This window comes from Eleutherodactylus coqui, chromosome 3, assembly GCF_035609145.1.
Source record: "Eleutherodactylus coqui strain aEleCoq1 chromosome 3, aEleCoq1.hap1, whole genome shotgun sequence".
NCBI classification, from domain to species: Eukaryota; Metazoa; Chordata; class Amphibia; order Anura; family Eleutherodactylidae; genus Eleutherodactylus; species Eleutherodactylus coqui.
The window spans coordinates 205,010,940-205,296,268 of NC_089839.1; the positions used below are offsets into that span (position 1 = coordinate 205,010,940).

Genomic DNA, 285,329 nt, shown 5'->3' on the forward strand with positions numbered 1-285,329 from the left:
GCTGGTGACGTTGCAGAATACATGGTGCAGTGCACAAGTGCAAATAGGCTTTCTGCTGCCACCTGCAGGTGTCTCCTGAGAGCTGCAGCTCAATGCAGCCCAAGTCCCCGTTGCTCTAGCAATGCAGCTTCTTCCTCTGTGCAGAGTCTGTGTCGACCGGTTGCATTTATCCTGTGTACAGGACGTCACAGGCTGCCACAGCCAATCACAGACCGCAGTATTCATTATAAATTGGCGCAGATCTGCAGCAGTGGATGAAGGTTACTTCAGCCCTTCCAACCTGACCTCATAAAAACATCAGAGCATACAGACACCAAATATGAAGTCAGAGCCACATAACAGCATTCAGTCTTTAGCCCAGTATACAATCCCTTCACCGCTCCGGACCACCAGGGATGCTCCCATTAAATCCCTTCACTGCTATGGACAACCAGGAATGCTATCATAAAGCCCCTTTACTGCCCTAGACAATTAGGGATGTTATCCTTAACATCTTCGCTGCCCTAGACCACCAGAGATCTCACCATTAGCCCTTCACTGCCCTAAACCACCAGAGATCTCACCCTTAGCCCTTCACTGCCCTAGACTACCTGGGATTTCACCATTGACTTCTTCACTACAATAAACTACCAGACTGTCATCATTAATGTTTTTGCTGCCCTAGACCAGGGGTCCCCAACTCCAGTCCTCAGGGACCACCAACAGGTCATGTTTTCAGGATATCCTATGGTAAGAACAGCTGTAGCAATGTCTGAGGCACCGACAATAATTGCATCACCTGTGCAATACTGAGGAAATCCTGAAAACATGACCTGTTGGCGGTCCCTGAGGACTGGAGTTGGGGGAACACTGCCCTAGACCACCAGAGATGTCACTATTTACTTTTTTACTGACCTAGACATTCGGTATGCCTCCGTGAACTGCTTTCCTGCCCTAGACTAGCAAGGATGTCACCATTATCGCTTCACTGTGTTAGACTACCAGGGATGTCACCATTAACCCATTCACTGCCCTAGACCATCAGGGATGTTATTCTTAACTCCCTCATTGCCCTAAACTACAAAGGATGTCACGATTAACTCCTTCACTGCCATATATTCTCAGGGATGTAACCATTAACTTTTTCGCTGCCTTAGGGCACCAGGGATGCTATTAACTCTTTCATTGCCCTAGATCACTAGGGATGTCACCATTAAAGGGGTATTCCAGGACTTTATTTTTTTTTTCTATTGATAAAAAAAAAGATAAAAGTACCAGAATACCCCTTTAACTCCTTCACTGTCCCAGACCACTAGAGATATTAACATTAACTACATCACTGCCTTAGATCACTTGGAGAAAACTAGATAAAATCAGCTGCTTCATCCAGGGCATATTTATGGCGTTGGCAGGAGGTAGTGCCCGCCCAGTACAGCTAACAACCCGCAGCAACTGAAAATTGGATAGAAATGGTGTCTCTGCATCCGTAACGACCCAAACTGTAAGATCAGCAGTCATGTATTCTGCATGGTGAACGCCGTAAAACTAAAAAACAATGTCAGGATGGCCGTTATTTCTTTAGCTGCTTTGAAACGAGAAAGAGTAAAAAGTGATAAAAAGTCGCGTGTACCCAAACCAGTACGAATAAAAGCTACAGCTCACCCCGCAAAAAAAAGCCTCATACGGGCTGGCGATGGAAAATCAAAAAGTATGGGGGTCAGAAGATGGCGACAAGAAGCTGATTTACATTTTTAGCAGTTTAATCACTATCATCAGCATCTGTGTGAGTCTATCTGCCTCCAGCTGCTCCCTCCTCCTCCCCATACTTTTATGAGTATTACGGCAGCTTGGGACCTTCCATGATTGTCTTCCATTAAGGATGTGCTGTGGCGGGTCTTTAAGAGGAAGCCTGTTAAAATACACTACAATGAAATACCATAGTATTGCATTATAAGTGATCAAAGTTCAAGTCCTATAGGCCTAGGGAGACTAAGGGCTCTTACCCACTGGTGATGCGTTTTCACTGTCGCATCGCTAGAAAACCTACGATTATGAAACCAATGCTTTTCAATAGTTTAATTCTCATCTGCGATTTGTTCACCCAACCCTTGCTACGATCCAAAAATGCTTTGATATCGTCCATTGTTTTCAATGGGGCCAGAGCCCTATTGAAATTAATGGGAGAAGATCACGCACCAGCCTTGGAATCCCCCATAGCGAGGAGAGAGGGGGGATCTCTGACATATTTCCCCATATTTGGAGAGATAGGGGGTGTGGCTAAAGGGCTTTCCCAAGGTTTCCCTGAGGGGGCGGGGCTAGAGGGATTCTCGTAGTGATTCAATCTCTGGCCAAGAGCGATGCGGGGCTAGCGGGATACACCCAGTAGCCCCACAACCTCTCTTTGCTAGAGAAGAATCACTCTGCTGAATGCCTATCAAGCCATGCCTATGTCCAATATTTACATAAAAGCAATGCATTATTTACCCCGCACGGTCAACAGTCAGAATAAAAAAAATAAAAGAATGCCAGAATTGCGCTTTTTTGGTCACCATGTCTCTAAGAAAAAAATGTAATAAAAAGTGATCAGTCGTATGTATTAAAATTGTTCCCTCTGGGGACTAAAAGTTTAAAAAAAAATTAAGTTTAAAAAAGTTTTACTAATTAAATAAAAAAAAGGCTTTAAAAGTATTTTTTAAAAACTCCCTTTTGCCATATTTATAATAAAGGAATCTAAATAATAAAACAAAAATACATATTTGGTATCGCTGCGTCCATAAAAGTCTGATCTATCAAAGTAACACATTATTTACCCTGCGTAGTGAACGTCGTCAGCAAAAAAATAAAGAGTGCCAGAACTGCGCTTTTTGGTCACCCTGTCTCTGAGAAAAAAAATGTAATAAAAAGCGATCAAAAAGTCATACGTACTCCTGAATGGTACCAACAGAAACCACAGGACGTACCGCACAAAATGAGCCCTCGCACAACTATGTCGACGGAAAAATAAAAATGTTATTGCGGTCAGAAGATGGAAGCAGAAAATAATTTAAAAAATTAAATTTCATTAAAACAAATAAAAATACAAACTAGTATAGCAAACAAGCAAAACAAAACTACATCATAATAATAATCTTTATTTGTATAGCGCCAACATATTCCGCAGCGCTTACATAGGCGGGGGGGAATACAGAAAGACAAAAGTACAAACATTACAGAACCACGGTTATATAGTAATCAGTTGATGGAAACAATAGGGGTGAGGGTCCTGCTCCAACGAGCTTACATACTACAAGTAATGGGGTGATACAGAAGGTAAAGGGCTGGAGATATGCATGGTGTGGCGAGGTGGAGAGTGAGGGATGCTATACACACAGACAATGGTCAGACATTTAGCCGTGTGACGGCAGAAACAGTATGACTGCAGGAGCGGTTTATGACAGCTAGCAGGGATTGCAGTCAGTAGGTCAGGGAGCATGTTATCAGGCAGAGTACAGAGGGTTTGTTTAGGGAATTCGGTATGCCTCCCTGAAGAGGTGCGTTTTTAGAGCACGCCTGAAGTTCTGCGAGTCCTGGATTGCCCGGGTATCCTTTGGTAGTGCGTTCCAGAGGACCGGTGCTGCTCTGGAGAAGTCTTGGAGGCGGGAGTGAGAAGTTCGAATTAAGGGGGCGCTCAGTCTGGTTTCGTTAGCAGAGCGGAGAGCCCTGGCTGGTTGATGGATTGAGAGGTGGGAGGCAAAATAGGGGGGCGCTGCACTGTGGAGGGCTTTGTGGAGGGCTATATTTTTGGTATCGTATGAATCGTACTGACCCATAGAAGAAAGTTATATGTCATTTTTGTTGCAGTTTGTATGCCAAAGAAACAATCCTAATAGAAACTTTCCACTCAAAGATGGCGGAATTTAGGTGTTTTTTTTTTCATTTCTCGACACTTAGAATTTAAAACGTTTCAGTACGTTATATGGCACATTAAAGGGGTTGTCCCGCGCCGAAACGGGTTTTTTTTTTTTTTTTTTTTAACCCCCCCCCCCCCCCGTTCGGCGCGAGACAACCCCGATGCAGGGGTTAAAAAAACAACCCGCACAGCGCTTACCTGAATCCCGGCGGTCCGGCGTCTTCATACTTACCTGCTGAAGATGGCCGCCGGGATCCTCTGTCTCCGTGGACCGCAGGGCTTCTATGCGGTCCATTGCCGATTCCAGCCTCCTGATTGGCTGGAATCGGCACGTGACGGGGCGGAGCTACACGGAGCCGGCATTCTACACGAGCGGCCCCATAGAAGACTGCAGAAGACCCGGACTGCGCAAGCGCGGCTAATTTGGCCATCGGAGGGCGAAAATGAGTCGGCTCCATGGGAACGAGGACGCTAGCAACGGAGCAGGTAAGTATAAAACTTTTTATAACTTCTGTATGGCTCATAATTAATGCACAATGTACATTACAAAGTGCATTATTATGGCCATACAGAAGTGTATAGACCCACTTGCTGCCGCGGGACAACCCCTTTAAATAGTACCATTAAAAATACAACTTGTCCTGCAAGAAACAAGCCCTCAGACAGCGTCGGCAATAGATGAATAAAGAGGGGAGGAAAAAAAGAAAAGGCCGTGGCCTTAGGCTGCCTGCAGACGAGCGGGTCGGATCCGGCGGCGAGAATTCTCGCCGCGGGACCCGACCCGAGCGCCTGCAGAGACGAGCGCGTACTCACCCGCGCCCGGCGGCCCCAGCTCTTTCATGTGCCGGCTGCCCGGCAGTCGGCGCATGCGCAGACCGGAGCTGGCGGCCGAGTGAGTGACGTATCTGTGCGAGGCTCTGCGAGCCCCGCACAAAAAATAGGACATGCCGCGGTTTGTTTGCCACGCGACATTTCGCGCGGCCAAACCGCAACCGTCTGCATAGGAGTGCGTATTGTAATGCACTCCTATGCAGGCTTTGAGCGGCGGAAATCCCGCGGGAAATACCGCCGCGGGATTTCCGCCCGTGTGCAGGCGGCCTTAAGGGGTTAACACAACTGATCCATGCTTCTATTTCCTGTTCTCTGAGAAGGTTGGAAAACTCTTGTTACTTAATAACTTTCTTGATTTCAGGTCCAACAAAAACGCTGACTTTGCCTTTTGCTTCCCAAAGCTTCGGGAAAAGATCTTGTAAACGAATGCCGCAGATTCCTTGTCCAAAGCCGTGACAAGTTGATTCATGAGGTTTAGTTTGATGTGCAAAGGTGGCATTAGTACCTTTTGAGGGTCCACAAGTGGCTCCCATTTAATCCCTTAATGACGCGGCTCCCTTTTTTTCCCCCCCATTTTCGTTTTTTCCTCCCCCCTTTAAAAAAATCGTAACTCCTTTATGTATCCATCGACGTCGCTGTATGAGGGCTTGTTTTTTGCGGGACGAGTTGTAGTTTTCAATGGTGCTACTTAATGTACCATATAATGTACTGAAAAACTTTTTAAAAATTCTAATTGGAGTAAAATAAAAAAAGACATTCTGCCATCTTTCAGTGAGTTTTGTTTCTACGGCGCACAAACTGCAACAAAAACGACCTGATAACTGTATTCTGTGGGTCGGTACGATTGCTACGATACCAAACTTGAGTACTTATTTTTTTTCAAAGACATTTATTTTCTGCCGCCATCTTCTGCGCGCAATAACTTTTTAATTTTTCCGTCGACGCAGTTGAGCGAGGGCTTATTTTTTGCAGAAGGTCCTGTAGTTTCCGTTAGTACCAATTGGCAATACATACAACTTTGTGATCTTTGATCGCTTTTTATTGCGTTTTTTCTGTGAGACAGGGTGACTGAAAAAGTGCATTTCTGGCGTTCATTTTTTTCTTTTTCGGACGCCGTTCACTGTGCGGGGTTAATAATGTGCTACTTTAAAAGATCGGACTTTTATGGACACAGCGATACCAGATATGTATTTTTATTTTATGATTTAGTTCCAAGGCAAAAAAATCTTTCCGCGCTGCTGTCGAGTTTCTCTTACGAGAAAAAAATGAATATAAACTGTCGTAGCAGACAGTAATTGAACATATAATTCACTGGTTTTAATTCCAAAGAATAAAAATACAAAGCATGCTGCAGGGAATAGCTCTGCAGCAAAGGTCTTTACAACGCGTTTCAGCGTTCTATAAAACGCCTTTATCAAGTATAAATAACATACAAACAATCCCACATTATATAGCAAGTCTTACCTCTCCGGAGGTGGGAGTTCCCAGTAGTTCGCGCTCGCCTCCATGCCGTGTCGCTATGGCGCGGCATCAAAGCGTCATGAATGAATGACGGAGAGGGTGTTCCGGCGTAAATGTACGCTAATAATGAACGTAAACTCCGTAGATGTGGAGAAGGAGATACGTAAAATACGTAACTCTCGATCTCCTGGAATGGAACAAGGGTAACTCCAACCTCTAGAGGGAAGAGTGTATCATAACCATTTACAATTATCTCAATCCATTACAAATGAGAGTACGATAAAATACAGTTATATGAAAACTTATGTGCATTGATCTCTGAAAAAAATATATATATATATTTTACACACTTAGGGTAATGTTAAAATTCCATTCCAGGAGATCGAGAGTTACGTATTTTACGTATCTCCTTCTCCACATCTACGGAGTTTACGTTCATTATTAGCGTACATTTACGCCGGAACACCCTCTCCGTCATTCATTCATGACGCTTTGATGCCGCGCCATAGCGACACGGCATGGAGGCGAGCGCGAACTACTGGGAACTCCCACCTCCGGAGAGGTAAGACTTGCTATATAATGTGGGATTGTTTGTATGTTATTTATACTTGATAAAGGCGTTTTATAGAACGCTGAAACGCGTTGTAAAGACCTTTGCTGCAGAGCTATTCCCTGCAGCATGCTTTGTATTTTTATTCTTTGGAATTAAAACCAGTGAATTATATGTTCAATTACTGTCTGCTACGACAGTTTATATTCATTTTTTTCTCGTAAGAGAAACTCGACAGCAGCGCGGAAAGATTTTTTTGCCTTGGAACTTTATCTTTTAACCCATTGAGGGGATTTTCTCCCTTTGGGGTTTTGTTTCTTTCCTGGCGACTCTCCTTCCTCATCGAAGGATATTGGGATTCTCTTCATTTACTACGGGTCTACCTGGACTACAGGTGCCAGCGGGCAGCTCCCGTATGATCGTCTGGTCTATGGGAACCCCGCTGGGCACCAGGTGAGTCCTTTTCACTATTTATTTCCTGGTGGCGCGGATCATTATTTTGTATTTTATGATTTAGATTTTTTAATTATAGATATGGCAAAAGGGGGTGATTTAAACTTTATTGATCTTTTTTTTTTAACTTTTTCTTAAGTCCCCCTGGAGGACTACAACATGCGATGCTTTGATCGCTCCTGCAGTATGACGTAATGCTACAGCATTACGTCATACTGCAATTTGATAGGCAGCCTATCAAGCCACCCCACGGGGATGGCTTGCTAGGCAGTCTCCGAAGTCAGCCCTGGGGCAAGGCCCCCAGCTGCTATGACACCTGCACGGCTCCCCCCATCTCACCGCGGGGCATTTAAAGGGTCAATAGCCGCAATCGGCCGCACCACCGATCGCGGCTATTGCCTGCGCTGTATAAAGACAGATCGCCCCATGCTGTATGAAGACAGATCGTCTCCACACAGAACCACCAAGTTTCCTTGAATCTTCTATTTGTGAATCTTCCCGTTGACAAGGAGTACATTCTACCTTCCTGTGGAGGTTTTTGTGGCGACACAAGTATTCAATAGCTGATAACTCATCCTTACAAACCCCATTCATTTCAAATACATTCATTTTTGCTTCTGCACACATTTTTCTGTCACTATGGTACGTAGGTTCCCATCCAAGTGATTGCCTCATCCAAGCCCCACCTACCAATCGTATCATAGAAAACCCCACCCCCAAAGCTCCTAACCCAACCCAATTCCCAGCTTCAGTAGAGCCAGCCCCGCCCCTCGCAGGTGCTTCAACCACGGTCCCCTATACTGCAAGTATGCCACATTTCTGTATCCAAAAAACAGTCAAAGTACATACCATTGGTGCGGATTTTGATTGGAAATCAGCCGCGTATCCGCAGCGCTCCCCCTCATCTCTTCTGAAGACTTCCTGTTGTCGGCACTCCCTGGATTCAAATTCCCAGGGGCCTCACCTGTCCAGCCGCAGCTGACCAGCCCGCTGGCAACCAGAAGCCAGGGAGCACCGACAGCAGAAAGCCTCCGGAGGAGGGTTACTGTTGTATCTTGTCTACACCGGAAGTAGGGGTGTAGACATGGGTTGGCCGGGGACAGCAGTAGGGAAGGGCCAGGCCGACAGCTGTACACACCCCTCTGGCATGTACGCTTCCTAGCGGCTGTTTCTCTGTGACTCTTTCCCTGCCGGCGGTCTCAGACTTTTACAGCTGCTGGCTCCTGCGACCCGGTTAGTGTCCTGCCGCCGCCGGGGTGGCATCTCCACTCACCACCTCCCTGTCACATGCAGAGATCTCCCATAGCATCCTCCATCCACGCTGAAGCCAGGCCCGCCTCTGACCCCCCGGCAGCCCCCCCACCATCTCACATGGCCTCTTGCCGTCCGCGCGGAGCTGCCTCCAAACGGCGCTGTTCAGAGCTCTGCTGCCTCATCGGCGCTGTCGCTCTACCCGTTCTCCCTGCGGGCACTGCAGAGGGGGGCCGCTGTCACTGTGTCAGTGTGCATCCAGCCACAGCAGCAGGGAGTGATTACCAGCGGTAATCAGTTTAATGGTGACCAACATCCTGAAAACAGGACAAATGGCTGCCCTGCTTGGGACCCTGGGGAAAGCAGCACACAGGGTCCCAAAGCAGCACTGTCCCGCCTAAATCGGGGCGTGTGGTCACCTTAGTAAGCTCATTGGCCTGAGAAGACACCCGACCACTGCGATCTGTTCAATCAGCTGATAGGTGGGGATCTAATCTGAAGTCCTGGAGAATCCCTTAACTAGACTTGGAAATATAATGTGCCGCCCTACAGGAGGCCCCGGCCTATGGACGCCAGGTTACCATGGAAATCCGCTCTCCAGTTTCTCACACAGCCCGGAAGTTATACTGCTCTCATCGCAAGTCTCACAGCAGGCGCCATCATGTCGTAGCCCTAGCAGCGCATGCGCAGTAAGGCTCTCTCGCCTTTAGTCATGTGGTCGCCGCCCTTGGCCTTGTACGTCTCCGTGACGCGCACGTTACGCTGTGACGTCAGGAAACAGTGAAGGACGTGCGCGCCCCCGCAGTGTTCGCGCAACTATGGCGGAGGGGGGAGGCGGAGGAGAACCGGGCCCGGCACAGCCTCACCGTGCAGCCCGCACCCCGTCACCGGCACCCGACACTGAGAACCGCCCGGATACCGAGACCCAGAAGAACGAACTGGGGGAACTGCTGAAGGCACCGCTGAAGAAGGGGGACGAATGGTGAGAGGGCAGCGACGGGGAGTAGGCCCGGCCACCGGCGCTCAGTGCTTGTGACTACCGGTAGAGTTACACGGCTGCACGAAGGCCGGGGCCGCGGGGGAATAGTGCTGTGTCATGGGCCTAGGCCTCAGCCGGACGTGCGAGCCGCATGTTTTCCTGCTCTGGGGGGAGGAGGAGACCACTGGAGGACTGAGGGGGGGAGGAGGAGACCACTGGAAGACCAAAGAGGGGGCCGCTGGAGTACCAGAGGAGAAAAAGGAAGGACTACCTTAGGACTGCGGGGGAGGAGACCACTGGAGGAACATAGGGGTGAGGAAGAGACTGCTGGAGGACGGAGGGAGAAGATTACTGGAGGACCAAAGAGAAGGCTGTGCTGGACTGTAAGGGGGAGGAGGAAGAAGACACTACTGAAGGAAGCAGACCACTTGGGAACAGAGGAGTGAAGAAGAGACTGCTGGAGGAGCAAAGAGAGGCCACTGGAGGACCAGAGTGGAAATTGGAAGAATTGAGGGGGGAGGAGGAGACTGCTGGAGGACCGGAGTGGGAGAGAGGAAGAAACTACTGAAGGACTGAGGGAGGGAAAGAGACCACTGGAGGACTGGATGAAGAGACCGCTGGAGGAGGAAGAGACTACTGAGGGGAGGTCATCACTAGAGTGGATGTGGAGGAGGCCATTACTGGAGGACCAGGGGATGAGGAGGCCACCACCACTGGAGTTCTTACTCTTGGGCTTCGTAGGCTTTTACTTTCGGGGTGTCCACATGTGGAGATGCCGATGACTACCACCCTAGACCCAGCGCTCCAGAGAGATCCTGGGCAGGGGACACCAGCACTTCCTCCAATGTGAACACATCCTGTTGCATTCTGCTGACTGTCTCCCTTGTAGGACATCTGCTGTACTGGTTGATACATCTCCTCTGCAGGCGCTCTGTAATGTTGGCGTTGTAGTGCAGAGGGGGAGGTGGGGAGACTCGCAAGCTCCTGCGTAGAAACCTTCAAAGGGTTACCAGACTGTCTCTTCTGCACTCGTAGACTGTGATGTCTACTGTAAACCCTTGCAGAGTTCCTTCACCGCACACCAGGTGCGTCCAACATGTACTATAGCAGGGCACATCCCAGAATCCAGTGGGGAGGGAGCCGGGGATGACATGTAGGGAGTCCTCTGGAGCTCCACCCCTTCTGCATGACAAGCAGCTGAGGTAGAAACTCCGTGTAGACCAGGCTTCATTAGTGGTGACATCACTGAATATGGGTGGGGCTTGTCAGTTGTCTTGATGGGTCCTATATTTTCCGGTCACGTGATGTTAGATGCTGCCCTTCTTTACATGTGTAACACTCTATGGTTTTCGGTGTCTTGCAGGTATCTGGTGGACAGCCGCTGGTACAAGCAGTGGAAGAAATATGTTGGATTCGACTCGTGGGATGTGTACAATGTGGGAGAAAGCAACCTCTTCCCTGGACCGGTGGACAATTCTGGATTGTTTGCAGGTACAGTAACGGTGGGAGGAGCGACCAGAACGCAGGGTGGCCATGCTGCTGGACAGCTCACCCCTTCTGTGTCCTTCCAGATCCCGATACTCAGGTTTTGAAAGAGCATCTGATTGATGAGCTGGACTATGTGCTGGTGCCGACTGAAGCATGGGGCAAGCTGATGAGCTGGTACGGCAGCGTCCAAGGCCAGAAGCCCATAGTCAGGAAGGTAGGTACCCCCAAGCTCTGTGGCTCCAGTGTGGTATGTGGATGGCTCTGAACCCCCTGTTCTGCTGCAGGTAGTGGAGCACGGCATGTTTGTAAAGCATTGTAAGGTGGAGGTATACCTCATCGAGCTGAAACTCTGCGAGAACAGCGACCTGGACAACATAGTGACACGGCACTTTAGCAAAGCGGATACTATAGGTAAGAGTCCCTGGCCTCACCTGTCGAAAGTCAGGGTCCACCATTCTCGGATTACAGTGGAGTCCCCTGGCCTCAACCCTTTTCGACTGTGATTAGTGACACCCCCCCTCTGATCAGTGATTTGCGGGGTTTCCCTGCCACACCCCCTCCGATCTGTGATTTGCGGGATTCCCCTGCCTCACCCCCTCCGATCAGTGATTTGTGACACCCCGGGCCTTACCCCCTCCCGTCTGTGATTGCAGAGTCCATAGAGAAGGAGATGCGGAACCTCTTTAATATCCCTGGGAATAAGGAGACGCGGCTTTGGAATAAATACATGACAAACACCTTTGAGCAGCTCACCAAGCCCGACAACACGGTGCAGGATGCCGGACTCTACCAGGGGCAGGTAATGCTCGCTGCAGCTCCGGCCCCGGAGGTCCGTCCTCTGATAATACAGTCATTGTTTCTCCACAGGTTTTGGTTATAGAACAGAAAAACGCGGATGGTACGTGGCCTCGGCAGCCGCAGACAAAGTGAGTGGGAGCAGTGAATGGCGGTGCCCTCCGTACGTGATCTGCTCGCTGGCTTTTCTCATCTTTCTTTCCTTTTCCCAGGTCCAGTACTGCGACAAGTAGAAGCTACACTTCCTCCGGAAAATCCTCATCCAGCACGTACTCCTCATCACCATCCTCCTCCTCATCGTCATCTTCTACTGTTACCAATGGGGACAGTGGGGGCACCTATGGACTGAGCAGCTCCAGCCTGGGCAAAGGGTGAGTCCACGGCCGGGATGGGGAAGGCTCTCAATATATATTTGGACCAGTTTCCCTTCATGTGCCACTCCTGGGCAGAACATAACACACACTGCATCTGAGAGTTTATACTCTGTGGGTTCCCTACAGTCTCTGTGCTGAATGCTGAAGTATAAAAATGCGGAGCAGTGATCTCTGGGGGGCGCCAATCATCCTGGTCATGAATTCTTGCTCCAGGTCACCGGTGTACTAATGACTGTCTACCAGTCACTGGTGAAGTACCCCATGGGCTCAACAGATTTTTATGAGGCACACCGAAAAGCTAATCAGCTTATTTGAGAGACATTGCCCCAGTGTACCCCAGGAGCTCAGCCACTTATATGTGAGATGTCTTATCTCCCCCACCCCCAGTGTGCTCAGCAGCTTGCATATTTGTGTGATGTCTTCTCAGGTGTACGCATAAGGTTCTGCAGCTTATATGTAAGAGGTCCTTCTTGCTATACCCCAGGTACCCCTGCAGATCTTCCAGGCCGCCTTATTGTTGCATTGGTCTAACTTTGCTTTTCTCTAGGGGATACGGGTCGTCTTACAACTCGTACAGTTACAGGGATCCTTCCAGTAAGCCCGGACTCTGCGGCCTCAGCAATCTCGGGAACACGTGCTTCATGAACTCTGCACTGCAGGTATGCTACAGATCATCCTGCTCAGCTTGAGGACAGAGAGGCACACGGAATTTCCATCCAATTACATTAGCAATGACCTGAATGGGTCTATAAGATGCTGAGTTATATATATTCTACAGAACAGGCACTCCTCATGTTTGTACAGCGGCTCCGTCTTCATATAATACCAGACATCCTAGAAATAGTGTTGCTTCTCCATGGGGGGGGGGGCGGGGGGCTGCAATCAGATGACAACCTCATATATGGGGACCTAAGCAGCTCTTAATGTAGTTCAACCAGGCCAACATGCTCTGTCATGCCAGGTGTATTACAGAGGAACGTGGTCTTTGGCCTTCATACTAGGACTGTGGGTGTCTTTTTTTCCTCTTGCTGCGGGTTGGCTGTTTAGCTTGGATGCAAGTTGGTTTCTTTTTGTGTTCCAGTGCTTGAGTAACACACCACCGTTAACCGAGTACTTCCTTACTGATGACTATAAAGATGAAATAAACAGGGACAATCCACTAGGGATGAAGGGAGAGATTGCCACCGCCTACGCAGAGCTCATTCGCCAGATCTGGTCTGGGGAGCATTCCTACACAGCTCCACGCATGTTCAAGGTAAGGTAACCCAAAGCAGACAGTAAAGAGTGTATCATACTGAGACTTAGTTTGTAAGGCGCTAATCATTGTCTCTATGAGACTGTATTCTACACACAATGATTCCATCATTAGTGCAGTCACTGTGTAAACACAAGATGTTACATTTTGTATTGTACTCCAGAGCTGCAAATGCTATATTTATGGGGAAATTGCTCTGTACATACATTATATAATGCTTCAGAGCTGCACTCATTATTCTGCTGGTGGAGTAAGTCACTGTCTGAATTTCATTCTCGGTTAGACACAGGTTGGCCGCTTTGCTCCGCAGTTCTCGGGGTACCAGCAGCAGGACTCGCAGGAGCTCTTGGCGTTTCTGCTGGATGGTCTGCATGAGGATCTCAACAGAGTCAAGAAGAAGCCGTATCTGGAGCTCAAAGACGCTAATGGGCGTCCAGACTCGGTATGTAAGGAGTGGGGAGGGGGTGAGTGACCTATGATTGGGGGCTGACATTGTGAGTTTTGGGTCGCATACTCTTCTCACTCTTCACTTCCTGCAGGTGGTGGCGACAGAGGCGTGGGACAATCACCTGCGGAGGAATAACTCCATCATTGTAGACATTTTTCATGGTCTCTTCAAGTCGACGCTCGTGTGTCCCGAGTGCTCCAAAGTGTCAGTCACCTTTGACCCATTTTGTTATCTCACCCTTCCCCTCCCTATGAAGAAGGACCGCACCATGGAAGTGTTCCTGGTGCGCACAGACCCACAGTGCAAGCCCACCCAGGTGAGTTCACTTGTGTGGTGGACACGACATACCACTTGTAACATCTGATCTTTACACCGGCTTTCAATTCTTGCGCAGTATCGACTGATTGTGCCTAAAATGGGGACAGTCTCTGACCTGTGTTCAGCGCTCTCAAAGCTGTCCGGAGTGCCTGCTGAAAATGTAAGTTTTGCTCCTCTGATCTGACAGCCTCTCCCTGGACCGCCGCAGTGCCATCACCACACATCCTTTATTTCTGCAGATGGTCGTGACTGATGTGTACAATCATCGGTTTCACAAGATCTTCCAGACAGATGAAATGCTCAATCACATCATGGAGCGTGATGATCTCTTCGTGTAATGTCTACCTTCATATATAATAACCATTGGGGTGCTGTAGCTATGGGGTCTGATCATTTTGCTGTAGACTTCCATCCATACCGTGTGGTTTTATTAGAACCTGGAGGAGGGGAGTCGCCCCAAATGATAATTCTAGTGATGGATGGGGGTAGTATTTTGTGCCCTCTCGTGTCTCATCTTTGTGTGCCCCCTTCTCCCTTTTCTGGTGTCTCATAGTTCCTCTTCCCCTTTATGTGTCTTATTCTCCCCTCTTTGTGTTTGCTGCAGGTACGAGGTGAAGTCTCCGCGGGGCACAGATTCAGAGTGGCTCACACTGCCCATCTGCTTCCGGGAAAGACGCTTCCGGCAGAGCAGCGCAGCGGGCACCATCCTGTTTGGACAGCCGCTCCTGATCTCAGTGCCCAGGCAGAAACTGACAGCGGACATGCTGTATAATGTCATCCTGGAGAGAATACAGTAAGTGACTCAGTGAAGCCTCAGGAGACTGGTAGAGAAGTGATGTTCTGTGGAGTTCGCTTCCTCACATATTATCTTCATTGCAGGCGTTATATAAGAACTCCGTTACCAGAGGAGTATTCCTGCCTGTCCAGTGAAACTGCAGCCTGCAACGGCTCAAACGGGATCTATGACGGTAAATCTCCCTGGTTGCAGTCATTGCTTGTTCATCCTGCACAGCGCCACCTGCACAGCTCAGCTTATTACCTGTTCTATGTTTTTAAGATGAGGAAATGGATCATCAGGAAGAGAATGAAGAGCGGGACGAGTCCCCCGAGGAGTCAAACGGCCAGTCGGATGATAGTGTGGACGAGAATTCAGAAGGTTGTAGTCCTTGCAATAAAATGCCAAAGAAAGCCCAGGACTTCCGTAAAAGGCTCTTCTGCTTCAGCTTGGTGAACTCCTACGCCACGTCTGACGTGGGCAGCATGCCTGCTGAGGGCTCCTTCCTGAAACTCACTTGTGAGTATGTTCATGGTGGTCCCTATATGCCCAAGTGCTATGTAGATGAATGCAGTCTGTTACTCCCTGCCCCTGAGATCTGCAGACCTCTATAGTGCTGCCTGTCGGTAGTCACTGCTCTGTGTTCACTGCAGTTGTCTGATCTTTCAGCGTATTCCACTGTGGCTATTGACTGGGACACGGAGGCTAAGAAGTTGTATTACGATGATCAGGAGGCAGAGGTGAGGAGAATGCTTCGCATGTTGTGGATTGCAGTCATTGCCCCTCTTGTTGAGTTCTTGACCTCTGTGACATCTTGTTTTTTTTCACAGGCCTTCGATAAACACGAGTCAATGATGCAGCTGCAGAAGAAGAAAATGACAGTAGCGCTTAGAGACTGCATCCAGCTCTTCACCAAGACGGAAGTGCTTGGAGAACATGACCCCTGGTGAGCCTCTCTCCTGTACCACTGCCAGTTTTTTACGGGGTTGGGCCGTCTTGCTGTCTGCCTCACATCTTTCTTTATTCCAGGTATTGCCCAAACTGCCGGAAGCATCAGAGGGCCACCAAAAAGTTTGACCTCTGGTCCTTGCCAAAAATCCTTGTAGTGCATTTAAAGCGATTCTCGTATAACCGCTATTGGAGGGATAAACTAGATGCGGTGGTGGAGTTCCCCATTAGGTAAGGAGGAGATTGCCACATGGTGTATAACAATCGGCGCAAGTATCCCTTGCACAAGTATTGTAGTGTCCCCCGACGCCATGTTCTGAATACACCTATTATGCTTCCGCCTGGTGTAGTGTCCTGAACCCACAGCGCCGCCTTTTCTCTCTTATAGGTGGCTGTAGTCTAGGCTGGTGCTTTTTTTTACAGGCACAGAGTATATGATTTAAAAAGCAGATAAATCCCGTGTGGGGCCACATGGTGCACAATAGCTGACTCAGAACCCCATTGTAGTCATGGGCTCAGCACAACTCCATGTGCGCCTTCTGGGTAAGTCATTCTGTCATTAACCCCTTCCCACTATAGAGCGTACATTTACGTCCTGCGGGGTTGGGATATGTATGAAGGGAGATCATGGGGCGACCTCCCTTCACACAGTGCGGGCGCCGGCTGTTTATTACAGCCTGCAGCAGCTCCACTCAGCCGTGCCCTGTGGGAACTAAAAAAAAAAATACAAATGACGACAAAGTTTTATTAATTGAAAAAAAAGTAATAAAGTTAAAAAAAACAAACACCCTTTTGCCATATTTACAATAAAAGAATCTAAACTATAAAACAAAAATACATATTTGGTATCGCTGTGTCCGTGAAAGTCCAATCTATCAAAGTAATGCATTATTTACCCCGCACAATTAATGTCTGAAAAAAAATGTTAAAAAATAACGCCAGAAATGCACTTTTTTGGGGGGGTCACTTTGCCTCCAAAAAAAAATGCAATAAAGAGATCAAAAACTCGTCTATATTCCAAAATGGTACCAGGACATCCCGCAAAAAATGAGCCCTCACAACTATGACGACTGAAAAATAAAAGTTATTGCGTGCAGAAGATGGCGGCAGAAAATAACTAAAAAATAAATAAATGTCTTTTAAAAAAAAATAAAAGTAGTACAGCAAAAAAAAACAACTACGTTTAGTATCGTAGTAATCGTACTGACCCATAGAATAAGGTATGTCATTTGTGTCGCAGTTTGTGCGCTGTAGAAACAAGACACTGAAAAATGGCAGAAGTTTTTCCTTTCTTTTTACTCCACTTAGAATTTTGTTAGTTTTTCAGTACCTTATATGCTGCCATTAAAAAATACAACTCGTTCTGCAAAAACCAAGCCCTCATACAGCAACGTCAATGGATAAATATAGGAGTTACGATTTTTTTTAAGAGGGGAGGAAAAAACGAAAGGTGGGGTGTAAAGGGCCGTGTCATTAAGGGGTTAATGTCCCTGTTCCTTAAAGGGGTTGTCTCGCGAAAGCAAGTGGGGTTAAGCAGTTCTGTATGGCCATATTAATGCACTTTGTAATATACATCGTGCATTAAATATGAGCCATACAGAAGTTATTCACTTACCTTCCCTGCGCTGGCGTCCCCGTCTCCATGGCTCCGTCTAACTTCAGCGTCTAATCGCCCGATTAGACGCGCTTGCGCAGAAGGGTCTTCTGCCTTCGGGTTTGTTCGGTAGCAGCGGCGTTCTGGCTCTGCCCCCTTCTATGCATCATCGCGTAGCTCCGCCCCGTCACGTGTGCCGATTCCAGCCAATCAGGAGGCTGGAATCGGCACATGTGACGGGGCGGAGCTACGCGATGACGCATAGAAGGGGCGGAGCCAGAACGCTGCTGCTGCCGAACAGACCCGAAGGCAGAAGACCCTTCTGCGCAAGCGCGTCTAATCGGGCGATTAGACGCTGAAGTTAGATGGAGACGGGGACGCCAGCGCAGGGAAGGTAAGTGAATAACTTCTGTATGGCTCATATTTAATGCACAATGTATATTACAAAGTGCATTAATATGGCCATACAGAAGTGCTGAACCCCACTTGCTTTCGCGAGACAACCCCTTTAACAATTTGACTCTTGTATTTCAGAAACCTTAACATGTCGGAGTTTGTCTGTGACCCGACAGCTGGACCCTATGTGTACGACCTTGTTGCTGTTTCTAATCACTATGGAGGCATGGGAGGCGGCCACTGTAAGTTTTTGGGGCACGTTGTTCAGTCACTTACACATAGAGGGTGCTGTCAGGTTAGTACAGCTGTCAGCACTTCTTCTTGGTGTCCTGATGGCTGTTTGTTCTGTTTCCACAGATACAGCGTACGCTAAGAATCAGGAGACGCAGCAGTGGTATTATTTTGATGACAGCAGTGTTTCTCCGGCTTCTGAAGATCAGATTGTGGTACGTCTCATGTGACCCTTAACCTCCCAACAGTCTGTGTTCTGTCTGTTTGCTTTGACGTTATGGTGGCCTTCATGTTGCTGGCCTTATGTAAATTAGGTTGATTTATCGCATAATGAAGTCTGTTGCTTCCTAATAGATTTGTGTTCCTTAAGGCCCATTTAGACAACAATTGTTGTGTCCTTTACAGCACAAGATGATTGCTCAAACGCTGAGCGATCACCTCGCGCTCCGAGCGGGTGATGCAGAAGACAAGCGAGGCCGTTTCTCTTCTGCATCCAGCTGTTCCCCCGCTTGAAGCGCCCGGCTGTTGTGCAGCTGAGCGCTCCGAGCAAGGTATGGAGAACCGAGCTGGACCGCTCTGTTCTTCATACCCTGCCTGTCTTCAGGGAGCAGGGATATAGCTGAAACAATAGTATCAGCTGTATCCCGCTGTGAATCCCTGATGAGGCTGCTCGTTCTTTCAGCATGCTGAAAGACAACAATGAGCGACGGCTTAACAAAAACTGCACAATGTCGGTGCAGTTAGATACAATGATTATCGCTCAAAAGATGGCTTGTGAGCGAATTTTGAGCGATAATCGTTGTCTAAATGGGCCTTGACCCCTTTCAGGATCTCTGCTTGCTGACATTCTTATTTATAGGCAAAGACCGAAAACCTATTCTGACCTAGTCCTCTTCACACAGCAGTGACATCCATCCTGTGATTGATTCTGTAGTGATGAACCACATTAAAGAGTAGCTGCACTTTCAACATAAAGACATGATGAATACTTTTGACAGTGGGGGCCCTGCTGATACCCCCGCTGATCACTAGAACAAGGGTGCTGTAGCGCTGTTCCTCCTTTGCTGCAGCTGACGACTGCCCTCATAGAGATCTTCACAAAGCGCTATACACTTCTATGCGATTACATTCAGCTGCCGGAAGATGACAGCAGCAAATACAGCCGAGGGGGTACAGCGCTTGGTTGAGCGCTGCAGCCCCCTCGTTCTAGCAATCAGTGGGTGTCTCGGCAGTGGAATTTGCACTGATCAATACTTGTCAGAGATCTCTGACATGTCATAAGCTAGTTGAAAGTGCAGGTACTCATAAAGACCGAATGTTGCGCTCACATGGTCCCTAAAACATTGGTGATGGTAATGCAGAGTCTGGAGGAGAGATGGGTGTGTATAGCAATTCATAGCACCCAGGACTAGGGCAAGATGGGTTTTTAGCTTCTGGGAGCCAACAAGAATCTTCCAATTCACGGACAGAAAGCAGACATTTTAACAATGGTAAAGAATTGAATTATAAAGGGGCTGATTTATGAGACTGGCTAAAAGAAAACCCCCTTAGAACAACCGATCCTGGCGCAGCCTTCGTTTTACCGGAGCACTATAAGGAATGAGCGCTGTGGTTGGTTTTCATCAGTTGCGGCTTACTAGAAGGTTGTAGAACTTTGCATTCCGCAGCATTTGGCTCTGACCCTATAACCGTGGACATTGCTTTGTACTGATGTCTTTTCTCTGTCCTTGTAGACAAAAGCGGCTTATGTACTGTTCTATCAGAGACAAGATGGCGGCAGCTATAAAGCCTCCTCCCCAGCTGCTTCTCTTGGCTCCCCCCCTACTGAGGATGACCTCGGCGAACAGGACAGACAGCAAGATTTGGACTGTATGGACACCAACTGATGATCCTGCCCCACACGACCCTGATAAGAGGGGAGACTCTGCACCCAGATGTACATACCGTCATCCGCAGCAAGAACCCAGGAGATGATGGGAGCGTCGCCTTCCTCCATCTTGTCAGTGTTCACCTTCCTTCTACCTGGTCTGCTGCTGCAGGATGACGAATTTATTCACTCTGCGGCTTTGAAGATGATTTTTTTTCCTCTGTGTTTGATCTGGACAGACAAGCGGAGCACCAGCATTATAAGTCTATTTTTAATATTAAGATGGCGATCTCCTGCTGCTGCCGCGGGTGTTGTGTGACGCCACGACCTTTTGATTAGCTTCTCCTGGAGCGGGTATATCGGGTGGGGTGTATTTATTGCTCTGTATTTTATGGGGACAGTTTCCAATCATGTAAAGCATCGCACAATGTATAAAGCTGAGGACGAGGATCGCCTCATGTTCTGCCCTGTATGACCACCACTGATCATCTGCAGGGGGCGCCGCTGAGCTATGCAGATGAATGTTATTGAAGACTGTGTGGGCGCTAAGGGCTTAATTAAATGTCATAATGAAAGCAGACATGTTCCGTCATTTTCAGCTGGATGCGCTTGCCCGAAATACGCAGCTGCAGTTTTTGCTTGCAAACTTAGTAGAATCGCCCTTTTCCTCCTCTTGCTTCCTGGATGTTGCTGTTTGGATACATGCAGCCGCAACATTCTGCTATCTTACACGTTATTACATGAAAGTTGTTGAGGCATGAGCCGTGTGCCATACCCTCTGCCCTTATTTATTTTTTTTTATTTTCCTTAGGCTGCATTCACACGGACGTATATCGGCTCGGTTTTCACGTCGAGCCGATATACGTCGTCCTCATCTGCGCGGGGGGGGGGGGGGTTGGGGAATGGAAGAGCCAGGAGCAGGAACTGACTGAGCTCCTGCCCCCTCTCTGCCTCCTCTCTGCCCCCCTGCACTATTTGCAATGGGGAGAGGCGGAACGGGGGTGGGGCTAATTCTCGAAACTTGACCCAGCTCCGCCTCCTTTCATTGCAAATAGTGCAGAGGGGCGGAGGCAGAGGGGGCAGGAGCTCAGTTCCTGCTCTTGGCTCTTCCATTTCCCCCCCTTCCCCCGCAGATGAGGACGACCTATATCGGCTTGGCGTGAAAACCGAGCCGATATACGTTCGTGGGAATGCAGCCTTATTTGGGGGAAATTGCCATTGATGCAGTTTAAGCCTCCTGTAGCCAGTAAGCAGTAATTAAAGAGCTGTTCCCTCTAAACAGGACGGAAATCTTGCAGAATGTCGGCAGCAGGACCGCACAGAAATTCTGGGAGATTTCCGCAGCAGAAAAGTTGCTTCAAAACCTGTGCGGGTTTTGAAGCAGCTTTTCAGCCTGTATCCCGCTGCAGAAATCTCTCCGCATAGAAGTGAGTCTGTAGAGGTAACTGCGCCAAAATTGACATGTCACGGATTTGATTAGCACGCTGCATATCTGTTTCCACACAGTGTGTGTTTTTTTGTTTGGTTTTTTTTTGCAAATCTCATCCACTTTGCTGCTTAGTCTCAAGTTTAAAAATGCATGTGGAATTTTCGTGTGGAAAGTATACGGCAATTCCGCCCTGTCTGAACCCAGCCCTAAGGTGGGCAAAACGGAACCACATCAGATAGTAACATACAGCGCTTCAGTAATTGGCTAGAAAGCAGCTATAACTTTCACTGTGCTGGAACTGGATCCTGCTGTCTGCATCCTTGGTGGTCTAGGACAGTGAAAGGGTTGTCCATGTATGCATGATGGTTTTTGGCAGTGCTAGCGTTTTGGTGATCAAGGGCAGTAAAAGTGTTAAAGTAAATATTCCTGGTGGTCTAGACTTTGAAAGGTTTTAGTGTCATTCATGAAGTAAGGGTCCAGGGTGGTCTAGAGCTATAAGGGAGTTTATATAAGAATCCCAGGTGGTCTAGGGAAGTGAAGAGGTTAATTTCAGTATAGTTTGTGGTCTAGAGTAGTCAGTGGTGTTAATTCCAATGTATCCCTGGTGATCTATGGCAGTAATGGGGTTAATATCAGGAGTGTTGATGATTTTCTGTGAAAGGGTTACTACTATCCCTGGTGAAGGGTTAATGTAAGGATCCTTTTGTGGTCTTGGGAACTGAAGAGATTAATGTCAGGACTAGAGATGAGCGAACGTACTCGTTTCGAGTACTTACGCACCCGAGTACCGCCACTTTCGAGTACTTCAGTACTCGGGTGAAAAGATTCGGGGGGTGCCGGGGGGCGGGGAGAGGCGTGGCGGTGCGGGGGGTAGCAGCGGGGAACAGGGGGGAGCCCTCTCTCCCCCCCCACTCCCCACTGCTACCCCCCGTGCCGCCACGGCGCCCCCCGAATTTTTTCACCCGAGTACGGAAGTACTCGGAAATCGCGGTATTCGGGCAAAAAAGGGGCGTGGCCGAGCACGTTCGCTCATCTCTAGTCAGGACACTTGGATCACTGGGGGGAGATTTATGTCCGTATACCTGGTGGTCTACAGCAGTGAGGAGGTTCATTCTAGTATGCAAAGTGGAGGGCAGTGATAGGGTTAATGTAAGAGGGCTTTTCTGTGCAAGGGTTATTACTATCTCTGGCTGAGGTCTGTAAGCGGTTAATGCTGTATATATCTTGGATTTGGTGTTATCCTGGCATAGACCTGCTATAACGGTACATCCCTATGATGGGGCAGCACGGTTCAGGAGTGCTCTGCCCAATTGGAAAGAGGGGAGCAGACCTCGCCTGAGCTTGGGATAGCTTCTGGACCTGACAGATTTGTGGGGTTGCGGAGTTGCTACTTGAACCCCACAATGTACACATGCCTTATTAGGGGTGGGGAGGGTTGTCACAACATCCTGTCTACTGTGAATTGAGGGTGTTGCTTCCGGACTGATAAGTTTGATCTGTTGCTGAAGCCAATGTGTGGTTCTGCCCAAGATGCCCTGTGGGTTCTTGTAAGGAGGAAGCAGGTGTCGGGGACATGGCGGAACAGGGCGTCACCTCACTCTCCTGCTTTCTCCCTTACTAGTCACAAGTGTTGCAATTGAGGAAGTGGTCATGATCACTGAGCAAAGCCACTACAGAGATTTGAGTCATGGCGAAGACCGCAGCAGAGCAGAAAACCTCCAGCTAGGGAGAAGCTAGAAGTCCCAGCATGCTTATTGTAACACCAGCTCGCTGCTCATCATCCGCACTGTGGTGGGGGTCCTGGGGCCTGCATGTAGTGGCGGTGCTGACTCCTGGATGGTAACGGCCCCTGATCCTCTTCTCTGAAGTGATATTGGGGCTCCTAAGTGAGGCTTGTGTTTTACCACTTGTAGCAGATAGTCTGGTTCAGTGTGAGGACAGTTGTGGGGTGGAGGGGTACCCCATCTCATAACAAAAAGTCATGGGCATTACACCACTTATGTTTTAGACACTTTTTATTTATTTATTTTTATCCCTGCTGTTTCTACAATGTGGTAAGATTTGGGCCCAATATATATCACATCAGCTAAGCCAAATACAGTAGGTGGTATAAAGTTAGAGAAATGTTTAAAGTCGCTGCAATAAAACTGCTGTATCTTTAGCCGGCCATGTCTACGTCAAATGCCCAGATATGGGACAGGATTGGTTGATTAGTGCAACACGTTGAGGCCTTCTCACCAATTTCGACCATGTCTGCTTTCAGAGACCGACCTAAATGACTGCAGGAGCGCGGACGTTGCCGCTAAGGTCGTTGGCGCTCGTGCAGTGCCTTTTAGACAGGCAGAGATCACCTGGAAACGAACAGCATCTGATGGGCCACATTGACTCGTGGAATCTGGATGGCTTCTGTCCTGCGCGCTGGCATCTTCAAAATAACGTGGCGTAATTTTCTTCTGGCATTCTGCTGCTTAGACCACCTTCGTACACAACGTACTTGCCACAGGCGCTCTGCAGCGCAAAACGTGCAGCAAATCTGCACATAGCTGCAGAGGATTGTCAAGGGTTTTCTTGTGGCTCTGCTGTGACTTATAACTTTTGTATTTAAAGGGCTGAAAGCCTCAGCAGCAGTGCCACATAAATGGGCAAGGAATCCACAGCTGATTTACTGCTGACATTTTCTGTTCCATGTGAAGGACAGTTTTGAACATCTTATGGTTTGTATTGTAAAAACTGCAGAAAGTTACAGCCAGGGGCAGGGGACTTCAAAAATCTCCTTCATATGGGGCGGAAAACAAATCTGCAGCATGTTTAGGGTTAAATCCCGCAGCAGATCCACAATTAAAAAGGTGGCCAAATTGGCACTTTTTAGGTGTGGATTTGCTGTGTAAAGCCCACACTGACTGCACCGTGTGTGAAGGTGACCTTCGTCTGGCTTCACATGGACAATTGCGTACGCCTGAGCACAACATCTTTGTGCTATGAACAAAGGGGTATTTTTGCGCACGTACGTGCATACCTTACTGTACTTTTTCTGCCTACAGGGCACAAAGACTCAGCTATTGAATTAGCTAATACGGCTAATGCGTTGTAGATGTGTTCTTTTTCCAGTGGGCATAGTGGTTCACGCATCTCCTTGTACATTTGCTCACCCCCAATTGAGTCCGACGAGGAAAAGATGCAGAAAGATAAAACATGCTCTATTTTTATTTTTTTTTATTTTTTTTGTGCACCGAAATACGAGTGCGGAGTACGCACATGTGAGCAAACCCTTTGAAATCAACGAGTTCTACTATTCACTGCGTATTAAGCGCACGAATACCTGTGCAGCTGGCAAAATCCGTTGTGGAAATTGTGCCCCGTTTCTGGCCTAAGGGGAGGTACGTCCGGATCAGTAAATCTAAGCGTCCGGTAACCTTGTGCGCAGGGGTTTCTGTATTACGGCGCACACGTGCTGCGACCCTTTCGACACTGGACACAGTGAGCTGAAAGATAAACGCAAGCATCCCAGCTGGTCGTCATCAACAGCATTGCGTCTGCATGAATGGCGTTGGCGTCCTTCATGTGATGATATGGACAGTCTATGATATGGCAGAGTTATCTCTATACATACCTCAGTGGCACGCCACTGTCCTTCATTTGCGGTGGTTGTCACTGTTGCCATAGATACAGATGCTCACTGGAATGTTCCAACGTTGACAGTGGGGATTGCCTTGACTCCTGTCCTGCCGTGTCATGGCTACCGGCTTTAAATAACGTAAGAGTCTGATTGATTGCGACTATTCAGCATCTGCTGTTACATAATGGGATGTGTGATCATGTCCGCTGTTGTCCCACGGTCACCCGACACTAAATACCCGGCCCGTAACGTTGGGTGATAACCCCAGTGGGAGCTGTGGTGGCAGCCATACTGGTTCTCGCCTAATAGTCGGGGATTTCTCTGTCTGCTGTGTTTCATGTTGTAGGGACCATGTGTGAGAAGCTGCTGCAGTGCCGGAGTAAACTGGCCGCTGCTATCCAGAAGGCTCTAGAGGGGCCCCTGGCGCTCCCACACATGCTGCTACAGGGCCCAGAGAGTGCGTACGACAGCCCAATTCCCACCAACTGCAGCCTTCCAGAAAAACTCCATGATGGTGACTGCCAAAAAACATTTTACAGTGGAAGAGATGTCATGCCCCTCCCTAAATCTGCAACGGAGAACTTACTGAGGTACAAGTCAGCAAATTGTGGTCATGTGATTACCATGATGTTAACATGGCCACTCCGATGTGCGAGACCATGACTTTAAGGGCATTTATGCCACAAGGTCACTACTAGAGATGAGCGAACCTGCTCGGCCACGCCCCTTTTTCGCCCGAGTACCGCGATGTTCGAGTACTTCCGTACTCAGGCGAAAAGATTTCGGGGGGCGCCGTGGGGGGTTGGAGTGGGGAGGGAGAGAGAGAGGGCTCCCCCCTGTTCCCCACTGCTAGCCCCCGCCTCCCGGCGCCCCCTGAATCTTTTCACCCGAGTACTGAAGTACTCGAAAATCGCGGTGCTCGATCGAGTAATTACTCGAAACGAGTAGGTTCGCTCATCTCTAGTCACTACCAATGCACATTGGCATATCATATACATATGATGTATACTCCAGTCACCTCCAGAGCTGCACTCACTATTCTGTTAATAGACAGTGGATATAAAAAGTCTACACTCCCCTGCTTAAATGCCAGGTTTTTGTCATCCTAAAAAATCCTACAACGATGAATTATTTCAGATTTATTTCCAGCTTCAATGTGACCCGTTATCTGTATAATTCCACTGAAAATCTGGCATATATTAGGGTGGAAAAAAAAACCTACAATGTGGTTGCATAAATATTCGCACCCTAAAACTAATACTTTATTGATGTAACCTGTGACTTGATGACAGCATTCAGTCTTTTGGGGTAGGGGTCTATTGGCATGGTTCACCTTGACTTGGCTATCTTCAACGACTCTTCCTTGCAAAAGCGCTCAAAATCTGTCAGATTGAGGGCATCTCCTGGGCAGTGCCCTCTGCAGGTCAACCCACAGATCTTCAGTGGGATTCAGGTCTGAGCTCTAACTGGGCCTTCCCAACACTTTGATCTTCTGGTGGAGCCATTCTTTGGTTGATTTGGAGGTCTGCTTTCAGTCGTTGTGCTGAAAGGTGAAATTCCTCTTCATCTTTTTAGCAGAGCCCTGAAGGTTTTGTGCCATAATGACTGATATTTGGAACTGTCCATAATTCCTTCCACCTTAACTAAAGCCCCAGTTCCAGCAGCAGATAAAACAGCCCCACACATAATGCTGCCCCCACCGTCTTCACTGCGGTCTGGTGGTCTTCTGGTGATGCACAGTGTTGGTTTTATGATAAACGTACCTTTTGGAATTATGGCCAACAAGTTCCCCCTCGGTCTTCTCAGATATAACACGATCTCCCACTCACTTCCGGCCGACTGGATGGAGGTTGTAGCAGAACATGGCCGGGCTTAGATATTTATATTTGTTAGAAAAGTCGTCCGTCTTGCCCCCCTCCCCCACAGCCCAGACATATGAAGAATATGGGAGATGGTTGTCACATGAACTATACAACCAGTGCTTGCCAGAAACTCCTGCAGCTCCTTTAATATTGCTGTCGGTCTCTTAGCAGCCTCCTGGGACAATTTTCTTCTGGGTTTTTCAGCCATTTTTGAGGGACGTCCAGTTCTTGGTAATGTCACTGTTGTACCAAATGTAATCCCCTTCTTGCTGACTGTCTTCACTGTGCTCCATGGTATATGTAATGCCTTGGAGATGTTTTGGTCCCTTCTACTGGCTGATACCTTCCAACAATCGGATCCCTGTGATGTTCTGTAAGCCTTTTACCGACCAACTAAGAATATGTCTGGAAAATCCTCCTAGAAGAGCTGAACTTTATATGGGGAAAATCAGAATCGCTGTAAATAATAGCAGCGGAGTGCTGACTACTATTTATCAAGGGTTTAAATGTGACTGGCTGATTCTGAACGCAACTACCTCCCCAAATATAGGAGAATGTTCACACTTATGCAACCACATTTTTTTAGTTTGGTTATTTTTATTTTTTCTCCAGCTCTCATTACTCACCTCACCCCAATCTGCAACCTGTCACTAACCTCTGGCATCGTCCCCTCATTTAAGCACTCCATCATATCCCCGCTGCTTAAAAAAAAAAAAAAAAAAAAAAATCCTTGACCCGACCGATGCTGCCAACTACCGACCCGTCTCAAACCTCCCCTTCATCTCCAAAATACGAGAATGCCCGGTCTACTCCCGCCTCACTCATCGACCCCCCCCCCCCCCCCCCAGTCTGGTTTCCACGCTCTTCACTCAACCAAAACCGCCCTCACAAAAGTATCAAACGACTTAATGATGGCAACGTCGAGCGGTGACTACTCCCTACTAATCCTCCTTGATCTCTCTACTCCATTTGACACTGTTGACCATGACCTCCTCTTTGCCATGCTCCGCTCTATTGGCCTAAAGGATACTGCTCTCTCCTGGTTCTCCTCCTACCTCTCTGACCGCTCTTTCAGCATCTCCTCTCTGCTTTCCCTTGCTGTTGGGGTCCCCCAAGGATCGGTCCTTGGCCCCCTTCTCTTCTCTCTCTATACAGCCCCAATTGGACAAACCATCCTCAAATTCGGCCTCCAATACCATCTCTACGCTGATATCCAACTATAAACGTCTTCCCATGAGATCTCTGAAGCATTCCTCCAAAATATCACCGACTGTCTGTCCGCTGTCTCTAACACCATGTCCTCCCCTTTTCTCAAACTTAACCTCTCTAAAACCGACTTTCTCGTCTTTCCATCTTCCAACCGACCTCCCCTCAAACATCTCCATATCAGTATCTGGCACCATCATAACCCCCAGACAGCATGCCCGCTGCCTTGGGGGGTCACACTGGACTCTGACCTCTCCTTTACCCCCACATCCAATCTCTGGCCCAAACATGCCACCTGCACCCCAGAAATATTGATAAAATACGGCGGTTCCTAACTATAGACACTCGTTGTTGCCCTCATCCCACTCCCGACTTGACTACTGCAACTCGCTATTCATCAGCCTTCCCGGCACCAGACTCGCTCCACTCCAATCCATACTAAACGGGGCAGCTAAGCTCCTTTTTCTATCCAGCCGTTACTCAGATGCCTCTGCACTATGCCAGTTTCAGGGAGGCATACTAAATCTCCTGACCCAGTCCCTCTACCCCTGCACCTCCTTACTGCCCTCACCCTGTTTGCTTACTAATAACTGATTTCCACATGTAATTCTTGTATTGCCTGTGTTCCCCATGCCTCATCCCCCCTTGTACCTCCTGTATCCCCCCCCCCACCGCGTTTGTTTCAAACTGATTGTATATCACATGTATGAAAGTGATGCGGAATAATTTGGCGCTATACAAGTAAAGATTATTATTTTCCATCTTAAAAGATATCACTTTGTCTTCCAATGGGATTGTACAGATAACGGGTCATATTGAAGGGGGAAATAAATCTGAAACTATTCATTTTGTCGGATTTCTTAACCTGACAAATACCATTTTAACGGGTGTGTAGGCTTTTTAAATCCACTGTATATGCTCCTGTCACCTCCAGAGCTGCAGTCATAGTTCTACTGTTGCATTTCTGTTATTTGTCAAAGTATATCTCGCACAATAATCTCTCTAGTAATTCCGTACGTACCCCATGGATCTGTAGACCGCATGGCGCTCATCGTTCTGACTCTTTCTGCTGTGATATTTGCCCTCACTCAGAGAGAAGCTGCAGCTACATCCCCCTCCTCTCCCTCTTTTATTTCTTGCTTTAGGGCTTGTTCACACCCGTGTATGTATTTCTGCCACGCAAATATACCGCACATTGCGCGTGTATTTGTGTGCACAAAGAATATACATAAAATCAATTTGATTCGGTGCATATACAGCTTTTCTGCGTATATCATGTGCATTTACACACGCCCATTGATTTCACTATGCTTGCGCAGGGTGTAAACGTGCAACAAGATGGGTCATGCCGTGCATTTTCCCCAACCAATCGCACATCTTGTGAAAAAAATATGCATATGTGAACAAACCCATTGAGATCAATGGCTTCTATTCACTGCGTATTACGCACATAATACGATGTTGTGAATGAGCCCTTAAGCTTCGGCATCAGCTGCAGGCCGTGTAGTCGCTATCTATCACTTTCCGTCACGGTGACATCTCCTACCTCTTGCTTCCATACAGTGGGGCACTTCATCCTCTCCGAGCTCGGAGCCCCTCGGCCATCACTCAGGACCTGCTGGATATTATCGGTGAGCACCAACGGTGACCCAAGTGACCACGGGCCGTAGCAACATTAGAGCCACTCATGAGATCTCAACCAGAATGGTCAGCCAAGTTAAATCCGCGCTTTGGAATAAGCTGGCGCTATACAAATAAAGATTTATTATTATTTATCAGCCCCTTCAGGCTGGGGAGAGGCTGACTGTAGCAGAGGGGAATGCAATACAAGACAGCCCTGGAGAGGTTAGAAATAGAACCAGTATGAGACCCTCTCATAAGCCAGTCGTCCCCCCTCCGGCTGGCATTGCCTTGGGATTGTGAGTGTTCAGCCCCTTGCTTACTACCTCTCCATGAATCCGCCCAAGTGATATTCATAACCAGCCCCTGCGCCCCCACTGCTCTTCACACCCTTGAAGGGGGGTGGATAAGTTTATAGGGAGCGTCTTGGTACTATACTAATCCGCCATTGTCTTGTGATCCCTGGAGGGGTTTTTAACAGTCAATGTTTAACCCATTTGTTTTTCGTTTACAACATTTAGAGAGCACCAGCGTTCCCGTAATGGCGGAAATCTCACAAAACTTGGATTGGAACATCGAGATCAGCTGGGACTCAATATTTAGTCTAGAGACCCTGAACCTGACAGCAGATGAAACACCATCAGCAGAGGGCAGCACTGAGCCAGTACTGGGTGACATCACCCAATCCAATGGCATCAGGGAGGCAGTGCCAAGTGACATCACTCAGCTAAATGACAGCACTGAGCAGACACAATACACTCAGCCAGATGGCATCACCGATCAAACACCAGACATCATTCAGGCAGCACTAAGTGATGATCAGATGATTGAACTCGTTCTGGATCTGGAGGATGAATACGGTTTCTTGCTAGGAGACAAGAACCAGTGACTTGGGGCGCAAATCACACGCATGTATTATGGCTGTGCATTGTGTGTATTTTTCCATGCATGTTATTCACTGCAGATTTTATGCACCCATAGGCTATAATGGTGCATATTACACACCAAAATAGGATATGCTGCATGTTTTACTCATATGGGTGATAAACGCAGGTCTGCATGACCCAATGTAAATCAATGGGCCTTCAGCACTACAGATGTAAGAAAATACATACATTAATATACAGCCAAGACACGCTCGTGTGAGCGAGCCCCTACTTTCTTCACCCGGACAGGACCAGGATTATTGACCTCCTCCGTTACTTCATCAGTTATGTTCAGTTAAATGTTTTCTACCTCCATAAAATGAACTTACAGCCCCCACCCCCCCATTCACGGGGTGGGGGTGGGGACCCTCATCATGCCACCATAGGGAGGCCCATCATCCCAGCTGTATGTCTCTTCTAGTCCTCACCCTTCCAGCCACCGGCATATCAGGCCCGGGCTCAAGCATAAAGGTCCCTTGACATGGAGTGACTGTCAGGCACATTAGGGCCCAACAGCCATCCTAGTGACGATCACTCCCGGACTTTACACAAAAGCAACAGTCGTTCTGTGAATGGAAGTGGAGCACGCCAGAGATGGCTGCTGGTCACCCACCTCCGCTCACAGTAGACAGGCAGTCGCTTGAAGATTGAGCAACTGCTGCTTACATGGGCCAAAAGTTTTTAGGTGACCTAAAAAAAAAAAACAACCGACCCCAACAAATGTGTAATTTGTCGCTCAGTGCCCTGGCAGTGTGTATACAGGGCAACCATTGCCCAAGCTTCCCGGTGATAAATCGCCCCATTAAACTTTAAGAAGAGATCAGGGGTGTCGCCGATCAGCCTGGGTGACTGCTAAAACTGCAGCTAGAGGCTTTAGGGTCGCACAACGGGGAAGTGCTGCAGATTCTCTACAGCGGAAAAGCCACAATAAAACCGAAGATTTTACACTTTTAATTGAAGTGACATCTGGTGCAGGTCTTCTGCTGGGGAAAATCCACAACATTTTCGCTACATGTGACCGCATGCTCGGGGTTACGGGACAGCCGTCGCAGTGTGACATTCAGTGAATGGAGGCAATCTCTTCCAGCAACGATCTGCATTTACTGTAAACAGGCAGTCGTTCAGAGACAAACCACCACCTGCTGACAGAGAGCAAGAAGTCGCTGACTAGTTGCTTTGTTAGACTAATGAGCGATTTCTCACTTCGCCCCGTTGGGTCCCTTGATCGCTGTCCCGTGTAGAGCCACCCTTACACAGCGCAGGTGTCCCTTCTGCACGTCCTCGTGTGACTCAGCAGAGGATGGAAAGGAGTATGGCCATGGGTGGCGGCCAGGGACATCGGTGGCAAGTGTGCGCAGTCACCATGAGAGGACTACAGGAAGACAAACAATCCCAGTGAGTCACAGGAAACTCCAGAATATAATCTAAACACATGGGAATTTAACCACTTCCTCCCCAGAGCCATCACCCAGGATAGACCGTCCCTGCATGGCACCAGGCAGGAGGTGATAGGGGTGCAGACGCCCCAGCTGAACACATTTTTTTGCATGTAGTGGAAGTGCTTAGAGCGGTCATACAAGGAGCGACGCTTCTCCCAAGATTCACCAATCACGCAGAAGGAGTTTAGAGTTCTTTATTAAGTCACCATTTCCCACCTACAACTTCCGCCATTATCTGCCCCCCCACACAGACTGCGTCCGAGTCCATCAGCTCCAACTCCGTACAGATTTGAAGAAGCAGCGTCATACGCGACGGTCCGGTGGCGTCAGCAGCAACGACTGAAGAGTCAGGGATCGGCGCCGGACATCACCAGGACAAGATGGTTCACTTACATCTCATCATCCAGGCGAGCGTCCTTCAGCAACTTCTCAATGTCATCTCGGATCTTGACGGTCTCGAAGCATCGGCTGAATCTCTTGTACGGGACGCCGTCAGGTCCGATCAGGAATTTCTCGAAGTTCCAGGAGATGTCACTTCTGCGCAGCGGGGACCAGATGATGAACTTGGGGTTGTCCATAAGGGCCACGGAGTCATCACTAGGGAACGGCAGCTGTGCCTTCAGGAAGGTGAAGAGGGGGAGCTCCTTCTCACCATTCACGTCGCACTTCTCAAACAGGGGGAAGATCGGCTCAAAACCGCCACCTGGACGCACGTACCGCAGCGAGTTCAGGATCTCCTGGTTACTGGTGTTCTCCTGCGGGGGCAGAGGAGGAACAGGACAACTTACATACAGAACACATCAGAAAGCCCCTTCCTGACCCCGTCACCCCTGCCCTCTACATGCCCCTATAATCCCCTGTACCACGTGCAGCAGCGCTCTCACCTGGTGTCCGAACTGATTGCAGGGGAAGCCCAGGACCTGCAGACCCCGGGCGCCGAACTCCGTCTGCAGCCCGTTCATCTGCGTGTAGTCCCGGACGGTCGTCCCTCAGAGAGACGCTACATTCTCGATAAGCAGCACTTGCCCCCGGTACCGGGCCAGGGACACGAGCTCGCCGGACAAAAGCCGCACTGAGCACTCATACACCGTGCGAAGAGACATGGCGGGATGTGAGAAGACGCGTGACAGCCGCCACCTATATAGCGGGGACAGGCGGACACACCCAGCTATGAATGACCGGCCAACCACAGCAGAATTCTCTGTCATGGGGAGGTAACAAAAACTTCCTCCAACCAATCACACAGCTTAGAGAGCTATTCAACCTTGGTGGGGGAGGAGTCAGAGACGTCCAGAGCAGGCCGGCCGCTAAATCACTAGCGGCGCTGGAAGAAGTAACCTCATAGAGAGGGCGGGGCCACCGTACGGAGAGGAACAGAGGGGCCACAGTGGGACAGAAGGGCCACACCACGAGCGGGCAGATCAACAGTGGGCGTGACAGCCTATATGCATGCCCGACTACCGCAGGTCAGTGCTGCACAGTGAGAGCTTTGGATGCTTCTTTCCAAGGAGCTCTGCTTGCAGTCAGGGAATGGAAACACTACAGCGATAGGCTGAAATCCCTTCCTAACCTAGTCCTGCTCACACAGCTGTGGGTTTGTTGCAATGTTTCAGCCTATATAAGAAATGTTTACATCAGTGCTGTATATTGCCACCTGTCTACAGTACGCAGCACCCGCTGAGGCTGCCCTGACGGACGGCGCCTGGTCAGGTACACGACAGCCTGACGCTCCTTGAACTGGGTAATCAGGGGTTAATTCCCTGTTTCCACTGAAGTGGATGAGAAGTCCTTCTCTGGAAGTTACTAGGAGGAGGGGCGGGTCCTTAAGGGGACTGAAAGGAGGAAATAAAGTCTTAGACCGGCTTCACACGGCAATACGCAGAGAATAGGACGCATTGATTTCAGTCGGTTTGTTCCCATTTCCGTATTTTGTGCAAAAAAAAAAAATTCAGCACGCTCTATTTTACTGCATATTTGCCACCAAAGTGATTTGCCGCGATTCTCCACAGTAAGCCTATTTGTCAGGCTCACCGCAGAGAACTGTCACTTCTCTCCCCTGCTCCCCGATGGCGGAATATCGCTAGTGATATTCCGCCTGGCCCGTGGGCAGGGGCCCTAAGACTAATTAGCTATTTCTGTTGGTGCGTCTTTGTTGGCCGCGCACAAATGAACATGCCTTGGGGGCACACAGAGTGCAGTAAAATACGCCGACGTGCGCAAATAAGAATTGTTCATTCTGCAAAAACACTACGCCCATGTGAAGGGGGCCCGGAGAGCGATATTTGTACTCGTGGTCCAAGATGAAAAATATAATGTCGCGCATCAGGAGTGATTGTACAAGACAAGCAGATTCTAGGTGAAGGCTTCCGCGCTGCGGCATTGCACACGGCGTTTGTTCTCTTCGTTCGCGCTTTTTCATCTTCTAGGAGCCATTACTCTCTTATTTGCGGTGCGGCGTGTTATTTTTCTGGGACGTGCTGCTGTTTTTGTTGTTGTTAGCCGTTTAGTCGTTCGCGACCCTAAAGGCGAGCTCCCTCCATGTTTTTCGGTTTTGCACGGTTTCTTTCAGTTGTGTGATATCCATGCCAGTATCCACTCTGACAGTATCCACTCTGACAGTATCGGCCATCGTGTTCTTTGGCGGTCCAGTCTTCTTTTGCCGCTGATCTGTCCAAGCATTATAGATTTTTCTAGCGTCTCTGCTCGCATTACATGGCCAAAATATGTGAGTCTGAGTCCGGCCATCCCGCGAGAGTGATGCAAGGGTTCCCATTGAAGGTAATGGGAAACATTTGCTGATTCTCCAGTTCGGCTGAAAGCCGCACCAGAGGATCGCTACTATAACCCAAAAGGGATGGAAGGCATTTTTAATAAAAAGCGTCTCACATCGGCAGGTAAATCACATGTTGATGAGCGTGATATCGGGCCAGGTTACATGTCCGGATATCGCGCTCACCTGTGTGTAGGAAGCCTAAACCAGAGTTCTAGTCTTAAAAAGTAATAGTATTTTGGGTAAAGTCCTATTGTGCAAAAATGGGTGACTTCTAGGCCGCTTTTTGCTACTCTCAACTTTTCTTTGTAAGAGGGCGATGCCACATAACCCAACAAATGTACTATATTAGCACGTATTTAGTATTTTAGTGCACTTTTCTGCTCGCAGGGCATGTTCCTTTGCCTGCGAGACATAAAGATGCACCGATTTAAATGGCCAATCCATCGAATGAGTTCCAGCGGAATTCCACAGTGTAACGCGCATCTCCTGCTCCGGCACCGGTGGATCTCCTTCTTTACGCACAGGGCCATATTTTCAGGGTGTGTGCGATGCATGTAGTTCATGATAGCACACGGCCCGTTAATGGCTGCACACATAAACAATTCTTCACACGGAGCTGCAGTCCATGTGAAAAAGTTGTTGCATGTCCTGCTCTTGTTGCGTTTCCATGCAATGTGCGGTCCTGTGCGTGTTGCAATTGAGTTTCTAAGCTGCCACCCGCATGTGGCCGTGTCCCTTTGGCCTTACTCCTGGGGACTCTCTGCAGGCAATGGTGGGGCCCAGCGCTGGATCATCTTTTGTTGCCCTCTCTGGAGGTTTCCCTACTCGGGCACCGCTAGGACAATGAAGTGTGAGCTGACCTCTGCAGTTTTCTTTCCTATTGTTCCTATAATGTAATCATCTCTTCATGTACTGACTTCACACAGTAGTCCAGCTGAACAAGCAGAGCTGTAGTCTAAAGCATGGGGGAGGAACAGATTAGTCCAAGCCTATGATGAGACAGGAGGTATATATCAAAAAGATAATGCAGTTGAGCTGGAGTTGCTGATCAGAGTGGTGTCATAAGCAGAGGGAGGCCTCCATAGGGTAGAAGAGTGATTGGCGCCAGCCGTCCCCGGCAGAGAAGACCTAACATAGTAACATAGTATGTAAGGCCGAATGAAGACAATGTCCATCTAGTCCAGCCTGTCTATCCTACTGTGTTGATCCAGAGGAAGGCAAAAAAAACCAGGGCCAGAAGGCAATTAGCCCTTTTGGGGGTAAAATTCCTTCCCGACTCCCTAATGGCAACCAGACTGTTCCCTGGATCAACCCTAATAGTTCCTACCTGCCTGTATACCCGGATTAACAAATAATCTTAGATTTATATCCTGTAATATCCTTCCTCTCCAGAAAGACATCAAGTCCCCTTTTAAACTCCTCTATGGATTTTGCCATCACCACTTCCTCCGGTAGAGAGTTCCACAGTCTAACTGCTCTTACAGTAAAGAATCCCCTTCTATGTTGGTGATGAAACCTACTTTCCTCTAATCGTAGCGGATGCCCTCTTGTTACCGTTGCTGTCCTTGGTATAAACAGATCCTGGGAGAGATCCTTGTATTGTCCCCTCATGTATTTATACATGGTTATTTGGTCGCCTCTTAACCTTCTTTTTTCTAGAGTAAATAGTCCCAATTTGGATAGCCTCTCTGGGTATTCCAGTCCCGTCATTCCATGTATTAGTTTAGTCGCTCTTCTTTGAACCCCCTCAAGCACTGTGACATCTTTCCTGAGCACCGGTGTCCAGAATTGTACGCAGTATTCCATGTGAGGCCTGACAAGTGCCTTATATAATGGAAGGATAATGTTCTCATCCTTCGCCCCTATACCTCTTTTAATGCACCCCAAGACTTTATTTGCCTTTGCAGCAGCTGACTGGCATTGGTTACTCCAGTTTAGTCTATTATCCACTAGTACCCCCAGATCCTTTTCCATATCACTTTTCCCTAGTGGTACCCCATTAAGAGAATATTTGTGACATCCGTTCCTCCTGCCCATGTGCATAACCTTACATTTATTAACATTGAACTTCATTTGCCATTTTACTGCCCAAGCCCCCAGTTTATCTAGGTCCGTTTGTAGCCGCACATTGTCCTCCGTTGTATTAATTATATTGTATAATTTTGTGTCATCTGCAAATATTGATATTTTGCTGTGCAGCCCCTCTATCAGGTCATTGATAAATATATTGAACAGAATGGGGCCCAATACTGAACCTTGTGGCACCCCGCTAGCGACTGTGGTCCAATCAGAGTATGAGCCATTTATTACCACCCTCTGCTTTCTATCATTGAGCCAATTTTTTACCCACTTACACATGTTTTCACCCAATCCAAGCTGTCTCATTTTGTATATTAGCCTATTATGTGGCACGGTGTCAAAGGCTTTAGAGAAGTCCAGATATACAAGATCAATAGATTCTCCCTGGTCCAGCTTAGAGCTTACTTCATCGTAGAAACTGATCAGATTTGTCTGACATGAGCGACCCTTCATGAATCCATGCTGGTGAGGAGTTATTCCATTAATCTCCTTGAGGTACTCATCGATGGCGTCTCTCAGAATCCCCTCGAAAATTTTTCCCGTTACTGAAGTGAGACTTACTGGCCTGTAGTTACCAGGCTCACTTTTGCTCCCTTTTTTGTAAATTGGAACCACATTGGCAATGCGCCAGTCCAATGGTACTACTCCGGTCTTAATAGTGTCTAGAAATATTAGGTATAGCGGCCTAGCTATCTCGTCACTTAGTTCCTTTAGTATCCTTGGGTGTAATCCATCTGGGCCCGGCGATTTATCAATTTTAGTTTTCTTTAGACGCTTCCGCACCTCCTCCTGCGTTAGGTATGAGATATTTTGTGAGGGGTTCGTTTTATTCCCCTGCATCTCGTGTGGCATTTCCTTTTCTTTGGTGAATACACTTGAGAAGAAACTGTTTAGTAGATTTGCTTTCCCTTCGTCATCATCAATGATTTCTCCTGCATTGTTTTTTAAAGGGCCAGCGCTCTCCCTGCAAATCCTTTTGCTGTTAATGTAGTTGAAAAATAGCTTCGGGTTGTTTCTGCTCTCTTTTGCGATCCGTCTTTCCGCTTCCTCTTTGGCAGTTTTAATCGTATCTTTGCATATTTTGTTTTTTGTCCCTGTACGATTTTAGCGCTTCTTCGCTGCCTTGTTGCTTTAGTAGTTTGAACGCTTTCTTCTTTTCGTTTCTTGCTCCTCTTACTGTCTTGTCGAGCCACATTGGTTTCCTTTTAGCTGAGTTTCTTTTATTTTTAAAGGGAATGAACTGCTCACATGAGGCGATTAGGATCCTTTTGAACTTTTCCCATTTTTCCTCCGTACTGATATTTTTGAGGATGTTGTCCCATTTAATGTTACCTATAGTAGTTCTAAGCTCATCAAATTTTGCTTTACTAAAGTTTAGTTTCTTTGTCACTCCCTGATAAGGCTTCCTATTGATTGACAGCTGGAAGTTGATTATATTGTGGTCACTGTTCCCCAAGTGCCCCTCAACCTGCACCCCCTTTATACGTTCCGGTTTGTTGGTTAGTACTAGGTCCAGAGTGGCCCTCCCTCTTGTTGGTTCCTGCTCCAGTTGGTTCAGGTAATTGTCTTTAATTACTCTCAAGAACTTATCTCCCCTGTGAGATTTGCAGGTTTCGTTCTCCCATGTTATATCTGGGTAATTAAAGTCCCCCATGATAATTACTTCGTTTCGCTTTGACACCTCTTCTATCTGCCTTAGTAGTAAGTTTTCAGTTTCTGCTGTTGCTTTTGGTGGTCGATAGAAGACGCCTATCAGGATTTTGTTATTTTTTCCTCCCTGTATTTCTACCCACAGAGATTCCACCTGTTCGTCTCCTACCCCTATATCCTCCCGTAGCCTCGGCTTCAAGTTCGATTTGACGTACAGACATACCCCTCCCCCTTTCTGATTCCTTCGGTCTCTTCTGAAGAGATTGTACCCCTGCAAATTCACCGCCCAATCGCACTTATCATCAAGCCATGTTTCCGTAATTCCGACTATATCATAGTTTTCATCAGTCATTCTCGCTTCAAGCTCACCCACTTTACCGATCAGACTTCGTGCATTCGTGGTCATACAATTTATATCATTTTTTTTGTTTTTTAAATTTGTTTTGTTGCTATTCGTACTTATGGCTGATCTATCAGTTCTAACTGTACTAACCCCACCCCCTGCTCGACCCCCATTCTCTTTGCTTGGACCCGGATCGCTAGTTACACTGGCTACCCCACTATTTCTCATTTTACCCTCCCCCCCAGTCCCATGTATCCCAGAAGTCGGGAGCAGAACGCAGGAGAAGGAGCTACAACATGCACATTTTATAAAAACAGTGTACACATAGCAGAAAAATAGGAATAAGGGCCCTTTTACACGGAACGATTCTAATCACGGAATCTGAACGATAATCGTGTAAATGCCTGCATGGTTTTAACGAGGAATAATATATTCCTCTCCCCCTCCCCCTCGCTCTCTCCTGCTGACTGCCGCTACTCACCGCTCCCCCGCGCCGGCACCCGAACCTTTCGTCTCGAGCGGGCAGGTACTCGCTAAAGGCAATGCTCGCTTGAGCAATTGCCTTTAGCAAGTATACTCGCTTATCTCTAATCGTTACGTGTAAATGGGTCATTAGGTCGTCACAGCGATAATCTATCCTGTTCTTTGACACAGGAACAATCATCACTAGTAAATGAAGGTGGAGGGGCCGGGGATCGTTCCAGCATGCCTCCATTCACAGTAAACAGGCAGTTGTTCATAAGTGATCAACTGCCTGTTTACACGGGCAGATCCCTCGTTCAGTTTTATGTATGCACAAACTGAAAGGTGAATGAGAAGCGAACAAATTCTCGTTCGTCATTCAGTCGGGGCATTGAGCGATAATCTGTCAGATTCTCACTGGATGCTGGTATCTGAACGATTTATCAGCCCGTGTAAAAGGGTCTCTTACTGGTAATCTGGAATCCAAGATTGCTCTATACCAGCACCTACTGACCCTCCTAGGCACAGGAAGCAGAGAAGCAATTAACCAAACCGTCTTCCTCATTCATCTCCCTAACAAAAGCCTTGGAAGCCTTTTAACCAATAAGGTTTCCCAAGAACTGAACTAGAAGATTATCACCTTCTCTTGTAGAACATCTACCCTGTTTCCCTGAAAATAAGACATAGCATGATTTTTCAGAATTTTTGAGGATGCAAAATGATTTTTCAGGCTTTTTGAGGATGCTTGAAATATAAGCCCTACTCCAAAATTAAGCCCTGCTAACAGTTAATTTAAAAAGTCAATTTAAATAGTGTCCAGGCAGCTATATATGTAAAAAAGTTAAACCTTTTTGAACAAAAATTAATATAAGACACGGTCTTATTTTCGGGGAAACACGGTAGCTTCTGTATGCTTCAGAACTATCCTCCAGACATCTAGGAGGTGAAAGACGTTTTTTCGTTTTTGGGATCGTGGCAGAATGATGGTATAAAGATACTCGTGGGAGTCTGATATCACTAGAAAGAAAATTTGGGCTAATTTAAAAATAATTCTGTCATTTAGGAATTGGGGGAATTAACAGAAAGAGCCTGAAGTTCACCTGCCCAACACAGTGCAGGGAGAGGCAACAGAAATACTACTTTCTAAGTAAGAAATCTAAAAGTAACTCACCTTTTCCCCCAGGATTTGAGTTTAAGATAATTTATAATATGCACCATCAGACAATTTAGCTTAGTTTTTTAACCCCTTAATGACGCGGCCTATTTTAGCTCTTAACCCTTTCCAATCCACTGTCTGACTTCTTCCTACATTCTGATTGAAGCTCATACAGCTGCAATGTCAGAAGACATCCGACAGGTTATTCTTACCATCTATTGCCAGCCACTCTGCTGTCGGAGCCTCTCTGGCGCACACACACCGGCTTTAGCCAGCAGATGGCACCATTGTATAACAGCAAAAAGAGAAAGCCTTTTAGGAACCCCTGAATCCAAAATTGTATTGGAAAGGGTTGAAGGGGTTTTTCGGTCAAAAATACTATTGATGACCTATCATCCAGATAGGTCATCAATAGTTGATCAGACGGGGTCCGCTGCTTGGGACCCTGACCGATCAGCTGTGCAAGCGCAAGCTGTCCGCGCCGCAGTACAAGTGAAATTAAAGGGGTTGTCCCGCGCCGAAACGGGTTTTTTTTTTATTCAATAGGCCCCCCGTTCGGCGCGAGACAAACCCAATGCATGTGTTAAAAAAAAAAACGTTTAGTACTTACCCGAATCCCCGCGCTGCGGCGACTTCTTCCTTACCTTAGTAAGATGGCCGCCGGGATCTTCACCCACGATGCACCGCGGGTCTTCTCCCATGGTGCACCGTGGGCTCTGTGCGGTCCATTGCCGATTCCAGCCTCCTGATTGGCTGGAATCGGCACACGTGACGGGGCGGAGCTACGAGGACCAGTTCTCCAGCACGAGCGGCCCCATTCACCAGGGAGAAGACCGGACTGCGCAAGCGCGTCTAATCGGGCGATTAGACACTGAAATTAGACGGCACCATGGAGACGAGGACGCTAGCAACGGAACAGGTAAGGGAATAACTTCTGTATGGCTCATAATTAATGCACGATGTATATTACAAAGTGCATTAATATGGCCATACAGAAGTGTATGACCCCACTTGCTTTCGCGGGACAACCCCTTTAATGAAAGCCGATCCTGCAGTTACAAGCACTGGCCACTACATAGGAGGTCGGCGCTGGGGCTTCCGCTCTGACCTTTATGTATTTGAAGTGTAAGTCTCCGTGCCAACCTTCCATGTAGTGGCGGGCGCTTGTAACTGTAGGCAGGCTCTCATTGATTTCAATGAGAGCCATGCCTGTAGCTACAAGCGCCTGCCACTACATGGGAGGTCAGTGTGGAGGCTTCTGCTCCGACCTCTGTTACTCTGTGCTGACAGCTTGCACTCGCACATCTGATTGGTCGGGGTCCCGAGCGCCAGACCCCAGCCGATCAACTATTGATGAACTATCCTGATGATAGGTCATCAATAGTATTTTTGACCGGAAAACCCCTTAAAGTACATGATGACTTTTCTTTGGTGGAGAAGAGGGGGTTCATCTCAACTTTTCAAAAGCCAGAACTTTTTTATTTTTTTCTGTTGACATGACTGTATGAAGGCTTGTTTTTTGTGTGGCAAGTTGTAGTTTTTACTGGTACCATTTTTTGGGTACATATATTGTATTGTAAAACTTTTAATTCTTTTTGTAGAGCAGGGAGAAAAAATCACCTAAATTCTGTCATTTTCTGGGGGGGTTTTGCTACAGAGTTAATCATGCAGCATAAATGACAATTTTTTTTCTGCAGCTCGGTACTGTAACGCCAATCTCCAGAATTATATAATATAAATATATATACATGTATATATATATTTTTTTTAAAGATTTTTTCCACGATAAAAATAGGGGCTTTTCACAGCTTTTCAAAAGATTGTTTTTACAGTAGTTGGGGTACATATGGCTTCTTTGATCACTTTTATTGCTTTATTTTTAGAAAAAGAAATGTACATAAAAAGCATTTTGGCTCCGTCCGGGATAAAAAGTGTGTTCAATTTATTCAATGGTTTGTTATGGATGCAACGATACAAAACATGGGTTTTTTAATTTAATTTTTTTAAAAACAAAATGGAAAGTGTGCAAAAGCTTCTTTTTTTTTCTTTTTACATTTTATTATGACCCTTCATCAGAGTCGATAGAAGAACCCGAAAGCTTGCTGTAACATCATGTGTTTTTGTTAGCCATTAAAAGCTATCCTATCTACAAGATTACTTGGTTTCTCTTGCTGGGAACAATCACACTTTGCTCTACTGGCTAACAACGTACCAACCCTTTTTTTCATATAGGGAATTTGAACCTGCAATGCTGTGACTTGACTGATAATACTTTCCATACTGCAATGCATTATCGTTATTCATAGCGATGACAGTTCATGGCAGAACCAGACACCACTGTCTGGTGTCCAGTTGTCATGACAACCCATTAGCCCTCCTGGATTACATGGCAGAGGGTCTGTGATGTTACAGATCAAATGCTCCCTCTCTGTGAGCACTTTACATGGCACAATCAACATTTATCGCAGCACGTAAGAGGTTAACACCGAGGATCGGTGTTCTCACTGATCCCCACTGTTGCAGCAGGAGGCTTGCCATAGGATGTACAATTATTTCTTAAGATAGGCAGGGGTTAAAAACATCTTCCATTAAACTTTCTTCAGCACAGCATTTGACAGCTACTGCAGATGAAGCAATGACCACAGAGTAGGGATGTGCAGCTGTTATCTATGTCTTATCAGCTAGTTCACACTCCTGTGACAGACTGCTGGCAGAATCTCCCTCTGGAGTGTAATAAGCAGATAAAAGGCTCCTCAGTATACAGATAACAGCGCTCCTGCCCTACTTATGGCCCTTTTACAGTCACTGCTAAGTTTGTTAGCGCTTAAAAGTGTTTAGACAGACAGACTTTGCCGCTGGATCGCTGGGTTTTCGCTCAGCACTTCACCTTCTATGTGATGCGCTGAGCGGGGAGCGTTTACACGGAATGATGGTGATGGTTTTTATGCTGACTGAAAGTCACCAATAACGACTTGCAAATGAGTATTTTTTTTCATTTACACTGCACGATTATCGTTCAAACTCGTTCATTTTGAGCGATAATCTTTACGTGTAAATGGGCCACTGCGCATGGCCACTCACTGCTTTACATGCAGCAGATGTTAAATGCTGTGGTGAGGAAAGTTACGAGCAGTTTTATGTTCAAAAGGATTTTATTGAACTTTCATAAGTCAGTTTCTTTCAACGTGAAAATTGAACATTAACTACTGAACAGATGGTAAATACAGAGACATTGTTCACAGACGTATTGGCATTGCTGGATTTGATGTCTTCTTCTGTCCTTTCTTTTGCTTGTAACTAAAAATAATAAACAGTTCAACATTTCCTATGTCTCGCTCAATGATTGTCAGGTTGTGCTGCTGGACTCTGTGTTGTATTTCAGGGATCCAGGAGTAGGGGTTAAGATCCAGCTAGGGGTTAATTGCGCTGGCTGGGTGTGGTTGCTCTGGTCAGCCAATTCCCTGGGTTTGGGGGTAGATATATACCCCAGCCCCTCTGCTGTATTTCCTCAGTCTTGCCTGCCTGTGTTTGTGTCATGTCAACTTGCTGGGTGTTTTGTGTCCTGTGCTGCTGGATTTTGTGTCTTGCTAGAGTTGGGACCGCAAGACACGAGGAGCCTTGATCGCGGCCTTGTGGCTTAAGTTCATTAGCCAATGCACAAACAAATCCCTCGTTTTTAAATTCAGCTTTACTATCTGCTTTAGTGTGCGAGGTTGAGTGGTAAGTGTGTTTATCATCTGTCAGTTACCAGTTTGTGCATTTGGTTTGTCTGTACTTGCCCTGGTTCCGTGTAGCACCTCTTCTGGGAGAGCCAGGGCCGAGGTTCCAATGCGGGGCCGCCTTTATTGAGGCGACCACTCCACTTGTAGGTAGGGCATAGTCATCTTCCCTTCAGCACAGGGTCAGTTTCCCTATCTTGGGTCCCCATCCAGGTTTTGGGTCACGTTCATGTGGGCCCGGTGCTTAGTTGCCCACACGAACGTAACAGATTCTTTCCCTAGTGGGTCCTCCTGGTCATATGGCCATAGGAGTCTCAAGAGAAGGTCCATTAAGCGCCACTCCCTTCTTTCTTGTCCCATTTGTAAAATTTAGAAATGAAAACCAAAGAAAGTGAGAAAGGAGAGAGCACAAAGAGGGGCAGTTCGAGGGGTTAGGGCAAGGAAGGTGGCCTGGGTCCAAAGACCAAAATCAATCATAGGATTTCTCCAAATTTCTATATTCAATCACCTAGGGTCTCTCATGGTATTGCTCCACTCCTCAGCCAAGACACAAGGGGAGATTCTCAGAACTCTATCCAGACGGCCCAAGTGGAGTAGAATTTTGAGCATTATGCTTCCATGTCATTATGTCTAAGCTCCTCCGTATATATCAAGGCATCCATGGCCTCCAGCCCCACTACTCTCGGGATTGCAACACTCTGTCTCCAATACCTAGAGATAATCTGTCACACAGCCATAATAAAGTGCCTGAACAGACGCTTTTTGAGCTGAGAAATTGGACCCGGAAATGGTGGAATAGATGAAAGCGTCAACTCTGGCATGAACTGAAGAGAGGAAGCACAAATGGTTCAGTATACTTGGGAAACATCTTGTGACAAGAGGGGAATGAGGGGGCAGTCCCACCATATATGCAGCATGGAGCCCCTGTCCACCATACACCTTCAGCACTGATCAGAAACTGAGGGCTATATTTTATGTAATTCGATCGGGGTTCTGTACCACTGAGAAATTATTTTAAAATTTGAGCTCCTGTAGTCTTAGTGATATACTCATTTTGTGTGACAGGGCATAAGACTTAGACCAGAGCTCTCCGGGAACAAGTTTCCCCATGGCCAACTCCAATCTCCCAGTCCAGCTGGGTTTGGGGTTCCTCATCCGCTCCTCCCGCAGAAGTGTGAACACCAGAGATATCATATGCATAGGCGAATTCTTTGCCATACATAATCGTTCGAATGACGTGAGGTTTACTATTAGGTCAGCTTAGAAGCAGTTTTGAAAGAAACTAAGCAAAATTGTCTAATTATACATATTATAAATTATTTTAAAATCCTATGTAAAATTCAAATACTGGGATCTTGCTTTTATAATGTGCTTAAGGCACCTGTGGTTGGCTAAATCTTACTCAAAGAAGGAACCTCAAACACATATCTGTACTCTGAGTATTAAGTTTAACGCTTTTTCAATCCAATTTTGGATTCAGGGTTTCCTAGGGGACTTTCACTTTCTGACAATTATACAATGGCGCCATCTGCTGGCTAGAGCCAGTACTGCAGTATGTGACATGCCAGAGAGGCCCCCAACAACAGAGCGGCCAGTAATACACAGTAAGAATACCCTGCCGGATGTCTCCCGACATCAGAGCTGTACAGGCTTCAATCAGAATGTTGGAAGATGTCAGACAGTGGATTGGAGAGGGGTTACATCAAATGTGCTCATTATCCGCCAATCTATAGGATTGGGGATATCTTGCTGATGGGTGAGGGTCTGCTGAGACTCCTGCTGTTCTCCAGAACTAGACTCCTGTGTCCTGCTCTACTGATTACTGCAGTGGTCGCTTCTCCCTCCGCAGTGATGTCAGCATGAAGGAAGCACTGATCAAGCATGTACAGCCAGCGCTTCATTCATTTCAATTGGGCTTAAGAAAATGAGTGGGTGCTGCTCAGGTATCTCCACAGCCCCATTGAAAGTGAATGGAGCACTTGTGCAAGCAGTGCTCGGCTCAGTCTCCTCCTCACTGCAGAGGATTCAGTATCCCCAAAGTGAGAGGAACATGAGACCCTCGATCTTGAGATAGGGGATAACTTGCAATCTTGGTACTTTTTCCCCCTGCAGGAGAGGATATTGAATGGAGCAGTGGTCACACCTATGCGGTGCTTCTCCATAAATATTTAATAGGACTTCCGTAGATAGCCAAGTACAAGTGCTTGGCGATTTCCGGGAGCTCCATTGAAATGGAACAGCAGCTGTTCATGCTTGGCACCACTGCATTCAGTCTTGACATCACTAGGGGTGGGTGCAGAGAGCCTGCAGTAACAGAAGAGGGGAGAACATGGAAACCCTGATCTTGGGATCAGTGGGGGGGTTTCAGTAGTGAGACCTCCACCAATAACTTTTTTGTCACCTATGCTATGAAAAGGTGATATGTTTTCTGCTGCAACCTCTTTAACATGACCTCTTCAGGATCCAGGTAGCTAAATTACATTTTTGGAAGTGCAGATGTAGAATTGGACCTTGGTGAATGAGTTCTCTGTGGTTCATAAGTCCCCAAGGATCCGCCAGAGCCATACTGGAGAGTAGAGCGAACCAATTCTTTTTTGGCATACTCAAAGTTAGTTTTGTATTTTCTTGGCCAAGCTTCTGAAGGGCTTTGGGAATTAGGAAAACCAGAGGAAAGGCGTAGGCCAGATGAAACTGCCAAGTCTGCATAAGAGCGTCTATCCCAAGGGGACGGGCTATGGGATTTAAGGAAAAAAAAGTCCTTTTTGTAGTCACGAAATTTCTATTCACATCTTATGTTGTGTTGTGAAACCTGATCGTCTGCAGACCAATTCTACTGGATCCTGTAGGTTCCTGCTTAGAAAATCTACCTCTGCCTTTTCCATTCCCTTCAAGGCAGGTGTCTGTCGAGGACAGAATAGAAGTCTCTCACCAAGCACAAGTTTCTGAGCCTAGATTTTGGTGATTTGTACCCCCTTGGTGATGAAAAAAGCTGCTGCCGTTAACTAACTTTCACATGGCAGGTGTTCTGCTTCCATGAGAGACAACTTTACCACTTTCAATTCTTTGAAAGTTGAGGAAACTTTTTTTTTCTTGAGCAAGTACCTTACAGAGCCAAGTGAAGGACCCAACTCCCCACTGCTGGCTGTGGTCATTAACCCCAATCAGTAGTTGAACCCAAGGGACTTGTTTTTTTTTTACCTTTCATCAGGTTGGGGATTTTAGTTACATCTAGAGAAATAGCCATTTTCTGTCTGGATTTAGTGATTTTTTTTTTGTCCCATACTGCAAGGATGGATTTTGATTTTTGTAGTGGTTTTGACATGCTTGGCTCCAAGACGCTGCAGGAATGCAAGATGGCTTCTCTTATGGAGCAAGATGTTTTCATTTGAAAGACTGATATGTTTTGCACGATGGAACGTTGTCCAGTGGAAGCAGAGATATCTGATGTATTGAATCTAGACAAATGCTTAAGGCCGGATTCACTCCAGCGTATTAACACACGCAATACACAGAAAATAGAACCCATTGCTTTCAATGTGCTTGCTCACATGCGTCTGCATTTCAGTCGGCTCCCACTTTTGTGATGTCATTACTTTTATTTTGCCATTATTAAAAAAAAAAAAAAAATGGCACCTCTACCGGCCTTCGGGTATGCCCACCTGACGGTTTTATATTTGCCCTTACCTTGATTTTGGAATTTTTCCCATTTCCTTCCTAATGATTTTTATTTTGGGTAAAGCTTTCTTTTAATCTGCAGCTTTCTCCAACATCTTATCCAAAGCCAGGCCAAACACATTTCTCGTCGAAGGGGTTGAAGCACAGTTTTCACTTGGAATTTGTGTCTGCTGGCTTCCCACTACAAGGCCCATCTTGCTGTATTAGACAAGGCCAACGGTCTAGCTGTAGCAGAAGCATCAGCAATAAATCTGGTCACTTTTTAGACACAGAGGATAAGATTTGGGCTCTGGGGATACAACCTTTTATATGGTTCTTGAGTTGAGAAACCCAAACGTACATGGACCAGGCCAAGTATGTTGTGGCCAGGTTCATTTACAGCGAGGCCGTATTCCCGCAGCCGGTATGCCCACAGGAGTTTCATCCGTGTCCAAGCCAGACGGAACTCGCATAGAAAAAAGAACCCAGTCATTCGAATGGGTTCTTTCACAAGTAATTTTGCACCTGGATCTTTGGTTGAAGGTAGAACAATTGCTGCACGTCTTATTTCCAGGCGAGTCTTGCATGAGACTAGGACTTGGCATGTGCAGTGTCCTGCACTGTGACTATGCGACTTGCTCCTGGCGGTGTAAATATGGCCTAAGGCTCATCGCTAGTGAATGCAGGCGCAGCCCTCCTCCATTCACAGTAAGCAGGCAACCGTTCATAAGTGATGTGTCTCAAAGGGGCGGATACATAGTTCAGTTTCATGCATGCAGAAACTGAACGACCAACACAATGCAAAGGAATTTGCATTTGTTGTTCAGGGGGGGGGGGGGCCTGCATTTACACGGAGCGATAATTGTTCAGCTTCCCGCTGGCTGCAAGAATCAGAACGCTTTATCAGCCTGTGTACAAGGCAGATGTTGCTTCCTGTGTTTTCCGAAGATTCTCAGCCTTCCTTTCCATTGGATCTCACAATGGATTAGAATCCTAAAATGGTAATGCAGTTTTCTTGGCTTCTTTTGCCACTTAAACATCTATCATGGGAACGTGATCCCAAGACTTCATCTGTCTCACTAAACAAAAACCTATTTCTGTCCCTCTAGGCATAAGAAGGCACTTTTCTGTCGCTTTCTATTTGCTAGATATTAATTTTATTATTGTGTACTGGAAACACTCTGCCTTTTTGCTCCAAAATCTGCACACAGTAGTTTCCCCTTCTAAGTCCACATCTTGAAAAGCAGCAGCACTGGAGCATTCTTCAGGATCTAAAAAAATCAAAAAGTCTCTTAAAGTTTGCACTTTTTTTTTTGCTGAAGGTAACAAACCAGAGGGGGAGCCCAAGTGGGCAAGGACACCTGTATTTTCTGTCCCTCGATGCATCTTTCATATGGGACGATTGCTCCTCTGTCAGTACATTGGACGTAGATGCTGAACAGAGGGGTTTCTTTTATACAGTACGTTAGGCAGGTTTATCCAACAAATAGCCTAAATAAAAAATAAGTTCTGTTTATCCAGTTTTGGTTTCGCTGCAGGCTCCTTATTGCTAGAAAGAGGGGCCACAGCTTATAACTGGACAATCAAAACATCCCTCCCCCCACAGTAGTTTTACTTACTGGACCAGGATTATGTGCGCAATCTCAGAGTGCCCAGCAGATGGACCCTCCACTGTAATGAGCTCAACCGAGAAGACAAGCAAATGGGCAGCTTTCTCTTATAACAGATGATCCAAGTTTGGCACTGAACGTTTTTACGCCATTTCTGCTGCCCTCCCCCATTTTCCAATTCCTGAGGGATTTATACACAAAACACACGTCTTCACTGCTGGTCACGTGGTCCGTAGCACCAGGAAGTCCAGGGAACCGAGGCCTTGCAGTCCGCCCAACCTCTTCATACACTAAAGAGCACAGAAGACAGACCCCGTCCCTTCTACCCACAGCAGACCCCAAGCAACCTCAAGGTGAAGCTGGAGACAAAACTCGCCGTCCCAAGCGGTCTTGACAAGGTACACTTAGTGGGATCCTGGCGTCAGCTCCAACTCTCCCTCCCTGCACTAGCAGAACCACTTGTCCCCAACTAGGAAGACACTGGGGGGTGCGTAGGATGAACACAGAAAATAATTTTAGATTATATTTATTATCTTACACATCATCCCCACGTTCCTTTTTACAACACAATCAAGTTACCACATTGCATTTCAATCTGCTCCATCATTGTGAGCGCCGGAGCTGCCAGTGTCCCGCAGCTCCTGGGGGTGATGGCGTCTCCTCTACGCTGGAGTGAGATTGTCGCATTGGTTCATTACAGGCCATGCAGTCAGGCTCCAATCATGGCAGATATCCATATAACCTGTAATGTAATGAGCGCTGCACCATAGATGTCATCACCTGCTATGTCCCTTCCATCAGGAGGAGGCATGTACGCTGCACACTATTTTGTGCCAGAGAGAGAACAGGACAACACGCTCCCTCCCCACAGACTGTACATGGCTGGCAGCTATGGTGGACACTAATCTTTAGATCTTTATAACAGAGCAGTGTGCCCGGGCCCTACGAACATCGCTGCCACCTCCTGCAGTGTTGACAGATGTCATCCTCACAACTGATTCTTTAGTTCTTTGTTTTATTGTGATCTTCTCACCGGAGTGGAGATAATCCAGTCATACAGGACATAAGCACTGCAGGTGAGGCAATTACTCCCATCGTGTGCTGATAGAGGGCTCACAACACTGATCTCCTCTCACCAACTGCGGGTGGCACCACCGTGTAATGGCCCATTTACACAACGATTATCGCTCAAATTTGAACGAATTTTGAGTGACAGTGTAAATGCAAAAAAAAAAAAAAAAACTAATAAAAATGCTGCCTTTGCATTTGCAGTTAAAGATCTATCCCTGCTTCTCGTTCCGTGTAAACACCCCCTATAGAAGGTAAAGCGCTCAGTGAGAAGCCAGCGATGTCTTTGTGTAAACGTTCTGCACGAGTGCGGACAACCTTAGCGGTGACGTCAGCACTCGTGAAGTCGTTTCAACAACTGTGAGCCGGTGTAAAAGGGCCATAATTAACCAACTGGTCGTCCATAGTGGCTCTGCAGGCCTAGATCCTCTGTTCCTGATAGACAAGGCAATAAAGCTTCAGATTCCGTAAACACAGCTCACCACTCCCACTGGATCCCTGCCCTCGATGCTCACCATGGTGCCCTCTTTCAGGCAAGTTCCATATAACAAATGGTTACAAGACAGGTACAGAAAATGATTTTATTTACCAATGCCACATAAAAAATGATAACCGACAAGACGACGAGCCTCGCTAATTAACCCCCTCAATGCCGGGGTACTCCTTTATTGCAGGTAAACCACACAGTACTCGATTTATATCCAACTGCTGCATTAAGCAGCTATGCAAAAGGTAACGCAACTTCTGTAGTGCTACACCGCCCATCAGCATGAGCGCCTGTGGAGGGTGCAGTAAGCGAAGGACATAATGCAGCAGTGCTGCTCCAGGGGTGGGCGTTCTGATAATGGGCAAGGGGGTTGAGGCCCCGGGCACACGGCACCCTCGTGACATGGAATGTAGGTGTTAGTCTGCTGCTAACAGTGACATTACATAGAATAGATTTATATATAAAGAGAAACGTGGACTTTAAATACTGCGAGACGACTTCTTATAAAATCTCATTACAGAAGAAATGGAAAAAGACAGAGGCCGGAAGAACACTCTAGAGATTAAGAAACATCACTTCAGGGGTCCTGCGACAGAGGCCGGGCGCTGGCATCCTGTCTCACAGGGGGAGGGGTTGTGTGTTGTGCGGGATCTGTTAGATCAGAAGGCACGTAGTTTTCTTTTTGCCACGTCTGGCTTGCAGGGCAGCTCGTGTGGCCAGCTCAAACACTTCCCTGACGCCATCCTTGGTCTTTGCGGAACACTCCATGTAGCCATAGGCGGAGATCCGGTTGGCCATATCACGTCCTTCTTCAGGTTTGACAGGCTCCTAAGATAATGAAAAGGAGAATCAGAAGAGCTCATAAGATGTGAAGCAGCAAACAAGCGACCCCTTTTAAGCAGATGTTTCTAGGAGCAGTCATCCACAGTGACCAATCAGGGCGATTTCATTCTCCCACAGACTTCTCAAAAAAAAAACCCCAACAAAACGTATTGGTCCCTGTAGAGGACTCCGCCAGTAAAAAGACAATCGGGGGAGCCTCTTCTGTCTGAATATAGAGGGGGTGCGCTCCGACACAAGTGTTCAGTGTTCTAGTGGTAAAGACTGGCCCAGCCTCACACGGCGACCCATACAACATTCCAAACTGGAACTCAGGAGACTAAAGATATATTGCTGCGTTCCGAGGAACGCATTGCCCATTGTTTTCAATGGGACAGTAAAACACATTGCGCTACAAGGTTTCCCATTGTTTTCACAGACTGAAATCCTTTATTAGACTAAAACTTAAAGGGGTTGTCTCGAGGAAGCAGTGAAATTTTTTTTTTGCCCAGTCCCCCTTATTAAGCATACATTACTAAGCACCCGTGTAAATGACTTTTCTAGCCGGTTTCTACTTACAGTTCCAGCGTTTCAGCAACTTATAAAAAGTTTCTCAAAGATGGCCACCGGCTCTTTTCCCGTCGCTTGCTGTAGCCCGACGTGCGCGCTCCCGAGACGCTACCAGCTGTGTCTCCCTGACAACCAGACGCCCCGCAGCCGCCGACTGGACCCACCGCGGCCGCCAACCACGGCACACGCTCTTGGGCCACAGTCACCCACCGCCAGGCAGCAGGTAACCGACGCTAGGCCCCGGCTCCCCCGCGCTAGGCCCCTGACAACAGACGAAGGCCCCGGCGGCAGGCCCCCCAGCGCAATCATCACCCTCGACCCCCCCACTTACATGGGCGGCTTCACGGCAGGGCTGGGCTTCTCTGCTGGGCTTCTCGGGTGGGCTGCTCAAGTTTCTGCACCATTCTCTAACAGAGGATGGTAGCAGAATGGCCGCTCCAGCGCGCTCCCGAGAAGTTACAGCTCGTCTGCGCATGTGCAGAAGAGCTGTAGCGGCGAGCACGCTGAGGCGGCGAATGCTCAGAGCAGAAGAACGGACTGCACAAGCGCGTCTAAAAAAGCAAGAAGCCAGCGAAATTAAACGGATCCATGGCGACGGGGACGCTAGCAACAGAGCAGGTAAGTGAATAACTTCTGTATGGCTCATATTTAATGCACGATGTATATTACAAAGTGCATTAATATGGCCATACAGAAGTATATAACCCCACTTGCTGCCGCGGGACAACCCCTTTAACCTTTAATAAAGTTGAAATAAAATTCAGATAATCTTTACTAAAAACAAGGGCCTCATAAAGAGGATGTATAGGGATAGAAAGATTTCTTTCCAGATGGTTCTTTTTGTTTTGTTGCACCTTAGTCGTTTGAGACAAGAAATACATCTCTTGAGCTCAAATGCTCTCTAATAGAACCTGAAGTGTTCTGTAATATTAGTGAACCTGGGCAAGAAGTATATATTTCTAATCATTGTTTGTATCATACTCCTTGGATCCTCGGTATGAGTATGCAGCATTGTTTTTCTCTCTCTCTACCTGATAAAACCAGTAGAGAATACGTAATTCGGTCTTCTGGGCAATTGGGCCAAGCAGTCCGACTAAGGTGCAACAAAACAAAAAGAACCATCTGGAAAGAAATCTTTCTATCCCTATACATCCTCTTTATGAGGCCCTTGTTTTTAGTAAAGATTATCTGAATTTTATTTAAACTTTATTAAAGGTTAAGTTTTAGTCTAATAAAGGATTTCAGTCTGTGAAAATATCGAATCGTCCTACTGATTCCCCTGCAGCGGTGATTTCAAGGTTTCCCATTGAAATCAATGCGAAACACTTTCCGATCCTCCAACGCAGCTGCAAGCCACGGTGGAGGGTTGCAATTTTACTGAAGTGATGGGAGTCGTTTTTGACAGGAAACCACCTCGCATCCCTGTTAAAACGCACGAGTTACTTGGCCCAATATCACGCTTGCCCGTGTGTAGGTAGCCCAAGTCAACAGATTTTATCTTATTACAGCAACAGGAGAAGTCCTTCATACGCCTCAGAAGATAGGATTCCTCATCTCCTTGCTCCTCACCTGCTTCATCTTCGTCAGCTCTCGGCGGGTGTGTTCGTCATTGCGCAGGTCCTTCTTGTTTCCCACCAAGATGATGGGCACGTTGGGGCAGAAGTGTTTTACTTCAGGAGTCCATTTCTCAGGGATATTTTCTACAAACACAAACATTACAATGAAAAAAGATGGGAAATACAGCGAACATACAAGCGTGACGGTGTGGACGGTGAAGTTACAGCGACAGCTGCTATAGATCATATGAAGTGTATCGCCACAGGGCTTACGCATCCATCCATCTGCACACAGCACACTCACATTTTCTTCTACACTGTCTTTTGCACCATCCGTTTCACATGCAGGTTTTCAAAGTGTGTCCCGGCCTGACCGCGGGTCTCTGGCCCAAACTTGAGAGCATCAAATGCTTCCAGTTCCCGGCGACACGGTCAGGCTGGAACAAACTTTTGAAATCCATGTGTGAAATGGATGGTGCAAAGAGTGTGGTTAGCACCTTAGGCTGTATTCCCACGGCGGTGTCAACATTGCACAGGTGCTTGTCAAACATTCATGAACCACATACATTGCATGGGCTATCAGTGGGGGGGAGGGGGGGAGAAACACGAGAAAAAGACATACAGCAATTTTTTTTTTATGCCCGGGCTGCTCTGTGAATTCGCTGTTAGGCCATTATGAGGCTTTGCGATGTCCGTGGAATACACAGTCAGCACACGCCCCGAAGATACAGCTTTGTGAATAGGAACTTAGGTTATGTAGCTTTCAATGCTCAAACATCAGCACTGATCGTAATAGTCCCCTGGATACATATGTGGCCTCCACAGGACCGATACAATATCCACATCAGGAAATACTGCGGTTATTTGTCCCCGGTTCATGAGCTATTACTGCTCAGTTCTATAGAATCGTTCAGTGCGGAAGGGGCAGCGGAGCTCCGGTCACTGCGTGGGGTGGAATCGATGTGACAGGAGTCCCAACCTATTGACATCAGCACTGGATAAACGCTGCAGCTCATGCACCAAGAAGACCTGGCAACATGATGATACAGGGGTCCCAACCACAATAACTAGGCACAGCACCTGACTTGTGTGCAAAAGTTACTATTTAATGTATTGCTACGGAAGAGGCTGCTCACAGGTCTCTCTCAGCACTGTGTACTCCACTGACACTTACCTAAACTATCTGGGCTATCGATGGAGAAGCACATTAATATAACGTCTGTGTCTGGATAGGACAGAGGCCGCAATCTGTCATAGTCTTCCTGTCCGGCTGTGTCCCAGAGGGCCAACTCCACCTAAGAGCAGCACAGAAGCAGTTAATGACTGGAGACCTCAGCAATAGTATCTGCCCCCCCCCCCCCCCCTCCATCCATGCTGGGCAGTGAACCTACCTGCTTCCCGTCCACTTCGATATCAGCCACATAGTTCTCAAACACTGTGGGCACATAGACCTCTGGGAACTGGTCTTTACTAAACACGATCAGGAGACACGTTTTTCCACAGGCTCCATCGCCGACGATTACAAGTTTCTTGCGGATGGCTGCCATCGCTGCAGAGAGAGAGGAAGTCAGTAAGGAGCAGACAAAGCCTAGCAGATATTGCATATACAATCCATTTCCTCTGTTCTAGGATCCCCTTTAATATCACTGACCCGGCTCTAGGCGTCGGGATCACGTTTGATTTGCAGCAGATTCTACAGGTTTTAGTACAAAACCGGAAATGAGGTTGAAGGTTCACAGGACCTCAAACCCATCCGCATGACCCTGTACTGAGGCACCTATGTTAGGCCACCGCCACTTTCTGAAGAGAATCCGGGGCATATGTAGCAGAAGTCACGGAACTGTAGAACATGGCACAAGCTGGACCCCAGAACGTTTTCGTGCTCTCCGTTATCAGCTACCTAGTGACTGATTATTATGGGATGTACACAGAGTGAGGCTCTGCGATGACTCTGGAGACGCATCCAGCTGGTGACCACATCTGACTACTAGTGACACTCTGCCAGCAGCAGGATTAGCTCTCACAACGACTGCATACATGGTAGACGAGTTTCGTGTTCATCTTGGTTGCAGGCGAATTACTCTTTTCCAGCAGACGCAGAATCATGCGATGTCACACAGACACGTTACAGTCAATGCTGCAGAGCCAGCGGGTCTCTTACTGGGATGTTTTCTATTGGATAGTAATGGAAGCTCCTGCAGGGGTTTATGGGGCTCCTAATGTCTACAGTAACCTGCCGGGGTGATTCGAGGTCCTGTATAAGCGAATGAAGCGCCTATATTACATAGGACACTACAGGAAGAAGCCATGCACTAATCCAGATACATACGTATGAAGGAGGGCTCTAAAATCTCTCCACGAAAACTCTGTGGACAAGTGATCTCTGCACCAAGTCCAGGAGGATACGGCTGCACACCGGTTAGGAAAAGGTTAATAGTTTGCTCCCAACATCTAAAGTGAAAGGAAGAGACTGCAGCAAGTAGCAGAGATAGTCGGAGGCCTAAATGAGTGTGAGGCTCAGTCTCCTCGCAGGACCCCCGGAGGACACGGCTCTCCGCTGACACAACCAATGGAGGACCCATGATGCAGATGATCCGGCTCTTCCCTACTGCGGCAGGGACCCTGAGCACTACAGGAGTCGGGGAGAGCCCACCCACAGGATGTACAAGTCACAGGAACTGCCCTAACCACAGGCGGAGGGCTGGACGGCCATCTCACAGCAAGGCTTCCTGCCGAGCTCACAACAACCAGAGCTGAACCTGGAGATGTTTGCGGAGACTAGTAGTCATCCTCCGCCTCACCTTGTGCCGAGAAGCAGACAGATAGTTCCTTAAAGTACTAATAGTGTCCCGGTGAATCTTCCAAAGATCAGAAGAGCAGCGCTGATGACAGTGGGGCTGTGTACTGGAAACGAGCCCATTACATCATCCACAGAGTGCAGGAATGATGGTGGGTTACTAATGAGCCAGAACCATGAGAAGGGCTGACGGCCGATGCAACAGCCACCATGGAAGAGGATGGGACTCTCATATCAGAGCCTGCAGATACAATGTATAATATAGAACAAGGAACCACATTAGGCCACGCCCACTGAGTCATGTGACTGCCAACAAATAAAAGCTACAAGAAAAATACACATCATAGAGCTCCTTCAAGACTGCAAGATCAAAGAAATGCACCACAGAACCTAATACATTGCAGTAACGACGCAACGTTGCTGCTCAGTCTAAGGATGTGTGCACATTCGTAACCCACCCTCGGGGCCCCCTCCGTGGCCGCCGCCGGCCGGCCCACCCACCCTCGGGGCCCCCTCCATGGCCCTTTGTAACACAAAATAATAGACTCCCTATAATGTGGCCACTTTAGTCCTGGCTCTTTTTCCACAATTACAAAGCTTTTAAAAATCACATTACAGAAGAGGGAAGAACATGGAGACCAAACCGAGGGACAAATCTACTGCTGGCACTGCCACAGCGAAGAGTACAAGTCCATTACAGCCCGTGATAATAGGCAATATATGACCCACAGGGCAGGAGATGGCAGGACAACCTGAGACGTGTGATGTATGGGAAACTCCTGAACAGGTAGCCTACTGGGGTACTGGTGCATCTTGTCTCCACCAGCAGAATGGATGCAGACAAAATGCACGCCCACAACTTGGGATTGGCTGGGCAGTAGAATAGGTGTAGGCCAAGTGCATGACCCCAACTTTTGATTGGCTGTCGCATAGCTGCGTTCACACAGCTCCCTCACCGGCGGGTGACACACGGCGGAGGACAGAGGTGTGAGCCGCCAGTGAAGTGCATCGATCCATTGCAGGGCGGCGAAGAGGACAGTGAGAGCGGAGCCGGGAGCACCAAGGGGAGGCCACTGGGAAGAGGGAGCTCCGGCCCATGCGCGGATAGTGACAGGAGCTGTGAGAGAAGATGAGAAGGAGGACCAGAGCACACACTCAGCACAGGAGCGGACAAAGGAGAGCAGCGGGGTGAGTAACCGGAGCCTGGAGAGTAAAAGTGACAGGAGCCATGAGGGGAGATCAGGAGGAAAACCGAAGCACGAGGAAATGACGAACATTGCATTGCGACTGTTGTGAGCATCACCTGGCCCACTCCTCAAACTCAACCCGGCCAACCCATGTCTCCACCCATAGTTCCAATGGAGACAAGATGCACCAGTACTGTCTACTGGTCCGTGTTGTTACAAGACTGCCTGTCAGTAGGAGGACGATAGGAGTGATCAGGATGCCAGGCTTTTGGGATCATCACCAAGCGACATCCACCACACGCACACACACGAATATCAGTCATCACAGAGATGCTCACAAACATCAATGAGTGCCACAGAGTCCCCCTCACCACACAGCGTGCCACCCCAGAGACCACACCATAAACAATACACAAGTGACAGAAGGGGTCAGAGTGAGGGGCCGCTCTCCTCCTCAAACTTGACACGATAACACTGAGGGTCCTGGCCAACAGGAAAAGTGTGATAACATCTGTGTCTGAAGCTTCTGCATTCTGGAGACCTCATGAAAACACTTCCTGTTCTCAATACTGGCACACCAAGTTATCATTGGTACATTACATAGATCCCCATTTGTATCAATGTCCGCGCACTCCGTTATGTGCTCTGGATACACATGAACACTTAGACAAGGCTGACCATTACCAAAATGCAGCCAGGAAGTGTTGTCATAGGATCAGCAGAACACAACAGTTGCAGGCCTATATCACTCTTCCATTAGAAGCCTGTGATATAAGACTATTAGCGGTCACCTGGAGCCCTGCTACCAGCCTTAAAGGCGTATTCTGCGTATTTAACTCCTCACAGTATCTTCAGGATGGAGCATCAATAGTTGAGGGTCTCAAGCAGTGGACCCTCGTTGATCAGCTGATCTCAGCTCCTGCAATGCTGCAGCCGGACGTTGACAGTCCCTTCCACATTGGGGTCGGAGGTGTAATAGATCACTTAGCTCTCACTGAAATCAATGGAAGTTACACCTTCTACTGAACTGCCAGCTACAACCCTTAATGTGGATGTCTGTCCCGCTGCAGTGAGTAGGCGGGAAATCAACTGATCACTAGGGATCCAACCCCCACTGATCAACTATTGACAACCTATCTTGAGGATAAATGACGAATACTGCAAGAGGTTAAATGCCTGGAATACCTCTTTAAGCAGGTAGGATGGCACACCAGGGTAACGGATGTTGTGGGATACGGTCATTGACCTCACAAGAATCTAGAGAATGGAGACCTTAAGAGGAAACGACTCAGAGGGTGAAGGTTGTATGGGGGCATCTGTATGGAAACGTCCCGCCCGCCGCGCTCTGCAGGTTTGTGGGAAATCTTACATGCACAATACACCCCTCAGAAGTCTCCATGAGTAGACCGCAAAGTGGTGACGGACTGTCAGGATGCCAGTGCTTGAACACAACAGGTCTGTATGGGCGTACGGGGTGTCTGTACACAAGCCCCTCTCCATATAGAAGCATTATATACGCCCCATTTCTATCGGCTATCATCAAAAGTCACATGAGATGAGCAGCAGAAAGTCGCCCGATTGCCCATCACCGAGCCGGTGGACAATGGAGGACGATTTATCAAAGCTAAAGTGGCGTAAAAAAAAGGCAAGTTTTAGTGCAACCTGTACTTACACAAAAAAAATTGCATTTTTTTAACATTTTCGCCCCTCGCTCGTTTTAAGACAAGAAGGTGTAACCATACTGATGGATTTATGTATAATTTACACCAGAAACGGTCATCAAATCATAACAGAAATCTACATCAACCTGCAGCTGGTATAGAGCGGTGTGGGTACACGACCCCGGAGACGCGCCTGATGTTTGAGGAGTCGTGCACGAATCATTAAGATCGTCAGTCTTAATAAATTCCCCCTAAAGTATGCGGTGAATAACCCGAGGCCGCGTCTTCTCTGATGGGCTGTGTGCTCCAAGACTAAGGGCTCATTCACACGGGCAAGTCGTCACCGTATATTACGCTCATCTGGTGAATGGAGGCATAGACTTTCACTGGCACCCGCGCGTGGGCACTGTGTATCCAAAATCGCCAGTCGCAGCCCATATGTGATCTCTGCTGGCAGAGTGTATGGGCTAAAATGCGTACAATTCTGTGGCAGACTCGCAGCGTTGTACGCATACACCCGTGTGAGCGAGCCCCAAGAGAAAGACAACAAGCAGCACATATAAGGGGAAAGCCTTCCAAATAAAGCAACCATATGACTCACAGACAACCAACCGGGACAGCGCCGCCGCCACCAATCCCGGCAGCCAACCGGGACAGCGCCGCCGCCACCAATCCCGGCAGCCAACCGGGACAGCGCCGCCGCCACCAATCCCGGCAGCCAACCGGGACAGCGCCGCCGCCACCAATCCCGGCAGCCAACCGGGACAGCGCCGCCGCCACCAGCAGTTGTCAAGCAGCCAACTGGGGCAGAGCCACCATCAGTATCCAAGCGACCATCCACACAGGCCACACTCACTATGGAGAGTAGGAACCCATCAATTCCCTATCACCGACCAACATTGGGGTCCGGTCACAGAAATTACTGAGGTCCTGGACCACCAACCAGAAGTAACACAAGTCCTGCTATATAGAGAATACACACATATACCTCTGTCACATTGCCAGCGGCCATGATATTAGCAGAGGTTGTTACTTTCTACCAGGTACATGGATGAGACTGTCCGTACCGGGGGTCATGCTGCACTACATGTGGGGGGGCTCAGTACAGGGGACACCTGGACCAAGAGCCCCAATATATTCTGTATGTATGGAGAAGCGATGTCACAGTAAGAGGAGTATGAGAGGATGGGGGCGGGTAATATACTACACCCACCACTACATATATATCCCCCTTTGAAGGGTACACACGCTACAGTGTATACCCCCTTACACAATATGTGCCCTGAAGTATACACTCCCCCCTTACATAATAGTCACCTTCTAATAATCCCCTTCATATAGCATATGTATATTACATCACTTGGTATCATTTTAAATTCACCTATTGGCATGTTATGGGACTGTGAGAGGAAACTCACTTACACATGGGAAGAATATATGCATCCCATAAATATATGTGCCTCAACGTATACACCGCCCAAACAATATATATGAATCTACACTTACACAATATATGAGCCCCAATGTACCTACCCGCTCTTACACCATATCTGGACCCCCCCTTATACAATAGATGAACCCCAAATGTATCTGCCCCCCTTCCACCATATATGTACCCTAATGTATCTACCCCCCTTCCACCATATATTGTATAAGGGAGTATAAATATATGAACCCCAATACATACACTCCTTCCACCATATAGGTACCCCAATATATACATTCTCCCATACACAATACAAGTGCACCAATGTATACACTCATCTCACCCAATATAGGTACCAAAATGTAGACACCGACCGTACACAGTCTACACACCCCAATAATCACCCCCTTACACAATATATGTGCTGATAAATACAGCCCTTACGCAGTATACAAAAACCCAGATATATACACAAATAAAACTGATATACTGTGTAAGGGGTGTATATATTGAGGTAATTGTATGCTGTCTAAGGGGTGTATATATGCACCCCAATATTTTACATCTTCTTAGATCTGCATATAGTGTTTCTATATATCCTCTTACATAAAGTACACCCACATGTATACACATCCTACCCCCTACAAGTTAAAGGAGATGTCCCGAGGCAGCAAGTGGGGTTATACACTTCTGTATGGCCATAATAATGCACTTTGTAATATACATTGTGCATTAATTATGAGCCATACAGAAGTTATAAAAAGTTTTTTACTTACCTGCTCCGTTGCTAGCGTCCTCGTCTCCATGGTGCCGACTAATTTTTGGCCTCCGATGGCCAAATTAGCCGCGCTTGCGCAGTCCGGGTCTTCTGCTGTTCTCTATGGGGCTCCGTGTAGCTCCGCCCCGTCACGTGCCGATTCCAGCCAATCAGGAGGCTGGAATCGGCAGTGGACCGCACAGAAGCCCTGCGGTCCATGAAGATAGAGGATCCCGGCGGCCATCTTCAGCAGGTGAGTATGAAGACGCCGGACCGCCGGGATTCAGGTAAGCGCTGTGCGGGTGGTTTTTTTAACCCCTGCATCGGGGTTGTCTCGCGCCGAACGGGGGGGGGGGGGGGTTTAAAAAAAAAAAAACCCGTTTCGGCGCGGGACATCTCCTTTAATGTATTGTCTCCTATACTCATTGTTGGTAACATCCCTCCCCCAGAAGTTGTCTGATGGATGAAACTTTCTTTGTGTGATTGTAATGTTAATATAAGTAACTGATTACAATGTCAGAGCAAAAGATGTGATACAGGTGGGCATGGAGGCTCTAGTACCCTGTTGTACCGCTTCTAGCTTGGATACAACATGTGATACAGGCAGACATGGAGGCTCTAGTACCCTGTTGTACCGCTTCTAGCTTGGATACAACATGTGATACAGGCAGGCATGGAGGCTCTAGTACCCTGTTGTACTACCCCTAGCTTAGATACAAGGTGTGATACAGGAAGGCATGGAGGCTCTAGTACCCTGTTGTACTACCCCTAGCTTAGATACAAGGTGTGATACTGGCGGGCATGGAGGCTCTAGTATCCTGTTGGGCCACCTCTAGCTTGGATACATGATGTTATACGGGCAGGTATGGAGGCATACAGGTTCTGTGTGGTATCCTCCGGCATATCTCTACATTTGCTGTAACAGCCTCCAGATTGTGCAAACTTGTAGGCTGTTGAAGTTGGCGTCCCAGATGGTTCCATACATGTTCTATTGGTGATAAATCTGGTGACCGGGCAGCCACAGAAGGGTGACAATGTTGTGGGGACATTCCTGTGTCATTGTCCCTTGTACAACTACTAGGGGTGACTGACTGCCATATCCAATGGCCCCCCAGACCATCACACCAGCAGGGGCCAGGATTGAGTCGCTCACCCCGAGGTCTCCAGACACAAACACGGCCGTCATCAGTGCCTAAACTAAACATGGATTCATCACTGAAGACAATCCGGTTCCACTCCGTAGCGTCCAGTTTTAATTGTTCACGACACCACTGCAAAAAGATCTGCAGTGATACCGACAGACACGATGGCGCCCCCCGTCTCTGGATGGCGGACAGCGAAACAGTTGGAGCTGCGGATGCTTGTTGGACGACCAGACGATCCTCCACTGGTGGTCTGTCGAGGTGGTTCTGAGCCGCCCGGTCCCCTTGTATATCCCAATAATGTGCCCCTCTCAGACTCTGGTAACAGGGTGACATCTCTTTGCCTCGTAGAGGCGTCTAGTGGCCAACAAGCTCTACACAAGCGGAAGAAGAGGTCACTACACACAAGGAGCCTCTGAGAGCCTTTATAGGCCAAGGGGGGAACCACTTTTAGGGCCTCAGGTGACAAGACCGTTCATCTAATCACCACAACTCTCATCATTCGTATATCTGCCTGAGATGGAACCGCCTGCTGGGTTTTGCAGCAAAACGACAACTCCTGGGGGTGGATTGTTCTCTACAAACAGCATATAACCGCCAGGATACACTCATATATACCCCTATAGATCTGGCCGGCTCTCGGCCCGGAAGGACCTCACCCTCCCACAGGCCGGAGCCGCCTCGTCCCCCGCCCGGGCCTCACCTCTTTCCTGGCCGTGCTGGGCCGCAGCTCGCTGCAGTCGCTCTGGAGACTTTCGGGAAGCGGTGGGCTTATCTCCGAGACGATATGTGGGTCTCCGTCCCTCCTTCGGGCGGCGGCCGTTATTACCTCACTCGAACTCCGGCTCTTGGCAGCAGAAGAACCGCCCGGCTGAAGCTCGGCCACGACGCCTACGTGCGCGTCCACATTATGGCGGGTTCGCGCCCAGTGTCGAGATCGGCGAGGCAGGAGGCCAACGTGATGACGTTACAAAGCGCGCACACAGAAGAGTGTCACAAGGAGAATAGTACTGCGCAGCCGCAGCCGGGGGCAGTTAAGGCGGGGTCGGTATAAGTTGGCGCTCGACAGACTTCAGTCACAGGCCCGCGGAAGACTCCAATGCGCTGAGTTTATGAGGGGAGGGGACAGAACACATTCATTATTCTTCACAATCTCCGTTATGCGCACAGTGAGAGCCGGCACCCCCGTTCTTATAAATATCTCTTTGGATGGGGCGATTCCAATACAGTGTGGGTGGAGTCGGCAGACAATTCACCAATCCAGTGAGGCGAGGGCGGGGCGTTAGCGGATGCTGGGCTGGGCGGGGTATAAATAGCGGAGATGCTATTTCTGCTTCACACATGTAGAGAAACTGAGCAGCTGCTGTAAATACATGAAGTCATCTTCCTGTGTATAACCATACTAATCATGGCTGCCGTCTCATCAGTGCACAACAAGCACCACTCATCATGGCTGCTGCCTCACTAGTATATGATGGAATTAGGCACCCCACATCACAGCTGCTACCTCACTAGTCTTCAATAAAGTTGTAATTTCCTCACTATTACAGACATCACACTCATAATGGCTGCTGCCTCACTAGTGTGCGACAAACCCCACACATCATGACTACTTTACCAGTGTACAGTAGACACCACATATCATGGCTGCCACCTCACTACTATACAGCAGGCATCACACATCATGGCGTGCGATATCTTATATCATGATTGACAGCGCCGGTTTCATTGAAAGCTATAGGAGAAGATCGTGCTCCTCTGCCACTGCTGTGACAGCTGCAGTAGGGGACTCCTTCATCTCAGCGGGGAGTCCCCTCATCACTGAACACTGTGACAGCAGCAGGGTGTCCAGTGATGAGGGGACTCCCCGCGGGGATGAAGGAATCCCCTGCAGCTGCGGTCACAGCAAAGGCAGAAGAACACCACGTTCTTTCTATGTTTTCAATGGGGATGGCACTGCTGCCACCAGCGGCCCTATTGACAACAAGTTGAAGTCCCTGGATGTGCTAGCATCCAGGAGTTTCACATCTAAGGAATCCCCTGCTGCAGCTGTCTCAGCTGCAGCAGTTGATAGCAATCCTCTCCCATTGCTTTCAATGGAGCTGGCGCTACTGCCACCGGTACCATTGAAAACAATGGATGATATCGCAAAAAGAGAGGAAATGCTGCAAATTTTTTTTCACGCAGCATCGCTGGAGTAAAAACATCGCAAATGAGAGTGAAAACATTGAAATTCATTGGTTTCATAATCTTGCATTTTTCCACTCTCGCATTGCACAAAAAACGTACGATTTCCTCGCTAGTAGAAAGAGGGCCAAAGGCTAATTGAAAGTGCTGTGCAATAAAGTGACGCTATACAGATAAAGATTATTATTCATTCATTTAATATGGGTGATCACAAAATTGGGCTGTGAATTCGACCCAATATCGCGCTCGCCAACGTGTAATTTCCCCGCGAATGCCTTGCATTACTTCTAGGGAAGTAGCGATCCTCCAGCGCGGCTGACTAAGTTAATGAGAAAGACTGAACAATCGTTTTTTTAAAGCGAGCACTTAGTGAAGTAGCCAACGATGATTTTTATGCCTGCATAAAATGAACGCCGAATGGAATGTGAACCATTAATCTTTCGTCATTCGGTAGTTGAACGATTATCTTCACTTTCGCTCATTCAAACGATTTTTTGAGTGATAATTCTTCCATGTAAAAGGGCCTTCAGACATCCCACGTCATGAATGCTGCCTCACTAGTGTACAATAGAGTTAGACATCACACATCGTAATTGCAACCTCATTGGTATACCACAATCACCACTCATCATGGCTGCTACCTCACTAGTAGAAGATAGTCAGACACCCCAAATCACAGTTGGCACCTCGCTAGTGTTCAACTGACACTACACATGGCTGCCACCTCTCTAGCATACGGCAAACATCACGCATCATGTCTGCCCCCTCACTAGTATGCAACAAACGCCATAAATTATGGCTGCTGCCTCACTAGTGTATAACAGAGTCAGATATCATGACTACCGCCTCAATAGTGTACAGCAGACACCACACATCATGGCTGCCACCTCATTACTATACCACAGGCACCACATATTACAGCTCCCACCTCAGGAGTGTATGACAAACACCATGTGTCATGTCTGCCGCCTTATTGCTACACTACAAACATCGCCCATTATGGCTGCTTCCTCACTAGTAAACAACAGACACCACATATCATATCTGACGCTTCATTATTATATGACAGACCCCACAAATCATGGCTGCCACCTCACTAGTGTATGCTAAACACCACACATTATGACTGCTGCTTCATTAGTGTACAACAAGAGTGAGATACTACATATCATGGCTGCCAGTGTACGACAAGCATCATGTGTAATGACTGCTGCTTTACAAGTGTACGACAGTCAGACACCACACATCATGGCTGCTACCTCACTACTATACCACAGACACCACATATAATGGCTCCCGCCTCACTACTATACCACAGACACCACATATAATGGCTCCTGCCTCACTACTATACCACAGACACCACATATAACGGCTCCCTCCTCACTACTATACCACAGACACCACATATAACGGCTCCCGCCTCACTACTATACCACAGACACCACATATAACGGCTCCCGCCTCACTACTATACCACAGACACCACATATAACGGCTCCCGCCTCACTACTATACCACAGACACCACATATAATGGCACCCGCCTCACTACTATACCACAGACACCATATATAATGGCTCCCATCCCACTACTATACCACAGACACCATATATAATGGGTCACGCCTCACTACTATACCACAGACACCACATATAATGGCACCCGCCTCACTACTATACCACAGACACCATATATAATGGCTCCCACCCCACTACTATACCACAGACACCATATATAATGGGTCCCGCCTCACTACTATACCACAGACACCACATATAATGGCTCCCGCCTCACTACTATACCACAGACACCACATATAATGGCTCCCGCCTCACTACTATACCACAGACACCACATATAATGGCTCCCGCCTCACTACTATACCACAGACACCACATATAATGGCTCCCGCCACACTACTATACCACAGACACCACATATAATGGCTCCCGCCTCACTACTATACCACAGACACCACATATAATGGCTCCCGCCTCACTACTATACCACAGACACCACATATAATGGCTCCCGCCTCACTACTATACCACAGACACCACATATAATGGCTCCCGCCTCACTACTATACCACAGACACCATATATAATGGGTTCCGCATCACTACTATACCACAGACACCATATATAATGGGTCCCGCCTCACTACTATACCACAGACACCACATATAATGGGTCCCGCCTCACTACTATACCACAGACACCATATATAATAGCTCCCATCCCACTACTATACCACAGACACCACATATAACGGGTCCCACCTCACTACTATACCACAGACACCATATATAATGGCTCCCGCATCACTACTATACCACAGACACCACATATAACGGCTCCCGCCTCACTACTATACCACAGACACCATATATAATGGCTCCCATCCCACTACTATACCACAGACACCATATATAATGGCTCCCGCATCACTACTATACCACAGACACCATATATAATGGCTCCCATCCCACTACTATACCACAGACACCATATATAATGGCTCCCGCCTCACTACTATACCACAGACACCATATATAATGGCTCCCGCCTCACTACTATACCACAGACACCATATATAATGGCTCCCATCCCACTACTATACCACAGACACCACATATCATGGATGCCATTGCATTACTATACCACAGACACAATATATAATGGCTCCTACCTCACTACTATACCACAGACACAATATATAATGGCTCCTACCTCACTACTATACCACAGACACAATATATAATGGCTCCCGCCTCACTACTATACCACAGACACTGCACATAATGGCTCCCGCCCCACTACTATACCACATGCACACCACATATAACAGCTCCCGCCTCACTACTATACCACAGACACCACATATAAAGGCTCCCGCCTCACTACTATACCACAGACACCACATATAATGGCTCCCGCCTCACTACTATACCACAGACACTGCACATAATGGCTCCCACCCCACTAGTATACCACAGACACAATATATAATGGCTCCTACCTCACTACTATACCACAGACACCACATATAATGGCTCCCACCCCACTACTATACCACAGACACAATATATAATGGCTCCCGCCTCACTACTATACCACAGACACAATACATAATGGCTCCTACCTCACTACTATACCACAGACACCACATATAATGGCTCCCACCCCACTACTATACCACAGACACAATATATAATGGCTCCTACCTCACTACTATACCACAGACACCACATATAACGGCTCCCGCCTCACTACTATACCACAGACACCACATATAATGGCTCCCGCCTCACTACTGTACCACAGACACCATATATAATGTCTCCCGCCTCACTACTATACCACAGACACCATATATAATGGCTCCCATCCCACTACTGTACCACAGACACCACATATAATGGCTCCTGCCTCACTACTATACCACAGACACCACATATAACTGCTGCTTCTCTAGTGTATTAGAGAGTCAGACACCACACATCATGGCCGTGGCCTCACTAGTGTCTATCAAACACTAAGCATCATATCTACCACTTCACTATATGACATATAGCAAATATATTTGCAGATGTACGACATCACATAGTGCGACTTGCTCCTTCACTAGTGTATGACAGACAGCACACATCACGGGTGCCATGGGATCACACATTACTGACGCATCACACAGTTACTGACACATCACACTGCAGGGATCATACATTATAGACACATCACACTGCAAGGATCACACAATAAGGGCGAGCACCCACTGGCGTTTTTTTACCTGCGTTTTGCGTTTTGCGTTTTTCCTGCACAGGCATAGAGATAACATGTGTTCCTGTCCACTGGCGTTTTTTTTGCGTTGCGTTTGCGTTTTTAACATAGGAACTGTCAGTTGCATATGTGTCCCTATTTTCTCCTAATGCACTCATGAATGTCAATGGAAATTAACGGAAAAGCCGCGAAAACGCCGCGAAAAACGCGCGGAAAAATCGCGGGAAACGCGGCGAAAACGCTGCGTTTTTTCCCGCGGAAAACGCAAACGCCAGTGGGTGCTCGCCCTTACTGACACATCATGCTGCAGAGATCACACAATTAGGCCGCCTGCAGACGGCCGGGTCGGATCCCACTGCAAGAATTCTCGCAGCAGGATGCGGACCCGTGTCCCTGCAGAGGCCTGCAGCTCACCCACTCCCGATGTCTTCCGTCTCTGCTATGTGCCGGCTGCCGACCAGCAAGCGCATTCGCAGAGTGGAGCCGGCCCATCACTACTGATATTTCTGTGCGGGCCTCTGCGAGACCCGCAGAGAAATAGAATATGCCGTGATTTGTTTTCCGCGCGTGTTTTCACCCGGACAAATCGTGGCCATCTGCATAGGATTGCGTTTTGTAATGGAATTCTATGCAGGCGGGCACGGGCGGAAATTCTGCAGGAAATCCCGCCGTGGAATTTACGTCCTTGTGCAGGGGGCCTTACTGACACATCATGCTGCAGAGATCACACAATTATGGCTTTTACCCACTGGCGTTTTTTTAACGCTGCGATATCGCTGCGCTTTTTTTCTGCAAATGTCAATGGGACTTTCTAATGTTAACATCACATCGCACAAAAATCGCAAGTTTGCACTTCTGCGATTTTTGTGCGATGCGATTTTAACATTAGAAAGTCCCTTTGACATTTGCAGAAAAAAAACAGCAATATCGCAGCGTTAAAAAAACGCCAGTGGGTAAAAGCCCTAACTGACACATCATGCTGCAGAGATCACACAGTTACACACATCATGCTGCAGAGATCACACAGTTACACACATCATGCTGCAGAGATCACACAGTTACACACATCACACTGCAAAGATCACACATTACTGACACATCACATTGCATTGAGTTTTCATGCAAATGCATCGTTTAAAAATAAAATTGCTGCATTGCCGCAATGTAATTCCAAAAGGAATTAGCGTTTTCTTGTCCATTCACACGAACGTATCACATGAACGAACGCTGCAGCGGCGGTCAGCAGAATCGCTCTATTTAGCTAAATAGAGCCAGCTGTCTTCTTCAACAAGCGCGCAGCAGGTAAACTCTCTCCCCCTCCAGTTCTTTTCAGCTCCCATAGCAATCTATGGGAGCTCCCTGTGATTTTCAGCTAAAGATAGGCAATATCCTATCTATTGACGCTGCAAGGAAAAATTGTGGCTGAAAATCACTGGCGATCTGGCGATTTTAAGTCACGATTTTTCCTTGCAGCTAAAAAATTGCCCGTGTAAATGAATGCATTGGAATCCAATGCTTTACATGGTAGCGATTTTCGGGCTGGAGAAAATCCTGGCAAAAATCGCATCTTTGTTCATGCAATTTTTGAGCGTCAGCGATGCTTTTTCTTGTGAAAAATTGCACATTGCTGCCGCCCGCGATTTTCTCACATAATTTTATTGTGTGAAAGTCAATAGGAGTTTCTAAAGTTAAAAATGCATTGCACGAAACTCGCAAGTTTGTGTGTTGCAATAAAAGGGAGGCTTCATAATGAAACATAGACAAGCAAAAAAAAAAAAAAAAAAAATCACAAAAAGCAGAAAGATAGGGCATGCTGCGATTTTAAAATCTTGCAACATTGCGTGAGTGAAAACATCGCAAATGGGAATGAAACCATTGAAAATCGTTGGTTTTAAATACCACCAAGCGGCACACCTGGTACGCATCATAGACTGGCATCGGCACGCTGCACTCAAGCAGTGGATAGCCATCGAGCAAACGGCGTCACATGCACCGCTGGTGACCCTTCCCTGGTCGGACGGACCCAGCCTGAGAGAAGTGATGAGACACCCCACCATCGGACCCACACTGTCATTGGCTGCCAAGATACTAGAGAGGATAGACGTGTCCCCCAGGCCATCCCCAATGTTCCCGATCCTAGGAAACCCGAATTTCCACCCAGGGGGGGAGAAGGGAGTGTTCCGCACTTGGATAACAGAAGGCAGATATAGGGCAGAACACTTCCTACAAAATGGCCAGTGGCTTTCGGTGGACACGTTAAGAGGGCCCTCCGTACCAACCCCTCTCCCACTCTGGCAGATTCTGCAGCTAAGACACTTTCTACAGTCTCTACCTCAGCCAAATAGGTTTTCACGCCCAAAAACACAATTTGAAGCAATCTGCACTGGAGAGGGCCCCTCGAGACACACGCTATCTAGAATCTACAATATCCTTGTCTCACTGCCGGGAGCCGCCCCCCCAAAATACATTGAAAAATGGGAAGGGGAATTAGGAATCAACCTCACCGCTGAAGAAACAGACAAAATATACACTATCACACACTCGGCATCCATCTCCAGCAGAATACAAGAATCTGGCTTTAAGATTCTCTCCAGATGGTACAGGGTGCCCTCCCTTCTGAATAAGATATTCCCGTCGGTCTCCCCTACGTGCTGGAGATGCGGCGCGGAACAGGGGACCATGCTGCACGTCTTCTGGGAGTGTTCGGTGCTGGCGGGCTACTGGTCAGAGGTATGGCGGGTCACCTCTAAATTTACCCACTACGCCATCCCGAGGACGCCTGCGTTCTTCCTCCTACATCATAGTGACATCCCACTGGCGTCATATAAAAAATCTGTGGTCTGCTTCTTGGTGAGCGCGGCGAGGTCGTGTATAGCGAGGCGATGGAGACAGACAGCTCCGCCCTCACTGGCACTATGGCTAAATACAGTCAACTGGATTAAGGAGATGGAGGACCTCTCTGCAGCACTAAAGGGTACGCAAGAAAAGTTCCGGAAAACATGGTACCACTGGATAGACTTCCAAAACACAGAAGAATACCGCCAACTACTAATCCCCCAAGTTAACTAAAACATCCCTCACCCCCTCCCAACCACACCCCCCCCCTGCCATAACCCCAGCAGCGACAAGCCCAGTCGCAACCCTGTACGCACCCCTTATGTGTCTAGTCTGTTTCAGTAGCTACTTGTGAATATGTTATACAATGCATAAAGCCACGAAGTTCAGCATAGTGTAATGTGGAAAATGCTGCAGACGGAGCCAGGAAGTTAAGCGAGACCTGATTTATTGTTTAGTTTGACTTGTTTTCTAAGTTTACATGGAAATTTGTGCCACTTAATCTGTTTAACATTGAGACGGACAGGCAAGGTGAACGAGATTGATTCTTTAAGTTGTTACCCAGTTGGCATTGAATAACTTTCTGCAATAAATAAAGAATATATAAAAAGAAAATCGTTGGTTTTATAATTCTGCGTTTTCACTCACTCTCACATGCGCAGTCTTTATTGCAAGTGTGAAGGCACCCTAGTGTCGGCAAAATGCTGCGATTTTGATTGCGGCATTTTGTCATGATCTTAATGCTGTTTTCGTTACTGCGTCCAACAGCCGCTTTTAACGCACCCCATGATTGTGATGGGTGATGAGGTGCGTTAAAAAGCGTGAAAACCCAGCAAAATAGAGCAGACAGCATTTGAAAAATGCGGTATTAGAAAACGCTGCGTTCAAGCGAATGTCTGCGAAGCACCATTGAAATCAATGAGAGGTATACTGCAGTAAAAAATGCATGTGTGATAGTGGCCTAAAACTGTGAAATCGTGCTGCAGAGACCACACATTACTAACACACCACACTGCAGGGATCACACAGTTTCGTCATCATGCTGCACTGAAACAACACACACTGCAAGCAAGCAAGCATCACATATTATTGACACATCACACCGCAGGGATCACATCAGGCTGCTGAGATCACACAGTTTTACTGACACATCAAGCTTCAGGTATCACGCTGCAAGGATCACACAGTTATTACTGACACATCATACTGCAGGGATCACACAGTTACTGGTTCATAACACTGCAGATATCACATGTTACTAACACATCACACTGCAGGGAACACACATTGCTGACATGTAACCTTGGCCACGCCCCTCTCGTACATCGGTTACACCACGATAGGCCCCGCCCACGGGTAATTGCCAGTGGTGTGGGCGGGGCCTGTGTCCAGTAATGGATTCCGGCGACTCCGCTCTCTTCTCCCCGTTGGTGGGCTTCCTGCTCGGGGTCTGCTCGGACTTTAGTCGGGACTGGGAGAGCAACGACCTGAGAGCCGCCATCTTCAAGCTGCTGCTTGCCTGGTTGCTCCTCAGCTTAGCCCTCATACAGCTGTCGTGGTGGATGTACGGGCGCACGGTGAACGGCCTGTACTACCGGCAGGGTGAGCGGGCGCTCCTGTGTACGGGTGTAGACGGGGGACCCGAGAAGATATATATCTATATATGTATACGGCTGGCGGTATAGTGGGGGGCGGGGCTGACTGGCCTACACAACATGGTCCCTGTACCTTTCTACAGCCTGCGCAATCCACCAGTTGCCCCCCATAACCCAACACACCTCAAAGCCCCCCAACCCACCAGCTGACCTTATAACTCATGCCCCCCCCCCCCCATAACCAGCACCTCAACCCCCCCCATAACCTCCACAGCCGGAACTTCGCCGCTCTGTCCCTCATGTACTGACCCCCCATATTTCCTACAGCCAACACCTGTCCCCCATGTACTGACCCCCCATATTTCCTACAGCCAACACCTGTCCCCCATGTACTGACCCCCTCATAACCCCCACAGCTGACACCTCGCCTCTCTGTCCTACATGTACTAACTCCCCCATATCTCCAACAGCCAACACCTGTCTCCCATGTACTGACCCCTCATAACCACTACAGCTGGCACCTCACCCCACTGTCCTGCATATACTAACCCCCCATGACCCATACAGCTGGCACCTCTGTCCCCAATGTACTAAACCCCAATAACCCATACAGCTGGCACCTTGCCCCTCATAACCCCTACAGCCGACACCTCTGCCCCCCATGTACTGACCCCCCCATAACCACTGCAGCTGGTACCTCACCCTTCTTCCCCCTCATCCCTCTGCCCCGGCCCCTTACCCCTCTGGCCCCTGTACGGATGCTCCCACGTCTGGGATGAATGGCCTGCTCCACCATCTCTAATGTTTTTCTCCCTCCTCAGGCATGGGGGGACAGAACGGGGGGACCCCGGAGTACCCATCTCATTACTCCATCTGGTGAGTAGCGCCTGCAGTGGGTGGATGTGGGATCCGTCACTTTTCCGCTGCCGGCAGGACTTCATGTTGCTGTTTATTTTACAGGGAAAGCTCGAGCACAGAATCCCTAAAAACGCATCAGGAGTGAGAATGGCGAGCATCAGCGAGCGGACAAGATGGCGGCCAGGTGTGTCCACGTCTCCGTCATTGACTTATCTGCTCAACATGAACTTCTGTGAAAGAAATAGTCATGTGACCGCTGTGTCTGCTCCACGCCTGTCCAGCAGAGGGGGCTAGCTACGTCCTCATCCTTTGCATAGTCACTGTGCATTCTGGGACTGATTTTCATTTTTTTTTTGGTGGGGGAATAGGGTGTCTGTACCATGTTGGATGTATATTTGGGGGGGCAACGAGATTGTCCCCCTTGCCTTAGTTTAGTGGCGGCCACAACTGGTCTCCGCTTCCTCAGAATGTGAGTTGGTAGCCGCGTGCTGGCGCCTTCTGTGAGAATCACCGTGTGGTGACCATGGCCTTATTCTTCATGTCATGTGATGTCCCGCGTGTCCGCAGTGCGCGGAGGAGTCAACGTGGACGATCAGTTCTGCAACTTTCCATACATCTGATACATTGTAACAAACACTCCAGTTTCTATTCACTTACAGCAAGCAGACACTTTAAAAATAATGAAGAATTGAAACAAAGTTGCAGAAGACTTCATCATAAAATGGGAATGTATCATTACACCTGGAATGGAATCTGTTTTTCTCATCTGCCTTTATTTATGTAACTTATGGATGGGGTGGCCCTGGGGCTTTAATTACTGCAGGGAGGAGGCGCTGTCCCCATCTAATGACTTCCATGTTGCAGGCCTGCGCTGTGATATGCACAGAGGTAATTGTGCAGGGAGGTGGAGGAGGTGAGCTATGCTCATCTCTACATTTCTATGAGAGTATAATGAGCATACTCTATCTAGAATTGTCATTCTTGCATGGAGATTAGTGGAAAAAGTGCTGTGGGTTTTGTGCACAGGATCAAATACGCCTATTAGGCTAGCCTCACCCTAGCGTTAGATCATCACGTCTTACGGGCATGTGATACGCGGTAATTCACAGGCAAAGACCTTGCCGTACGCTGTTTCGCTTACATATGTGTGTAAGTATTGTATAGAATGTAATTGTTCGTAGCAGGAGAAACCAAGTAATCTTGTAGAGGAGATACTTTTTACTGCCTAACAAAAATACATGATGTTATAGCAAGCTTTCAAACCGCTCAGGGTTCTTCCCCAGGCTTAAGCATTGTGTAATACGCGAGCACAAAAAAAAAAAGAATGGCGCATGTTCTATTTTGCCGCATATTACGAGTGAGAGCACGTAATAAACGTCGGCTATACCCAATTACATTGCAGATGGGTGGCGTACATACGGGGCGCTGTGAAGAGACAGCGCGGGAAATTTAAATGAAAGGGGAAAAACCCCATTAAGATTGTGCAATATCGCTACCATACGCAGCAATACGGCGGTTCCACAGTGGTAAAATCCTGTATGACTCGATTTTACAGAACAGCCCTTAGAGGGAGATTTCTACACACTCTCAAGTGAAAATTGCATTTTTTTATTCAATAGTGTAGAGATATATTAAAACAAAAAAACCTGCATCGCCCTTATATGCAATTGTGATGCAATTTTTTCCCCAGTAGTAAATAATGGGCAATTCCTAAATAGAATCGCCCCAGACTAGGAGATGCGATTTCTCCATCTCGGACCATAAGTCTAATAGAGAGATCGCTCATCTGAATAAACGGATGTGAATTAATGCACAAATTATATAGGAGCATATCACCATCAGTCAGATATCACCCTCCTGCCCATGTAAGTGTACCCTCAGGGTGTTGGCAGAAAGGCGAGTGCCATATTGGTTCAAGAAACTCAGACCAATATTGCACTCTGTACAGGGAATCTGTCACCTACTTCTAGGCCTGTAAGCTAAACTTATGGGCTGAAAGTAGATGACCTGCTGAATCCGGGGCTGTAAGTGTTATACTTACCTCCCCCATCATTGCCCTGCTGTCACTGTCGCAAGTCACTCAATTACGTGGCGCAGTAAGTAGTCCGCCTGTTCTCATTTTATAATGGGCGGCTACTTGGCAACGCTACTCAGTGCGCTGAGCGACAACTACCAGTGCTGACATCGGGGGGGGGGGGGGGGGAGAAGATATATAACACTTACACCCCCGGCCTCAGCAGGTCACCTACTTACAGTCCATAAGCTCAGAATGTGACAGAGTCTCTTTAACCTGCAGTTTGAGTGTGATGGATCACAGCACGTTTCACACACCGGAAAAATTGCATATCTTCTTAATAGTAAAGATATATAAAAATTTGCATCACACTTGTGTGAAACTCGTGTTTACATGCAAGAGCGACGCAATTTTATTTTACCTGTCAGAGGAAAGAATGTGAGATTCTTACACCAAAAATAGAAAAATTGCCACACCTAGGACCGAGAGAAAAATCACTTATGTAAATGGCTTAATTGAAAACAATAGGTCATTTTCACACAGGATATCTGACCATATCACAGTTGGTCAGATATCACACATGAAAATCACCCGTACAGCATATTCTGCAACAGAAAGCCCCCAGGGATCGCGCTGTAAATCCGCACCTAGAGGGTATGGAAACTCCGCCATGTGTGAAAGTAGCCTTAAGCCTCCCTCACCTGGCCTGGAGATGTGGGAAAATCCTGCAGCACTCACAGTCCAAGCCACGCGGACAAGATGGGAAAAAAAAAAATCTGAGTTCGTGAAAAATTTCTGCATAAAATTTGCAGCATTTTTGAAAAAATACTGCAGATTCTAAGTCCGCAGCACGTCTATTGATGCTGTGAAGTTTAACCCTTAAAATGCCAAAGGTTAAATCCCGCAGCAGATCTACTTAAAAAAACGCAGCCAAATCCATTTAGATGTGGATTTCGCCACTGTAGCCGATTGTTGGGAAACACCTGCAGCGATTACAGGTCTGTGAGGGCAGCCTAAGATATACAGGCTGAACGGCGGATTTGGCTGTGGCGTAAAGTTACCGCCAAGAACGCTTGTGCCATCCACCTGTAGATGCTCAGCTTTGGTCAGTTAAGAGACGGCTGTAGGATTCAGCCCTCCATAGCACCAAGAATGGCGCAGTATTGGAGGCGTCGCCTGTTCTGATGGGGAACCTCTCTCACTGCACCTCACTGTCATGACTTCCCATGTGGCGCTCAGCCTCCGTGTGATCTGGTGCTGGGTGACGGCATGAAGACGCAGGAAGAAGGCATAAAGGAAACGGATTTTAATTTGCTACAAAAGTCATTAACACTTGAAGGCGGAGCAGCGCTGAGGAGCTACGGCCCAGGAGACGCAGGCAACTTCACAGCCAGCCCCATGTAACTGCAGCGCTGTGACTTTACGAGCTGGAAGAGTCACATGACCTCACAGCAGCCCTATGTAACAGCAGATCTCTGGCTACAATTCACTACTGTAGTCCCATGTAAATGAAGCTTCATTATCATCAGAATCTCTGTTCTACAGTCCAGACTGCACTGATACACTGTAACAAGCCTTAGCTGTGAGCACAGGACCAGAATGTGGGATCCGCCTCTGGCTATGAAGAAAAGTTTACAAATTCCCTGACAGCAAGCAGAGATCTCAAACACAGTGAAACAGCCACACTACCGCAAAGAAAAAAAGTGGAAGAGTTGCCAGCAGTAGCCAATCAGATCACTGTCTTTAATCTGCCTAGTAAGAGGTGGGATCTGATTGGCTGCTGTGGCATAATGCCTTCACCTTTCAGCTCTCCCACCCCAGTCACAGATTGTCGTGTTCTGTGCAGCGTCATTTACATGGGACTGCATCGGCCCTTTAATCAGTGTCTTCCCTGGTATTTGCCACTGGGTGTAGCTCGTTTGTCAGCGCCAGCACCCCAACAGTCGCTAGACTCGCCACCTACAATGATGTAGAGCGACAAGCTAACAGTGCTACAGAGAGCAGCCGGGGCCCTGGAATGTCCAGTAGTGCTTTGGCACACATTATGGTCCCTGAGATGTGACTGACCCCTGGGGGCCCCATACTGCTGCGTACCTTACAGAAGGGGCTACAGTCCTACAGGGGAGGAGGATGGGGGGGGGGGGGGGGTGTTATGGGAGGCACTTAAGATCAGGATCTGTTCACATCACCTTTGAAGTTTGCAGGCAGAGATATACAAGACATTAGAACACCTGCTATATACCGCAGGCTGCAATGTGATCCATGCTATAGGCATGCGGGATAGATGGCACCGTACAGCCCATCTGCCGCTCTATAGTAAAAATTAGAGCCCTTCCATGATCCACTACCCAAATAATACACCACAAACCAGGGCACCCAGGGATACACCCGCCATCATGTGTATTATGCAACATACATGGTCATCCAGTGACGTAAATTAAGCCGTAATGAAGGGATTTGTGGTGCCACCCACATACGGTGTCCAATGTCCTTAACGACCTGAGGGCCACCTTCACCCATAACACACCCTTGTGAAAACCACTATATAAAAGGCTCGGGCAACTGGACTAGACAGCAGGTATTGAGGGGTTAATAAGTGATGCATCCTTGGGGGTGGGGGGAGGATGACGGCTGCACTTTTACTCACAGACCAAGCGGATATGACATGAGACGCTCCAGTGATGACCCCCCTACACCGAACTACGTCCCTGGCGCTTCCAGACATGGCACAGAGGCCAACAGACACCATACAGCGATCTGGTACCAGCTCTTATGGCATCTGTTAAACACAGTTCCTACAGTAGACTGTTGTATAGAATGGCGCTCTGCCGTATACGGTCAGACGGATGTCAAAAAGTCCCTCTCTTGGTCCCCAATCTGGGAACAAAAGCCTACTGCCATGTTTAACGCATACGTTAGGAGGATTCCCAGGACTCGCTAAACGGAGGGCAAAAACGTGATGTGAACAGCGCCTTAGTATTAGGGGGGGGGGGGGGGGCTATATCTTCCTCTAACGGTTTGTTACTTTAGGTTATAGTATCGTGATGGCACGAACGGCATTTTGCAGGTTGCGCCGTCCACCATCTTCTTCCTGACCTCCAGTCGCAGTGCGGTGCCCGCTTTTACATACTCCGGCTCTACGTATCCCATCGCCACGTTCATCCGTAAGCAGGGGGAGGGACAGCCACTTGTCACCTCACCTGGAGAGAACAGACAGAGGGTTATACCTGCAGGTAACGTAACTGAGGTGGGCCTGGGACCCCCGCAACTTGCACAGGAGATGGCGATAAAACATGCAGCACCCCATTATCTACTCACCGATGACGCGTCCCTCCAGGTTCAGGATTGGCGTATGCTGGCGGACAGGAGGCCCCGCAGATGTTATCCCAACGCGTTTCCGTGTCACTTTTCCTTTAATCTGTGGCACAATGACTGAAGCTCCAGGAAAGTCCATGGCGGTTCTGCGGCGTTTACCTATGAGAGCATGAGAAGACATTACACGGTGTCCAGCTCCTCGTCTGCTCTGGTTCCCTATGACAACACTGATGTCACCCACCCAACGTCCACACCAGGCTGGCCTCAACCGGACTCGTACTCTCATCAATGTCATTGCCGTACAGACAGAGGCCAGCCTCTAGGCGCAGGCTGTCCCGGGCCGCTAGACCCGCCAGCTTCACTTCATCACTCTGCAGCAGCCTCTCCGCCAGCTCCACCGCTCTGGCACCGGGCACCGCGATCTGCAGAGACACCACAGGACGCCATGACTGATCCGCACGCTCCTCCTCGACATAGGTTGCTAGGCTTTAAAGGGTTGTGCCAAATTATGACATCGTCCTCTATCCAGAAGATGGGGAACAACATTATATGCGCTGGTCTGACCGCTGGGACCCCCACTTATCCCAAGACCGCCATTGAGGTCAATGACCGTGATGGAAATTGGCGAAGAGCTTGAACTCCGTAATCTCTATTGCTGTCATAGAAGGGAATGGAGTGGCGGCACACCTGCACAACCTCTGTTCCATTTACTGGGGGACTGACTGGACCCCCGTTCTCTGGATTAGTGTGGGTCCCAGTGGTTGGATGGCCACCAATCAAAGTTATTCCCTACCCTGTGGATACGGGATAACCATTTCTTGGCACAACTTCAACTGTCCAGTTCTGTTCACAGACCATTTTAGGTCTCCATTCCACCCTCCTCCATCGACCACCTACCTCCACGCCATCCTCCCCTGTGTACCCGCACCGGGTCACTCTGCAGCCAGAGATTCCAAACACACTGGTAGTGACACTGGTCATGAACGTCAGCTTGGTAAGGTCGTCACTCAGTCCAGCCTGGAGAACATTTGCTGTAGAAGGGCCTGGAGGCAAAAAAAAACAAAACGAGGATTCATGAAGATTATGGCGCCCACCAGATACTCATCTGTGAGCTGGCGTTAGATTGCAGGCTCTTATGATCTGTGTCATCTGCCACCACCAGAGGGCGCACAACACCATTACTCCAAACAGAATCTCCCTATCCTGGAGTCACGCATCAGAGAGGGCAGGAAGGCCATAACTAGATTACGTAACGGCGGTCGCACACTAACCAAACGTCACCTTGTAGCGCCAGGAGTGCGCAGTCCATGACCTCTAACGCCACATCACGTCCGTCCGCTCTAAACTCCTTCAGCTTGTCCTAGTGAAAGCGCAAACAAACATAAACAAATGACTGTCGATAATACCGCCAGCAACAAGATGGAGGCCATTACCTGCATGTGGGCGGAGTCTTTCTCAGCACAGCCGGCATTGGACACTACATAGAGGTAATTATCGGAAGTGTTTGTAACGATGAGGTCATCAATGATCCCGCCGTGGTCATTAGTGAAGAGGGACAGAGAACCCTGCCGAGACAGCAAGGTATCAAGAGTTATGAACACCTTATACTACAGTAACAAATATTCATCTATTACTGCATACAACCAACCAGTCTCTATATCATGTCTGAGAGGTAGTCACAGCCCCGCCTCCTGTTACAGACAACCAATCCTTATATCATATCTGAAAGGTAGCCACAGCCCCGCCCTGTTACCGACAACCAGTCCCTATATCATATCTGAGAGGTAGTCACAGCCCCGCCTCCTGTTACCGACAACCAGTCCCTATATCATATCTGAGAGGTAGTCACAGCCCCGCCTCCTGTTACCGACAACCAGTCCCTATATCATATCTGAGAGGTAGTCACAGCCCCGCCTCCTGTTACCGACAACCAGTCCCTATATCATATCTGAGAGGTAGTCACAGCCCCGCCTCCTGTTACCGACAACCAGTCCCTATATCATATCTGAGAGGTAGTCACAGCCCCGCCTCCTGTTACCGACAACCAGTCCCTATATCATATCTGAGAGGTAGTCACAGCCCCGCCTCCTGTTACCGACAACCAGTCCCTATATCATATCTGAGAGGTAGTCACAGCCCCGCCTCCTGTTACCGACAACCAGTCCCTATATCATATCTGAGAGGTAGTCACAGCCCCGCCTCCTGTTACCGACAACCAGTCCCTATATCATATCTGAGAGGTAGTCACAGCCCCGCCTCCTGTTACCGACAACCAGTCCCTATATCATATCTGAGAGGTAGTCACAGCCCCGCCTCCTGTTACCGACAACCAATCCCTATATCATGTCTGAGAGGTAGTCACAGCCCCGCCTCCTGTTACCGACAACCAATCCCTATATCATGTCTGAGAGGTAGTCACAGCCCCGCCTCCTGTTACCGACAACCAATCCCTATATTATGTCTGAGAGGTAGTCACAGCCCTGCCGCCTCCTGTTACTGACAACCAGTCCCTATATCATATCTGAGAGGTAGTCACAGCCCCGCCTCCTGTCACCGACAACCAGTCCCTAGATCATATCTGAGAGGTAGTCACAGCCCCGCCTCCTGTTACCGACAACCAATCCCTATATTATGTCTGAGAGGTAGTCACAGCCCCGCCGCCTCCTGTTACTGACAACCAGTCCCTATATCATATCTGAGAGGTAGTCACAGCCCCGCCTCCTGTCACCGACAACCAGTCCCTATATCATATCTGAGAGGTAGTCACGGCCCCACCCCTTGTTACTGACAACCAGTCCCTATATCATGCCTGTAGGGTTGTCAGCCCCGTGCCATTACAGGATGATCTGATACGTAATACAATGTATACATATAATATGAACCTGGTTTTGCTTTAATTCTGCAATGTCGCCGACAACGAGGCTCTCAATGAACGTGATGCGATCTTTTCCATGTATCCGGGTCTGAAATACAAAGTAAAACATCAAGGCCGCGGATGTTACCGCACATTCCGTTATTACTTATTTCTGCCATTGTAACATCAGGTGTGTCCTACCTGCATCATGTGGGAGACATCAAACAGCGAGCAGTGCTGGCGGGTGTGCAGGTGAGACGCGATGTGGCTGTCCTTGTACTGCACTGGAAGGCTCCAGCCGGCAAACTCCACCATCTTTCCACCATGTTCACGGTGAAGGTCGTAGAGCGCGGTGCGGCGGGCTCCCTCCCCCTGCAGACACAGAGCAGCGGTGTGAACACAACGGGACAGATTTGCTAAACTCATCATCAGACAATGTAACTGTAGATCCAGCCGCCAAAAGATGCGCCAAATATATAACTGTGGTCCCTGCTGGATGATACGTTTGGCGCATCTGTAGACACCTTTGATTTTACAACGCCTATCGGTGGACTTAGGTTTGTGCAATTTTTAATAATATGCATTGCATTTTAGGTCACACCACTCTCTGGTAAGCCACACAGAGGGGAAAAAAAAAACAAAACAAACAATCGAGAAGTACTACAAGCTCCAGCAAGAACAGGTGGGGGGGGGGGGGGGGGGGAAATCGAGAAGTACAACAAGACCTAGCAAGAAATGGGGAAAAATTAAAAAAAATCGAGAAGTACAACAAGACCTAGCAAGAAGTGGGGAGGGATTGAGAAGTACTACAAGAACCAGCAGAATGTGTGTGTGGGGGGGGGGGGGGGGGATAATAAATCGAGAAGTACTGCAAGACACAGAAAGAAGGGGGGGATGGAGAAGTAGTACAAGAACCAGCGACAATCTTGAACTCTCCTCCATCTCCCCCTCTCACTAGCCGAGATCAAACTCCACTCGGAGCAGAGAACCGACCTTTGGACGCAGCGAAAAGCCCGTTATGTAAACCTGGTACCTGCCCTCCCCATATAATATGTGTTTATCACACCTGTATACAGCCCCTACATAGAATACATCACACTTATATAAAACCCCATATAACCCCTACATACAGCTACCCCATATAATCACCGGTATATACACCCCCATTGATCAATTATCCATCAGTGCAGATAAACCGCCGCCGCATCGCTATTGCTTGCGCCCCTCCCCCGCTGCTCTCCGTACCTGGCCCCCGCTGTGGCTCCCCCTCTGACCCCCGGCTCCCCGGACCCGAGCTGTGATCGCCCGTAGCCCTCGCAGCATCTTCGTTCACAGCAACCTGTACGGTCAACTGCACCTGCGCTAAGAGCCCACCTCCGGAGCATGCGTACACAGCTAAAGCCACAAATAGAGGAGTACCAATATGGCGGTTATTACACCCGCCCCTAACTGCTCATAGACTCTCCCGCCGGCTCAGTAGCCCTAGGAATGTTTTTGCACTTTGCGGTTTTATGATGTGTGATAGTAAACCCGCAGCTAGGAGAGAACAGGGCACAACTCTAGCTCTCACCCCTGCTTCACATACAATGGTTCCGCCCAAGTTCACTGATTGGTTTCTTTACACCTGGAGGCAGGGCCACACGTGACAAATTCGGCAGGCGGATTCATACGTAGAGTATGTTAGTCATGTGACCCAGCTCTCCTTTCTATCACCATGGAGATCGGGAGCCGCTGGATCATGTGTTCGCTGGCGGCCATGTTTGTTAAGGGCACAGTAATGAAGAGTGGCCGCGACATGTTTGATTAGGGAATGTGAGTGAGACAGAGGAGGGGTGAATGAGGCGAGTATGCGGTGTGCTCTGATCTTCAATCACGTTCCTTCATCATTGCACTGCCGGTTATTCCCCAAGCATCTCTAGATGTAAGTGAGCAAAACATGTGATGTGTGCCCATGTTCCAGCAGATGAATGACGAATGCATTCGGTCTCTAGATCCATTTCAACGTATACAATTGTCCATCATTGATAGTTTGGAAACTGGGCGTCACGTATTTGTCATCTGCCTTCAACCATGGAAATTTCTGGAGCACGGCCAGCATGCGTCTTTGGTCAAGTATGGCGCAGTAACGGCAGATGGCCTGAATATGTGCTCCAGAGATGCTCGATACAATGATGAAGAGGCAGAGTGTGGTCGCCGTGCTCCAAGCATGTTCGGAGTGCAATGATGAATGCGTCTATCACTTGTACAGCATATTCATCAGTGGGCTTAGGTACCGTGCCCCTCTCCCACAATATTGTGTTCTCTGAATGGGGGGGGGGGTATTTGCACTGAACGCTGCATCTTTCAGGTTTGCTATCTGACAAGAGTTATGATTCTTGAATTCCCATTTTATTTCTTCACAGATCCATAACCCGCAGCAGCGTCTGATCTCCCGTGTCGCCCGTCATGGCTCAGGAGGCTGTACCGTGCAACATCCGAGCGCCGGTTCCTCTCCAGCTGGGAGATGAGAAGTCAGAATTGAGTTGCTCGGGTGTAAATGTCATCGACGTTACCTTCCCCGCTCCTCAGACAGTCAATGTGAGTGTAACTCGTCGCGCTGAGCAGATAACGTACCGATAGGGTCATGTGACCGCGCTTCAGTGTAACGATACTTTTACATGGATAGATTATCTGCCAAAAAAATCACTCAAATGAGCAATTTTGACCGATAAATGCAGAGCCCGACGGTACTAAGCGAGAAATCGCTCATTAGTCGCTTTGTTTCAGCTACAACTGAGCGACTTCTTTGTCAGTGTAAAGGCTCCTTCACACGAACGTATGGTCACAGCGTGTTTTGCGCATATTACACTGTTCCCATGTGCCATAGACTCCCATGTTGCCGCTCACACATATTATGAAAAATACACGCGCAATAAAGATCGCAGCATATTCTAACTTGGCACATATTACGCGTGCATACACGCCGAGATAGTGCATGGTAATTGGTGGCGCGCAGCAAGTAATGTCATTGCGTACTTGCTGCGCGACTGTGCGAATCATGCTTGTGTGAAGCCACCCTAAACAGTCAGTCGCTAATCTGTGAATGGCCGCCGGAAGAGATCACCAACGCGCTCCGCCTCTATTCACCGAATGACTATACAGAAGCAACAGTCGTCCCATGTCTAAAGATTCCTTACGTTCAAGGCTGCGATGTAGATTGGCGCACGGTCGCTGATTTTCTTTCTTCTCTCAGGTGCAGGAGATTTCCTTCAAGAATTACTACACCGCATTTCTCACTGTCAGAATCCAGCAGCGTCGAAAGAGCGAGTCCAGAAAGAACAAGACGACAATATGGCAGACATGTGTACGGAACCTGCGTCTAATGCCGAACCCCCACATGGAGGAAGGTTCCCAGGACTATGTGTCTCTGTGTAGACAGCAGGTGATGAGACAAGCTGAAATGGCTGATAACAGAGAACCAAGAATAAATTGGCACGTCACATATATACAGCGGCTTCTGTCTATAACCCCCTTTCTAGCATTGTTGATCAGTTTTCGTTTGTCACCCTGAGGATCACATTGTTGACTCCGCCCAGAAATCCCCTTCTGGCCCGATCGCTGCGATTAGTGACATTTGTGTAGATGATCGCTGTTAACCCTTGCTGGTTGTGGCTTGTGACACCATCTGGTATTATTAGAGGGTGACTCCAACCAAAACTTTTATGACTGGTACAAAGTATAAGGGGAGTAGTTGTGCTGTCCCTGTGGTCTATAGTCTCATGATGGTTCGATGCCATGTTTTGGGGTAACGCTGTGGGGTTCTTTGGGTGTCTTGAATCTCCTGAAGCTGACTAAACGTCTCTCCTCCTCCAGATGTTGTGTGATGCAGATAACGTGACGACTATTCGATTCATCCTGAGGCAGCCATCACCCGTCTGGCTCACGTTTACCCTGGAAGAACTACGCATCAATCCACCTGGAAGGCAGGTAAGAGGCCCCCAACGTCTTCACCAGGACAGTTTACAAGGTGCCAGATAATAAACCAAGGGGAATGGAAGGAAACCGAGTGATATGCTGCAAAGTCATCCCAGCCGTGCTGCTAAAATGGAGACCACACCTTCAAACAACAGGATAGGTACAACCCCAATTTCAAAAAAGTTGGGCCGCTGTGTAAAATATAAATATCAAGAAAAAAAAATGTAATGATTTGGAAATCTCTTCTAACCTTATATTATTGACAATAGAAGATGGAACACATCAGAAGGTGAGAGGGAGATATTTCTCCATTTTATTTTTAAAAATGGACTCATTTAGAAATTGATGGCAGCAACACATCTTACAAAAATTGGGCCAGGAGTAACAAAAGGCTGGAAAAGTAAGTAGGAAAAATGAAAAACAGCTGAAGTCAATTTTCTAGTAAGTTACACGACTGTGTATAAAAAGAGCAAGTTAGAGAGGCAGAGTCTCTCAGTAACACATATGGTCAGAGGTTCATCAGTCTGTGAGAAACTGCATCTAAAACTTGTGGAACAATTTAAAAAAATGTTCCTCAATGTAAAATTGTGAAGACTTTAAATATCGCACCATCTACAGCCCATAATATCAGAAGGTTCCGAGAATCTACAGAAATTCATGTGCACAAGGGACTAGGCCGACAGTGAATATTGGATGCTCGAGGTCTACATGTCCTCAAGTGTCACTGCATTAAAAGCAGTAAAGTCCACAAAAATATTCAAAGCAGCATCCAGGGGTGTTTCAAACGATATCACTCACATAATCCCGCAAAGATCATCTTTATTGTGCCCAAAAACAATAACGTTTCAACAGCATAATCAGCGGTCTTTGTCAAGTCCCAAAGACCACTGATTATGGACTTGACAAAGACCGCTGATTATGGACTTGACAAGGACCGCTGATTATGCGGTTGAAACGTTGTCGTTTCTGGGCACAATAAAGATGATCTTCACGGGATTATGTGAGTGATATCGTTTGAAACACCCCTGGATGCTGCTTTGAATCTTTTTGTGGACTTTGCATGTTTATACCGTTCAGGATCCAGAACCTGGGAAAGGCGTGCATCCCTCACCATTTACTATAGAAACCTCCCTCATTTCTGAGTTGGATGTGTGTGCTGCTGTTCATCTAACATTTGTTACATGCATTAAAAGCAGTCATGATTCTATAATGCAAATCCCTGCATGAGCTCAGGAATACTTCCGGAAATCATTGTCTGTGAACACAGTTCACCGTGCAATCCAGAAACGCAAGTTAAAGCTGTATCATGCAAAGAAGAAGCCACATATCAATATAATGCAGGAACATCGGCGTCTGTTCTGGCCCAAAGCTCGATTAAAATAGACTGAGACAAAATGGAAAACTGTTCTGTGGTCAGATGAATCAAAATTTGAAATTATTTTTGGAAACCACTGATACCATGTCCTGCGGACTCGAGGAGAGGGACCATACAGCTTGTTATCAGCGCAGAAGCCTGCATCTCTGATCGCATGGGGTTGCATTAGTGCCTATGGCATGGGCAGCTTACACATCTGAAAGGTACTATCAGTGCTGAGCAGTATATAGAGGTCTGAGAACAACATATGCTCCCATCCAGACGTCACTTTCAGGGAAGCCTTGTATATTTCAGCAAGACAATGCTAAACCACATACTGCATCCATCACCATGGCATGGCTTCACAGAAGAAGAGTCCGGGGGCTGAACCGGCCGCCTGCAGTCCAGACCTTTCACCAATAGGAAACATTTGGTGCATTATGAATGAAAAATCCAGCAGAGACGACCCGGGACCGCTGAGCAGCTGGAATCCTACATCAGTCATGAATGGGACATCATTCCTCTCCCAGAACTCCAGCAGTTGGCCTCCTCACTACCCAGACATCTACAGACTGTTGTAAGAAGAGGGATGCCACACAATGGTAGACATGGCGCTGCCCAACTGTTGTGAGATGTGCTGCTGTCATCAATTTCTGAAGGAGTCTGATTTTCTAATGAAATGTTACAATGTCTCCCTCTCACCTTCTGATGTGTTCTGTCCTCTATTGTGAATAATATATGCTTAGATGAGATTTCTAACTTATTACATTTTTTCTTTCGTTACATTTATTTACATTTTACACAGCCAACCAACTCTTTTGGATTTGGACTTGTATGTGCTTCCATAGTTTAGTGTCCGTACGGTGCATAGTGTCCAGACATTGTCATACAGTGCCCAGATAAATCTGTGCTCAGTGACCCCTTAATACACCTATATACAGTGGTCTCCATCACAGAGCCAATCACATCTTTTCTCTCCACTCATTGGAGCAATAGGTGTCAAGATATTAGATTTTTATGGCATAGTCAGCCAGTATCCTAGGAAATTCTGTTAATTATAAAGCCTTAATGCATGTAGCCCCGGGGTCGCTGCGGTCTTGCTGACAGTCACAAGATTGAAGTAACATTAATTAACCTTTTCCTTCCCAGAGTCCGCAGAAGCAGTTTTCCTGGTGGTTATCTCATCTGCCACCCAGAGAGAAGCTCCAAAATCTGCACAAGGTGAGGACTGAAAATGGCGCCAACAGCAATCGCATGCCTCTTGTCAGGTTACACTACGATTTACATTGCCTATATGGGATTATAAAGTGAATAGTTCTGCACCTCATGAAAGTGTTGTGTATATATTGTTACATAAAGGACCCGAGCGTCAGACAGAAAAGGTGATCCTCGTGAATGTGTGATGGTGGGTGGAATGGGAGGGGCTCACGGGCATGTTTGTTGGAATGGGGGGTGCTAGGAGCAGTCAGATTCTGGACTTCGCCGCTTCCTTGTACTCATCCTCTCCTACATTCTAGGGTCTTCCAAATCCGGAGCGTGTATCCAGTGAGGTGCAGCGGATGTGGGTGCTGACAGAGGTGATGCGCTCCAGTCAGAGCACCGCCACGGTCGGGAGGTTTGATGTGAGTATCTGAGGTCTCATGGACATCGCTGTACTATGGATCTATAATGGGGGACCGTTAAATCCAACATGTCAGGTCCAGCAGCAGGGGTGGATAAAAACTGGTGCAAGAGAAAAGTAGAGCAGTCCCCCATAGCAACCAATCGGGTCGCTGCTCTTTTAAAGGGCCTCCAAGAAATGAGAGCTGATTAGTTGCTTTGGGCAATTGTTTCACTTTTCCTTTGCAACAGTTTTGATACATCTTCCATTTTGTGTTTGGATTAGTCAGCATCTTCAGCTCCTCTACTTGCTGTAAGTGAATGGAACGTCATTTACATCTAGTCAAACTACTAATGACCCCTTGTCCGTTATATGTATGTATGTGAGTGCTTCCCATGCTCTGCCCCCTGGTGACATCTTCGCAGGTCCTACAACATATATAAAACACAGACAAACAGAAGAACAAATTTAGGGCTTTTGGAAGGGGAGGCCAAAAAAAACAAAATGAGAATACAACTAAGCCGTTATCTCAGACACAACTCAGCGGTCCTGGCAGAAGACACTGACGTACCACCACAGAGATCCGGTGGGCTGAAGGACCTGCGGTGACGTCACTGCTGTGGGAGGAGCCACTGTGCAGTTTGGTAGAAAGTACTGTATACTGGATAAGCCGAAAGCAGCCACCAGAACCCGTGATGATGTCACCATCATGTGATCACCTGTAGGGATGGTGTCAGGGATCACTTGACCAGGGACTGATCAATGTATTCAGGAGTCTGCTGAGCTGGTGATGTCTGGAAATCAGCATGGTGTGTGTGCGTGTGTGTCATAATGGATGTACAATGTGCCACCAGAAACACTGGTACTAGAATTCCCTAATAATTACTAGTGATGTTATAATGATTCCAAAAGACAGGACTCTTCATTTTTCTTGGTGCTCTCTGTTGTACTCATCATTGCTCTTCACATCATGTGTCATTCTCTCCCCAGGTGGACGGATGCTACGATATAAATCTCCTCTCTTACACGTAACACATGTGGGGCCTCTGAGGATGTCACGACACTGCGTGTATAGGAGAAACAGTCAAGAATATGTGATGAATGGCGGTCACCTGACTGAGGGGTAAAGGCCTTCACGTCTGACTGCTGTTGGGGCGTCCCAGGCTTCTCGGCTGTTAATTCTGGGGTCTCCAGACCTCTTTGTGTCATAACTGTGCATGTGATAATACAACCCATCTTCTCCGCAAACTGGTAATTATGGGAGAGGTTGCATTCCAGGAGCCCTTCCAGAATCCTCTGCTGGCTGTGGGGCCCTTTCACATTGTGGCCCCTGAAGGCCCTGGATCAACAGAACAGTAAAATATGCATGTTTGGAGTTGAAAAATAAACCTTCAGAAATCGTCTCCTTCCTGCAATAGGTCTGGGTTTTATATTTCTGTGTTCTGGTCAGGAAGATAAACAGAAATGATGGGGCCCATCACGAAACTCCAGAAGGTCCCCCAAGATGAAGGAGAAACAATGTGTATATCTATGCATATAACACATACAGAAAAATAAATCCGGTAGCCACCAGGGGGAGCTTCTTACAGATATATACTTCTATTCTTGGGATCAATGGGTGATAGATAACCTGTATACAGTGAGCTCCCCCTAGTGGTGACAGCAGAATTTTAGCCTGTATCTGAATGGCAGTGTGTAAGGAAGAGGCTGGAGTGGATCAGGGCCGGACTTCCGCTGACCGAGAGCCACAAAGTGAGCTAATGGAGCTGCCCCACACATGCATGACCACAGCTACATTCATGTCGGCCCCATTGAAGGGAATGGAGCAGTTATCACACAGCTCTGTTAACCCAGTAGTCTCGAGCTGTGATCACATCCCAACAGTCAGGCCCTCAGTGACCAATTATTGATTTTCTATCGTGTGGATAAATAGTTTTTATAGGAAAACATCTATAAAAGCTGAAACCCAAATAAAAACTGGATTAAAAAAAAAAAGTTAGGTCTCTTGGAAGGCTGGGATGAAAAACAACAATAATGAAAACTGTTGCAACAGGAAGGGGTTAAAGAGGATTTTACTATATAACTTGTGCAATACTGGCTATAATGTTAATAAGTATTTGATCTGGTGCTTTACAGAAGAAACATTAAAAAAACTAGTGACTAAAGATCACATTGCAGAGAGGGGGAGGCGGGGGGAGAAGGAGGACTATGACCATCAGCTATAGCGCTCTGTGACCTGTGCAGTATGAGCTGTGACTTCTGTGGGAGAGTGTTGTGGACATGTTCTATGACCTGTGCAGGGAGGGAAGGAGGTGAGCTGTAACAATCACCTATTGTGAATAGTGGATCCTGTGTTATCTATATATAGGTGTCACTTTTTATTGAAATCCTGCCTGTAATGAGATGACTGCAGAGAAGTGTCAGACTAGGCTTATTGGTCATTATAAGAACTACAGGATGTTAGGATTTTTTAATAGTATGGATTGTGACATTGAATATTTAAAAAAAATTAACATATTTAATACAAAAACCTTATTTATGCAAAAGGCCATCTTCTGTTGGCACTAAATGGTAGAGTATACAGCTTCCAGTAGGGTCTGATGTCAACCTTTGTGTCACCGGGTGAGGTGGCAAATGAATGGCTAGAGGAGAGAGAAGGGACTGGAGCTTGAGCAATCAGAGAGCCAGATGAGAGAGAGGGACTGGAGAGCCAGAGGAGAGAGAGGGACTGGAGACTACGCCACCAGAGAGCCAGAGGAGAGAGAGGGACTGGAGACTACGCCACCAGAGAGCCAGAGGGGAGAGAGGGACTGGAGACTACACCACCAGAGAGCCAGAGGAGAGAGAGGGACTGGAGACCACTCCATCAGAGAGCCAGAGGAGAGAGAGAGAGAGACTGGAGACCACGCCATCAGAGAGCCAGAGGGGAGGGAGAGAGAGACTGGAGACCACGCCATCAGAGAGCCAGAGAAGAGAGAGACTGGAGACCACGCCATCAGAGAGCCAGAGGAGAGAGAGACTGGAGACCACGCCATCAGAGAGCCAGAGGAGAGAGAGACTGGAGACCACGCCATCAGAGAGCCAGAGGAGAGAGAGACTGGAGACCACGCCATCAGAGAGCCAGAGGAGAGAGAGACTGGAGACCACGCCATCAGAGAGCCAGAGGAGAGAGAGACTGGAGACCACGCCATCAGAGAGCCAGAGGAGAGAGAGACTGGAGACCACGCCATCAGAGAGCCAGAGGAGAGAGAGACTGGAGACCACGCCATCAGAGAGCCAGAAAAGAGAGAGACTGGAGACCACGCCATCAGAGAGCCAGAAAAGAGAGAGACTGGAGACCACGCCATCAGAGAGCCAGAAAAGAGAGAGACTGGAGACCACGCCATCAGAGAGCCAGAGAAGAGAGAGACTGGAGACCACGCCATCAGAGAGCCAGAGGAGAGAGAGACTGGAGACCACGCCATCAGAGAGCCAGAGGGGAGGGAGACTGGAGACCACGCCATCAGAGAGCCAGAGAAGAGAGAGACTGGAGACCACGCCATCAGAGAGCCAGAGGAGAGGGAGAGACTGGAGACCACACCATCCGAGAGCCAAAGGAGAGAGAGACTGGAGACCACGCCATCAGAGAGCCAGAGGAGAGAGAGACTGGAGATCACGCCAGAGGAGAGAGAGACTGGAGACCACGCCAGAGGAGAGAGAGAGACTGGAGACCACGCCAGAGGAGAGAGAGAGACTGGAGACCACGCCAGAGGAGAGAGAGAGACTGGAGACCACGCCAGAGGAGAGCCAGAGGAAAGAGAGGGGCTGAAAATCGAGCAGTCAGGAATCAAGAAGAGAGGGGCTGGAGACCCAAACAGCAGAGGAAAGGTGCTAGAGATGGAGCTGTCAGGGATTCAGAAGAGAAAAGCTAGTGACTGAGCTGTCAGCGATCGAGAGGAGAGTGTCTGGAGACTGAGTCATTACAGAGTCAGAGGAGAGAGCAGTCAGGGAGGGACTGGAAAATGACCCTTCAGAGAGGAAAAAGTGGGACTGGAGACTGAGCCATTAGACAGAGGAACTGGATATCCAGCTGTCAGAGATCCAAAGGAAAGAGAAGGGCTGGAGAACAAGCCGTCAGAAAATAGAGAGCGGGGCTGGAGACTGAGCAGTCAGGGAACCAGAGCAGAGAGGGGGGAGTTGATTATAGTCCCCCAAAACCTGCTTAATAAAACACATAACCGCCCTTTCACACTGAATATTTCCGCATTCTCCAACTAAAAATGCCGCACCACAATCCGCATTTATACTTGTGGATAATGGGAGTGGAAAGCTGCAGCAGCAGATTTATCTGCGTTTTTAGCTGAAGAATGCAGAAATATTCCGCCTGTGTGAAAGGGCCCTAAGGCATCTAGAAGAAGACTTGTAGCACAGAAGTGAGAGGATACTCCCTGCTTTGCCATTATCCACAGGCTATAACCGTGAAGGTTTGGTAGGCGCCGGTCCCAGAGGTGTGGATCCACATTCATCTCCAGAACAGGGAACCCTGTTCATCAGGTGCGGCCGCTGCTGCCTCCAGTGGAGAAGGAATGGAAAAGTAGCTTGCATGTCACCCTATGAAAGCCTATAGGAGTCCCCTATATATCCCTCACTAGTCTGGACCTTACCCCCCCCCCCCCCTCTACCAGACACATTGTAGGAGCGCTCCCCTAATAAACATGGTGAAAACTAAAATAAAAGGAGGAGGCAAAAATATATAGAAAGAGACAGAAGTCATATTTCTTCTATCCACAGGAGCCCAGAAATTAGAGCAGAAGAGGAGCCGGAGTAAGGGACTGTGAGAGCACTGAACCATATTTTATGCATTAACGCGGTGTACAAAAGTCTCATTGTAGTGCTGAGCATGCAGCTTTGTCATAATTAACCTTTGTTATGCTTTACTAAGGGCTCCGACCCACTTGCGTTTTTTAACGCTGTGTTAACGCTACATTTTTTTAAACACGAATGTTAATGGGGCTTTCTAATGTTAAAAAGGAATCTCAAGTTTGTGCTTTGCAATTTTTGTGCAATTCATTTTTAACATTAGAAAATCCAATGAACATTCGAGTTAAAAATGTAGTGTTAAAAAAAACACAAGTGGCTAGGAGCCCTACGCGTCCTTTTAGACGATCGTTTGAACGAGCGAGTGATGTCGTCATAAGCTCGTTCAGCCTATTTATACAGGCAGATACATCGTTGGCTCATTCACCTGAAAATTGTACAGTTGTTCACATTCGCTGTATAAGTGACTGAGAACGACTGAACAATCGGTATTTAAACCGAACGATAAGTGAACGAGCCAACGATGGTTTTTATGCTTGTGTAAAATGATCGATAATAGAAAAGTAAAAGGATTAGCCGTCCAGTTGGTGGCTCAAGTATAGACTGAAGGGGGTTGGACCCGATGACCCAGGGGGTCCCTTCCAACTCTACCATTCTATGATTCTATGAACATTGTTCTAAACACAGGCCAACATCATTTAATCTAAAAGCACTCTATACACTGGGGGCCAACATCACTACCACCACCTCCCTCCACAGCACTAACACCACCTTCATCACCTCCCTCCACAGCACTAACACCATCTTCATCACCTCCCTCCACAGCACTACCACCATCCTTATCGCCTCCCCCCACAGCACTAATACCATCTTCATCACCTCCCTCCACAGCACTACCACCATCCTTATCACCTCCCCCCACAGCACTAACACCACCTTTATCACCTCCCTCCACAACACTACTACCACCATCTTCATCACCTCCCTCCACAGCACTAACACCATCTTCATCACCTCCCTCCACAGCACTACCACCATCCTTATCACCTCCCCCCACAGCACTAACACCATCTTCATCACCTCCCTCCACAGCACTACCACCATCCTTATCACCTCCCCCCACAGCACTAACACCACCTTTATCACCTCCCTCCACAACACTACTACCACCATCTTCATCACCTCCCCCCACAGCACTACCACCACCTTCATCACCTCCCCCCACAGCACTACCACCACCTTCATCACCTCCCTCCACAGCACTACCACCACCTTCATCACCTCCCTCCACAGCACTACCACCACCTTCATCATCTCCCTCCACAGCACTACCACCACCTTCATCACCTCCCTCCACAGCACTACTACCACCTTCATCACCTCCCTCCACAGCACTACCACCACCTTCATCACCTCCCTCCACAGCACTACCACCACCTTCATCACCTCCCTCCACAGCACTACTACCACCTTCATCACCTCCCTCCACAGCACTACCACCACCTTCATCACCTCCCTCCACAGCACTACCACCACCTTCATCACCTCCCTCCACAGCACTACCACCACCTTCATCACCTCCCTCCACAGCACTACCACCACCTTCATCACCTCCCTCCACAGCACTACCACCACCTTCATCACCTACCTCCACAGCACTACCACCATCACCACCTCCTTCCACAGCACTACCACCATCCTCATCACCTCCTTCCACAGCACTACCACCATCCTCATCACCTCCTTCCACAGCACTACCACCATCACCACCTCCTTCCACAGCACTACCACCATCCTCATCACCTCCCTCCACTGCACTACCACCTTCATCACCTCCCTCCACAACACTACTACCACCACCTTCATCACCTCCCTCCACAGCACTACCACCACCTTCATCACCTCCCTCCACAGCACTACCACCACCTTCATCACCTCCCTCCACAGCACTACCACCACCTTCATCACCTCCCTCCACAGCACTACCACCACCTTCATCACCTACCTCCACAGCACTACCACCATCACCACCTCCTTCCACAGCACTACCACCATCCTCATCACCTCCTTCCACAGCACTACCACCATCCTCATCACCTCCTTCCACAGCACTACCACCATCACCACCTCCTTCCACAGCACTACCACCATCCTCATCACCTCCCTCCACTGCACTACCACCTTCATCACCTCCCTCCACAACACTACTACCACCATCTTCATCACCTCCCTCCACAGCACTACTACCACCATCTTCATCACCTGCCTCCACAGCACTACCACCACCTTCATCACTTCAATCCACAGACCTACCACTATCTTCATCACCTCCCTCCACAGCACTACTACCACCACCTTCATCCACAGCACTACTACCACCATCTTCATCACCTCCACAGCACTACTACCACCACCTTCATCCACAGCACTACTACCACCATCTTCATCACCTCCACAGCACTACTACCACCACCTTCATCCACAGCACTACCACCATCCTCATCACCTCCCTCCACACCACTACTACCACCATCTTCATCACCTCCCTCCACACCACTACTACCACCAACCTCATCACCTCCCTCCACACCACTACTACCACCATCCTCATCACCTCCCTCCACACCACTACTACCACCATCCTCATCACCTCCCTCCACACCACTACTACCACCATCCTCATCACTTCCCTCCACACCACTACTACCACCATCCTCATCACCTCCCTCCACAGCACTACTACCACCATCTTCATCACCTGCCTCCACAGCACTACCAGCACCTTCATCACTTCAATCCACAGACCTACCACTATCTTCATCACCTCCCTCCACAGCACTACTACCACCACCTTCATCCACAGCACTACTACCACCATCTTCATCACCTCCACAGCACTACTACCACCACCTTCATCCACAGCACTACTACCACCATCCTCATCACCTCCCTCCACACCACTACTACCACCATCTTTATCACCTTCCTCCACACCACTACTACCATCATCTTCATCACCTCCCTCCACACTACTACTACCACCATCTTCATCACCTCCCTCCACAGCACTAGCACCATCCTCATCACCTCCCTCCAGAGCACTACTACCACCATCCTCATCACCTCCCTCCACAGCACTACCACCATCCTCATCACCTCCCTCCAAAGCACTATCACCTTCATCACCTCCCTCCACAACACTACTACCACCATCTTCATCACCTCCCTCCACAGCACTACCACCACCATCTTCATCACCTGCCTCCACAGCACTACCACCACCATCCTCATCACCTCCCTCCACACCACTACTACCACCATCCTCATCACCTCCCTCCACACCAGTACTACCACCATCTTCATCACCTCCCTCCACACCACTACTACCACCATCCTCATCACCTCCCTCCAGAGCACTACTACCACCACCCTCATCACCTCCCTCCACAGCACTACTCCCACCACCCTCATCACCTCCCTCCACAGCACTACTACCACCATCTTCATCACCTCCCTCCAGAGCACTACTACCACCATCCTCATCACCTCCCTCCACACCACTACTACCACCATCCTCATCACCTCCCTCCACACCACTACTACCACCATCTTCATCACCTCCCTCCACACCACTACTACCACCATCCTCATCACCTCCCTCCACACCACTACTACCACCATCCTCATCACCTCCCTCCACACCACTACTACCACCATCTTCATCACCTCCCTCCACACCACTACTACCACCATCTTCATCACCTCCCTCCACACCACTACTACCACCATCTTCATCACCTCCCTCCACACCACTACTACCACCATCTTCATCACCTCCCTCCACACCACTACTACCACCATCTTCATCACCTCCCTCCACACCACTACTACCACCATCTTCATCACCTCCCTCCACACCACTACTACCACCATCTTCATCACCTCCCTCCACACCACTACCACCATCCTCATCACCTCCCTCCACACCACTACTACCACCATCTTCATCACCTCCCTCCACACCACTACTACCACCATCTTCATCACCTCCCTCCACACCACTACTACCACCATCTTCATCACCTCCCTCCACACCACTACTACCACCATCTTCATCACCTCCCTCCACACCACTACTACCACCATCTTCATCACCTCCCTCCACACCACTACTACCACCATCTTCATCACCTCCCTCCACACCACTACTACCACCATCTTCATCACCTCCCTCCACACCACTACTACCACCATCTTCATCACCTCCCTCCACACCACTACTACCACCATCTTCATCACCTCCCTCCACACCACTACTACCACCATCTTCATCACCTGCCTCCACACCACTACTACCACCATCCTCATCACCTCCCTCCACACCACTACTACCACCATCCTCATCACCTCCCTCCACACCACTACTACCACCATCCTCATCACCTCCCTCCACAGCACTACTACCACCATCCTCATCACCTCCCTCCACACCACTACTACCACCATCCTCATCACCTCCCTCCACACCACTACTACCACCACCCTCATCACCTCCCTCCACAGCACTACTACCACCACCCTCATCACCTCCCTCCACAGCACTACTACCACCACCCTCATCACCTCCCTCCACAGCACTACTACCACCACCCTCATCACCTCCCTCCACACCACTACTACCACCACCCTCATCACCTCCCTCCACACCACTACTACCACCATCCTCATCACCTCCCTCCACACCACTACTACCACCATCCTCATCACCTCCCTCCACACCACTACTACCACCATCCTCATCACCTCCCTCCACACCACTACTACCACCATCCTCATCACCTCCCTCCACAGCACTACTACCACCACCCTCATCACCTCCCTCCACAGCACTACTACCACCACCCTCATCACCTCCCTCCACACCACTACTACCACCACCCTCATCACCTCCCTCCACACCACTACTACCACCACCCTCATCACCTCCCTCCACACCACTACTACCACCATCCTCATCACCTCCCTCCACACCACTACTACCACCATCCTCATCACCTCCCTCCACAGCACTACTACCACCATCCTCATCACCTCCCTCCACAGCACTACTACCACCATCCTCATCACCTCCCTCCACAGCACTACTACCACCACCCTCATCACCTCCCTCCACACCACTACTACCACCACCCTCATCACCTCCCTCCACACCACTACTACCACCATCCTCATCACCTCCCTCCACACCACTACTACCACCATCCTCATCACCTCCCTCCACACCACTACTACCACCACCCTCATCACCTCCCTCCACAGCACTACTACCACCACCCTCATCACCTCCCTCCAGAGCACTACTACCACCATCCTAATCACCTCCTTCCACACCACCACTACTACTACCACCATCCTCCTCCTCCTCCTCTCCCCCATTGAGCCGCACTACATCTTAGCCCCTCCCCCTCCATACCAGTCATGTGACCTGTGCACGTCATCAGCCTTGTAGTAGTTTCCGTGGAGAGCCAATCAGCGGCTGCGGGCGGTACCATTGTCTCTGGGCCGGGGGTGACAGCTGAGTTGTGTGCAGCGATGGCGACGGCTCAGGTAAGTTCTCCCTGGTTCCGGGTTAGTTTTGGTGCCCGGCTACAGGCTAAGCTCCCAGGTCACACAGAGTTAGAACTACAACTTCCAGCATGCCCTCACAATACTGTGGGACCACAAGTCCCAGCATAACCTGCAACTGGTGTATTTTGTCTGAGGGAACTAAAAGTCCCAGCGAGTGTATACACTATATATAATACATGGAGTGCTGATGTCATCAGGTTAGAGGAGGAGCCTGGTGTAATGTGTGTCACATGAGTGCGGTAGCGGCGTCCATCGCATACTAGAACAGTGAATGGGGTTTTGTCAGAGTGGGGGCGTCAGGTGGTGGACACAAGAGCTTGCACTCTACCTGATGTTCTGGAACCTTCCTCTATGTGTTGGCGGCATCGGAGGACTGGAATCATAAACGCAGCCATCACGTACTGAAGAGCGCGGCGATATTCCTGCCACCAGAGCAGTACAGTGTTAGTGTGCGGCGCCTGGGAGCGTTGTGGCTATCCGGTGATGCCCACCATGTTGGCGCAGTTTATGTTGGGCGCCGTTTTATCCACCATTAAGGGTCCTTTTACGTGGGACGACGCAGATGTCTGACTGGTCGTCCCAGAGATCTTACACCGGAGGATCGCCAATCCGTGAACGGAGGCGGAGCGGGATGGGGCTTGTTCCGGCCTCCATTCGCAGTAAGGTCGTATGTGCGTGGGTGCAATTTGTAGGGGAACGCCTGCCGGTTTATACGGACCGATCCGCAGCTCAGTGTTCTCTATGCGGAAACTGAACGACGACAGAGAAGCGAATGAATTCTGATTGGCCGTTCAGTCGGGGCATTTACATTAAGCGATAATTGTTCTGATTGGATGCCGGAATCCAAGCGATTTAGCGGTCCGTGTAATATCTCCCTCTCCCAGGTCACGTGTTTTGTTTTTTGTTTTTTTTCCAGTTGATAAATAAACCCAAGGACATTGTCGCGCTTTACCGCCATCTCAGCCAGTTCCCGTCTTTGTCCAGCGCCTCCATAGGACCGGAGGTGACCACGCAGTATGGCGGCAAGTACAGCAACATCTACACAGGTACCCGAGCCCGATCTGCTCACTCTGTCATAGGAAGGCCTGCCTCTTCTTAATAGGCTTTGAATTTCAGTTCCTCGCTGTTTTCAAGATCTCTGATTGCTGTCAGTGATGGTAAACATTTATGTCCTCTTCACACGGTCATACACGCATTTGCGCGCGCCTCAATACTGAGCTTTTGCAAAATGAACAATTTTTTAACGGATTTTAATGTACTTTTTCAGCTCGCAAGTTAATTTGTGCACGGCAAACAAGACGCACAGCTTGAAAAGGCTAATTAGTTTTGAGTGTGTTCTTTTTCAAGCGGAATTACGTAACATATTACTCATCTTCTTGCATATTGCGTGTGCATTTGCGTTCCCCTGTCCCCACCATGAACCTCTATGGGGACCTTCGGTGTGCAGAAAAGTACAGCATGCTGCATCTTTTTTTGCGTGACCGGAATGGACGCACAAAATACGTAAATGTGAAGGAACCCATTGAAATTAACAGGGGTTATTCTCTGCGTGTTGTGTGCACAAATACGCCCGTTTGAAGGAGCTCTTAGAGTGAATGAGTGCAGACGATCCCTCTCTAGTCCTGGACTCTAAGCTGATTACTCCTAACTGCTCCGGTACATTGTATCGAGCCCTCAGCTGTGTGGGCAGAGCCAGGTCAGGATGCTTCCCATTCACTGACACAAAGCAGAGATATAGACAATAGTGGGTTATTGAGACTTGTGGATTCCCCAGTGTCCGGGGCTGAGGCTAAAACTGTGAGAACTCAGCAGCATGGAAGCTGAGGGGATCCAATATCCTCTGTCTGCCAGAGTGTGGCTTTTCTGATGTCTTGGCAGTTGGCAATTTAGTGACTGATCCCTACTTTTTCCTCCGCAGAATGGTCCCAGAGAGATCTGGATCGCAACGAGCAGGTGAAGTTTTGCCGCCAGTACATCGTCTTCCATGATAATAACGCCGTGGTCTACGCCGGTGCCTGTGGAAATGGCAGCGAGATCAAAGGGGAGTAAGTAAATCCACGTGATAGTGTTGTACATAGTGACTCCTGAGGAAGATGGTGGCAAAGCCACATTTATACTGTGTGCGTCTCCTGCTGATAATCCGGCATCTGCATGGTCTGAAGGATGCCAGATTATCAGATTTATTATTTGGGCCCAGTAACGTTGACCTTTGTGTTCTTCCGCCAGACTTCTCAGCAGCGAATCACCTTCGGGTGCGCTGAAAGCCGTCCTGCGAGAGACCAAGAACAAGAGCGGGGAGGACATCCAGTTTCTGGAGGTGAGCGACTCCCGGCGCTGGTGACATAAGTTATAAGTGGCGGAGGTCTGAGCTCACCGGTGCCTCTTCTCTTTCCAGGTCTGGGACAGAAACCGGAAGGTGAAAAGTATCAACCTGACTGCGCTGGATAAACATGGGAAGGCGTACGAGGACGGTGAGTGGCAGAGGAGTCATACAAGAGGTAGTGCCTCGCGCCTCCTTCCCTCATTAGGTTGTCCCTCTTCCAGAGCAGTTTGGGTGTCTGTCCTGGTCACACTCGGAGACACATCTTCTGTACATTGCCGAGAAGAAGAGACCAAAAACCAAGTCGTTCTTTGATGCCGGAGATGCGGCGGTGACGTCTGAAGAGGAGGAGGATGGCGCCAAGAAAACTATGAAGGTGAGTGCCACGCCCAAGGAGCCCATCACCTTAGAAGCAGGACGGGCACTGGAGCTGAAAACACAGGAGCGATAATCGTTGGGACTGTTGGGCGCTTAAAGGGTTATGTTTATTGGGCTTTTCATGGCCGATATGGGAATCTGCCTCTATAGTTAGTAGCCACCTGGACAGTAACTACTAAAACAGCTGAGCGCTTCACCGCAGCGCCCATTGAAGTGAATGGGAGTTACGGTAACGGCGTGATGTGCCACGATGTTCCCGTAGCGCTCATTCACTTGAATAGTAGCTATGCAGATGAAGCGCTCGGCTGTTTGACAGGTGGTCAGAAACAGGGGGCCGGGTTTTCCCATCCTGGCCCTGAGAAGCTGAGGTGGGAAAACCACTTTAAGTACCCGACAGTCATCCCGGGAACCCTTAGGCTAGGTTCACACAGGGCGGGTTTGCTGCGGAATTTCCCTGTTGAATCTTGCTGTGGCCGCAGCAATCTCGTCCACACGGGGCGGACAATTGATCATGGCAAAGCTGGCGCTGCGGCACGGATTCCCGCGACACGGCATGTCAATTCTTTTTTCCGTTGCAGCCTCGCTCCTCTCTATGGGAGAGCTGGCTGCAATGGAAAAGCATGCGCCAAAGCCAATCCAAAATCCGTGGCTAAGTGCCGCGGGTTTTGAAGCTACATTTATCCCGCGGAAATCTTGCGCTTTTTCGCTGCGGCAAATCCAATAGATTTCCACGGTAAATCCACCCTGTGTAAAGCCAGCCTTAAAGTGGTGACTCTAATCTGATGTGATCTGGAAGTAACCGCTACACGTGTCACAGCTGCTGGCTGGCTAACCCAGTCATTTACCGCTGGTAACAAGGTGAGATAACGGATGAGGGTGCGTGGGGGGGGCAAGAGAAATCACAAAAGTGCAGTTAGACCATTTATAAATATTCTCTCTTTGTGGTTGCTGCAGGGAGATCAGTTCGTTCTCCATGAGGACTGGGGTGAGGGCCTGGTGGATAAGAGCGTCCCGGCGCTGTGTGTGCTGGACATCGAAAGTGGGAACATCTCTGTGCTGGAGGGAATCCCTGCTCACGTGTCTCCAGGTCAGGTGAGTATGCACCACAGCCGCTACCGTCCTTCTCCTACCCAGCGATCCCTGCAGGTGACACTGCTCTCTCCTCTCCCCAGGCCTTCTGGTCCCCGGATGACACAGGCGTGCTGTTTGTGGGCTGGTGGCACAGTCCCTACCGCGTTGGCTTAAAGTACTGCTCAAACAGAAGGTAACTGTATAAGATGCTACCCCGCTACTGCTCTCTGGTTCCACTACTGACCTTCCACTTTCTGCTCTCAGATCCGCTTTGTTCTTCGTTGACTTGACTGGTGGAAAATGTGGTGAGTCACAGAACTGACCTGCAGCCCTTAAGCAAGCCCTCCATCTTATCTGTACAGGAAGTATTTACACAGTGCTGCAGAATAGTGAGTGCAGCCCTGAGGTATTATACAGGATGTAACTGAGGATCAGTACAGGATAAGTAATGTATGTACACAGTGACTCCACCAGCAGAATAGCGAGTGCAGCTCTGGAGTATAATACAGGATGTAACTCAGGATCAGTACAGGATAAGTAATGTATGTACACAGTGACTCCACCAGCAGAATAGTGAGTGCAGCTCTGGATTATAATACAGGATGTAGCTCAGGATCAGTACAGGATAAGTAATGTATGTACACAGTGACTCCACCAGCAGAATAGTGAGCGCAGCTCTGGAGTATAATACAAGATGTAACTCAGGATCAGTACAGGATAAGTAATGTATGTACACAGTGACTCCACCAGCAGAATAGTGAGTGCAGCTCTGGATTATAATACAGGATGTAGCTCAGGATCAGTACAGGATAAGTAATGTATGTACACACTGACTCCACCAGCAGAATAGTGAGTGCAGCTCTGGAGTGTAAAGGCCCATTTACACTGCACGAGTGTCCGGCGAATGATGCCCGACACTCGTCCCTGTATCTCCGCGCTCCCGTGCTCCGCCCTTCTCCATTGACTCCACCATCAGAATAGTGAGTGCAGCTCTGGAGTATAATACGGGATGTAACTCAGGATCAGTACAGATAAGTAATGTATGTACACAGTGACCCCACCAGTAGAATAGTGAGTGCAGATCTGGAGTATAGTAAGGTTTCTCTCATTGGCATTGCTGGGATGATCTGATATTCGGGCCTTCATTGTTAAAGGACTTTTCTGGGAAAAGTATATTGATGACTAATACTCGGGATAGGTAAACAATATCTGATCGGTGGGATCTGCTGCCTTAAGGGGCCCAGTGATCAGCTATTTGAAGAGGCTGCAGCACTCATGTGAGCGCTGTGGCCTCTCCACTGCATACCTGTTACAGCGCCATACATTTCATATTGGCGATGCTTGGCACTGAGGTGCTTGAAGGCCACATGACTCACATGAGCTCTGCTGCCTCTTTAAATATCTGAACGTCATTAGTATCCTGGCCCATAAAAATCTCTTTGACTCTTCATGTGCAGGGATCTCAACAGCTGGATTTGGTCTTCATTGCATCTCTGTTTTCCAGAAACCCTCTCGTGTGACTCTTCTGCCATCTTTTCACCGCGGCTCAGTCCGGACAAGTGTCGCATTGTGTACCTGAAGTGCGATGTGTTCGGCCCTCACCAGCAGTGCTGCCAGATGCTTATGGTTGGTGCTGCTGCTCTCCGTTTATGGTGACAACTAGGGAGAGTCCTGGGAACATCACTTAATAATGTGTGACTTCTATCTACATATTTTCCTCAGCACTGTTGATGCTGAAACCCAGTGGGTTGCGTTTGGGGCATAATGGATTACCCATGGGAACTGTAATGGCCAGTGATGGCTGACTGTCCTCAATATAGATTATGACTCTGCTGCAGCCACTGCTTGCTGTTGGCATAGAAGATGAGCAGCTGGAAGGAGACTATAGATAATAGAATGGTAGAGTTGTAAGGGACCTCCAGGGTCATTGCGTCCAACCCCCTGCTCAGTGCAGGATTTACTAAATCATCCCAGACAGATGTTTGTTTAGAGACTTCCATTGAAGGAGAACTCACCACTTCCCATGGCAGCCTGTTCCACTCATTGATCACCCTCACTATCAGTTTTTTTCTAATATCTAATCTGTGCCTCCTCTCTTTCAATAGGGATATAATGTGATTATCTCTTGTATATTTCAGTACGACTGGTACACTAAAGTTACCTCCACAGTGGTGGACATAGTTACCAGGTCCACAGATGGTAAGCAATTTCCTGCACCCCCTCTATTTCACCATTTTCTAGTCACTGACCATCCTCTGTACATGTCTCAGCATCCTCAGCTCTTTCCATTGTCCTTATCTCTTCCCAGGGCAGTTTGAGGGCATTTACACATCATTGCTGGCTCCGTTCTGCTGGTCAGCGGACAGTCAAAGAGTCATCCTAGACACGACGCTGCGTAGTCAGCAGGTAAAGGGCTAGAGGGAGTAATCTCCAGTCACTGTTATATGGCTCGGTTCTGATCCTTTTATGGATCTAACCAACAATGATTTACTAGCACAAGTAGCATTCTGGTACATTGTGTATTTACATATATGTAATCATGTTCCTGACTTCCCAAACAGGTCCTGTTTGTAGTAGACACAATGACAGGAAAGATGACCACCCTTCAGTCCAAGGGTAAGGGTCTCGTGGTGACCACTGATACGATGTTTGCGGATTAAGTCTCTCCTTGATGTCTCCAGATTGTATTTTGTTCTGCAGAATCTCCTTCTGGCAGCTGGAAATTGATGACCGTTGACCGCGATCTCCTCGTTGTTAGATTTTCTTCTCCAAATTGCCCCCCAACTGTGGTGAGTGCTTGACTTCCTGCTCTTCAGCTCCTCATCCAAACTTTTCATATTCCTTACAAGATGTCTGATCTTCTGTGCAGAAAGTGGGGTTCCTGCCACCAGACGGTAGAGAGGCCGACATCACCTGGGTCTCTTTAGAGGAGGAGAATTCCATCACTGACATTGACTGGAGCTATAAGACCCATAAACCCCCTCCGGAGCAGGAGAACCCCCAGTATCGTAAGTGGCTGGGTCGAGGGGGCGTATAGTACTGAATGCTAGGACTAAGTCTGGATTTCCGTCCCTCCCATCCTAAAGTCAATGAAGTCTGCTCCTGCTGTTTCTGACGCCGTTGTGTCTTCTCCTGTGTCCTAGAAGGTTCGTACTGAAATCTATCTGTCTTGTAGGCGGCCTGGAATTTGAATCAATCTTCCTGAAGCCACAGAACGTGCCGCCAGGGGGCAGTCTTCCTTTGGTGGTCTATCCTCATGGTGAGTTGCTGGTGGTCTGTGTTTTGGTACCTGTTCCTATCTCACACTATATCCTTTCTCTGTAGGGGGTCCACATTCTGTTTTTGTCAGTGAATGGATGCTGTTCCCTGCCGTGCTGTGCAAGATGGGCTTTGCTGTGCAATTAGGTGAGGAGGGCAAGGATCTTGGATCTGACCTGCTTCGTATATTATATACCATCCCCCGGGTCACCTTTCCCTTCTTGTCTGTACATTGCAGTGAATTACAGAGGGTCTTTAGGATTCGGGCAGCACAGTATCATGTCGCTGCTGGGAAAGGTTGGAGATCAGGATGTGAAGGACATGCAGGTACGGAGTCTACATGATGATGATAATGATGGTGGTGGTGGTCTGGGAGGTGTTCCACATTCAAGATTGTTGATTACATTCCCCTCGTCTCCAGACGGCCGTGCTGCAGCTTCTACAAACTGAGCCAGTTAATCCACAGAAAGTTGTGCTGTGTGGGGGTTCTCATGGAGGTTTCCTCTCCTGCCACCTGATTGGACAATACCCCGAGTTCTACAAAACATGTGTTGTCCGGAACCCAGTGATCAACATCCCTGCCATGGCTGGATGTACCGACATACCGGACTGGTGAGAGCTGCTCCTCATATGTAGACCCCCTACACAGTAATAACTGTAAGTGACCTCCATTTATTCTGCCTTACAGGTGCCATGTCGAGTCCGGCCTGACCTTCTCATATGAGGCGCTCCCAGAGGCCACGCAGTGGGGGGACATGTTAAACAGATCCCCCATCATCTATGTCTCTAAGGTAACTGATGAGCTTTTTGTCTCTCTTTTTTTTTTAAGACCACAAAAATAACAGAAGTATGTGACCATTTAACCTCTTTGTTGAGTGGCTTAGTCCATAACCCGTGCCAGTGCTAAAATACTGATTGCCTATTTTTAGGATGTGGTTTCCAGGATTAGTGTTGATTGAGCTCGAAGTCATTAGTAATTTCTGGCACGGATATTGGGGGCTCGTCCGGGACCACAGTCTGGTCTTGGATGTGATTAGAGCTTTGTTACGTCATTAGCTTTGTGAACTAATTAGCCATTTCAATTAGTGTGTGTGTTTGTCACATGCAAATAATCATGCACTGGGGGAGAAAAAGCACAGTAAAAAAGCGATAACCGCACAAGCAAATCCTCATTAATAGTGTGAAATCCCTGAGCTAAGGTGCGCGCAATTGCGGTTTCGTCCGAGTGGAGGTGGCCTATAGGGGTGCAGGGAGGGAACAACTCAGGCAGTTTTGTACCGAGCAACTGACCCTTCTCCTACCTCCAGGTGAAGACCCCTGTGCTGCTGATGCTGGGAGCAGAGGACCGGAGGGTACCAAATACTCAAGGTTTGGAGTACTATAAGGCACTGAGAGCTCATGGTGTGGAAGCACGGTAGGTACCATTACCTGATGGCCATCGTTATTATACCGTGCTGTAAATACTCTGTGCAGCTCTTATCTGCTGCCTCCATTTCCCCACAGGTTACTCTGGTATCCCGGGAACAACCACGCCTTGTCCAAGGTGGATGCCGAGTCCGATAGCTTCATGAACATTGCATTGTGGATACTCAAACATCTGGAAGAGTGAAACAAACCTCTCCACCCCAAATTAGGGCTCATTCACACGGGCGTATGCAATTTCGGTCCATGAAACCTGCACAATTTTCGCTGTGTGTATAATAGTGTGTTGCATGTGTTTTTGATGCGTGTGCACGTTTTTTACGTCCATATTGCATCTGTATTCAGTGTTTTGTTCACGCAAAAAAAAAAAAACACCAGAAGGCCCAATTGATATCACCACTTCTTCTACTGTGCCGTAAATATACACGCAGCTGTGTATTTTCTGGGTTTTTTTATTCGATCCCATAGATTTTAAGGGATGGTTTTGGTTTGCAAATGCGGACAAAAAGAGCACATGTGTTTTTTGTTGTTTTTTTTTTTTGCGTGAATTGGTCGGCGAAAAAAACCGCTCCTCTGAATACACCCCTGCAAATCAGCATTCTTACATACAGTCCATAAAAATATGGATGTAATACGGACAGAAAATATGCCCTTGTGAATGGGCCCTTAATCTGTGTAGAACTGTGTATCGTCCCACATTGTCACAATTAAGAGCTCGACTGATTGTCACTAGTTAATTAATGCACTGCCAGAACAAGTGGCCCTTCTGTAAATTGACATGAGCCATATATAACCCCCGCTGTCTGTTTATAAGAGTGTTCTAATACTTTATAACCAGCTGCGACTACCTGGCTGTTGCAGAACTACGGCCTCAAGTATGCCCAAACTACTTGGTTTGTAGTCCCACAAAGCTGGAGCGGTGCAGAACACACAGCGTGTGGATTTGTGGCCGCAGTATCAGAACGGTGACACTTAGGAAATCCTGTGAGCACGCTGGTCATCTAATCAGGCGGCTGTGTGAGGGATCGCTCAACTCTGTCCTGGAGTCTGTACTAAGAGATCCTTCTAGTGTAGACTCCTCCCACAGCGCCAAGCCTGATCCCCAGCTGTCTCAGGCTTTCACAGATCTTTATCTAATGCAGGACTTTTTTGTGTCATATTTTCAACTTTTTTAACTTTTTCCTGTAGCAATAAAATGTCTCTGGTCCAGTTTTTCTGGTGTGTTCTTTATTCTCTTCTACTGCCATAACATCCGTACTCGTCCACAGGGCGCATTTATACAGCAAGGACTCAGTGAGATGATGCAATCTACCATTACCCTAATTTAAAAAAAAAAAAGTCTGGTGGGGTGGAAGTACGGGCCTTTTACACAGCATGACTTGTTGGGTGCAGATACCCAACGGGTGTTGTCCCTGTGCTTTTACCCAGGAATGATCATCACTTAGTAAATGGAGGTGGAACGGGCCGCAAATACTCTAGGCCCACCCGCCTCCTTTCACAATAAAAAAGACAATCCATCAGTGAACGACTACCTGTTTACACGGGCCGATCTGTTCATTACCCTGTATGCATGACAAATGAGAAGCAAAGGAATTCTGGTTCTTCATTCAGTCGAGGATGTGTTTATACCGAACGATAATCGTTCATATTCCCACTGGAATCTGAATGAATTATCGGACAGTGTACAAGGGCCCTAACGGCTAAGGACATATCATTTGCTGACTTCTGGAATCGTCTGCCATCAACTTGTCCACATCTTATCCCTTTATGATGATTTGTTCAGGTGGTCACATGACCTCACGGGAACACTGAATCCAGGGACTGGATATGATATGAGGCTAGTGATTAGCTGTATAAGGGCCTATTCAGATAATATGACTCCATCCTTTGTCCCAGACTGACCGATTATAGTCTATGAAGCTATTCAGACAAGTGATCGCAGCATGTTCTGTTGTCATTGGTTTTCATGCACAAGAACCACAAATGCTGAGTCTGAGCAGCTCAGACAGACCACAGGTTGGTGTCCATGTGCTGTACCAGGAGTGTTACACCCAAGATTCTTGGCCATGGCTCTTAGGCTGAATTCACACAGCTATATAAGGCCTTTGACACCCTCGCCGCGTTTCCATGTTGCAGTCGAGATGCTCAGGCGCAACTTGCATTGGACACCACATGGACTGTACACTTGCATGTCCTAATTCTAGAACGTTATGCGATGGGTTTTTCATGCAGACCATTGGTCCGAGTGAAACAATGTAGGTGGCGGTCGCTTTGTATGCTATAATGGGGCAGTGTGCTCTTCGTGAATTAATATGGACAACACACAAATACGCCAGTATGACAGGGGCTTAAAGGCCCTTTTACATGGCACAACTGTCCCAGTGATGATCTCTCAGAGAATGGAGGTGGAGCATGGCTGGAGATCGCCTTCATTCACAGTAAACAGGCAATCGCTCATGATCAATTGCCTGTTTAAATCTATTGATGCAGTAGCAGACCAACGATGATTTCCGGGTCTGCATGAAAGATCAAATCGACGATACCCAAGCTGATCTTTCTTTCGCTGTCCGCGTTTACACCTAACAATTATCGCACAAGCAACTTGCTCTAACAATTTGCATAATTGTGCAGTGTAAAAGAGCCTTATGCCCCATTTAGACAGGGCGACCGCACAAACGGTGACGTCACGGCTAAGTTGTTAGCGCTCGTGCAGAGCGTTTAGACTGGCAGATCACCGATGACTATCGCTACCTACTTGCTGGTTTCTCGCATTTACACGCAGCAAGAAGTCAGCGATCCAGTGCTAATTTTTATGCTGGGTGAAAGTGAGCGACAAATGAATAGTAAACAAGATTTTGCATCTAGACGTAACAATCATCGCACTGTTTCGTTCATCTGAATTTGTTTCGTCCCGTGTAAATGGCCCTTTACAGGTTACATAAGCACGGCCCGGTTTTGTGCTTATGCTCGTCTGAATTAGTCCTCAAGGTGTGTGAATCTCGAATGATCACAGTGTACTCATCAGTAATATCACTAGGGGGGAGACTGTGACTACCTCTCCTATATGATATAGGGGTTGGTTGTCAGCAGTAATAAATGAACAGGTGCTACTGTAGTATAAGGGGTAGTGATCTCATGTAATTATATCAGTGATGTCATCAGCAAGGGGCGGGGCTATGACTCAGACATGATATACAGGCTTGTCTTTAGCGGGGATGGGGGGGGGTGACAACATCTCTAGTTAGTTGCTGACAATGTACTACAGTTGTCAGTAGTTCTTCAGTGTGGTTGGGTTTGGCACTTATTGCTGCGGTTATGTCATCTTATATCTGTTTATTTATCTGGATTTTATTGTAATAACTACATATATTCTCCTTCCTGATAATTCTGCATCTGCTGCTGGACTTCTGCTATGCATATACACGCGGGTGACAGACCCCCCCAACCCCCTCCACCGACACAGATTAACCAGTCCCACTGGCTCTGAGGATGAAGTATCAGCAGCTTTACTATAAGACTGTGTACACAGTCTACCCTCAAGTCTTCATCATCATCCTCTTTATGCCCCAGCGCTGCTTTTTCTGCCTCCTTTCACCTATATGCCCCGCCCCCATAATGTCCAGTCCTTATTTATAGTCCATGCCACTCAGGATTGTGCGCCTCCACTCATATCATCTTCATGACCTTGGTAATCCAGTCCACATAGACGGAGACCCTGGTGAACACAGCGGGTACATTTGCCTTTCCACATCCACGGGCTGGTATAATAATCCCCTCCAACACCCAGCAGTCAAGGGTGAGGCAGGCAAGCGGACCCCCGTAGTCCCCCTGGAAGTGGAGATATTGGTGCATTAGTAGTGAAGCACGGATGGTTGGGGATGATGCAATTTCTTTAGGGTTACTCACCTCGCAGGCCCCCTGTGTCACTGGTACAGCCTTGGTACAGATCTCGTAATCCTGCGCCAGCTTTCGGTTCTTACTGTATGTGTTACATTCATCGTTACTTATCACAGTGTATGACACCACTTTCAGGACAGTCTCGTGTCCGGTACCTGTGAAGGGAGAAGCAAAGAGTGGTCAGAGCCAGCCCCCTACAGGAAGAGTCACAAAGTACAGATTCATTGGCTCATTCAGGTTAATGGTGCAACAGTCAACGTCTGCCAAGTTGGTTTTTTCCTTCAGGTATTGTATAGCCCTGTGTGAGAATTAAAAAAAAAAAAATCACCCCCAGAAGTGGATAATGAACTCCCAAAGGTCTGCAGCACTAAAGGAGAATGGGAAATGTCTAATGACCACCTAAAGCAGGGGTCCCCAACTCCAGTCCTCAGGGACCACCAACAGGTCATGTTTTCAGGATATCCTATAGTAAGAACATCTGTGGCAATGTCTGAGGCATCAGCAATAATTACATCACCTGTGCAACACTGAGGAAATCCTGAAAACATGACCTGTTGGTGGTCCCTCAGGACTGGAGTTGGGGAACACTGACCTAAAGCATCCACCATAGCTTATGCAGAATAAATCACCTGACCAGAACCACCACAGAGGAGGCGGCTTTCCTGCTGGTCCTTACCCCGGGTGTCTCCAAAGCCCGCGATCTCACAGTTTCTATCTGGAGGCACAATATATCGTTGAGGAGGAAGGCAGATGAGGGCCACTCTCGAGTTCAGGGTCACCGGCCTGGAACGATACAGACAAGTGAGGCTGCATCCGCCACATCGGAAAAATTCTCATAATTAGTATATGGTGCTACCAGGGTCACGTGACAAACCGGGGCCGTTACTTCATGCTGCGCCCAACCACTGTAGGTCAAGAACAACTACACCAGCGTATTACTGATTATTAAACAAAACATAACAGCAGGACATTTAAACGCGGTATTAAAGTGCATGTTAGGCCAATGGGACATTTAGGAGCAGAGGCTGCATGGGATCCAGGCATTAAATGGTTAAGAGGGCACTTGTGTACCTCGCCTATGCTGAGAAGACATTTCAGGGTCAGCTGAGGAATCCGTGAACACTTTCCAGAACATCTGCATGGAGAATCAGGTGCGCTGAATTGGCTGTGAAACGGCTGGCGGGAAGATCTGGAGCTCATAAGAGGAGGAGATGTGGGAGCCTGGGATCCAAAGCTTGATAGAAGACCGGATGTCTTACGCACTGATAAAGGACCTCCGCAGGCAGGTGATCATCCGTGCTGAAGAAGCCAGCGGTGAAAAATGGCTGAAGCAGTGCTTAGCCGCGTCCCCCTCCTCCCCCTGGAGGAAAGCGTGGGGACGTCGTGGAGGTCGGAAACTCAGAACTGGAAGAAAATGGACCTCAGGAGGGTGTCGCTCCTGTCAGCATCACAGTGACAAAGGCCGCGGCAGCAGGGACCCCAGGTGAAGACCCCAAGGATGGCGAGATCTCCGATGGCCAGTGTCAGAATGTCCACTGGCACCATTATTTCTTCCTCTGTACCTAGTAATTGTGAACTAGATAGTGTAGCTTTGAACAATGTTTTATTAACCCTTTCTAGCCTATTACAAGTGAATGCAGGGAGTGGGGCTAGGTTAACAGCCAGTACATTTACGGATTCTGGGTCCTAAATAATCTAAACAGAGGTTTTGGTCCAGCCTATGAGCCCGCTTCTGTTAGTCCCAGTTTAGAGAAAGGAGCAGTTATTAGTCAGGTGTGTATGAAGAAGGCGCTGACATACGAGCTGTTCCCTCAGAGCTTAGAGGAAAAATATGGAGAGGTGAATTTGTGGAACTGCTGTCTTTATTGCTGTCGGCAAAAGAGTTTGTGACAAAGTCCAATAAAAAGGTCGATGACAAGGAGGACGAGCGTAGGAGGGCTCCAGTGAAATCATTTTGGCTACAAACCTTTTGTATATTTGCTACTATTTTGTCAGAACGTTCACAAGTCAGTGCTTCCGGGTGATTTCAACATCATTTTAGAAGCTTATCATAATTTTGGCGGTCTTTCTTGGTATTCGTATGATGAAATATTTTGCCAAAAATTAGCAGTTTATCCTAACGTTAGATGGTGTGTCAAGGAGGTCGGCCTCTGCTTGAACTTAATGCTCCCTCAAAAGGTCGACGTCTAATTTTAAATAGCAGTTTTCTGACACTACTTTGCTTGGCTTTCATCAAGGTGTCTGCTTTGCTTTTAATGAGGGTCAATGTAAGTGGTTACAGAATTGTAGATACCATTAGGATTGCTCCTTTTGTGGTGGGACGCATTCCATGCTGCAGTGGGCTCAGCTAAACATCTATCCCTCTGGTAAAGAATTTTCACCTAACTGCCTTTACACCATTGAGGCTTCAAGCATGCTTACCAAGCTAGTTGTCTATCCAGACCGTCTGAGGGTCCGGCTAATTAGCTGGGGTTTTTAGTACAGGTTTTTTGTTCTTGAGTTTTCAAGTTTCAGTGTGTTCATGGGTTAAAAATATGAATATGCATCACGACATTGTTAGAACTAAAACTGAAAAAGACGTGGCTGTGGGCCATGTTGCTGTCCTTTTGATGGTCTAAATTTGGTAAAAGGAGACCTATCTACACTAGTGGTTGTCCCAAAAAAGGTCCCTGAATAGTTTGTGCATTATTCATCATTTATTCTATCCCATCAATTTGTCACTTATTGATGAGATTGATACTAATTGTTGAATATGCTTTCTTTGATTCTGTTAAGGCACTCGGGTCAGAATGCCTTTTATTCTCTGGCTTTAATTCTTTGGGTTTCCAGGTGGAAGTGAAGTTTTACTTTGATATCTGCCTCCTTATGGTATTTTCTTTTTTTTACTTTGAGCCCTTATCTTCTTTTCCACAGCGGGTTGTGACACGCGAGTCACATTAGTCGGCATCATGCACGATTTGGACAATTTTTTAGTCCCGAGACTGTTGAGTGTAAAATATCCCTTGCTGGTTCCTGTAAAATTGCGGAATGTTTGGTAGCCCTCTGGCACATAAGAAAACAGTTACTCGATGTGCTCGTTTGGTATTTTTAGGGCTCGTTCACAAAACTGCTCAAAAAAGAACGTGAACGGGTGTATTCCAGCTTTCAAGTCCCACGAGGAATTTGCGCGTTCACACGATCGCAAGCTGTGTGTTATCCAGCTCCGATAAGAGTCTATAGAAAGCACGCACCAAAGGTAGGTCAGGTCCTATCTTTGCACACACCACAGAGCATCTTTGTGAGGCCTCCCTCACAAAGGCGTTTTTGTACAGGATTTAGTGCTGCTTTTTCAGCACAGCGGCAAACACTGTACAAGGCTCCCATCCTAAAAATAATAGGTTTTAAATATAACCAATAAAACCTATCTGGACGAACACAGGGCACAACACGGAAGCCACTGGGTTGGTAAAAGTATAGAAGTCTCTTCAGAGACATAGGCGCCACATCCTATGCTGCTTCCCTCTATATACTGATTATAACGGAGGGGAACAGCGTATTGTAGGAAGTTGGCGAAATACAGTGGCTTTAATTGACGAACAATTAAAAAGAACTCGGACCAGATTATATACTGATGTCCCTTTCTTATGCTCTTAGTTCCAGGAGAGAAGTTCACTATCAGAGTGGTGAACACCTCAGCTACCATCACCAAGTAGGCCTAGCAGTAAAGCTGGAATAAGTGACAAGCATAACACAGTCTTGAACAGAGGGAAGATAGATTTCTAGAGGGTTATATTGTGACGAAAGGTAAATAATGTGTATCCTGCAATGACACAGGTCTTCACACTATTGTTCATAAACCTATATGTCTCTCTAGAGTCCCTCTTATGTTTAGAATCATACGAGCAAAAAAGAAACAGAAAAAGGAAGAAGGAAAAGTTGTGGGCCCAGTGTAAATGTCAGTGGACACACTTCTTCTCCTTCCAGGACCTGTATAACAGTCCTTGATTGTTTAATTCATTCAGATTTCTGATATAGGCATTGATGCACTTGTGGTTACTCTCTCAGTACTGTATAGTCTCTTGTAATTTATTCTCAACGCGTTTCTCCGCTAATAATGGCGGGTCATCAGGAGATCATTGAGTTTAGTACTAAAGGATCAGCTTTATATGTTTATTAGTACAAAAAGCACGAAACATTAGTGCTTGTTCATAGTCTATTTCCGAGTTCACTCAGAACCAGTAAGATACGATGATAGACCAATCATTCCAAATAGTTGTGCTGTATCTACTCATACACAATGATAGAATAGTATACATAAAATAAAAAAGGAGCCAACCAGATATAGGCGGTATCCTATTTGATGTCAACTAGAGCATAGTTGGCATCAATATCGGGCATACACTGCCAAATAACGGTGGTGTTCGGTGTTCAGATAGAGGACGACTCTTAAAGACATTGATGCGAAAGTGGCATTAAGTCTCATTTGCCAGTAAAAGCGGTATAAGCAACACCTGAGACTGATCTAGTGACTAGATCTGCACAATGGGGTCACTAGGACAGAGTCTCCATTTCCCTAAATCAGCCTCTATCCGAGGTATAATGATATATGTGCAGATCTAGTCACTAGATCAGTCTCAGGTGTTGCTTATACCGCTTTTACTGGCAAACCTGGGCTTTGCACTATTTGACAGGGGTCACTTTTATTTATCTGCTGGCATAAAGGGCTTATTCTCAATTTCAAAAAAAATCTTTTTCTCAGAGAGGCATCCTCTAGTAAAACTGCCGCTATAGGCAGTATATGCTTTATATTGCCCGATCTCAGGCATAGTGAAGGAATCGCCACTGTGCACATTGAGATACTGAATTAGACCTGGCTGTTACATATATTATCTTGGACAATAGTCCCGGTCTGACCAGGGGGCATTTTCTGAAGAAGGGTCCTTCAAGACCCATTTAATAGCCCACACGAGACTTAATGCCACTTTCGCATCAATGTCTTTAAGAGTCGTCCTCTATCTGAACACGGAACACCACCGTTATTTGGCAGTGTATGCCCGATATTGATGCCAACTATGCTCTAGTTGACATCAAATAGGATACCGCCTATATCTGGTTGGCTCCTTTTTTATTTTATGTATACTATTCTATCATTGTGTATGAGTAGATACAGCACAACTACTTGGAATGATTGGTCTATCATCGTATCTTACTGGTTCTGAGTGAACTCGGAAATAGACTATGAACAAGCACTAATGTTTCGTGCTTTTTGTACTAATAAACATATAAAGCTGATCCTTTAGTACTAAACTCAATGATCTCCTGATGACCCGCCATTATTAGCGGAGAAACGCGTTGAGAATAAATTACAAGAGACTATACAGTACTGAGAGAGTAACCACAAGTGCATCAATGCCTATATCAGAAATCTGAATGAATTAAACAATCAAGGACTGTTATACAGGTCCTGGAAGGAGAAGAAGTGTGTCCACTGACATTTACACTGGGCCCACAACTTTTCCTTCTTCCTTTTTCTGTTTCTTTTTTGCTCGTATGATTCTAAGCATAAGAGGGACTCTAGAGAGACATATAGGTTTATGAACAATAGTGTGAAGACCTGTGTCATTGCAGGATACACATTATTTACCTTTCGTCACAATATAACCCTCTAGAAATCTATCTTCCCTCTGTTCAAGACTGTGTTATGCTCGTCACTTATTCCAGCTTTACTGCTAGGCCTACTTGGTGATGGTAGCTGAGGTGTTCACCACTCTGATAGTGAACTTCTCTCCTGGAACTAAGAGCATAAGAAAGGGACATCAGTATATAATCTGGTCCGAGTTCTTTTTAATTGTTCGTCAATTAAAGCCACTGTATTTCGCCAACTTCCTACAATACGCTGTTCCCCTCCGTTATAATCAGTATATAGAGGGAAGCAGCATAGGATGTGGCGCCTATGTCTCTGAAGAGACTTCTATAATTTTACCAACCCAGTGGCTTTTGTGTCGTGCCCTGTGTTCGTCCAGATAGGTTTTAAATATAACCAATAAAAGTTATTATTTTTAGATTTGTCTAAACTGTGAAAGGGCTTAATTTTTGTTTATTTAGACTCTATTCTGCTTCTGTGACGGCGCATTTATTTAAATGGGGCTGCTCACACCATGGTGAAAACGCTGCACTTTGACAGCGATGCCTGTTCTATTTTTGGCTATTTTCAGCCCTGTGTTGCCCATTAAAATGAATGGGCAGCGGTTTCAGCGTTGCCGAAAACGCGGCACAGCTTCGTACTGCAATTTTGGCAGCGCTAAACGCCCTAGCTACACTGTCTGAGTCAAAAAAAAAAAAAAAAAAAAAATCAATAATCACGTTACAGGTAATGTCACTGTCCCCAGCGGCGGTTACGGGACTTGTCAGCCGTTAAAGGATCTCTTGCTAGCGACAGAGATTAGAAATCTCCGCCTCCAGCGGGAGATTGGGTTAACACCGTTGAGTGACAGCCCTCTCAGCCATTCATTCATTGAATGGCTGTTTTTGGATGCATCCAGCACCTGCTCTGATTGGTGGCGCCAAAGACGGCAACGTCACCATTTAGGTAAGTATTGATTTTTTCCTTTTATCAGCAGCCTTGTCTGCGTTTTCAGCTGCGCTGAAGTCGCAGCCAAAATGCTAGCATGACGCATGCCAGCGCTGCTGAAACCAAGCGGAATCTGCAGAAAACAGTGCGTTTCTGCAAACGCCTGTGTGAGGGATGCCTTAGGTGCACGTTTTTTTTGCGTGCCTAAAATTCCTTTGTCTGAACCTTTTTTATAGGAAACCATTGGCTCTAATAAAAGCACTTTCTTTGCGTGCCTATAATTTGCTAAAACCATGCTCATGTGAAGGAGGACTTTTTATTGATAGTCTTACTATGAAATTGTTTTTCCCACAAGACAAATTACAGCAACTTTGTAATCTTTTGAGAACGGCACTATGGCATAAAAAAATTATGATAAAAGAACTACAATCTCTCTTAGGGCAATTGCTATTTGACACAAGGGTGATTCTCATTGGCCACTAAGGGCCTTAAATCTCATTCTTCACATTTACATTCGTCTCATACCTTAAAGGTGGACTTAGCAATTTGGTTAGAATTTTTGTCTTGAATGGCCATTCAGTTTGGCAGGATGATTTTGTTGAAGCCTCATGTCCACGGAGAAAATCAGGCTCGCCGCGGATTCTTCATGCAGAATCCCGCAGCGGGTCCCTCCTTTCCCGCAGACATGAGGCCTAAAAGAAGAATTACTTACCTGTCCGGATGCTGCCAATCTCCCCTCCGTCGCAGCCGGATCTTCTTTCTTCGGCCCGGCGGATATGCTCAGCACGCCAGCACCATGCACTCTTTTTTTTAACTCCTGCTCTCCCGTGCTGGAGAGCAGAAATTCAGCTGCGGGTGTGCCGCGGATCCGGACGGCTTCCCTAGGCTACAATAGAAGGCTGCGGGAGACCCACACTAAAACAGAGCATCCTGCGGGTGTTTTCCCACACACCCCATCCGCGCCTCTGGGGAAAATGACGTCCGCAGGTATTTAATTACCTGCGGGTGTCCAATGCATCCCTGTGGGGCGCGGATCATGCTGCAGGTGATCCGCTACGGATTTTAAATTTTATTTTAGCCGTGAACATGAGGCCTTAGAATTGCGTTTATTTACCAATGCATCAGGTACTCATAGATATGGTGTTTTCTGGCATGGGCATTGGTTGGCTGAGTCATGGCATGTTTCCTGGGTCAATGGATCCATAGATGCACACACATAATGTAGCTGATCTATTCACATTGATGTAGGTAATGCTCTCATGGATGCAGACATGCGCTGTTTAATTGGTGTAGCTTTTGATGGGGCTTTGATTTGGGCACATCCCCTTGGGTCTCTGTGCTCTGCTTGCAGGGCATGTCCATTTGGTTTCCATTTCTGACAAATGTCTGTGGTTATGACTCAATGCCTAGTCATGTGACGCACTCCTGGAAGTGGCGTATACTCCTGGGGCATGACCCTCATTGTGATCACAGCAATATGTTGATTTGTTAATTACATACCTATGTCTAGAATTGGTTGGTCTGGATTTAAGTACGTGAGCGTTATATAGTTCTATCATCCCCAGACAAAGGCTGCTGTGTGCCTAAACGTGCGGTGGGTTACCTGCATTCTCTCTGCATGGGTTAAGTACTTTTACTATAATTCTTGCACATGCACTGTAGTACCGTGTGTATGGTAAATATATCATGTTTGTATCTTCTTTGCCCAAGAACTTTATTTGTACATGAATTCTATCACTTGGAGTGTGATTTGTCTTCATTTATTTTTGATATGTGATGGGATCATGCACTGTGAGTAATTTTTTGGGATTTGTGTCATCATGGCTTTGTCCTTTTTAATAGTTTGTAATTATAGTTTTAGTCATATTATGGCGCGATACATGTTTTTTTTCTGCTTGCAGTGTATTACTGAGCTGCAGAACTTTTTGAAACCACACCTCTCTTCTGATGTCACTTCCTGCCTTACAGCTATTGGCTGAAGCTGCATGTTACAGACTTCCTGTTCCTCCCACGCCCTGTACGTAATACGGAGGACTCTCTTGCTCCTCTTAGCAGTTCACATGATCCCTATTGTTCCATTTCACTATTAACTTTTGCCTGGAATTTTATATCAAATATCATAAAAACATGAATTACACTACAGCGGTTCCTTACCTCTCCAGCTTCAGCATGACAAGGCTGGAGTCTGACGGGCCACACATGATCTGACTGATAGGCACAGACTGCTTGTCAGGGTCATCAGGGTTTGGCTTGTTGTACCGTGTGCCTACCACAGCAGAATATCCAGAGAGGTCAGCGTCACTGCAGAGGGCAAGATAATGAGCTACAATCAATAAAGTTCTGTGCAGGGAACAATGCTGCAACCCCTCCACCAAACCCCAGCACAACCTTCTTAGGGTGAAGAACAACAACTCCCAGACTTACCAGGAGGAGAAGCATTGTCTGGTGCTGACCACCCAGTCTTCCTTCACCAGTGACCCCCCACAGAAGTGATTTCCATCTCTGGGGGAGAGAAAGAAATGGTAACAACGACAGTGCACCTTGATGGGTTAATTATCTCAGATCATTGGGTGGTCTGTGCCATTTTGGGGTCGTGCGTCTCACCTGTTCCGTAAGCTGACAGTCCAGGGAGAGTTTCCGGGCATTCCACCCACCATACGCCCCTTAACCTCACGTCTATCGTTCCTTTTTCCACAGGAATCAAATACAATATTTTCTGAAGGAGGGAAACCATGAAACACTAAGTGATGTGGGGGTAGGGATACAGGTGGGGGAGGGGCCACGCCTTACCTGCTTCTTTAAGGTTGATTGCTGGCTCTCCATCTATTAAAAAAAAAAATCAGGGTCGCCAAGTAAATAGGCAGCGATATCTCTGGCGCTGAAATAGAACGCTCCATTATATCATGTCTTCTACTTACGTCACCTCCGGAGCTGCACTCACAATCCACTTTTATGCCGGGGATGGGAGCGGGTATATCAAGTTTTCTGGTGTAGAGAAGTTGCAGATTATAGCACACGCCACATCTGCGTGAGAATGCGACTTTTAGTTGTTTCTTTTGCCACTTGCAAAATGTGGGTGGGGTTTAACAGGAGGGGGAGGGGATTCTTGTAGACAGATATATTTATTATAATTTATGCCAGAAATTGGTATACATTCTGATGCAAATCTGTGGCTTATGATAGCTGGAGAGGAGGTGCACAGAGTCAAAGTTGCACTAAATTTATTGAGGAGTGCACCTTTTAAGACATTTGGCGCATCTTACTCCAGCGTATTTTGGTTTTATAGTGGCACATGAAACAATAATCTAAGTAAATCTCTCACATTTTGTCTCCTGGGACTGAGCATATAACTGCACAGTACTAAAGTAGCAATTGGCAGGGTTGTGAGTGCAGCTCTGAATGGAGTATAAAGGGCCTTTTACATGTGCAGGCAATTGTATCTAAACATGTGTGACTAATCATTTGCCCACGTGAAGGTCTCTCGACAGTCACATGACATGGTCTTACCACATGGTTTGATAGGGCAGTAGTCAAAGGGTGTGTTGGGGTCACTAGTATAACACCAGGGGCCGTGGCTGTCGTGGTCTGGGTTTCGGCAATAGTTTTCCTGTAGAGAGTCAGCTGCAGGGAAACTGAAATAAGAAAAGCAAGCGGTTAATAGTCTGAACTCCCCGCAAAACAGGACCCAGAAGCGCAACGTACGTTAGCTCATTGGACATCTCACTCCATTTGCGGCACGGGATCCCCTTCCTGGTCTTGTTGGCGTTTCCATTATAAGTTTCACCGTTGCCAGAGAAACAACCTGCCAGAAAGTGAGAGAGTCAGGCTGCCTATCCCACAGAGGACTGTCTACCGGATACATTGCAATGAGCCTGCAGCTGTGTGAACAGAACTACAGTGTTTCCCTGAAAATAAGACCTGCCCCTAAAATAAGACCTATCCTGACTTTTGGCTATTTTTGGGGAGGCTTGAAATATAAGCCCTACCCCAAAATTAAGCTCTAGCTAGACTACATTAGATTTTAAAAAATGAATACATTACCTAGCAGCTGCAGTCCGGGTCCCTCTCCCTGGTCTCCAAGGTTCTGTAGCTCCACCGCGCATGCTGCACTCCTCGGCCACCGACAGAACATCACTTGATGGATGCGGGTTTCATAAATCCCGCCTTCCGTAGGAAATGGCACTGATTGGTTCAGTGAGAGCTGCTCACAGCCAATCACAGCACCGAAAATAAGACCTAGTGCCTCTTTTGGGGCGAAAATTAATATAAAATAGGGTCTAATTTTCGGGCAAACAATAGGTCAGGAGAATTAAGACTGACTCCATTCACTTTCACCAAGCACAGATATGGTAAATGGGGAGGAATTAACAAAGTCTATTGGAAAGTTGCAGAAAATTTCACTTTACACTCATGAAGTGTAATTTACAGTAGGTGTGGGGAAGGGGTGGTGAAGCAGTAACTGCCAGAGATCAGTGACATTTAGTAGTAAAACCACCGCTGATAAGAACATGTGCCCGCTCAGTCCGTCACTCACCTGTGTCCGGTATGTCATCTGGACAGCGCCTGATCTGGAAGCAGTACGCAATTCTCATGTTCGGGTCTGTGGTGAAACACCAGGGGGCCTCCGAACCATCAGGATTGCGACAGTAATTCTCCTCCAGTCCTCTGCAGGGAAGCACAATGGAGGAAGCACACATTTACCAATAGGCATTCCCAGCAGGCTGCGGGCTGTCAGGACATGCTGGGAGTATTGAGCTTCTTTCAGTTATCTACTACAGTAAGTGCTGCCCAGATGCCCCTCACTTACTTGCAGGGGTATTTTTCAGGTAGGAAGCGGTGTGTGTGTGGCGTCTGGGAGTCCCATCTCTGGCAGGGAATCCCGGAGGTGGTCACTGCGGCTTTCCCACGGTAACCCTCACCTTTACCGGCAAAGCAGTTACTGATGACTGTGACACCCTGCAAACGCTGCTTCTCTGCTTTACAACATGGAGGCGACAAAGACACAAAGCCATCAACACAGCGAAGACAACCCTCAGCTGCGCAGATCTGTAGATATATTTATGTCTCACATCATAGGGAGTCTATTAAAACAAGAAATACATCACTGTTCTGTTAAATTGCATCTTATACTCCCGTAATTTGTAATCTGCAGGGAAACGCGTAAAACCAATTAAGAACCGCGTCAGACTAAGCCAATTTCTGAGAGCTAAATTAGTCTAGTTGCCAGAATTCCGTAGTAGTCATCTTCTAACAGTGGGGCTACTATACCAGGATTATACTTTGGGAAGCAAAAAAAGCCCCCGTCGTGTTGGCTATCTAGGTATACGCACGAACACCCAGGTATTCCAGGAAGGCCTATTATCCATAATTATGGATAAACCCTCTTTCAGGATCTCTGATCTCCTGCAGCCAACAATCAGGTTCTGCAAGATCTCTAAGTAGAGGCATACGTGTGGCTCCCCTATTGTTAAAAGCTCCACAAAATTATTTGTTCTGTGTCGTCCGTATGTCAATCACCCACACGTCCATATTTGTTCAATTGTGGACCCACGTGGGATCTGTGTGCGTCTTAGTTGCCCTGGTTGTAGTAGAAATGCTTAAAATTTAGTTTTAGATGTCTATCCTGTGAGGGCTTATAGATTCATTCTAGATCAGTGATGGCGAACCTTTTAAAGACAGAGTGCCCAAATTACAACCCAAAGCCCACTTATTTATCACAAATTGCCAACATGTTAGGGGGCGGGGCTCCTCACGACGTATGATTTTTACCTCCGTCGTTATAAAAACGACAGGGGGTCGGTCTCGGTCTCTCTCCCTCTCTCCCACTCTCCCCCTACCCCCGTCCATGTTCCTGTGCATCATACCCTTGTGTAGCACCTCCATGTCTTCCTATTCAAGTACACTATTGTCATTTAAATGTAGGTCATCGATAATGATATCTAGCACTGTATCTGGCTTTTTGACTACACCCTTTTTACTCCCATCACCTCCAGAGCTGCAGTCACTAATCTTTTTTTTTTTTACTTCCTGCCTTAAGGCCCATTTACACATAATTGTTACATGTGAATGCGGGCATCGTGCACTTTTCCTTTGAATGATGATTTTAAGGTGAACTTAAAATCCATTATTCAGCTAGTGAGATAAAGTATCTCTCAATAGACCGCATGCTGTGTTCTCCACAGGAGCCGGTAGAGAACATTGAAATCTGCAGTCAGCTGTGAGCAGAACAATGCAGCAGTGTGCACAGTTCCTGGAGGCCCATTTACATGCAAATGTAGATAATAAAGTATTAATGGCCATTAACACTTCATGCAAATAGATTGCAAAATCTTTCAGTCCTTTGAAAGATTATCTTTGCGTGTAAATGGACCTTTACACTCATCTGTGAACAGTACGACCTCTAACAGAACCTGGCCTTACTGCATTTAACGATGTTGCAGTACTCCTTCTCCACACTGGGGTCAGTGGTGTAGCACCAGGGCTTCTCTGAGCTGTCTGGGTTCCGGCAGTAGTTATCATCCAGGTGCTTATCTGGATACCTGCGTGGAAGAGGAAGGGCTTATTCACTAGAGTGACTCACGGATGACACACACAGCACATAGGAATGTCACACAGTAATACACATGCATTGAAATTGGTCTGTTTTTGCTGCACCCCCAGTCAGACAAACTTGTGTGAATAAAGCTGAGGATCCTGCAGCTCCGGACCACCAATACAAAAAGGGGCCACAGTGACACCCACAGACCAACAGCAAGTGCAGCATTATTGGTAGAGTCTTCAGGTCGGGAAGATTATGGGGAGGTGAGAGGTCTTAACAGGAACTGTTACAAATGCCCCAAAAACACTGAGTGAGAGGGGCATTAAACAGCAAATGTATTAGATATAGCAATTATTACGTGCTGTACAATATACAGATACATAGTGCCAAACAGTGTCATATAGTACCCAGGGTCATAAAACACTTACATATAGCGTCAAATAGCGCTAAAATAGTACTAAACAATGCCCACAGTCATACAATGCCAACAGTGTCATACAATACCAACATGGTGCCAAACAGTGCCAACATAGTATAAAACACTGCACATATGGAGTCCTACAATGCCAACATAACATCATACAATGCCCACATAGAACCAAACAGAGCACGCATAGTGTCATATAATGCCCAGTCATACAATGTCAACATGATACCCAACAGTGTTTGCAAAGTGTCACTTAATGCCAACATAGTACTAAACAGTGCCCGCAGTCATACAATGTAAACATAGTGTCATAAAATGCCCACATAGTACCAAACAGTGCACACAGAGTCAAGCCTTGCTCACATAGTGTCATAACACCCACACAGTTATACAGTGCCAAAATAGTGTCATACAAACAATGGTGTCCACACAGTCATACGGTGCCAACAGTTTCATGCAATGTCCACATAGTCATACAATGCGAACATAGTGTCATACAACGCCAACATACTCATGCAGTGCCAACGGTATCCACATAGTGCCAGACAATGCCCACAAAGTCAATGTCCACATTGCTACAATGCCAACATAGCACCATATACTGGTAGTACCTGGTGTCATAAACACACACGTAGTGATATACTGTACCCGCATGGCAGAAATTAGTACATTATAGTGGCCACATTTTAAAGCATACAGTCACGCAAAGAAGCCCTAGACCGCTTTCACACAGCCGAAGAAAAAAAAATCATGCGAGATTTGTGCATTGTGAGACGCACAAATATGAACCCATTCTTTTAAATGGAGCCACATAAGCGATTTTTTCCCCGCATTGCTGAAAAAATTGTGGCATGCCCTATCTTTGGGCGCTCCCTGGAAGGTGAACGCAAGTGCGATGCAAGGTTTCCCGTTGAAAACAATGAGAAACAGCTGCGCAGGAGAATCACAACTTTACTAAAGTGATGGGAGGCATTTAACACAAAAATGCCTCCTCAGGAACATCGCACAACCACAATATGGGGCAGAGTTTCAAGGCCCAGTATCGCGCTTGTCCGTGTGATATTAGCGTAAGTGTGGTAAAATTACACTGCCCCCTGCTCATTGGGAACAGTGTCCAGGGGGCACCTGGGAGGATATTACCTGAAGACCCCATAATCCAGCCACCCAATGAGAAAAAAAAAAAAAAAAGAAAAAAAAGGGAGGACTCCTGTCAGGACGGGTAATTACTTCTCTGGGTTGAAGGCATGAGTGTGCGGGTACTGCAGGTCCCATCGCTGGCACTCTCTGCCCGTCTCCGTCCGGTCCAGTGATCCACGGTAATCCTCTCCGTTGCAATTCAGGCAGACGGCTGCAAGAGAATAGAGAGAGCTACGACTGCACCAGGTCTTTATAGAATCCCCCCATAGATCACATGACGCAGCAGTGCACTCACCCTCCTCGCATTTCTTGATGCCGCACTTTTGGTAGCGCGTGTTCTTGTCAGTCGTATAACACCAGGGTCCCCTGGCGTCACTGTCTGGGTTCCGGCAGTAATTCTCATCCAGCCCATTCTGAACAGTCGGGGAATATCTGAGTGGGAGAAAGTCATATGGTTATGAAGACTGCACTGATGACATCACAGCTCACTGATATACTTATATAAACTGTATGCTCTGACGTCATCACTGCGTCCCCACATCTATGAGAATACTAGAACGTTTACTATGGGGGTGCACTTACCTGTGATCATGAGGGAACTTCAACCTCCAGTGCTGACACGTCTTTCCATGCTGTGTTGTGGACACCATTCCGCGGTAAGACGTCCCGTCGCCCACAATACACTCACGGACATAATCTGATGGGAGAGGATTAATGGAAGGGACAGAGTCTGCAAAAAGATCCACAAACTGGAAGGGGATGGGGGAGGAGGAAAGCAAGAGGCAACAAGACCCCAGAGTGTCCGCCATGGAGACCCCAATATCCCCAATAAATCTGAATTCTTGACACATCATCTTCAGGCAAGTTGTAGAAAGTTAGATGTTCTTAAGGCCTATTTACACTTAACGATAAATCGCTCATAATATATTCAAATGACCAAAAACGAGCGATAATCGTTACATGTGAACGGGGGCATTGTGCACTCTTCGCTTGAAGGAGGATTTTAAGGTGAACTTAAAATCCATCGTTCACCTAGTGAGAGATAAAGTATCTCTCAACAGACTGCACGCTTTTAGCTCCAAGGGAGCTGGCAGATAACATTGTAACCTGCCTTCAGCTGTGAGCAAAGCAATGCAGCTGTGTGCATAGCTGGGCGTGTGATTAATCACACGCTGGGCTCTGCAAACAGCTCCTGGAGGTCCTTTTATATGCGAATGAAGATGATAAAGTGTTAATGGCCATTAACACTTTATGCAAATAGATTGCAAACTCTTTCAATCCTTCAGGCATTTGAAAGATTATATATTTTCGTGTAAATGGGCCTTAAGATTTGGAAAGCTGTTTTACAACCAACATGGCTGCCACTACAGCTTCTACCAGGGTTGTCAATTGTATAGTGAGCTGGGTGTCTACCAATATGGCTGCCACTACAGTTTCTACGAGGGTACTCATCTGTACAGCGACCCAGGTAACAAACAACATGATCAGGACATTAGTTTCTACCAGGGTTGTCACCTGTACAGTGATCTGGGTGACAACCTACATGGCTGCCACTACAGCTTCTTCTGGGGTTGTCATCTGTACAGTGATCCCAGATTCCTTATACATGCCAACTCTTGGATCGCTGAACAGGTGAGAACTGCTGTCGGCGCTGACGTGGCAGCCATGTTGGTTGTCACCAAGATGTAAAGCTTTTATAAAAGTAGGGAATCTTTAATTCCTGACACCATAGATACAGTGGATGCTCGCCGCAGGGAAAAGGGCTTACCTTTCTTCTGGTAGACGTCATAATTGATGTTTTTCTGCAGCGTGACGTGCGCAGAGTTCTGGGTCCACGGGAGCAGCCGGCAGCTGTGAGACTTCAGGTTATAATCGAAGGACCTGAAAATATCATCATACCCGTGCAGAAAATCAGTAAATATCACGTGTCTCCGCTATAAGGATGCGTTCACGCACGTGGATTCCAGTTAGGACTTGTAGCAAAAACTCGGAGGAGATAAATAGTGCGATGCAGACATCTCCTCCTATGCGTTCTAGAGCAGGTCACGGTTTTGGCTGACACGGACTATTAAAACCGCGCCATATGATCAAGGCCTTCCTCGGGGCGCGAACCATCACTAGATACTATAGGGGCAAATGTATGGTTGCTATGGGCAACAGACAGTACAATCAGAGCACAGCTTTCAATTTACCACAGCGCTATGAGGAATGAACGCTGCGCTGAGATTGGTTGCTATCGACAACACAAATAGGTCTTCTTTTAGACCGTTTCGTAAACCTTTCCCCTAGATTTCCACAGTTCTGGTTCTAGCGCCCTCCAGTAATATACCGACCTCTCTAGAACCTACCTGCAGTCCAGGAGCTCGGAGCACTTCTTGGCGCAGGAATGGACGCACTCCTTCATCTCCTCCTTGACATTTCCTTCGTACAGGTGCACAAGTTCAGTCGCCTTGGATCGCTGGTAGTCATTGAGTGCGCCGCGCTGGACTGGGTGCACAAGATCAGGATTGTAGATGACCAAATGCAAGTATGACAGGTCTACACTTCAGGGGGATAGCTCCGCCTAGTGCGCCACTATTAGAGGCCGTACAATCTCACATCAGAGACAAGTAAAACTAATATAACAAAGCTGGCCTCTGGCTGTAATCACATGATGGCTTCCATGACAAATGAAGGTCCAACCAGCAACCCCTCCACTCCAGGAAGGAGGCACCAAAACATGTCAATCAGCGCTCAATTAGATATTTTTTTTCTTTACATGGCCCGAGAATCACTAGCATTAGGATGAACCATCACCACCACAATCGTTCGTCCTCACAGAGCGGTCATCAGTCGGTTTCCTGTTTACGTAGGGAGATGTGCCGCCAACCAGTCAGCATTTTTAGGATTGCTACAAAGCCATGATCAGGGGCAAGTGAGAGTTTGCTCATTCGTCAGCTGATCACTGTGCCTTTAACACGGCCCGATGATCGGGCGTACGATCGTGTGTGATAAGCAGGCCGCCTAAAGCGACCCTCTGGTCCCAGAGAAGCCAAGATGGCTTCACCATTTCTGACTCCCTGATGCAAACTGTACACTGGTAGCCTACGGACCTTTTACACGAAAGGGTATGGTTAGAAAAAAAAACATCATTGGATCATGCAAATTTAAGCAATAATCATTCTGTGTAATCACGGCCAACGATTCAACGACAAACGAGAATTCCTTCATTGCAGGCATATAAATAATCGTTCATACGTCGTTGCATGTAAACAGCGATCATTTAGTTGTTCGCAGTCACTGCTACAGTGAATGTGAACGATATGCAAGAGCAATTCTGTACAAAATTGCGAATGATTGATCTGCCTGTATTAGCAGGCGGTACAAGCAAACATGTGAACTCCATTATTGTTCACTCGTGCAAACAATTTATTGCTCCGTGTAAAAGGAGCCTGAGGCACTACACTGTGTTCTGATTGGCCATATCTGCTAACATGAGCAGTGCTGGACAATCAATCCAGAGCGTAGGGTCTCAGGCCAAAATTACACGGGCGTATTTACTCGTGCAAAAAGTGCAGTGAATAGAGCCCGTTTGTTCACATGTGCGTATTGTTCTTGTGCGCAACAAAAAAAACCCCCACAAAATACACTGACAGGTGTGCGAAACACTACGTAATTGCGCAGGAAAAAGAACACGTCTGAAACTCATTAAACTAATTAGCCATTTCAATCGGTTGGGATTTTTTTTGACACACTGAAATGCACATGCCCTTCTACACAGAAAAATTACAGTAAAATACGCCGGTACGCGTGCAAAAAAACCACTGTTCAGCAAACACACTATGCTCATGCGTGCGCAAATATGCATGCGTTCATGTGAATCTGGCCACTATAGTTTGGATCAGATAGTCAGAGGAGTAGTGCGGCCATCTAGGTTTGTCGCGGATCGCTTTAACCCTCTCCATCTGCAGAACCTGCATAGTACGTGACACTAGCGTGTACTGTATAATGGCGGTACAACATCATATAACAAACCAGACACCAAACTCACTCAATACTTTAACCCTTTTGTTGACTTACCTGCGACGACTAGAGCAGTGGCGTGCAGGATGAAAGACAGTCCTAGCAGCATGGCGTTTGTAGCAAGCTTCGAATCTGTCCGCTATGCAGGGAAAGCTGTGTCCCTGTCCCCTCCTCTTCACAAATATTTGCCCAGATAACACATTAACTGTGTAGCGGTCCGCGCCGCTGCGAAACCTTCACCAATGACTGGAAATAAAAGGGAAAAAAAGAATATTAAGAAATCGTGAACGGAAACCGCAGGTCAACTGCCAGCCAATGTCCCTGCCCTTCTGACCCTCCTATTTGTAGTGCCCACACAGTGGCAAACGCGGATGATGAGGGGGGCAGCTCCCTACAGGGTCTTGCTGGACCTTGTAGTCCTGGGGATCAGGTCGTGGTTGGAAGGTGGACTTTGACCCCACTGACACACTTCCCAAATCAACCACAGAATGATTCCAGGCAGCGATGGCATACTGCACTCTGCTCATAGTAACTCCATTATAATGTAATTACATGTAGGTCCTTGGAAGAGGATGTTATAACAGGGATCTTCTTGGGGGTCCGCAGTTTGCTGAGGTTTCTAAAGTTCATTTCTGGGGTCAAAAATTGCAAAAGTGTAGCAATTTCTCCTGAGACACACGAGTCTGGGGTCGTCTCACAGTGACCTCAGGCAACGTCTCAGCAGATGAGGGGGCAAGAAGACCATCTCCAGATGTGAGGCCAGGGGGGCAACGAGTCCGAGTCCAGCTCCGCAAACTGATATAGGTGCTGCATTGTAGGTCTGTACAACTCAGAGCTCTAATATAGCATAAGCCCCCAGGAGTGGCGCGGTCACTATAAGGGAGGGCACAGAACATTTGGGACGATACACTCCACATGATTGCTTCACCCTGTGCCTGTCTATCAGAACTTCCAAGAAGCATTGTCTTGTCCACATAAGTCGTACACAGCCTCATACCTCGGTACGCTGCCTCAGTCCTGCAGCAGATGGATGGGGTAACGAAGGAACAGTTGTTTGTTGGGTCTCAGCAGGGAAGGAGGAGGAGCCAGGCACAGAAATCTTGTTTTTTCCACTTACTTCCAGCTGTGGCCACAAATCAGGTGACTTCCTAAATGACACAACTGGACTACAAAGGAAAAACTCAGTGACTCTCTGCAGGAGGCAGACCCCCCATTGCAAATTTGGTTTATTTGCCAAATTTACAAACTTTTAGCAGTTTGCAAAAAATAATCCAACAAGAACAATTTAAATAGCTCAACACGACTAATAGAACAAGAGGTTACTCCTATTTAACAAAAAAAATGGCACTTTTACTGACTGCCCCCCCCCCCCCCCCCTCATGACAAGCATCCTCAGTACTTAGTGAAAACACAGGAGTGATAGCCAGTGGGGCTGATAGTTGTCCCATGTAAAGGTACCTTTAGACTACGTTCCCACATACAGCTACCAGCTAGCGGCTGAGACTCCACCCAGCCATGGCTGTACAATCTTGACGATAAGGTTGGCATGCGACCTCAGATCTCAGCCGCAAGCTGGTACCTGTAGGCGGCTGAGATCTGAGGTCAATAGCATGGGTAAGGTGGTAGACACAGATGAGGCAGGAGGTAACGGGCAGTGCAGCACTGTGGAGAGATTTATGGATGAGAGTGATGAGCATAAATTGTGTTGTATAGTGAACGGGCATCACTGTACTGGCACAGGGTGTAGGCATTGGTGCATTGACTGGCATAAGGTGAGACATTGGTGTAGTGGCTGGCACAGGATGGAGGCATCAGTATAGTGACTAGCACAGGGTGGAGGTATTGGTTTAGGGAAGAAGAAACCTCTGGCTCCAACATTCAGAATAGACTGGAGAGGAGAGGAGTTATGAGGAGACCAATCAGGAGTGAGTTACAGAAGTAAAGATGAAAATGGATCAGGGCAACAATAAGAAAAGGACAGATTCTACGTATATTTTGAGGTGCCTGTGACTTGATCCATGACTGTGGTCTATATGAAGGAGGACCATTTGTGCGTGTGGTCTATATGAAGGAGGAGCACTTGGGGGTGTGGTCTACATGGAGGAGAGGAAAATATATGTGGGTGTGGCCTTCACGGAGGAGAGGAAACATGTGGGTGTGGTCTCTTTGTAAGAGGCGAGACAGTCAGATAAGACTATACTGAGAGATTTATAAAACTGTCTTAAATGAAAACTCTTGGTTGCCCATAGCAACCAATCACAGCTCAGCTTTGATTTTTCAAAGGCAGCGTATGAAATGAAAGCTGAGCTGTGATTGGTTGCCATGGGCAACAAAGCAGTTTTCATTTTAGACGGTTTTATAAATCCGCTCCATAGTAGGTTGGTGTGTAACGGGCGGCCTGTTACCGTGACCCTGTTACCGTGGAGACGCAGGGTTCCAAGGTAAACGCGTCGTGACGTCAACTGTGTGCGCTGATGGTGTAGTAAGATGGCGGCGCCGGAGCGCTTCTCTCATTCCTGCTCGCTGTTTATAACGGACCTGGGTCCGATGCGGTTCTACGTGCGGCCGGGGCCCCTGAAGCGGCAGCTGTCGCCGCTCATCACTCATGGCGGTGGGATCGTGTGCCGTGTGCAGGAGCCCGGGGCCTTCCTGCTCGCAGAGCCCGGGCAGGCGCGGGGGCTCCAGTACATCTCCAGCACCTACATCACCGACTGCGTGCACCGCAACCGGAGGCTGTCCGCCCGGGCCTACCGTTTACAGAACCGGCTCACGGGGGCCCCAGGAGAGGGCGAGGACCCTGTGGAGGGTGCTGCATCACGTGGCCAGAGCACTAACAAAGGGGGCCACACAGCCCTTAGCAGCAATCCTGCAGGAAGCAGGGCCACTCCTAGTCGTTGTGTATCCTCCACAGGGGCCCCAGCATCGTGTGACCCCGGGGCCACCATAGGAGGGGACTCTCTTATGACAGATAAGCCCAAAGCTGAGCTGATAATAGAAAGCAGAGGAGACAACTCTAGCGTAAAGCCGACCACAAGTGGCACAGGTACTGGTAACCCTGACGGGCAAAACCCTGTAGAAGACCGTGCCAAGAAGGGAGAAGCTTCAGGGCAGGGTGGACTGGAGTGCCATCCGCTACGTGCAGCAGGGAGGGTCCTGTTCACCAGGCAGGAGGACATCACCATCTTACGTTATGTCCAGGAGAACAAGAATCCCAAGAGGTCGGAGAAGGGGAACGTCTTGTGGAAGGAGCTGGAGAAGAAGCAGCTTCTGAGGAGAACCTGGCAGTCCATGAAATGCCGCTACACCAGCTACATCAAGCGGCACAAACACCTGTACATGCTGAAGGGACCGGACCAGGCGGAAGCCAAGACGCCCAATGCCAACCACCCTGGAGGACCATCCTCTGCAGCCACAGCCCAGGACCCTGACCCATCACCTGCAGAGACCCCACTGAGAAGCTCCAGTACACAGGAAGCCCCCCACCGTGCTGCAGACCCCATGGAGGGGGCGTGCACAGATATCCCGAACCGTGATGAGGACATCAGCCATCCAGGAGGAAGCTTACTGAGGAGGGTAAATGGGATCATCGACTCCTCATCTGAAAGGGAAGAAGGTGCGTCCCGCCGTGCAGCGCCCAGTAAGGGGGTCCAGCCCCTTGTAGGAGACCACCCAGTAAAAAATTACCGCACGGCGTGCAGAGATATCTGGTCATATGACTCTCTGGAGGCTGCATTGCTGTTTCTAGCGCTCTTCTCATGCTCTTCTGGTGGGCCTCCTTAAAGGGTTGTCAGTATAGCAAGCTGGTGTGTCACTGGGATATAACGTTAATGCCTGATTGTAGGGGTCCGACCGCTCGGATTGCTAAAACAAAGTGACATAGGCACGAAGAAAGCCACGTGCCACGTTATATTGGCAGCTGCGTTACTGAATGTCCCCTCGTGTGTCTGTCTCTATTACTGATGGTCTCCTTGCGCTCCCCATGTCTTGTGTGTCCGTCTTGATAACTGATGGTCTCCTCGCGCTCATTATGTCTGTTTCTTTAGGGAAAAGAATGCATATGGCTACAAGTAAACAGCTGCCCGTCCCACGGGAGGACCCGGACAATGAATCAGAGGACCTGCAAATATTTGAGATCGCCAATTTGGAGTTTGAGGTATGGTCCATGAACAGTGGCCAGCAATACAGCCAAACTCCTAAAATGCAGCTGCAAATAGTTCTTCCTACATCAGATGACTTACAGAACCGGGTGTAATGTGACACTTCCCAGAATGCAAATCACCAGAAAAACCTGCAGACGCTGAACAAGTAGGGGTGCTGGGGGATTCCAGCTCTGAAAAAGCAAAGTGGCGAGTGTAGTACAGGAAGTATAGTTATGTATATACAGAAGGACGGCACCAGCAGAATGAGTTCAGCTCTGGGGTGTAATACAGAACGTACCTCAGGATAAGTAATGTATGTACATAGTGACTCCACCGGCAGAATAGTGAGTGCAGCTCTGGAGTATAATACAGGATGTAACTCAGGATTAGTACAGGATAAGTAATGTATGTACACAGTGACCCCACCAGCAGAACAGTGAGTGCAGCTCTGGAGTATAATACAAGATGTAACTCAGGATCAGTATAGGATAAGTAATGTATGTACACAGTGAGTTCACCTGCAGAATAGTGAGTGCAGCTCTGGAGTATAATACAGGATGTAATTTAGGATCAGTACAGGATAAGTAATGTATGTACACAGTGACTCCACCAGCAGAATAGTGAGCGCAGCTCTGGAGTATAATACAGGATGTAACTCAGGAGCAGTACAGGATAAGTAATGTATGTACACAGTGACTCCACCAGTAGAATAGTGAGTGCAGCTCTGGGGTATAATACACTGGTCACTAGGATTTTAAGGGTATTTCCACATGGAGCACAAACATTACACTGTGATTTGGGACTAATCCATGGTGACATCTGTAGGAGTTACGTGGATATAGCTGCTAGTTGTGCTGCAATGAATGAATTATGCAGGATCATTAACTAAGCTTTGTACTGTAAGTCCTTGTGGATTTTGTAAGCAGATGATGATTTTTGAGTCCTCCGAGTTAGGAAATGTTCCTATATTGGCTCCTTCGGGACGCTGCAATGAGGCACTACTGCTTTTTGGTGATAACGGCCGCGCACCCTGTCATTGTTGTGGTTTCCAGCCATGTTGTATAATGCGCTTTGCTGTAATGTCCATGGTCTGTTTGCTGACCGTCTTGCTTTCTTCTGACAGGTGGATGATGATGGTTTCGTCTGTAAGGCAAAGGTTCCGCGCCTCACCCTGAAAGACTTTGTGATGGGCGAGGACTCGGCAAGCGGGAACACTCAGCTGCAGATAGATGATGTGCACTCCAGCCCAGGCGTGTCTGACTGCGAGGGGCTGCAGGACGCCATGACTGACCTGATGAGAGAGTTTAAGCTGGACATCTGCCAGGTCACCCAGGCCCTTCTCAAGAACAATGGCGAGGTGGGCAGCACCAGGCACTTCCTGCACACCGGCCTGCGGCCTGATGGTTTCCCCATCTGGGAGCATCAGGATGATGTAGACTTACAGAGTGATGACCCGAGCGTGCAGGCCCAGCTGGCCAAGAAGTATAGTGCAGATAATGTAGCTAAAAGAACAGCCTTCCTGGCGTCTTAGAAGTTGCTCCTTGTCACTTGGCATTACTCTGCAGCACTATTCTGAGCCAGCTTTAAGTTCAGCTGATTGGGAAAGCTGGGTGATCACTGATCAGCTCTAGGATGAGACTACTGAACACCTGCATTGCCTCGCTATCCTGCTTCATGTGGCTATGTAAATAAATAGATTTTTGCTGCAGCTCCCAGGAAAGCAGGGTGGCCGACCTCTGTGGGACATATTTAAAGGGAACCTGTCAGAAGATCTAGGGTGTGTAAAAGATGGCTTTGGAGCGATCATTTTGCATAAACTACTAATTGGTGTTAATGCCTATTAGTACCAATCGTACCAATCAGCAGAGTGAGAGCTGTATTCCGGGAACAGGCCACCTGCTGTTCGCTGAATACTTTTGCTTTGTTCTGCCATCGGGGCGGAAAGCTGAGAACAGCTAAGACAATGCAATTAGCTGTTATCAGCGCTCCCCGGACAGAACACAGCATGCGGTCCGTCTTATCAGCTCTTCCGCTTAACAACAGATTTCGGGCAGAACTGAATTCCAGCGTTCGACAGAAAACTGAAAGATGGGCACATTTAGACACCGATTATCATTCAAAAGATGGCTTTTGGGCGAATTTCGAGGAATAATCATTGTCTAAATGGGCCTTTAGGCTGCTTTCATACGCCCAAGAAAATAGCGCAAGATTTGTGTGTTGCAAGACACACGAATACGAACCCCATTCTTTTGAATGGGGTCATATACAGGAGCGACTTTATTTTATTTATTTTTTTTTACCTGCATCACAGTGCGGGAGAAAATCATGGCATGTCCCATCTTTGGGCATTCTATTTGACTGTCTCACCCATTGTTTTCAATGGGGCTGGAAAACGCATTGCATGACATGCTAGGAGCACGTGACGTTTCCTGTTGAAAGCAGTGGGAAACACTTGCCAATCCTCTGCGGGAAAATTGCACCTTCCCGAGCGAGATATCGCGCTCCCCCCTGTGACATTAGCCTTTTATAGTAAAAAAAAAAAAACTCCTGGCGGCAGAGACCTGCAGCACGCTCTGTCTCTTGTAGAAATTGTTCAAATTTTCACTGTGAAATCCATTACTGTAGTGAATGCATTCCTATGGTGAAACCCTGGACGTGGGTTTTGGTGGGCATTTCCTCAGCAATGTGAACCTGAACCATGGGCAGCATGAAATCCTGCCCCTAAGGGTGCCGTCACACGTAGCTGATTTGGAGCAGATCTGCAGCAGATTTCACCCTTTCAGTTGAATTCCTATTTAATGGGTAAAATCTATGGCAGATTTGTGAGAAAAAAAAATCCATAGCACATCAGCAAATGCAGACTAAATCTCTGATGGGTTCCCTTATAAAATGCACTGATGACCACAACGACCTGCCCTATTTTATTTGAAAATCGATTAGCGTTCAGAAAAATACATAATTCTTTTAACAAAATACACTAAAACAATGCTTTACAGGGACCGAGAACATTATGTAAATGACTCGACTCTGGATCTCCAGGTAAGGGACTCCCATAATCCGTCTGGGCAGTGTACAACTCTGACTAAGGCTACATTCACACGGGCGAGCACGATATCGATATTGGGCTGAGATATTACTCAGAGCATTCATGAAGGACCCGTCCTGCCTTACATACAGTACATTGATAGGAATCCACACTGTAATGCCTCCTATGTCCTCTGGGGGGCTGCAGGAAAATACACACTTGCCAGGTTTACGTTCCCCACAGATTACTATTGATCGCCGAGGGTCCCTGCAGGGGGGCACTTTATTCATAGCTTACTGGCAAAGCACCTTTTTAAGAAATGGGGATTTTCCAAAGAAAATAACCCTTTAAAGTCAGGCAGCTTTCCCAGAAAAAGATATAGGGAAAAGAGAGAGAACATGGATCGCGGCAGCCGCCACTGTGTGGTTGTATTTATCAGCTGCGCCTCTACCTGGCCGAGGATAAGAATGCCTGGAGCTTCTCTATAGTGTGTGTCTGTGGCGTCCATATTTCTGATGAGTTTGTGTTGTTGTTGTATGTTTTTGTATAATGATAAAGTATTTTATTAAAGTACTTTATTTTTCAATTTTTTCTTCAAATGTAAATGAGAAGCAAAAGTATATGGAGACAGTGGCCAGCCCCAATATCACTGACCCCCTCATTACCACCAGTATGTGACATGCTGAAAACATTACTGCTAAAAAAAGTGACTTATTGGGAATTACATCCTTTATAATACTCCAGAGCTGCACTCACTATTCTGTTGGTGGAGTCACTGTGTACATTTACTTATCCTGTACTGATCCTGAGTTACATCCTGTATTATACTCCAGAGCTGTACTTACTATTCTGCTGGTGGGGTAACTGTGTATATACATTACTTATCATGTACTGATCCTGTGTTCTATCCCGTATTATCCTCCAGAGCTGCATTCACTATTCTGCTGGTGGAGTCACTATGTACATACATTACTTATCATGTACTGATCCTGTGTTCTATCCTGTATTATCCTCCAGAGCTGCATTCACTATTCTGCTACGTTGGTGCTCTTCTTCCATGGCTCATGCTGTGTCGCATTGTAGATGATGTAGTGTTTCCCTATATATTGTACAACAGTGTAATATTGCCCACAACTTTTTGGTGCAGTGTGTCAATTGGTACTGATGGAGGTGGAGAATATGGCATGTGGCAGTGCAAGACCTCTTGCTTGTATGAAGGTCGGTAAGACATGAGCCTCCTGGGCCTCCAGCAAGTGTTTCGAGCCATCTGGTCCTTTTGTTACACACCCTGCCATCTGATGATGTGCACCATGTTACATAGCACAGCTTCTTCACTCCTGCCGTACTAGGAGCGCAGCAAGTACTGGATCCGCACAGAGAAGTGAATAAGCTGTGCATCATGTCTGATGCCAGTGTATGTAGTAATAAAGTTAATCTCTACCACCGGTTGGAGTTCCATGGCCACACAGACTCCCTAATACTAAGTGGGAACCACAGGCGGGGCACTATTGCTATGAGGGAGGCACTTAAAAGTTAATTAGGGAGTGGGGGAGGCGGGGTGCAGAGCCAAGTCATGGCTGGAAGAAATCTTATTAGCGGTCTGGGCCGTGAGAGAAGAAAAATGAATATGAACGACTTCAGAGATTACATCACCTGTTATCACTGAAGGTAACTGCACTGTAATCACTATCATTGTGTAAGGCTGCATTCCCACGAAACTATATCGGCTCGGTTTTCACGACGAGCCGATATACATCCTCCCCATCTGCAGGGGGGGAGGATGGAAGAGCCAGGAGCAGGAACTGAGCTCCTGCCACCTCTACGCCCCTCTGCACTATTTGCAATGGGAAGAGGCGGGACAGGGGCAGGGCTAATTCTCAGAACTTAGCTCTGCCCCCATCCCGCCTCCTTTCATTGCAAATAGTGGAGAGGGGGCGGGAGCTCAGTTCCTGCTCCTGGCTCTTCCATCCCCCCCCGCACACCAGGACAACGTATATCGGCTTGGCGTGAAAACCGAGCCGATATACGTTAGTGGGAATGCAGCCCTAAAGTTGGTATTTGAGCACATCAGCTGCTAGCTGTATTATTTAGAGGTATGCTGCATCTAAGCCTGCCGCATTATGAGGGTTACCTTGCAACATATAGAAATTTATTTTGGGGGGGAGTATGGAGAGGGGGCATCAAATTCTGAGTTTCGCTGTGGCGCCACATGAGCTCTTTGTATGACCATGCTTCTTCTAGCTCTATAGATAGCTATCATGCTGCGAGTTTGGGTCAATAGACCTACGCTCAGGATGGGACGCTTGTCTGTAATACATTTATCTGAAACTGTCTATATAGGGAAATATAGTTATTGCTTCTAGTGCTGCATTTGTGTTATGAGCTTGGTTCTGGTATTCTATCTATGTGCAGAGAGCTTGGTTCTGGTGCTGTATTTATGTTAAACGGGTTAAGAGTGGAAGGACACAGTGGAGCTTGGCGGCATGTCGCCAAACCACACCGCGGAGGCCAATTGGCGCAGAATTTTGCCAGTAATGTGTGTGACCATGGTGTGGTTGGGTACGACCAGCTTTTCCCTATGTTTCCACCTTTAGGCCTCATTCACATGGGCATGGCTTTAGCGCAGTATAGGCGCCCAAAAACCGCTGCTATACTGCACTAAGAATCACATTAAGGAGCAATTGTTCACGCACAAAAGACCCGAACTTAATGCGCATGAAAATCGCGCATTCACTGGAGCAGCGTGTTGCTTAAAAAAACGAGAAGAGAGATGAAGCACCACAGGATTAGCCAATAGCCCCACTCTCTGTCCCTGCTATGGGAATCCCTGAGGGATATCCCCATAGTGCAGAAAGAGGGGGCGGGGCTAGAGGGCTTCTCACAGGGACTCCCCCATAGCCAGTTGAGAGGAGGCAGGGCTAGGGGGACCACCCACTCTCAGGGAAGCCCTCTAACCCCAGTCCCCCTCTGGGGAAATCCCTTGGGGAACCCACTGCTGGGGAGAGAGGTGGAGGGAATTCCCTGTTGCTTACAACCGGACATTTATTTAAAGCTTGCCCAGAAGCACATTTTAAATGTCTAGCTGTAAACTCCTGTTAGTCCCAGTGGGGATTGAGGAAACCCCCTAGGCAGATAAACAGAACTCTTGGGGCTTCCCTCATGAGGCCTAAGGCCGCCTACAGGCGGCCGGGACGGATCCCACTGCGACCCAAGCCCCTGCAGGGACCAGTGCGGCGCTCACCTCTCCCGCGGCTCAGGCTCTCTGATGTGCCGGCGCATGTGCAGAGCGCAGCCATTGGTCCGGGAGTGACATTTCTGTGCAGGCCTCTGTGAGACCCGCACAGAAATAGAACATGCTGTGAATTTCACGCGCACAAATCGCGGCCGTCTGCCTAGGTTTGTATTTACTAATGCAATCCTATGGCAGCTTCTACTGGCAGAAATTCTGCGGGAAATCCCGCCGTGGATTTTCCGCCCGTATGCGGGGGCCTAAGGAGGACGCTTCACATCTAGGGTATTTTCCGCAACAAATCTGCACCAGTAATCCACATTTGTTGGGGCAGATCTCCCTGTCATTTGAAAGGGTGAAAAAAAAAATCACATCAGATGGCGCAGATCAGCTGTGTAAACTCCGCCAGGTCCAAGTGTGCCGTAAGGTGCGCCGCTGGTCGTGCGGCTGTCCACAGGCCAAAATGGATTCTCTCCGATAATCCGTCCATCCATTTCCAACATGAGCGCCAGGAGCCCCGCAGCCCGATCATCCGTACCTTGCTGTTGTGAAAAGACTGCGTCATATAGAACCGAAGCTGTAATACAGCCCGAACAGCCTGGGGAGCAGAACTGTGAATGCCGCTCTGGGAGTAACTACAGGGGACATAAAGTAGCTGAGAACCAGTGTGCAAGCAGTGAAGTACCGAAGGCGGCGGCTCTCACAGGCTCGGGCTGCCATGTCGGTGATCAGCCGAGATGTAGCGGTCCTGCACGCCCGGCTTCAGGTGAAAGTGCAATGCTGGGAGCTCTGAGCAGGTTCCATGTCACGTGTGCACACGCTGAATAAAACTTGTTGAAAAAAAAAAAAGAAAACAGGAAGCGGACGGAGAGCAGAGACTGGAGGAGGGGGCGGAGCCGTCAGGGAGCGTAGGGAGCAGCTGACCCTGGAGCGGGTGAGTCCACCTGAGCTCCGGGCTTGTCATAGTGGTCATCTCCATAGAGACGGGGGTTACCCATAGCAACAGGGAGGGTAACATTGCGTCAGGGACCGTGACTGATACGACCGGCTTGTGTATAACGTGGTGGCATTGGAGAGCCCCATAGAGGTTCCTTCAGGTTGTGAGAGGCATGACTAGGCAGTAACAGCATGGCAACGTTTCTGTCATCCGTTACGCGGGCGTTGTGGCGATCTCAGCGTTTTAGAGAAATACGTCGCAGATTCTTGCATTTCTGTAACAAAAACTGGTGTCCGCCACGTTGGCTCCTCCTCGTTCCGCTCCTCTGTGCTCTGACTTTAGAGATGTTTTGTGCGCACTCTGCCCCATATGCCCGGTGGTATATGTGGCACTGGTTGCTTGCCTTGCCCTTTGGTACACTCTGCGTCTGCTCTGCCCTGTACGTGACACCCACCGCTGTGCCCTGTACATGACGCCTCTCGCGCACGCGCCACCGCGCTGTGCCCTGTACGTGACGCCACCGTGCTGTGCCCTGTACGTGACGCCTCTCGCGTACGCGCGCCACCGCGATGTGTCCAGTACGTGACGCTTCTCGCGCGTGCCACTGCGCTGTGCCCTGTACGAGACGCCACCATGCTGTGCCCTGTACGTGGCACCCCGCGCACGCCTCCGACCCGTGTACTAATGCTGACACTTTCCTCAGGTTCATGGCTTCCAGGGGCTCCGGAGCACCACTGACCAGGAGGAATTACCGACTGTCCATCGAGCCGGAGAAGACGAAGGTTGCAGGTAATCCGTGCGCGGTCGTCAGCGGAGGGGTGACGTTTATCATGGTATTAGTTGGTACAGGAAAGTTCTGAGGCACAGCGGGGGATACAGTAAGACCCGCGCCATATTTAGCAGGTGCATGCATCTAAGGCGCCTCCACACAGGCTGCAGAATTTCCACACGTCTTGCAGACATTTTCGGCAACAAATCCGTAGCGGGTACACGACATAAAACACCGCCATATCTGTACCATTTTGGTACAGTTTTGGCCACTGAAGAATTGCTGCGGGTATTCTGTTGCAGAATGCCCGCAGTGATGACGGCCCACAGAAGGTACCCTTGATACATTTGGCGCATGTTTGGCGATCCGCACCAGAGATTCACATCTATGCCAGATGTGAGCTATTTGTAACAGTCTCTGGTGTGAGTTATAGCAAACCTGTCGGGCCACAGAAGCCACAACCGCTTTTCGTAGGGCAGCAAGAATGTGGAAAAGTAATACATTTTAGCGCAGAAAAGGCGCATGCTGAAATTTAACTATTAAATGCCAGTAAAGTGTTTGATAAATCTCACCCTGTGTGCTTCAGCTCAAGATCTCTGCTTCCTCTCAGTGAGTTTGACCATTCGTTGTTTATTTCTTGAGGCTGAATCTCTTCCCTCCCCCCAACCCCAAGGTAGTATTGCTCACACTGCTGGGGGCTTGTTACAAAGCATCAGGGTACTCAGCTGCAGCATCTCTCTCTCTCCTGTCCTGCTGATGACTTTTGGGGTTTATTCACACAGGCGTATGCGTGCAACGCTGCGAGTATACCACAGCGATGTACGTATCGCAGCCCATATGTTCTGTGGGCAGAGATCACTTAGGTCTATGATTGGCACTGCGCATGCCCGGGAATATGACGTCACGGACATGCCCAGACCGGGGATGTGTATTGAAATGCTGCCAATACGAAATGCCTGCGTATGGACAGCGTTTCATATGCAGCCCATACAAGGGTGTTTGATACTCAGGGAAATAGAGCATGCTGCCATTTTTTTTCTTTTGCATATCGATATGCAGTGCCCACAGGCAGGTGTAAATGGAAGAATGAAAGTTCATTGGCTTTCATCGCCTCCATTCACCGCGTGTTATGCACGGGAAATACGTGTGCGTAATATGCGGTGACAATACGCCCGTGTGAGTGAGTCAGTATCTGAACAGATACACTGTAGCAACCCATCAGCTGTGTGACTAGCCTATGCCGTTGGCGTAAACACTGACGGTTCAATTTCCAACAACATTATTTCCATTTACGGAAAGCTAGAGAAGTCCTTATACAGAAGCCTGGAGGTGACCTCATTGTGGACCCTCAGATAACTCTTCCTGAATTCTTGAACCTTCTCTTCTGTTGCAGGAATTGTGAATGAGCGCCTCCTGAGCCAGTATCTGCACAGAGTGTTCCCGGGCAGTGACGCAGCACAGCATGGCGCCGCTTACAGGTAACTGCATCCACCCACAGCTCTGTATGGAGTGATCGCTAGGACGCCCGGTGCTTAGGCTCGATCCTCACCCCCTTTTACCCAGACACTGCTCATGCTTACTGCAATCAAAGAAGTGATAAGGGGGAGGAGGAACGGGGAGTGCTGCCCTGTTCCTCACACCATGACATGGAGTACATAGGGGCCGTGTCCTGGTACCTTTTGCTGATACTTAACAGAATGATGTGAGGCTCAGTCAGACGATTAAAGGTCTATACACATCTGAAACTGTCGTGGCATGTCCACCGGGACCCACACCTATTTCCGTTTCTGTTCCTCACTTTGGCAAGGCTGGTTGAAATTTACGGAAATAGGATAGTGAAGCCCACTTGGTTTCCATAGGTTCCGATTACTGCGTTCTGCCATAGTGGGGTCTGGAACTGGAGGTAGGTGTGGGTCCTTCTGTAGAGAATATTCTATTAAAGGGGTTGTCTGAACTTTTTCTATTGATGACCTATCTTTAGGACAGGTCATCAGAGTTGATTGGTGGGGGTCTGCCGCTCAGGACCCCGTCGATCAGCTGATTCCCAGCACCGCTGTCAGTAAGGACGTGCTGCAAGCAGCTCCCATTTAATTCAATGCAATACCAACATGGACGACAGAAATAGTCACAGTTCTATCTGATTCCAGCGCTGACCACATTGACCGAGGTCCTGGGGATCAACTGATTGGCGGGGATCCCAAGCAGCGGCCCCCGTCAATTAACTGTTGATGAACTATTTTGAGGATAGCAAGTAATTAGGTCTGCCAGCAGCACTCCAACTGACCAACCTTATAGGCGAGGTAGATTCAATGCAGAATTCATGAACCAAGAATTCCAAACGTGATACCTTGTAGAACAGAGGTTCAGCGGCAGCATAGTGTGATGTATAAAAATATCAAAAAGACTTTATTTCTCCGTCTGATAAAAATACGATGTTTCGACCTATAAACAGGTCTTTATCAAGCCTGTTTATAGGTCGAAACATCGCATTTTTATCAGATGGAGAAATAGTCTTTTTGATATTTTTATACATCACATCTATGCTGCCGCTGAGCTTCTGTTCTACAAGCTATTCTGAGGATAGGTCATTAATAAATAGTAAAAGTCCTGAAGAAACTCTTTAAAGGCACTTCCGTACATTCCACTTCTTATCCAAATGGCTCTATAAATGCACCTCATGGCTTTATATGCCATGCCGTCACGTCAGGGTCTCTTCCCCGTTATATAACTTGTTTCTCTTAAAATAAGCCCTTGCATGATTTTACAGGAGTTTCGAGGATGCTTGAACTATAAGCCCTAGTTGCAGTTAATAAAAAAAGTCAATTTAAATAGTGTCCAGGCAGCTATACATGTAAAAAAGTTAAATCTTTTGGAGCAAAAATTAATATAAGACCCTGTCTTATTTTCTGGGAAACAGGTTAGATGGCTCTAGAAGTGCTCCATGTGTATTTAAGTGCTGTACCCTCATGTTGAGGTCTTTCAGCTTGTTGTACAGACAGCTCTAGAAGTGCCCCTGTGTATTTATATACTATACACTCATGTCAGGGCCCCTTTTCATGTTCTACCAGTGGCTTTGTAAGTGCGCCCCATGTGTTTTATATGCTGCGTCCTCACGTCGGGCCCCCTCCCCGTGAACGCTCCTGGCACTGCTGTCATCACCTCTATAAATAACCTTCAGCCTCTAATCCTCTCCTCCGGTTACATATCTGCTCCTGCCTGTGCCCTCTTTACCCCTTCATGCCCGCAGCAGCATCTTTACGCTGTGATGGGATATTCACTTGTCTTTACCATACGACCTTGTGCTGCCTGATTTAACCCTCAAGTTTCCTTTTCTAATTAATTCCGGGAACAGTGGGGGACAACCGATATGGCCGCCATAACACTGCTATCCACATTGTTACCCAGCTTTACCGGATTCCTGAACAGTAAAGTTATCCCACAATTCCTCCTGCCTCAGTGCCTTGTGATGAGCTGGCTAACACCTCTATCGAATTTGGAATGGTGTTCATATTGGTTGTCACTCGACTTTCATCCCGCAACCATGTGCTCTGTGGTGATCCTGTAACTTACATTATGACTGGATTTTGGCTTTGCCTTGTCAGTGTGGAGCCGCCATTTAATATTGCGTCCTGTATATCACGTGCAGTGATATAATCCTCAGTCATTAGATGAGAAGCTGTATAAAATGGCATTTGTGCTCTTGTGAGAGGTGCTGCCTACTAGGACATGTGGTGATCACTGTCTCCTCTCTGGGTCTCCACACAGAAAACCTCTCACCTTCCAGAATCTGGAGGAGCGACTTGACCGTCTACTGTCCACAGCAGAGAATGAGGAGAGCGCAGGTAAGAGCCGTAGTGGCATGTCAGGGGATACTACAGAGATCTCTACCATGATCTGTTTATACCCAGGACAGTACCAAGGGGGCGCCCTCTACGTCTAAGAGATAGACGATTACTGCACTAACATAGAAGGGGGTTCTTTACCGTAAGAGCAGTGAGGCTATGGAACTTTCTGCCTGCTTTCATGTAAGTAAATTATCCCCGTGACCCTGGAGTGCAGCATAAACGTACGAAGTTTTTCATAGATCAGTTTCAGTGTGAATCCACATTAGATTGGAAAATCCAGCAATCTGAGCGACTTCCAATGACACCTGGTCATCACTGCTAGACTACTAGAGTTTTCTTGTGCAACGATGTGAAGTGTATACTGAGAATAGCGTCATCGAGAAAAAACATTCAGAGAAATAAGTGTCCTGCGGACGGAAACAACTCGTTGACGAAAGGGGTCAGATGAGGATGTAAAGAATCATTCTGATGAACAGGCGCTGCATAGTCAGAGCAGCCGAATACAACGCTCCTGCACCAGCTAACACGTCTGAATGCACAACTCGCCATTCCTTAAATGGTCCATAACAGCAGATGATCAGTTCCAGCACTATTGTGTCTTAAGAGAAACAGAAAGGCGAGACTCCAGTGTGCGAAAAGATGCAAAAGTTGTATCACGGGGCAATGGAAAAGCATCGCCTGGTCAGATGGATCCAGATTTCTGTTTCTGTGTGCTGGTGGGAGGGTCAGAATTTAGCGCAAGCAGCGTGAACTGATGACTGCTTCATGTCAGCTGGTCAGAACATGTCAGCACCTCCATCTAATCAGCTGCAACAACAAGAAGCTTCCTGTCCGCAGGGGTCGATCTTCCTGCAGGATAATTTTAACACCTAGTGGAATCTACACCACAGTGAATTGCTGCACTTCTGAAGGCCAAAGGAAGTCCATTGCGCTACTAGATGCAGGTCTAATAAAGGGGCCATTCAGTATATGTATTATGTTCTTCTACCTGCAGCCACCACAATGGTAAGCTTCCTACATACAGATAAATACAGCCACCACTAGCGGGAGCTCACTTTATATACATAATACAGCTCCCACTGCTCTCTAGCTGTATACATCTGTATGTAAGGAGCTCCCTCTGGTGGTGGTTGCAGGCAGTCAGAATTTCACCAGTAACTCTTCCAGGTGTCAGGCTAAGGCCTCCTTCACATGGGCAACATGGCATCGCTGTGAGAAAATCACAGCGATATCGCATTGCTGGTGGTCTGCGGTTTTGCGGCAATGTCGCGATTTTGCAGTACCACGTGCGAGGATTTTCGGGGGAGGGCTTGAAATATAAGCCCTACCCCGAAGGTACACCCTAACTGCAGAAAAATATGGCATACATCAACTAGAATTTCTGTCAAGAGCTCCGCTGAAGCTTCTTCCTGGTCCCCAGCACTTGTCTTCTTCATCTCTTCTCGCCAGGAATTGAAAATCCCCGCCTCCTGGAAGCGCTGGCTGTGATTGGCTGATGCTTAGCCAATCAGAGCCAGCGCTCGATGAATGGCTGCAATTGGTTCATCGAGTGCTGGCTGTGATTGGCTAAGCGTCAGCCAATCACAGCCAGCGCTTCCAGGAGGAGGGGATTTTTCAAACACCGTCCAGAAGAGATGAAGGAGAATAGTACCAGGGAGAAGATGCAACCGGACTGACAGCACTTGAGAGGTGATGTATGTGTTTTTTTTTTCTTGCAACCAGGACTTAGATTAGGGCTATGGCAGTAGGATTTCCTACTGTCAAAGTTGCATAGCACCGTAGAAACAGACAGGAAGGCTCCATAGGGAAACATGGGCTACAAAACCTCACATCGTGTGCATATCGCCGGACCCGCGAGGTTTTCATGTCGGGTTGTTGCATGTTACAAAGCATCGCATGTGTGAATTAACCCATAGGAAAGCATGGGCTTCACATGCATGCGATTTGTAGCCCGTGTGAAGGAGGCCTTAAGGTAAGACATAATCTCACTTGCCATTCAGTGGGAGGGGCCTCACAATTTTACAAGGTTTGATTGGCAGATGTGTTCTCAGCTTCTTGTTGTCATTTGCAGACTCTGTTGTGGACGGGCGACTCGGACCCTCCACGGTTGTCCTGGATCACACCAGTGGTTTTGAAGGGCTACTATTAGTGGATGATGATCTTCTCGGGGTGAGTAGTGTTTTCATCCTCTGTGTCTGGACCTCTTTTCCCACTCATCTCCTGTGGCTAATACTGTTCTTTGCCTGCAGGTGATCGGACACAGTAACTTCAGCTCCATCAGAGCCACAACCTGCGTCTTTAAGGGTGAGACCCCCTGGGCAGAAGCTCAGATCCATCCACCATTCTCATCATTTCACAGTATAACAGGTGGAACAGCACTCTCATCATTGTACCGCGCAGCAGGCAGAGCAGCTGATTGCCTGCCAGGGATAATTATGGTTCAGTGGACAATTGTCCCTGGATACAACAGATGATTGTGAAACTACAATTTCCATCATGCCCTGATAGATCACGGCTTTGAGTACATGCTGGCAGTTGCAGTTTTTCGGCTGCATTAAGACGAACGTATATCGGCTCGGTTTTCACGCCGAGCTGATATACGTCGTCCTCATGTGCAGTGGGGGGAGGATGGAAGAGCCAGGAGCAGGAACTGAGCTCCCGCCCCCTCTCTGCCTCCTCTCCACCCCTCTGCACTATTTGCAATGGGGAGAGGCGAAACGGAGGCAGGGCTAAGTGGCGAGAATTAGCCATGCCCCCGTCCCGCCTCTCCCCATTGCAAATAGTGCAGAGGGGCGGAGAGGAGGCAGAGAGGGGGTGGGAGCTCAGTTCCTGCTCCTGGCTCTTCCATCCCCCCCCCCCCCCCCCCCTGCACATGAGGACGATGTATATCGGCTAGGCGTGAAAACCGAGCCGATATACGTTCGTGGGAATGCAGCCCTAAACTGTTAAGGAGCTGTAAGTTGCAGTCCTTAGTCTAGGATTGATGAATCCTAAGGGAGAGCGTTCTGAGCGGATGCACTATGATATTATGCCAGTCTTCACTTTGACGTCCCTGTTTCTTCCGTTCCCAGGGAAATGGCTGTACGAGGTGCTCATCTCCTCACAGGGCCTTATGCAGATTGGGTGGTGCACCCTGAGCTGCCGCTTCAACCAGGAGGTAAGTCCTGGACGCAGTGCAGCAGTCCAAGGAATGTTGGAGGGTCCAGTACAGCTAAAGGATGGGCATAGTGTAAGGGGCCGCCAGTGACAGTGTCCCTTCTCTTATCACACAGGAGGGGGTTGGTGACACGCCGGATTCTTACGCCTATGACGGGAACCGGGTCCGTAAATGGAACGTGACCACCACCAACTATGGGAAGGTGAAATGCCGGGGAGTGTTTATATAGTGGGAGCCGCTGACGCTTGTGACATGTTTGTGACTTTTGATTGTTACTTTTCAGTCGTGGGCAGCCGGGGACATCGTCAGCTGTCTGATCGACCTGGATGAAGGATCCATCTCATTCTGCCTGTAAGAGATTGTCACTGTCCGGTAGGGAACCCCTTTCGGTGACCATGTTCGCTCACCTCTCTTCTCTTTCTCTGCAGGAACGGCGTGAGTTTAGGCACCGCCTTTAGTGACATCTCTCGGGGAACTGGCATGGCATACTTCCCTGCTATCAGCCTTTCTTTCAAGGAGTCTGTGGCGTTTAATTTTGGCTCTCGCCCTCTGCGATATCCTTTAGAGTGGACAGAGCAGCTGTCCCAACTGTTAATAATGTCCCTAAGTAGTCACCTGCGAAGCCGGCGATGGTGATACAGTGCATCAGTGTAGGCAGCAGGAACACAGGCTGTTACATTGTAACAAACTATCAGCTCGGGGGATAGATTTGTGCTGAGACAGAGGATTGTCTAGACTGAATACAACTGTAACAAGATGTCAGCTGTGTGAGCAGGATGAGATCAGGAGGGTTTTCACCTCTTAATGCAAATTGTGTTTTCATTCCCTGACAGCAAGCATAGATCTTGAAAATGGTGGTGAAAGAGGGAATTTAATAAGGACTGTATAGCAGAATTCTGGCGTAAAGAAAGAAAATAGTTGCAACTTTTTTATGCCATCTTTGTCTTTTTTTAACTGGGAAGGGCTTAGAATTGGGGGCGGGGTCACCCACAACTTGGGAAACTTGCAGTAAACTATAGCGCAGATCTGTGGTTTGACTTTCTGGCACACAGGATAGCCAGAGATACACAACATTTTTTAATTTGCTGTAATTTGCAGTTTCTGTCTTACAAGCGTGAAATTTACCACCCCCAATTGTGACAGGAGGCTGACACCAGCCCTTTAACAACTAGCATTCTTCCTTAATGACTCTACTCACATATCCTGTGGAAGGTTACCGCCCCTTGCAGGATCCTCCCACAGTGGATCTCCTTAAAGCTCAGAGGCTGCTGGGATACCTAAAGAATGTCTTGAGCACCGCCATAGATGTGCAGGTACTTATCTGTAAGAGAGAGGTAGAGCTGGAGTCCGGTCTACCACCTCCGCACAGAGCGACGTCACATGACATGGCTATTCCCACTTAGCTGGGGTAACTTGTAGTGCTGTGCATGCAGATCCCCTGATCACTGGCTGGTCTCTATCTAATCTAATGGCATTTATCTGACAGGAGGGGCGGCTGCTGGACAAGGACCCTGCTACGTGGCAGCTGCATGGAGAGCCCACTGTCCTCATCACACTGGTTCACATATTCAATCACTTTGCCCCTTTAATGGTAAGTCTGCTCTTCAGCTCAGGCCGGGGTGGGGTAAGACACAGGGTGTCGCTACCTGGTATTTCAGGATCGGCTTTGGTTGGGCTGTTTGATGTCTTTAAAGCAGAATTCCACCTTTATCTTCAATGGATCTCGGGTTGGATGTTGATACTGGAGGCAGTGCCCACTCATTGTCGCCACTGATCTCTTCTTGTCCCCTTCCTACTCCGCAGTGTAAGGTTTACCTGGTGGAGGACGTCCTCATGAACTTTCTCCTGGGAATTCTGGAGGGGGGCGGCGCAGTTGGTGAGCACCCCCTCATTCAGCATCTCCTGGACCTCATGTGGCTGCTGATGGAGGTGAGAGTGTTCCCTCTTTTGAGGAATAGGGGAAGTGCTAAAGGTTCTTGCTAACCCCGTGTGTCTTTGCAGGACTATGAAATCCACGAGTTTCTGAAGCAGCTGATGATGTCTCTGCTCCGAGCGTATCGTTTCTCGCCTATAGTGCCTGACCTGGGCCTGCAGGTACAAGACCGTACCCCGATACGGAGGGTTAATCATGTAGCTGTCCTCCAGGCGATATAACAGACCATCTTGTTTACACAGATCCACTACCTGCGTCTGACTATCGCCATCCTGAGGCATGAAAAGTCCCGGAAATATCTGCTCAGCAATGTCCTGTATCCTTATGTCTTGTGTATTACTGATATGTCTGTACAAGGGTCCCCCTAATTTTGGATCTCTGAATGTGCAGGGATGGGGTGGTAAATCTGTGTATGTGGCAGGAGTGGAGCACTGTACAGGTGGCAAGATGGTGTGGGGATGGGGTAACAGATTTGTACATGGTGCAGAGATGGGCATTACATTTGTACATGTGGCAGAGATGAGGATTATATTTGTACAAGTTGCAGAAAGGTGTGAGGATGGAAGGTAGATCTGCATATGGTGTAGGGATGGGGTGATAGATCTGTACAGGTGTCATGATGGGCAGTAAATCTGCACATGTGGCAGGATGGTGTAGCGATGGGAGGTATATCTGTACATGTGGCAGCGTGGTACAGGGGTGGAGTGGTAGTTCTATACAGGTGTCAGGATAGGCAGTAAATCTACATGTGGCAGCATGGTGCATGGATGGAGTATTAGATCTGTATAGGGGTGAGGATGGCGCAGTAAGTTTGTGTATGTGGCAGGAATAGGGTGTATGTTTGTATATGTGGTAGAGATGAGTGTTGTATCTGTACGTTACAGGATGGTGCAGGGATGGAAGGTATATCTGCATATGTTGCAGGATGGGTTGATAAATCTGTAGAGGTATCAGGATTGGGCAGTAAATCTGTGCAGGTGTCAGGATAGTACATGGATGGGGCAGCATCCGTATATGTGGCAGGATGGTGCAACAATGGGGCATTATGTCTGTACATATGGCTGGATGCTGCAGGGATGGGTAGTATATTTGTACATGTGGCAGTATGGTGCTTCCCGCATCTGTATACTCCTTGCTGTCCACCCTCTACGCTCATCCTTAGCAGCGTGAATCGTAGATTTGATGTCCTTCGCTCAGTCGTCTTCTTCTTCATTAAGAGCCCGCTGCGGGTGGAGGAGGCTGGGCTGCAGGAGCTGATCCCAACCACCTGGTGGCCCAACCGCTTCAATAAAGAGGTAAGTAACAGTGGAACCCTGCACCTCACCTGCAGCACATTCTGCCATCGTGTATAGCAATAATCCATTAGTATACCTGAAGATAGCTGCACATGGTGAGGGGCGGTCGGATTGCAATTTATTTCCACATCAAAAGGCTGGAATTCTTGTAAATTCTTGTTGTTTTTTAAGGGAAAAGAAATCAAGGACCCCACAGAAGAGACTGGGGAGGAACGGCTGCGGAGGAGGGCATACGAGAGGGGCTGTATGAGGCTGAAGAAGCGCATCGAAGGTAACAGCTAACCTTTAACCCCTTCTTACCCAAAGTGGAATTACTTGCCAGATGTGTTAATATCTGTAGTTGTATTCCAGTGGTAGAAGAGCTGCAGGTTCAGATCCTGAGACTGCTGCTAAACAACAAGGACAAGGGAGGGGTAAGTACCCCAAATAACCCCGACCTGAATGACTGCTGAATGCCTGTCAGACACTCAAGTGTCGCTGAATCTTTCTGCAGGGTGAAGCATCTCGTTACATTTTCCTCAATAAGTTCAGAAAGTTTCTTCAGGAGAACGCCAGTAACAGAGGGGTGAGTGGATCATATCCCGAGCCCAAACCCTCGTACAACCTGCGTCCAACTGCAACTTTGTATACAAAATAAATGGATTTGTCCTCAGCAGCGTCTGTCCATCATCAGCGAAAATGTCTCTTCTGTGTTTTCACTGTTCTCTCTTCCCCAGAACCCGACTGTCCTCTGCCCCCCGGAGTACATGGTGTGCTTTCTGCACCGTCTCATCACTGCCCTTAGGTCCTGCTGGGATGAGTATCAGGCGCGGAGTCCGTCGGCACTTTGCAGTGAGGGTGCGGTGAGACTGGGTGAATTTTTTTGTGTTTTGTAGGTTGTTTCGTGTTTCTATCCTCATCTTGCTCTGTGTCCACCACAGACTCATATGTGCCGCCCCAACTCTTCTACAATGGGAAGGTGGATTACTTTGACCTGCAGAGGCTCGGGGGTCTTCTCTCTCATTTACGGAAGATGCTAAAAGGTGAGAGCGCAGGATGCAGGGTCGCACTACTGAGATCTGGAGCTTCCTACTCATCACTTCTCTTTCCTTCTCAGATGACCTCGCATCCAAGGCCAACATAGTCATTGACCCCTCTGAGCTACAGGCTGTCACAATGGATGACCTAGAGGAGGAGGATGAGTCTGCCAGTTCCACGGCCCAGGTGGGTGAGGGAGTGAGACAGGTTGGGAGCTCAATGTGTCTCTCATCTATCCACCCATAGTCACTCTGCTCCTTTTTCCCCTTCATTCAGAGGGCCTCAGCTGCTCTGGCCATCGGTGGGGCACTGGCCCGGCCCAGCTGGCTGAGCTCGCCGACACTGGGGAGAGCAAACCGCTTCCTGAGCACTGCGGCTGTCAGTCTGATGAACCCACGCCGGCCTCTGGGGGCCTTGGAGAAGGTGAAAGTGCGGAGCCTCAGCGTAGAGCAGCGCACAGAAGATGATAGTAAGTGACAGGGCAGGTGGACCTAATGAGATATGATGGGGGGGACAACTTGTTAAATATGTACTTTGCGCTGTGATTTCTAGAGCATTCACCACATTGTGGCCATAATTGCATCTGTCTCTAAATGTCGGGAAATATGCTGAGGGTCACAGGCTGATGTTGGAGTTTAGTTTCCCCTACACAAAGTAAATCCCCTAGGTGTTGCCCGCATATTGTACTACACATCATATGATGATCAGCGGTGCCACACCCATAGCTGGCCATCAAATTTAATTCTGAGGGTGGCCATGTTTTTATCCATTGCAGTTGAAGGGCATCACGGGAATGAGGGCCTGCTGCTTGGAAGACCTCCAGAGGAGACGGATCTCCCCATCACGGAGAACTCTCTGCTGGAGATCCTGGACGGTGCGGTGATGATGTACAATCTGAGTGTGCACCAGCAGCTGGGGAAGGTGAGTGCAGACTAGCCCTCAGGCTGTAGTCGTAGGACCAATAGCGAGTTGCACCCAAGATTTTCAGATGCAGCTTGCAATGGACAGCAGACGTATACCTTGTTCGTGTGCTGTCCGCTATGAGGAACACCGCACGTTATATGTAGTATTCTTGACAAAAGTATTACCTGCAGTAATTTTTCAAACTTGGACTATCTGTTTGAGAAAAATATGACTTGTGAACGAACCTATTCAAATGAATGAGTAATTTTTCTGTGTGAGTTCAGAATCAGACAGAACTTGCGCAGGAACATGGTCTGTGTAAATACACCCTCAGGAACAGCTCCCATCCACAACCAACCCCTCATGTTTTATTTCTGCAGATGGTCGGGGTATCGGACGATGTGAATGAATATGCCCTGGCCCTGAAAGACACAGAGGAGAAGATAAAGCGCTGCCCCAAGAGGGTGAGTACAGGGCATGACAGTGCCCGTAGGCAGGCGCCACTGGCATTTCTGATATGATATTGTCTTCTAAGCAGAGGCCGGATATCCTAGAGGAGCTGCTGAAGAGCCAGCAAGTCTTTCTGGAGAAGCTGAACCACCTGAGCCGGCGCCTGGCCTGGATCAATGTCACGATCTACTCCAAGGTACATGCTACCCTAATTAATATAACTCTCCATATAATGGTTCAGCGTCGCTGCTCTTACTGTAAAGAAGCCCTCCTGCAGTGATGGCTGCAGTTTCTTACTCCATGTTACAGATTTCTTCCCAGCTCTGCTATATCCATCCTACATTCGAATAAGTGACGTCCCTGGTATGAGGCAGTTAGCTACCGTAGCATGGAGTGGAAATGGTCTGTATGCAGGTTGCCCCCTTGTGGCAGCAGCTGGCAGGTCACCTACTTACAGTTCTGCCGGGAATGGAGCAGCAATGAAGCGTTATCATTTATATTAGTAGTGGAGATAAAGAGTGCCACCCTTTTTTCCCCCCAAATATTGGGATCACTTTAAATCCATAAATTATTTTAAATTGCGCTTTTGAAGTGTAACACGAAACGTGAATGACAAATATCACCATGTTCTCGTCCCACAGGAGAAGATGCAGGATATTTATTGGTTACTGCAGGTCTGTTTGCGAACCATAGAGCATGCCGACCGCACCGGATCACTGTTTGCTTTTATGCCAGAGTTCTACCTGAATGTCGCCATGAACAGCTACAACGCCCTAAAGAATTACTTCAGCCCTGTCAGCAGCATGGAGGAGCTTCTCGGTATGTACGAAGTAGTGAGTACAGCTCTGAAGTATAATACAAAATGTCATTCAGGATCAGTACAGGATAAGTAATGTATGTACACAGTGACTCTACCAGCAGAATAGGGAGTGCAGCTCTGGGGTATAATACAAGATGTAACTCAGGATCAGTACAGGGTAAGTAATGTATGTATACAGTGACTCCACCAGCAGAAGAGTGAGTGCAGCTCTGGAGTATAAAACAGGATGTAACTTCGGCTCAGTACAGGATAAGTAATGTATGTACACAGTGACTGCACCAGCAGAATAGTGAGTTCAGCTCTGGGAGATAATATAGGACGTAACTCGGGAGCAGTGTAGTTCTGAACTCAGGTGGTTAATAGTGGGAATGAACCATCCTTTATTAGCTGTTGAATCTATTCACTGCTTGTTTGGGGTATGGCTGTGTGTGGGGACACACCTGGTCATTAGCGGCTCCCCCAATTACCTGGAGGAGTTTTCTCCACCCAGTAGGTTCGACTGTGGCTGTTGCAGGGAAATTAGCCGTGTGTGTGTGTGTGTGTGTGTGTGTGTGTGTGTGTGTGTGTGTGTGTTAGTGTGTGTGTGTGTGTGTGTGTGTGTGTGTTAGTGTGTGTGTGTGTTAGTGTGTGTGTGTGTTAGTGTGTGTGTGTGTTAGTGTGTGTGTGTGTTAGTGTGTGTGTGTGTTAGTGTGTGTGTGTGTGTGTTAGTGTGTGTGTGTTATATAATGTCTACTAACGTTTTACATATTTTTCCACCATCTCACAAATTTTTGTACAGGTTACGAGGAGACTCTGACGCGCCTGGCAGCCATTTTGGCTAAGCACTTTGCTGATCCCCGCATTGTAGGGACAGGTAAGTAATGGTGGATGCCCACTGATTATATGTCTCTTTTCCCGTCCAGCTCTGATTCTCTGGCTTTCTCTCTTCAGACATTAAGGATTCCTTGATGCAGGCGCTAGCGAGCTACGTGTGTTACCCGCATTCCTTGCGGGCCGTTGAGCGGATCTCCGAGGAGCAGTGAGTCTGGTTCTATTACTGGTCTGGTAATGAGTTTGGGTTGATACGCTGTGGGGTTTAGGGATGCTCCACATCCTCTGGGGTCTGTGCATTTGGGACTTTCTCCCTATCTTGTTCTGCCCTGGTGTATACTCGTTAGTGACTGGCGCCATCTCTTCAGGCAGATCAGCATGATGAAGAATCTCCTGGCGCCGTATGAGCAGCGACCATGGGCTCAGACGAACTGGATCCTTGTGAGACTCTGGAGAGTGAGTTGGGGGATGAGGAGTGCAAATAGGGGGGGGGGGGGGGGGGTCTTGGGTTTAGTCTTGATAAATGGTTATTAGATTGTTTTTAATTTTGTTCTCCCTTTGTCCCATCTCCAGGGCTGCGGTTTTGGTTACAGATACACAAGACTCCCACACCTGCTGAAAACCAAACCAGAGGATGCAAACTTGCCCAGTCTGCAAAGTATGTGTGAGGGTCAGCATATGTGTGCCGCTTGTGCTTTGTGTGCCATGCTTTGTCTTTTCTGCTTGATCTGTCTTTCATGATTTGTCGGGCTTTGTTCTGCAGAGCCTTGCCCGTCCACACTACTGCAGAGCCACATGGCGGAGTTACTACGGGGGGACCCAGAACTGGCATCCAGCTTTCTGAACAGTGTCCTAAACCAGCTGAACTGGGCGTTCTCGGAGTTCATTGGGATGATTCAGGAGGTTAGGATGAGAACAGGAGTGACCAGAGAAGGACATCTCTGGAGATGTTGGTATTCTTGGTTCTGAACTTCGCTCTCTTCGTAGATCCAGCAGGCCGCTGAGCGTCTAGAGAGGAACTTTGTTGACAGCCGACAGTTGAAGGTTTGCGCCACTTGCTTCGACCTGTCTGTCAGCCTCCTGCGGGTCCTGGAGATGACGGTCACGCTGGTACCTGATATTTTCCTTGACTGGAGCCGGTCATCTTCTGAACTCCTCCTTCGCCGCTTAGCTCAGGTATGAGCTTCCAGATGGTTGAAATGTCACTCGCCCCCTTCCTCCCATCACGAGCAACGCCTGATAACTATGAGAACAAGAGATTGTATTCTCTTATTTTACAGTCAGCCTCTCGCCAGCCTAATATGACCTTTACTTGCTTTCAGTGAATTGATATATTGTAGTAGATGATCCAGAGACTGAAATCTGATCTGACTTAGTCCTACTCGCACAGCTGAGGGTTTGTTACAATGTAGAAGTATAAATCCTATTTTGTGAACTGAACACAGCAGTAGCACACATCGCTCTCCTTTCCAGGCTGATGGCTCTTATCTGCACTGGTGCATTGTAACAAGTTCTCTGCTGAGTGGTCTGGAGTATGTAAGAAGGGGTTTTCAGTAGAGATGAGCGAGCGTACTCTGTAAGGACAGATACTCGAGCGAGTACCGTCCTTTTCGAGTACCTGCCTGCTCGCCCGCAAAGATTCGGGTGCCGGCGGGGTGGAACAGGGGGGATCTCTCTCTTTCAACCCCCCCCCCTCCCGCTCCCTCCTGCTCACTCCCGCAACACAGTGCTCACCCCCGCCGGCACCCGAATCTTTGCGGGCGAGCAGGCAGGTACTTAGTAAGGATGATACTCGCTCGAGTATCTGTCCCTACAGAGTACGCTCGCTCATCTCTAGTTTTTAGCCTTTGAATATTAAGAATGAATGTTCTAATTCACTGACAGCAAGCAGAGATTTTTAAATGGTGGAGAATCTATACACACAGTCTTTTAGAAACCAGTAGGACTTTCCATGATATGTGAATGGTTTAATTTACATTGGACTACACCTTGTATAAGGTTCCAGTCACTGGGTCCGAGGCTTTTGGGTTTTACTTCTTCATCTTTTTTTTTTTTTTTTTTGCAGCTTCTGAATCAAGTCTTGAACAGAGTAACAGCTGAAAGGAATCTTTTTGATAGAGTGGTCACCCTTCGGCTCCCAGGTAGGTAAAAATACCTCCCCAGCCCCCATTAACACTCCGCACCCCACTAACACAGAGTCCTCTCCCCATGGTAGGTCTGGAGAGCGTCGACCATTACCCGATTCTGGTGGCTGTAACTGGTATCCTGGTACGTCTGCTGGTAGAAGGTGAACCCCATGGGTGAGTCGTAACTTGGGGGTGTGACAATGATTTTTTTATTTGTGATATTTAGCAGTGTATTGGTCAAAAACTGGCGCAATAACAAACCTCTAGGGATGCATCTCTAATCCCCATGAGGTTTGCATTCTCCATCTTATGGCCCTTTTACACGGGCCGACTGTCATTTAAACAACTGCACGAGCTCTGACGTCACAGCTAAGGTCGTCGGCTCTCGTGCAGAGCATTTAGACTGAAATACTTCGCTGACTTGTAGGCTTCTCGCTCAGCGCTTTATGAAGTGCTGAACGGGAAGCATTTACACATAACAAGAAGCCAGTAATCCAGTGATAGTTTTGTTTTCGCTGACTTTTAGTCCGTGATAAACCACTGTGAACGAATAGTGAGCGATCAATTTAAAAAAAAAAATTTTCACATTCGCTTGAACGAATATTAAGTGATAATTGTTAGTTGTAAATGGGCAGTTCTTCTTTGGAGGTTCGTGGTCTCTTCAGTCTTCCTGAGATAAACAGATACGGTGCTGACAGTTGCTGCTTGACATTGGGCTGTAAGGTGACAGTAAATGCTAAGAAGCAACCGTCAGGATTGTAATTGAAGAACCTAAGCAAGTCTGAACCTGCAGAGAACTCAAGAACTGGCATGGCACCCACTGTGTTGGATGAGGCTTTAACAACTGCTGGGTATTCTGGCACGAATATTTCCTAATTGTCTGTGGCTGATGAGATTGGTTTGACAGGAGCGACCCCCTCATAAACCCATGCTGATATGGTTTTTTTTTTTACAGCTATTTGAGGTACATTTTTCAACCCCTTTTTTTGAATATCCGCACCACATTGGGTATGCGCCAATCCAGTGGAACAGACCCAGTCACTATAGAGTCCTTGCATATATGAAACAAGGGTCTATTATATTATTTAATTCACTTAGAACCCGGGGTGTATGCCATAAGGACCCGGCAATTCGTCTATTTTAATCTTTTTAAAGTGGCTCTACGCTTCTTCCAGGGTAAATCCCCATTTACACAGGACGAACTGTCGGGCAAACGATGCCCGTTAAACTCACTCCTGCTGCTCAGAGCACGGCCAGCGTGGAGGCGGGGCGGCCAGGGAGCACTCTCCCCCCACCCACCTCCATTCACTATAAGCAGTCAGTCGTTTAGAACTGAATGACTGCTCTTTACACTGAACGGCTTTTCATTCAGGTTTCTGCATGCAGAAACTGAACAACTCTTGTCCAGTCGTTCAGTCTCTGCATGCATTTACATGGGACGACTATCGTTCAAACTCCCACGTGATCTCAGGTATTTGATTAACTTTGAACGATAATCATCCCGTGTTTAAAGGGCCTTTAGACTGGTGACATTTAGTGGAGAGTTTACTTTATCACTCTGCATCCCATCTTTTTCCTCTGTGAATACTCTAGAGAAAAACTATTTAATAGATTTGCTTTTTCCTCATCACCTTCTACATTTTTAATTAAAGGGCCAACTTTTTCAGTATTTCTCACCCCCCCCCCCCATCTTATTTTAAAAAATCATGACTCTTTTATTTATCCATTGATGTGGCTGTATGAGGGCTTGTTTTTTGCGGGACAAATTGTATTTTTCAATGGTACTATTTAATGTACCATATAATGTACTGAACAACTTTAAAAAATTTCTAAGTGCAGTGACATGGAAAAAAAATGAAATTCCGCCATATTTTGCATCTGTCTTGTTTCTACAGCGTACACACTGCAACAAAAATGACCTGATAACTTTATTCTATGGATCAGTACGATTACTACGATACCACATATATATAGTTTTTGGTTTTTTTTTGATGTATTACTTTTATTTATTTTCAAAGATATTTAATTTTTTTCAATTATTTTCTGCCGCCATCTTCTGACCGCTATAACTTTTTTTTTTTGTTGACTTAGCTGTGCGCGAGGGTTCACTTTTTGCGGGATGTCCGTTGGTACCATTATTGAGTACATACGACTTTTTGATTTACTATTCATTACAGTTTTTATTGGAGATGGGGTGACTGAAAAAAGCACATTTCTGGTGTTCTTTTTTTTTTTTTTTATTTCGGATGCCGTGCTCTGCGCAGGGTAAATAATGCGCTACTTTGATAGATCAGACTTTTATGGACGCACCGATACCAAATATAGATTTTTGTTTTATTATTTAGATTATTTTATTATAAATATGACAAAAGGAAGGGGTTTAAACTTTTAGTACCTTTTTATTTTTTTTAACCGCTTAAGGACCTGGCCCTTTTTTTTTTCCATATGTGTTTTTCCTCCCCCCTTTTAAAAAATCGTAACTTTTATTTATCCATCGACATAGATGTCTGAGGGCTTGTTTTTTGCAGGACAAGTTGTGTTTTTCAATGGTACTCTGTAATGTACCATATAATAATTTTAAGTGGAGTAAAAAAAAACAAAAAACAAAATTCCGCCATCTTTGGGCATATCCTGTTTCTACGGCACACAAAAAGGACCTTATAACTTTATTCTATGGGTCAGTACGATTACTATGATATCAAATTTATATATATATATATATATATATATGTATTTTGCTGTACTAGTTTTGACATTGATTTTTTTTTTAAATTATTTTCTGCCACCATCTTCTGACCGCAAGAACTTTTTGATTTTTCCGTCTACATAGATGTCATAAATAGGAAAAGTTAATAGGTCCCAACTCGATTATTCAATTCTATTAACTTTTCCTATTTATGACATAATCAATGCTCACGCCAAATTTCGAGTTTTTATGACATTGGGAAGCGAGAAAATTAGATTCCGTACGTAAAATTTGGACGCTAATTCTTTTGCGCATAGAATTGAATAATCGAGTTGGGACCCATTACCTTTTCTTATTTATGACATAGTCAATGCTCGTGCCAAATTTCATGTTTCTACGACATCGGGAAGTGAGAGAATTAGTGGCAATGATGGAAATCGAACGATCTACGTGGCTCTGTACGTGTCATAATAGAGCCTTAATGACATCACAATGCAGCTTTAACTGTCAGACATCCAGTGATGGAAATCAAACGATCTATGTGGGGGGCGCGTAACTTTCGACGACGCTCGCGCGCGCGCGCCATTTATCGTAGGATAGTTGTACTATGCCTATAATCTTCCCAGGAGTGTACTTAACAACTTCCCAAAGTTTCATGGCGATCGGATGAATGGTGTAGTAGCGCATAAAGGACAAACAGACAGACAGACACGCACGCACGCATACAGACATACATTCAATTTTATATATATAGATATGTATTTTGCTGTACTAGTTTTGACATCGTTTTTTTTTTTTTTTTATTATTTTCTGCCACCATCTTCTGACCGCAAGAACTTTTTGATTTTTCCGTCTACATAGTTGTGCGAGGGCTCATCTTTTGCGGGATGTCCTGTAGTTTGCGTTGGAATACATACGACTTCTTGATTGCCTTTTATAGCATTTTTGTCTTGAACACAGGGTGACCAAAAAAAGCGCATTTCTGACCTTCTTTGTTTTTTCTCTGACGACGTTCATGGTGTGGGGCATATAATGCATTACTTTGATAGATCTGACTTTTTTATGAAAGCAGTGATACCAAATATGTATTTTTGTTTTATTAATTTAGATTGTTTTATAAATATGGCAAATAGGTGGTGTTTTTTTTTTTATTACTTTCATAACTTTTTTTTTTAATAGTAAAATTTTTATTAATCATATTTACTTTTTTTTTTTTTCCTTTTCATCCGCAGAGTTCACAGCAACTTGCGATGGCATGATCACTCCTGCAGTATGATGTAATGCCATAACATTACATCATACTGCGATCAAACAGGCATTTTATGAAGCCACCCAAAGGGCATAGCTTGATGGGTCCTGCGATCTTATCACGGTGGGGAGGAGGCCGTATGGGACCACGAATCATCAGGATTTAAATGCCGCTGTCAAAATCAATGGCGGCATTTAAAAGGTTAACAGCTCTGATGAGCCACGCAGCTTATCGAAGCTGTTGCAGGCCGGTGTCAGCTGTAAGAAACAGCCGGCACCCACGTTGTATGAGAGAGATCGCCGCGCAATCTCTCTTCATACATAGCGCGACGCTGCACGTTGTAACTGTACGACCTATAGAATTCAGGGGTTAATCCTTTTACTATTTATATAGTTGAACAGTTTAGGGTTAGTTTTACTCTCTTTGACCAGAAGTCTTTCTGTCTCCATCTTTGCTGGTTTTTATCTGCTTTTTACATTTTTTATTTTTTTTCCTTCGCTGCCTTCTTGTTTTAGTAGTTTAAACGCTTTTATATTTGCTGTTTTATTACCCACTTAACATCCTTATTGAGCCACACTGGTTTTCTCCTATTTCTAACCCTTTTATTTCTGTAAGGTATGAACTGTTCACAGTAAGTATTTAAGATGGTTTTAAACATTTCCAGTTAATTGTCTATAGTCTTATTTTTGAGGACCTTGTCCTAGTGAATAATATCAACGGCATCTCTGAGCTGACTGAACTCTGCCCTCCTAAATTTCATTGTTTTTGTAGTTCCTCGATAAAACTCCCTTTGAAAGACAAGTGGAAATGTATTATATCACTATTTCCCAGGTTATTTTCATATCAGGTCTGTTGGTTAATATTAAGACCAAAATGGTCGTCCCTCTCGTTTGGTCCTGTACAAGTTGAGTATGGTAATTATCTTTTAGTAATTGGCAGAAACTTGTTATTTTTACAAGATCCGCAGGTTTCAGCTTCCCAGTTTATATCCGGATAGTTAGTTCCCCATCATAATAACCTCATTGTGATTTACCCATTCATCTATTTGCCTCATTAATAGATTTTCAGTGGCTTGTGTTATATTTGGTGGCCTATGGAAAACCCCTATGAGGATTTTGTTGTTTTTCCCTTCCTTCATGTATCTGTACCCAAAGACACTCCACATGTTGATCTCCCTCCCATATATCTTTTTGTAATTTGGGCTTTAAACAGGATTGTACATAAAGACAAACCCCTTCCCCTTTCAGTTTTTTTTTTTTACAGTCTCTTCTAAACAGACTGTAACCCTGTAAGTTTACCGCCCAGTCACAGCTTTCATCCAACTAGGTCTCAGTTATTCCCACTATGTCATAGTTTTCCTCAGACATTATTCCTTCTAGTTCGTCAATCTTGTTAGCCAAACTTCTAGCATTAGTCACCAAACAGTTTAGAGGTTTTTTAGTTCTTTTTCATTTCAAGTGTATCCTTACGTTTAACTGTCCCTAGTTTAAACACTTCTCCAACCTTCTAGCCCTCTTCTACCCCAGCACAACTGCACCCTCCCTATTGAGATGCAGCCCGTACCCATGGTAAAACACCAACCCTTGAGCCACTTGTTTACCTCCTTAATCTCTAATTTTGTAATTGGTGCCAATGTGTACCATGAGCACTGTTTCCTCACCAGCCCCTCCCAGTAATCTGTCAACCCATTCCGCGATGTGTTAAACTTGAGCGCCAGCAGACAACACACCATTCGATGATCCCAGTCTTTGTGGCAGATTTCCCTGTCTGTCCCCCTAATAGTTGAGTCCCCCACCACTAGGACCTGTCTAATTTGCCCTGCGCTACTATTTCTCTTTTTACTGGCTGTCAGAGGCCATATCGTTCTGAAGCAGGGCTAATCCTGTAATGGCACCCCCCCCCCCCCACCCCCCCACCCCCTTATCTGCCAACTTTGTAAACTTGTTGGGGTGTTACAGTTCAGGATTAGCCTCCCTGGATCTCTTCCCTCTACCCCTCCTGTCACCCAGCAATCTGCCTGCTCAGTGAGCAGCAAACTCCTTTCCATATTGCCAATGGATCTCCTTGTTGCAAGCTGCTCATTTAGATCCAGGATCTGGGCTTCCAAATGCGGAACACTCTCATATCTTTTACAGCAGTATGCACCCTCGAACGGCTGTTCAAGGACTGCATACATGGCCCAAGATGTACACTGGAAGCAATTGTCAATCATGGAGCACATTCTAAATGGGGATCGTACAGATAGATTAGATAAAATATGCAAAAATGTAAATAGTTAAACAATAAATAAATATGGAAGTTAAGTTGCTCTTCCAAAGTCACTAATGCCTAGTCACACACTTAGGAAACAGCACACTTGGACTACAGCCACACTCACTTATGTTTGCTTTATACAACACTTATCTATAATATTTCTGTTCCTCCTCTATATGTGATGACTACTCAACCCCCACCAGAAAGTGAATACTGCAGTGTTTTGGGGCTCATATGCAGCAGCCTTCCCTGCACTACAACTCTCACTATCCTTCCTGTCTATCCGAGTATGCTGGGTGATGATGCAGGGTGCGGCCCCCCGCTCCCCTGGGATTCGCCCTTAATGGAGGAAAACACTTTAGCACTTAGAGCTGCGGCGAAGGTGTGAGGAAGATTAGTGCTGACACGGATGAGCATAGGGCGATGAGCCAAACCTCTGTATAACAGTGAGTACACTGGATAGTGACACATGCACCATGTAAGGAAGTGGTGTCACGACGTATGCATGACAACACTGGAGGGCGCACATAACACCAACACCCCACTATGTCGTATGGAATACACTCCTTATATCTCGCAATACTCGCTGGTATCTGTGTCCCTTGCCATGAGTTATATCAAAAGGGGAAACGTGATGATACAATATCTATAGTATGTGGTATATGTGGCAGGGAGGCAATAGGGGTTACCCATAGCAACCAATCCTTTTATTTTCGGAGGGCTCTTGACACAGCATTCTGGAAACAGGTTGCTATGGGTAATGTTGTCACTTTTTCCCTGCTCTAGTTTTGACAGATCTGCTCAAATATACGTAACATAACTGTGATCTACATTGGAGACCGGGAGCAGCTCCCACCATACCTCTATGGCTAGAGCAGGTTTAAGACTGATGGAGGCGACTCTGCAGCAAGGTCTCAACATTTGCCATATAATACATGTGACCCCCGAGGGGCGACTAATCATTGCATCTCGTCATCTGAACAATTCATCAGTCACCGTGGCGCGAGACGAACATGTGAATATAAAGATGTCTCTGCCGAAACATTGTGAAACCTTTTATTAATGTGAAAATCTCCAGGATGAGCAGTGCTGTCCTCGGGGCATCCCCCTCCCCACGGGTGTCAGCCACAGACTGGCCCCTCTCAGGTCACGGAGCTGGCATCGTTCTTACACTGAGTCATGCAGGACATTGCTGTGTGCACCATGACATAACATAACGGAGGGGGATTTTGGGGATATAAGAACATTCCTGTGTCAATACCTGGTACAAAATGCAGCAAATCCGGGGCCTGCACCCCTACCATGCAGCAGACCTCAGCAGTCCGGCCAGCGCCAGGCCATGCATCTCTATGTCTGCACAATCGGGCAGTCTGAGAACACCGAGCTGTCAGAGTCCGACCGCAACTGTAGGATCTTTGGATTCTTTTCTACTCGTCCTTCCTTTATTGGCTCTAAGAAGACAACATGGCGGCTGGCTCCCACCTTGCGGCTGTTGGGCCCTTCAGCGACTGGTGGAGTTCCACAGAGTATAGAAGACTGAGCGCTGCTTTCCTGTGGAGGGCTGGGGGTTTGTGGGGGCTTTGAGCAGCAGCGGAAACATCGACATGGAGTCATGTAGAGGTAAATGAAGACCAGGACCAGACTGACCACACAGCCTAGAAGGGTGGTGAGGCCGGTGTTGAAGGACTCCACCTCATGCTTGGGGTAATGAACAGTCACATTGACCTCATGCGTTGCATTATAGCTGAGCCGCCTGTTGACTGCGATACACAGATAGATCCCAGAATGCCAGGGCTGTGCTTTGTGAATCTCCAAGCTGCCGTTGGGATGAATCCTAAAACTCTGGTTACTGGTTCCAGGTGGGAAGATGAAATCATAGGCTGGTGAGATCCAGAGGTAGGTGGTATTCTCCTGAGGCAGGCTTGTATTACAGGTCACCATGAGCTTCCTCCCCACCAGAACCTTCATTCCTGTGTCTGCAAGTTCTTGCCCAAGTCCACTGGAGCAATTGTCAAGTCCATTCTGGGATTCCAAGATGCGTACCATGGCGCGAGGCTTTCCCATATAGAGGCAGGTGTGCTCACGAGAGAACTCGAGGACGGACGAGAAGCCCCGATGCTTCCACTGGGTGAAGAGGGTGTAAAGAGGGCAGCTGCAGGTGAAGGGGTTGTTGTGCAGGTAAAGACCGTTCTTGATGAACGCAGGTAGAGAAGACATCTCCTCCACCGGCAGCTCCAGGAACTTGTTCGAGGACAGATCTAGGGTGCGGAGATTGGGGTGCGTCAGGTTGTGCATGGAGCTGAAAGAAAAGGTGCTCAGGTTGTTCCAGCTCAGGTAGATTTTTCGGATGTTGCACAGTCGGGTGAAGGCCGCCTCCTCCACGTGGCTGATGTGGTTGTTGTACAGCAGAAGTTCCTCCAGGCTGAGGAGATGACGAAAGTGTCCTTCTTGGAGGTTCTGCAATTTGTTGGAGGAAAGGTCCAGGTGCCTCAGTTCGGTGGCATTGTGGAAAGCCCCAGCAGACAGCTTTTTAAACTCATTGTGATTGAGGCTTAAAAAATGGAGATGAGGGACTCCGGCCAGCCAATTACTGGACAGGAAGCTCAGACTGTTGTGACTCAAGTCCAAAATGACAGATATGGGGGGCAGATTCTCTGGGACCTTGGTCAGAGCTGCTCTAGTGCAGCTCAGGAGGTCAGAGGCACAGATACAACTGGAGGGGCACCCAGAAGCAAACGATCCTCTGACCAGCAGCAGAGTAACCAGGATCTCTACCCATCCCCTCAGGCCTTGGCCGCTTACCATGGTGTTTGATTACTGGATTGCCTGTGCCCAGCAGGGATGGCTACATCGGTGCTGGAGAAGCAGCAGTCAGGATGGTGTTCATGTCGTGGGCAAAGTAACAGCTCCAAAGTCAGAGGTGGCAGCTGCCTCCTGAGATTCCCCTAGTTCCCATGGAGAACAAACTTCTCGGACAGCCTATGAAGAACAGGATGTGATCCGTATCAGTGATAAGCAGCAGCTCTGGAGCTTCGGAGACTCTTCTTTGATGCTGTCGGAGCAGAAATACTTTGTGGAGAGTTGAATCAATGCTGAAGCTGCTGGCAGCGTTCGCGTCTCTGCTCCCTCCCTCGTGGCTCTGCCCCCCCCACATTGGCTGCTTCTGTAGAACAAGGAGGGGGTCACTCCCTGAACAATGTTCTCAATGGCTGCTTCATCATCTCAGATGCTCCAGGGGCAGAGACCCGGCTCTTATACCAGAGGCTGGGGATACTGCCAAATGCCCTGGTTTCTGATGTTAATGGAGGCCAGTTTAACCAGTTGTCTTGGGATGGTTTCAGGGCCCCATCCATCAGCACTTCATGGTCTGCAGGGGTGCTTTGGATGCTGTGATGAAACTTTCCTGTGGCAATTAGAGATGTAATAAAGGTTATTAGACGGAGCTCTGAGCTGCTTGCAACTTCAGCAATTTCCTTCTATTGCAGCTTTGTTGCTTTGGGGTCCAGCATCATCCATCCTTATTGTGGGGTTAAAGGTTTGCTTGGAGCTACCTGTAATGGGTTAAGGCTGCAGCAATTTAAGGGGTGTGAGCTGTAGCAATAGCGTTTGAGGAAATGCAGGATGTAAGTGGTTAAAGCTGCGTCTTGTAAATTATCAAAGTTGCGGCTGCAGCTCGAGGGGTTAAGGCTGCGGCGGCGCGCAGTGCTGCCCGGGCTGTAATGTGAGGATTCGTCTCTTGCTCTCGGCTTCACTTTGCAGCAGATAATGGACCGGAGATCTGAGCTGCGGCTCCCCAGAGCGTCGTTTTATTTACTTCTGCTGCGCGAGAGACCCAGAGCAGGAAATGTGATCCGCTCGCTGCTGTCAGCGCCAACTCCTCGCTGCTAACTCGCTTTCTGTAATGCCAGTGTGCTTTCTTTGTCAACTGCTGAGAGTTGTAGTCCGGCCAGTCACTGTCCCATCACCCTACGGTGGCGAGTTCTAGCTATGAAGTGCTGTTAATCCCATCCTCCTCATTCTTGTCCCACTGTCATCTGTTTTGTCCTCAGGATCCAGCGAGCGACGAGTGTTTTACTGGCCGACCCTTGTTTCCAGTTGCGCTCAATCCAGTACCTGCTGGGACAGACCGAGCCCAACCCCCTGGGAAGTGCCCAGCCGCCAGCTGATAAGAAGCATTTCTCCCTGCAGGCTTGTAAGTACCCAGCTGCTATATTGCCTAGAGACGTGCCACCCAATCATCCAGATCCATCTGCTACAGGCAGCAAGGAAGATCAGGGTACAGGTCTAATCCAGCCAATAAGGGGAGCAATAAAGGTGCACGCACCCCAATATACATGTGACGTTGGGGGGGGCAGAGGTGATATACATATGTTGGGATACAGAATATTATGAGGTTATTTTGAGGTATGAGAGAAGCTGGGCTGCAGTTATGGACACGGTGAGGATAGGTGGTGTTATAGGAGGGGTGCAGACGGTTATACTTATGGTGGTAGTATATGATAGGTGGAGGGAGCTGTGATTTCCCGCTCTCAGGGTGCACAGCCATGGCTCGCGTTCTCGTGACTTTGCTCACACATCGTACCTTGTCTGGGGCGGTGAGATTGCAGGATATTTTATTAATGAGCACAGTATTTATAGAATCGTCTATTTCTGGAAGTAGATGTCCCGAAGGACCAGAACAATCCCCAGAGCGAATACATAGCTCGAACTCCGGCTCCTGTAACCCCAGAGTGCCCAGAGCCAGGAGAGCGGAAACGTTGTGGAATTCAGATTAAAGATCAATGTACTGACACCACTGAGGCGTGAGGTACATTGTGCCTCCTAATGTCATGTGTGACAAGTTTTTGCTTTGCGCAGACACTGATTACATTAATGGAGAAGAACTTGGCAAAGTGGAGAAAATGCTGAGCCACCTGAATGAGGAGTCCAAACAGGCCGCAGCCACCACTCAGGTCAGTACAAAAGTTTAGACATCCCTCAAGCCTAGTGTGGGTGTCCTGCGGTGTCTCGGAGACGCGCTGACCTTCCTCGCTGAAGAAGCGATCAGTTTACTGCAGATCGGCATAAAAATAGTTTTCTGTACAGAATGTGATCCTCGCATGGGAAGCGACTGCTGCATTATTAATGGCCATCTGTATCACCTCCAGCCTCCGTCCTGACTGCGCAGCACCCGGCCCACGCTGCACCCCCCACTGCGCAGGACTAACTCTGCTTCCTTTTACATGTTACAGCTGACCAGTGAGGAAGATCTGTGCCCCATCTGCTACGCTCACCCCATCTCTGCCATATTCAGACCCTGCTCTCACAAGTCCTGCAAGTAAGTATAGCTCCTCCCCCTGCGATGCATGTTTCCAATCAGCCCGTTATTAATTTGTATCGCTGGTTTAACCCTTTGCAGAGCGTGCATCAATCAGCATCTCATGAACAATAAGGACTGTTTCTTCTGTAAAGCAACCATCACAGGGGTGGAGGACTATGAGAAACCCCCTGCTACCTAGCATTACGCAAACCAGAGAATGAGTTTAATGCTTTACGTATTACATGGAATGTGAGTCAGGTGTGGAACGTGCTGTATATTTTAACCTTCACAACACCGCTGTGCAGGTACGGCCTGCTGACAAACTCCCGGCACCGGTCCTGCTGTCACACTGGAGGATGCTGGGAGACTGTTTACAAAAAAAGATTTGTTTTTATGATTTCTGTGTCCCATGAGAGGTCACGAAACTGAGGATTAAATTATTTATCCACTTACCTTGTATTCACACCTGGATGACCTACTGAAGGGCTATGTGGTATTAAAGGGGTGGTTTGGTACTTTTTTTTTTTTCTATTAATGATCCATCCTGCAGGCAGGTTATCAATAGATGATCGATGGGAGTCTACCACTTGGATCCCTACCTATCAGCTCACTACTGCTGCCACTATGGAAAATATAGAAAGCACATAGCATTAACCATAGCACAACCTCTTGAAGCCAACAGGTAGACCAAGTGCCTGCTCATATGACCCCCGATTCTGCTCTATGTATTCCTCAAGTGGTATCTTTCCCTACGTGCGGTATAAGAGAACACTTCACACACCCCCTTAGTAGCTGAGCAGCAGTGAAATTGTCCTCGAAATATTCAGCCAATGTTTAAACAACTTAGTGGGTGGAGCTCTGACAACCTTTCATTCGGGCCATCGATACAGGAGGGTGAAGGCCGTGTCCTTCAACCTTCGATAATAGGTATAGAATAAATGAGCAGAGATACCATGAAAAAGATGTCTTTAAGAAAATTCCCAAGAGCAAACAGGGCAGGCACCAGTAACAGGGTGGCCCACCAAAGGGCAGCAGTAGTGTGATTAACCCTCACCCTGCTGCGGAGGGAAGTTCCTCATTTCAGTCCTAACCAGCCATATAAGTTACTGTAGTCACATTTCCCTCCCCCCACTTTACAGAAGGTAACACCCCATTCATCACAGAGCAGCACAGGTGACATGCCAAATCTTCATAGCATCCCCTGTGGAGAAGGCACAGCAGTGGTACAAGGGCAGCACTTCTCCCCACCGGAGTGCATGTGGTTTGGTATTACGAGGATGGCACCACTTCCATGGGAAGTTCATACTGCGCAACACTTGTCTTATCCTCCCAGCACAGCAACGCCTTCTACATGATGATCCGCGGTTCCGGCACAGATTCGGAGATGCATTTGTGGGGTAACACGTTGGCTCCGTTGAGGTAAAGCTCATCATTTACAATGACATCTTCTCCCAGCACAGTCACATTCTCTACCCGCACCTGCAACAGGAAAGCACTGTGAGTGTCGTACACTGTAACAAACCCTCTTCTGTGTGAGCAGGAATCGATCTGTGTAGTAGGAGCGCAGGTCCAGCTCTGCTACACTGCTGATCTTTGCCCCACAACAGATTTTTTTTTTTTACATTCTTTATATACGTTTGCCATTTTACCAAAACAAGGAGTTAAATCACTGTTAAGTAATGCGAACAAATTGGCAACCTCCAACACAAACAGTGGTGCAAAATTCCGCAACTGGATTAAGGCAAAGTGCTTAACCTCGCAGCACATACAATAAACCCCTGGAGGTGGGCCCATTCAGCTACTACATATGGTATTGCAAGTGTGAACTTCCACATTTTTAAGTGTGTGTTCTACACCTCCAGTGTAAATTACTCTCACGCTCTCCATAGCTGGGAATGCTGATACGTCAATGATTAGGCTCTGACATTTTATACTTCACAGTTCGTTAGCAGCATCCAGGATTTATTAATGAATGTGCAAGAACGCACCAGCAGTAAAGAACACCAACCAACGGAATAATAGGATATTAATTCCGACCCTACCACTCAGACTTCAGCTGCACTAGTGTATTTTAGGTCTCTGTAATTCCATGGCCAGCACACAGACCCATTATAGGCGATAGGGCCATATACCGTGAAAAAAAAAACCACAGACTCATGCCATTTCCTATTTCTCATCTGCCAGACAGAAATGTCAATGCGCTGTCCAATGAGACTGCATGGGAGTATCTCAGGCCCAACTTGCATTTAGGGCTAGTATGCACCTCACACCAAACCTAACCATACACTAACAGGAAAGACTCCTGACCCGTGAACTAGCAGTGCACCAATAGGAAATATTCTTCACCCTCTAGGACTGTTAGGGTCTTTTTAGATGAGCCGATCCTTGTTTGAACGAGCGAGTGACGTCGCCGCTAACTTTCGGCCTGTTTAGACAATGGCACGTTCAAGTGAAAAATCATTCAGTCTTTCACATTCAAGGTATAAGTGAATGTGAAAGACTGAATAAATGCTGTTTAAACCAAACGATAAAATGATTTTTATGCCTGCATAAAATGGACGGAAAAAAAAGTGAATGATCGTCAGCTATTATGTTTCACTTTTGCACAATTGACTAATAATCATTCCATCTACAATGATTGATCTGTTGGGCACAGATGCCCAGCAGGTCGGTATAGGAACGATTATTGTTCAGTGGAGGGAGATCGTTCTGTCCCGCCCGCTGCCTGTTTACACGGACTGATCCGGCATTCAGTTTTCTACAGAAACTGAATGAATGAGAAGTGAACAAATTCTCATTCATCGTTCAGATTCAGAGATCACGGGAATCGCAAAGATGGGAAAAGGGCCTTAGGCTGAGGTTCGGGATGCTTGCCTTTTTATGCTAGGGTTCATATAAGCATTTTGTCTTCCTGTTCCATTCTAACAGCTGAAAAATGGCTCCAGTAAAATAGTCACTGATTCCAAACTAAACTTATTTGGTTTCAGTTTGCATCAGTTCGTATCTGGTTTCTATTTTTATTTATTTTTTATGGTAAAAACAGACTGACCTGCAAAGAAACCAGGCAGAATGCACTGCAGGAGGGCGGACGCAAATGAAAACTATTCCATCTGCATCCGTTTGGGCTTCCATTTAATGGATTAGTTTAATGCAGGCGTGAACAAGAACTACATCACTCACATGTATCCCTCAGGCAGAAAAAATTTTTTTTTCTGTTCCAGACCAGCTAGAGCGTATTATCCAGAGCTGTGATCTTTTGCCTGTAATTATGGAACATTATTTAATTTGTAAATTAATTTTGTTTTAATTGTATTATTGGGAAAAATCTTTACAGGATTCAGTACCGTAGCAGATGATTCTACCGGGCTGGAATATCTAATAAATATATATATATTATATATACACACACACATCCTAGCCTGATGTAGTGCAGTTTGTTATCAAAACAACTCTGCCCTCATGTGGATGCATTATGTAACATCTGTGCTGCACACTCACTCATCACCATAGCATCTATACAGGGTGGGCCACGAAAAAGTAGGCTTGCACCATAGTATTATGAAAGCTGTCTGAAAGAAAATCGGGTCTTTATTGCTCATAGCAACCAATCACAATGCAGCTTTCATTTTTTACACTGCTGAGGTAAAATTAAAAAATTGTACTGTAATAGTGCAACAAATATAAGGGCAGAGTTGTTTTGACAACAAACCGCACCACATCCGGCTAAGATATATACATATTAGATATTCCAACCCAGAAGAACCCTGTAAAGAGTTTCCCAATAATACAATTAAAACAAATTAAACAAATCATCACAGCTTTGGAAAATATGCCTTGTCTAGCCCATTTGAGAAGGAAAAAAAGGCTGACTGAATGAGCTGATTTCTCTAGCGGAGGGATACAGCCTAGTTCTTTATTCTTGTACAGACTAGAACTACCAATTTTTTATTTAGCACAGACGTGTTTACATGGGTTAGACATTCTGGGATCTTATTCTGTTGGTGTACGGTTTAGGCTCTCATGCACACTAGGCAAAAGATCTCCAAACTCGTTGATTTCAGTAGAACCGGCTGCGTCAGTGAGTAGGGGCTTCCCAATTTTCTCCCACCAAAGAATGGGGTCAAGTTCATTTCTTGTTAGTCTGGGGTTCAGGATTCTTTCCTGTTGATGCACTGACAGTCTTAATACACCGAGAAAAAAAAGAATCCTGACCCTAACAGTACACTAAAAGGAAATAATCCCAAAGCCTGGACTAGCAATGCACCCATCGAAAATTATATTGAATCTAGGACTATTAGTCCAGGACTTGGGATTCTTTCCTGTTAATGCACTTGTTAGTATGATGGTTGAGATTCCTTCCTAACTGTGCATCAGCAGGAAAGAATCCCAGCCATAAATTAAAAAGTGAATTGACAGTCCTAGAGTCAGTATTCTTTCCTGTTAGTGTGCTGTTAGTCTAGGAGTTGAGATTCTTTTTTTTCCTACACTGTTAGCCCTAGGTTCATAATTAACCCCAAAGAAATAAGAATGCTGCACTTAGGACTAATAGTCAATCAAAAGGAAAGAATCCTGTCCCCTGGCCTGACCCATGCAGTAACACGAAAGAATCCTGAGCCTAGGGTTGATGTAAAAAAAAAAATCCCTAGACGTACAGTGCTCCAACAGGAAAGAATCCAACTTTCAGGAAGCCCAGGTGCCCCGTAGTCTGCTTCCATTGAGGTGGTCATGATTACTCCCAGCTTCCACCCTATAATGTTAGATATGCTCCTCACCCACTGTCCAACAGTTGAACTCCAGCCAACTATAGAGGATTCCAGCCAGGAATGGGAGCGAATTCTGGAGCCTTTCATAATTGTGCAGCGCTTTATCCGAACCCCATCCTCCACGGTCACTCCGGGGCCAATAATTACATTAGGGCCAATGCAGCAGTTGTTTCCAATATTGGCAGAGGAATCCTGAAAAGAAAACATGAGAAGTTGAAGTAGTCGAAGAGAAGAATCCTGCAGGGGCTGTCCACAATGCAACAAACACCTGGACTGCACCGTGGCATGTTTGGGAAGTGAGAACATGCGAGCAGCACTCCAGAACAGTAAAAAAACAGGGCTTTGCAATTGCCCCTCACTGCACTTACCACCAGCACATTCCCAGCAAAGGTCGGGCCAGTATGCAGCCACTCGGGATGCTTCTGCTTCACTGACTGCAGGTACAAGCACATTCCGGTCAGGAAGTCCTTGGGCTGCCCGATGTCCATCCAGAAACCTGGGAGACATAACACATGAGGGAGCAGCAGGGGGTGGGCAGAGTGTGGCATCAGTAACCAGGACCATCCTTACCCTGCAGCTCCATGGCAAATAACTGCCCCTCCTGCGCCATCATCGGAAAGATCTCCTTCTCTATCGAAGTCGGACGCAACTGCAGAGAGAAACAGAGAAGACTAAGTACCACAGCAGCAGCACCGCAAGATATCCCCATTACGTGATGTGTGGCGTTCGTCATCTGCTGCAGCATATGTAGTGTTAACACAGAGACGCCCCACTACCACAGAATGCATGAAAACACAAACCAAATCGCCAACAAGGCTGCACCCTGGAAAAACGCTACAAACCATGGAGGGCGAGTGTGAGAAGAACTTGATAATAAAGAGCGCACGACTGTCCCAAGTGACACCCCCCATTGTCATATGCCAGAGGTGCAGCAGTTATTGCAGTATATTATACGTGACCGCGGCCTGTGGGCAGAGCACCTGGATCCGATCCAGCACCGATGGGCAGAAGATGTATAATCCCGAGTTAATCTTGTTGGACACAAACACTTGAGGTTTCTCCACGAAGCGCTGGATCTGGCTGTTCTCTGTGTCGTACACGACCACCCCGTACTTAGAGGGCTCCTCCACCTTGGTCACCTGGAGCGGAGAGGATATAGTTATGTAAAGAATGGCAGGAAGGTGGAAAACCTCATAATGCCAGGTGTAATATAAGGGTATCACTCACTGACCCCTCCCCTGCACATAATGCCAGGTGTAATATAAAAGGTATCACTCACTGACCCCTCCCCTACATATAATGCCACGTGTAATATAAGGGTATCACTCACTGACCCCTCCCCTACACATAATGCCAGGTGTAATATAAAAGGTATCACTCACTGACCCCTCCCCTACATATAATGCCACGTGTAATATAAGGGTATCACTCACTGACCCCTCCCCTACACATAATGCCAGGTGTAATATAAAAGGTATCACTCACTGACCCCTCCCCTACATATAATGCCACGTGTAATATAAAAGGTATCACTCACTGACCCCTCCCCTACATATAATGCCACGTGTAATATAAGGGTATCACTCACTGACCCCTCCCCTGCACATAATGCCAGGTGTAATATAAAAGGTATCACTCACTGACCCCTCCCCTACATATAATGCCACGTGTAATATAAGGGTATCACTCACTGACCCCTCCCCTGCACATAATGCCAGGTGTAATATAAGGGTATCACTCACTGACCCCCTTCCCTACACATAATGCCAGGTGTAATATAAGGGTATCACTCACTGACCCCTCCCCTACACATAATGCCAGGTGTAATATAAGAGTATCACTCACTGACCCCTCCCCTACACATAATGCCAGGTGTAATATAAGGGCATCACTCACTGACCCCTCCCCTACACATAATGCCAGGTGTAATATAAGGGCATCACTCACTGAACCCTCCCCTGCACATAATGCCAGGTGTAATATAAGGGCATCACTCACTGAACCCTCCCCTGCACATAATGCCAGGTGTAATAAGGGCATCACTCACTGAACCCTCCCCTGCACATAATGCCAGGTGTAATAAGGGCATCACTCACTGAACCCTCCCCTGCACATAATGCCAGGTGTAATAAGGGCATCACTCACTGAACCCTCCCCTGCACATAATGCCAGGTGTAATAAGGGCATCACTCACTGAACCCTCCCCTGCACATAATGCCAGGTGTAATAAGGGCATCACTCACTGACCCCTTCCCTACACATAATGCCAGGTGTAATAAGGGCATCACTCACTGAACCCTCACCTACACATAATGCCAGGTGTAATATAAGGGCATCACTCACTGACCCCTCCCCTACACATAATGCCAGGTGTAATATAAGGGTATCACTCACTGACCCCTCCCCTACACATAATGCCAGGTGTAATATAAGGGTATCACTCACTGACCCCTCCCCTACACATAATGCCAGGTGTAATAAGGGCATCACTCACTGAACCCTCCCCTACACATAATGCCAGGTGTAATAAGGGCATCACTCACTGAACCCTCCCCTGCACATCCCAGGTGTAATAGAACAGCATTGCTAAACTGCAAAACTTCCTTTGCACATAATAGGACAAGTTTTATGTATATCAGGGCCTGTTCACATCATGTTAAGAGAGACTGACATGTACAGAGAAAAACTAAGTACGCCCTCTTTGAATTTTATGGTTTCACACGCAAAAAAACCCAAAAAAAACTCACCTGTTTCTTCGGAGGTCTTAAAATGAGGGAAAAAAAACCTCAGATAAACAAGAATACATGTCAGATTACACAGTCATTATTTAACCCCTTAAAGACATGGCCTATTTTGTCCATAAGGACGCACCGATTTGTGGGGGATTTTCATCTCCCCTTTTTAAAAGCCATAATTTTTTTATTTTTCCGTCAACACGGCCGTATGAGGGCTTGTTTTTAGTGTGGCGAACTGCAGTTTTTATTGGTGCAATTTTTGCAATATAGTTTTTTTATGATGATAGGGAGAGAAAACATCAATTCTGCCATTGTTTTGGTTTTTTTTTTACAGCATTTATTATGCCGCATAAATGACAATACATTGCTTCTGCGGGTCAGTACGATTGCAACGATACCAAAATTATTTATTTATTTTTCTTAGGTTTTTCCATTTTTCTGCAATAAAAACCCTTTTATTTGGGAAATTGTTTTTCTAAATCCCTGCATTCAACGTTCTATAATTTTTTTTTAATTTTTCTATGGACGGAGCTTTGTGAGGGATTGTTTTTTGTGTGACAAGCTGTAGTTTTTATGGGTACCATTTTAGGGTACATACGGTTATTTTGATCACTTTTATTGCTTTTTTGGGAGGCAGAATGAAAGAAATAAGAATTTTGCCTCAGTTTTTAGGTTTTTTTTATACTTTTTACCGTGTGTTTAGGACGATACCAAATAAGTGGGATTTTTTTTTTAAATAGGGGGGGGAAAAAAAAAAAAAAAGGAGGACGCCTGTATGATGGCAACCCATCGGCCTTCCGTGATTATATCGCAAGAGTCTGATGATGTCACAGAGGAAACACACGCCCTCTGTGAACCTTTTACATGTCACGATCCACATAGATCGTGGCTGGAAAGGGGTTAACAGCAGGGGAAGGGGAGTTGCTGTCCTGATGCACCCCTGCTGTTGGGGGCGGGCTATCGGTGACAGCCGGCTCCTGGTGCCGGATAGCGCAGGATCTCATGCTATCCACAGGATCTAAGTGTACACCCGGCTGCGTTAAGTACCCCGCAGCCAGGACATACACTTACGCCCTGTGGCGTTAAGGGGTTAAACAAAAACTAGGCCAAAATGCAGTAGCAGTGTGTGAAAAATTAAATATACCCCATGAACTAATCTATTTTGTACAACCACCTATAACCGCAATAACTTGGAAGTAGTTCTTTTCTGTAGGACTATATCAGTCTTTCACGTAGACTTCTTTCACAGGAGCGGATATCGGCCGGCCATTTTACGCTACCTTGGGGGCGAAAAAAATGGTGCGCCTGTTCATATGGCCTGGTAAGGCCGGTGCAAATGCGCCCACTTCACCATGCCATCTCCCATTTCTCCTCCCCTTCCCTGTGCAGGCTCAGCTCTCTTCCTCCCCGCTCGATCTGTGCAATGGGAGGGGACGGGGGCAGAGCTAAGCACCGGTCTGCCCCGCCTTCTCCCATTGATGGCTATGGACAGGGGGCAAGGAGAGGGCGGGTGCTTAGCTCCGCTATTCTTTACAATGTTGCTCCAGCTCATTTAGGCTTGTGGGCATTTGGTTACACAGAGCCCTCTTAAGGTCCCTCCCCAGCATTTTATTTGGGTTGAGGTCTGGACTTTTGGCCATTGCAGTACCATGATTCTTCTCTTCTCAGCCATTCTGATGCATGTTTGCGGGTGTGCTTGGGATCGTTGTCCTGTTACAGGACTCCATTTCGGCTGAGCTTTAGCCTTTTAAAATCTAGAATACTTTGGCATATAGGGGAGTTCATGGCCGACTCAATGACTGCACGATGCCCGGGTCCTATGGCTGCAAAGCAAATCCAAACACTCACCCCTCCACCACCATCCCTGACAGTTGGTCTTGGTGCTGATATGCTGTGTTTTGGTTTCACCAAGTGTAGCGCAGGGCATTATGGCCAAGCATCTCCACTTTGGTCTGATCCATCCAAAGGACGTTGCTCCAGAAGTCTTGTGGTTTGTTAAGATGCAGCTTGGCAATCTTCAGCCGTACCGCCATGTTCTTTTTCTTCTGACAACCCTTCCACACAAGCCGCAGCTGTTCAGACTTTCCTTAATTTTACTGTCATGTACTAAAACAAGTAACATGATAACTGAGGCCTTTGGAGTTTGAGATGTTTTTTTGTTTTGTTTTGTTTTTTTGCTGCTTCTCTGAGCATTGCACGATGTGACCTCGGGGTAAATTTTCTGGGACGTCCACTCCTGGGGAGATGGTCAGCTGCCTTGAATATTTTCCACTTGTGAATGATCTTCTCATTGTAGAATGATGGACTCCACATTATTTGGAAGAGGCCTAATAACCCTTTCCAGATTCATGAGCAGTAACATTTGCTTCTCTAAGATCATTGCCAAAAAGGAAAGACCCCAGCCGTGTGTTATCACACGCCTGAATGCTCCAAACCAGCAAACTCCCAAAACTTCTGCATCTATAGAGATGGTCACACATTCCAATGATCAATTAATCAAGGATATTTGATTAGCAGCACCTCGCTGCTACTTACCCTCTTAAATCTTATGGAAGCAAGGGTGTACTTAATTATTTTTCACATACCTGCCTTTTGGCCTATTTTTTGTTAAATAATGACGCAACGTAATTTGTCATGTGTTGTTCATGTATTTTTTAATTATGTCCCAATATGTAAAACCATGGAATTCAGAGAGGGTGTATTCAGTTTTTTTTTGTATGACTGTAAGCTAGAAAAAGCAATGGCATGTATACCAAAAGTATCCACAGTGTGACATCACTAGTTGGAAGCCAATAGAGTGTCTTTCTAGCCAGCTAGTATAGGTGAGCATACTCATGTTGCAGTATGGGCACAGCAGGCGGCACTATTCCATTCTAAGGCATCCAACAACTACGGTGCTGTATAATGAAAGTCAATACCAATGCGTGCCTGTATACTGCGACATGCTACATGCAGCCTTCCGTCCATGGTATCAGTCAGGAGATCCTCCTGGCATTGCTCCAAGCAGTATGGGAGCAGATCCTAAAAGTGAGTGTTACCTGTCTGTGATCCCCATACTTGCACTCCTATCATAACTCACCACAATGGTGCCCTCTTTGCCATGATGCTGGTGGAAGCGGACCATGTCCTCGAAGGGAAAGTCACAGATGACGTCGCTGTTCAGTACAAAGAACGGCTCCGAGTTCTCAGTCAGCAGCTGCCGAGCCAGAGCCAAAGGACCCGCTGCCGATCAGAAGGGGGCATAAAATAGATTACAAAGCACAGGTCCCTAAATCTGTGCAGTCACCCCAGATCCTGGGGCCCTGCACAGTAGGATTACAAGTCTGCATTCCCCCAGATCCCAACTAAGATAACAAGTAACCCCCCCCCCAGCTCCCTGCCACATATGAATACAGGTCACCAGATCCTTACAGACAATGACAGGTCACCACTCCCCCCAGAGTCCATGTCCATGTCCCCCTCTTCCCCCAGATCATTCCAGAAGATGACAGGTTACCACTCCCTCCAGATCACTGCAAATTACGATGATGGGTCCCTATCGTCCGTCCCCCCCCCCCCCCAGATGCTTGCAGACAACGAAGACAGGCCACCACTCCCCCCAGATCCACACACACACACACACACACACAATCCCTGCAGATGACAGATCACCGCCCTTACCCCCAAGATGCCTGAACACTACAATGATAGGCTTACCCCCACCCAAAGAACCGAGCACCCTTGTGGAGTATCATTACAAGTCATCGCCCCCCCATAGACTCGGCGCTGCTCACCAGTTCCCAGCGGCTCCTTCTCGTGTGACATGGAGATGCGGATTCCAAGCTGCCAGAAAATAAATATGAGTGTAAGATGGCGGATGGCGCGACAAGTGATGACCGAGACAAGACAAGGACTTACCCGCTTCTCCTGCTCCTTCATCTCCTTCTCCAACATGTCTGACATATAACTGACAGCCAGGATGACATGATTAACCCCCGCCTATCCACAGGAGAGAGCATACTACAGTTACACTGTATACAGGACACCAGCAGTCCACGTATAGCGAGCTGCCGCCTGCGCCCCTTACCTTCACCAGCGCCTCCACCTGGTGCAGCAGGATGGGCTTGTTGCAGAAATCCACCAGGGGTTTGGGGACGCTGAGCGTCAGAGGCCGTAACCTCGTACCGTAACCGCCCACCAGGATCAAGGCCTTCATGTTCCCTGCGTGAGAGACCAGCGCTTAACAACGGGTAACGACAACAACGGCGCCATCATCAAAGTCCAATCAGCAGGACAGACTGAGCCGGGAGATCATCACGGGGCCGGCGTCCCGTCCGCTGCTTCTATCCTTCACTATTTTCAAGATCTCTTCTTGCTGTCAGTGTATGGAAACAGTGTTTACAGCCAGAGGACGACAACCCTCTTTGACAACGGGAGCAAATTTCTTTTGGCGCAAGTGGAGTGAATCCTGGCGAGCGCAGTGATGGCGGACGGTCAGGGAGATCTGTCAGGTGATGCAACCGAAGGAGCGTACGGAAGTGAAATACAAGGGGGCGCCGGGGCACCACGCACCCCAGGCATCAGACAGGCCGCCGTTGCCACTCTCAGCGCCGCTGGATCTGTCTCACCCCAATAATGGCAGCTTCCCCTCCCACAGCACGCCAAGTCCTGATTTACAGGAGACACTTCTCCTTAGATCAGAAGGTGATCACCATTTAATCGGTCGGATCTACTGCGTCTGATCACTGGAATCATCTGCACAGAGCGAGTGTCACTGTAGTTCTGCCACTGTTACGTGGGGACATATCGCATTTATCACGCTCCCCGATTGGGCGCTCTCCATCTATACAGGATAACTCCCATCATCCCCCCCTAGTGGTGAACAGATAGCACAACCTCAGGCACACTGAGGATCGTAGTCCAACTACAAGTACAAAACCATCAGCGTAGGTCATGCTGGGAGTTGTAGTTCTCGTACACACAGCTCTGCACTACAACCACTCCCCGCATTATCCGTCCCGGGGCGGAGCGGACACTCACCTGCAGCCCGAGCTCTCCGGGACTCACAAGCTGCTGTCACTCGGCTTCTTCCAGCTCAGCAACCATTCAAACCACTGACGTCAGCTGAGGGGAGGGAGGGGCAAACACACTTCCGCTTCCCGGTGCCGCCCAAGATTCACTTCCTTGAGTACGGGCGCTCCGACATTCCCCCCGTCCCCTCGGTACTGTCCGGGTGACGCCGTGACTGTCCTCGAGCTGAGGCTGCGCTGGATGCAGCGCTATGTCTAGGCCGAGAGTGGCATCTTTGTTACTCAGGCAACCGATTCAACCAATACTTGTGTGGCTCATGTTAGCTGAATTTCTATTGGATATACACCATCACGTGAATACAAAATCCCTCCCGTAAGGAAGTCCATTGCACCAATCAGAAAGTGACGCACATCTGTAACGCTATTGGACAGAGAGGCACCCAATGGGACGTCCAGGATTTGCTGCCTTGGAAACACTTCCAGCAACGCGGAAATTAAAAGAGGGCGTAGCTGGTGACGCAGAGCCCTCACGTGCTGCCGCGTCTGGTTGCGACTATACCGGCAGAGGGCGCGCCCGGGTGAAAAACAGCCAATAACAGCGCAGCTTTCACTTTCAAGTGCGGTTGCTGCGGGCAGCAGTCTGCTGGGCGCACACAAGGTGTTTTTTGCAGCAACCCAGATAGTAGCTGTGGGTCAGCAGGTTATTGTGCAGCGTGCTACAAGCGGTGCGTGATTTTGGGGTGGTTTTCCTCACGTTTGGCGCATTTTGGGCGCATTTTTTCCACAATTTCAATTCTTTTTCCGTAACTGAGGGTCATTTTACATTGGACGGTTGTCAAGTGCCTAAGAGCCTGACCGTCATCCCAGCTATCACCCAGCAGCGAGTATGGCGCAGTGAATGGCTTCTGCCCGCTCGCAGTAAGCAGGCCGTCATTCGCAGATGAGCGCCGGCCTCTCCGCACGGTTGTTATCAGGGTCCTTTTCCTGCAGAAGCTGAATGACGAAGAGAAGCAAACCATGTCTCGTTCAGCCGCTGGCAGCGCTTAGTGAATTCAGTGTAAAATACACCTAAGGTTGCCATCTTTTTCACCAAAAAATACCGTTCCCGTTATAAAGGGGCGTGGCCTAACATGCGTGATTCTCCATTCATTCCACCTGGAAATGTATGGATAAACACACAATTCGCTGTTTCGATGGTGGCTTCATACAAGCGTATGCGCAATTGTGTGTGCCTGAACGCAACGTATTTGTGCAGTGAACGAGTCTATTTTGCACACATCGGCATGTCTTACTGTACATTTTGCGCACGCCCTGATTTATATGGCTAATTAGCCTAATGAGGTCCAGGTGTGTACTTTTTTTAGAGCGTGGCATTTGAAACGCCGTGCTATACACTGTAAAATGCAGGCTGTGCAGCCGAGGCCTGTACTATGGTACCCACCACCAACGCCTGCTGCATTGTACCGCCAACTGGTACTGATGTCGTAATGAGGCACCAGCTACTAACACCATTAATAAAAATACTCCTAACCTAATATATTCGGGGGAGCGCACAAAGCACCCCTATAATATATATATATATATTCTATAGGACAAATTTTATAACACTGTGGGCTTAGATACAGCAGCTCAGTCGTAGTATTCCTCTAAGTAATGCCGTCACCATAAAAATTAAGTCAAATACCAGTTCTACACTGATAGTGATTGCAGTGCAGTACCTCCAGTGATAGTGATTGCAGTGCAGTTACCTCCTGTGATAGTGATTGCAGTGCAGTTACCTCCTGTGATTCCAGGTGACATTTTCTCTGATTAGCGACATCCATTTTTCTTCTCTATCCTCGTCCAGACAACCATGATGTCTTTTTCCAGCCACAACCGGTCTCTGTAAAACTCTCATCGTGATGGTATCCCCAAAGAAGCTCTTAGTGACATTCCCCATAGTTAGTGTGCTCCCTCAAAGGTATAATGCTGCTTGTGGCTCCACAAATTTATAGCCCCCCCTCTGTGCATCTGAACATTTTATTTATGTAGTACCAACATATAATTTAGATTATTATCAGTGCCCTCACTATGTCCCCTATAGCCACTCCAAAGCAGGGCAATCTTGACAACTCCCATTACACCCGGTCACCACGTCTCTGTGCATATCTTGACTCATCCCGTCTCCTGCTGTGTTTTTCTCTTACTGTACTGAGTGCAGGAGACAGGGGAGGAGTGGGGATATGCTCTGCAATAAGCTGCGTGCGGACTGGATCTAATGTGAATTAAGGTGAGCCCATCACATCGGGTGGGATTGAGGTGATGCAGCCCCTGGTCCTCTGCCTTACAGGCCCCATAGCAGTCTCATGGTCTGCTGCCGTTGTCAACAGTAGTATTACCACCCCGCTGGTAAACTCATATGAAGGTGGCTGCCAGTAATTATTTTTTACCATCCTCAGCTCCTGCAGTAATCTCTTTACTACTTACTTTTTACTACCACTCTGTGCGCTGACCGAGCGCTCTCTGCTGGGTATAAATGGTAAAGCTGACTCCGCCCCCAGCTTGCTCCAAGTAAAGTGTTAGGGTCCCGGGGAAGAGTCAGCTTTAAAGCTTATGCTTTGTAGAGAGTGAGCGATCAGTCTGCAGATAAGGCCCTGCCAGCGAGTAGATTACTGCAGGTGCAGGAGAGCAGTAATCCTAAACAGGGAGCAGAGAGGGGAGCACTATTACTAAATGGGGGCCACAGAGGGGAGCGCTATTACTAAATGGGGGCCATAGAGGGGAGCGCTATTACTAAATGGGGGCCACCGAGGGGAACACTAGTTTAATGAGAGGCTACAGCGATTCATTGGGGGGTAACGGCAACATGTGGGGCACTGCGCAGTGCAGAGTGTGCAAAGATAAGTCCTGGCTAGAAGTTTTCATATCAGTTTTGGCTCATTTAGAGAAAAAAGCAAAAACAGACGTCGGCTATGTGAGAACATATAACCTGCAAAAATAAAATTCTTGGACTCAAGGCGCAACTCTTCAGACCAAGAAAATGGTTAGTCCATCATTCTTCTTTCCATGGTGCAGCAAGAACTCCATTCCTAACATCCTCCGCACTGCATCCAGCCATTACTGAGGAAGGGGCTGTCCCCCCGAAACACGTCAATATTGGTTGTTTCAAATTAAATCAATAAAGAAGAATTGGGTTAAAATTCCGTTGTTTCAACGATTTTCTTGATCAAAAGAGTTCACAAATGTTATTTTCTGCAAATTACATTATTAGACCAATTTATATACAGTGGCCAAACGTGGATGGTCAGCACCTTATTTTCCATAAAAGAGAAAACCGCTTTAGTGCATACTGTACTCCTAGCAGAAGTAACTCCACCTGTGATCACTGGAGGTAGCTGCACTGTAATCACTATCACTGTGTAGAGTTGGTACCTGACAGTTATATGGTAAATGTATTATTTAAAGTAGAGGATCCCAAAGTGGTCTATATGGACCTGCAGGGGTCGTCCATAATGACTTGCGGGGGGTCCATGTCAGCAAGAAATTTTGGGGGGGCGCACGAGATGTAAATGGGGGTCTACATGAGTGGACTCCATTTAGGCAGGTCAGCATCAACATTGAGTTGTTGTATAAATGACATAATACACCTTATACAGATTGTATACAGAATACTTATAATAGACCTAGAAATGACCTCTTTGATATTTCATAAAACTTTCTGGGCTCTGGCGATAGACAAAACAGACCTGCGCACTAGCTAATTACCTGTAAAGTGTCTACTGTGCATCGTACATACCCACTCATTTGAGTCCAAATATTGAACAATTGCCATCAGCGCCCCGACTCGTCCCTCCCATTAACAGCTTTATTTGTGCAGTAATTTTTTGTAACAATTTTATTGGGTTCTGATTTGTTTCGTCCCAAATACTGCACTGAGCGTGTCCACCGGCGAGCCGTGCGCACCCTCCACAGTACAGAAAAGATGAAATGACAGGTGCACACAGATGCCGGATGGGCGCTGAGTCGGGTTCCACTGAGGGCTCAAGCATGTGGAATCTGACCCGGTCGTGTGCAGCCGGCCTTAAAAAAAAAAAAAAAAAAAAAAAAGCTGCAAGTGGTCTACAGGGGGAAAAAAGTTTGGGAACCTCTGATTTAGAGGTATGCTAGAGAGAAGAGTTATGAACGTTGTATCTGATGTGTAGTCTCCACTGTACATATTTATATTTTCTGAGTTTTGCCACGGGGCACATGGTTTAACATGTGGCATTTTTCTGGTAGCTGTTTTCTACAATCGCAGCACGTTCTGTGTTTGCTGTTATTTTTCCTGCTTTTGGAAAGGCTTCTCTGTAAGATATGAACAAAAACGCATGACAAAAATGGCCATAGAAAAAAAAAGCAACCAAAAATTGCTAAGAAAAAACTAAATAAATAGCGTTTTTTTTACAAAGCACAAAACGGTGTGACTGCAGACTAAGGGGTCCTGCCCAGTAGTTTTTTTTTACACTGCGGTAACGCTGCATTTTTAAATGCGGATGTCAATGGGACTTTCCAACGTTAAAAACGCATCGTACAAAAATCGCACATTTGGGCTTTGTTTCACACCTACACGCGGGGATCCGCTTTCTTGCTCAGTTCGGGAAACAAGAAAGGGGAATCCCTGCGGCCGAATTGCTCCATTTCAGGACGGAATCAAACAGCGCTGAAGGGACCCCTTAACTGTAAGGGGGTCCATTCGGTTCCCGGCCAGCTGTCCAGCTTTCGGACGGAAGATAAAGCCCTGCATGCAACATTTTTTCTTCCGTCATTTTGAGGCGACTCGGCGATGGTACCTCCGACTTCAGATGTGAAACCAGTCTTAGCATCATGTTTATCCCCCATCCTGATGCCCGTTCCTCCGTCTCTTCCTGCGCCCCAATGCATCTCTGGCCGGACGATAAGCGGACAAATTTTATGGATAATAAGGAAGTTCCAGTTTCAGAAAATAAATCATATTTAGCGCTCACTAGAATATTAATCCGACCTAGTCATGTGACCAGCAGACAACCTCAACATTTCTCCAGTCATTGGCAGAAAACAACTGAAGCTGCCATTCTATGACAGAAAGCAAAGATCTTGAAAATATCAGGCACTGAAGCCGCTGGTCTATTACAGATTTTCAGAATGTTTCATAGTGATGTCAAACCCAGGGCTGAAAAATCAACATAGACAGCAGGGGTCCTCACTGCGGGGATCCAAGAGTTATCTGGCCAGGAGCCGGCTGTGCAGATCTCTGAGCTAAAAGCCGAATTCTTGACAATCCGTGAAGGGTGCAAAGATTGCGCTTCTCTTTTAACCTTTACAGCACACCTTATTGCGGAGCGGCTTCAGTATAGAAATTATAAGGTGCCTGAAGAACAATCATTCCCAGGATCCCTGTGAGCTTTTGACAGAACATATAACACAGGTTCCATTTCCTGATCCCTTCCACGATCGGGCAACCTGTCAACCATACTGATTGACATCACTGGACTTACACACTGGTTATTTATTACTGGGCACAGTGCAGTCAACATCATAAATCACCTTATCAGGACAAAAACGGAGGAAGAGAGAAGTGAAATGCGCGAAATGTAAGAGGTATAAGCCGATCCATTATTATAGAGTTACATCCAGTATTATACTCCAGAGCTGCACTCACTATTCTGCTGGTGGAGTCACTGTGTACATACATTACTTATCTTGTACTGATCCTGAGTTACATCCTGTATTATATTCCAGAGCAGCACTCACTATTCTGCTGGTGGAGTCACTGTGTACATACATTACTTATCCTGTACTGCTCCTGAGTTACATCCTGTATTATACTCCAGAGCTACACTCCCTATTCTGCTGGTGGAGTCACTGTATACATACATTACTTATCCTGTACTGATCCTGAGTTACATCCTGTATTATACTCCAGAGCTGTACTCACTATTGTGCTGGTGGAGTCACTGTGTACATACATTACTTATCCTGTACTGATCCTGAGTTACATCCTGCATTATACTTCAGAGCTGCACTCACTATTCTGCTGGTGGAGTCACAGCCGTGGTCGGATTAAATAATCTCGGAGTTCAGTGATTGATTGTTTATTTAAAAAAACAAGTGCAACATAAAGCGATGACACAAGTCTGAGGATCACTCAGGGCCCCGGCGCCGGTGGCCCCGCATCCCAACACTTGACCTATGACGAGAGGTCACCACCAGAAAAATACAACTCGCCATTGAAGGAGGCAAGGCCACATTTACCCCTCTACAACTTGCGTTCCCCGGAGTAGGTTACTCCTCCCCTGTATGGAATTATGGCCACCCTCTGGCATGGTGAAGTGGAGGAGCCCTACCCCGAGGTACATGCATTAAAGCTGAACTTAAAGGACCACGGCATCACGTCACAGCCGTGTTATGGCTTCCAGTAGAGGCTGCAGCTTGTATGGGGTAGAGCTCATTGGCTGCTCCCGGGAGCCGTACAGGAGGCTCCTTATGGTAAAAAGGCTGCCGCTAACCTACCGGTATTGTAGACCCCTCCTGCCGCGCAGGTCAGTGATGGGAAGAGCAGTAAAGAGCTGCTCCGTCTCCACTGACCCCCAAATGTAATCTCCATTCCCTCTGAGAAAAGCTCAGTACTCTCCGCTGTACTAATCCTGAGTTATATCAAGCCTTATACTCCATTCACATCTAAAGCTGCATCCACAATTCTGCAAAGTGACGAGTTTAGCGAATATCCCATAATGCTCTATAGTTATCTGCACTGCATTCTGGGAGGAGATTTTTTCTCTGCATTATTATGTATAGGGATACAACTCCCTCAACCCAATCATCTGGCCAGAACTGTGCCTGCAGCTCTGGGGGTGAGCAGAGTGTATTTCACGGTTCCTCAATATATGGAGATTTAGCGGGTGAAATGATGTGACCCTCAATAGGCAAAATATCAGCTCTTACATCTGAACGCCTCGCTGCCATTTTAGAAATAGCAGAAACAAGGTTATCCCCTCCGTTATGGACTGAAAACAAAATATGGTCGGGCCATGAGCGGTCCGCATAAACATGGGGGGAGAGGGGGTCTCATTATATAATAGTAGGTACCCTGCAGACGCTGGACTGCCCCTTCACCCGATGAGGCTGCAGCACGGATTGCGGATCATTCGCCGGCACGTTCCGTGGAGACGCTGAACACATCTCTACAGCTAAACTACGAATAAATAAGTGCATCCCGGAGCCGCCATTAACTGCACGAGTCCCCCAGGAATACATCGCCACACTCTGAGAAAAATGGTGTAAATACCACAGGTATTTACGTTGTGACACCCCCAAGAATATGCTACAGATACCCCAGGTACATATCACAACAGTCGCAGAAATACGTCACAAACACCCCAGGGAATACGCCAAGACGCCCCAAGAACTATACCACAAATACCCCAGGAATGCATTGATTGCAAACACCCTAGAAGCACCGCGACACCTGAAGAAATACAGCGCGATACCCCCAGACATATGCAACAAATACCCCGGGAATATGCAGGAATACACCACAAATATCCCCGGTAATACAGTGCAATACCCCAGGAATATACTAAGCTACACTGAGAACCTCCAGCGGATGGTGGCGGCTCAGTAAATTGAGCGACTCCCAGAGAACTGGCCGTAGCCACCTCTAGGATCGGGGGAGGGGAGCATGGCTGATCATATGGCGAGTGGTCGTATACCTCTACGATCGGGTGCGTGACGGAAATGGTGAGCGGTTAGGTATCTCTAGGTTCAGGGGCATAATTTGCATTTGGTACCGTTTGCTCCTATGGCAAGTGATTAGTTATCTTTAAGATCGGGGGTTTGACTGATCATACGGCGAGTGGTACTTCTGGGGGAGGGTGGGACATGGCTGATCATACGGCGAGTGGAGAGGTACCTCTGGAGAAGGTGGGGTGCGGCTGATCAAATGGGACGCAGTCTGGTATCTCCAAGATCGGGGCACAGCTGGTCATATGACAAGCGGTTGGGTATTTCTAGGATAAAGGGCACAGCTGACCATACGGCGAGTAGTCGGGTATTTCTAGGATCGTGGGCATGGATGACCATATCGCGAGTGGTCAAGTATTTCAAGGATCAGGAGCACGGTTGATCATATGGTGAGTGGTGAGCTACCTAAAAGAAGGGGGCTACAGCTGATCATATGGTGAGCAGTTAAGATACCTCTAGGATAGTGGGCACGGCTGACTATACGGCGAATGGTCGGGTATTTCTAGGACCGGGGGGCACAGCTGACCATACGATGCAAGGTCGGGTATTTCTAGGATCGGGGGCACGGCTGACCATACGGTAAGGGGTCAGGTATTTTCTACATATTGATCTTTTAGTTTTTCTACAAGGGGAACAATTTTCCACAGGAAAACCAGTCCCAGCGTAACGGACCCTGCGCTGAGGGAGGGTATCATGGTGGCGGCCGGCAGGGTTGCAGCTCCTTCTCCTTTAGCTTCAGTCTTCCTTAGGAAGAACATCCTGCAACTGACACAGTCATTAATACAGCCCAGGCTTTGGAGACGGCCATGGTGCAGGCAGAAAGCGGCAGCGCTGCCACCATTTACTCTTCTGCCCACATGATGGCCCCGGGCTGTGGAGACTGCTGCAATAAAGGGAAATTCAGCGTAAAGAGAACACAAAGCAGCAGCTTCAGCCGCACCGGAAATAAGCGCAGATCATCCTGAGACTCAGCATCACCAGCAGCCATGTTGACGGCGTGCGGCGCCAATGCGTATTTTGGCTTTCAGATGCATAAACTTGTAACAAACCTGCAGTGTGAGAAATGATACAAAGTAACAAAAACCAAAGTAAAGCTGTTAGGACACAAAACAGATACAAAATGTGCGTCTCTTATGTGCATGCTACATTGTTTTGTCCGATTTCCCCGGCCGCCATCCGTGTAACCCGACTCCATTGTAAACGACATCACAGACGCTCCGTGTGTCTGCGGAAAGAAGAAATAACCAACATTTAACCCCTGTCGCTCCAGAGCGGGGTAGACGCCACTGCACACAAACAAGCGTGGATAATATAGCTCTGATATATAGGTTTCATCTGATATATACGGGTCTCTATATACGGGTCTCTATAGGAGGATATCTATATAGAAATATATACATTTACGTGGAATGGGGCCACGGACGGGACCATACAGAGATCAGGAGTCTGTCAGTCCGCTCCAACAGCGCCGGCTCCAGGGAAACACAAAATAATCTAGTGAAGAAGAAGCGTGGCCATGATGCAGTAATGTCACTTCGCTGGAATTCTGGAAGAATGGCGTAAGTTTCGCGCCGGTCCAGGACAGCAGTCTTTTTCCGCCATCAGCTCAGCTGCACATGTACTGGTTTCTGCTATTATGAATGTCACGGTTTTGCGGCGGAGTCCTGCCCCCTCGACATGTCCATGAAAAACAGATGTGAAGATGATGTACGGGGGAGGATCCTCTGTGGCGCCAATTCCTATCATGACTCCTCCCACGGGCGGAAAAGACAGAGGTGAAGAGTACAAAGGATGACGCTTCGCCCACTACTGGTTCTCGTCTCGGATAAGCTCCAGGATACTGATGAGGTTGCGCAGACCCAGCACGTAACCCTTGTCCGGCCCGTCGTGAACTGTGGGGTCATCCCGGAAGCCTTTATAAGTGCTGTGGGCAAAGTCTATCATGCGGACGTCCACATTCGGAGGCATTTCCGGGGCTACAGTGCGGTCTATTCCATCATAGATGATAAGCAGAGAGCTGGAGTAGTAGCGATATGAGGCCTGAATTTCCAGCACGGAGATCAGGCGTTTAAGTTTACTCAGGATCGCCTCAAACAGGTCCGTGCGGAGATTGACGCCATTGTGGAGATACTGGTACAAGGCTTGTCGGAAACCCTCAGTGCTCAAGCCACGGCCGTAGTATTTATTTAGGCACAGGTAGTGCCCCGTATTCATCTGGAAGACCTGGAGAAGAAGCAAAACAGACACATCAATCAGATGAGTGAAGGGTCATGGGTAATGAGTGGCCCCAACCAGCAGAGGGAGCTCCAATATACAGTGTACATAAGGGGCCCCTACCCAGGACTGTAGATATTTAGGACTTTGTCTCTCAGGAGCAGGATGGAATTGGAGCGCTGGGCTCACTAATATATCCTTATTGGTGTTCTGCAGTCCAATGGCTTCAATCATCCACCCTACATTAACCCCCAACACTCGCACCACTGCCATCAGTAACCCACCTGCCCCCCATGCGTTATGGGAACACCCAGCCGATACCTGCATGCCGCACACCCGCACGCCCAGAGTGGCTGACGTGCTCTGCTCGCACTTCTTCATCTGCCGAGCCGCTTTCTCTTCGGAGGCATCGTCCCCATGCTGCCGAGTTCCCATCTTCAGATCCAGGACACAAGGGAGCTTGAAATGGTGGACAACATTCTCCAGCAGGAGGAATTCTGGGATACAGAGTTAAGCCATGACAACAAAGGAGGAGGAATACTCTCATCAGACCCCACTACCTACAAGCAGAGACCACACAAGGATACTGTACATCTTGCGTTCCTTGGACTCGGAGCGCATGCGGTTCAGCTGCTGCTTATGACAGCGCAGGCTCCAGGGGTTGTAGCTGATCCGCTCCGAGGTCATCCCACTGTTACCATCCAGCATCTGGAAGGGGACATCCGACTGCGTCAGGAGCTCCAGCTTGGGACTCTTCATCTCTGGGACGCTGCGAAAAAGGAGGAAGAAGAGGAGGTCACTAATCAGAATACATCCACCTCAAGCAACCTTGGTGTAGGGACATAGGTCCTAAAACGCTACTGACCTCAGCACCACTTATTACCCCCCCCCCCCCTCCCCCGTAGCAGACGATCAGAGAAAGAGGAAATATTATAGGGGCATGGGCTGGCTCATTAAAATGAATGGGTACACTGTGTTTATTAGTACATCCTGCGAGGACAACTCTAATAGACTGGTACTGTGTAGGGAACTCCCCTCCTGTGGCATCCATAAGGACTAAAGGGACAGACAATCCCTGTACGATGCAGGTTATTTATTGAGCTTTCCCTTCTAAACTACCCCAGACTTGATTAGAAAATGCAGCGAAGCTGGAGTCTCTGGTAACAGCTGGTGTACAGCTGCAGTGTAAAGCATGAGGGTTGGAATTTGTCTTAAAGCATACCTGAGTTTTCAACAAGTTTTCTAAAATATACCAGGTTCTCCTTAACTGCTTATTTCCTGGTTTGTATTTAATTTCATGTCTGCAAGTTCTGATTTTCAGTTGGTCTTCACCATTTTATGCCCCTTTGCAATCCACCATGAGCGAAGGGGTGTGTAAAACAAGCATAGCATTCTGCCAGGAGTTCACTGTCCTGACTTCCTTGCTCTTACTCCCCATGCTGCACTGCACTGTCTCTGGACCAATCAGCGGGGAGGCAGTATCTTTCCCAGGGCAATCAGACATTCTGGCCAAATGGTTATTAAAGGGGTTCTGTCACCAGGTTAATGAAGGTTAACTCTGAGCTGAGCTTTAAGTCATGGAGGTGGGCCGTGCCAGCTTCTCCCCGCCTACATCATGCAGACTGACAGTTCTCTCCCCTTTTGTATATATTGAAAGAGCGGTCACTCTGAATGCTGCGGGCAGGGAGAGACTGGCACAGCCCACTTCCGTGACTCTGAGCTGAGCGCTGAGTGGAGATCGTTACTACAGAGTCTGCAGATCTGTCAGCCTGTAAGTGCACATGAGCCTTCTTTAAAGTTGCCCCCTCCCCCCGTTACTATGGAAACGCCCCTGTGTCATAGGTACAGAGCTTCCTTAGGAACAAACAACAGAGAGTGGTTTGCAGAGAAGCCAAAAGTATACAAACTAGTAGAGGAGCTGAAGTTGTCTGAAAAGTTAGCGCCCCTATAAGTTCAGGTTGAGATAAACTCTGAGTGCAGGTGCGCTTCAGGAGACGCACAAATATAGGACTGGAGATAATCACTATAACAGACCTTGTCCTCTGAACACATCCTGCCCCACGCCCTCATTCCGTCTGTGTGCTGCGCAGTCTACAGACCATACGGGGCCCACTGACAGTCTAATGTGCGCAGAGCCCCACGCTACGGTCACACAGTCACCTCTCTGAGTTCTCTCCAGTAAGAGACGGACGCTCGTCTTTGTGGTCGGTGCTGTTAGTGCGGTGTAGGCTGCGGCGGGAGTGCTTGCGTCTTGGATGGTCCCTCTCAGGAAACTCTTCATGATCGGCTGCCTCACTTTCAATGTAGGGGTAAGCGACAAGATTGATGTAACCATCGCTGTCACCTTCAAAGCAGACGGACACCACACCTGCAAGGGAGAAAACACAATGCAGAAGTGTGAGGTACAAAACCGATATTAACCCTATGCTTTAAAGCACGTGTCAAACACAAGGCCCGCAGGCCGAATCCAGCCCGCTGCCTCGTGTTATGTGGCCCGCGGCGTGCCGACGCCGCTCATCACTGAAGCGATTACCAGCTGGGGTGTTGCAGCTCCCCGCTGGTAATCGCGCTATTACCACTGTTCCCGGCGGCGCACACTGACGTCAGTGTGCAACCAGGATAATCCTCCCCTGAGTCCCCTGTTCAGTTCAGTTCCGCAGGAGAGGACTCAGGGAGGAAACGTACCGGGCGCACACACTGCAGTCAGTGTGTAGCCGGGATCAGCGCGAGCAGAAGGAGAGCAGCGCTGACTGCAGGGAGCAGGTAAGTATAAGGGTTGGGGGAGGGTTAATATTACTGCTGCAGGGGGGTGGGGGGTGGGGTGGGTGGGAGGTTAATATTGGTGCTGAAAGGGGTTAATATTACTGCTGCTGGGGGGGAGGTTAATTAATATTACTGCTGCTGGAAAGGGGGTTAATATTACTGCTGCTGGGGGGGGTTAATTAATATTACTGCTGCTGGGGGGGGGTTAATTAATATTACTGCTGCTGGGGATGATGTGGCTAAGGGGTTATTACTAGTGAGGGGGTATATATTGCTGTGGGGGTTACAATTACTACTGGGGCCACTGTAGGGTACCCTGTTACTACTGGGGCCACTGTGGGACTCGCTATTACTACTGGGGCCACTGTGGGGCTTGCTATTACTAATGGGGCCACTGTGGGGGTTAATATTTTTACTGGGGCCACTATGAGAGTCACTATGACTACTGCGACCACTATAGGGGTCACTATTACTACTGCAACCACTATAGGGGTCACTATTACTACTGCGACCACTATAGGAGTCACTATTACTACTGCGACCACTATAGGGGTCACTATTACTACTGCGACCACTATAGGGGTCACTATTAGGGCTCGTTCACACGGGCGTAATTGTATTTCGGTCGCACAAATACGCTGCATATTTGCGCAATCGAAAATCGCTTATGCCTGCATATTTGGGCACGCAGAAAAGAACGCAGATGGGCTCACTGAGATGGTGCGCAAATATACAGTGAATACACAGGTTTCCTGCGCATTCACCACGTATTTGCGCGGCCCATTCACTTCAATGGCCTATTGGGATGCGTAGTATGTAACAAAATAGGTCATGCTGTGTGAAAATATACATCATGTGAATGAACTCACTGAAATCAATGGCTTCTATTCACTGCATGTTACGTACGCAAATACGCTTGTGTGAACGAGCCCCTACTATACTGTCTTACAATCGGCCCTTTGAAGGTCACCTGATGTGGCCCTCGATGAAAATGAGTTTGACACCCCTGCTTTAAAGCCTAGGAGATAAGTGGCGCCATAGATGTCTGAACCCCCCAGCTGTGTATGATAATGGGGTGACTTTACTCTCCATGTGCACAGTATCACTGACAGCTTGCAGTCACTGTGTTATGCTTTATACTGATGTCTGATCATTGGTGCCAGTAGCCCCGTATAAATTATTACACATCTGAGAGGGATTAGATTGTCAGCTCCGCAGACTGTACAAGTGTCAGGGTCTCACCTTTATATTCTGGGGTGAATTCCTTCATCTCCGGGGGAAGGGACTCGTAAATACGCTGCTCCCGGGCGATGAGGGGTTTGCACACAGTGTGGTCATCGTAGCGCATCATACTGCTGTGGCCCCCCACCTGATGGATGAATGGCTCCAGCAGGACCCCCCGGCCCCTGTCGCACACTGCGCTCTGGACGTACTTCCCCACTTCCATGGTTTGACAAACACACATTGCGTTCGACGCCCGATGCTCGGCCGGGGCATGGAGAGTGGCGCAGGGGCCGGGCAGCGAAGGAAAGAAGGGCAGAGGCGGTGGCAGCTCCTTCACCCCTGAATTGCTCCTCGGATCTGAAGAAAAAAAAAAAAAACAGGTATGAAATGAAGGTAAGAGCAGAGGTGCAATCCATGCTGCGACTTGTAGTTCTGCTACCCAGGACTACAGGGGGAACGCCAACCCTCAGACTGCAGAGCCCACCAGCAGTCGCTGCGTCCTTCACCATGGGAGTCATTGTGTGATTGTGATGCGGCAGCTCTTGGATATATCTCACTTCACAATCACATGACAGATTAAATGTCCAGCAGTGAACCTCCGAGGGGATCGGGTTCTGTACCACAGCGCTGACCCCAGTGACACCCGGATCATGTGACCAGGCAATGGAGGGCCATACAGGAACCCCACCTCCAGCAATAACCTGCATGTACCCGGCTTTCTACACACCCGATTTTCTGTGTCGCGGGGTATGTGCAGCCCAGAGACCTCTAGGGTGAGCAGAGCCAGGCTTCATCATAGCCAATGCTTCTAGGAATCTGAAGATCTTTTGTGGGGTCACGTATGACCCCACATTCAACTGTCAATATACCAACAGCGAAAGTCAGCAGACGGCATCGGCAATGCTGCAACTCTGCCCATGTGACCCCAATGTATGCATCAGTGGTGAGCAGAGAACATGTCATGGCCAATAATAGCCCCAAGGATATAGGCAAGAGCCCCCATAGCGCCACTTACCTCCCTCAAACATCATGACCCCCTTCACCACTGGCCCTGGAAAGGATGGCACAACCCGCAGTCTGACAGCTGAATGGTGGCCTTGTGAGACCTGCGCTGACGGCCATATTGACTAGCACTCAACTTTCCAAGGAAGGTTCTGTTCAGACCGCAATTTGCTTTACGTCCTGCAAAGAAAAGCGCGGTCAAGTACGATATTCTGTCTAGCACAAATGGCAGCCGGACTAACTGAAGAATGACTCAGTGCGACTAATGACAGCTCCGTACCGGGTCCCCTCCGAGTCCCGGATGTAACCATGGGATGTAGAGCAAGACGCCATCTGAGCAGATACATCTGGAAACGGCCAGGCAGAATTTTATATACATATCGCGCTGAGGAGCATTGCGCCTTCAAAGGGTTAAAAAAGACGGCAGGTGAAGAATCGGTTGGAAAAAGGAACCTGAGGCGGAAAGCGACGCCGCTGAATTATTAAGAGTGGGAGACAAGTTACAGATGCAAGGAACGGCCAATCCTGTTGTCACCGCAGCGTACACGGGCATCAACAGCGCAAAACTCACACAGCCACCTCCCCCCGCTGTCCCCTGCAATCACAGGTCCCCTCCTACAGGTGTACAGAGGTGATGCTTCCGGACAACTCAGAAGGTCCCATCATCCCCCACCGTGGGCACCCAGAGTCCTATTGTTCTTTAATGGTCCTCTATTAAAGGTTACAGATGTGGGAGAGGGTAGCCCCCAAAAAGTGATGACCCTAGCCACCCACCTACAGGTTCTCAGCGCCATCCAAAACACTCCATCCGCATCACTCCCATAACCCTCCAACAGCAAAGCAGAATATCTTCTATGTGACTCCACCAGCAGAATAGTGAGTGCATCTCTGGAGTATAATACAGGATGTAACTGACGATCAGTACAGGATAAGTAATGTATGTACACAGTGACTCCACCAGCAGAATAGTGAGTGCAGCTCTGGGGTATAATACAGGATGTAACTCAGGATCAGTACAGGATAAGTAATGTATGTACACAGTGACTCCACCAGCAGAATAGTGAGTGCAGCTCTGGGGTATAATACAGGATGTAACTCAGGATCAGTACAGGATAAGTAATGTATGTACACAGTGACTCCACCAGCAGAATAGTGAGTGCAGCTCTGGAGTATAATACAGGATGTAACTCCGGATCAGTACAGGATAAGTAATGTATGAACACAGTGACTCCACCAGCAGAATAGTGAGTGCAGCTCTGGAGTATAATACAGCATGTATCTCAGGATCAGTACAGGATAAGTAATGTATGTACACAGTGACTCCACCAGCAGAATAGTGAGTGCAGCTCTGGAGTATAATACAGGATGTAACTCCGGATCAGTACAGGATAAGTAATGTATGTACACAGTGACTCCACCAGCAGAATAGTGAGTGCAGCTCTGGAGTATAATACAGCATGTAACTCAGGATCAGTACAGGATAAGTAATGTATGTACACAGTGACTCCAGCAGCAGAATAGTGAGTGCAGCTCTGGGGTATAATACGGGATGTAACTCAGGATCAGTACAGGATAAGTAATGTATGTACACAGTGACTGCACCAATACCGTATAGCTGAGGTAGTGTTCGTTTCTCTTCCATACCATCCGGCACCGCCCACTATTTTAGTAAACGCGCAGCTTTGCGGTTGAGCAGGATTGTACATGAATGAGGATGTATAAATACTGTGGATTTTGTAATATTTGGGGTAGAAGCCTTATTATTAATTTTAAGCTTTGTTGGAAATTTCATATCTAATATAAAGAACTGCGCAGAATGGTGATGTTGGGGTCCACACTGTGGTGTCAGCACATGACCCGCAGGCCATTCTGTTGATGTCATCACAGCAAATGCTCCCAACCAATCACTGAGATGCAGAGCCGCGTCCACCGGTCTTTATACATATGTTCTAGTGAGGCTCCTTCCCCAGCTTGTAACTGCAGGCGCTGCTCTTCTGCTCAGACAGCGATGTATCCCAGCAGGCGCTGCCTGGATAATCTCTTTAAAAGAATTATACTCAACCCGCCTACAGCGCCGTTTTGGTGGCGCGGCGCAAAGTTGGTGACCGCTGACCGTTGCAGATCGGCCTGCAGGCAGTGTGAGTGCAAAGCCTAGAGGGATGCAACCAGCCAGAGGCTCTAATACAGAGAGATGTGCCCGACAGCATCCAAGGTGAAAATAACTTTATTCTTCCCAGTTGCTTGGAAAGCCCCCCCGGAGATAACGCGAGATGAGGGAACTCGCACAAACAGCCACACAGTGATGACGACTTAGTACTAGTGCGATTGTGCAGCAGCCACGGTGAGATGCTGCAGTGGAAGTCGCTGATGTCGGGGGAGGACAGCGGAGTGATGTGGCGCTACCACCAACCGCTCTACTGTAGTGAGTTGACATCATGTTGTCTCTGCGGAAGGTTATTGGTCAGCTCTTAATTGATCACAGAACAGATCACATATTTAACCCTTTCCAATCCAATTTTGGATTCAGGGTGTCCTAAAAAGCTTTCCCTTTTTGCTGTTATACAACGGTGCCATCTGCTGGCTAAAGCCAGTGTGTGTGTGCGCCAGAGATGCTCCGACAGCGGAGTGGCTGGCAATAGCCAGTAAGAATACCCTGCCGGACATCTTCTGACATTGAAGCTGTACAAGCTTCAATCAGATTGTAGGAAGACGTCAGACAGTGGATTGGAAAGGGTTAAGCATGTTTAGTCTGTATCTTGGAATAACCTGACAAAGGCTCCTGGCGTAGGGGCCGAAACACCAAGCAGGTGTGGGAGGAATAAAGTTATTTTTCTCCCTGGATGCTGCCGGACACATCTCTCTATATCAGTGCCTTTGATTGTGAATACTGAATCCATCCACGGTTCGGTGGGCAAGTGACCGCTTCAGCCAACATGGGGCTTTAGGTGAGCGCTGTTGGCATCTTTTCACAGTAGCCAGAGGCTAATATGGGGAGAGGTTGGACTCTGCTATTGGCCTCTGGCCAGGCAGCATCCCTAGGACTACTATGGGGGGGGGATCACCATCACTGCTGGGGACCTCTATGGGGGAGTCACTACCGTGTTTTCCCCAAAAATAAGACCCTGTCTTATATTAATTTCCACTCCAAAAGAGGCGCTAGGTCTTATTTTCAGGGGGTGTCTAATTATACTTACCTAGCAGGCTCGGCCCAGGTCCCTCCCGCTGCTCTCCAGAGCTCTGACACGCTGAGCCGCGACATTTATTGGTCAATTTATAAATCCCGCCTCCACAACGCGATGACTGGGATTGGTCCTTTGACCACAGCTCAGCCAATCAATGCAGCACTTGATAAACCAATCACAGCCATCGCTCAAGAACCAATCAGAGCCAAAGCTTCCTGGAGGTGGGACTTATGAATCCTGTAAATAGGAAATGATCTTCTGTGGGTAAACGAGGACTGCAAGATGCACAGCGGAGCTCTGGATAGCAGCTGGAGAACCAGGACCGAGCCTGCCAGCAAGTTTTTTTTTATGTAATGCAGCTAGGGCTTATTTTTGGGATAGGGCTTATATTTCAAGGCTCCGCGAAAATCCTGAAAAATCGGGCTAAAGCTTATTTTCAGGGCAGGCCTTATTTTGGGGAAAACGGGGTATCACTGCTGGGGCCTCTATGGGGGTCACTACCACCGCTGGAGCCTCTATGTTGGGGGGGGGGCACTTTTACTGCTGGGGCCTCTATGGATTGGGGGGGGGGGGTGTCTTACCATCATTGCTGGGGCCTCTATGAGGGGGTCACTATTACTGCTGGGGGGTACTGATGCATCTTGTCCCCACCAGAACTATGCGTGGAGACATGGGTTGGGAGTCCTGAGTTAGAGGGTACGCCTAGGTGATGGCCAGAGCTGGGGATTGGCTGGTGCAGACACACCTACCCACATGCACCGCCCATTCCCCTCGCCCAGGTCACACATCTGGCAGCCGGACTGCCCGTTCTGAGTGTCCATGTCCCTCCCACCGACGCAGGCGGCCCCGCTGTAACTGTGTTCACTGGGGTCCTTGCTGCTGTGTGCAGAGACACTGACAGGAGAGAACGGAGTATGCAGCCGCTGGCGAGAGCCACAGGGGAGGACAGAGTATACAGCCTCAGCTCCTGCATCCCCCTATGACATGGCCCTGCCAGCTCACACATGTCCCCTGCAGTGAGCAGCGCGACAGAGGGGTGGAGAGTAACAGCGGGGCCCGCCTGCAGCGGCCGCAGGGGGAACAGTAGTGGAGCAGAGGAGTGAGCGTGGCACCGGAGCGGGGAGAAGAGTGACAGCGTGCCTGGCTGCAGTGGCCACAGGGGGAACGGGAGTGGAGGAGAGGTATGAGCGTGGAGTCAGAGAGGAAGCAAGGGCAGACATGTGTGAGCTGGCAAGGCCATGTCACGGGGGAATGCGGGAGCTGAGGGGGGCGTTAACGAGGCGCTACCTGTCAGTCTGCAGGTCCCCACCCATATTTCTGGTGGAGACAAGATGCACCAGTACCGTTGGGGGGGGGGGTCACTATTAGGGCTCGTTCACATGGGTGCAAGGGAATTTTGGTTGTACAAATACGCTGCCTATTTGCACCCTCCCATTCACTTCACTGCCCTACTGCTGTACGTAATATGCACCAAAATGGGTCGTGCCGCGCGTTTCCACATGATCGCACATCGTATGACAAAAATACGCTCATGTGAACGAACCCATTGAAATCACTGGTCCCAGTCACTGCGTATCCCCCCTTACTATAGAATTAGTCGGCCCTCTGAAGGCTCCCATAATGCTGATGTCGCCCTCGCTGTAAGGACCTTGACTCCCCCATTATAAGTCATGGTAGCCTGACATACCCAAGTCCCACAAGTCCTTGCCCCACCTTCTGTCCCCATTTTAGCTCCTCCCACACTAAGCCCCTCTTCACTAACAGCCACTCCCACACAGTCAGCTTTCAGTAGCTCCTCCCCGTTGCATAGGCTCCCCCCCATCTTAAAAGTCCCTCCCGAAAGCGGTCACATCGACACGCCCACGCCATTAGCCCCTCCTCTACACGTCATCCTCCTTCTTGCCCCCTGGCACCTCTGCAGAGCCCACACGGCTCCCTCTATCCCCCAGCACATTTCCTCACCTGTCACCGCCTCCCCAGGCTCTGCTCCCGGTCGGGATGTGGGGGGCGGCTGCCCGCGGGTGTCTCCTCCCAGACCCGGCTCCTGTCACCCGCTCCGAACCTGTTCAAATCAACAACAAGATGGCGACCAGCCGGGAAAGAGGCGGCTCGGGCCCTCGCTGTCATGGCAACTCGGCGCACAGACCCTACCCCTCTAGAGAAATGCACCAATCACAGAAGCGTACGCTTTCTTCGTCAGCCGTTAAGCCGTCTCCTATTGGCTGCAGTGTGTGTCAATCACGTTTCATAGCACCACCCCTTAGAACCGCTGTCGCTCGCTGACAGATCCATTCTCACGGTCACGTGATCCGCGGTGGTGGCTTGTGGTTGGGTGATGGTGGAGACTGCGGGAGAGAAGGTGACGTTTCTAACTGTACTCGGGCGCCCCATGTGGTGAGCACGGGAAGTTCACACCTGTGTGTGACGTGTAATCCGGCTTGAGCTGCGCTGCTGCTCTGCGGGCGCCATAGCATCTGTTCAGGGTTTTCTTTTTCGTAGAGCTCCGGATTCGGCGCTCCCTTCACACAACCTGCGGGATCTCAGTGCACAGAGGTCCATAAAAGCCCCAAAGAGCTGAAGGTTACACCTGCAAATGCCCCTAATTGGCAGTAGGATTTAGGGGGGGGGGCAGTTATTAGGACCCCATAAGCTTACCTGTGATGTTCCCACAACCTGAGCACTGAACCCTAATTCTAAAAGACCTCACCACCTCTCATCCATGACTGCTGCTGCATTGCTGTCCTTCGTGCTTGCTTTACACTGCAGCTCCTCTTCATTAGGCTGCATTTCCACACAAAAAAACCAATACTTGCATTGGAATCTCCGCCCAGCAGCGGACGCCCGATTTTGCCAATAACGTAAGATCTGACGGCTGTTGCCAACTGTTGCCAGGTGGAGTCGCCTCTTTAGGCCTCGTTCACACCGCAGTATGCAGTTTTCACCTGTGAGAATTGCAACGTTTACTTTTTATATCTGTGCGTGTTTTTTCATATTCGTGCGCCATTTGTGTGTCAACGCACAAATCCCGTGCGAGATTATTGGCCGTGTGAAACCTTAGACCCCGGCCCAGCTGTATTGTATACTAAAGCCAGATGTCCACCTCCTCTCTCATCATAGGCTACACTGCAGTTCTGCTTCCTCTATGCTGTACACTGCAGCACTGCTTCATTAATGCTGAGTTGTGATCAGTGACTCCGGCTACTGGAGTCTCATACCCACTTCCTGTCTCATCATAGGTTGCTGCTTTATTGCTCCTCATGCTTTACACTGCAGCTCTGTTTTATTAGGAAGCTGCTCAGATCCGTGACTCTAGCCTAGATGCATCGCCTACTGGAGTTATCAGGAGAGGCCACATAGGCTGGGGCGGGGCTTGAATAAGAGGGAGTTTCAATGAGGGAGGGGCCTGGAAGCCTGACATCATCAGACAGGTAGAGGGGCCCCTGTAGATGTGCATGGCTCCTTTAAGGACAGTCTTACACAGGCGAGTGCAATATCAATCCTAGAAAATCGGATGGATGTTGCATTCGTAAACCTCCAATTTTAATGCGTTTTAAGAGGAAAAACGCATTGGGTTGCCGTAATGCAAATATCATGCGTGTGGCAAAAAGAAAAAAAATTGCATGTTGCAAAAGATAAAATAGAGCGTGTTGCATTCACATGGAAATCGCATTTATGCGCGACGCGTTTTTTGTTTTTTTTTAACTCCCATAGGAATTAATAGGCAATTATAGGCAAATCACCAAAAAAATGGGACGCATGCTTCTGTAAATTAACCCATTCAAATCAATTGATTATTTTCCTATGTGATTTCAATCCATATCGCAATTGGACGGAAGTCACTTGGGAAAATTGTTTGTGTAAATACACCCCTAGAAGTCACTACAGGTGAAGACGATTGTTCAGGATCTGAGGACCAGTAATGGAGAAAATGAGTCAACGTGTGAAGTGACCATAGGAGTCCTAGGGAATCTGTGCCGCCACCTCTATCACATCCACTGTACTCGGGGCGGGAGGAAAGAGAGTGTCCTGAAGACCACAAGTGTATGTCTACGGCTGAACCTGACGGTCCATTGATGCACGGCAGCCATTTTTCTTTGAACATTCCTGTTTATTCATTGATTAGAAGTGTACTAAAAGTGATACAAGCGATAAATACTCAGCGCTCAGCACATTCCAGGGAACTACAAGTTCCAGATCACTGTATTTGCACTGATAATGTAAGGCGCCATTTATCAGGGCCGCTGCGGACTCGGCGTTTCATGACGTAGATTTCATTTTAGACCATATTCACACTTGCGTTTGGCTTTCCACTTTCCTGCTTCGTGATAGCAGAAGGAAAGCTGAATGGCTTCTGATGAATCCCACTGACTACGATCGGGTCTGTTCGGCTTCCGTCATGCCCGCTGGCATTTTCCGCAGACAGAATAGCGCAGCATGCTTGTATTTCGTCCAATGTTTTATGTGAGACGCAAATGTGAACAAGGCCTTACTGATATTCTCATGTGTCAGTTTATTGTGTGTCCTGTAGATGGCACTGTTCTCAGAGTGAGCTCTAGTGGCCACTGCAGGAAAAAGCTGGTACTGCACAGTGGAAATCTCAGAAGCGCGACAATGATAATGGATAATCAGTCTAATCTGGCAAAAGCGAATGTAATAAATCTCAATCTTCGTTCTGCTGTAGAAGGCACAGAACATCGGTGTGAACGTCTCTCCTCAAACCCAGCGTCTCTCCCCTGTGTAGCTGTTGAAGAGATACTGACGACCAGAAACTGCGGAGAAGTCACAATGATGTAACGTGGAGATGGTTATAACATGGATGCAGACGTATATGGGGGCGGAGGGGCGGTCTGGAGATACTTACCTGGATCTTGAGCTCGTCCATCAAACTGCTGCAGAGAAAGAACAGAGAGAGAAGTCACCGATGATGTGTTATATGAGGGGTGAGAACCCCACATTCTCAGCTATAGACCCCCCAAAGAATTGTAAAAAAAACTTCAATATCATCCCTGGGCCCCAATTAATTGTCCATGGCTCCACATGGTCCCATAGTAAAGTAAGGGCTGCTCTGGGTCATAGCGGGGTCTATAGTGGCCCTCAATACTATCGGAAGTTGCTTTGGCCACCATCCTCCGTACCAGGCTCAGGGGGCTCACTGGGGCGACATCCTTCTTCTCATTGCCGGGCTGCGATTGTTTGAGGGCTTCAGTGGACGCTTCATTATTAGTTACTGAGCTGTTAAGGAGAAAAACGTGAGTGTGAGAGGCGATCACCACCACTGCCCCTACTGACCCCCACAATGCTCAATAAAAGGGAACGCCCCCAGAACATTCCTCCTATGTGTTTTGGTTTTCAGTGACATGATGAGCATCAGAACATGGGTGAAGGAAGGGAAGAGGAATTTCCTGGTCACTCACCTGTCTGGCAGAAGGGGCTGCGATAATTCCTTTGAGCCTTGTGCACAGAATTGGAACCTGGAAAAATAATATGATGAGTGATATCACCAGCATAACATATGATGTCATACATAGAGGAGTTATAGCACTGCTGTTACATATGACCTACAAGGAGAGGAGCGCCGTAACTGCTGTTATTTATGACGTCACCACCATAATATATCATCTGTATGGAGACGAACGATGTCACTATAATATACGACCTACAAGGACACAAATGATGTCACCGCAGTTATTTATGACATATATGGAGAGGATTGATGTAATTGCTGTTACATGTGACATTATTGTTGTTATATACAATGTCACCAGTGTTAATATGTTATGTTACTGCTCTAATATATGACCTACACGTTGACAAGTAATATCACTGCGGTAATATATGACATTCAAGGACATGAATGATGTCACTACTGTTACATAAGGCGTCACTACTATTACATAAGGCATCACTGCTCTTATTTATGATGTCATTGCTGTTATATTTAACATACATTAGAAGGAGTGATGTCACTTCGTTTACATATGACATTATTGCTGTTATTTACAATGTCACTGCTATTCTATATGATGTCACTGAATTAATATATGACATACAATGAATTGAGCTATATTAGGGTTCATTCACATTAGCAGTACTATGCAGGAAACGCATTGCAGCATGTCCTATCTTTCTGAGAGCTCGCCTATTGTTTTCAATAGGGCCGGTGGCAGGAGTTACCGGCCCCATTGAAAGCAATGCGAGAGCTCCGTGATCCTCTGCCGCGGCTGTGACAGTGGCGGCGGGGATTCCCTCCATCTCTGCAGTGATGCAAGGCTGTTTTCACATGAAACCGCCTCACATCCACTGGGCTTTCACATGGTGGCAAGTGCGATATCAGGCCGTGAATCACAGCTCAATATCTCACTTGCCAGTGTGAAGGAACCGTTATTGTTGTTACTTATGATGTCATCGGTATATATTATGTCACTGAAGTAATATGTGACATAGAAGGAGATGAGTGATGTCATTGCTGTTATTTATGATGTCACTGAAGTAATATATGATCTACAAAGAGAAGAGTGATGTCACTGCAGTAATGCGACATTCATGGAAAAGAATTATGTCACCACTGTAATATTTGGCATCACTGCTGTTATTTATTATGTCACTACTGTTATATTTGACATATATGGAGAGGAGTAATGTCACTGTTATATATGATGTCACGGAAGTAATATATGACATTTAAGTAGACTATTGATGTCACTGCTGACAAACACAGAGAGGAATGATTCCACTACAGGATTATGTGACCTTCAAGAAGAGGACTAATGTCACTGCTGTTATTTATGATGTCACTGCAGTAATATATGGTCTACAAAGGGAAGAGTGATGTCACTCCAGTCATGTGACTTTTAAGAAAGAGAATGTCACTACAGTTAAATATTACATCATTGCTGTTATTTATTATGTCACTGCTGTTATATATGACATACATAGAGGAGTGATGTCACTGCTGTTATATATGATGTCACTGAAATAACATATGACATACAAGGAGATGAGCGCTGCTGTTATTTATTCTGTCTCTGCTGTTATGTGTGACTTCATTGTAGATAGATCTCGCACCTTTTGCACAAGGCCCACGTTAGTAATGCAAGGGCAGCCAGTAAGAGAATCCCAGTGATTGTCAGGACGACTATAAACCAAACGTCCGGCTGCCAGTATTCCAGGATCTGATTGACAATTCGCGTTTGCTTCTCTGGGGTCTGGAAGAAAGAAGATAAAAATATGGCAGACTCAGGACGCCTTCACACGTTTTTTTTTTTCATGCGATTTGGCTGCGTTTTTTTAACGCGTAAGTCAATAGGACTTTCCAATGTTATGAAAACACATTGGATCAAAAATGTCGCAATGAGTTTTTAACATTAGAAACTCCCATTGACTTCCGCTTTAAAAAACGCAGCAAAATCATGTGAAAAAAAAAATGAGCGGGAAAAACGCCAGTGTGTGAAGGTGCCCTAAGGGTCAATGTTCCCTTTCCCACTGCTTTCATCATCACCTCAGTGGTGCCAACATCAGCCTGACGCCAATTAGATTGGAGGGTTCACCAGATCTATGCCAGGGCAGTGTTGGAGTTCAAGGCTCGGGAACCCCACTCATGTCCTGCACCAATGCAACAGTTAATATGCTGCCCATCACCACCACCCTCTTCGCCCTCTCACCGGGGTGGTTTTGGTGGTTGTCGGCTGCGTTGTGGTCCAGGGGATGACTGTTATGAACACGGTCGCTGTGGTAGTGAACTGTGGGTGTCCCGTACTGTCCGTCACCTGAATGAGCAGTTCATACATCTCAGGATCCATCACGCCGTCCGGGTTAAACGAAAACGGGTTGTGCATCACACTCTTTTTGTTTTCGAGCCTAAAGCGGTTGTTAACATTACCTGCAATACAGAGACGTCCTTAAGAGTACGTGTCAGGAGCTCCGCCCATAGCGCAGCTCAGCACTTTATGGGAGAACTCCGCCACGTTTTAGAAATGCCATCAACACTGACATAGTTCTTTTGTGACAACGCGGTAATACGTCATACAAAGTACTGATAATGTGAATGAGGACAACAACCCTGTCAGAGCCGAAGAGCGGGGTGCAGTGTGGTACATACCCCCACCGCTACCTCCCTTACCTCCCACGATGGTGTAGGACAGCGAAGCGGTCACATCTTTGTCGCTGCAGGTTAAGTCCTGAACTACTTCGCTGATTGACAGAGTGGAGTATATTGTTTGGATATAAACTGGTGGCGTACAGACTGGGGGGTTGTCATTAACATCCTAGAAGACACAAGATGGATGCTATGGATAAACGATCAGCATGACACAAGCTCTGACACCTCGATTTTCTTTTTACGGTAGTGTATTCCTTGACCATATAATGTAGTGACCCTAATGCCATTGGTAGTAATTGTAAAGTTGAGTGAAAAATACAAAACAAAATTTCTCTACTTATGAAGGACACTAGGGACTCTTTCACACGGGCGCTGCGATTTTCGGCCGTCCGAATCGCGGGCGAAAAGCGCATGAACGAGAGGCGGCCATGACTAAGTCGTGGCTGCATCTCCTGTTTTCATGCCTATTCAAACGACTAGGCGCGGAGTGTATACGCCGCAGGCCAAAATATTGTTGGCTGGTGGGTGAGATTACAGTTGTGCCAAACTCCCCTTCTCCGCCTGCTGCCAGCAAAGGGATGGGGCGGGAGCTTAGCAGAGCTAGTGTTTTAAACTCCCTCCCCGGCCGGCAAGGGGAGGGACTTTAGCAATGCGAGCCGATGCTAAACTCCCTCCCCCTTCCCTTTTCTAATGGTTCTCATAGGCTCCCATAGGAGTCTATGGGAACGGGCGGCATATTTCGGCAAAAGATAGGACAAATCTTTTCCGTCCGTCGGAAAACTGGCCAGCCGTAATGCTCTATCCGGACGGATGATTTTATGCACTGGAATCCAATGCTTCAGATGGTCGCGATTTTCGGTTGGCATTTTATCACGGCAAAATCGCCACAATAAACCGCCCGTGTGAAACTAACCCAAAACTGCTTGTTGGGTTGTGTAGGGTATTGCAGCTCAGCTCCCATTCACTTCAATGGATCTGAGCAGCAATACCGCACATGAAGCTATGGACAAGAGTGGCCCTGTGTTTAGAAGAAATGTTTTTCTAAACCTCGACAATCCCCTTAATATCCTGGACTCCAGACTGATCAATGTTACCTGCACAGATACATTGTAACAAACTCTCAGCTAATTAGAGAATTCAGAAGAGAAGTCCACGGCTTACTATTGGGGTCTCTGGTCTGTGGCAGAGCCGTGTGGTTGAGCAGGCGGACATCTTACCAATACTTGGACAAAGATGGAGCAGTGGTTCGTCAATTGATGAATAGGATCTGGCTCAATGTCATTATTGAGGTCGACCACCTGCATCTTCAGCGAGTAAGATGTCCTGGTCTCAAAGTCCAGGGCTCCAAGGAGCATAATCTGCCCTGTAATGGAAAACAGAGCGTTATCACAGCATGAGCCATAAAGTCCCTAAATCCAAGCGAGGGTTCCCCACATCAGGAGATGACGAGGACCCAGACTGGGTAAATCGCCAAGGAGACCGCCATTGAGCACTGCTTAGAGATCTGCGTACTCGGCAAGGCCCTGGCACCACCTGCAGCTTTATAGCCGTTTAGCTTTCTACAGACAACACTCCCCCAGGATAACTGAGCTCCCCCCAAGATTGTGTCATGTGACCCCTCTTGGCTTTCTTATTATTGGTGTGCTGTCCCTTTAACAAGGGGGAGTAATGTGCTCTTACCCGTTCTTGGGAGGACATAGAAGACTGGTGGATTCTGATTGTCTTCAATGGAGAACTGAACATTGTTGAATGGGTAGTCGGCATCACTGTACTCAATCTGCCCCACAAATGTCCCAGATGGTGCATTCTCCGCAACAGAGAAATTCTGCCCAACACATTTAGGGTAGTAATCATTGACTGCAGTAACCGTGATGAAAACCGGAATATTGGCTGCAAAGCAAAGACACACGGTCACATTGAGAATCCCAGCACCGTCCCTCCCCTACATCACACTGCAGGCTCCGAGTAACGGGTGACTCTTGAATGACTATTTTGGGGGCGCTCCTATAAATACTAAAGATGATTGCTTCCTCTGATCTTCTCCTTAAGGGGGACTTAAATGAGATGTCCTTACATGACAGTGACTTCACCCTGAGCTCTGATTTTGTGGATTTTGTAGCTCCTTGTCCACCATGTTTATTGGGTTTGTACTTACTGGTCATTTTGGGCGTCCCGCTGTCTGTCACCACCACCGTAGCTGAGTACTGGAAGTTGACACTTGCAATCTCATAGGAATCATAATTCAGCGTCTTATTAATCTGTGGGGAGAAGGTACAAATTAGGGTGCTTTCACACCGGCGCTGGGGATTCCACTTTCCTGCTCCGTTTGGGTGGCAGGAAATGGGAACCCCCGCGGCCGAATGGTTCTTTCTGTGAAATGGAATGAATACCGCCGGGCGGATCCCATTGACTGGAGTGAGGTCCGCCCGCTTTCTGCCCAGCTGCTCGGTTCTTGGACGAAGGAAAAAGTGCTGCATGCAGTGCTTTTTCTTCCAGTATGTGCAGCCTGATCTGTGATGGAACCTCTGGCCGGAGGTTCCAACGCAGCTGTGAAACCAGCCTTAAGGGCTCCCACACACTTGTGATTGCTTTTTTTGTTAACGCGATTGTCAATGGGACTTTCTAATGTTAAAAACGCAACACAACGTAATGCACCAAAAACGCAGTTGTGTGCGTTGCGTTGCTTTACAATAGAAAGTCCCCTTGACAATCGCGTTAACAAAAAACGCAATTGCAAGTGTGTGGGAGCCCTTACAGGAGGAAAGCCCAATCCCACTTACCACCTGACTGAGGGGCCAAAGGCTCCATACCCTGCCCAACACCATGGATGTATGTACAACTGCTGGAGCATTATAAGAAGAGTGGCTGATGTATTTTGCAATGCCTCTGGAGCCATAGGGGGGCAATAAGTCCTCCCGTCTCTATATAGGGAGCCCAATACTATTAATAAAGCATTATAGTTGGGGGCTCTGTTACAGGTGTAGATTGGTGCCCAGGAGCTTCAAGTTATGCCTTTGACATGAGAGCATTTACACACAACGATTATTGATCAAACAATGGCTGCTGAGTGAATCGTTGCGTGTAAATGGGCCTTAAGCGTATTGTGTATTAAATGTGTGTCTTGGGATCAGGAAGTTTGTAAAAGTAACATTTATTTACTGCTTATTTATTTGAAATGTTTGCATATACTACTTTCATCTAATCTATCTGTACGGTCCCCATTTAGAACGTGCTCAATGATTGACAATGCTGCCCAGTGTACATCTGTATGAGACATGAACGTGTTGCTCATTTGAAAGCCCAGATCCTGGATCAAAATGCACGGCTTGCAATACGGAGATCCATTGACAACATGGAAAGAAGTTTGCTGCTCACTGAGCAGGCAGCAATCCAGGGAGGCTACTCTTGAACTGGCACACCCCAACAAGTTTACAAAGTTGGCTGATGAGTGGGGTTCCATCACAGGGCAAGCATTGCTGCAGCACGACATGGTCTCTGACTGCTGAAGGGGATGACTGCTCCAGTAAGAATGGTAACAGGAGCGCAGGGCAGGCTAGACAGGTCCTGGTAGTGGGAGACTCAATTATTATGGAGACAGACAGGGAAATCTGCCACAAAGACCGGGATTGTGGAACTGTGTGTTGTGTTCTTGGTACTTGAGTTCAACATATTGCAGATCAAGTTGCTAGAAGTACTGGGAGGGGCTGGTAAGGATCTAGCGGTCATGGTACACATTGGCACCAACGACAAAGTTAACCACTTAAGTGACGCATTTTTTAGTTATTTACGAGTTTAAAAAAGTCACTTTTTTATTATCAATTTAAATTCTATGATTCTTTCTGAACTTGGGAGTGTAAAGTTTTTAAAAATATTTAGTATAGTTTAGGAGATATGATGCTACTGCCGCCGGCCCCATTGAAAGCAATGGGATGCAGGCAAGCCCAGCAGTGACTTTTGGGAAAGGGCTGGAAATATAAGCCCTTCCCTGAAAATCATCCCTAGCTTGTGTAAAAAATATATATACTCACCTCTCCGCTGTTGTCGGGGTCCGGTGGGTCTTGCCACTTGGCTTCCCAGCTAGCTCGTGTAGAAAATATATACTCACCTCTCCAAATGGTACCCTGAAATCCTCCCTAGCTTGTGTAAAAAATAAAAAAAATATATATACTCACCTCACCGCCGCTGCCGGGGCTTGGTGCGACCTGCTTGGCTCCCCGGCTCCGTACTGAAGATCTTTGAGCTGGCGGGGATTTAAAATCCCCGATTCCTGAAAATACTGTGTCTGATTGGCTGAGCGTTCAGCCAATCACAGGCAGCGCCCCGCCATTCATGAAATCGCATATGCATAAAATGTTCTGAGATTTCACAAGCCATGGTATACGTGATCTGACATTCTCGCGAGAGGATGTGAGACGATGTGCATGAGTGGCCGTGGTGGATCCCATGCTGAACTCTAGCGGTACCATACGGGCCTTTGCGCATGTGCCCGTATCGACTGTGACGTAAACATTGATCACGTGAGACTGATGGATCTTGTGACAGCGCGGGATCCAGCGCATGAGCCATGGGGACTTCCAAACGCAACGCAATACACAATGCCAGACATGAGCGTTATAGTAGCGACTTTATAAGGATGATCGCCATGACAGCATCCCATCCAGGTGGGCTGAATCATTGTGGGTGTTAACCAACTGTAATATTGACTTGTGATTTGTTGATGTTGTTTTTATCTATCTATATATTGGTAAACTTGTGTAATACTATTCAGATTTGAAAAAGACTCCAAGGAGTTAAAACGTAATTTCTTATGTGTTTAGAGGAATAAAGGAATCTTTTTAAAAGGACACCACGTATGCTGTCACACCCTCTTCACAAAAATATAGTGGGAATAACAGAGACCTGGTTGGAAAAAAGATGTGGCTAGGTGTTGAACTTACAGGGTTACAGTCTGTTTAGAAGGGATTGTAAAAACCGGAAATGGGAGGGGTTTGTCTTTATGTACAATCCTGTTTAAAGGCCACACTACGGGAAGATATATGTGAGGGAGATGAACATGGTTAGGAAAAAACTATATTAAAATCCTTATAGGGGGTTTTCTATAAGCCATCAAATATAACAGTAGCCACTGAAAATCTAGAAGCAAAAACATGAAGCAGTAAAATCACAATGAGGTAATTATTATAGAGGACTTTAACTATCCGGATAGAAACTCGAAAGCCGAAACCTGTGGATCTAATAAAAGTAACACGTTTCTGTCAATTACTAAAGATAATTATCTTACCCGACTTGTACAGGACCCAACAAGATGGATGGTCATTTTAGACTTAATATTAACTAACAGACCTGACAGAATAACAGGTGCAGCTTGGGCACCTGGAAAATACTGACCATAATATAATACATTTCAACTTGTATTTAAAGAGAAAGTTTTATATGGGAACTACAAAAATACTAAACTTTGGAAAGTGAAAGTTTGACCAGCTCAGAGATGACCTTAATATTATTGACTACGACAATGTCCTCCAAAATAAGACTACAGACAATTAATGGTAAATGTTTAAAAACATTTTAAATACTTACTGTGACCAGTTCATACCTTATAGAAACAAACGATTAGGAATAGAAGAAAATCAATGTGGCTCAATTATCAGCAAAAAAACTACTAAAACAATAAGCAAAAAAAATATGTAAAAAGTAGCAAAGATGGAGACAGAGAGACTTATTGCTAAGGAGAGTAAAACTAACCCCTAAAATGTTCTTCAATTACATAAATAGTAAAAAGATTAATACTGAAAGTGTTGGCCCTTTAATAAATAGTGTAGGAAAAATTGTAGAAGGTGATGAGGACAAAGCAAATCTATTAAATTCAGGAAGAAGTGCAGAGACGTCTTAAAATAGACAAATCACTGGGTCCCGATGGCATACATTCCCAGGTTCTAAGGGTATTAAGTAATGTGACAGACCATTGTTTCTTATATTTAAGGACTCTGCAGTGATGGGGTCTGTTCCACTGGATTGGTGCATAGCCAATGGGTGCTACTATTCAAAAAGGGATCAAAAAGTGAACCTGGAAACTACAGGCCAGTAAGTCTTATTTCAATTATGCAGATTTTAGTTAACAGTAAGGTTAAAGGGGTTCTGACTAGAGATGAGCGAACGCGTTCGTCCGAGCTTGATATTCGTGCGAATATTAGGGTGTTCGGGATGTTCGTTATTCGTAACGAACACCATGCGGTGTTCTGGTTACTTTCACTTCCTTCCCTGAGACGTTAGCGCGCTTTTCTGGCCAATTGAAAGACAGGGAAGGCATTACAACTTCCCCCTGCAACGTTTAAGCCCTATACCACCCCCCTGCTGTGAGTGGCTGGCGAGATCAGGTGTTCGCCTAATATAAAAGTCGGCCCCTCCCGCGGCTCGCCTCAGATGCGGTGTGAGTTAGATGAGGGACAGTGCTGTTTATACCGGAGCTGCTGTAGGGAAAGAATTGGTAGTTAGTGTAGGCTTCAAGACCCCCCAAAGGTCCTTATTAGGGCCACTGATAGCTGTGTGTTGGCTGCTGTTAGCAGTGGCATTTTTTTTTTTCTCAAAATCGCCTCTGCAGACCGTTGCACCTGGCATTAGGGACAGAAGTGCTGCATAGGCAGGGAGAGTGTTAGGAGTGAGTGTAGCCTTCAAGAACCTCAACGGTCCTTTCTAGGGCCATATTTATCCGTGTGCAGTACTGTCCAGGCTGCTGTTGGCTGTGCTGCATTTTTTTTGGGCTTCTCAAAATCGCCTCTGCAGAGCATTCCACCCTCCATTGATACTGCAGGGAAAGAATTGTATAGGCAGGGCCACAACACAGTTATTATTCATAGAATATACGCAGTGCTGCCTTTTGGTGGGAAAAAACTGAAAACAAATCAATTTGTCCAGCCTCTGTCCGTCCTAACGCCTGTGGACACGTGTGAGCTGCGTGAAAAACATTGCTAAATCATACGCACCCAGCTACGCTTTACTGCTGGCTTCGCCATTTGCTTTCCTTAATTGGGAAAAAAAATACCTGCTCTGCCAGAGTTATAATAACTCTGCTACCCTCACGTTCTGTGACACATAAGCAGGGACACAGCACAGTTATTAAACTTCTCATGTTCATTGAATATACGCAGTGCTGCCTTTTGGTGGGAAAAAACTGAAAACAAATCTATTTGTCCAGCCTCTGTCCGTCCTTACGGGCGGTGGAGACGTGTGAGCTGCGTGAAGAACAGTGCTAAATCATACGCACCCAGCTACGCTTTACTGCTGGCTTCGCCATTTGCTTTCCTTAATTGGGAAAAAAAATACCTGCTCTGCCAGAGTTATAATAACTCTGCTACCCTCACGTTCTGTGACACATAAGCAGGGACACAGCACAGTTATTAAACTTCTCATGTTCATTGAATATACGCAGTGCTGCCTTTTGGTGGGAAAAAACAGAAAACAAATCTATTTGTCCAGCCTCTGTCCGTCCTTACGGGCGGTGGAGACGTGTGAGCTGCGTGAAGAACAGTGCTAAATCATACGCACCCAGCTACGCTTTACTGCTGGCTTCGCCATTTGCTTTCCTTAATTGGGAAAAAAAATACCTGCTCTGCCAGAGTTATAATAACTCTGCTACCCTCACGTTCTGTGACACATAAGCAGGGACACAGCACAGTTATTAAACTTCTCATGTTCATTGAATATACGCAGTGCTGCCTTTTGGTGGGAAAAAACTGAAAACAAATCTATTTGTCCAGCCTCTGTCCGTCCTTACGGGCGGTGGAGACGTGTGAGCTGCGTGAAGAACAGTGCTAAATCATACGCACCCAGCTACGCTTTACTGCTGGCTTCGCCATTTGCTTTCCTTAATTGGGAAAAAAAATACCTGCTCTGCCAGAGTTATAATAACTCTGCTACCCTCACGTTCTGTGACACATAAGCAGGGACACAGCACAGTTATTAAACTTCTCATGTTCATTGAATATACGCAGTGCTGCCTTTTGGTGGGAAAAAACAGAAAACAAATCTATTTGTCCAGCCTCTGTCCGTCCTTACGGGCGGTGGAGACGTGTGAGCTGCGTGAAGAACAGTGCTAAATCATACGCACCCAGCTACGCTTTACTGCTGGCTTCGCCATTTGCTTTCCTTAATTGGGAAAAAAAATACCTGCTCTGCCAGAGTTATAATAACTCTGCTACCCTCACGTTCTGTGACACATAAGCAGGGACACAGCACAGTTATTAAACTTCTCATGTTCATAGAATATACGCAGTGCTGCCTTTTGGTGGGAAAAAACTGAAAACAAATCTATTTGTCCAGCCTCTGTCCGTCCTAACGCCTGTGGACACGTGTGAGCTGCGTGAAAAACATTGCTAAATCATACGCACCCAGCTACGCTTTACTGCTGGCTTCGCCATTTGCTTTCCTTAATTGGGAAAAAAAATACCTGCTCTGCCAGAGTTATAATAACTCTGCTACCCTCACGTTCTGTGACACATAAGCAGGGACACAGCACAGTTATTAAACTTAGATTATTCATTCACTAGAGGCAGTGGGGCCTTTCGTTTTCCAAAAAGGGCAAAAATTATATTTGGCCTGCAGTCTTGCGCCAATTTATTTCCTGCCTGTGAAATCAAATCACTGGTAATACAGCATGCTGAGGGGTAGGAGTAGGCCTAGAGGACGTGGACGCGGCCGAGGACGCGGAGGGCCAAGTCAGGGTGTGGGCACAGGCCGAGCTCCTGATCCCGGTGTGTCGCAGCCGACTGCTGCGCGATTAGGAGAGAGGCACGTTTCTGGCGTCCCCACATTCATCGCCCAATTAATGGGTCCACGCGGGAGACGGTTATTAGAAAATGAGCAGTGTGAGCAGGTCCTGTCCTGGATGGCAGAAAGTGCTTCGAGCAACCTATCGTCAACACGCAGTTCTGCGCCGTCCACTGCTGCAAATCCGAATCCTCTGTCTGCTGCTCCTCCTTCCTCCCAGCCTCCTCACTCCACTACAATGACACCTGCTCAGGAGCGGGAACACTCCCAGGAACTGTTCTCGGGCCCCTGCTCAGATTGGGCAGCAGCGGTTCCTCTCCCACCAGAGGAGTTTATAGTCACTGATGCCCAACCATTCGAAAGTTCCCGGGGTCCGGGGGATGAGGCTGGGGACTTCCGCCAACTGTCTCAACAACTTTCTGTGGGTGAGGAGGACGATGACGATCATACACAGTTGTCTTGCAGTGAGGTAGTAGTAAGGGCAGTAAGTCCGAGGGAGCAGCGCACAGAGGATTCGGAGGAAGAGCAGCAGGACGATGAGGTGACTGACCCCACCTGGTGTGCAACGCTTACTCAGGAGGACAGGTCTTCAGAGGGGGAGTCAAGGGCATCAGCAGGGCAGGTTGCAAGAGGCAGTGCGGTGGCCAGGGGTAGAGGCAGGGGTAGAGGCAGGGCCAGACCGAATAATCCACCAAGTGTTTCCCAAAGCGCCCCCTCGCGCCATGCCACCCTGCAGAGGCCGAGGTGCTCTAAGGTCTGGCAGTTTTTCACAGAGACGCCTGACGACCGACGAACAGTGGTGTGCAACCTTTGTTGCGCAAAGCTCAGCCGGGGAGCCAACACCAACAGCCTCACCACCACCACCATGCGCAGACATATGATGGCCAAGCACCCCACAAGGTGGGACGAAGGCCGTTCAGCGCCTCCGGTTTGCACCCCTGCCTCTCCCCCTGTGCCCCAACCTGCCACTGAGATGCAACCCCCCTCTCAGGACACAGGCACTACCGCCTCATGGCCTGCACCCACACCCTCATCTCCGCTGTCCTCGGCCCCATCCAGCAGTGTAGTTCAGCGCACCGTCCAGCCGTCGCTTGCGCAAGTGTTCGAGCGCAAGCGCAAGTACGCCGCCACGCACCCGCACGCTCAAACGTTAACCGTCCGCATCGCAAAATTCATCAGCCTTGAGATGCTGCCGTATAGGGTTGTGGAAACGGAGTCCTTCAAAAGTATCATGGAGGCGGCGGCCCCGCGCTACTCAGTTCCCAGTCGCCACTACTTTTCCCGATGTGCCGTCCCAGCCCTGCACGACCACGTCTCCCGCAACATTGTACGCGCCCTCACCAACGCGGTTACTGCCACGGTCCACTTAACTACGGACACGTGGACAAGCACAGGCGGGCAGGGCCACTACATCTCCCTGACGGCACATTGGGTGAATTTAGTGGAGGCTGGGACAGAGTCAGAGCCTGGGACCGCTCACGTCCTACCCACCCCCAGAATTGCGGGCCCCAGCTCGGTGCTGGTATCTGCGGAGGTGTATGCTTCCTCCACTAAAGCACCCTCCTCCTCCTCCTCCTCCTCCTCTGTCTCGCAATCAAGATGTGTTAGCAGCAGCATGTCGCCAGCAGTCGGTGTCGCGCGGTGTGGCAGCACAGCGGTGGGCAAGCGTCAGCAGGCCGTGCTGAAACTACTCAGCTTAGGCGATAAGAGGCACACGGCCCACGAACTGCTGCAGGGTCTGACACAGCAGACCGACCGCTGGCTTGCGCCGCTGAGCCTCCAACCGGGCATGGTCGTGTGTGACAACGGCCGTAACCTGGTGGCGGCTCTGCAGCTCGGCAGCCTCACGCACGTGCCATGCCTGGCCCACGTCTTTAATTTGGTGGTTCAGCGCTTTCTGAAAAGCTACCCACGCTTGTCAGACCTGCTCGTAAAGGCGCGCCGGCTCTGCGCACATTTCCGCAAGTCCCACACGGACGCTGCCACCCTGCGCACCCTGCAACATCACTTTAAGCTGCCAGTGCACCGACTGCTGTGCGACGTGCCCACACGGTGGAACTCTACGCTCCACATGTTGGCCAGGCTCTATGAACAACGGAGAGCTATAGTCGAATACCAACTCCAACATGGGCGGCGCAGTGGGAGTCAGCCTCCTCAATTCCTTTCAGAAGAGTGGGCCTGGTTGGCAGACATCTGCCATGTCCTTGGTAATTTTGAGGAGTCTACCCAGGTGGTGAGCGGCGATGCTACAATCATTAGCGTCACCATTCCTCTGCTATGCATCTTGAGAAATTCCCTGCAAACCATAAAGGCAGCTGCTTTGCGCTCGGAAACGGGGGCGGGGGAAGACAGTATGCCGCTGGATAGTCAGGGCACCCTCCTGTCTATTTCTCAGCGCGTACAGGAGGAGGAGGAGGAGCATGAGGAGGATGAGGAGGAGGGGGAAGAGACAGCTTGGGCCGCTGCTGACGGTACACCGGCTGATTGCCTGTCATCCTTTCAGCGTGTATGGCCTGAGGAGGAGGAGGAGGAGGAGGAGGATCCTGAAAGTGATCTTCCTAGTGAGGACAGCCATGTGTTGCGTACTGGTACCCTGGCACACATGGCTGACTTCATGTTAGGATGCCTTTCTCGTGACCCTCGCGTTGCACGCATTCTGGCCACGACGGATTACTGGGTGTACACACTGCTCGATCCACGGTATAAGGAGAACCTGCCCACTCTGATTCCCGAAGAGGAAAGGGGTTCGAGAGTGTTGCTATACCACAGGACCCTTGCGGACAAGCTGATGGTAAAATTCCCAGCCGACAGCGCTAGTGGCAGAAGGCGCAGTACCGAGGGCAAGGTAGCAGGGGAGGTGCGTAGATCGAGCAGCATGTACATCCCAGGCAGTGCAACAGTCTTTAAGGGCCTGGCCAGCTTTATGGCTCCCCACCAAGACTGTGTCACCGCTCCCCAGTCACGGCTGAGTCGGCGGGAGCACTGTAAAAGGATGGTGAGGGAGTACGTAGCGGATCGCACGACCATCCTTGGTGACGCCTCTGCCCCCTACAACTACTGGGTGTCGAAGCTGGACACGTGGCCTGAACTCGCGCTGTATGCCCTGGAGGTGCTTGCTTGTCCTGCGGCTAGCGTCTTGTCGGAGAGGGTGTTTAGTGCGGCTGGGGGAATCATCACAGATAAGCGTAGCCGCTTGTCAACCGACAGTGCCGACAGGCTAACACTCATCAAGATGAACAAAGGCTGGATTTCCCCAGACTTCTGTTCTCCACCAGCGGACAGCAGCGATACGTAAGCAATACGTAGGCTGCACCCGCGGATGGAAGCTACGTTCTCTCTCACCATCCAAAACGGGGACATTTCTGCTTCATCAATCTGTGTCTAATATTCCTCCTCCTCCTCCTCCTGCTCCTCCTCCTGAAACCTCACGTAATCACGCTGAACGGGCAATTTTTCTTAGGGCCACAAGGCTCAGTCAAATAATTTTTCAGAACAATTTTTAAAAGTTTCAATGCGCTTAAAAGCATTGGAACTTTAACTTGAACCAATTTTTCGTTACACTGGGCTGCCTCCAGGCCTAGTTACCACTTAAGCCACATTAACCAAAGCGATTAATGTGTTTCACCTGCCCTCTTGGCTGGCCATGGCCAATTTTTGGGATGTACATTAGTACTGTTGATACAGCAATTTTTGTGGGCCCTCGCCTACAGTGTAATCAAATTAATTTTTAGCCCACCTGCATTACAGCTGACGTGACCTCAGCTGTGTTGGGCAATGCAATGGGATATTTTTGTGTACCGCCGGTGGGTTCCAGGGAGCCACCCATGCTGTAGGTGCACACGGAGTTTTTAATACATCTGTACACTTCTAAAGAACCCCAGTCTGACTGGGGCATGCAGTGTGGGCCGAAGCCCACCTGTATTACGCACAACATTACTACCTCAGCTGTGTTGGGCAATGCAATGGGATATTTCTATGTACCGCCGGTGGCTTCCTGGCACCCACCCAGGCAGTGGGTCCACAGGGAGTTTAACCTACATGTGTCCACTTGTAAAGAACCCCAGTCTGACTGGGGCATGCAGTGTGGGCCGAAGCCCACCTGCATTAAGCACGACATTACTACCTCAGCTGTGTTGGGCAATGCAATGGGATATTTTTGTGTACCGCCGGTGGGTTCCAGGGAGCCACCCATGCTGTAGGTGCACACGGAGTTTTTAATACATCTGTACACTTCTAAAGAACCCCAGTCTGACTGGGGCATGCAGTGTGGGCCGAAGCCCACCTGTATTACGCACAACATTACTACCTCAGCTGTGTTGGGCAATGCAATGGGATATTTCTATGTACCGCCGGTGGCTTCCTGGCACCCACCCAGGCAGTGGGTCCACAGGGAGTTTAACCTACATGTGTCCACTTGTAAAGAACCCCAGTCTGACTGGGGCATGCAGTGTGGGCCGAAGCCCACCTGCATTAAGCACGACATTACTACCTCAGCTGTGTTGGGCAATGCAATGGGATATTTTTGTGTACCGCCGGTGGGTTCCAGGGAGCCACCCATGCTGTAGGTGCACACGGAGTTTTTAATACATCTGTACACTTCTAAAGAACCCCAGTCTGACTGGGGCATGCAGTGTGGGCCGAAGCCCACCTGTATTACGCACAACATTACTACCTCAGCTGTGTTGGGCAATGCAATGGGATATTTCTATGTACCGCCGGTGGCTTCCTGGCACCCACCCAGGCAGTGGGTCCACAGGGAGTTTAACCTACATGTGTCCACTTGTAAAGAACCCCAGTCTGACTGGGGCATGCAGTGTGGGCCGAAGCCCACCTGCATTAAGCACGACATTACTACCTCAGCTGTGTTGGGCAATGCAATGGGATATTTTTGTGTACCGCCGGTGGGTTCCAGGGAGCCACCCATGCTGTAGGTGCACACGGAGTTTTTAATACATCTGTACACTTCTAAAGAACCCCAGTCTGACTGGGGCATGCAGTGTGGGCCGAAGCCCACCTGTATTACGCACAACATTACTACCTCAGCTGTGTTGGGCAATGCAATGGGATATTTCTATGTACCGCCGGTGGCTTCCTGGCACCCACCCAGGCAGTGGGTCCACAGGGAATTATAAATGCATCTGTTTCCACTTATAAAGAAACCCAGTCTGACTGGGGCATGCAGTGTGGGCCGAAACCCACCTGCATTAACCCTTTCCAGTCCACTGTGTGACCTGTGAAGACATTAGGGTTTAAGGCTGTACAGCTCCGTTGTTGGTAGACGTCCGTCGGGGTTCTCTTACTGTATATTGCCAGCCTCTCTGCTGTCGGAGCCTATCCTACGTGTCAGCTTATGCAGTACTGGCTTTAGCCAGCATATAGCGCCGTTGTATAACGGCAGAAAAAGAGTAAGCCCCCTAGGAAAACCATATACAAATTGGATTGGAAAGGGTTAAGCACAACATTACTACCTCAGCTGTGTTGGGCAATGCAATGGGATATTTCTATGTACCGCCGGTGGCTTCCTGGCACCCACCCATGCTGTAGGTGCACACGGAGTTTTTACTACATCTGTACACTTATAAAGAACCCCAGTCAGACTGGGGCATGCAGTGTGGGCCGAAGCCCACCTGCATTAAGCACGACATTACTACCTCAGCTGTGTTGGGCAATGCAATGGGATATTTCTGTGTACCACCGGTGGGTTCCAGGGAGCCACCCATGCTGTGGGTCGACAGGGACTTCACAATAGGGAGTTGTACCTGCCTGTGTCTATGAATTAAAAAGCCCGGTCTGACTGGGGCATGCAGACACCTTGACAGAATGAATAGTGTGTGGCACATAGGTTCCCCATTGCTATGCCCACGTGTGCAGCTCCTGATGGCGGTGGCACAGGATTCTATTTCTCATTGCTTCTGTACAGCATTGTGGGCTATCGCTCCGCCACTTTTAAAGAGGGTCGCTGCCTAGCCGTGCCAACCTCTGCAGTGTGTGCCTGCGGTCCCTCGTCATGGCAGACGCAATTCTAAATAGACATGAGCGTGGTGTGGCATGAGGGCAGCTGAAGGCTGCCCAGGGACACTTTGGTGTGCGCTGTGGGGGGGAGGGGGGGCGGTTGGTCAGCATGTAACCCAGGAGAAGTGTCAGTGGAGTGTCATGCAGGCAGTGATTGTGCTTTGTTGGAGGTAGTGTGGTGCTTAGCAAAGGTATGCCATGCTAATGAGGGCTTTTCAGAAGTAAAAGTTGTTGGGAGGGGGGGGGGGGCCCACTCTTGCCGGTATTGTGGCTTAATAGTGGGACCTGTGAACTTGAGATGCAGCCCAACATGTAGCCCCTCGCCTGCCCTATCCGTCACTGTGTCATTCCCATCACTTTCTTGAATTGCCCAGATTTTCACACATGAAAACCTTAGCGAGCATCGGCGAAATACAAAAATGTTCTGGTCGCCCATTGACTTCAATGGGGTTCGTTGTTCGAAACGAACCCTCGAGCATCACGGGAAGTTCGTTACGAATAACGAACACCCGAACATTTTGGTGTTCGCTCATCTCTAGTTCTGACATCAAAAAAAAAAATTTGTACTCACCTTGCCTGGCCTGGCCCGATCGCCAGGCATGTCCCCTCCAGCCGGCATCTTCTTCTGTGCCTTTAAAGCAGAGCAGGAGCGGTCAAAAAGACCGCTTCCTGCTCTGGTCCGTCCGTCAGGCACTTCCGAGGTGAACGGACGGACCGCACAGTGCTTGCTGTGGGCGGCCCGTCCGTCCTGCTGAACTCCGGAGTGCTGCGCATGTGCAGTGGAGACGCAGCCCGTCCTGACTCCTGTCAGAGGGCACCTCTCCACTGCGCATGCGCGCGATCCCGGAGCGGCGCGGCTCGTGCAGACAGAAGAGGAGGAACAGCGCCTGCTGGGAGATGACCCCCCCGATGTCAACAACAACAGAAGAACAGGTAAGTGTTATCTTTTTATGCTTTAGCAGCCATTAAACCATGGGTTCCCTGGGTCCATTAGGCACACCAGGGAACAATGGCTGCTAAAGCATAAAAACATTATTCATGTCAGAACCCCTTTAAATGCAGTAAGCAGTGTCAGGCAGCTGTTGCCAAGGCAAATAAGATCAAAGAAGTCTAGGGGCACATGACAAGAACATTGTTCTTCCTCTTTAAAATCATTGGTCAGACCACACAAGGAATATAATGTACAGTAGTCAAGAAAGACATATCAAAACTTGAGCAGGTACAAAGGCGGGCAACTGAAGTAATAAATGGAATGGGAGGACTATAGAGATCTCTCACATAATCTATTTATATTTAGGACTGTAACTGTAACAAGGGGGCACTCTGTACGTCTAGAGGAAAGAAGGTTTCTACTCGGACATAGAAAGGGGTTCTTTACTGTAAGAACAGTGAGACTATGGAACTCTCCACCTGAGGACGTGGTGATGGCAAATTTGATAAGAGTACAAGAGGGGCCTGGACGCCTTTTTGAGCAAAACAATATTACATATTATAATCATTAAGAATTTCAGAAGGGTTGTTGATCCAGGTATTATTCCGATTTCCAGATTGGAGTTGGGCAGGAATTTTTTTCCCCTTAAAATGGGGAAAATTGGCTTCTACCTCATTGGGCTTTTTCCCCCCCTTTTTCTGGATCAACATGGACGGAACTGGAGGTTATACCAGTACTGGAGCGTTATAAGAGAAGCTCCTGATATTAGTCACATATGATGCAAATGTCTCTGGAAGTCGTCAGCACTGGAGATATGTGAAATAACTGATAACACGGAACAATAGATAGTATTCAGCTGCACAGAGCATGTAGAGGAGGCAGACTGTTCAGATGATAACAATGTGGGCTGTGTGCGGTTGGTATCTAACCTGTAGTTTGGAGCCCACCATTCGAAAGGATTCTCGGGAATTGTCATTGGAGAGGATTGAGTAACTCAGCGTCCCATTAAAATCTGGATCTTTGCAGATGAAATCGGCAAGTGTGAAACCGATAGGTTGGGTCTGTGGAACCACTTTCCTAATAGAGGAGAAGAGTTGTAATTACTGGGGGTTGGTGACAACTGAGGCAAAACGCTCATACTACTCATACATTAGTGCACAGTACTGGCGTATCTTGACGCCACTAGGAAGCTAGGGGTTTGACAGGTCTTGGATGCAGAACCGCCCTGTCACACCCCTAACTCTCGATTGGCTGTATAGCAGAAGGTCCTAGCAGCGTCTGTAGTGATTTTTTCCAATCCCTGTAGGGTTAGGGTTCGGGTAATTTTGTCCAGTTGGGCTTACATTATTAGCTGTACAGGCTTCAGTGGAAGCCTGTACAGCTAATAATGTAAGCCCAACTGGAAAAGTAACCGTGACCCTAATCATGGAGAGCAGAGCTCAGTTACTCCCCTTCACAGAAGCCTCCCTGTGGTGCGCTCCCTGCTCAGTCCCCACACCAGTATGCCAGCGCCAGCTAGGGTTGCCACCTTTGTCACAAAAAATACTGGCCACGGTAAAAAGAGGCGTGGCTTATCGCAGCATTTTTTTTCTCTGCATTTTTTTCGTGTCATTATTCCAGTGGCTGCTGGTGATAGTGCCCCCGCAGTAGCTCCAATGGTCATAGTGCCCACCTTGGTGCCCTTCCCCACCCCAGAACCTAGAGTAGGGCAGCAACCCTGCTATCAAGTACTGATTGCACCACGTCAGACGACAATGCCATCACGGCAAGAATTCCGGTACGTTTGCGTGTTTTGTGAGCGGCCATGCGATTGCATTGACTTGTATGTCACAGGGCGCGCTGCGATCTTTAGCGGCTCGGTCAGCATTGCGCCAGAAATTGTCATGACGCTCCAACCTGTCCATGTCCATGTGTCGGGGCTCGGGCAGGGACAGCACAAATTCAATAGTCACATCAATAATCTTTATGGCTGTGGTGGGATTCAGTGACCCAGCCATGGCCCATATAATAATCACCGGCTGTGTACACGTCCCGACCGCTGAGTCCTGACTCCTGCCCACAGCCCATTGCGCATGCGTGAGACTTCTCGTACTCTCACAGCAACCCAACATGGGCGTGTCATCAGTATTACACCATAGTCTCTCTGCAAGAGTTTGCTGCATGATGCCCTGCATCATGGGCTGCCTGCAGACTATATTACAGGCCAATACTTTTGTCGCAGCCTGCTGCAGTCCCCGGGGCCCAACAAAAATACTGGCCTGCTATAGGGCCGGTAAAAAAAAAAATACCGGCCGGGTGGCAACCCCAGCGCCAGCACACGAGGAGACTGACAGCAGGGCTGCTAAGACCATCGGTGGTGCGAGAGGAGAGCCGGCCGCAGCCGGGCCACTACAGGGGAGATGGGGTGAGTGACAGCAGGGACCGAAGGTGGGAGAGGACAGCTGTCGGGAGCGGCCCCACTACAGGGGAGAATGCCAGCAGGGACTGGAGCTGGGACAGGACAGCCAATGGGAGAAGGGCCACTACAGTGGAGAATGCCACAGTGACAGTGGGGTGGAGCGCAGGTGGGAGCGGATTGCAGCTGGAAGCTAGGCCAGTAAAGGGGAGACTGACAACGGGGAGCGAGGTGGCAGAGGACAGCCGCCGAGAGCGAGCCCGCTGTCTGCTACTGCTCCCCTGCCTCCTCTACCTGCTGCTGCACTGACTTCCAGCACCTGCGAGAGGAGGCTGCCAGTCCGGGACAGGCGCCGTCACCCCCTCTGTCAATCTGGTCTCCACCAGCACTTCCTGGTGGCGTCAAAATACACCAGTACCTTAGTGCACATCACTGCTGTGTCCATTTAGACGGAAGGATTCACTAAGCGCCCTGAGGGTAAAAGACCCTCGTACTCCACCAGAACAGAGACATCACCTGCATGTCATTGGACAGAATTCGATCTCTAATATTAAACTGGGAACCCAACAAAGACATCCACAGAATGTATCTACTGTCTTCAACATTGTAATAAAGTGTCACTTGCAGGCACAAGTGAGATCTGCTGGTTGGAAGACAGAGGGCTTTCTCTCTCAGGGCAATTAGTAAATTTTTGTACTATCCTGTATATAGACAATACAGAGTACAACTTCTCCTGTCCTATATATATGTATACACACACTGAATGACCATTCCATTAGGAACAGTTAGCGTGCGACATCTTTTGATCAGTAACGTGGTACCGCATGATGGCCACATTAAGATCTGCACTCAGATAATGCGTGGACCTCTCCCTTGGGCAGCAGAAGGCAACATTTGGAAGTCATAGGTAGCTATATCAACTTATAATAATAATCTTTATTTATATAGCACCAACATATTTCGCAGCACTTACAAGACAGGGGGAACAGAAATAAAACCACAGTTAAATCTAGTAATCAGTTAATGGAGACAGTAGGCATGAGGGTCCTGCTCCAACAAGCTTACATAATACAAATAATGGGGTGATACAGAAGGTAAAGGGGCTGGCGCTGTGCAAGGTAAGGCGAGGTGGAGAGTGAGGGGTGCTATACACACAGACAATGGTCAAATTGAGCCGTATAGTGGTCGAATCGGTATGACTGCAGGGGGTGGTTGATGGCGGCTAGCAGGGATTGCAATCAGTAGGACATGGAGGTGTAAAAAGGTTTAGTTTAGGAAATATGGTATAGATATGGTTTAGGAGATACGCTCCTTGAAAAGGTGCGCTTTTAGAGCATGCCTGAAATGATGTGTGTCAGGAATACTACCGGATACTTTGGGGTAGAGCGTTCCAGAGCACTGGTGCTGCTCTGGAGAAGTCTTGGAGGTGGGAATGAGAGATTCAAATTAAAGGGACGCTTTATCTGATTTCGTTAGTGGAGCGGTTGGCGCAGGCTGGGTGGCGGATTGAGATGAGGGATGCAATATAGGGCGGTGCAGTACTATGGTGGGCTTTGTGGATGAGGGTAGTGAGTTTGAATTGGATTCTGTATTTGATGTGCAGCCAGTGCAGTGACTGGCACAGGGCAGAGGTGTCCGAGTAGCGGCTGGGCAGGAAGATGAGGCTGGCTGCCGCATTCAGAATAGATTGGAGAGGGGAGAGTTTGGTGCAGGGGAGACTGATCAGTAGCAAGTTGCAATAATCAAGCTGAGAGTGGATGAGGGCAACGGTGAGCATTTTTAGCGTGTCTATGGTGAGAAAAGGGAAGATTCTTGCGATGTTCTTGAGGTGCATGTGAGATGTTCGGGCAAGGTATTGGATGTAGGGGGTAAAGGAGAGATTAGAGTTGAATATGACCCCAAGACAATGGGCATGCTGGGAGTTATGGTGGTGCCAAACACTGAGACGGAGATGTCAGGATGAGGTCGATTAGCAGAGGGTGGAAACACCAGTAGGTCAGTTTTTGAGAGGTTCAGTTTTAGGTAGAGAGAGGACATAGTGTTAGAGACAGCGGACAGACAGTCAGTGGCGTTCTGGAGGAACGGTGCTGTCATGTCACGGGAAGAGGTGTAAAACTGGGTGTTATCAGCGTAGAGATGATCCTAATAGCCGAATCTCCTGATGCTTTGTCCAATAGGGGCTGTGTAGAAGGAGAAGAGGGGCGGCCGAGGAGCCCAACAGCAAGAGGAAGAGAAGAGGAGGTAGAGCTTGCAAAGGATACGCTAAATGAGCGGTCAGAGAGGGAGGAGGAGAACCAGGAAAGAGCAGTGTCCTTTATGCCTCATGCGCATGGGCGGATTTGACTTGCGGAACCAGCAAGTCTGCAAGTCAAGCTCCACATAGGTAGACATGGGCGCCCGTAGAGCAGCTAAAAGCGGATGTAATTCTTTTTGCCTGGCATGCGGATTACACGCACAGAAAGAAATCGCAGCACGCCCTTTTTTCCTGTGGATCCCACAGGGACGGCTTCCATTGAAGTCAATGGAAGCCGTCCGACACGTGGCACACCAGCAGCTGTCACTGCGGACATGCCGTGGATCCGCGGGAAAGCAGGAGATTGAAAAAAAGGCACTGCGCATGCACGTCGGTCGGCGTGCCCAGACACATCCGCCATGCTGAAGAAAGAAGATTCGTCCGCGACGAAGGAGACACGCGCTGGATCCGGAGAGGTAAGAAACTGTATTTTAATGTCCATGTCTACAGGCAGGGTGGTTTCCACTGCGGGATTCAGCAGTGGAATCCATGCGTGCCCGTGTGCATGAGGCTTTAGGCCGATGAAGCGAAGCATATTGAGGAGGAATTTGTTGTCAACAGTGTCAAGGTAGAGGAGGATCAGTAGGGAGTAGTCACCCTTCAATTTAGCTGTCAGGAGGTTGTTTGACACTTTTGTTCCTGTCGAGTGTAGGCGGCGGAAGCCGGACTGTAGGGGGTCAAGAAGAGAGTTTTCTGAGAGACAGCTTATAAAGTGGGAGTAGACCAGGCATTCTAATAATTTGGAGATGAAGGGGAGATTTAAGATCGATCAGTAGTTGGCAGCATCGGTCAAGTCAAGAGTCGGTTTCTTTAGCAGTGGGGATATGATAGCATGTTTGAATGAGGAGAGGAAAAAGGCCAGAGGTCAGAGAAAGGTTGAATATAGTAGTGAGGTGGGAGATGACAAGCGGGAAGAGGGACCTGAGGAGGTGTGAGGCGAGAGGGTCGCTAGCGCAGGTGGAGGGGTGAGCAGAGGAAAGCAATCTGGAGACTTCTTCCTCTGTCGTTGGTCTGAGTACAGAGAGTGAGCAAGAGCTAGATGTAGTACTGAAGAGACTAGGGTCGAGGCTAGTCTGGGATTGGGAGATTATTTCCTGCCGGATGTCATTGACTTTCTTTGTGTGACTTTGACTGATGGTTGATGCCTAGAGATGTGGTACCAGTATTATTGAAGCAGTCGATTTTGGCTGTTCACGAACCACGGTATCAAGAATTTATCTAGGATGATTGAACTATTGACAGATATCCAACAGGAGATCACAGAATAGCAGGCCATGTGTGGTTGATCCTAGAGGTGTACATCGGTTGGCACGTCTGGTATCTCAGCAATGATGGGCAGCAGTGAGCCAACTGACCCAGCAATACAATTTAGCAAGTAAGTCAAACAAATTTTCACAATGACCATGTGGTGTACCTTGCATTGACCACGGTTCAATAGTCAAAGAACAACAAGGGTGCCCCTAATGACCCTGTGCCATCACCAATAATTTCTCACATGGGCCCAGGGAAGTTGTCAATAGACCTTGGACATATAGCAGAAAGTCATCTGGAGTGATAAGTCTTGTTTCCTGTTGAACCATAAGGATGGTCAGGTCCACATCTGTCATAAACAGCATGAAACTGTATCTTATGGGTGCACCGTTGGGGTTCAACAGGCAGGTGGTGTTGCCATAGTTTCTGAGCATTTTCCTGGCATGGTCTAGGACCGCTAGTCATCATACCACAATCTTTGAATGATGAACACCATGATTGCCCAAAAAGGTAAACCAACCCGTTATTGAGTTTAAAAAAAAAAAAATATATATATATATATATTTACTAGCTGATATACCCGGCTTGGTTACTTCAGAGAAGCCAAGTAATAAAAAAATGTATACACATAGAGGAGCGTTAGATTCTCCTCAGACTGCATGTACCGATGTCCCTCTGCAGAATATGCCACCCCTGTCATTCTCCTCACTTTGTACCCTTAAAAGTAATACCCATTTTTATTTAAATTTATCCCCACACAGAAGGTTGCAGCCTTTTCTTAGCCTTAAAGGCATGCTCCATCCCTGCAGTCCATAGCTGCTTCCTTATGTACTTTACAGCCTTTCAGTATATCCACATAGAGGTGAGTTAGATTGTCCTTAGTATATACACATAGAGGAGCGTTAGATTCTCCTCAGTATATACACATAGAGGTGAGGTAGTTTCTCTTCAGTATACAAATCATTTCCCTAGGCTTTATGGTTTCTGAGAAAAGAACTGTTATGTAGCGCGGATTTTCACAGTTTTTCATGCTTAGAACTGAATATTGAAGTTGCAACCCCTTTACTTTTCCTATTAGGACGTAAAGAATGCTTGTGGCAAATTTCATGTTTGTGCGGTTCAGATGTGTGTTATTAGTTACTTTACATAGGGGGTCACTTACCTTTGTACTTAGAATTGAATAATCAAGTTGCGGCCGCTTTACTTTTTCTATTTAGGACCTAAGCAATGGTTGCGCCAAATCTCACATTTGTATGACACCGGGAAGTTAGAGAATTAGATTAGGTAAATAGCATAGGGGGTTGCTTACTTTTACAATTAATATTTAATAATCAAGTTGCAACCCCTTTACTTTTTCTATTAACGACCTATAGAATACTTGTGCCAAATTTAATGTTTGTAGGACTGCTGGAAATTACATAACATAGTGGGTAACTTACTTTTGCATTTAGCATTGAATAATCAAGTTGTGACCCCTTTACTTTTCCTATTTAGGACCTAAAGAATGGTGGTGACAAATTTCACGCTTGACCGACACTGGGAAGTTATATTACATAAGGGTGTGCACTTACTTTTGCAATTAGCATTGAGTAATCGAGTTGTGACCCCCCCCCCCCCTCCTTACTTTTCCTATTCAGGACCTAAAGAATGGTTTTGTCAAGTTTCACGTTTGTACGACACCAGGAAGTTAGAGAATTACTTTTGCAAAATTACTGAAGGGGAAATATAAAAACAGACAAACAATCACTAAAAACGGCCATATACTTACTGGAGAGGAAATTGAGCCCAGCTGCCGCATTCAGGATGGATTGGAGGGGGTAGAGTCTAGTGGAGGACGATCAGCAACAAGTTGCAATAATCGAGCCGAGAGTGGATGAGGGCAACAGTAAGTCCACTGTGAGAAAAAGGCGGATTCTTGCGCTGTTCTTGAGGTGCAGCTGACATGTTGGGGCCAGAGATTGGATGTAGGGGGTAAAGGAGAGATCGGCGTCGAATATGACCCCAAGGCGGGCGTCCTGTCTGGGAGTTATGGTAGTGCCACACACTGAGATGGAGATGTCAGGATGAAGTTGGTTAATAGAGGGCGGAAACACCAGGAGGTCAGTTTTTGAGAGGTTCAGTTTTAGGTAGAGAGGACATAGTATTAGAGACAGCAGACAGTCAGTGATGTTTTGGAGGAAAGGTGCAGAGATGTCACGGGAAGAGGTGTACAACTGGGTGTTATCAGCGTAGAGGTGGTATTGGAGATCACATCTTCTGATGGTTTGTCCAATAGGGGCTGTGTAGATGGAGAAGAGGAGGGGGCCAAGGACCGAGCCCTGGGGGACCCCAACAGCCAGGGGAAGAGGAGGGGAGTTGGAGCCAGCAAAGGAGACACTGAAGGAGCAAATCCGATAGGTAGGAGGAGAACCAGGAGAGAGCAGTGTCCTTTAGGACAATGGAGTGAAGCATATTGAGGAGTTTGTGGTCAACAGTGTCAAATGCTCCAGAGAGGTTGAGGAGGATCAGTAGGGAATAATCATTCCTCGATTTGGCTATCAGGAGGTCGTTTTACACCCTTGTAAGGGCAGTTTCTGTTGAGTGAAGGGGTCGGAAGCCAGACTGTAGGGGGTCTAGGAGAGAGTGCTCTGATAGGTAGCTTACAAGGTGGGAGTAAACCAGGCGTTCCAATAGTTTGGAGATGAAGGGAAGATTTGAGATGGGTCGGTAGTTGGCAGCATCAGTCGCGTCAAGAATCGGTTTCTTTAGCAGAGGGGATATGATGGCCTGTTTGAAAGAAGAGGGAAAAGGGCCAGAGATCAGAGAGAGGTTGAATATAGTGGTGAGATGGGAGATAACCACCGGGGAGAGAGACCGGAGTAGGTGTGAGGGGAGAGGATCGCTAGCACACGTGGTGGGGCGAGCAGAGGAGAGCAATTTGGAGACTTCTTCCTCTGTCGTTGGTCAGAGTACAGGCAGTGAGCAGGAGCCAGATGCAGAATTTATAAGACTAGGGTCAGGGCTAGTCTGGAATTGGGAAGTTATTTCCTGACGGATGTCATCAATTTTCTTTTTGAAGTAGGCAGGCATGTCTTCAGCACTGAGATCTGTCACAGGGAGCTGCGGTTTAGGGCTGAGAAGGGAGTGAAAGGTATTGAAGAGACGTTTAGGTTTGTGAGATAGTGAGGAGACCAGAGAGGTGAAGTAGACTTGTTTGGCATGGTGGAGGGCGAGGCTGTAGGTTCTGAGCATGAATTTGTAGTGGCGAATGTCCGTGGACGTTTGTGACTTTCTCCACAGCCGTTCAGCACTTCTCGAGCACTGACAGATGAAATGCGTTTGAGGCGTGAGCCAGGGTTGCCGCGGTCTGCAGTGGATGGCTTGGGTCACGGGGGGGTGCAGCTTCATCCACAGCAAGTTTGAGAGTGGTATTGTAGTGTACGGCAGCCAGGTTGGGGCAGGAGAGGAGAGAAATAGGGGACAGAGAGGACTGTAAGGACTCAGCAAAGTCTTGGGTGAGAATGAAGGAGGTGAGCGATAGAAGCTGAGAAGCAGATGGAGAGATGGGGTCATTAGTGGGGATGTTAAAATCACCTAAGATGAGGGTTGGAATTTCGCAGGAGAGGAAGTGGGGGAGCCAGGCAGCAAAGTGGTCCAGAAACAGGCAAGGAGCACCTCGGGGCGGTAGATAACTGCTATTCGCATGGACAGCAGACGGAAAAGCCGTAGCATATGTACCTCGAATGATGGGAAAGATAGTGAGGGTACGGGGAGGGGGGATGACCTGGTAGGTACATTTTGGGGAGAGAATAGCACCTACTCCTCCGCCACGCATGTTATCCGGTCTTAAGGTATTGGAGAGCTATATATACACACACATGAATACACACACATGATACTATATCACTTCTTGTAATCCCTGTATAGATACTCACACAACAATTTCTGGGCTGCACTGTGGAGCGTTGTCATTAATGTCCTGCACGGTGACAGTTACTGTGACAGTGGCGCTGTTGCTTCTCTGGTATCGGTCATAAGCACGGACCAGCAGACTTGTGGTGGCCAGAGATGGGAATCTTTCCAGGTCCAAGTTGTAGGTCGTTCTGATGGTTCCGGTTTCTGGGAGGAGAGATACGGTTAGTAGACTAGTATGCAGCAGATCTACTGATGTAATACATAATAGTCGTATATAATTGTCGGGATATACCTGACTCAATGTAGAACCCTGCACTGGGATTAATCATCTCATACAGAATGTCATTGCCCCGCGCCTTCACCATGCCCACCATCTGGTTGGGTCCGCCGTTCTCCATGATGGTGAAGTTTTCAGAAGGTCTCCTGAGAGATGGAAGATTGACAACTAACATCACGTCTGGGATACAGTGAGGTGTAAGACTGGAATGCCTCATGCTTTAGTTCTGCCTCTGTAAATGACCTCTATATAACCCTTCTATATAACCTTGCTCACGTGAAGTTGATGGGATTGTCATAGATGGGGAGCACTTTGACATTGAGTGTCCCATTACACTTGTTGCCCCGCGCGTCGGTCACTGTGATCTGCAGGTGGTGGCTCTGCGAAAAAGAAGCTACATGAAAACACGGACAAATAGAAATGATGAAAATCACAGAGAATGGCACCTCTATGAATTATTCAATGTGCCATTAGTTTGTGCATTATACTCACTGCTGCCGTATTGCTGAACCCTGAGGCCGGAGCGAGGACCTGTCCATTCTGCTGGATGGTGAATGGTGATGGGCTGGGCTGCGTTATCTTATACTGGAGGCAGAGAAGATGGTCACATGTCACTGGATTACAGTATGATGCTGCCCCTTGTGGGGTTCAGGGGTGACTAGGGCTGTTATCTATATTTCGCATATACATAAGACACATTGTAATGTTATGACCGATCATAGATGTCGTTTTGACACCAGGCCCCTCCCCCGTTTCATACACTTACTGTAATTGATGAGACCGATTAATTATCAACCTCACTGAGAGGTCAGGATACAGCCACAGCCCATAAGCCCTGCTGCAGATTCTTCCTGGTCCCCGGCACTTGTCTTCTTCATCTCTTCTGGACGGGATTGAAAATCCCCGCCTCCTGGAAGCGCTGGCTGTGATTGGCTGACGCTTAGCCAATCACAGCCAGCGCTTCCAGGAGGTGGGGATTCTTCAATCCCCGGCCAGAAGAGATGAAGTAGAATCGTGTCGGGATCCCAGGGAGACAGCGCTTTTTAGGTGATGTATGTGTTTTTTTTCCTTGCAGACAGGACTTAGATTAGGGCTTTGACAGTAAGATTTACTACTGTCAACGTTGCATCAAAAACGTGATTTTCGTGCGATGCAACTTTGACAGTAGCAAATCCTGCTGTCAAAGCCCTAACCAAAGCCCTAGATGCAGAAAAAAATACATAGATCACCTAAAAAGTGCTGTCAGCCTGGCTGCATCTTCTACCCTGGGTCCCCGACACTATTCTCCTTCATCTCTTCTGGCCAGGGTTTTGAAAATCCCCGCCTCCTGGAAGCACTGGCTGTGATTGGCTGACACTTAGCCAATCACAGCCATTAATTGAGCACTGGCTCTGATTGGCTAAGCATCAGCCAATCACAGCCAGCGCTTCCAGGAGAGGTGATGTATGTTTTTTTTCTTGTAGCCAGTACTTAGATTAGGGCTTTGACAGTAGGATTTACTACTGTCAACGTTGCATCACACCACACGAAAATTGTCTTTTTGTGCGATGCAATAAGAAGGAAGGCTCCATAGAGAAACATGGGCTACAAAACCTCACGAGTTGCGTGTATATCGCCGGACCTGCAAGATTTTTGTGTCAGGATGCATGCTACAAAATATTGCATGTGTGAATTAACCCATAAGAAAGCATGGGCTTCACATACATGCAATTTGTAGTATTGCAGCAAAGCGTCAAAATCGCACGACTTTGTTGCTTGTGTGAAGGAGGCCTAAAAGTCATATACAGGTTACATATAGCATTATCACGCTGTACACACACATGATGGCTGATAACTGCAGATACAAGTCAGATACAGGTCATACATAGCACTATCATGCTGTACACACACTGGTTGGACCTGAATATTCACCTGAAGTCATGGGGATGCTTTAAGTTCTGCTTCTTCCTCATGATGGAGGGGACAGTCCCCCAAGTGGCACTAACCTGGAGGGTCACTTACCGTCACAGGGGTGTACTTTGGCTGCCGTAGAGCAACGGTGTATAAAGTGCTGGAGGCAGGAACATTAGAATACACCTGTACTGTGTCTCCAACTGCGGGAAGAGTGCATGCCATTAGTTTGTCTACATGACCTTCAGACCACACGCTACATACAAATAGGTGTGGCTCTGTTTTTGCAAGCCCACAACCGTGTTTTTCACGTCCTGGACAATCCCTTTTAGACACATATGATAGGCCAGTCTTAAACCTATGTGCTAAATTTATTTAGAGACTCATGCCTCTTAATAAATTTGACGCATCATGGGCTGTGTTTACGCCTTAACACTGAAATTTATGCCTGCTATGAGCTAGTGTAAATTTCCATTATAATTTATGCTCCCTTTTCACAAAAAGTAGTGAGCGGAGCACGAAAAATAAAAAAGTCATGAGTCTTTGTGCAAAACAGGCATGCAGCAAAGTTTGCACTTTTGTTTGTCAGATATTTCTCTAGAAAGGTGTCTTACCTGATGTGGGACACATTAATTATCATCTGTATCATGTGGGTCATTTTTTAAAAGTGGAATGTAATGGGGCATGGCTTGCTGCAATAGACATATTTAAGAAATGTCATTTTTTTCCCTACACGTCGCAAGTAAGTATAGTTGCGCAAAAGTTTAACATTTTCTCGTCACTCGTCAGTTTTAAAAAGAGTTAATTTAGCAGAAGATATGGCCAACAGCCTTCTGATTTATTAAAAGGGTTGTCCAATTTCCGGACAACGTTGCCTCTATACCACCAAGTGTTGAGATAACAAAAAAAAGAAAGCACTTACTCGTCCTCTGCTGCGAGAATCCAGCACTGTAGCCCTGCTGTCCTTGTTTAGATGATGTCACAAGAAATCACCTGACCGCTGTAGCCAATCAGCGGCTACAGTATCACCACCCATTCTCCTGGCCTCAGCGCTCACATCCTGGCGCCATGATGTCAGGTGCTCACAACAGTGACACTGCAGCTGTCATGTGACTTCCTGTGACATCATCTTCCATAACAAACACCAGGAGAACAGCAGAACTATAGCGCTGGATCCCCACTGCAGAGGATGGGTATTATGGTGTACCAGGGGTTAATACAGTAGGCTAGCAGAGGTTGTGGTTTTTATGTCACAGTGGCTTAACTAACCTAAGGTTCCCAGGCTCCACACCATACCCTTTTGTCAAGGGAGCTGTTTCAGTTATGCTGAGTGCAGGATTGACTTCTAACACTGAGATTTCGTGAAACAACTATAAACTTTACTGTAACTGGTTATACATATTCAGGTTACAACAGTCCATTATAGCATAACGTGAAGTATTACACACCAGCAGTCGATTAATGATCATTTGGTTATCATGACTTTAAAGGTGACTGCTTTAACAGAGTTACTGAAGATACAGCCTACAATGCTTTTGGGAATGTCTCTTACTTGGTTGGTACCAGGAATATCTTTGCTAACAGTTATTGATTCAGTTCTTAATATGCACAGTCTAATTCAGATTAACCTCTGCAGTGGGGGCCAACTCAAACTGCATTTCAATATCCACTTGTTACTCACAATTCAGTTCCGTCACACGATACCTGGAAGGATGCATGCGGGGACGATTCATCAGTGTGGTAGCTGACTAGCACTGTTTCCACCGGAGGTTAGAAAACACAGCATATGCAGGGGATCCTTGTACAACTTATCCTCTCTGTCCATAGCTTCAGCTCTGTCCCTTTTCCTCAGAGCTCATGACACAGTAATTCCCTTCACAGCATGGTCTGGCACAAAAATCAGCATTGCACAAATGGCAGGGTGGGTGAAGACTCCTGGGGCTCTTTCTTGTGGCTTTTCATTGAGCTGACTGGCTGCACTGCTTCTCTTTCACTTTACATCCCAAAAACTGAACTCTGACTGACTGTCTGGCTCCTGCCACATTACCGGGGATTGCCCTGCAAGACTGATACAATTTGGTTTTGCAAAAACTAATGCAACTCTGCAAAATTTGCTGAAGGATGTGTCTGATAACCACCATCACATTTCATCTGTGCAATTGAACCCTTATATCTCTGCATAATCTGAGTTTATGCAGGGTTTTGCAAATATAAGACAGTACAATGCAAAGTACAAACAATGTATATTATCATGCATGTGGAAAATATGCTTTATGCAACCACACCACAACTTTGCAGTGGGGTGTAACAAGAACTTTGGTTCTGGGACACTACAGTAAGTACTCCTTTTTTTGTTATTTTAACACAATTAATGATCTTGGACAATGTCGTGCGAAAACTGTACAAATTCTTTAATTCTAAAGACTGAAAATGGCATAAATTTTTAGTGACAATCTGCATCTGCTCATAATTGGCATAAATCTCATTTTCCGATTTTAGATTAGACCGAAATGTGCCACATTTATTAAGAACTGTATGTCTTTTAATAAATTTGTCACCAATTACAGCAATGAGGTTCAGATTTAGACTGTCCTACAAAATGCCATTGTTAACCTGTTTGGTCTGGAGAGAAGTCATTTTTTTCTCATTTGCCACAATGGTAGCACATCTGATAAATGTAGGCCGTTGTCTATTAGAATCTGTAGAACTGTCTGAAATTCTGTGTGATAAGGATCACAGATCCAACTGCGGGGGCTGAGACCCATGTTTGTGGACCGCGAAATACCAAGTGTGTCACATTATCACCGGAACAGCCAATGATGTGCGAATGACTAGGAGAAATACATGAGTGAAAATAACAATCATCCTCATTACCTTGGCTGGAGAACTGTGGTTCACACTGTGGTTCTGGGATATCATCAATGATCCTGACAAAAAGCTGACCGGTGGTGGTGTTACCGCCGCACTGCGCCTCTATCGTCAGTATATACAAATTCGTTACAGCTGCGTTCAACGGAGCCGACGGGCTGAGTGTGATCTGCCAGAGAGATGAAGAAAAGCTCTGTGTACGAGACAATACTCTATGGTATGGACACACTGCACAACACCACTTCTGTCAGATTATATACCGGGTTATTACAGATGACCTTCCCAATGTAAATCCCTTGGAACTCACATTAATGACACTCAGGCCAGGCTCAGACAGATGTAATTTGTGTACACTGCCTGCGGGAGACGTGCGTGATACGCAACAAGTAATCAATGACACAAAAACGCTCTCCTTTGTTTGCAGCCATTTTGTATCATATCCCCCTAGCAACAACTACAGCAGAATAAATCCTTTTGGGCCTCATTTAGCAAAACTGTTTGACAGTAAGACGTCCTGGTTGCCCACAGCAACCAATCACAGCGCAGTTTTCATTTTACCTCAGCAGCTTCAGAACTTAAAGCCGTGCTGTGATTGGTTGCTGTAGACAACACGGACGTCTTACTGTCAGACAGTTTTGCTAAGAGAAAAGTTTTGAGTTTCTGTTTCCATAGATATCAAATTTCTGTATCTGAGTGTCATTAACCCCTTTAGTGGCATGCCCAGACAATCTACGGGGCTTGCTACACTGACCATGCAGTTAAACTCCGGAAGATTTCTGTGGACAGCTCTAGTACTGAAATGCTGGCCAGGACACACAGTTATTGTGCCACTGTACACATTTGCCACTTCTAATTACATCAGGAAAATCTCCGGGGCTTGCTGTGCTGTCATGGTAATAATAAACATGCCACTGAAGGTGGTAAAGTAGACTTATGAGGAGTCTCACATCAGGAAGATCATTTGTTTTAACTGGGTATGCATAAACACATGTAGGGGGGCCACGGAAAAGTAGGCCGGCACCACACTCTTATGAAAGCTGTCTGAAAGAAAATCTGTCTTTGTTGCCCATAGCAACCAATCACAGCACAGCTTTCAGGTTACCTCAGCAGTATATGGAATGAAAGCTGCGCTGTGATTGGTTGTTAGTTCTTTTACTATTGAGGTAAAATGAAAGCTGTGCTGTGATTGGTTTTTGTTTCAGTCAGCTTTCATTAGCGTGTGATAGTGTTTGTGGCTCAACCTGCATTTTTATATATACATAATATATGACACCGGTGTGTGTGTGTGTATGTATGTATATATATATACTGCACAGTACCACTTCTTGCTCTGACGCACGGACTCACCTCTAAGGCAAATTCATCAGGTCCGGCTTTAGACTGGGTCGGGGGGTTGAAGTAGCTGGCAGGGGGGGAGACGCTAGTGATGGTGACGGTTGGATTGTTGCTGCTGCAGTTCACCAAGGAGAAGCTGTGGACTGAGGAGCCGGGGGAGGAGCTCTCCGGCAGAGGAACTGTGGATGGAAGTCGCTGGAATTCCGCTAGAGGGCAAGAAAGGAAGATCAATCACTGTCTCCTCCCCTCTGTGTTAAGCCCCACCTATTGTGGGGTGATTAGATGCATTGGGGCCGCAATTACACAAGCGCCGTTAATGCTCATGTAATAGCGTTAATTGCAGGGCTGCAACTGCGCTTGCAGGGTCAGTCGGGCATATGTCAGGAAATCGCAAACACATAAATTGTCTGTGGCCCTTTATAGATGATGCTGTTTGGTCACTCCGTATTTAGCTCCTGTCCAGTTCTTTGGATGCAGGCTGCAGAGTAAAGCATGGAGGATTTCCCTCTGCAAGCATGGTTCTTTTTTCACCATGTAGAGGACACCATGTATTTACCTTTATATGTATGACAAGTGCATCCAAAGAGTGTCTAAACCATGAGAAATGCAACATGCAAACAAGAAACAGCAGAATGTGCTAATGTCCGTAGCGACCAAAGAGTACTAACACAATGCGCAGGCCGCAGTTTTATAAGTGATGATGACATCTTCCATATTTGTAGAGTGTGAGCTCGACTATTTTTTAGTGTCAGCACCTTGTCCATGGGAAGTGATGACAAGAAGCAGAAACCACAGCTGTGGGCCATTACTGAAGAGGGAGTTTACTCTGTACTACTCCCCCAATTTCTTCTTGTTGGGTTCACTAACTGATATCACAGATTGACTTTGAGCAAAACAGAACTACAACTCCCCTCTGCTGTGTATAGGAGATGTGATTCACAGTACAACTCCCCTCTGCTCTGTACATGAGGACTAGTAATTATTAGGAAATTATAGTACCAGTGTTACCAATACGCCACGCAGCTGTGCTACATGCTACATCCATTATGATTCCCACACATCACACACACATTTTTACTACATCCATCTTGATTCCAACACATTATAGAGCTTGGCTCCTCCCACAGCAGTGACATCACTGTAGGTCCTTCAGCTCACCAGATCTCTGTGGTGACATCTGTCTTCTGCCAGGACCGAGTTGTGTCTCAGACAATAATGGCTTATTTGTATTTTCATTTTATTATTTTTGTCTTCACACACATTCCATATGCAGGAGTCCGGCTATCGTGAAAAAACCTTGCTTTTATTCCAATAATTTTGTGCTCATAACAGACAGAATACGCGTTTCGGTTCACAGAACCTTGCTCACCTCTAACTAACAAACTTTACATAGACCTTTAAAAAGCTTAACATATAATTGGTAAATTAAAAACACATGCAATTAACCCCTGCATTAATTATCTCACATTGATTACCATGGTCCGTTTCTCCTGCAAAAACTGACACATGGCTATTTTCATATAGAGTATAAAGTCTACATAGTAGGACAATATAAAATTGAATATCTTACTAATCTTGGTGGAAACTGTGATGAAATAATTGCAACCGTAAAGGATTTAAAGCAACTTACTTATTAATCCGTATGTATATCACAGACGATTCATCTAGTAATATAACAATAAATGTATGAATAATATGTTTTATAAGATAAAGTAGTACTCACGGATCATCCTATCAGACAAAAGCTTATCATAACAGGCTAAAGCAATTTATTTGATAAGTTATAAATATTGCTATATACGTACACGGCACACAAATAAATAAATGAACAAAAAAAAAAAAAAACGGGACGGAAAAAACAGTGAATTATTATCAATTTCGTTAGAACTAATAAATATACATAAGATCTGTCCTATAATTCATCCCTTTTGGGTATCTGGTGTTTAAATTCAGGATCCAAAAAGCTTCCCTTTTAAAGACTTTTTCCGGACTAACTGTACCTTTCTTTTTATTCGTTACCTTTTCTATCCCAAAAAACGAAAAATTATCTATAGTGCCTGTATGCTTCTCACAAAAATGTTTAGCTACGCCTGAACTGCTCATATTGCCTTTCTTAATATTACGAATGTGTTCACTAATCCGTGTTTTTAATTTGCGTGTAGTACATCCTATGTAATCTATATTGCATTCATTGCAACGGATTATATAAACTACATTAGTAGTACTGCAATTAATGTAACTCCATATCTTATATTCTTTTATGTCACTACTGTCAAAAAAGCTTTCCTTTTTGACAGCTAAATGACAGACAGTACACCTTGAATTGCCGCAGCGGTAGAAACCTTTAAACTTCAACCAATGCGGTTTTTCTTTATTAGAAGAAAAATTACTTGGAGCTAGTAAGTCTCCTAGATTTTTGTTCTTTTTTGCGACAAACTGAACTCCTTCGTTTAGTATTTCATCAACCACATCGTCCTGTCTGAGTACAGGTAAAAATTTAAAGAAAATTTTTCTAATATTGTAAAAATCTCTGCTGTATGCTGTGGAAAAAACTAATCCTTTATTTTTCTTTTTTCTTCTATCCTTAAGTTTATCTGTAAGTAGCTCTTCTCTCTTTAATGCTTCCATTTTTGTACATGTTTTGTCTAATAATGTCTGTTTATAGCCTCTTTGATGTAATCTGTTTTTAATGTCCATTTTTACTGTACTAAATGTGGAACTATCAGAACAGGATCTCTTTGCACGGATAAATTCTCCCATAGGGATGGCCTTTATGGTATGTTTGGGATGGCCGCTGCTCGCATGTAATATAGTGTTGCCTGCTGTTTCCTTTCTATAAAGTTTAGTTTCAATACCTGTGGTGCAATTACCCCTTAAAGGGGTTGTCTCGCGAAAGCAAGTGGGGTTAAGCACTTCTGTATGGCCATATTAATGCACTTTGTAATATACATCGTGCATTAAATATGAGCCATACAGAAGTTATTCACTTACCTGCTCCGTTGCTGGCGTCCCCGTTGCCATGGCTCCATCTAACTTCGGTGTCTTCTTGCTTTTTTAGACGCGCTTGCGCAGATCTATCTTCTCCATTCGGCTCGGCTCGGCATCACCGGCATTTTGGCTCCGCCCCCTTGTACGCGTCATCGCGAAGCTCCGCCCCCGTCACATGTGCCGATTCCAGCCTCTGATTGGCTGGAATCGGCACATGTGACGGGCGCGGAGCTTCGCGATGACGCGTACAAGGGGGCGGAGTCAAAATGCCGGTGATGCCGAGCCGAGCCGAATGGAGAAGATAGATCTGCGCAAGCGCGTCTAAAAAAGCAAGAAGACACCGAAGTTAGACGGAGCCATGGCAACGGGGACGCCAGCAACGGAGCAGGTAAGTGAATAACTTCTGTATGGCTCATATTTAATGCACGATGTATATTACAAAGTGCATTAATATGGCCATACAGAAGTGTATACCCCCACTTGCTTTCGCGAGACAACCCCTTTAAGGTCAGATCTAAAAATGGCACTTCTTCCTTATTATGTGTGACAATAAATTGCAGATTGACAGAATTGTTATTAATATATCTATCAAACTGATTAATTTGTTCATGACATTCACCTTGTACAGAGCCTTCGTCCCAAATTATTATTATGTTATCAATATATCTAGCATACCACACCATGCGGCCAGCAAAAGGATTATTATGATTAAATATAAAACAATCCTCCCACCAACTCATAAAAAGGTTGGCTATCGCCGGAGAAAATTTGGAGCCCATCGGGGCTCCAGAAATCTGTAAAAAAAATTCCTGATCAAATGAAAAAAAATTATGTTTTAACAGAAATTCAGTAGATAGAAGAATAAATTCCTTTAGTTCATTACTATAATTGCTGAAACTTTGCAAATGAAAACGAACTGCCTCTAAGGCCGCATGGTGTGTTATGCTAGAATAAAGATCCTTGACATCACACAAAATCCAATGAAAATTATTATTCCATTTCAAATGTTGCAATTTCTGTATCACATGTTTGCTATCCCTTAGAAAACCTGGAGTTCTACACACTAACGGTTGCAGGGATCGGTCCACCCACGAACTCAAACGTTCACAGGGTGAGCAGATCCCTGCAACTATCGGCCGTAACGGGGGTGGAAATATCCCCTTATGAATTTTAGGGAGACCATGAAATATAGCCATGGTTGGATTTGTAGGAAGTAGATATGTAATCTCCTTATCATCCAAAATACCTAATTCTTTACCTGTATGCAGCAACTTGTCAAGTTCCCTTACACAATCTTGCAATGGATTCGTGTTAATTTGTCTGTAAATATCTGTATTACAAAGGATCTCCCTGACAAGTGTTGCATACAGGTCAGAGTCTAACAACACTACATTGCCCCCCTTATCTGATTTCCGTATTATCACATTTTTATTTTCCATAAGATTTTTTAAACCGATTCTTTCTTTTACAGTAAGATTATCTGTTTTCTTTTTCTTCAGTGTGTTGGTTTCCTTGATCCTAGTTAATTCTTTCTCTAAAGCCCATTGGAATTCGTCCATATGTTTAGTTCTGGCATTCAAGGGGTAAAATCCTGGGTTCGGAACATGGAAGTCAATCTTGTTTATGTTATCCGCAACAATCGATTCATTCTTACTTTCTTTTTCTAATTCCATAAGGTCTTTAATAGCCAGAATTTCTTTAAAGGTACAGTCATTAAATTCATCAGTATGATAATAACTACCAGGGTCTCTTTGAAAATCTGAACCAATTTCCCGTGTCTTGTCAAAAAAATGCCTTTTAACAGTCAGGGATCTGACAAATTTATTGACATCCAGCAGTGTTTCAAACAAAGAGAAATCATTCTCAGGGGAGAAATTCAGACCTTTACTTAAAACGCATGTCTGTTGTTCTGAAATAATGAAAGGTGTTAGAACAATGACATTTTTATTTACAGTCTCCGGTTTCTGCTGGGATACCTCCTTGCCAAAGCTGCCTCGTTTTTTTGCATTTTCTTTCTCATGTTAACCCCTGATGTACTTGGCTCAGGGCTCGACATACTGCAGCTTGAGGAATCCCTCTCTGTGGTGTGTCCCTCAGTATCCGTTGTGGAGAATGTAACCTTGTTGTATTTTCTTTTTCTGTCTTTACTGTTACGTTTCAATATAGGTCTAAATTCACCTCTATGCATACGTTTCCCATTCCAATTATAGATATTTTTTGTTTCATAGTCCCTTCTATCTCTTTCCAGCTTGCCTTTTTTTATATGCATAATATTTTCTTCCATTTTAGCAATATTATTTTTCAATTTTTTATTCATGTAATTCCATTCCTCCATTTCCACCATTTTCATTATTGATTCCTCCATATTCTTAATGTCATTTTCAAGTTGTTTCAATTTATCAGCCTCATATTCCACTATCAATTGCATTAGCTTAATAGAACATTCTGATAATATATTGTACCATTTCTCTTTAAATTCTATAGAATATTCAAACGTAGGCTCTTTTCTCAATCTTAAGCCTCTTGGTATCATATTAAGCTGTATGTACTTATCAAGGCTGTTCATGTCCCACCAAATCTTGGTTTCTTTTTTCCTTACTCTCTCCAACTCGATTAGAAGCTGTTCCACATTACTATTAATTGGGACATTGCCCGTTGTGGAGCCAAACAGTTCAGCTAGTTTGGCAAATCTTTGCTCTGCTTCTAAATTCATGTTGGTGAGAGATAAAGGGTTAGAGCACTTATACTGAGTGTTAATCTTACTCAGAGATGTATTCAACGGGACAAATGAAGACAATTCCAAGCTCCAAAAACTGATGGCACTTCAGCATAAGGTAGGATTAGCCGGTTTATCCATAAATATGAAGCAAAAAATAAACTGTCCCACCTTGCTTCCTTGTGCTGCAGCACAAGGAAGCAAGGTGGGACAGTTTATTTTTTGCTTCGTATTTTTGTCTTCCCCTTCCAAGAGCCCTAACTGTGTTGTTCTTCTGTTGGTCAGGCTGTTTTATATATCCTGTAGGACCTGTGATGACATCACCAGGGGGCGAAGCAAGAGAAGATCCCACATACAGTACTTTCTACCAAACTGCAGAATAGCTCCTCCCACAGCAGTGACATCACCACAGGTCATTCAGCCCACCAGATTTCTGTGGTAGCGGTAGGTCAGAGATAATAACTGCTTAGTTGTATTCTCATTTTGTTACTTTTGTCCTCCCCCTTTCAAGAGCCCTAACTGTGTTGTTCTTCTATCAGTCAGGCTCTGTGTTTTATATATGTTGTAGGACCTTTGATGATGTCACAACAGGGGGTGCGATCACATCACCAGGAGCGGAGCATGTGAAGCACTCACATACATACTCACTGAGAAGTGAGCGTTAGCAGAGGCGTAACTTGAAGCTCCCAGGCCCCGATGCAAAACTTGTAACAGGGCCCCCTACGATAATGCTTTACTCATAGTACTGGGTTACCTATATGGAGAAGAGAGGCCTTATGGGCCCCCTAAGGCTCCTGGGCCTGGGTGCAACTGCATTCTCTGCATCCTCTATAGTTACGCCCCTGGGCGTTAGTGGTTTGATAGGAGGGTGATGCACAGTACAACTTCCCTCTGTTATTTATAGCAGGATAGAAGGGTGATGAACAGTACAACTCCCCTCTACTCTGTACATGAGGATAGGAGTGTGTTGAACAGTACAACTCCCCGCTGCTCTATACAGCAGGATAGGTGGGTAATATACAGTACAACTTTTTCCTCTGCTATGTACAAGAGGATAGGAGGGTGATGAACTGTACAACTCCCCTCTACTCTGTACATGAGGATAGGAAGGTGATAAACAGCACAACTCCCCTCTGCTCTATACAGGAGGATAGCAGGGTGATTCACAGTACAACTCCCCTCTGTTCTGTGCATAAGGATAGGAGGGTGATGCACAGTACAACTGTCCTCTGTTCTGTACATGAGGATCGAAGGGTGATGCACAGTACAACTTCCCTCTACTCTGTACAGGAGGATAGAAGGGTGATGAACAGTACAACTCCCCTCTGTTCTGTGCATGAGGATAGGTAGGTGATACACAATGAGGATAGGATGGTAATACACAGTACAAAATCCCTCTGCTTTTTACATGAGGATAGGAAGGTGTTGCATAGTACATTTCCCTTCTGCTCTGTACATGAGGATAGGAGGGTGATGCACAGTACAACTTTCCTCTGCTACGTATAGGAGGATAGCTGGTTGTTTCACAGTATAACATCCATCTGCTCTTTACAGGAAGATAAGTGGGTGATGCACAGCACATCTTCTCTTTGCTACATACAGGCGTATAGGAGGGTGATGAGCAGTACAACTCCCATCTGCTCTATATAGGAGCCAGATGCACAGTATTACTTCCCTGTGCTCTGTACAGGAGGATAAGAGGGTGATGCACAGTACAACTTACCTCTGCTCTGAATATGAGGATAGGTGGGTGATATACAGCATGACTCCCCTCTGCTATGTATAGGAGGATAGGTGGGGGATGCACAGTACAACTTCCCTCTGCTCTGTACATGAGGATAGGAGGGTGATGCACAGTACAACTCTCCTCTGCTCTGTACATAAGGATAGGTAGGTGATACACAATATAACTTCCCTCTGCTCTGTATAGGAGGGAGATGCACAGTACAACTTCCCTCTGCTTTCTACAGGAAGATGGATGGGTGATGTGTAGTCACCTGGACTGGCACTACAGGATAGAAGTACTTTACCTGCAAGTTAAGAGCAACTATTCTAACTAACGGTTCATTTAACACAGGGTAGTTATGCTGAACTTCATTTAATAAGAAGAGGGAATCAGGAAACTAAAGAGTTAAGGTTTACACACCATCGTAAATCAGTTAGCTGCTGAGCTATGACAAGCCCCCGGAGTGGGGAAAAAAGGTGGGGGTTCCGGCTCATTTTGACTGGCGCAGTTGTTTTTTTGATAAACAATGTTAGAAGATGGAAGTGAAGGGCAGTAGGCAGTATGGAGTGAAGCAGTGAGCAATTTTGTCGGAGGAGGGAGAGAGGAGCCGAAATGGACACTGAGGAAGCTGACAGCCATGTGAAGCCCTAGGACACCGTTTCTTCCCCTCCTCTGTCCTGCTGTAATTAGAGACACGTTATGTAAACTTTAAAGCAATCCTGTGCGCAACTGCTCATAAATTACCCAGACTCTGAGAGAAACTGTTTGTTCCCCCAAACCTGATGTCCTTTCTAGCCAGCTGCTGAACAGCATCTTCAGGCAAGCAGTAAAGAATCTTCATAGGAGTTTTCTGAGTACTAAAGAAAACTTGAGCAGAGTGTTTCAGGAATGGCAAAACTGTTAGTGTGATTGATAAGGGGTAGTTTCTCATCAGATTTCTCTATATAGCTCTTCCTTAGCTCAGATGCTGCATCCCCAAAGGTTGTTTATCCATGTATAAAGTGCTAAACTGTATATATGCAATTTCTGGCACTTAATATTAAGGCAGACAACTACGTGCCTGAAACTAAATGGTGTGCCTGTCATTTACCTACATATGTGTGTTAGTCTTACTTTGCTACAAGTGCTTTTAATCTTGGCACTGGTGTCACGATCACCTAATTCCATTAGTTGTATACCTTCAATGGTGCGCGAGATTACAAAGGGCATGCTGCACTCACTGCCCCTGTAATATGGCTCCTCAGAGAGTGCAGGCCTTTTCCCACTTGTCACCCGTTGCAGATGCACTGTAGAATTCCCCTATGCTCTGTACATGAGGATAAGTAGGAGATGCACAGAACAACTTCCCTCTGCTCTGTACATGAGGATAGGAAGGTGATGAACTGTACAACTACCCTCTGTTCTGTACATCAGGATAGGATTTTGCCAAGACAATACTACTAAATACAAGCAACTCACATGATGCCGCCACGTAGCTCCATCACAGTACTACTATATACAGCCCACATGATACCTCCATATAGCACCAACGCAGTATTACTATATAAAACCTGCATGATGTTGCCATATAGCACCAAGGCAATACTACTATGGTACACATTGGCACCAATGACAAAGTTAGACATAGGTGGAAGGTCCTTAAAAACAAATTCAGGGAACAAGGCCTTGAAGGGGTTGTTCGAAACGGGGTTTTTTTTTTTTTCAATAGGCCCCCTGTTCGGCACGAGACAAACCCAATGCATGTGTTAAAAAAAACAAACCGTTTAGTACTTACCCGAATCCCCGCGCTGCGGCGACTTCTTCCTTACCTTACTAAGATGGCCGCCGGGATCTTCACCCACGATGCACCGCGGGTCTTCTCCCATGGTGCACCGTGGGCTCTGTGCGGTCCATTGCCAATTCCAGCCTCCTGATTGGCTGGAATCGGCACACGTGACGGGGCGGAGCTACGAGGACCAGCTCTCCGGCACGAGCGGCCCCATTCACCAGGGAGAAGACCGGACTGCGCAAGCGCGTCTAATCGGGCGATTAGACGCTGAAATTAGACGGCACCATGGAGACGGGGACGCTAGCAACGGAACAGGTAAGTGAATAACTTCTGTATGGCTCATAATTAATGCACGATGTACATTACAAAGTGCATTAATATGGCCATACAGAAGTGCTGAACCCCACTTGCTTTCGCGGGACAACCCCTTTAAGCTTGGGGCGAGGACCTCCAGAGAAGTATTTTATTAAATACTACCTGTAATGTATGCCACACCAAAAAGGCAGCAAGAGTTTAGGAAGGTTAACAAGTGGCTTAAGAGTTGGTGTAGGAAGGAGTGGTTTGGGTTCCTGGAGAACTAAGCCGTCTTTGCTGTCAGCTACATGTCCTATTCTAAGGATGGGCTGCTTCTCAGTAAGGAGGGTGTAACTGTGCTGGGGAAGAAGATGGCTAGAAGGTTGAAGGGGTGTTTAAACGAGGGACTGGGAGGAAGTGCAACCAGAGAGATAGAGGAGAATACAGTGTAGACAGAGACCTGGGACTAAGGGTCCATTTAGACACAAAGATGATCAGTCAAAAGATGGCTTTTGAGCAATCATTTTGCATAATACTATTACTTGGTACTAATGCCTATTGGTACCAATTAGTAGTGTGTGAGCCACCGGGAGCTGTATTCAGGGAACAGACGACCCTCTGTTCGCTGAATACATTCCATTTGTTCTGCCACAGGGCTGACAGCTGAGACAATGTAATCAGCTGTAATCAGCACTCCCCGAGCAGAACATAGTGTGCGGTCCTTCTTATCAGCTGTTCTGCCAAACAATGGATTTCATGCCGAGCTGAAATCCATCCTTCAGCAGAAAAGTGAAAGATTGGCACATTTACATGCAACGATTATCGCTCAAAAGATAGCTTTTGAGCGAATTTTGAGCGATAATCGTTGTGTCTAAATGGGCCTTAAGTAATGAAAATAGGGTTTGAGTGGTGGGAGGGGTTAGTATAGTTATAACTGGCAAAACGGTTAATAGGGATACAATTGATATCAATAATAGCCAGAAACCTCTAAACTATATGGTGACTAATACTAGAAGTTTGACCAATAAAGGGACTAATAATGTTAACGAACTGGAAATAATAATGTCTAAAGGAAAACTATGACATAGTGGGAATAACTGAGACATGGTTGGATGAATGCTGTGACTTGGCGGTGAACTTATATTGTTACAATCTGTTCAGGGTCGTAAAAACTGGAAAGTGGGAGTGGTTTGTCGTTATGTACAATCCTGTTTAAAACCCACATTATGGGAGGATATATGTTAAAGGAAGATGAATATGAGGAAGCTCTATGGGTGGAGAAAAATGGGGGGAACAATAATAAAATCCTCACAGGGGTTTTCTTTAGGCTACCAAATATAACATAAGCCACTGAAAATCTATTACTGAAGCAAATCACAATGAGGTAAAATATTATGGGGGGCTTTAACTATCCAGATATAAACTGGGAAACCGATACCTGAGGATCTCGTAAAGGTAACACGTTTCTGTCAATAACTAAGGATAATTACCTTACCTAATTCATACAGGACCCAACTAGAGGGACAGCTATTTTGGACTTAATATTAACCAATAAACATGACAGAACAACAGGGGGTGCAGGTTGGGGGGCACCTACGAAATAGTAACGATAACATAATGCATTTTCACATGCCTTTCAAAAGGGAGTTTTATCATGGAGCTACAAAAATACTAAACAAAGCTCGTTCAGCTTACAGATGCCCTTAACCTTTTTGACTGGGAAAATATCCTCAAAAATAAGTGTATAGACAAAAAATGTGAAATGTTTAAAAACATCCTAAATACTTACTGTGACCGGTTCGTACTTACAGGAATAAACAGGTTAGGAATAGGAGAAAACCAATGTGGCGTATTGTGGGGGGTCACAAGGGGACCCATCAGCTGATGCTGTCTGCTTCCGAATTAGTCTTAGATGTGAGTACTCAGACGATGCAAATGGACAGCCACATGCACCATGGGATTGTCATAAGCGAAGTGAAGTTTATTCAACAGAGTTACAGAGGTTATAAAGGCAATTTGCTTACGTAATGATCTAATTACTGCGCATGCCCAAGGTCGCTGGACATCTGGAGATTTTAATGAACAATATGTCCTTCAAAGACGTCTCCTACATGAACAATATATCAATGCTCGGTGACAGTTGTATCAAAGCAAAAATTTCCTAGGATAAAGTTCTCAGAACATGTACAGAGAACAGGATGCATTGGGAAAGCACTGATAAGACAAGATTCAGGGTCATATAGTGAGAAGCAGAAAGATAAAGAGTAAGTTTGGAAGAGAAATTAAATGTATTTTTCTTATTTATTCTAAGACAGGGGAAAATCTAGAATTAACCCCTCACATCTCCCCCATTTTGGACATGGAGTCAAGACAAGTATGACTCCTAGTCCATAAACACGTGATTCATATCGGCGCAGAGAAAGCTTTTTCAGTACATTTAGAAATACATGAAATTATAACCTTAATTGCTATATAAATGCATAATAAAATCATCACAACTTGTAATATACTTTGTAGGATCCCCATAAACCAACCTCCTAAACCAGAGAACCAATTGGCAGAGTTCAAAGAACTAAATGTGTTACCCCACCAGCTATCTCTGGTTTCTAAGTTTTCATTTGTCCATGCAAGCAGTTCTTTCGACGGAACAGGAACAGCCAAGAAAGGAAAACTAGTGGCACCAGGTGTGTGTACAAGTCCAACAGTCCTTCACCTGTGAGGTGTTTAGTCCATCTACCAGTATTTGGTGGTGTCTAACAAAGTGATTCTGGGCATTGTGTCCAAGCTTAACTTTCTCGTATGGGGGCAAAGTATGAAGCGAAGAGTCCAAAAGTCCAACAATAAACAAAATGTCCTTCATTTTTCCTTCTCATAGGGGGCGAAGCAGAGCGTGAAAAGTCCCATTAGTCCCAGAACAAACAACAATTCCTTCAACTTTTACCAAAGTAGGTGCGATCAGCAGGACTCGATAGGGCCCCTCGAGTCTGGGCTCTAGAGATTTCCGGACAAGCCTCTTTACGACCACCCAGTCTCCAGGTTGCAGAGAGTGTGATCCCTCTAAGTTGTCTAGGCCTGGAATGGGGGAAAAGACTAGATTCTGCATTACTGTTAGCTGGTCACACAGGTGCTTTACATATCCGGCTACTGGTCATAGCCCTGCTGTAGGGCCTGTGGATGATACAACCCCAATCTTGGCATAGAGCCAAACAACACTTCTTTTAACTTAAGCATATCCATTTAGTCTTTTAACTTTGTCTAAACTCTGCGGGTGGTATGGAGTGTGAAACGCTTGTTCCACCCCAAGGGCTAACATCACCTCTCACACCACTTCACCTGTAAAATGTGTACCTCTGTCACTCTCAATTGTCTCTAGTACCCCGCATCTGCGGATTACCTCATTCATGAGCTTCTGTGCGGTTACCAGCTTATTTACTTTGGTAACAGGGTAGGTCTCTGACCTGAAAAGAAATCAACAACAACAAGCACATATTCATACTTCCCAACAAGTGGGAGCTGAATGTAGTCAATTTGCAATCCCTGAAATGGGTAGAGTGGTCTAGGCAAGTGTTATGTGGCAAATTTACTTCTGCCCTGTTGCTTACGGCAAAGATCATGCAAAATTTGGACACATGATGCAGCAGCTACAGAGAACCCAGGTGTCACCCATTCTTGTTCAGTGTCGACGTCATTGCTGTTTTTGATTCTGTGTACCAGTTGGGCCATCATGGGGGACAGGGACCTCTGTAGGCTGTTTTGCTGACTGTTCGCCATACGCCGTCCCATTTCTGCTGCTCCCATATTTAGTCCATTTGTCTTTTTCTTCCTTGCTGGCTTGTAACTGTAAAGTCTTTAGCATATCAAAGTCCAAGTTTATATCAAAGTCCAAAGTTTAGTCAAAGTCCAAAGTTTTTGTCAAATTCTTCTTTTCTTCCACGGCTTGAGGGCCGCTGCCTTTGCTGTGTGGTCTGTGATGACGTTGCCTCTTGCTTCTCTGATGTAGGAATTGATGTGAGCTCTCCACTTTGTCAGGTAGGAGTAGGGCTTCCAAGAGACTCTGCACTGCTGCACCATTCTTAATTGACTGTCCTACTGAGATAACAAGCTGTCTGGCCTTCCATATTGGGCCATAATCATGATCTATGCCAAATGCATACCGGGAGTCAGTGTAAAGGGTTGCCGTCTTACCTTCTGCCACTCTACACGCCTCAGTGAGGGCCTTCAGTTCCGCTTCTTGTGCTGAGACATGCGGAGGCATTCTGCTTTTAGGACATCTTGTTGTGTGACCACGGCATATCCAGTGTGGAGTCGTCCATCACCTTGGTACCATCTATAAAAAACAACTCAAAATATGCATTGTTAACAAGGGGCTTCAGTAACCTTTATTATGGCCACCTGTTCTGGCAACATGATGGCTTCCATTAGTAAACTTACAGCTTTTCTATTCTTGATGGAGGAAACACAAAGGCTTAGTGATGCATTGAGGCAATTATTTGGGTCAGGAGCACACAAAAGTAAGTCATCAACATATTACAAGAGGTCGGTGCCCTCGGGAATTGGCCAGGCGTCTAATACCAGCTTCATGCATCTGGTGAACTGGTTTTAGGCTATTCTGTGCCCTTTACGGCAGCACTGTCCAACAGTACTGCTTTCCTCTGAAAATAAATGCAAACAAATACTGACAGTCTGACTGGCCCTTTAAACTCTTTCTCTTTAACGGGGAACAAAAGGGGTATTGGCTGGGAAGACACATTCCTTAAGGGCTTTAAGTTAACATAAAGAAGAGACAGTGTCTGCAATTGCATCTTCCTGGACATGTGCCATGGGGTACTGACAGACCAAGGGGGCTAAGAGCTTGTTCCTCTGTGTGCGTAAGAGTGAGGACAGGGAGAGGTGACGATTGGTCTGCTGCCATCCGACAGAAGGTCGGGTGACTTTCAGACCCGGGGTGTATACGAGCCTCACCGGACGGGTGAAGTTTGATACAACATCCCAAGGGTCCCATGACGTCAGTTCCCAATATGCTTTCAGGACCTTCCAGCACAAGGAAGCTCGTGAGGCATCGTGACCCTTTAAACATTACCTCAAGCGGTTCAGTTTCTGCCAGCTGAATTGGCACTCCTGAAACCCCTTGCACCGATTACTAGGCTGGTATTCTATTTCAAAAAGATCAGAACCTTGTTGCAAAAAAGAGAGAAAGAAAAAAAAAATTTAAAAATAGCTGACCTGCAACACCTAGATCACCTATGTCTTCTCCTCCCCCCCTTTGAACTAGGGTACTTAATTGGAAGAGTAGCCGGGTTCAAGGTAGTAGCAACATTGAAAAGAATGACAAGAGCACATTGTAGCTGGATTTGACGGGCCAGAAATAAGTGCTTGAGTTGCACTTGCGTGTATATGCTCCGGGTGTCATGGGGGGGTGAGGACCACTAGGGGTAGTTCAATACCAACTCCGAAGATTTGTCAACCATTGCCTGTACTGCTGCCACCGCACAAACACATGAGGGAGCTCCTCGAGCCACTGGATCCAGCCTCATGGAGTAGAATCCAAATGGCCGTGGTTGTCCTCCGTGCTTTTGTGTCAAGACTGTCGTCATATGGCCAGAAAATTCAGTACAGAAAAGAATAAAGGATAAAGTGTAAAAGGGTGAGAAATGAGTAGTTGCATAAGAGAGGAAACAGAGTGGATCCATGGGCGGCAGTATGAAACAAGGCCCAGAAAGGTGCGGACTTTGGCAGCAGGTGTAAGTACAGGTATGGCCGTTTGCGCGTTTCTTCTACAGAACATTCTCTCAGAGACAGTATAATTGTGGCTTGTTGGCAGGCTTCCAAATTATCAGCACACAGAGCCTACATGCGGTGGGTGGCTGACTAACACCTCATCAGCACACAACACCTACATCACACATTTTACATTCATTACAGTCTGAACACGGGTCATTAACTCTCATCCGTTCATGCGGTCAAGTCTCATTCAAATGTTAGTAAGAGTTCACACAGGACGTATGATGCAACTGTCCTCATCTTGCAAACAAATGCATTCAATCACTCCCACCTCCCCCTGGAATCAGTCAAACTTTAACTGTTTGTAACACTAGAGAAGTATACCAGATTCCACAACAACCACTTCATTACTAATATTTTCCCAAAAAAAAGGAACACACATTTAGCAATCATGCACACGTCCAACCAATCACAGAACTGACATTTACATAAAGAGCAAAAATATACCTTAAAATCCCTACATGCTTTCCACTTTCAAGACAATTAATTCACGTAATTCATTACAAGTTTCTTATTTCATCAACGTCTTTCTTTCTTCTATGACCTTAAATTTTATATCTCTATGAAACAGATTTTTGGAAAGCAGCCAGAACATTCAGACTCTAACAACATTAACCCTTAGTAATTATAAGAGGTATATTTCTCTGCACAGACTATCAAACACAGACGGCAGGGGAATAGTTAAACACATAAAAAAAGGAAAAAGAAGACTAAGACATATAACAAAGATTAGATTACATGACATCAAGACAAACAATATTGGTTATTTGTCACATAATTATCCACAGATTCTGCATGAACTTGCTTTATGTCTCAAAGGAACACAAACTATAAAAGAATTCCCTTTCTCTGATAACTGCCGTATCTACACTTGCCTCAATCCATCTATCTAACTTACTTTATCCAACCTTTGACTATCTCTGAATCTTTCCCAAACTTGTTGGTCTAAGATTCCCAAAATTCTAACCTGCTTTTCTCAACAACTTGCTAGATTCTCTCCCCACGGCTAACTTGCTTTCTCCCGTACTATTGCCAGAACTCATAATTAAAGGTTCCCGCCGTTTTACCTATCTGTTTATATATTTTATAGGCTTGCCTACAGATGTCCTTCCCTTCCCCCAATCTTATTATCTCAATGGGTGTCAGGAAAGCCTGAGACCCCATTCTGACTATGGACTTATCTCCTACAGATGTCCCTACTGCCGAGTCCGCAACTGGCAGGATACTTTGGACTTTTCAGTCCCTTCCGCCACGTCCGCAACGGGCAGGATATTTTGGACTTTTCAGTCCCTTCCGCCACGTCCGCAACGGGCAGGATATTTATTCGCAATATATTACGAATATCTTACTACTATACTTACGGGGATAGAGGAAGGACCACGGCTTGCCTTGCTGGGTGGCTTTTAGTAATCTTATTACAAATTACAGCTAACATTATGAGTCCGGCAAAAAGCAATAATTTCTACAGCACACAGCAGACAGCATGGCAATATACACACAAGGTTTCTTCCGTCTAGCACGGTTACTAAGAACACCGTAAATAACAGGCAGAAGCATCCTATAAACATGCAGCGACTCACCTTCCCGTCGACATGTGACTGAAGTCAGGGGAACCCAGAGCTGAAGTGGTAAGTCAAGGGCTTACCTTACACCAGTGTTTTGTAGATCTGGGGTCCCGTGGCCTCTAGTCCGGCTGGTCGGCAGGCAGGGTCGTCAGGTATCGGCTGCAGGTAAGGAGTTAACTTCTGCCCCACGTTGGGCGCCAAGTATTGTGGGGGGTCACAAGGGGACCCATCAGCTGATGTTGTCTGCTTCCGAATTAGTCTTAGATGTGAGTACTCAGACGACGCAAATGGACAGCCACATGCACCATGGGATTGTCATAAGCGAAGTGAAGTTTATTCAACAGAGTTACAGAGGTTATAGAGGAAATTTGCTTACGTAATGATCTAATTACTGCGCATGCCCAAGGTCGCTGGACATCTGGAGATTTTAATGAACAATATGTCCTTCAAAGACGTCTCCTACATGAACAATATATCAACGCTCGGTGACAGTTGTATCAAAGCAAAAATGTCCTAGGATAAAGTTCTCAGAACATGTACAGAGAACAGGATGCATTGGGAAAGCACTGATAAGACAAGATTCAGGGTCATATAGTGAGAAGCAGAAAGATAAAGAGTAAGTTTGGAAGAGAAATTAAATGTATTTTTCTTATTTATTCTGAGACGGGAAAATCTAGAATTAACTCCTCACACGCAATAAAATTGTAAGGCTGGGTTCACACAGGGCGGTTTTGCCACGGCAAAACCGCCCGCGGCCACTAATCTCGGGATTAGCCAGCCATGTGGACGAGATTTCTCAGAAACCTCGTCCACACGGGACGGCCAATCCGCTGCGGTAAATCCGGCGGAAACCGCAGTCGCGGTTTCGAAAGATGCAGCATGTCTATTTACTTTTTTTTTTGTTTATTTACGTCGCGGCCGCGCTCTCCTCTATTGGAGCGCCGGCCGCAACGGAAAAGCATGCGGCCGAGCCGCTTCAAAGCCGCCGCGGCTTAAACCGCGGCGATTCTCCCGGCGGAAATCTCACAGTTTTTGCTGCGGCCAAACCGCAAGATTTCCGACGGGAATCCGCCAGTGACAATAAACAACAACAACAAATTTAAACTAAACCATGAAAGCAACAAAGAAGCACTAATGACCAATAATAAAAAAAAATATTTAAAAAGCACATAAAAGCAGCAAAGATGGAAACAGAGAGACTGATTGTCAAGGAGAGTAAAACTGACTCTAAACTGTTCTTCAACTATATAAATAGTAAAACAATTGATACTGAAAGTGTTGGCTCTTTAATAAATAATGTAAATGTGCCGTATCTTTCCTGGTTGGGAAGGATCCATAGTATTAAAATGATGCTGCTACAGTGACTCCTATATTTGTTCAGGGCACTTCCTATACCTGTCCCCAACTCAGATCTTCAAATGTTCCAAGAGACTAGCCTTCATCTAGCGGAATAAACACCCCCCTATATCCCAACCAATTATGTATCTACATAAGAAATTCAGTGGTCTTTCTGTACCCAACCTTCTCAAATATTTTAAAGCGGCCCGTTTAGCTCAGTTCCTTCCCACCCATGCAGGCCCCAAAGCACCACTATGGATCTCTATAGAGGCTGCTCAATTTAGTCAAAGCAGTTGGATCTCCCTACTTTGGACTAAATGTCCTCTCCCAGCTAATCTCAGAAATATTGCTCCATCCTGAGACTTCTCCATGTTATTATGAAGACCGGTCAGTTTTAAATTGATCGCAGGATCTGACCTCTCAACACTCACCCCTATTCTCTGTAATCCAGCATTCTCCCCAGGCTTACATGTTGCACAAACTGTCTAGTGGCAAACTAATAAACTCTCTACAACTTCCTACAACACTGAAAATTGATCTCCATATCTTCTTTCAACAATCAGTATCAACCTTTCCCAGAAGACTAGTTGCGAAAAATACAGGTTTTCCATTTTTGGTCCTCCCTTGTTCCCCCAACAGTCAAAATAGAGCTAAATCCCAGTGAAGCTGGGATTTATCACAGTTCTATAGCATCCTGAATAGCACATTACAAAACTTTAAGTTCCCCTTTATGCTCCAATGGGAAACAGATCTGCAGTCCACACTAACCATAGAACGTTGGCACCACTGTTGTGAATCACTTAGCAAAAACAGCTCGCAGATCACCCTGAGACATCATTAAAGAAGTTTTCCGTGGATAATACTATTGATGACCTATCATCAGGATAGGTCATCAATAGTTGATCGGCTAAGATCTGACGCTCAGGACCCCGACCGATCAGCTGAGCAGGCGCATGCTGTCAGCGCCGCAAATACACCATCAGAGCTGAAGCAGCGGAAGTCCCTGCTCCGACCTCTGTGTAGTGGCCGGCGCTTGTAATTGCAGGCACAGCTCGCAGTGATTTCAATGAGAGCCGTGCCTGCAGTTGCAAGCGTTTGTCACTACAAAGAGGTCGGTGCGGAGACGTCCGCTGCTTTCACTCCGACCTCTGTGTATTTGCAGAGCTGACAGCATGAGCTTGCTCAGCTGATCGGTTGGGGTACCGAGCAATGAACCTTAGCCGATCAACTATTGATGACCTATCCTGAGCTTCCTCCACGGCCACTACCCAGTGGCTTTTACTGGCCTTTACATAATTGGGTTGTTTTTTTTGCCATTGTGTACTTGCTGCGTACCGCGCACTTGTGTTCCATGGGTGGAAAGCAGTGAATTACGGCCGCTAGAGCCCTGCTTTATAGTCAGAAAACAATGCACCATTCACATCATACTACCATATACCGGCAATACCAACACAATACTACTATATAGAGCCCACATGATATTGTCATATAGTGCCAACACAATACTACTATACATGTCACATGATACAGCCCTATAGTGCTAAAATAATAGGACTATACACAGTCCACAATACTGCCATATAGTGCCAACACAACACTGTGATACACAGCCACATGATAGCACTATATAGCATGATAGCATCCACATAATTCTACAGTTCATTTCCAAATAATACCACCACTGCAAAATTATGCTGGATACTTGTAGTTTCCTTCTGGGGATCAGAAAACATGGGTACTGGCCTACTGATGAATTTGTCACCCCCTGAAACGGCCTTTATACCACTGTTCTTTCTTTGTATGCTGGGACATGTAGAGAGTAATGCAGGACTGGCGCTGCCCTTCTCTTATAGTGACAGTGGACGAAATTCAGAGGACAGTACTACTGATCTCAGATATAACACATTTCAAGTCATAGAGCCCCTTCTATCAGACCCTACTATGAGGTGTTCTGCCAGGTTTCTTTTGTAGCATCTTGGTTCTGGATATGTGACAGATACACAGTACCACTTCCCTGGCCCTGTATATAGAGATGCACAATACCACTTTCCTGGTCCTGTATATAGAGATACACAGTACCGCTTCCCTGGCCCTGTATATAGAGATGCACACTATCACTTCCCTGGCCATGTATGTAGAGATGCACAGTACCACTTCCCTGGTCCTGTATATAGAGATGCACAGTACCGCTTCCCTGGCCCTGTATGTAGAGATGCACAGTACCGCTTCCCTGGCCCTGTATAGAGATGCACAGTACCGCTTCCCTGGCCCTGTATATAGAGATGCACAGTACCACTTCCCTGGCCCTGTATATACAGATGCACAATACCACTTCCCTGGCCCTGTATGTAGAGATGCACAGTACCACTTCCCTGGCCCTGTATATACAGATGCACAGTACCACTTCCCTGGCCCTGTATATAGAGATGCACACTATCACTTCCCTGGCCCTGTATATAGAGATGCACAATACCACTTTCCTGGTCCTGTATATAGAGATACACAGTACCGCTTCGCTGGCCCTGTATATAGAGATGCACAGTACCGCTTCTCTGGCCCTGTATATAGAGATGCACAGTAACACTTCCCTGGCCATGTATATAGAGATACACAGTACCACTTCCCTGACCCTGTATATAGAGCTGCACAGTATAACTTCCCTGGCCCTGTATATAGATATGCACAGTACCATTTCCCTGGCCCTGTATATAGAGATACACAGTACCACTTCCCTGACCCTGTATATAGAGCTGCACAGTACCATTTCCCTGACCCTGTATATAGAGATACACAGTAACACTTCCCTGACCCTGTATATAGAGCTGCACAGTACCACTTCCTTGGCTCCATGTGACACTTACCTTGTCCATGGACTGACTGGATGTAGCAGAGGGCAACGAGGTGCAGCACTAGGGGCAGAGGCCCCATGATTTTCTGGTGTCCTTCTTGCCTCAGGTCGGCTCTGCTCCTGATGAGTGTAGTAGTGAATCAACTGTCCAGTATACAGGTAACTAACAACAATGGGCTTTACTCAGTCTGTTGTCCTAGGAACTCCAGGGGGTAAACACAGGAGGGGCAGGGAGCGGCTACCACTAGAATGTTGTGTCCCCTGCAGGTTCTAAAGCAGATTCTGAAGTGTCATGCTCCAGAACCCACGCTGCACCCTCACGATTAGCCTGGTATGATCACATCATTATTCTCCTGCCCAGTTTCTGTTTTCTGCTGGGGTGACAAAAGGCATCTCCTGATCACATAACACACTAACCGTAAAACCTAATCTCTTCCCCAGAAGTTGTTGGAATGGAATGAAACTTTCTCTGTGTGATTGCACTTACAATATCAGATCAAAAGGAGAATTTATTGTGGAAAACTGACCCCATGAAGGGAGGCTCTAGTACTCTGTTGTACCGCCTCTAGCTTGGCTTCAAGATGTGATACGGGCAGGCATTGAGGCTTTAGTACCCTGTTGTACCGCCTCTAGCTTGGATACAAGATGTGATTTGGGCTGGCATGGAGACTCTAGTACCCTGTTGGGCCGTGTCTAGCTTGGCTTCAAGATGTGATACGGGCAGGCATGGAGGCTTTAATACCCTGTTGTACCTCCTCTAGCTTGGATACAAGATACGGGTGGACATCGAGACTCTAGTACCCTGTTGTACCACCTCTAGCTTGTATACAAGATGTGATATGGGCGGGCATGGAGGCATACAGGTTCTGTATGGTATTGGCACACCTCCGTGGCTGCCCATGTTGTGGGTATATTATCCTGCTGGCAAATGCCTCTTGGTAGCCACCATGAGAGGAACACATGTGGCTGCAGGATGTCCTGAACATATTGCTAAGCTGTCATTGTCCCTCGTACCACTACTAGGGGTGACCGACTGTCATATGTGACAGTGGGTGTTAAAGGCAGTACATGTAATGGGCGCCGTGAGATCAAATGTCCTTCAGCCAAGCCCCTGGAAATGGTTTAGATAGATACAGGCACCTGTAGCGATGGTGGCACCTGTCCCTGCATGGCTTACAGATGTTGCTGCTTGTGCTTGTCGGACGATCAGACGATTCTCTCTACTGGTGATCTGTTAAGGGGGTCCTCGGTCCGGTCGCTTGTGTGTGTGCTCTCGCGCATCCACTGGTCCCAACACCTCCTAACACTGTGGTCGGAACGGCCTAGGTGGGGGCAATACGTAGATATGACCATCCAGCTGTTTGCATTCCAATAATGCGCCCCTCTCAGGCTCTGGTAATGGGGTGACATCTCTTTTCTGCGTCATAGAGGCGTCTAGTGGTCAACAAGCTCTACACAAGCGGAAGAAGAGGTCACTACACACAAGAAGCCTCCGAGAGCCTTTTATAGGCCAAGGGGGGAACCACTTTTAGGGCCTCAGGTGACAAGACCATTCATGTAATCACATGACAACTCTAATCATTTGCATATGTAGTGGCCTGGGGTTGGGGTGCCTTTAGGGTAGGTGCATGTCTGTCTCGCATGAACTGTTTTGTGTATACACTACCGTTCAAAAGTTTGGGGTCACATTGAAATGTCCTTATTTTTGAAGGAAAAGCACTGTACTTTTCAATGAAGATAACTTTAAACTAGTCCTAACTTTAAACAAATGCACTCTATACATTGCTAATGTGGTAAATGACTATTCTAGCTGCAAATGCCTGGTTTTTTGTGCAAAATCTACAAAGGTGAATAGAGGCCCATTTCCAGCAACTATCACTCCAGTGTTCTAATGGTACAATGTGTTTGCTCATTGGCTCAGAAGGCTAATTGATGATTAGAAAACCCTTGTGCAATCATGTTCACACATCTGAAAACAGTCTAGCTCGTTACAGAAGCTACAAAACTGGCCTTCCTGTGAGCAGATTCAGTTTCTGGAGCATCACATTTGTGGGGTCAATTAAACGCTCAAAATGGCCAGAAAAAGAGAACTTTCATCTGAAACTCGACAGTCTATTCTTGTTCTTAGAAATGAAGGCTATTCCATGCGAGAAATTGCTAAGAAATTGAAGATTTCCTACAACGGTGTGTACTACTCCCTTCAGAGGACAGCACAAACAGGCTGTAACCAGAGTAGAAAAAGAAGTGGGAGGCCACGTTGCACAACTAAGCAAGAAGATAAGCACATTAGAGTCTCTAGTTTGAGAAACAGACGCCTTACAGGTACCCAACTGGCATCTTCATTAAATAGTACCCGCAAAACACCAGTGTCAACATCTACAGTGAAGAGGCGGCTGCGGGATTTTGGGCTTCAGGGCAGAGTGGCAAAGAAAAAGCCATATCTGAGACTGGCCAATAAAAGAAAAAGATTAAGATGGGCAAAAGAACACAGACATTGGACAGAGGAAGACTGGAAAAAAGTGTTGTGGACGGATGAATCCAAGTTTGAGGTGTTTGGATCACAAAGAAGAACGTTTGTGAGACGCAGAACAAATGAAAAGATGCTGGAAGAATGCCTGACGCCATCTGTTAAGCATGGTGGAGGTAATGTGATGGTCTGGGGTTGCTTTGGTGCTGGTAAGGTGGGAGATTTGTACAGGGTAAAAGGGATTCTGAATAAGGAAGGCTATCACTCCATTTTGCAACGCCATGCCATACCCAGTGGACAGCGCTTGATTGGAACCAATTTCATCCTACAACAGGACAATGACCCTAAACACACCTCCAAATTGTGCAAGAACTATTTACAGCAGAAGCAGGCAGCTGGTATTCTATCGGTAATGGAGTGGCCAGCGCAGTCACCAGATCTGAACCCCATTGAGCTGTTGTGGGAGCAGCTTGACCGTATGGTACGCCAGAAGTGCCCATCCAACCAATCCAACTTGTGGGAGATGCTTCTAGAAGCGTGGGGTGCAATTTCACAAGCTTACCTCAACAAATTAACAGCTAGAATGTCAAAGGTGTGCAATGCTGTAATTGCTGCAAAAGGAGGATTCTTTGACGAAAGCAAAGTTTGATGTAAAAACAATGTTATTTCAAATACAAATCATTATTTCTAACCTTGTCAATGTCTTGACTCTATTTTCTATTCATTTCACAACGCATGGTGGTGAATAAGTGTGACTTTTCATGGAAAACACAAAATTGTTTGGGTGACCCCAAACTTTTGAACGGTAGTGTATATATATCTTATGTGTGTGCTAATAAACTGTCTTGTGTTTTGTCGCCCCTTTCACTTGTGAGTTGTAGTTAGTCTTGCGACGAGGGACAAGTTAGTGGGAGGCGGAGATAGAGAAAGGGAGAGAGAGAGCGCGCGGAGATGTAGTCGGTGGAGGAGGACATGTCAGCATGAGGCTGAAGCTGACTTATGCTTCTGCCCCTGCAGAGCCGTGGGCTTGTCTCACACTCCATGAGACATATACCAAAAACTGGACTAAAACTTCAATCAATAGCTTGTAGTAGTGCCAACTGAGAAGTGTAGCTGAACACCAAGGAAAAGAGACAGAAGTGGTGAGGGAAATTCTGGGTCATGAGAATACCCCCAGGGATCGTCTAATCAGATAACTTGGATTGAAGACACCTAGGAACAGGAAGGAAAGTGCCTCCTAAAGGGACGTGTGTGTGTGTGTGCGTGTGTTTGTGTGTGTGTAATAGAGATAAAGCCAAAGGAAGCCTGCTAGAAGTGTTGTGTCTAAACTGTAATCTTGCTGTGTTCTTGCAAAATCAAGGTTGGATTCTGTGAGTAAAAGGAAGCCATGTACCTAGGTTTTGAAAATTAACTTTGTTTGTGGACGAATAACTATCTATGGGAAAAGAGGTCCTGGCGTCACATGACAACAGCGTTGAGATTGATTACCACGATTTACATTTTCCCTGTTCTGTTTTTGCTCCTGCACAGGACAGCTCTAGGCCCCTGCCGCCATTGCCAGGGGGAGATCACAAAGCCACCCGTGACAACCATCTGGAGAACATCCCTGCGGTCTCCTCCGCAATGGCATGCCTCAAGCTCGGTCACAGCACATACCTGCATGAGATGTAACTGCATGCAGAGTTTTGCAGCCAAACGACAACCACTTTTTAGGGCTGTATCGCTTTGTTAGAAGGTTCCCTTATATTAAGCTAATCCTGTGATGTCCAGATGCTGGGACCCCTATCAACTGTAAAAGGTGGGGAAATAACAGTAATCGTGCTTATCCAAAAAAGAAAGTTATTATGCCATTTTTACTGAATGGTGAACGCCGTGAAAACAAAACACAACGGCAGAAATTTAGGGGGGGGGGTCCAATCTCCTCCTCAAAACAATGAAACGAACATTAGTGAACACATTATATGTACCCCAGAGTGATGCCATAAAAAAATACAACTTGTCCAAAAACAACAAGCCGCCACATGGCTATGCCAACAGGTTATGGCTCTTGCAATGCAACAATAAAAATTGCTTGGTCATAAAAGGCACAAAACAGGCTGGTTACGATAATATCTGACTGCAAATAAATGTTGTTAAAAGCTCCAACGAAAATGCTGCAAAATGTCTGCGTGAATTCAGCCTAATGGCGAGATGTGCTGGCTCCTCTGCCATGAGGGGGAAAGCACAATGACCCAATAACAGGAGAAGAGCCAGGTCCACACAAGTCAGAGATGCTGCGCTTTGTTCACAGTGATTTGCACAGGTAGAAATTCACAGTGGAGAGCAGCAGCATGCAAAATGTACCCACACAATGCAGAATTGTTTCCCTGGAAATTAATCTACACTGCAGCCATTTAAATTTACAATGCCTATTCCTGGCATGCATTGGACATGTCTAGTTGCAGATTTTGGCGTTTTCTACTGCAGATTTTTTAAAAATGTTCTCTTCTTCTTAGGAAATCCACACGGTACGTGCACCAAGTCACGGGCACTGCTGGTAAATCCAACTCTGCGAAAAGTCGTACTAGTCTGTAGAAACCAGAAGTCACTCACTGAGGTGAAGGCAGGAATATAGGACAAGACCGAACATCTCCAGACAGTAAGCAACTTCTCATGCCATGGTGAGCAACCCACATCAGTGTATTCTGCAGATTATTACAGCACCGACTTCTCTATAGAACATCACGCTGTCCCCTCTATGTCCTGAAAGATACATAGTGATATATTCTACACATTACAGCACTGATTTTTGGCTGGTCACTTGCACATCTCAAGCACAGCTGTGCAGATGATTCCAAAGAAGAGATTGCAGTCGGGGCTCTGGAGTTGCCAAACCACGTTGACTGTATATATTCTTGCACAGACAAGAGGTATGTTCTGATATTTTGGGTTGTTATCTTGCCGTAGTGTGAAATTACAAGACTGGTGCAGAAGGGATGGCACACCAGATGTTGTGGTAGCACTTGAAGTTCATGATTCCATCAATGTAAGGTCCAACCGCACCAACTTCAAAATATCCCCAGATCGTAGCGGAGCCTCCTCTATGCTTGACTGTGCACTATATGCAAGCAAAAAGCATGCCCTCACTTGTCACATGCCGAAGAGCTTTCAACTCTTGGACCTACACTTTGATTTGTCTGTGGAAAGAGCCTTCTTCCACTGGCTAGTGGTCCAGGTTCTGTCCTTTTTAGCCCACAATAGCCTCTTCTTTTTATCCATTCAATGGATGTAGATATCGTATGTGACTTTGTTTTTGCTGTCTTCTTCAAAGGAGCAGCTTTCTAGGAATTTCTATGGCTTGGATTCTTGGGGTGTCTTTGTGTTTGGGGTTCTTCCCTCACTATGCTCCATCTGATAACTGTAGAAATGGGACTGCTGTGAGGTGCAGAAGACACCACCCGAAGCGCCTGCCACACATCTCTTCAGAAAGAGTGATTGGCGTTGACCTGTCTATAAATGACATACGATTGCTCACAAATAGCTCCTTCTCTGGAGTCCCCAACCTGAGGATGCTGAATATGAGTAGCAACTGTCTGCCCTTGAGCCTGTGGCCGGACATGGAGCCATGTCAACTGACCATTGATCCAGAGGCTCTAGTGGACCTACAACAGCTATGTGTCCTGGACCTTAGTGGATACAGCCTATTCGCCCTGCCCTGCTGTCTGGAACATCACGTATTCAAATATTAACGTAAATCACATTGTCTGTCACGTTGCTGGGGAAGGATCTGTCCAGAATGACAAAGCTTAGAGATCTGTTCTTGGTTGGAATTGTTATTATTGGAATACCCTGTGAGACGGAGGTTAATATCGTAGACAAGACATGAAGACCCTGCAGAGGGTTGTGCTATCCTCCAACAATATGAGTGCCTTCCCCCGGGACCTTCCATTGTCTCTCACCTACCTGGACTTGTATGTGAACAGGATCTTGCGGATAATTAGGGAAGGCTTTTGCCGGTTTATTGGGCTGCTGAAGTTGAACATTCAATAGAACTATTCACAATGCAAATATCATGAATAGCCATGTTTCCCCTGTCATAACAACAGTACGCTCAGAACTCAAAATTTCACCCCCAACATCTCCATCCTTGATGGAATGAACAATCTGCCCAACCTCATTCTGGCCTGCAACATCTTAGACAAGGAAACCTTTTTCTCCACATTAGCAAAAGTTCAGTTCCTGGATCTAAGCTACAACTTTCACCCATAATTAATGCACCCACGTCTGTTCCTGAACCCCAGTGTCTCCGCCATGCACTCCCTCCGCAATATATCACTGATAAGATACTTATTTAACACTCTCAACTATGAAGGCATCAAGCCACTGCTCAGTTTACCAGATTTACAAGAAGTGAACCTCAGGACCAATTTCATCCAGGAGGCGAACGTCAGCATGTTCCTAAGTCATAAACAACTGTGCTCTGTGTCAGTGGAGGAAAACCTGGTCTCATTCCACGCAGGTAGTGAACAGCAGGAGAGGTGGATGCTACTCACTGCACCTCTCCTTAACCAACCCGAGAGTCCAGTTGCATCATTGATAGAACCAGCGAGTGATAGAGTACAGGACAGCTGTGTACAGATGGAGTATAGGACACACTGTGCCCTAAGTGCTATAAGTACAACCATTCATTCAACTTATCTTTCAACAGCTTGATGAGTCTGCACCCAGACAATATTTTGGGCATGGAGGATATCGAATGTCTCAACATGAGCTACAACTTCATCAACCAGCGCCTAGATGGGACTTAGTTCAGGCATCTGGAGTCTTTGCGGCACTTGAGTCTCTCGTACAACAGATTTGATCTGTACTATTACTTGGCTCTCACTGATGTTTCAAATCTTAAAATGTTAAATCTGGCCAACAACTATCATTTCATGAATGATGTCACCAATGGATTGGAGTTCCTGGAGAATTTGACATCTCTGTTAGAGCTGAATGTAGATAACAATCAGACTGGATGTCACACAACTTAGAAACTTAAGAACCTGTTACTGGAGAAGTTCTTCTTCAGGATACCCTTCTAAATACTATGTGGTTGAGTGGTAAAGATGCTTACACCATCATTTTCACAAACCTCTCCGGCTGGAGCACCTGGATATCCGTTATACCAGATTGTGGGTAATCCAGAGGAAGGCCTTGGAGAACCTACCAGTTTCTCTGGAGTCTCTGATCTTTTCCTATAACCAGCTGTATTTGTTTATTTGGGAGAATATTGTCCACCTCAGTAATCTGACACAACTGTTATTATGGCAGGGAAAACATGGCTGTTCATCACATTTGCATTGTGAATAGTTCTATTGAATGTTCAACTCCAGCAGCCCACTGAACTGGCAAAAGCCTTCCCTAATTATCCGCAGGATCCTGTTCACATACAAGTCCAGGTAAGTGAGAGACAATGGAAGGTCCCGGGGGAAGGCACTCATGTTGTTGGAGGATAGCACAACCCTCTGCAGGGTCTTCATGTCTTGTCTACGATCTTAACTGGACCTCGACTTCAACTCACTTACCTCGCTGACCAGCAACATCACCAATGGTAGTAGCCAACTTGCCTTCCTAAATCTCAAGTACAACAAGATAAGTTCCTTTAACAAGGAGTTTTTCAGCACTTACTCTGAGCTCCAGTATCTATTCCTGAACTACAACCAGATACACACAATCAACAGAGACAGCTTTCCCAAGATGTTTCTGTGTATGCTGTATCGTCAGAACTTTAGCAACAACCCCTTCAAATGTACCTGTCAAACCCGCTTGTTCATCCAATTCCTCATAAAAACCTGTATTACTGTAGAAAAGCTCTCTACCAAAATGATGTGCAACTCTCTGGACATAATGCGGAAGAGGTCGCTCTTCTATGTGGACCCTGAGTCTTGTCAGGACCTCTATGGCTATAGGTGCTTTGTCTACTCAACTATCCCGGTGATTGGCCTGATATCTCTCACAACAGTCTGGAAGCTCTTCTCCTGGAAAACTTTGGTTCGAATATGGCTTTAAAGAGAGTAATACAATATGGAAGGTTATCAATAATAGTTTTTTTAAATTAAGTGGTAATTGATCACAGTGATTAATAACATAGTGATTAATTATAATTGTCCTTTTTTATATTATTCATATACAAACAATAAAGGTTACAATTTACAACACATTACTATCTATATACAACTGATAAAGATGGTAACTTACATCACATCACTGGAAAGCAGAATCATCTGACTTGTATAACAGCAGCTGGGAAGCTCATTTTAAACGGCACCAAAACAGAGAAACCTTCTCCAGGAATTGGATTGACAGGTATAGCATCCCTTCACCTGTCATGAAGCGCTTCTGTCTAAGCTCCTTAAAGTAAAACTTTTGTACTATCTTAGCACAAATGCCTATGTATTCATTTCTTAATCCTCGTGACAGGCACTACACCAGAATAATCTTTCATTAGGCAGAAAGCAAATTCATTGCCACAGCTACGTCCTGTTACACTAGTAAAAATGCTGAGCCTGCAAAGTAAGCATTATATCTTCATTTTGGCTCTCTTCTCAGAGACAAAGGGTTATTCAAAGTTCATAAATGGCTGAAAGAGGCAAAAATGAAGTCTAAATAATCATATCAAAATCAGCATATTTGTGACACTCAGTTAAGTCATCATAGCTGCTATAAAACATTGCTCTAAGCTATGTGGAGACGCCAGTAAGCAGTATGACACTTTTGTAGAGTTCAACACTGAGACCATGCAGTGACGTACTTGGTCTATCATGAGCTGCTGAAACATTTGGAGGGCAATGAAATGCACATGTTTAACTTGTGCCTGGAGCAACGGAACTGGACCCCCAGGAAATCAAGTATTGAGAACCTGTACGAGGCAATATACATGAGCAAGAAGATTGTATTCATCCAGACCCATGAGGGCTTCTGCAACAGCCTCCTGCGCAAATAAGGGAGATGCAAATATGGAAGATGGAGTAAAACCTCCACAGTGCCACCTATTGGAAGGCAGCATTCCTTCAAGCCAAAGTTAGAGGTATTATTCCGTCTCCCTTATTTGCATATTACCCAGAGGAGCATGAATGGCCTTTTGAGTTTCCTCACTCACCGTCTAGGTGCTCTCCCTAAGGAGAAAAGATAGCATTTCTGACCCCCCCCCGCATCCCAGGCCTCTCACTAGCAATGCCAGGCTCCTACTGTACACTGATGAAGGGCAAATACCCTAAAACAGTTGTCTGTGCATGGAGTCTGGCTATGCTTTAAGTTCCCAGTCATTGTTACAAGGCTTGTCTAAAGTGTCTTAACTTTGGCTTGAAGGAATGCTGCCTTCCAATAGGTGGCACTGTGGAGATATTATTCCATCTTCCTTATTTGCATATTACCCAGAGGAGCATGAATGGTCTTTTGAGTCTCCTCACTCACCTTCTAGAATTGGATGAGAAGGATGTGTTGGTCTTGTTGGTTCTCAACAACAAAAATGGAAATGTCCAAGTACATTATGACCAGCAAGATCTTTCCACGGACTATTCTGAAGTGGTCCAGGGACCCCCGAGCACATAGCCATTTCTGGTACAGATTACACATGGTCCTACAGCAGGACAGTTGGCACTGCTATAACCCTCACCTCCAGAAACAGCTAAGCTGATAAACTGTCCGTTCTTTGATGTATGGCGTATACGACTACTCGTAGAGGATATATGTGATCACCACGCTTAGTGGATGTTCATCAGCTTCTAACCTGAACTCACAGATACAACACAAATCAATGATTAATGGCTGAACTTTGTCTCCATGAAACAAATTAAAGAAATTATACTTAAATAGTCACTCTTTAATAGCAATGTTGGTACAGGTATGTAAAACATCAACACAGTGCCTTGCAAATGTATTCACCATGCTTGGTGTTTTTCATATTTTGTTGAATTAGAACATGGAATTACACTTAATATTTGGGGGGTTGTACCATGTGTTTACACCACATGCCGACCGCTCTTAATACACTTACACCCATGTGAAATTCGTCTATGTGTGCATTTGCGTTGTGTATTTACGTTGCGTTTATGCGTGTCTTACTGTATTTTTTGCACGTATGTGTCGTGCTTATTTGCTCACGGCAAAAAGACGCACAAGCATACTTCCATTGCTTTCAATGGGCAATTAAATTAGTTTAATATTTGCTATTTTTGTCCGCAATTTTGGACAAATATATAACAATGAAGTCCACGTGCAAAATATGCTCATGTGAATGAACCTATTGAAATCAATGGGTTCTATTCACTGTGTATTGCATGTGCAAATCTTGCATGCGCAGCACGCTGCGCTAAAGATTTACATTGATAGCCTCTAAGGGTACCAAAAGTGTATTTATTTTACTACTGTGACACAATCGTTGAGACAAAAACATAAATGTAATGTGCATAACTATTCACCCCCTGAAAGTCTGTTGAGCCCCCTTTTCTTTCGTGGTCCCCATTAGCTGTACATTGTGATTTATGCCTGCTCTGGATTGTCTGTCTTTACATATTGTCACAGATTCTCCATTGCACTGAGGCCGTTCCCACACATTTCCATGTCCCCCCTTACACCCTCCATTGTAGCTCTACCAGAACATTTGGGGTCCCAGTCTCGCATCTCCAGATGACACAGGTTTCCTCCTCCCTGTACCTAATGCCAGTGTCCATCTTTCCTTCCATCCTGACCAGCTCTCTTTACCCCCCATGATGCCATCACCAGGTGTCACTGTCGGGCGATGTGCTGGGGGTGATGGGAAATGTTGGGGGCTCCACACAGCGTTTCCCATGACGCTTCCTCTGAGCAGAGAAATTTCTTCTCTGTGTTTGGAGAGTCGCCAGGTGCTTTTTTTCTGGCCACATTTCCATAAAGCCTCCACTGTATAGAGTAAGGCTTATAGCGTCCTATATACAGATCCTTCCATCTCCTCTGTATAGTGTATGGCTTATAGCCTCCTATATACAGCTCCTTCCATCTCCTTTGTATAGTGTACAGCTTATAGTATCCTATATACAGCTCCTTCCATCTCCTCTGTATAGTGTACGGCTTATAGCGTCTTATATACAGCTCCTTCCATCTCCTCTGTATAGTGTACGGCTTATAGCGTCTTATATACAGATCTTTCCATCTACTCTGTATAGTGTACAGCTTATAGCATCCTATATACAGCTCCTTCCATCTCCTCTGTATAGTGTACGGCTTATAGCATCCTATATACAGCTCCTTCCATATCTGCTGTATAGTGTACGGCTTATAGCGTCCTATATACAGATCCTTCCAGCTCCTCTGTATACTGTAGGTTTATGGCGTCCTATATAAAGCTCCTTCCATCTACTCTGTATAGTGTACAGCTTACAGCGTCCTATATACAGCTCCTTCCATCTCCTCTGTATAGTGTACGGCTTATAGCGTCCTATATACACCTCCCTCCATCTCCTCTGTATAGTGTACGGCTTATAGTGTCCTATATACAGATCCTTCCATCTTCTCTGTATAGTGTACGGCTTATAGTGTCCTATATACAGCTCCTTCCATCTCCTCTGTATAGTGTACGGCTTATCGCATTCTATATACAGATCCTTCCATCTTCTCTGTATAGTGTATGGCTTATAGCGTCCTATATACAGCTCCTTCCATCTCCTCTGTATAGTGTACGGCTTATAGTGTCCTATATACAGCTCCTTCCATCTCCTCTGTATAGTGTATGGCTTATAGCGTCCTATATACAGCTCCTTCCATCTCCTCTGTATAGTGTACGGCTTATAGCGTCCTATATACAGCTCCTTCCATCTCCTCTGTATAGTGTACGGCTTATAGTGTCCTGTATACAGCTCCTTCCACCTCCTCTGTATAGTGTACGCCTTATAGTGTCCTATATACAGATCCTTCCATCTCCTTTGTATAGTGTACAGCTTATAGCGTCCTATATACAGCTCCTTCCATCTCCTCTGTATAGTGTATGGCTTATAGCGTCCTATATACAGCTCCTTCCATCTCCTCTGTATAGTGTACGGCTTATAGCATCCTATATACAGCTCCTTCCATCTCCTCTGTATAGTGTAAAGCTTATAGTGTCCTATATACAGATCCTTCCATCTCCTCTGTATAGTGTACAGCTTATAGTGTCCTATATACAGATCCTTCCATCTCCTCTGTATAGTGTACAGCTTATAGTGTCCTATATACAGCTCCTTCCATCTCCTCTGTATAGTGTATGGCTTATAGCGTCCTATATACAGCTCCTTCCATCTCCTCTGTATAGTGTACGGCTTATAGCATCCTATATACAGCTTATAGCATCCTATATACAGCTCCTTCCATCTCCTCTGTATAGCCTACGCCTTATAGTGTCCTATATACAGCTCCTTCCATCCCTGCTGTATAGTGTATGGCTTATAGCGTCATATATACAGCTCCTTCCACCTCCTCTGTATAGTGTGTGGCTTATAGTGTCCTATATACAGCTACTTCCATCTTCTCTGTATAGTGTAGGCTTATAGTTCCTATATACAGATCCTTCCATCTCCTTTGTATAGTGTACGGCTTATAGCATCCTATATACAGCTCCTTCCATCTACTCTGTATAGTGTACGGCTTATAGCATCCTATATACAGCTCCTTCCATCTCTGCTGTATAGTGTACGGCTTATAGTGTCCTATATACAGCTCCTCTGTATGGTGTACAGCTTATGGCGTCCTATATACAGCTCCTCTGTATGGTGTACAGCTTATAGCGTCCTATATACAGCTCCTTCCATCTCTGTATAGTGTACAGCTTATAGCGTCCTATATACAGCTCCTTCCATCTCTGTATAGTGTACAGCTTATAGCGTCTTAGATACAGCTCCTTCCATCTCCTCTGTATAGTGTACGCCTTATAGTGTCTTATATACAGCTCCTTCCATCTCCTCTGTATAGTGTACAGCTTATAGCGTCCTATATACAGCTCCTTCCATCTCCTCTGTATAGTGTACAGCTTATAGTGTCCTATATGGAACATGGACTCCATACCCTGTTTCTGATCTTTTTGGCTTGAAAAAGACCTTAAAGGGGTTGTCCCGAGGCAGCAAGTGGGTCTATACACTTCTGCATGGCCATAATAATGCACTTTGTAATGTACATTGTGCATTAATTATGAGCCATGCAGAAGTTATAAAAAGTTTTATACTTACCTGCTCCGTTGCTAGCGTCCTCGTCTCCATGGTGCCGACTAATTTTCGCCCTCCGATGGCCAAATTAGCCGCGCTTGCGCAGTCCGGGTCTTCTCCTGTTCTCTATGGGGCTCCGTGTAGCTCCGCCCCGTCACGTGCCGATTCCAGCCAATCAGGAGGCTGGAATCGGCAATGGACCGCACAGAAGCCCTGCGGTCCATGAAGACAGAGGATCCCGGCGGCCATCTTCAGCAGGTGAGTATGAAGACGCCGGACCGCCGGGATTCAGGTAAGCGCTGTGCGGGTGGTTTTTTTAACCCCTGCATCGGGGTTGTCTCGCGCCGAACGGGGGGGGGGGGGGGGGGTTTAAAAAAAAAAAAAGAACCCGTTTCGGCGCGGGACAACCTCTTTAATTTAGGTCGAAACGTAGCCTACTTTTAAACTCTGAAACAATAAAAATGTTCCTTTCAACAAACTTTCTGCATCGGTTTATGTTGCCGCCCTCTCTATGGTTTTTTCATTGCTGGCTTATAACATCCCATCTTTTCATCTCGTCTGTCGGCCTTGTTCCCGCCAGCGCCGCTTCTGTGCAGGCGAGGCACCTGAAAAGAGCGCTTCTATAAGAACCAATGTTTTCCTCTAGAAGAGTTCACATGAAGGAATTTTAGATGCGCTAAATACTCGCACCAAAGATAGGACATGCGTGGCTACAATGCCCGCATCTAAGGTCCGTGCTGCAGAGCTTAGATATGGAGCTGACCTATCTTTGCCCCACGACCTTTCTCTGGCCTACGGGGATATCCCTCGGGGATCCCCCCAAGCAGGGAGAAAGAGAGATGGGCTATGGCTTAATCTCCCATAGCAGGGTGACACAGAGCGGGGCTATGGGGGATTAACCCATAGCAGGAAGAGACAGAGCGGGGCTATGGGTCACCCCTGCACTTGTGGAGTGCACAACACACGACAGCCTGGGTGACTTTCTGTATATAATCTCAAACTGAGTCAGGGAATCCTCATCCAATGTCGACATCCAACATGAAGCGCACGCGGTCAAATCGCGGATGTCTGCATTGGATTGCATAAACCAATGCAATCCTATGGCAGCGTGCACGGGCGGATATTCTGCAGGAAATCTCGCAGCGGAATTTCCGCCCGTGTGCGTTCACCCGAACTGTAGGTTCCCGTTACTTCATACCATACCTTTAGATATCTAGCCTTTCTGGACACAGGGCATTGACAGAGGTTCCTATGGGCCTACGCTCCTCCCCGGTAGAGTAATTAATTTATCGTTTAGTGTTCTCACGCACTGATCAGTTTTCCCTGAAGCATGGTCCTGGAACACTTTGTGTCTCTTTTAGTTTTTTATCCTACTATACACAGCTCTTTTCACCTTCTCGGTATGGTATACAGCTTATAGTGTCCTATATACAGATCCTTCTGTCTCAGCAGTATAGTATACAGCTCTTTCCACCTCCTCTGTATAGTATACGGCTTATAGGGTCCTATATACAGCTCTTTCCATCTCCTCTGTATAGTATACAGCTTATAGGGTCCTATATACAGCTCTTTCCACCTCCTCTGTATAGTATACGGCTTATAGCAACCTATATACAGATCATTTCTGTTCCTTCAGAGTCATTGTTGGTGTCCTTGCTGTGTCTTGCCCAGTCAGTGAGCTTTGGTGGCTCCTTCTCTCTCCATGTCGGTATACTGGATGTAATGGAGGGTAGGAGGGTCCTGATCTCTCATCTGTTTGCTACTTGGTCTTCCAGAACAGGAGTATTTTTTTTTTTACATGTGACACGGTCATCAGACATAAAAGGGACCTTATACAACTAATTCTGCAACCTATGAAGGTAATTGCTTGGAACAGTCCTTACTTAGGGGTTTCACAGCCATGTGACCACTGCAGGCAACAGGAGACATCAGTAATATCCCTTAAGTTGCCCAGCACTTCTACAGAAGAAGCCCATCGGACAGGTTTACAGGACATCACCTTACAGAAAAGGCATCGAGTGTTAGCAAAGGGCATTTTGAATCTGTCTTCACAGACACTAAGTGTAATAATGCACAAGAAACATCAAAAGCGAGACAGCGGCAATATGAAGACTTTCATGGTATGGGTGGATTCACATGTGACATAAAAATGGACCATAAAAGCAAAGACTTAAGTGGAAACTAATGCGGATTGTGTGGTTATCTACTGCATAAGTGTGTTACAAATTTCAATGCAGAATGCCCCATTGGGGGGGGGGGGAGAAATCGATCCAGAGCAGAAATATATTCCCCACAATATGAAGTTCTGTGTTTCTTCTGTAAACCATAAAACATAAATCAGACAGATGGGTAGATTCAGCCCCCAGTGACATGTAGTTTTTTAGGACTGGAACCAGACAGCTCATGCACTGATCCCAAAGATGAGACTATGGCAGAAGGGTATTAGAAGATTCACACCACAGACTGTCACTTCCGCTGATATCCTCCGCACAAGAACATTTATTGGAAATCAGAATACAAGACAAGACGTCTCAAGATCACAAATCAACATTAAAAATAAAGATTGCATCGCTGTGCAGTGACAGAAATCAGTCCAAGAAAAAAGGAAGACATTATGCATATAAAATAAAATGCTCCCCTGTATATGAGTCGCCCATTGATGATTATACTAGTACAATAATGTGGCAGCGGGGAAGAAGGGTCTGTAATCTGACCCGCAGAGACGCTGTCACATCAGCCAGCTGAATGTATACCAAATGAAGACAGTCTAGCTATAGTCACCTATATACCAGGCGAAGGCAGGTATACACGACCATACCATTGCGCATTAAATGTGCTGTAGTCAATCACCTGGCTGGGAGGCCATAGAAGTAAAAACCCGGCTTTCATAGACAATTCATAGACGTCCACTCACTTAGGATTCACCCCCAATTTCAGGGTGACTTTTATAAATAACACACAGATCAGGATTCCTCCACAGACAGACATTTACTTTAAGAAATCTTCAAGTCGTGGTTGATCGGAGGTGACTGTACTTGAAGTGGCCGGCCTGGACACCTTCTTCCTTCTTATCTTAGGCGGCAAAGGGCGGATTTCAGGGATGCTGCTCTGAGGGTAAAGTGTTAAGGAACATATCACCGTGGAGTAAATAGTAAGTGCAGGTGTAGTGACCAGGACAGACGAGAACAAATATGACCTGTCTCAAGTGAAACATCCCAGAGGAGGTAGTCAATGGCTGAACCAATATCAGTGATCAAATGATCATAAGGCAGCATTATAAATATATGAATGATATAAATGGAGACTAGTAATTATTAGGAAATTATAGTACCAGTGTTTCCGGTGGCGCAATGCCACATAGCTGTCCTATATGGTACATCCATTACGATCCCCACACATCATACACACCACTCTACTAGATGCATCCCGATTCTCTCTCACACACACAGTACGTCGATGCCAATTTCCAGACATCACCAGCAGACTCCTAGATATAGTGATCAGCCCCTGGTCATGGTGATCACTGACTCCACCCACACAGGTGATCACATGCCAGTGACATCACAGGTCCTGGTGGCTGACGTCAGCTTATCCAGTACTTTCTACCAAACTGCACAATGGCTCCTCCCACAGCAGTGACATCAGCACAGGTCGTTCAGCCCACTGGATCTCTGTGGTGGCGGTAGGTCGGTGTCTTCTGTCAGGACCGCTGAGTTGTGTCTGAGATAATAACCGCTTAGTTTTATTCTCATTTTGTTATTTTTGTCCTCCCCTTCCAGGAGCCCTAACTGTGTTGTTCTTCTGTCAGTCAGGCTCTGTTTTTTTATATATGTTGTAGGACCTGCAATGACAGCACCAGGGGCGGAGCATGGGAAGCACCAACACACAAACATACATACTCACGGTCAAGGGGTCACTAGTAGTTTGATAAGGACTCAGGGTCAAGGCAATGTCACTGAATACTTACTGGTAAAGATGGCCACCTGCAGTGTTCACCTTTACATGAAAAGGATACAACCTGAATAAACTTCATGCGTCCACCCAATCCATCAAATCCAGTGCGGACCTGAATTAGAGAAAAATAAAATAATTTTAAAAAAAATAAATCACAAGATGGCAATTGGATAGGCATGATTATTTCTGCGCAGTCTGTCTGGACACCACATCCAGGTAACAGTTCCCTCCCCCCATCAAGCAGACAGACTAGCTAAAGCATATGACCAATGTGACCAAGGGACCCTCCTAGCACAAACAGGAGCCCCAGTTACTAGTGATAGGGACAAAGATGGCGGGTATAACGATGGATAGTGTGGTACTCACTATGCCCGTGTTCGGCCGAGAACTCATCAGGCTCTTCCCTGGTTTCTTGTGCAGCAGCGAGTTCTTTATAAATGATGGCAGAACCAGATCCTGTCCATCCTTCTCGTCATCATCTGTTACTGCACTTAATTTCCCTGCAAAGTTCTGAGAAATAAATATGGCATTATAAAGTACTGCAATATTCACCAAATGAACCACCGGAGAAAACAGTGGACACTTACCATTAACCCTTTAAAATCCTGCAGTGGGCTCTTAGTTTGGCTGTTCACAAAAGGCCTATAGGGAAAAGCACTAGAGTGAATAAAGTCTTATTTAGGTCTATGGCACACTAGCTGTGAGTACAAGTTACACCCAAGATCTTCAGGTGCAACTGGCATTGGACAGCACAGAGACACCAGTAAACGTGCTGTCCAATTTAGTTGGACACATAAGATTGACATGTCTTATTTCTCATCCGTGAAATGGACAGGGATAGGACACGTCAGTTTTTTCACGCAGACGATCAGTCTGTGTGGGGGAAAAAAAAAAAAAAAAAAGACCATGTACATAGCCCTAAAATGGATGCATACAGTCCCAAATACAGTAGTGTGCACTTAACCTTAAGATGAAGGTGAACTGCGGTTTGTGGGACATGGGGTAATATGAGATGGCTTAAGAGCAGAGCTCCCCAGAATCACTGTGCGGGTATGACATAATAACCCCCTGCTTATGTTCTGGGGCGGAGACCTCACTCCAAGGCTCTATGAAAAGGTGAGATCATGCTTCTAAACCCAAGTGCCACAGAAAAATATAAATAAAGGAAAAAGAGGCCCCAGCCTCTGCGCCAGGAAGCCCTGCAAGGGTCAAGGACCAGCGGCAGATTTTGCGGAGGGTAAAGGTCTTTTTACACTCAAAGATAATTTTTCAAACGACTGAAAGATTTAGCGATCTATTTACATAAAGTGTTAATGTCCATTAACACTTTATCATCTTCATTTGCATGTAAAAGGACCTGCAGGAGTTGTTTGCAGAGTCCAGTGTGTGTGTTTAAACACATGCCCAGCTGTGCAAACAGCTGCCGCACATTCCATTGTTCCTTCCCGACTAGTGCAAACATGCCATGGGGAGGATATCCTGCAGTCTTTTGAAAGATGAGCAAAATGCATTTAAATGGGATAGATTTGCTCAGTCTTTCAGCTGCTGAACGATGGTTTTTTGTTCACATAAAATCTATTGTTCAAACGAAAACTGCACGATGCTGAACATGTAATATTTATCGCTCATTTTCGGCCGTTTGGATGAATTTTGAGCAATAATCGATGTGTGTAAAAGGGCCTTTAGGGTGTACCAATATGACCTCCAGCACCTGTATAAGCTGCCAGTAGAGCCAAAAAGCCAAGGTTTGGGTCGCTCGGGAAAAGAAGTCAGGTCGCTGTGATCTGATGGTCAAACGTTCCCCCCTTTATCTTTTAGGAGTGACACCCCTACAAACACATCCTGAAAAATTTTGTAGCCAAAGCATGTGCAAAATTAACACAGCGATTGTGCCACCTTTGGCCTCATAACCTGCAGTATAACAACTCCTCATATTAAATGCTGTTGTCTGGGACATTAGGGATATTTTCTATTGATGACCCATCCTTAGGATAGGTCAAGCAAAAGCTGATCGACGAGGGTCCCTGTCGACCAGCTGATTTCTAGCACCACTTTCAATGTAGTGTGTGCTGGAAGCAGATAGTGTTGTCCATATTGCAGCAACTTGCTTTGTGATGCAAATGCAGTTCCCATGGAATCCAATGAGAGTTGTATCTGCAGTACCAAACGGGTCGCTGCACTACTGACAACTGTTATTTCACCACATTGACAGTGGTGTCGGGAATCAGCTGATCAGCAGGGGTCCCAAGCGGCAGACCCCCACCGTTCATCTATTGATAACCAATCCTGAGGATAGGTCATCAATAGAAACAAAATCCCTAATGTCATGGACAAACCATTTTTAAAGCTTAACCAGATGCCCCGACTACTATAAAGACGAGCATGCTTATTAGTGAAAACCGCACACAACTAATCAAGTGTTTCCCACCCCCAAATGTTTTTTGGTTGCCCATTGGCCCATCATTACATAGACACTTCACACCTCAACCTAGCTGCATTGATCAGGAGGACCCAGGTCACCTCCAGGTAGCTGTACACCCTGGTCTAAATGTCCCTTTGCATACTGTACCTACTGAGAACAAATACTACACTTGATACTAATCACTAGATCTCGCATGTTTTCGTACTCGCTCTTGTCCAGCTTTATCTTCTTTGAAGGAACAATGTCAGTTTTCTGTGTGTAGTGTTCCGGGGTGTTCACATCAAAACTCAGGTCCAGGTTAATGTGTTCGCCCAGCAATGGAGGACGGAGCTTTGGTCTCTGCAGGCCGATAGGAGCAGGACTGGAGGAGGAAAGAGAACAGAGTGCGGGTTCAGTATGTAGAAAAAATATGGGGCATCATCACAACGTCTGAGGACCAACCTCTCCATTATCAGGCGGCTGATAGCTTCATTAGTTGCAGTTGGCGTGCTCAGCGTCTTCTGCAGGAACTCCACTTTCTTCTTCAGACTCTAAGCAAAACATTGAAATAGTGAACTAAGGATTTGTTCACATCTGCATCAGGGCTTTCCATCTCAAGTCTGCCTGTTCCATTATTGGAGCAGAATGACAAAGATTTTTTCCCTAATTAATTTCAATGGGCGCGCGCACACACACACACACACACACACACACACACACACACACACACACACACACACACACACACACACACACACACACACACACTTCAGTTGCAGTTTGCTTCTGTTCAGTTGGATTTCCTTTTTTTTTTTTAATGGAGACTGCGCTATTTGTTCCATTAAAAAACAGGCAATGTAGAGCAGAAGTCGAGAGAAAGCATTCAGTTTGCTTGATAAAGCATTGAACTCAACAGGGAAATGAAAACAGGAGCTAGTGCCAGAATACACCGGGCTCGGAGTAGAAGCTGCCTCAGTGCAGTGGCTGGCGCAGAACCCATTGATTTCATTGAGAGCCCAGCCTGCAATAACAAGCAGCGGCCTCTATACAGGGGTCAGCGCAGTGGCTTCAGCTCCGACCTCATTGTATATTCCCACTGACAGTGGGCGCTCAAGGATAGACTCCTTGACCCAGAGAATCAGAGAATATGTTGATATTATCCTCAGACTGTTTGTAAAATCCCTACCATCGTATGTCAGAGGCACGACGGACGTGCTCAAACATATTGAAGGGGTATCCGTCTCTGACCATGTCTTTCTAGACAGCCTCGATGTAGAGTCACTGTATAGCAATGTCCCGCATTCAGGTGGGATACAGGCAGTCCAATATTTGCAGTTACAAGCTGCAGCCTCTATACAGGGGTCAGAGCAGTGGCTTCAGCTCCGACCACATTCAATACCGCCACTACAGTGGGCGCTGCCTGGAAAACGCCTTTAATGCAGTTTATCTGCTCCAAAAACAGAGCAGAGAGACTGAATTGAAACGGAAAGTCCTAACAAAGATGTAAACACAGCCTAACTCCAAGAAGTGACGGCAGGAAACATAGAACAGACTCTCCATGAGTCTGTCCGGTTACACAGAACCCTGTCTATACATTACACAATGTTTCCCACATTCGGCCACTAGGTGGTGCTGCAGCAGCTCATCATTACTGCCACATGGGGAAGCAGCAATCTCACCATGATTTCCCGGTCTGCATTCTCCAACTCCTTTTGCGTGGCACTGAACTCCTCACGACTCTTCACCAGTTGCATCTCTGCTTTCTGGGCCTGCGGAGGGTAAAACAGTGGTCAACACACCACTGTATAGCTATGGAGTGGAGCAGAGGCCAGTGCTACACTAAGCCTAGTTATGAATGTACTACAGCTCCCATCGGACACCGTCATCTAACACCAGGCAGCAGAAGTCAGTGTAGATCTGACGTGATTCATTGATTGTGCACCCCACCTGCAGTTATGTAGAAGGGTTCATTAACCCTCAACCCAAAATTATCAAGTGATGTTAGGAAGAGAGCTGACATGCTGGGGTACAAAGAATAATCCCATTAGACCCCCATAACCAGAGACTATAACCCAAACCCTCAGCACAGACCTTGCTGTTTGAAGAGAACAATTCCTTCTTCAGCTTTTCCATCATTTCTGCAGAAGATTTCCGCACTTCCTTCAGATTCTCATACTCCCTGGTAATACAAGAGGGATACAAGAGGTTAAAGCCATGGAGACCGCAAATTCCCCCCACCTAGTAAGCAGCAGCTTCTCCTCCATCCGCTCACAATCCCCAGCCACCTCGTTGCTGCACATAAACAGGGATGTCCATTAACCACGCTAAAATAAATTATTTATATTAACGAGTCTCTGTTGACCCCAGCGACCCCCGAGAGTCAGACACCAGAGTTGCGTGCAGGGTCAATGTGGGAGAAAACGTAAACTGTTTATGTAACGCATCCGGTCCTCATAATCAGACCAGTGGCCACCTACCTGACCAGCTGCAGGCCCAGTCACACCTGTTAGGGCTCCACTAGGGCTTTCTGACTCTGTTCCGTTTCAGGAGCAGAGAAAAAGAGTTAGGCTCACATGGGGGATAAAATCGAACAAGATTTGTGCTTTGTGAGACGCACAAATATGAACCCCATTCTTTTGAATGGAGTCACACACATGAGCGATGTTGTCCTGCATGGCACTGCAATGCGAGAAACAAATCAGGTAATGTTCTATATGGCAGCGTGATCTTGCATTACAGCTCATTGTTTTCAATGGGGCCGTCGGTAGTAGTGCCAGCCCCATTGAAAGCAATGGGAGAACTCTGTGATCTTTTGCAGCGGCTGTGACAGCCGTGGCGGGGGATTTCCTCCATCCCCTGAAGTGATGCGAGGCTGTTTTCACATGAATCACAGCCCAATATCACCCTTGCCCATGTGAAGTTAGCCTTACAGAATTAAATGGATATGGGTTTTTTTCCCCATTAGAAGAAAAACAAAAAGCGAAACTTGTATGATATTGCACTCACAAAGAGGAGGGGGGGGGGGGGGGGGGGGGAGAGAGATCTCCCCTTCGTTCCTCCCC

At 47.1% G+C, this 285,329-nt stretch overlaps 16 protein-coding genes and 1 pseudogene across 26 annotated transcripts in view; 7 read left to right on the forward strand and 10 right to left on the reverse strand.

The window, feature by feature from the left end:
- Nucleotides 1–9,182: 9,182 nt before the first annotated feature.
- Nucleotides 9,183–20,460, forward strand: USP4 (ubiquitin specific peptidase 4). Its single transcript, XM_066596831.1, has 22 exons — nt 9,183–9,396; nt 10,757–10,884; nt 10,965–11,095; nt 11,166–11,292; nt 11,535–11,680; nt 11,749–11,807; nt 11,889–12,047; nt 12,598–12,709; nt 13,132–13,305; nt 13,589–13,747; nt 13,845–14,069; nt 14,148–14,231; nt 14,311–14,405; nt 14,676–14,864; nt 14,951–15,039; nt 15,129–15,365; nt 15,516–15,586; nt 15,677–15,792; nt 15,876–16,025; nt 17,923–18,026; nt 18,142–18,230; nt 19,749–20,460. The coding sequence occupies exons 1-22, from the start codon at nt 9,233–9,235 to the stop codon at nt 19,899–19,901; spliced, it is 2,961 nt and encodes a 986-aa protein (XP_066452928.1). The 5' UTR covers nt 9,183–9,232; the 3' UTR covers nt 19,902–20,460.
- Nucleotides 20,461–32,160: 11,700 nt separating this feature from the next.
- Nucleotides 32,161–33,107, reverse strand: GPX1 (glutathione peroxidase 1). Its single transcript, XM_066594665.1, has 2 exons — nt 32,865–33,107; nt 32,161–32,735 (listed from the first exon to the last, which is right to left on the reverse strand). Exons 1-2 carry the CDS (start codon nt 32,940–32,942, stop codon nt 32,370–32,372), a joined length of 444 nt encoding a protein of 147 aa, XP_066450762.1. The 5' UTR covers nt 32,943–33,107; the 3' UTR covers nt 32,161–32,369.
- A 17,954-nt stretch (nt 33,108–51,061) lies between these two features.
- Nucleotides 51,062–64,041, reverse strand: RHOA (ras homolog family member A). The gene is made up of 5 exons (XM_066596832.1): nt 63,600–64,041; nt 55,318–55,475; nt 55,101–55,221; nt 53,940–54,070; nt 51,062–51,809 (listed from the first exon to the last, which is right to left on the reverse strand). Exons 2-5 carry the CDS (start codon nt 55,471–55,473, stop codon nt 51,636–51,638), a joined length of 582 nt encoding a protein of 193 aa, XP_066452929.1. The 5' UTR covers nt 55,474–55,475; nt 63,600–64,041; the 3' UTR covers nt 51,062–51,635.
- A 9,009-nt stretch (nt 64,042–73,050) lies between these two features.
- Nucleotides 73,051–74,891, forward strand: TCTA (T cell leukemia translocation altered). Its single transcript, XM_066596833.1, has 3 exons — nt 73,051–73,302; nt 74,117–74,171; nt 74,256–74,891. The coding sequence occupies exons 1-3, from the start codon at nt 73,095–73,097 to the stop codon at nt 74,296–74,298; spliced, it is 306 nt and encodes a 101-aa protein (XP_066452930.1). The 5' UTR covers nt 73,051–73,094; the 3' UTR covers nt 74,299–74,891.
- A 2,567-nt stretch (nt 74,892–77,458) lies between these two features.
- Nucleotides 77,459–83,707, reverse strand: AMT (aminomethyltransferase). Of its 2 annotated transcripts, none has more exons than XM_066596835.1 (9): nt 83,694–83,707; nt 82,538–82,708; nt 82,365–82,445; nt 80,916–81,047; nt 80,764–80,842; nt 80,380–80,525; nt 79,724–79,904; nt 79,486–79,641; nt 77,459–79,367 (listed from the first exon to the last, which is right to left on the reverse strand). In XM_066596835.1, the coding sequence occupies exons 2-9, from the start codon at nt 82,649–82,651 to the stop codon at nt 79,189–79,191; spliced, it is 1,068 nt and encodes a 355-aa protein (XP_066452932.1). In that variant the 5' UTR covers nt 82,652–82,708; nt 83,694–83,707; the 3' UTR covers nt 77,459–79,188. The 2 variants fall into 2 exon arrangements, with proteins under 2 accessions (XP_066452932.1, XP_066452931.1); XM_066596834.1 differs by lacking the exon at nt 83,694–83,707 and adding an exon at nt 83,582–83,685.
- Nucleotides 83,708–84,118: 411 nt separating this feature from the next.
- On the forward strand, nt 84,119–90,645 carry NICN1 (nicolin 1, tubulin polyglutamylase complex subunit). Of its 2 annotated transcripts, none has more exons than XM_066596837.1 (7): nt 84,119–84,257; nt 84,739–84,913; nt 85,569–85,757; nt 86,189–86,302; nt 88,794–88,865; nt 89,162–89,266; nt 90,235–90,645. In XM_066596837.1, the coding sequence occupies exons 2-7, from the start codon at nt 84,782–84,784 to the stop codon at nt 90,274–90,276; spliced, it is 654 nt and encodes a 217-aa protein (XP_066452934.1). In that variant the 5' UTR covers nt 84,119–84,257; nt 84,739–84,781; the 3' UTR covers nt 90,277–90,645. The 2 variants fall into 2 exon arrangements, with proteins under 2 accessions (XP_066452934.1, XP_066452935.1); XM_066596838.1 differs by having other exon boundaries at nt 84,121–84,177.
- A 4,099-nt stretch (nt 90,646–94,744) lies between these two features.
- Nucleotides 94,745–96,482, reverse strand: LOC136620234 (uncharacterized PE-PGRS family protein PE_PGRS54-like). The gene is made up of 2 exons (XM_066594940.1): nt 96,433–96,482; nt 94,745–96,335 (listed from the first exon to the last, which is right to left on the reverse strand). The coding sequence occupies exons 1-2, from the start codon at nt 96,480–96,482 to the stop codon at nt 94,745–94,747; spliced, it is 1,641 nt and encodes a 546-aa protein (XP_066451037.1).
- Nucleotides 96,483–99,568: 3,086 nt separating this feature from the next.
- On the forward strand, nt 99,569–109,330 carry APEH (acylaminoacyl-peptide hydrolase). Its single transcript, XM_066596839.1, has 22 exons — nt 99,569–99,648; nt 100,586–100,715; nt 101,588–101,714; nt 101,896–101,986; nt 102,065–102,140; nt 102,214–102,365; nt 103,322–103,459; nt 103,540–103,631; nt 103,703–103,743; nt 104,943–105,064; nt 105,577–105,637; nt 105,747–105,844; nt 106,000–106,054; nt 106,139–106,227; nt 106,308–106,446; nt 106,614–106,697; nt 106,763–106,843; nt 106,935–107,023; nt 107,118–107,308; nt 107,385–107,487; nt 108,004–108,110; nt 108,200–109,330. The coding sequence occupies exons 1-22, from the start codon at nt 99,634–99,636 to the stop codon at nt 108,303–108,305; spliced, it is 2,187 nt and encodes a 728-aa protein (XP_066452936.1). The 5' UTR covers nt 99,569–99,633; the 3' UTR covers nt 108,306–109,330.
- Nucleotides 109,331–111,450: 2,120 nt separating this feature from the next.
- MST1 (macrophage stimulating 1) lies at nt 111,451–131,811 on the reverse strand. Of its 5 annotated transcripts, none has more exons than XM_066596844.1 (19): nt 131,667–131,811; nt 130,727–130,915; nt 129,016–129,154; nt 128,436–128,548; nt 127,250–127,364; nt 126,963–127,099; nt 126,758–126,878; nt 124,986–125,104; nt 123,373–123,538; nt 123,100–123,230; nt 122,268–122,367; nt 122,073–122,197; nt 121,356–121,388; nt 121,170–121,281; nt 120,990–121,067; nt 120,720–120,866; nt 112,692–112,798; nt 112,025–112,170; nt 111,451–111,946 (listed from the first exon to the last, which is right to left on the reverse strand). In XM_066596844.1, exons 2-19 carry the CDS (start codon nt 130,776–130,778, stop codon nt 111,785–111,787), a joined length of 2,103 nt encoding a protein of 700 aa, XP_066452941.1. In that variant the 5' UTR covers nt 130,779–130,915; nt 131,667–131,811; the 3' UTR covers nt 111,451–111,784. The 5 variants fall into 5 exon arrangements, with proteins under 5 accessions (XP_066452941.1, XP_066452939.1, XP_066452940.1 ...); XM_066596842.1 differs by having other exon boundaries at nt 121,170–121,305; XM_066596843.1 differs by having other exon boundaries at nt 123,373–123,541.
- Nucleotides 131,812–133,146: 1,335 nt separating this feature from the next.
- On the forward strand, nt 133,147–138,419 carry TERF2IP (TERF2 interacting protein). The gene is made up of 3 exons (XM_066596845.1): nt 133,147–134,282; nt 134,713–134,822; nt 135,932–138,419. Exons 1-3 carry the CDS (start codon nt 133,157–133,159, stop codon nt 136,337–136,339), a joined length of 1,644 nt encoding a protein of 547 aa, XP_066452942.1. The 5' UTR covers nt 133,147–133,156; the 3' UTR covers nt 136,340–138,419.
- A 3,498-nt stretch (nt 138,420–141,917) lies between these two features.
- Nucleotides 141,918–171,063, forward strand: RNF123 (ring finger protein 123). Of its 2 annotated transcripts, none has more exons than XM_066596846.1 (39): nt 141,918–141,996; nt 142,703–142,788; nt 144,162–144,246; nt 146,534–146,610; nt 148,685–148,782; nt 148,863–148,917; nt 149,685–149,770; nt 149,886–149,972; nt 150,054–150,121; nt 150,199–150,324; nt 150,969–151,083; nt 151,257–151,361; nt 151,574–151,699; nt 151,772–151,864; nt 151,946–152,019; nt 152,881–152,998; nt 153,170–153,269; nt 153,350–153,411; nt 153,492–153,563; nt 153,715–153,835; nt 153,919–154,020; nt 154,095–154,201; nt 154,292–154,484; nt 154,791–154,936; nt 155,299–155,382; nt 155,457–155,564; nt 156,010–156,187; nt 156,967–157,041; nt 157,119–157,206; nt 157,367–157,454; nt 157,572–157,656; nt 157,762–157,901; nt 157,986–158,174; nt 159,064–159,139; nt 159,214–159,298; nt 169,362–169,504; nt 170,170–170,264; nt 170,544–170,629; nt 170,711–171,063. In XM_066596846.1, exons 2-39 carry the CDS (start codon nt 142,707–142,709, stop codon nt 170,808–170,810), a joined length of 3,918 nt encoding a protein of 1,305 aa, XP_066452943.1. In that variant the 5' UTR covers nt 141,918–141,996; nt 142,703–142,706; the 3' UTR covers nt 170,811–171,063. The 2 variants fall into 2 exon arrangements, with proteins under 2 accessions (XP_066452943.1, XP_066452944.1); XM_066596847.1 differs by lacking the exon at nt 141,918–141,996 and adding an exon at nt 142,036–142,159.
- Nucleotides 166,365–169,113, reverse strand: AMIGO3 (adhesion molecule with Ig like domain 3). The gene has a single exon (XM_066596848.1). It carries the CDS (start codon nt 168,115–168,117, stop codon nt 166,660–166,662), a length of 1,458 nt encoding a protein of 485 aa, XP_066452945.1. The 5' UTR covers nt 168,118–169,113; the 3' UTR covers nt 166,365–166,659.
- A 497-nt stretch (nt 171,064–171,560) lies between the features above and the next one.
- Nucleotides 171,561–183,393, reverse strand: GMPPB (GDP-mannose pyrophosphorylase B). Its single transcript, XM_066596850.1, has 10 exons — nt 183,129–183,393; nt 182,176–182,309; nt 182,007–182,087; nt 181,883–181,931; nt 181,189–181,331; nt 176,355–176,513; nt 175,945–176,023; nt 175,743–175,870; nt 175,384–175,566; nt 171,561–172,090 (listed from the first exon to the last, which is right to left on the reverse strand). Exons 2-10 carry the CDS (start codon nt 182,302–182,304, stop codon nt 171,959–171,961), a joined length of 1,083 nt encoding a protein of 360 aa, XP_066452947.1. The 5' UTR covers nt 182,305–182,309; nt 183,129–183,393; the 3' UTR covers nt 171,561–171,958.
- A 5,798-nt stretch (nt 183,394–189,191) lies between these two features.
- On the reverse strand, nt 189,192–203,354 carry IP6K1 (inositol hexakisphosphate kinase 1). Of its 4 annotated transcripts, none has more exons than XR_010791235.1 (8): nt 203,203–203,341; nt 198,072–198,238; nt 197,075–197,413; nt 195,230–195,437; nt 193,657–193,838; nt 193,391–193,566; nt 192,260–193,078; nt 189,192–192,080 (listed from the first exon to the last, which is right to left on the reverse strand). XR_010791235.1 is itself a non-coding variant. In XM_066596851.1 (7 exons), exons 2-7 carry the CDS (start codon nt 198,085–198,087, stop codon nt 192,662–192,664), a joined length of 1,338 nt encoding a protein of 445 aa, XP_066452948.1. In that variant the 5' UTR covers nt 198,088–198,238; nt 203,203–203,341; the 3' UTR covers nt 189,192–192,661. The 4 variants fall into 4 exon arrangements, 2 of the variants coding, with proteins under 2 accessions (XP_066452948.1, XP_066452949.1); XR_010791234.1 differs by having other exon boundaries at nt 192,254–193,078; XM_066596851.1 differs by having other exon boundaries at nt 189,192–193,078.
- A 1,973-nt stretch (nt 203,355–205,327) lies between these two features.
- CDHR4 (cadherin related family member 4) lies at nt 205,328–262,442 on the reverse strand. Its single transcript, XM_066596853.1, has 19 exons — nt 262,288–262,442; nt 241,263–241,456; nt 239,922–240,084; nt 237,159–237,250; nt 235,650–235,742; nt 235,434–235,537; nt 235,173–235,303; nt 234,901–235,084; nt 225,977–226,124; nt 211,494–211,596; nt 211,019–211,228; nt 210,556–210,701; nt 209,360–209,504; nt 208,902–209,119; nt 208,306–208,445; nt 206,655–206,711; nt 206,376–206,472; nt 206,102–206,129; nt 205,328–206,009 (listed from the first exon to the last, which is right to left on the reverse strand). The coding sequence occupies exons 1-19, from the start codon at nt 262,352–262,354 to the stop codon at nt 205,954–205,956; spliced, it is 2,376 nt and encodes a 791-aa protein (XP_066452950.1). The 5' UTR covers nt 262,355–262,442; the 3' UTR covers nt 205,328–205,953.
- A 5,432-nt stretch (nt 262,443–267,874) lies between these two features.
- LOC136620235 (toll-like receptor 7) lies at nt 267,875–272,398 on the forward strand (annotated as a pseudogene).
- A 6,002-nt stretch (nt 272,399–278,400) lies between these two features.
- Nucleotides 278,401–285,329, reverse strand: part of TRAIP (TRAF interacting protein) — an 18,622-nt gene continuing 11,693 nt past the window's right edge. The window contains exons 8-15 of the mRNA XM_066596854.1: nt 284,359–284,446; nt 283,947–284,036; nt 282,730–282,818; nt 282,494–282,649; nt 280,454–280,508; nt 280,233–280,376; nt 279,928–279,978; nt 278,401–279,020 (exon numbers count right to left, since the gene is read on the reverse strand). Coding sequence (XP_066452951.1) covers nt 278,901–279,020; nt 279,928–279,978; nt 280,233–280,376; nt 280,454–280,508; nt 282,494–282,649; nt 282,730–282,818; nt 283,947–284,036; nt 284,359–284,446 — 793 coding nt within the window. The 3' untranslated portion in view covers nt 278,401–278,900. The remainder of the gene's footprint in view (nt 279,021–279,927; nt 279,979–280,232; nt 280,377–280,453; nt 280,509–282,493; nt 282,650–282,729; nt 282,819–283,946; nt 284,037–284,358; nt 284,447–285,329) is intronic.

Coding starts and splice junctions, on each gene's coding strand:
- USP4 (XM_066596831.1), top strand. CDS start 9,233: ATGGCGGAGGGGGGAGGCGGAGGAGAACCGGGCCCGGCACAGCCTCAC. Junction 11,681..11,748: donor CCGGACTCTACCAGGGGCAG/GTAATGCTCGCT, acceptor GTTTCTCCACAG/GTTTTGGTTATAGAACAGAA. Junction 16,026..17,922: donor GTGGTGGAGTTCCCCATTAG/GTAAGGAGGAGA, acceptor CTTGTATTTCAG/AAACCTTAACATGTCGGAGT.
- GPX1 (XM_066594665.1), bottom strand. CDS start 32,942: ATGAACGGGCTGCAGACGGAGTTCGGCGCCCGGGGTCTGCAGGTCCTG. Junction 32,736..32,864: donor GCAATCAGTTCGGACACCAG/GTGAGAGCGCTG, acceptor CTGCCCCCGCAG/GAGAACACCAGTAACCAGGA.
- RHOA (XM_066596832.1), bottom strand. CDS start 55,473: ATGGCAGCCATCCGCAAGAAACTTGTAATCGTCGGCGATGGAGCCTGT. Junction 55,222..55,317: donor TCGAAGTGGACGGGAAGCAG/GTAGGTTCACTG, acceptor TGCTGCTCTTAG/GTGGAGTTGGCCCTCTGGGA. Junction 54,071..55,100: donor CGATAGCCCAGATAGTTTAG/GTAAGTGTCAGT, acceptor TTGTGTTTGTAG/AAAATATCCCTGAGAAATGG.
- TCTA (XM_066596833.1), top strand. CDS start 73,095: ATGGATTCCGGCGACTCCGCTCTCTTCTCCCCGTTGGTGGGCTTCCTG. Junction 73,303..74,116: donor CGGCCTGTACTACCGGCAGG/GTGAGCGGGCGC, acceptor CTCCCTCCTCAG/GCATGGGGGGACAGAACGGG. Junction 74,172..74,255: donor CCATCTCATTACTCCATCTG/GTGAGTAGCGCC, acceptor TTTATTTTACAG/GGAAAGCTCGAGCACAGAAT.
- AMT (XM_066596834.1), bottom strand. CDS start 83,659: ATGCTGCGAGGGCTACGGGCGATCACAGCTCGGGTCCGGGGAGCCGGG. Junction 82,446..82,537: donor ATGTCTCCCACATGATGCAG/GTAGGACACACC, acceptor TTTGTATTTCAG/ACCCGGATACATGGAAAAGA. Junction 81,048..82,364: donor CAGAATTAAAGCAAAACCAG/GTTCATATTATA, acceptor CTGTCTCGGCAG/GGTTCTCTGTCCCTCTTCAC.
- NICN1 (XM_066596837.1), top strand. CDS start 84,782: ATGGCTCAGGAGGCTGTACCGTGCAACATCCGAGCGCCGGTTCCTCTC. Junction 86,303..88,793: donor TCAATCCACCTGGAAGGCAG/GTAAGAGGCCCC, acceptor TTTCCTTCCCAG/AGTCCGCAGAAGCAGTTTTC. Junction 89,267..90,234: donor CCACGGTCGGGAGGTTTGAT/GTGAGTATCTGA, acceptor TTCTCTCCCCAG/GTGGACGGATGCTACGATAT.
- LOC136620234 (XM_066594940.1), bottom strand. CDS start 96,482: ATGGTGGTAGTAGTGCTGTGGATGAAGGTGGTGGTAGTAGTGCTGTGG. Junction 96,336..96,432: donor GTGGTAGTAGTGCTGTGGAG/GTGATGAAGATG, acceptor TGTGGATTGAAG/TGATGAAGGTGGTGGTAGTG.
- APEH (XM_066596839.1), top strand. Junction 105,638..105,746: donor AGTTACCAGGTCCACAGATG/GTAAGCAATTTC, acceptor ATCTCTTCCCAG/GGCAGTTTGAGGGCATTTAC. Junction 105,845..105,999: donor CGACGCTGCGTAGTCAGCAG/GTAAAGGGCTAG, acceptor CTTCCCAAACAG/GTCCTGTTTGTAGTAGACAC.
- MST1 (XM_066596840.1), bottom strand. CDS start 130,778: ATGCTGCTAGGACTGTCTTTCATCCTGCACGCCACTGCTCTAGTCGTC. Junction 125,105..126,757: donor CATGCCTTCAACCCAGAGAA/GTAATTACCCGT, acceptor TCTTCCACGCAG/GTATCCAGATAAGCACCTGG. Junction 112,799..120,719: donor GTCATGCTGAAGCTGGAGAG/GTAAGGAACCGC, acceptor GTATCGTTCCAG/GCCGGTGACCCTGAACTCGA.
- TERF2IP (XM_066596845.1), top strand. CDS start 133,157: ATGGCGGCGCCGGAGCGCTTCTCTCATTCCTGCTCGCTGTTTATAACG. Junction 134,283..134,712: donor CTCATCTGAAAGGGAAGAAG/GTGCGTCCCGCC, acceptor CTGTTTCTTTAG/GGAAAAGAATGCATATGGCT. Junction 134,823..135,931: donor TCGCCAATTTGGAGTTTGAG/GTATGGTCCATG, acceptor TTCTTCTGACAG/GTGGATGATGATGGTTTCGT.
- RNF123 (XM_066596846.1), top strand. CDS start 142,707: ATGGCTTCCAGGGGCTCCGGAGCACCACTGACCAGGAGGAATTACCGA. Junction 148,783..148,862: donor TGGATGATGATCTTCTCGGG/GTGAGTAGTGTT, acceptor CTTTGCCTGCAG/GTGATCGGACACAGTAACTT. Junction 151,700..151,771: donor TCATGTGGCTGCTGATGGAG/GTGAGAGTGTTC, acceptor GTGTCTTTGCAG/GACTATGAAATCCACGAGTT.
- AMIGO3 (XM_066596848.1), bottom strand. CDS start 168,117: ATGGTAAGCGGCCAAGGCCTGAGGGGATGGGTAGAGATCCTGGTTACT.
- GMPPB (XM_066596850.1), bottom strand. CDS start 182,304: ATGAAGGCCTTGATCCTGGTGGGCGGTTACGGTACGAGGTTACGGCCT. Junction 181,932..182,006: donor TGAAGGAGCAGGAGAAGCGG/GTAAGTCCTTGT, acceptor ATTTTCTGGCAG/CTTGGAATCCGCATCTCCAT. Junction 181,332..181,882: donor GAAGGAGCCGCTGGGAACTG/GTGAGCAGCGCC, acceptor TCTGATCGGCAG/CGGGTCCTTTGGCTCTGGCT.
- IP6K1 (XM_066596851.1), bottom strand. Junction 193,839..195,229: donor ACTGGAGAGAACTCAGAGAG/GTGACTGTGTGA, acceptor CCTTTTTCGCAG/CGTCCCAGAGATGAAGAGTC. Junction 193,079..193,390: donor TGCGGGTGTGCGGCATGCAG/GTATCGGCTGGG, acceptor CTTCTTCTCCAG/GTCTTCCAGATGAATACGGG.
- CDHR4 (XM_066596853.1), bottom strand. CDS start 262,354: ATGGGGCCTCTGCCCCTAGTGCTGCACCTCGTTGCCCTCTGCTACATC. Junction 208,446..208,901: donor CAACCACCAAAACCACCCCG/GTGAGAGGGCGA, acceptor TCTTTCTTCCAG/ACCCCAGAGAAGCAAACGCG. Junction 206,010..206,101: donor TGGACGAGCTCAAGATCCAG/GTAAGTATCTCC, acceptor ACTTCTCCGCAG/TTTCTGGTCGTCAGTATCTC.